Source organism: Cetorhinus maximus, chromosome 15 (assembly GCF_964194155.1).
Source record: "Cetorhinus maximus chromosome 15, sCetMax3.hap1.1, whole genome shotgun sequence".
NCBI classification, from domain to species: domain Eukaryota; kingdom Metazoa; phylum Chordata; class Chondrichthyes; order Lamniformes; family Cetorhinidae; genus Cetorhinus; species Cetorhinus maximus.
The window spans coordinates 85,922,796-86,211,153 of record NC_135893.1 but is presented as its reverse complement, the minus strand read 5'-3'; the positions used below and the strand labels follow the sequence as shown (position 1 = coordinate 86,211,153).

Below are 288,358 nucleotides of genomic sequence, written 5' to 3'. Positions count from 1 at the left end.
ACCTGGTGTCTGTGCCCAAGTCCTGGAATTGGACTGGAAACTACAACCTCCTGCCTTGGAAAAATGTGCTCCCCAAATGAGCCAGGCAAATGCCCACAAGATTAAACATTGCACGCAGCCAGACCTGCATTGCTCTGTTTGCAATTTATGCTCATACCTGATGAGTTCAAAGATTTTGTATTTAGTTTTTCAGATCAAGGTGTTGGCTGTTTATAAAGGTTCTGTTTGCTACGTTGCTTCTAGACAGCAAGAAAACAGGAAATATGTTGTGTACTTACAGTAAAGCATCTACCCACTTGCTTTTGAAATTTAAGAGCAATTTTTTTTTTTTTTGAGTAAAGCAGTTTTAAAACTGATTCCCTTCCTTCTCCAACCCTCATGTTACAATGAAAGGAGGAAGACGATAGGGCTCAGCGATTACCTCAGCAGCTCCGTGTGATGTACCCAAGGTTCCAACATATTGGCCTGGCTTCTGCAGTTAGTAATGACTGCAAAACAGCAAGTGTTTGCCCTCATTACAACTGGGAAAATTGGGAGTAACTTCTGGAGTCCACATATGTGAAGTTAAATGAGGAAATGCTGAAAGTTGCTGTCAGTGATTTTCTGCTCTTCCACACTGTTGAAATCCATGCAGACAACAGTCTTGAACAGATGTTAACTTCCCCTTTTATAGTAAAAAAATCCAAAAAAAGTTGCACCCTTGTTGAATGAGGCATAAGTGGGTTTTAACTACTGCTGAACCATCTCTCCAGCCTTAAAACACCAATTTTATTTTTGTGGAATGTCAAATTTCCAGATGATAAAAATTAAAAACAAATCAGATTTTAAGTTTGATATTTCAACTATTACCTTCTTCCCATGTGTTATATCCCAATCTAAAATTAGATACATTTTCCTTCCTGGTTTGCTGCCTGTGAAAATTCTTCAATGCGATTGGCTGTTGAGCCTGCTAGATGACATCACTGCTGCTGGCCTGAAGATTCCCTAGACTTGTACCAGACTGAATATTGGGAAAGGGGAGATCCAGTATACTGTGATCGCTAGATCTGTGCAATCAGCACTTGTCACTTCACAGCAGACCACAAAGTTCAAGCCAATGTACAACATAAAACAGAACCACACAAACAGACAATGCATTCATGCAAATAACACAGAAACGAGCTTTATTAGGATGCTCAGCTGCAACACAGCACCATTTGCAGAGGGAATTTAAACTACAGCTTTCTCCCAAAGTTAACAAAACAAAAAAAAAAAGAAAATGGAATCAGAAAATGATTGTGAAATTTACCTACAGCGAAGGGGTGAATACTTGACCATAAGAATTGAACACTAGAAAATCTAAGCAGTGTGCTATCCTGGGATTTTGGGGGTTGAGGAAAGGCAGGGGGGGGGTAAAGAGGATGAGAAATTAACCCCTTACCCATCCAACAATGTTCAAGACAAAGCTAGACCATTCCTGTGGGAATACTGAGGTAGGCAAGACAGGGGAAAAAGAGTGGGGGGGCAAAGAGAGAGAGAGAGGCAGACAGAGGGCAAGAAACAGCTGAGTTTTGGAAAACATTTACACAAAAAACTGAAATGTTATTCAGAATTATTACCAAACAACTTCCCATTTTCTCCTGGTCAAGAAGCTCAAAATAAAAAAATTGATGCAGCTATCAGAACTCTATAAAACAGTTATGTGCTGATTAAATTTAATTACATTGATTTTTAAGTCGTCCAGTAAAAGTAGCACTCAAACACCGTTCACAGCCAGAGGGTGAACTGCACAGGAGAATACCAAAGCCAGTAAATTCAATAATGCTCTGCCCATGTGACTTTAGGTTTCAATTTTAAACAGTAATTTCCAAGAAGTCAGATGATCAACAAGGAAGTTTTTTCTGGCACGACTATTGAGACTGAGAGATCAAAAGTCACAGAGCATGAGAGAGAGAGAAAATCGGGCAGGGGCGTGAGGACGAGGGGGCTGGGTGGAGAGAGAAGGGGAGCAACGCCAATTTGGGGGGCGGGGGGGGAGAGAAGGAGGGAGAGAGAGTGAGGGGAAGACGAGAGGAAGAGACGGACGAGGGAATGGGAAAGGGGGATAAAGGGGCCAGAGGTATGAGAGGGAGAGTATGCAAAAGGGAAGGGGGTATGAAGAATAGGAGGGATGACAGAATGGAACAAAAGAGTATGAGACATGGAGAGAAAAAGAGCACAGGAGAGGAGGAGAGGCAAGGGCACGAGAGCAAAACAAACAGAGTGGGGGGGGTCAAGTGAGAAAGCAGAAAGGGCGAGGCAGGGAAGGGAGAGAGATTAGGGAACAAGAAAGGAGAGAGTTGCAGGGGAAGGGGGCTGGGAGGGTGAGGAAAGAGAGAAGGGGGGACAGGAGAGGGGGAGAGAGGGGAAAGGGTAGGAAGGGACAGAAGAGGAAGAGAGAGAAGGGGAGCAAGGAGAGAGAAAAGCAAATGAATGAAGGAAGGAATAAAGGGAAGGCAGCAAGGGAAAGGATGTTTTTTTCAAAACCTCACCATAGGCTCTGGGGAAAAGCAGTCTCTAAAATGGCATCTAGAACACATGACAGTGAGTCAGTATGTGGAAGTCGAAAATAGCTCTGAATCCAACTTGTGAGAACAATCAATGATTACGGGAGGCCAGAGGTCAATGCAGGAAAGATAAAAATTAAACAGGATGTCTGAAGCAGACAAAGCTGGAAAACAACTCTCTAGATACTGCTAGAGTTCAGGAATAGACCCCTAGATTCTGAAGGGTGCACAGTTGAAACTTGAACCTGTCTACTCACTTTACATTTGTGAACTTCAACATGTTCAAATATTACAGTTTACATATACAATCTATATGGAAATCAGCCATTTGGGAAAAATAGAATTCCTTAAAAGTCCAGCTCTATTTCAATGTCCCACATGCCAAGTTTCACTAGATTTGATCCCAACAGTAAAAAAAATGCAACTGCCAAAATTTATTTTCTTTCTCTTATAGCACAGTTGCACCAGCCATGGCTCAGTGGATAACATGCACCTACAAATCAAAGTTGTGGGTTCAAGACCCACCCCATAAGACTTGGGTGCAAGGTCCAGGTTGCCACTTTTTATTGCAGTACTGAGGAATGCTACACAGAGCTGCAGTCTGCAGGCAAAATGTTAAATCGAGGTGCGGTCTTCCCTTTCAGCTGGACGTAAAAATCTCATGGCAATATCTTGTGGAAGAGCAGGGAGTTATCCCCAGTTTCCTGACCAATATTTAACCCTCAATCAATACCACAAAAAACAGATTACTTGGTCATTGTCTCACTGCTGTTTGTGGGAGCTTGCTGTGCACAGATTGTTGTTGTAATGTAGGAAAAATGGCAGCCAAGTACTGTACTTCAAAAGTACTTCATAGGCTGTAAAGTGCTTTGGGATGGTGAAAGATGCTATAAATGCAAATCTCTCTTTCACATGCATAGCACTCTGCTGTACTCCAAGTGGACATTCTTGAAGGGTGAACATTACTAGACTTTGTTAATTTAGGATATTTAATAAACTGGAATTATTTTCTCTGAAAAAGAGGTAGATTTCATTCAGCTGTGTAAAATTTGACAGGCCTGAATAAATTAGATAGGAGGGACCCATTTCCCTCAGAGGTATATAACTAGGGGGGCAGTTTTAAAGTTAATTGGTAGGAGGATTAGAGGGGAGTGGAGAAGAATTTTCTTTCACCTACAGGGTGGTAGGGGTCTGGAACAGACTGCCTAAGAGGGTGGTGGAGGCAGAAACCCTCATCACTAAAAATATACTTGGATATGTACCTGAGGTGACATAACATACAGGGCACGGGGCCAAGAATTGGTAAAATGGGGTTAGATTGGATGATTTTTTTTGGTCAGCGTAACAATAGACCAAATGGCCTCCTTCTGTGCTGATGCTTTATGATATCACAGCCAAGTTCAATCCTAATCATCCTGCACCCATATATCAGGAGTTACTGATCACGAACAGAAAATTTGATTAGCAGCCGAGACCAGGAATCAACCCTGGGGCCTTCTGGCATATACTACTTGGCTTCACACTGGGCAAGTATTATCAAGTCCAAAGAATTTCATTTACTACTTTCACTAAGATTCTGTAAGGCTCTCACATTGGTAGCACTCTCACCTTTTGAGTCCTGAGGTTCGAGTCTCACTTTGGGCTCAAGCAGAAAAGTCCACACTCAGTGCAGTGTACTCTCAGTACTGCATTGGTCAGAGGTGCTGTCTTTCAGATGAAAGATTAAATCCATGCCCTATCTGCCTGCTTGGATGTATGTAAAAGAAACCTTGGCATATTTTTGAAGAACTGAGGAGTTCTCCTGTGTCTTGGAGAATATTTATGCCTCAAATCAACATCACAAAAATTCTGGTCATTTTCACATTGCTGTTTTTGGGATCTTGCTCTATGAATTGGCTGTCATGTTCCCTACATTATAAAAGTGACCACACTTCAAAAAAAGTTCACTGGCTGCAAAGCACATTTAGACATCCAGTGGTCTTTCAAAGCACAATATAAATGCAAGTTTTATTTTCCTAGTTAAAGAAAATTCATAAAACATGCAACTGCAAAAAAAAGGTAATAACAATACTGAGCAAAGTCCTCAATTAGAAAGGGACAAGGTTGGGGCAAGAGACTGACAACTACATCTAGGCAAATCTTTTAATACTTGGCACATTCTTAATTTGACTGATCAAGTGTTTTTCTTAAGTTTAGTTTAAAAAAAAAATGCTTTCACTAATCGGATTTCAAACACAGATGGATATAAGCATTAAAAGACTCACTGTCCAAGACATCTCAATGATAAGCCAGATGCAGAGAAACTATTTCACATTATCCCCAAACTGATCACAGCCTGAGGCCCTGATCTGGGGCCTTTCCCATCTGTACAGCTCACTGGATAAACTTGCCAAGCTACCAGGGGAATCTGGCCTGTAATAGTTTTAAAACATAGCAAGAGACTCAAAACTGGGGCATCCAAATATTAGCAGTTGGAGGATTGCACCCAACTGCATCATGAGCACTCAGGTAAAAGTTCAATGTCACTAAATCAACATGTCTTGACAAGGCTGTGGATTAACGCGTGGGCACAGCTTTTACATATCTGAACATTGAGTGGGCTATGCAAAAACAGATTAACACTAAGGAATCAAATTAGTCCACAATAGTTGGAATCTTGACATGTTTGTCCCAAGATTTCTTGGGGATTAACTTGTGATGCCAGTTTAGTGGTACATGCACTATACTTTGTTTCTGTTGTAGAAAGAATGTGACATATTGCTCTAGCCAATGTAAATGATACTTGTAAATCCAAATCAACATGATTCGACATTGAGGTTCTCTTTTGACAATGAAGCTATGGCCAGTGACCTCAAAAGTGTACTTAAAATTAATAATCCCATAGGTTGCATACGATTAAAACAAATCTTCCAATTCCTGCAGGAAAGGTTTAATCAAACCCTGCTCTGCTGCAGAGGGGCTTTGCATTTCTGTATCTGCTTAATCTGGCTCAGCAGGGCCCCTTATTTGTTATACTGTGGAGAAAGATTTCATTTAAGATTTCCCAGTGTCTAGCCAACCCAGTTTAAAAAAACAATGCTGCTACACCAGGCTGTGGTGGGCTAAGCTAGATTGAAGGGTCACTGTTTATACAGTGAGCAGCAGAGCCACACAGCACAGTAAGATTCCAGAATAGTCTGTCGTTGAACATAAATCTCAAACTAGAATGGAAAGAGGGTGCACTCCGGTTCCTCAGCCTAAAGGAGTGGAAAACAAAAAAGCCCTGATTCCTACACCGTCTGGAAAACAACGACCCAGCAGAACCACTTTGCTTATTCAGTTCTGCGCTATGCAAGTAGAAACTTCAATTCCAATTCAAGATTTATTTTAAAGGTTAGGCAACTGGGAACATTCCATTGGGAGTTTCTCTTGCCACACTGGAGATTTCAGACACCAATCTCCAGGAAATAAAACCACCTCAAAATCTACATTTACCAAAGTGCTGGTAATGGATTATACTATAGTCTGTACATTTGTACATCCACTGTATCAGAAGAATGTACCCCCAGAAAGAAACCTTTCAAAACAGGGCCTGAAGTAATACTGTAGGCATGGAACTTTAGTTCAGATACTCTTCAGTAAATTATGGATACAATATTTACTGTATCACCAGAATAGCAAATTGACCGCTGGGTTTCCCACTTTGCAACAGCTGCACTTAAAGTATTACACTGGCTGTAAAGCACTTTAGGCAGTTGTGTGGTTAAGTGTGCTTTGATAACATCCATGTCATAGAACACTTCTAACTTTTTAAACATCATGACACCACAAAATTGACAGCTTCCTACAGGACACACATTTTCCTTAAGTTGAACTCTTACAATGTCTTTTGTTCACACATATAGCTTTGACTTTAAATTTGTACAACATTGTTACCTGCAAGCTGGACAGCCACCCACCACTACAACTGAAGCTGCAGCTGGCTGCTGGATAATAGTGTAAGTGTTTGAGTAGTTAGGCCCTGGGCAGACAGGGGGCTGGATACCTGCAGGGGCCGGTGGTACATATCCTACAAAACAAAAGGAGCATTAGTTGGAAGCATCTTGCCTCAAAACCTGAAAATGCCACACACACACCCCCCCACCCCCAAATACACCAAAAACCTTGTGCTTCAAAACAAACATCTTCATCTTTAAAATAATTAAATTAGGATTAAGGTAACAATTCAGTGATAATAGCAGTTACCATTAGTATACTTAAATTACAGAATCCAGCCAAAAGCAGTAATCTGCATAGTAAGATTAAAGTTAATCCAGTTTTATCATTAACTACCAGACTAGTGAACCCTCCTGGTTTCCTTAAATGCGGGAGCCAACATTGCTTTAAAGATCAAATTTTCTTCCAGTTTATTCACCATTTTCCTGAATTCAGTGACCACAACATAACAGCCTTTCCTGCCCTTTTCTAAATATAATTACCAAGCTAAACTCCCAGCGTTGATGCTAACAGAAGAATATTTCTGTCGGGCGAACTGGAAGTTTCAATGCAGTTACATCCACCCTGCAGTTCACCCACTACTTTGCTGCCGCTCCTGCCGCAGATTAGGCTGGATTTTGCCTGTGCACACAATATGAGAGAAGAGAGGCCACACCTGAGGCCGGGTAAGAGTATGGCGGAGGCTGGTATCCAGGCGGTGGGATACTCCCGTAGGTCTGGCCGTGGCCGTGGCCGTAGTCGTAGCCCCCTTCTGACACTGCAGCGTACGCAGGCGGCCTCTCCTGCAAGAGGGGCTTATTATCCATGGGTGGAGAGGGGAAGTAAGAGCCAGGAGGAAGCAACAGCGGAGCCTCCTCCCCCTCCTCCAACGGCGGCACGCGCTGCCCTTAGTCCTAGAGCGAGGGTGTGGGGGCAAGGATTGGGACCTTCTCTGTGGGGAGAGGTCCCCAACAGCAGGTAGAGGACACGGTGCGTCTCAGCAGCCGTCCAGCACTCTCAGGAGGCACCGAGCAAATCGCCGCCCTGTCTCCCGAGGTTAATTACACTGGGCTCGGCGCGCGCGCACTCCGGGGAAACCCCCCCCACACCACCAACTCGCTACAAAGTCACAAGACGCGTATCACATGACAACAGGCAGCGTGACTTCCGCAACAATCCTTAAAGGGACCTCCTCTCTGTCTCTTTTTAGATAAACATCTCCGCTAGCTCCACCTCACATCTTATCTTAAAGGGAACCTGCCCCCCCCCCTCCCCCGCCCGCTCTTCCAACATTCATGCCAGGCAATCACCATCAACAAGAAAAGAGAATTTAATCATCTCCCCTTACGTTTAACTGCATTACCATCACTGAATCCCCCCGCCCCCCAGGGGGATCACCATTGACCTGTAACTTTGCTGGACCAGCACATAAATTCTGTGGCTACAAGTGCAGGTCAGAGATTGGGAATTCTGTGGCAAGTAACTCACCTCCTGATTCCCCAAAGCCTGTTCACTATCTACAAAACACAAGTCAGGACTATGATGGAATATTTTGCATTTGCCTGGATGAGTGCAGCTCCCAAAACACTCAAGCTGACGTCATGCAGGACAAACCAGTCTGCTTGATCAGCATCCCATCCACCATCTTAAAAATTCACTCCCTCAACAGCAGCATACAATGGCACCTGTGTGTACAATCTACAAAATGCATTGCAGCAACTACCCAAAGCTCCCTTGACAGCACTTTCCAAACCCGTGACCCCTACCACTTAGAAGGACAAGGGCAGCAGACGCATGGGAACACCACCCCCTGCAAGTTCCCCTCAGGTCACAAACTATCCTGAGTTGGAACTATATGGCTGTTCCTTCACTGGCGCTCAGTCAAAATCCTAGAACTCGCTCCCTAACAGCACTGTAGGTGTACCTACACCAGATGGACTGCAGCGGTTCAAGACCAACTTGAGTACTATGTGCAGTTCTGGTCATCTCATTATAGAAAGGATATGATTGCACCAGAGAGGGTACAGAGGATGTTTCCAAGGATGTTGCCAGGACTGGAAAAATGCAGCTATGAAGGAAAATTGGATAGGCTGGGGTTGTTCTCCTTGGAACAGAGTAGGCTGAAAGGAGATTTAATTGAGCTATACAAAATTGTAGAGTAGAGTGGATGGGAAGGGTCTATACCTTAGCAGGGAGGTCAGTGACTAGGGGGCATAGATTTAAATTGATTGGTAGAAAGATTAGAGGGGAGATGAGGAAAACCTTTTTCACCCACAGGGTAGTAGAAGTTGGGAACTCACTGCCTGAAAGGGTAGTAGATGCAGAAACCCTCAACTCATTTAAAAGGTGTCTGGATATAAAGTGCCGTTACCTGCAGGGCTATGAACCAAATGTTGGAAAGTGGGATTAGGCTGGGTGGCTCGTTTTTCAGCTAGCATAGACACGATGGGCCAAGTGGCCTCTTTCTGTGCCATAACCATTCTTTGATTCTATACTACCACCTTCTCAAAGGCAATTAGGGTTGGGTAATAAATGCTAGCCTTACAGTGATGCCCACATCTCATGAAAGAATAAAAAAAGCCCTGCAAAGCACAGCCCAATAAGGGCCCCTCTCTGCAACTTAAAACCTGCCTTCAAGGGACCTGATCTTCCAACAACAAACATCCTATTTTACCAGGAGTCAGTCTGCAAAATTCCCTCTTAAAAGGAGCATTCACCCCATCTTAAAGAGGTCTGCCCTGCAGCATTCATTCCATCTTACAGAGGCACTAATACAAAAGCAAAATATTGCAGATGCTGGAAATCTGAAATAAATACAGAAAACACTGGAAATATTCAACAGTTCTGGCAACCTCTGTGGAGAGACAAGCAGAGTTAACGTTTCAGGTCATTTTGATGAAAGGGCATTAATCTGAAATATAAACTCTTTCTTTCTCCACAGATACTGCCTGCTCAGCTAAGTAGTTCAAGCATTTTTGATTTTTATTCCATCTTAAAGGGGCCTGCCCTGCAACATCCACCTCAACTTAGAGGAGTCTGGCCTCTACAATTACAATTTAAGGTTACCCAACCTATCTTAAAGGGATCCAACCTGTCTTAAATAAACCAAATGTGCACTGCCCTTTCAAAGGTATCCAGCCTCCAACGCTCGATTTTAAAGGGGCATATTTTAACAAGGTTCATTCTAAACAGCTCTGTAATGCAGGACTCTGTGCTCTATGGGATCTTCCCAGAGACGCACACTAAGACAACTACTGCTGGAGGACCATCAGCTCAAGAGAGACACTATTGGCCTGCCTGAAATGTGTTGGTCTTCCATTGTAAAGAGCAGTCCACAACTGAGTGTTGAAGCCTAGAATACTCCAAGGTACAAGATTACGTGCTGAGGGATGCACAAAAGCTGGGGGCAGCTGCTGCTCGAAAGGCTCAATGGGGAAAGGCAACTACCTAAGGCTCCCCCTGCCATAGTACAATGAGGAACTGGAATCCATGTAAAACCCCTCAGACTTTATGCAACAGAGAATGCTTTGACATGAAATGTAAATGTATATTATAAATATAACCAGTAATTGTAAGTGTAATGAGGCACCTTAGGGTGCCACATGCTGTAATAAAATAAACTAAACTCTATTGCACTTAATGTAATGTCAAATTTGAATTGTTAAATAATGTACCTTTACAACTGTTATGAATAAAGTAGATTTTTGGAAAAAAAAATTCAGCCTCCAACATACTATAAAGGGACATTACCTACAACAAATATCTCATCTTTAAAAGGTCCAAAAACATATTTTTAAGATTTAGATTTTAATGTCTGAGACAAAAGCTCCATGTGTTTGGAAACTGTTCAACTTTATCCTGATGTCAAGAACAGATCTGTTTTCTTTGCTTTGTTTGTTTCTTAGAATATTATTGAACAACAAACATAACAAACAAATTCAGAGAAAACAACACAGACAATTCACCTGAAAACTAGTTGCTTTTCCGTTAAAATAATAAGCTATTTTTTATCACCCTACATAAGTAAGGATTAATTACAGGTCTAATGCATCATGTGTTCACAAAGCAGGATAGCAGCTTAACTCAGCTTCTTAGTTACTGAGAATAACAGAGAAGTTAGGAGACTCAGAGACCCATTGATTGCAATTCCACATTTACATTGTGGTTAATGATGTGTGCTAACATAGTAAAAAAAAAAGAAGATAAACTCACAAAAATGACATGATTGTCAAAAGTAAACCAAGGCTTTTTGGTCAACAAATATTACTAACTTAAATATTTTAATATATCTGTTTTATTTCTAGACCTGGGAATCAGGGCGGCGGGGAGGTGGATGGGAATCTCCACTGGCTGCAGTCATACCTAGCACAAAGGAAGATAGCAGTGGTTGTTTGAGGCCAATCATCTCAGCCCCAGGACATCGCTGCAAGAGTTCCTCAGGGAAGTGTCCTAGGCCCATCATCTTCAGCTGCTTCAACAATGACCTTCCCTCCAACTTGAGGTTAGAAATGGGGATGTTTGCTAAGAATTGTATAGTGTTCAATACCCATTCAAAAGTTCTCAGATAATGAAGCAGTCCATGCCCACATGCAGCAAGATCTGGACAACATTCAGGCTTGGATTGATGAGTGGCAAGTAACAATCATGCCAAATAAGTGCCACTTTTATAGTATCACCAAAAAAAAGAGTATCTAACCATCAACCCTCGATGGCGGTTATCTATGACCAGGAACTTAACTGGACCAGTCACATAAATACTGTGGCTACAAAAGCAGGTCAAAGGCTAGTTATCCTACGGGCGGAATCATCCCAGAATTGCACTAAGTGTGATAGCAGACATGAAAAATGACGTTTTACCCATTGGCCATAATGGCAGGTTTTTGTACCATATCGTCCCCTTCCCGCCTCATTAATTATGCAGCCACAGGAACCATGCCGTCTCGCTGGTGGGCGGCCTCTGAACCACCTGCCAGGCCGTTACCTCACCGTTTCCTCACTCCGGGTGCCATATCTAAACTGCAGCTGTGCACACAGTTCTCAATGCTTGCAGCCCAGGACTGCTCCAGTGAAGACATGGCCCTGAAAGCCAAGAAGAGTTCAGTGACCCATCACTGGAATGCCTTTTGGAGGCCTGCCGTGATGTCCTCTGCTCTGGCTGGAGGTCCAGCAATCTCACCACTCCAGCTTGGTAGGCAGTGGCAGTGATGGTCAGGGTCAACGCTGCACAGAAGGGGTTGGCCATCCAGTTCAGAAAGAGGATGAATGATCTCATCCATGCCACCAGGGTAAGGCAACCATCTCATCACTCTAAACCCACATACTCACAAGGCCATCGCACATTCACTGGCATCTCACTCACTGCCAGCTCAAGGGACATCACCACTCAATCTCTCACACACACCCTCACATCTCCATCTGGCCTCATCTCCTCTGGAGGCTGCCTCTTCAGCCTTCATCATCTTGCACAGATCAACCTGCCCCCCCACACACACCCTGGGATATCTCCCTTCCCCAGTACAGCTCTCGCTCTGCAGCCTCTTCCCTTGCCTGAGGCCACTTCTCCCCCTTCCCCAAGCAAGCCCTAGCCCTACAGCCATTGAAAATCCAGCTCCACCTTATGGCTAGCCTGGTAGGTAGAGACCTGCCTGTGAGCCCTCCTAAAAGTGATGTGGTGCTGCCTGCGAAGCAAGGTAGACAAACTAGCTCAAAGCCCTGAGCAAAGTGCAGCTCGACAGGTGCACGTCGCTCATGTGCAATTGTGCCATTGTGCTCGGATGATCTGCGTGGGGGGATGATTCTGGCGAGCAGGGCCTTATAATGAGATGCTAAAGTATTGAAATTAAGTTCCTGACGTGCGGCTGCGGGAAATGTGGCCTGGCCTTGACGGGTAGAGCGGACAAATCACTAAGCTGGCTTCACAACAGCGTAAAACTGATTTTTGACCTTCTTGCCATATTGTCTATTCATGCTGCCAGTGAGCTTGGCATGTCTCTAACTGCTTATGTTTCTTTTTAAGGTTTTCGGTCTCTTTTCACTTTGAAAACATTTAATTTTCTTTGACCAAGATTCTGTCATTCCCCCTTTCACTGCTTTAATGCCTTAGGCTTCATGTTAAAAATGACCCCGTCTGCACCAGCTGTTGGGGGCGGGAACTTTACACGCACGCACGATTTGCATCTAACATCAGCGCGTAGCGTTCACGTCTGACGGACAGTTGACCAGCCAATCAGGGGTTTCAATGGCGCGGCGATGGCCAATGGCGCCCTGGAGGGCGGGGCCTCCATGGCCCTTCGGCTGTTGTCAAGAGAGAAGGTTCCGGAAGCCGCCTCCGGTTTGAATGGTGAGAATTTACCTCAGCGTGTTTGTTACGGTGCAGTTCAGAACCAGCGGCAAGAGGTTGCTGTCTAGGTGGAGGAGTCATGTACAGAGAGTGGGTCCGATTTAGAGATGGTCGCTCCCCCCCCCGCCCCCCCAACCCCAAGATTGGGCTGTGATCCATTTAGAGACGGTCCCTCCCCATCAGTAGGTTGTGATCCATTTAGAGACGGTCCCTTGCCAAGGCTGAGCTGTGATCTATTTAGAGACGGTCTCTTCCCAACTCTGGGCTCTGACCCATTTAGACACTGTCCCTTCCCGAGACTGGGTTTTGATTAATTTAGAGGTGGCCCTTCCTTGAAGAACAGACCTTGACTCATTTAGTCCCCTCAAGAGCGGGCTCTGACCCATTTACAGACGGTCTGCTCAAGAATGGGCTTTGACCCAATTAGGGATTGTCCCCTCAAAAATTTGCACTGACCAGCTTAGAGTTTCCCAAGAGTGGGCTCTTTCTGATTTAGAGACGGTGCATACTCGATGGGCCGAAGGGCCTCATCTGCACTGTGATTACCCCATGAAGAATGGGCTATGACCGATTTAGAGGTGGCCCCTCAGTTTACTGTGACCTATTTAGAGACGAAGACGTGAGAATATCATATGCCGTGATTCCTTCGACTTCAGAGACCAGCCTTGAATTACCAAGGGCCTAAGCTCTGGAATTCTCTCCCTAAACCTCTCACCTCTAGATGTTCCTTAAAATCTACCTCTTGATCCAGCTTTTGGTAACTGTCCTAATGTCTACTCATTTGGTATTAAATTTTCTTCTATAGTACACCTGTGAAGCGTCTTGGGATGTTTTACTACATTAAATGTACTATATGAATATAAATTGTTGTTTACAATAGCCACCAGCTGAATCTCCTGAGAAGTTCTTTATGATTTCCTGTACTGAATGGTTCACGTCCTGTTTGAAAGACAATAAATGCAGATAAGTATAGATAGAATTGGACTGAGGGCTGGCAGGTGGTACCTGCTCCTCAGTCTTGAGAAGATCACCAGGAACCGTTGAGAAAGATTGACCTCCAATCCACATTTACCCTGTAAAAGCGCAAACTTGTGTTCACTTACGAAAAGTTGAGGTCTTTGGCTTGATAGTAACTGCTGAACTGTTCTGAGGTACAACGGCAGTTTTAAAAAATGCTCGAGAAACCTATCATTGTCAGAAAAGTCAGTATTTTGACAAAGATAAAGTAGTTCTAGGGATTGGTTAGCTCAGTTGGCTAGATGGCTAGTGTGTTTTTCAGAATAACACCACCAGCATGAGGTCTATTCCTGTTCCAGCTGAGGTAGACTTGGAACCTGCCTCTGAGAGCGGGAAGGCAATTGCAAACCACCACTCACAAAAACTGCCAAGAGAATCAGCTCAGGATGAGGCATCAGCAGACAATGAGCCACAGATCTGCCTTCAGACAGAGCACACATAGAATAGAATGAAAGTAGCTCTATTTGACAGTTAATGACAGTGATTTGAACTTTTATTATGATTTATTTTGGAATGAGCAGGAAGAGTTAGAAGATAGCTACAAAACAGGATGATGAGGCCAGCTTTGAGATGGCTTTTGAAGGTAGGAGAGAGATGTAGCAAGGTTAGACGGACCATACTTTATGGATTATTAGGATGCAGTATGTCAGTAAGCAGCATCTGAACCCTCAAATACAATCACTTGGGTAAAACAAGATCTGCACCAGTAAAAATGGCTGGAAATACTGTACTTTTGTGAATGCCTTTCAGTAACCAAGAAATATGCCCTTAGTTGCAGTAAGTAGCTGAGGTTTGGAAACTGAGCTGGGGTTTAGTGTTGTGAAGCTATTAATGTGTATAATATCATGGAAAACATTTTTCTTTTAAAATAGAGGTTTAGTCTGTGGATGTGTCTCAATTGGATTAAAGCCAGCTAGTCTGGGTGCTTTGATGTGTACTAGTTTTGATATATGAGAGGTAGCATGCATTTGCATTTGCATTTTTTGAATAGAGCATTCAAGAAGTGGGGTGAAAACTTGGTGCCTATCTAGCTGCTACCAAGCAATATGTTATATTACTAGTAAAATTGGTACTATGAAAGGGGTTTCATTATTAAAAGGTGGAGTTCAAAGAGGCTGGTGAGACAATGAGAATTTGCATTCAATCAGTGGTGGTACGTATAACAAGACAACCGTTTTGGGTGTGCAGGGCAGAGGCAATGTAAGATCAAAGCCTGTAAGCCTACCACTGTGTCTGCAAGGAACCAAAGTGAAAATAACCTCATTTTGAATTCGTATGGTGAAAATGCTTTGTCTGGTGTTTGGTTAAGGCTATGGGTTGCTGTTGCCTTAATGGAAATTAGTTTGGGAATTTGTTAAAAGTTATGATAGTAGTAATTTGTAGCCGTATATATATATTAACCTGTGTAAATTAATAAAATGTTTCATTTAGTTTAATGTAAAACCTCGAGAACTGGTGGTCTGATTCCTGAATTTAGAGTTGCATCTCAAACATAACACTTAAAATTATAGATTATGACAGTTGTTTAAAGTTTCCCTCTGGGATTTTTAAATAACTCAGCTTGAGGATGTAACTAGTAGAGTTGATGAGGGGGAGCCAGTGGATGTGATTCATTTGGACTTTCAGAAGGCTTTCGACAAAGTCCCACATAGGAGATTAGCGTGTAAAATTAAAGCGCATGCGATTGGGGGTAGTGTATTGAGATGGATAGAAAACTAGCTGGCAGACAGGAAACAAAGAGTAGGAATAAATGGGTCTTTTTCCGACTGACAGGCAGTGACTAGTGGGGTGCCGCAGGGATCAGTGCTGGGACCCCAGCTATTCACAATATATAATAATGATTTAGATGAGGGAACTAAATGTAATATCTCCAAATTTGCAGACTACACAAAGCTGGGTGGGAGGGTGAGCTGTGAGGAGGATGCAGAGATGCTTCAGTGTGATTTGGACAAGCTGAGTGAGTGGGCAAATGCATGGCAGATGCAGTATAATGTGGATTTATGTGAGGTTATCCACTTTGGTAGCAAAAACAGGAAAGCAGATTATTATCTGAATGGCTATAAATTGAGAGAGGGGAATGTGCAACGAGACCTGGGAATTCTCATACACCAGTCGCTGAAGGTAAGCATGCAGGTGCAGCAGGCGGTAAAGAAGGCAAATGGTATGTTGGCCTTCATAGCGAGAGGATTCAAGTATAGGAGCAGGGACGTCCTGCTGCAATTATACAGGGCCTTGGTGAGACCACACCTGGAATATTGTGTGCAGTTTTGGTCTCCTTATCTGAGGAAGGATATTCTTGCTATAGAGGCAGTGCAGCGAAGGTTTACCAGACTGATTCCTGGGATGGCAGGACTGACATATGAGGAGAGACTGAGTTGGTTAGGATTATATTCGCTGGAGTTCAGAAGAATGAAGGGGAATCTCATAGTAACCTATAAAATTCTAACAGGACTAGACAGGGTAGATGCAGGAAGGATGTTCCCAATGGTGGGGGAGTCCAGAACCAGGGGTCATAGTCTGAGGATACGGGGTGGACCATTTAGGACTGAGATGAGGAGAAATTTCTTCACCCAGAGAGTGGTGAGTCTGTGGAATTCACTACCACAGAAAGTAGTTGAGGCCAAAACATTGTATGTTTTCAAAAAGCAGTTAGATATAGCTCTTGGGGCGAAAGGGATCAAAGGGTATGGGGAGAAAGCGGGAGCAGGCTATTGAGTTGGATGATCAGCCATGATCGTAATGAATGGCAGAGCAGGCTCGAAGGGCTGAATGGCCTACTCCTGCTCCTATTTTCTATGTTTACCAACCGCATCAGTCAGAACAATTGGGGGTTGTGATGAATTATATTTTTCGCTCCTTGATTGGATAGGAATTGGTGAATCTTAAAGCTTATGAGCACGAGAGGCACTTTGAATTCAGGAGTTGGTGGGGTATTTTAGAAGTGGTGAGACTGCAAGATGGCTTTGGCAATAGCTAAGACTTGTCTGGGAGTAGAAGAGATAATTTACTTTTGGTTATTTTCTCCAACCCAATCAGAGTTGGCAGATAAGGTAAAATTGGGACTATCTGCGGGGGCTAGGAAATCAGACATAGTAAAAGTATAGCGCAGCATCTACAGTTGGAAGTGAAACCTGACACCAGTGAGTCACAGCTGGAGGTAGTGAGACTTCAGTTACAAATGAAAAAGCTAATATTAGAAGCAAAGGACAGAAAAGTGGCTTTTAAAAGGGAATTAGAAATTGCCAAGATGGAGAAGGAGGAAAGAGAGAGAGAGAGAAAGAGAATTCCAACTGAAAATGGCAGTTAGAAAAGAGACTTCAGTAGGTTAGGAAGGATTTATCTCTAGAGTAAAACCCAGTGGGGATGTGTTTAAATTTGTACAAGCTCTTCTAAAGTTTGAGGAAAAAGATATCGAAGCATTCTTTATTTCATTTGAGGAGCTAGCTAAACAGATGAAATGGCCACAGGAAAACTAGACATTATTATTACAGTCTAAGTTGTTAGGTAGGGCACATGAGGTATATCCTTCGTTTTCAGAAGAAATGTCGGTGAATTATGATGTGGTGAAAAAAGCTATTTTGAGTGCATATGAGTTGGTTCCTGAAGCATACAGGCAGAAATTTAGGAATATGAGAAAACAGCGTGGGCAAACTTATATTGAGTTTGAAAGAGTAAGATAAAGTAATTTTGACCGGTGGATACGGGCGTTAAAAATAGAGACAACCTATGCAGCCCTTAGGAAAGCCATTCTTTGGGAAGAATTCAAAGATTCAGCCCCTTCGGTAGTAAGAACTCATGTGGAGGAACAGAGGGTTGATTCTGTAAGACAAGCAGCAGAGATAGCTGATGATCATGAGTTAGTTCATGGAGCTAAACCCTTTTACTGTCACGCTTTCAAATTGGAAAAGGATAATAAGTGGGATGGTGAAAGGAAGGTAGGTAGTCAGGGAAAAGAAGGAGTAGCTGGAGGTTCCCAGGAAGTTTTATCTCAGATTAAAAAGGAAGGTGCTGAAAGTAGAAGTAACATTTGAAAATTGAGGTGTTTTCATTGTAATAAAGTGAGGCACACAAAGTCAGTGTGTTGGAGATTGCAAGAAATATCTGTAGGAATTGTTGGGGTACAGAAAAGCTCTGGAAGTAAAAGTACTGTGGGTTCTGAAGTTCAGGCACAGGAGAAACCAGTGGTTTGTGTACCGGTGAGACAGGGAGAATTAGTGAAAGGTAAAGTAGTGGGAATGTGTTCACAGTTTACTCAAGAGAAATGTTTAAAGATTTTTTATGTGAAGGGAAAGTCTTTCCATATGTACAGGGTGGAGTAGGTAAAGATGTTAAAATTTTAAGAGACACGGGGCTAGTCAATCCTTAATGTTGTGGGATAGTGATATTTGTTGTGCAAAGGGAGTGTTGCAGGAGAAGGTAATAATAAATGGGGTTCATGGAGATACTAAATCTATTCCGTTGTGGAAGGTAAATTTAAAGAGCAGATGGAAGATGGATGGAGTTATAGTTGGAGTGGTGGGAAAATTGCCCATTGCAGGGGTTCAGTTTATTCTGGGTAATGATATAGCTGGATCGCAAATGTGGGTGATGCCTATGGAAGTTGAGCAGCCTGTATAAGTGTTTTCAACAGAGCTGTTACAGAAGGAACATCCTGGATTGTTTCCTGATTGTGTTATACTGTTCTGTTATTCTGTGCTATTCTGTTCTGTTGAAGGGTCATGTGGACTCGAAACGTCAACTCTTTTCTTCTCCACCGATGCTGCCAGACCTGCTGAGTTTTTCCAGGTAATTCTGTTTTTGTTTTGGATTTCCAGCATCCGCAGTAGCTTTTTGTTTTTATCTCTGTGTTATAACGAGATCAAAGGCCCATAGGGAAGAAAAAGATAAACAAGATAAGTAGGCAGTTCAAAGGCAAGAAGAAGGTGTTGAAATCCAATTAGCTGGCACTGTATTTGATAACATTGTTCAGGAGGAAGGAATGCAGGATGGTTCAGCTGAAGTGTTTAACTCAAAGAGGTTAGTGGAGTTAGAGAAAAATGATTTGCAATTAAAACATTTATATCAGAAAGCTTATTCAGAAACCGAAGCAAAATCTATTCCAGTATGTTATTATCTTCGAGGGAATATATTAATGAGAAAGTGGATCACATCTCAGCAAATGAAAGCTGGAGGGAGGTGCATCAGATTGTTATCCCATAATGATATAGAAATGAGATTCTGAGGATTGTTCATGAAATTCCAAAGGGGGCACATTTAGACATTAGGAAAACACAGGAAAAGATAGAGTTTTTTTTTGGCCAGGATTGCATAGGGATGTAGTCAAATTCTGTAGAACCTGTTATATATGTCAAGTAACAGGAAAACCACAAGCAGTGATTAATTGAAGAACCTTTTACCAGGGTCATGATTGATTGTGTAGGACCCCTCCCTAAGACAAAAAGGGGTGATCAGTATTTATTGACAATAATGGATGTGTCTATCAGTTTTCCTGAAGCAATACCTTTAAGAAATATTGCAACTAAGAAAATTTTGGAGGAGTTAATTAAATTTTTTTTCAATATATGGTTTACCTAAAGAAATACAATCAGATCAGGGGCCAAATTTCATGTCACAGCTGTTTAAGGAAATAATGAACAGTTTGGGGATAAAACAGTTTAAGTCAACAGCTTATCATCTGGAGTCACAAGGAGCTTTGGAAAGAGAGCATCAAACTTTAAAAACTATGATCAGAGCATACTGTCAGAATTATGCACAGGATTGGGATACAGGAATTCCAATTGCTATTAGAGACGCTCCTAATGCATCGATTGGTTTTAGCCCTTTTGAACTAGTTTATGGTCATGAGGTAAAGGGACTACTGAAATTGATTCATGAGAAATTGGTGGGTCAAAATTCAGAAACTACCCTCCTGGATTACGTATCAAATTTCAAGGAAAGATTGAACAGAGCATGTGAGCTGGCTAGGAAACATTTAAAGATATCATAGCAAGGGTGATGAAAGTGAAAGCAGATAAGAAGACTAAAATTTGCAGTTTTGTTTTAACCAGTTCTAGGTAATTCATTAAATGCAAGATTTAGTGGACCTTACAGGATTGAAAAGAAATTGAGCGAAGTAAATTATTTAATAAATACTCCAGATAGAAGAAAGAAGCAGAGGGTGTGTCATGTAAATATGCTTAAAAAGTATTTTGACAGGGAAGAGGAACAAAAAGAGGTGTTAGTGATGGTGGATGATAAGAAAGAGGTAGAAGTGCAGGACTCTGAAATTCATTTTCGTCTAATCAAATTGGATAACGAGAGGGTGCTTGAAAATTTAAATGTAATATTGAGTTACCTTCCAAGCAAGTGTCACAGTGATTTGTAAAAGCTATTGCAGTCACACAAACCTATTTGTGGAAATGTGGGAAAGACACATTTAGCTTTACACGGTGTATGTATAGAAATATCATCTTCAGTGAGGCAACAACTGTATAGATTAAATCTGGCAAAGTTCTCACAAGTACAAAAAGAAACTGATTTCATGCTCCAAAATGATATAATTGACTCTAGTTACAGTAACTGGAGTTTGCCTATAGTACTGGTACCAAAACCAGATGGAACACACAGACTGTGTGACTATCGAAAGGTGAATGCGATGACAAAAGCGGATTTGTATCTCATACAATGTTTGGAATTTTGCATTGAGAAAGTGGGACAATCGAAAGATTGACTTGCTAAAAGGACATTGGCAGATACCGTTGTCGAAGAGAGCAAAGGAGATATCAGCTTTTGTAATGCCAAGTGGACTGTATCAGTTTAAAGTCATGCCATTTGGTATGAAGAATTCACCTGCGACATTTCAATGACTGACGTGCGGTTTATATTGATGATCTAATTGTTTTCAGTCAGACATGGGAGAAGCATTTACAGCACCTGGAAGAATTATTTACTCGACTTCAACAAGCTAATTTGGTGATGAACTTGGCTAAAAGTTAATTTGCAAAGGCGCAAGTTACATATCTAGACCATACCATTGGAATGGTAAGGTGGCTCCGAGAGATGCGAAAGTCAAGGCCATCGTGGATTTCCCAGTGCCTACAACAAAATGAGAAGTTTTAAGATTTCTGGGCATGAGTGGGTTTTACCGGAAATTTGTACCAAATTTTAGCCATGTGGCTGCTCCACTGACTGAACTATTAAAAAGAACAAAAAGTTTCAATGGACACGAGTGTCAGAAGTAATTTGATAAGTTGAAATCTGTATTAACTACGACACCAGGGTACCCAATTATGCCAGGCAATTCAAGTTGGCCGTTGACGCAAGCAATATAGGCATTAAGGCTGTACTGTTACAAGAAGATGACGCTGGAATTGAAAAACCGATAGGGTATTTTTCACAGAAGCTGAATGTACACCAGAGAAGATATTCAACGATCGAAAAAGAGACTTTGAGTTTGGTGTTAGCATTGCAGCATTTTGAAATTTATGCTGCAAACAATTCATCCGAATCAATCGTTTATAAAGACCATAATCCTTTGAAGTTTTTGGACAAATTTCATGACAAAAGTGCAAGGCTTTTCAGATGGAATCTATTATTACAACCATTTAATCTGCGTATTATACATATTGCTGGAAGAGAAAATCTGTTTGCAGATGCGTTATCAAGAGTTTGAAGCTTAAAGGAAAATGGGACATTTTTAAAGAAACCTGGACGCTGAACTGGAGTGATTTCTGTTGATACCAAGGACTTGTGTGTGTATATATATATATATATATATAGTTATGTTAATACATGCATCTGGTAATGTAATAGTGTGAGATGGGTTATTAAAATGAAGCCGTCTTTTAGAATTATGATGGTTCATTTTCTGATAAGGAGGGGTTATCATGAAGCTATTAATGTATATAATATTATTGGAAAACATTTTTCTTTTAAAATAGAGGTTCAGTCTGTGGGTGTGTCTTAATTGGATTAAAGCCAGCTAGTCTGGATGCTTTGATGTGTACTAGTTTTGGTGTATAAGAGAGATGGCGTGCATTTGCATTTTTTGGATAGAGCATTCAAGAAGTGGGGTGAAAACTTGATGCCTATCTAGCAGCTACCAAACAATATGATTATATTACTAATAAAATTGGTACTATGAAAGGGGTTTCATTGTTAAAAGGTAGAGTTCATAGAGGCTGGTGAGACAATGAGAATTTGCATTCAATCAGGGTGGTATGTATAACAAGACAACCATTTTGGGTGTGCAGGGCAGAGGCAATGTAAGATCAAAGCCTGTGAGCCTGCCACTGTGTCTGCAAGGAACCAAAGTGAAAATAACCTAATTTTGAATTCGTAAGATGAAAATGCTTTGCCTGGTGTTTGTTTAAGTTTATGGGTTGCTGTTGCCTTAATGGAGATTAGTTTAGGAATTTGTTAAAAGTTATGATAGTAGTAATCTGTAGGTGTGTGTATATATTTTAACCTGTGTAAATTAATAAAATGTTTAATTTAGTTTAATGTAAAACCTCGAGTCTGATTCCTGAATTTAGAGTTGCATCTCAAACAAAGCACTTAAAATTATAGGTTATGACAGTTGTTTAAAGTTTCCCTCTGGGATTTTTAAAGAACTCCAGCTTTACCAACTGCATTGGTCATAACATTAGTCAAAGTAAATTTTGAAAAGGAGGTTATTTTAGGGCCTCATTTTGGAGCCTTCATTTGAAGACTGCTGTTGTTCTAGCAGCTGTTCAGGCTTGGAGCTTTTCAAGGGTCCATTAACTGACTTCAGGGAGAAACCACAGATCACACTGAGCAACAATGGTTCAAGTTAGAAGATAGGATTTACGGAAAGAAAAATGCTGTGCTAGGCTGGTTATTTACCAGGTCCGACTGCAATATCAGTGTGATGTTTAATAGGATTGCAGCTGTTGAATGATTGTGACAGTTACTTGGTGGTTATCACCTGCCTAAAATGATCTGTGTTATGGCACAGTGGATGGTAAATGCTGAGCTGCTCAAATCCCAGAGGGAAACTTGAAACAGCTTCCACAGCTGTTTTTGAAATTTGTATTTTTTATTTTGAGATGTGTGCCTTCAATTTAGTAATAAGCCCACTGAGTCTTAGAGGTTTATTTTACAAAACTAAATTAAACAATTATTAATAAAAGAAATGATTTTAAGCACATGCATAGGTCTATAAACTACTACTGTGATAACTTCTAAATCCCCTAATTAATGTAGCTCCCAGTTACACTCTGTTAAGGCAACAGTAAAGCAACATAGATTTCAACATACCCAGGCAAAGCACACAATACCCTGGACGGTGATATTTAAAATGAATTCTCTTAGCTTTGGTTCCTGGAGACAGCAGCTTGGTACATAGAGGCTGGAGGCTTTTCACACCTGTTGGATCCTAGAATGCCGTTTTCTTACACATAACCACATCTCCTTTGTACATGTTTCTCACTTTTTAATGTAAATCCCATTGTTCCAATATGTCTTTGCAACTTTACTTTTTCCATAATATAAATCTTTCATAGCACTCATACTATCAGTAATCTTTGGGAAAAATAAGCTCAATGTTTGGCTTATCCTCTGTTGACTAGGTGTAACACCTTAACATCTCTTTGAAATTCATGACTCTGGTTTATCTAAAAATGCAAATGTTCTTCGCGCCTCACATTCTAAAACTTCAGCCATGTTTACGTATTTAGCATTTCAAACCTAGTTTCCATTCTGATACATCAAAGCACCCAGATCAGCTGTCTGTAATTCAATTAAAACCCCCCACGCACACCCCTACACACAGAGAAACCAATCCAAACCCCACTATTAATGTACCTTTACAATAATTACAATGATATTATGAAAATTATTATATATTCATGACATATGTGCACTTTATATTTAAGATTTGGAGTTTTACCTTGTCATATAATTGGTTCATTTATATCACGTGAATTATCATATTTAAATTTTACTTCATAGAAGCTTACAGCACAGAAGTCAGGCATTCAGCCCATCGCGCCCATGCCAGTTCTTTGAAGAGCTTTTCAATTAGACACACTCTGGAAAAGAGTCATATGGACTCAAAATGTTAACACTGTTTCTTTCTCCGCAGATGTTGCTGGACCTGCTGAGTTTTTCCAGCATTTTCTGTTTTTAATTAGACCCACTCCCCTACTGTTTTCCCATAATCCTGCAAATAATTGATTTTCAAGTCTATATCCAATTCACTTTTGAAGTTACCATGGAATCTGCTTCCACTGCCCTTACAGGCAGTGCATTCCAGATCATGACAACTCGTTGCATAAAAGCTTTCTCATCTCACCCCTGGTTCTTTTGCCAAACATCTTAAATCTGTGCATCTTGTGGTTCACAACCCTCCAGCCAATGGCAATAGTTTATCAGTGTTTTTTTCATGCCACTTTCCATTGTAATTAAGTTGGAATGCATGTTCCCTGATTAATTTAAATGATAAGATTTGTACTACAGTAGAGAATAGTTACAAAATTAACTGCGGTAGTTGTGTCTCAGGTTGAAAGTAGGGGAAATTACCTAATATGCGTTATTGTTTAAAAGTAGTTCCCAGATGAGAGCTACCAAATAGAGCATAGTTGCATGATTTCCTGTGGAAAAAAACTTGTGCACCATGGACTTCCATTAATCCTTTGATATCCATGTTTGGAGGGTTTTTTATTTCTCCACATGGATCAGAAGATTATTCAGTGGTGGACTCTCAAATTCAAAACTGCATTGACAACCACAGAAATCTCAGAATGGTTTTCAGTGCCATTTTAATTGAAGGCTGTTGCCAGCTTGTTCCTATTTAGTATAGATTCGACAGACGTCTGGAATATCAATTCTGGCAGATGACAAAAGATTGCTCAGGGTAACTCGGTGAATCTTGTCCCTGGTTGTATGCTTTCAGAAATTGATGCTTAGTAAAGGGCTGGGGAGAAACACTGGAATACACTGACGGTAGGTGTTCAGTGCTGGACAGTTGAACTTACTAATGGAATTCACTCCTCCTTGCTAGAAGTGGCCATGCCTAGCTCCCTTCTGTGGGCTGTGGATGTACATGGGAGAGTTTATAGTCTCTCTACGGCCGGACAATACTGGGAATTGTGCAAAGATGGAAGATTACAGTTTAAGAGACTGGCAGCTGTCAAGCAGTGCTGTTGGGGAATTGCATGCGACCATCAGATCTACGTTTTTGTCCATTCAAACGATGTCCCAATCCGTTACCAGGAAGGGACCTACGAAAATCAGGTATAGAGACTTAAAGTTGGATAATTTTTGTCTTTGTGCCTATAATTTACTATTCTCATTTATTTTCCCCGTTTATGATTGGACGTATGACCTGCCTTCCTGGTTGCTATCAGTTCTACTTGTTGACTGAGATAGGGCATAGTGCCCAATATAGCACTGAAAAAAGACACATGTTTATATATATTTCTGAAATATCACAAAACACTTAACATGTAATAAATTGCTTTGAAGTACAGTGACTCTTGTTATAGATGTAAATGAGCCAGCCGTTTTCTTCACACAGCAAGATCCCACAGAAATGAGGTGAGGCAGAAGAAAAATTGGCTAGGACTCTTTTTGAGTTCATTTATCTTGCCCCTGCCCTCTTAGAATCCAAATCTGTTGTGGTGATATTTGGCAGCGCTGTTAACTGCATTAGTTCCGAGCATTCGGGGTTGACTGCTCTGTAACAGCATAAAAGTGTCTTCACATTTAAATACCAATTGAATCTGAATTCAATATTATGGCCTCTGAACAGAGTACTTTTCTTATTCAGTTACTTATTTGGCTACCAATAGCCATGGAGATAGATATGATCATATGAGAAGGTCAGTATTTATATCTATGGCTGCTAATAGTAGTTTTTTAGTACAGAACTTGAGTATTGCTAACAAAAGAGACATGTCAAACATGTTCATCTTGCACTCATCAGGACACTTCGCAAGAATACCAGTGTAAGGGGAAAACAACAATTTATGCTGTATGTACATACATTATAAATTGTTGTTTTCCCCTTATATTGGTATTCTTCTGAAGTGTGCTGATGAGTGCAAGACGAAAAGCTTCAAGATGGTCTCTTTTTTTCAGCAATAATCTATGGTTGTGCTAAGTTACAATTAAGGTAAACTCCCGTAACCATGCCTTCCAAAAGTACGTAGCATCTTTGTGTTGTGCCTCAGAAATTTGTTTGGTTTATCTTATGTAGCGCTGGAATCCTGTGGATGGTTTTAGTAACCGCCTTCTACCCAGTGACCGCTGGCAATGGAGCAATGTTACAGGGTTGATCCACCAACCACTGGATGAATTTAAACTTGTGTCACAACACTGGGAGTGGGAATCTGACTGGCATGTGGATGAAAACATTGGAGGAGAGCCAACAGAAAAAGGGGTAAGAGCATACAATATGTGTCTCTTTATGATGAACATACTTGTAGTAACATTGTTCAGGCAGGCAAAGATAATTAGGGTATCTACTCTGCCAAACTGATAACCCCTTTTTTTCTTGGTATCTAACCAAAGCCATGGGTCACTTCCTAGCTCTTTGTGAACCAGACTGTGCCTTCATTTGCCTGATGTCTAGGCTATTGTAGTGTTCAGGGATTGACCAGCAAACCTTGGGTTCCCTCACGTGACTTCAGAAAGTGGTGGAATAAACACACATTACAGAGCATAGTTTCAACTGGAATCTAACAGATTTCTTAACAGTAAATTGTTAATCAAATAGTGAAGTATTAAATATTGGTCCTCAGAAAATATATTTTAAAAAAAACTCAATTGTAAAAAAGGACCTGCAGTAAGGTTCCTGACCATAACCCTTTATAGAATTTCGCCGTTAATCTTCCAAGGATATTCCCTTGCCTCTGTGTACTCTCTCAGATGGACGAACAAAATCTATTTCAAATGCCACAAGATAAACTTTCAGAACCTGACAAGTAAAAGAATCATGAGTTGGGCTTCCCTGGAGAAATTAGATCAAAAATTGGGTTTTGAAATGAGGCAAACGTATTTTTCATTCATTGTTAGGATGTGGGTACCACTGGCAAGGCCCACAATTATGACCCATAGAACCATAGAACACTACAGCACAGAAAACAGGCCATTCGGCCCTTCTAGTCTGTGCCGAAATATTATTCCGCTAGTCCCATTGACCTGCACCTAGTCCATAACCCTCCAGACCTCTCCCATCCATGTATCTATCCAATTTATTCTTAAAACTGAAGAGTGAGCCCGCATTTACCACGTCAGATGGTAGCTCGTTTCACACACTCACCACTCTCTGAGTGAAGAAGTTCCCCCTAATGTTCCCCCTAAACCTTTCCCCTTTCACCCTAAAGCCATGTCCTCTCGTGTTTATTTCTCCTAATCTAAGTGGAAAGAGCCTACTCACATTTACTCTGTCTATACCCCTCACAATTTTGTAAACTTCTATCAAATCTCCCCTCATTCTTCTACGCTCCAAGGAATAAAGTCCTAACCAGTTTAATCTTTCCCTGTAACTCAACTCCTTAAGACCTGGCAACATCCTAGTAAATCTGCTCTGCACTCTCTCACTCTCTTACTGATATCCTTCCTGTAGTTAGGCAACCAGAACTGCACACAATACTCCAAAGTTGGCCTCACCAATGTCTTATACAACCTCACCATAACATCCCAACTCCTATACTCAACACTTTGATTTATGAAGGCCAGTATGCCAAAAGCTTTCTTTACAACCTTGTCTATCTGTGACACCACTTTCAGGGAATTATGTATCTGAACTCCCAGATCCCTTTGTTCCTCCGCACTCCTCAGTGCCCTACCATTTACTGTGTATGTCCTACCTTGGTTTGACCTTCCAAAATGTAACACCTCACACTTTTCCGCATTAAATTCCATCTGCCATTTTCTGGCCCATTTTTCCAGTTGGTCCAGATCTCTCTGCAAGCTTTGAAAGCCTTCCTCGCTGTCCACAACACCTCCAATCTTAGTGTCATCAGCAAACTTGCTGATCCAATTCACCACATTATCATCCAAATCATTGATATAGACAACAAACAACAATGGTCCCAGTACAGATCCCTGAGGCACACCACTAGTCACAGACCTCCAGTCTGAGAAGCAATCATCCACTACCACTCTCTGTCTTCTCCCACACCGCCAATTTCGAATCCAGTTTACCTCTCCATGGATACCAAGTGTCTGAACCTTCTAAACTAACGTCCCATGTGGGACCTTGTCAAAGGCTTTACTAAGGTCCATGTAGACAACATCCACAGCCTTTCCTTCATCTACTTTCTTGGTAACCTCCTCGAAAAACTCTACAAGGTTCGTTAAACACGACCTACCACGCACAAAACCATGCTGACTATCCTTAATCAGCCCTTGGCTGTCCAAATAATTATATATCCGTTCTCTCAGAACACCTTCCAATAATTTACCTACTACTGACGTCAGGCTCACTGGCCTGTAATTACCTGGTTTACTTTTGGAGCCTTTTTTAAACAATGGAACAACATGAGCTACCCTCCAATCCTCCAGCACCTCACCCGTGGCTAAGGACCCATCCTGAATGGACCTGGAGACGATGGTGGTGAGTTACCCTGAACAGCTGCAGACTATGTGGTGTAGGTACACCCACAGTGCTGTTGGGAAGGGAGTTCCAGCTACCCACCTCACTCCCTAACAGTGCTGTGGGTGTACCTACACCACATGGACTGCAGTGGTTCAAGAAGGCAGCTTACCACCACCTTCTCAAGGGTAATCAGGGATGGACAATAAATGCTGGCCTAGCCAGCGGCACCCACATCCCATGAATGAATTTAAATAGTCCTCCATCGTCACTGGGCTAAAGTCCTTGAAATCCACCCCTAACAGCACTGTGGGTGTACCTACACCACATGGTCTGCAGCTGTTCAAGGCGGCTCACCACCACCTTCTCCAGGCCAATTCAGGATGAGCCATAATTGCGGGCCTTGCCAGTGGGTACCCACATCCTAACAATGAATGAAAAATACCTTTGCCTCATTTCAAAAGCCCAATTTTTGATCTAATTTCTCCAGGGAAGCCTGACTCATGAATGGCGATGTAGCTCCAAGTTGGTTTAGTGTGTGACTTGGAGGGTAACTTGTAGGCGGTGGTGTTCCCATGCATCTGCTGTCATTGCCCTTCTGGGTGCCGGGGATTAAGAATTTGGGATACTGTTGGAAAAAGTCTTGAGGTGAGTTGCTGCATTGCACTTTGTTGACGGTACACGCTGCAACGCCGGTGATGGAGGGAGTGAATGTTTAGGTTAGTGAATAAAATCCCGATCAAGCGGACTGCTTTGTCATGCATGGTATTGAGGTTGCCTCCATCCTCTTTTGATTCTCCATCTTCTCCAATCAATGAAACTCGCATAACAAGGTGATGTAGGTTCAGGATCTGTGTTAGAAAGACAAATGGTAAATTAGAAGCTTCTTTCAGAGGATTATTAGAACGTGGATTGCTTTGCCAGAAGTGGCTATTGAGACAGATATTACAGCTATTTACACATGAATTGGATAAATATTTAACAAAGAAAAATGTAGGGGTTGGGCAGGGAAATGCGATTAATGTAGATAGTTCCAGTTAAGGATTTGTACCAAAGCAGGTCTGATAAGCCCAATGGCTTCCTTCTGTGCTGTAATTCTCTGTGATTCTATGTTCCCACACCCAGTCCAGCTTTAAAATCAGGTTGCTTGATTTATATGTTATAGATTTTCTCTTGAAATGCAACATTTTATTTCTTTTCTTTATTACTGGGATCACTGGGTTGGTGACATCTCGCCAATACTTAAGGATGTCTCTGCGCTCATACGGCCAAGCTATCCCCACTACATACATGTTCCACTTGTCAAATAAAAATTTTGTTTTTATAAAACGTTACACATGTCAAAGCATAAATTGTATTCAAGATATATCAAAGAGCTCTTTTTAATTTTATTATTTTGTTTCCTTGTTTCTACAGAGTCATGTGTGTTGGTAACTGGATTCAAATTGGTTTTAAGAAAGAAAGACTTGCATTTATAAAGTATATTTCCTGATGTCCCAAAAGCGCCCTACAGCCAAAAAGTACTTTTTGGGGTGTAGTCACTGTTGTAATGAAGTAAACAGCCATTTGCACATAACAAGCTCCTACAAACAGGAATGTTATAATGCATTTTTTATGATGTTGATTGAGGGATAAATATTGGCCTGGAACTGAGGATAATTAATCTACTCTACATTGAAATGGTGGCAGTGAGACCTTTTACATCCACCTGAGAGGACCGACAGTGTCTCAGTTTAACATCTTATTTGAAAGACGGCACCTTCAAAAGCGCAGCGCTCCTTCAGTACTGTGCTGGAGTGTCAGCGTAGATTTTTATACTTAACTCCCTGGAGTTGAACTTGAATCCATAGCCTTGTGATTCAGGTTACATTTCCTTCAGGAATGACCTGAGAGGGCAGAGACCTATTTACATTGTGCATTGCATCTCCAGAGGTGAAGGAAGGGATTTAAAACAAACATAGGGCTTAAATTTTAATTTAATCTTTAGTGAAGGACTACTTCTAATTAGTTGCAAATTATAAAACTGCATATTTGTCATTTTTATTTCTCTTGAGAACTCACAACCTAATTGAACCAGTCAACATTAAGAGCTCCTAAGTGTATGTGTGATTGTTTTAAATAAACCTAGTGGATAAATAGTTGTTATTTGTCACCTGGTGAATTATAATATCCCACTTATTGCCAGATCTGCCCTTTATACAAAGAAAGGGTTGATTCTAATTAAGCATTAAGTAAAATATATTGTTTTGATTCAATGATCTGAGCACCTTAACACAAGGTCCATTAATAATGAAAGTTTCTTTAAATTCAGAATCATAGATCTTTTTAAAAGCTCAATTGTACCTTGTATTACAGATTTGTGTTCCTTGTGGTAAATGCTGTATACCCATCACTGAATAAGATTTAAGATTTCTAGATAAAATATCTTTGTTTAATAACACTTGTGGAGATTAATATAACCCCTTACATTACACAATGAAATATCTCTATTAACTTGCATGCAGCAAAACTACTTCACACACTAAACTGCAGAAAATGTTGCTATATTGTCCTGCAGTCTGACAAATTTCTACAAATGCATTTGAGCTCCTTCTCATACAGCCATTGTTGCTTATTCTGGCAAATCATTGGTTTACTACAACAGCACACACGTATATAGTGCCTTTAATGTAGTAAAATGGCCAACGGTGCCTGTTACCTGTGGATCCCCACCTGGCTTTTAGGAGAAAAGGGATTCTCTCGAGAGACCATTGGCATATCTGTATGTAGCAGTTCTATTGATTTCATTTTTATTTTAAGGATTCCATAGACGTTACACAGAAAGAGGCCATCCAACCCAACTGGCCAATGCCAGTGATTTTATGGTACTAATTTTTAAACCTGTAACAGATTAGCTATTTGTGTTTGCCATTTCAGGGTTGGACATATGCCATTGATTTTCCTGCCACTTACACAAAAGACAAGCGGTGGAATTCTTGCGTACGTCGGCGGCGATGGATCCGATACAGAAGATACAAGTCGTGCGACATATGGGCGAAGGTTCGTACACTAGTCTATCCTCCAGGTAGTATTATGATTCAAATAATAATTCAGAATGGGACCTTTGTGTGAATTTGGAGAGTGAGATTTTTAAATGGAAGGCACATGACAGGAATACATGTTTGTTCAGTAGGTGAATTGGACTGACTTGTGAATGAGTGACTTCGTTGTAAGTTGAATGAATTTGCCCATTTTCTGCATTCAGTATCCAGCAAGTGCCCATTCTTGCTTCTTTTTATATGATTATAAACCTACAACATAGTTTTCAATTTTTAGAACATACCACACAGATGGTATTGCAAGTGTTACCCTAGGTGTGTCTAGTAGGTAATGAATGCTGAGTCTTTTTTTGTCAATTTAGGCAATAATAACATATATGCAGAAGATTAAATCATTACCAGCTTCTCTTCAAATAGGTTAAAGTGCATACACATCCTCGGCCAACATGGCAAAGAATGAATCCCATTCTGTGTCAACTATCTTCTGCTGGGGGACATAGTTTTAAACTTTGTGCATATTATCTGCTTGCTTCAGAGATGCCTCATGCACTAAGTTGTAAATAACCAGCACAGGCATGATGGGCCAAATGGCCCCCTTCTGTGCTGTATCATTCCATAGCAAAAAGAATGTAACAAATTTCTTTTCTTTTTTGCAAAAATATACTTTATTCATAAAACATCTTCAGCAACATTCCAAACCATTTCAAAATCACCATTACAAAAGTACAATCAGGTTCAACTTTTACAACATGTATCACAAGGTGCATCAGTACAAACAATGAATATTACAATCATTTTCAGACATTCATTTTGAGCTGTACATCCCGAGGGGCTCTACACAGTTCCCAGTCCCTCGGTGCACTGTGGCTAAGGTCTTAGGCGTGCTGGGGATATGGTTCGGAGGGACCAGGGCATGCGTTAGAAACTGGAAGGAGCGAGTGTCTATGGTGAAAAGGAAACTGGGCATGTGGGAGCGACTCTCCCTCTCCATTGCGGGTAAGAACCTGGTCATCAGGTGTGAGGCACTCTCACTGTTGCTGTACGTGGCGCAGGTCTGGCCCATTCCACACTCCTGCGTGGTGGCGATCACCCGAGCCATCTTCCCCTTTATCTGGAGGTCGAAAATGGATCATGTCCGCAGAGACACGATGTACAAGCCTCTAGATAAATGGGGAAGAAACGTGCCCAACATTGCCCTCATACTGATGGCCACCTTTGTGGTGGCTGCATCAAGCGGTGCGTAGACCCTCAGTATGCAAACACCAAGTGTCACTACGTGCTGAGGTGCTACCTGTCCCCGGTGTTGCGAAGGATGGGTCTGGCCATGCTGCCGCTTAACGCTCCAAGTATTGGACCGTGCCGTACCACCTGTCCCTCGTGGGAAAATATATGCAGAGAAACACCTTTGACTACAAGTCCATCAGGCAGTGGTCGGCACGTAACGTCTTAGAGGCCCTGAGGGAAAAGGAGAGGGTGGATCTGGTGGGATGGTTCCCTGAGCAGACTGTCAAAGTCATTTGGTAGAGTGCCTCATCGCCAGAACTTTCCAACAAGCACCAAGATGTGGCTTGGCTGGTGGTGAGAAAGGCCCTCCCCGTCAGATCCTTCCTACACGCCAGGAGTCTCACCCCCTCGGCACGTTGCCCTCGAGGTGGCTGTGGTGGGGAAGAGACTTGTTCACCTCCTTGTAGATTGTGCCTTTGCAAAGAAGGTCTTGAGAGAGATGCAGTGGTTTCTGTCAAGGTTCATCCCGAGCAGTTCTGTGACACAGGACTCTGTGCTCTATGGGCTGTTCCCAGGGACACACACCGAGACAAACAGCAACTGCAGCTGGAGGATCATCAACTCGGTGAAAGACGCTCTTTGGTTTGCCCGAAACTTGTTGGTCTTCCAGCGCAAAGAGTTGTCCCCGACCGAGTGTTGCAGACTGGCACATTCCAAAGTCCAGGACTACGTGCTGAGGGACGCACTAAAGCTTGGGGCAGCTGCCGCAAAGGCACAATGGGGAAGGGTCGCTGCCTAAGAATGTTACAAATTTCAGGTACTTTCACAGGATCTAAGTTGTGTACAAGCAAAAACCACTTCTATCAGTCTAGAGTATTTCTTCATCCCTCTCACATTAGGGTGCAGAATTGCACTACGACACAATTGTCTTTTTGAGTAGGACAACTTGAAAGGCGGTGCACTGATGTTTCATGGTTTGAGGACAGAGAAAAGCAACTTAAAACCAAATGACACTAGTGGTTTGCTATGAAAGGCCAATCTGAACAACTCATTTGGTTATCCACAGTCAGCTTCTTGTCCAATAGTTATGCAGGAAGTTGCTCTTCTCTGCCTCAAAATATGAAACATCAGTGCACTGCCTTTCAAATTGTCTTACTCAAAAAGACAATTGTTCCATAGTGCAATGTGTAGGTGATCTTTTAGACAATGTTGGGTACAGTAGCATAGTGGTTATGATGCTGGACTAGTAATCCAGAGTTATGAGTTCAAACCTCATCACGGCAGCTGGGGGATAAAAATTCAATTAATTAAATAAATCTGGAGTTAAAAAGCTAGTACCAGTAATGGTGATCTTGAAACTACCATACTTAAAATATCCTTTTAAGGAACAAAATCTGCTAGCCTTACCCAGTCTGGCCTATATCTGACACTGGACCCAGTGCCAACTGCTCTCTGCAATGGTCTGGCAAGCCACACAGTTCCTGCCACCACCTTTTCAAGGAAATTTAGGGATGGGCAATAAATGCTGACCTTGCCCTGAATGGATAAATTAAAAAAAGTTGACATCTGTGGGTTTTTTTTTAATGTCGCGCCTCAGTTTGGTGGAGAATGTTTGGTATCCATTTAGCTAACACTAGCTCTTGCTCTTCACATGACTATGGCAATACAATTTGACTCAGAGCCTGAGAGTTAAATAACATTAAACCAATAGGACCCAAGTTGTTATTGATGTAAAATGCCATAAGGCTCTGATCCCAGAGATATGCTTTTACAGTATTGTCAATGCCAATCCAGATTTGTAACTAATGTAGCGAATGCAAAGTGTTTCTACAATTTATGTACTTTTAAACTAATTGACTTGGAATAGAACAGCTAATTGGAAGCTTGTTACGTGCAGTCTTTTAAATCAGGCCTTTTTTTTTCAGGTTCCCTCACAAGAGACTGGGCAACTGCCAGACCCCTTTAATGATATTGCAGTAGGAGGATGGGAAATCACCGATGAGCCTTTAGGGCATCTTTCAGTCTGGGCAGTTACAGTACAAGGAAAGGTACAATAAATTCAGAAATGTAAAGAGGCACTGTCATGGAAATCCTTTTGGCAAAATTCTCAGTGTATAAGCATAGCCTGGAGTTGCCGTGTATTTTCCATGCATACATCAGCACAACCTGGGTGGAACCAACTGAAATAGTGCAAAAGATTCCGGAGTTTAAAACACAAGTGAGCTACACTCATAACCAATGTTCCCTTTTAAATTCAATAGTTGTGCATGGCTGGTTTTTTCAGCACAGTACCTTTAAATTTTTTTGCACAGCTGTACACATGTTATTTATCACCAAAGAAGGCCTGCGATGTACCTTCTAGACTGTTATTCAACCATGCACCCACACAGCTTTAGGAGAACATTGCCCATAGCCACCAACACTTGAGTTTCTGCCACCATTTAGGCTGGTTCAAAAGTAAATTTGCCCATGCCCATAAAACTGGCCATGCCCCAGGTTTTTAGCTGGAAAATATCTGTGGAAGCAACATAACCAAACTGGATCTTACCTATGCATGTTCATTTCCATCAGGAGTGACTGGCTAGTAATCAAGAGTGTGAATCTCTTCCCCAGCCCTCTGCAATACATCCCTCCACAGGCTTTGTGACATTGAAGGCAGTGTTCCTATCCCGATGTTAAGACTAACTCCACATAAGCCATGGACCAAACTTCTGGCCTTTTCCTATCACGATCTTTTTTTAGAAAGACCTGTATGTTTTTCTTCACAAAGTTGGTGTTAAGTGCTGCAATTAAACATTGCAGCCAGAAAATTCTTAAGACATTTTTATGGCACATAGGTCCTTTAAAGGACACATTTTGTGCCAGAAAATATAAGTAGCTCTTACGTTTAATTGGTGCATAATTTAGCATTTGGTTTCTTTCAGGTGTTTTATAGAGAAAATATAAATGATCAGAATCCTGAGGGTTCATCGTGGACTGAAATACAGACTCCTGGGGAAGTAGTTCAGATCACCTGTGGACCAAATGACCTTTTGTGTGCTGTGTTATGGGAAGGTCAGCTAATTGTGAGGGAAGGAGTAAACAGAGAGAACCCGAAAGGTACAGAGTTTCAATTGTGATTCCGCATGAATGACCTCCCATGATTAATGTTAATATATTGAAGTAGGACATCAAAATTAACATCTTCACTGAATTGATAGACCATGAAATCTCTATACATAGAATTGCATAGAGTGTACAGTGCAGAAACAGGTCATTCGGCCCAATGGTCATTTGTGTGTTCATGTTTAAATTCCTTGTACTCTGTGCCTTGTGAATCAGGAACAATAAGTTGCCTATTGTATTTAAAAATAACTCAATTGACATTGTTGTTATCTGTGCTCGCGTTTATACTGTACGAGCCTCCCCTCACCCTGCTTCAGCTCATCCTATCAACATAACCTTCATTCCTTTCTCAGTCATGTACTTATCTAGCTTCCCCTCAAATGTATCTATGCTATTCACCTCATGTATTCCATGTGGTGGAGAGTTCCACATTCTAACTACTCACTAGGTAAAGAAGTTAACAACACTGCTAACAAATTTATTTCTTATCAAGTATAATGATGTTTGAAGCTGTAAAGGCCCCTGAAGACTATGTCCATGTAATTCCGGAAGTGCCAACATTCTTGTCATCATGGGCCATTTAGTTCCACACCATGGAACATCACACGACACATATGAACTTTGTATCTATGCTTCCATCCACATACATAATGCAGCAGTTAATACTAATGCATCTTCACATGATTTAGGATTTATCAACAAATGAAGTAACAATTCTAAGAGCAGCTCTTTGCAAACTCCAGGCCCACAAAAGTTCAAAAAGGACAAAAAACGCAAGTCCTGATTTTAACTGCCCCCCCATTAATCAGAAACTGAGGGTGGGAGTGGGGGTAGTTGGTTCTAGGGTGTGAGTTAATACCCTCACTGATCCTACAAGATCCTGTCCCCACAGCACCATCTCTCAGCCTTCCTCCCCCACCCCCACCAATTGTAGACTCAAACTTTTAAATGCCACTCTTACTTGCCAGACATCATCCCGAGGGTCCCCATTGCAGCCTCCTGCTGCTCAATTGCACTCTGACACATCAGCCAGACTGTCAATCTGGTCAGTTGTCAGACTGGAAACTGCAGTATATTATTTAACCAAGGGCCTTGCATTAAGATTGGCAGAGCCTCCATAACCCTAGCCTTGCCAGGTTTTTTGTTCCATTACATCCTCCCTCACCCTCCTGTTGCTATTGGAGCCATGGTCTCAGTTTTTTGACTTTGGAAGAAATGGGATTGTACCCATGGCCCGAGCCTTAAACTGTGCTAAATTTTGAGATAAAGGGTCCACCCCCTCATTTGATTGTGTTACAGAGAAAAGAATGACTTACCCAAAGAAGTTGGCTAGAGATGGTAAAATCTGATGAAGCAGCAGCTCTTAAAAGGCTGCAGCTTGACTACAAAGGGAAACTATGTGGTAACTGAAATGTTGCCTGTTTATTCATAATAGCATCGAGGATACACTATAATGACATTCCCTTTGACTCAGGAGATATTGGAGAGACCCTATAAGTGTGGCTGAAGGTGACACACTGGTATAAGGTGGTGAGGAATGGTCACCAATTGAGCCAGTACATGCAATCAGTCACCTCTCTCATACCTGTTAGCAAGTCAGGAAGTCAGGTTTTGGCTGTCATAGTGAATGAACATTGCAGAGGTTCCACAGGAGGATGGGTCTACAGCTCAGGACTGCAGTTCAACTGTTGGTCTTGTTGATGATAGCCAGATCAAATCAGTGAAATCATGAGAAAATCTGGACAACTGGAGTTAACTGAAGAGGCCAGAGCGCCTCTGTTCAATGTGGCATGTTAAGGCATCTCTGTTTATATTTTTTCAAACTTAACTTTCCCAAAACCTTTCTGCATGGGCACAGTCCTGCCTTCTAGTATGTTTATTCATAAATTGAAATGCTGCATGTTAATCAAATAACAGCCCCACAACACCGTGCAGTTCTGTTCTGAAAGCCATGCCATGAATGCTATAAGTATGTTTTCTGTTACTTGGTCCATAGGGAATTCTTGGAAGATTGTTGAACCACCAAGCTCTGAAAATGGTCTTGTTCAGGCCTCAGTAGGCGTTAATGTGCTATGGGCTATCACACGGGACAGAAGAGTAAGTACACACTGTAGACGTGTTAAACCAAATATAGTAAATAACATATGCATTAGATTGGAGTTCCTCAGCTGAGATCGGGGAACAAAGCACACCAGAGACTTGAATTCGGGACCTTTGTGACCTGCATGGTCAGTGCTGTAACTACATGTTGCATTTATACAGTGAGCTATCAATGAGGTTGGGGGGATGGGGTTGGTAGGTGGCAGCGGGGATTAGCTGTAGACTTCCAGGGACAATCCCAAAGTATATCTGCTTTCTAAAAGCAATCAATATTCTTAAATAATGCAGAAACCTGTCCCACCATTTGCATACATGCATCTCTTACCATCTTGACATGGAATGGCTAAGGAGACAAATAGAAAAAGACTTGCACTTATATTTTTTTCTTAGGCTGACTTTCGGGACCAAGGCTGACTTACTTACACTCTTGGGTTATGGGTCCTGAGGTGACAATAAAGTCCAATGCTGGATCCGCACACTCTGCCACAGATGGGGCAGGTAGTGTTTGATGAGGCAAGTAGATGAGTTGCTCGGATTTTGGCACACTCCTCCTGCTGATTGCACTTGGCCCGCACCTGGCCCTGTCGGAGACGTTTGAAATGGCTGGCACTTTTGCAGATGCTTCTTCTCCACTTTGGGCAGTCTCAAGCAAGAGATTCCCACAAATTGGTGGGGATGTTGCATTTTTTCAGAGAGTCTTTGAGGACATCCCTGAAATGTTTCCTCTGCCCTCCTGGTAACCACTTGCTGTGACAAAGCTTGGAGTAGAGAGCTTGTTTTGGGAGTCTTGTGTCAGGCATGCGGGTAATGTGGCCCGCCCAATGAGCTGATTAACCATAACCGGTGCCTCGATACTAGGGATGTTGGTCTGAGAGAGGTCACTGATATTGGAGTGCCTATCCTGCCATTGAATTTGCAGGATTTTGTGGAGGCATTGCTGGTGATATTTTCTGGGGATTTAAGATGCCTGCTGTATATTGTCCATGTCTCTGACACATACAGGAGGGCAGGTAGCACTGCAGCCCTGTAGACCATGAGCTTGGTGCTGGGTTTATAGTACCTTTCATGACATTCACAGCTGATGATGTAGTCACTGTTGTTATGTAGGAACTGCAGCAGCTAATTTGTGCATAGCAAGCTCCAAGAAACAGCATTGAGTTAATGATCAGATCATCTGTTTTAGTGATTTTGGTGGAGGGGTAACTGTTAACCACGACGCAGGGCAGAACTCCGCTGCTTTTCTTTGAAATAGTGCAGTGGAATCTTCTACATCCACCTGAGGGAGTAGATGGAGCCTCAGTTTAACATCTCATCAGAAAGACGGCATCTCTGACAGTGCAACATTCCACAGTATTGCGCTGGGAGTGTCAGCCTTGATTTTGTGCCCAGAGGTGACTCAGGAGTGAGTGTGCTGCCACTGAGCTATGGCTGACACTTTAGGAAAAGTAGTAAAAGCATTTGTTATACATATTTGCCTCAAAAAATTGGGTTTGCGTTTGTTCTCTCCATGTTGCTTTTCTGCTATGGAGACTGGTGACCAGTGCACTCCATACTTTCTGGACTATGCAAGAATGGATTGTATGAGCCCCAGATATTGCACCTGCTGATTCCATCACGTCATTTAACCATGTCCTTCAATGCCTTCTGGAGATAATAGTTGTCATAATCGGGGTGCGGTGAAAATAGTGCTTCTGTTACTGGACTAATAATCCAGAAGCTTGGACTAATGATGCAAAGACATGAGTTCAAATCCTACCAAGGCAGCTGAAGGAATGGCCACCAATTAATTAAATAAAATCTGGAGGTAAAGGCTAGTATCATTAATAGTTACCAGATTGCTGAACAAAACCATCAGCTTCATACAAACATATGAACAAACAAAATAGGAGCAGAAGTAGGCCACTCAGCCCATCAAGCCTCCTCTGCCATTCAATAAGATCATGGCTGATCTGCTTGTGTTTCGAGTTCTACATTCCCATCTAGCCCTGATAACCTTTGATTCCTTTGCCCAACAAATCTGTCTACCTCTGCCTTAAAAATATTCAGTGACCCCGTTTCCACTGTCTTTTAAGGCAGAAAGTTCCAAAGTCTCTCAACCTTCTGAGAGGAAAAAAATTCTCTTCATCTCTGTCCTATAAGGGTGACCCCTAATTTTAAAACATTGCCCCCTAGTTCTGGACTCACCCACAAGAGGAAACATTCTTTCCACATCCACCTTGTCAAGACCATTCAGAATTTTATATACTTCAATCAAGTCAACCCCCACTCTTCTAAACTCCAGTGGAAATAAGCCCAGCCTGTCCAACCTATCCTAATAGGACAACCCGCTCATTCCAGATATCGATCTAGTAAACTTCGTCTAAACTGCCTCCAACACATTTACATCCTTCCTTAAATAAGGAGACCAAAACTGCACACAGTATTCAAGATGCGGTGTCACCAATGCCCTGTATAACTGAAGCATAACATCCTTACTTTTATAGAAAATGCTGGAAAAACTCAGCAGGCCTAACAGCATCTGTGGAGAGAAAAAAAAAACACAGTTAACGTTTCAAGTCCGTATGACTCTTCTTCAGAGTTGAAGAGAAGTAAAAATGTGATGAAATTTATACTGTTTAAGTGGGGTGGAGCAGGGGAAGCTGGATAGAAGACCAGTAATAGGTGGAGGGAAAGGGGAGATTGCCAGAGATGTCATGGACAAAAGGACAAAGCGGTGTTAATGATAGTGGTACTGGCTAACGGAGGTGCTGATGGTGGCATTAAGGTCAGAAAGCAGAATGTGATAATAGCAGGACAAGGGTACTCTGGAAAGCACTCTGGAAAGAACAACATGAACAAGTGACGGATGGCCCTTGTGAGGTGGAGTGGGGGGAGGGGACAGTGGTGGGGAAAAAAAATTGAAAATAGGATAAAAGATGGGGATAAAACATGAATAAAAATGAAAATAAATAAAAATTAAAATAAGTGGTTAAAAAATAAGAATGAAAAAAAAATGAAAATGACTATTGAGAAAAGTGGATAAAAAAGGTGGGGGGAGGATGGAGGAGAGAGTTCATGGTCTGAAGTTGTTGAACTCAATGTTAAGTCCGGAAGGTTGTAAAGTGCCTAATCAGAAGATGAGGTGCTGTCCCTCCAGTTTGTGCTGGTCTTCACTAGAACATTGCAGAAGGCCAAGGATGGACATGTGGGCATGCTTATTTTTATTTTTATTTATTTTCATTTTTATTCATTATTTTATCCCCACCTTTTATCCTACTTTCAATCTTTTTTCCACCACTGTCCCCTCCCCCCACCCCACCCCACCCCAACAAGGGCCATCTGTCACTTGTTCATGTTGTTCTTTTCAGAGTGCTTACCCTTGATCTGCTATTATCACATTCTGCTTTCTGACCTTAATGCCACCATCAGCACCTCCTTTAGCCAGTACCACTATCATTAACACCCCTTTGTCCTTTTGTCCATGACATCTCTGGCAATCCCTCCTTTCCCTCCACCTATCACTGGCCTTCAATCCAGCTTCACCTGCTCCACCCGCCTTAAACAGTATAAATTTCATCATATCTTTACTTCTCTTTAGCTCTGAAGAAGAGTCATACGGACTTGAAACGTTAACTCTTTTTTTTCTCTCCACAGATGCTGTTAGACCAGCTGAGTTTCTCCAGCATTTTCTGTTTTTGTTTCAGATTTCCAGCATCCACAGTATTTTGCTTTTATCCTTACTTTTATATTCAATCCTCTTGTAATAAAGGATAGCATTCCATTAGTCTTCTTGATTACATGCTGGACCTGCATGCTAACTTTTTGTGACTCATGCATGAGAACATCTGTACCTCAGAATTCTATAGTCGTTCTCTGTTTAAGTAATACTCTGCTTTTTTTATTCTTTCTGCCAAAGTGAACAACTTCACGTTTTCCCACACTATACGCCATCTGCCAGATTTTGCCCACTCACTCAACGTATCTATATGCTTCTACAAATTCCATATGTCTTCTTCACAACAAACTTTCCTACCTATTCTTGTGTCATCTGCAATTTTAGCTACCATGCCTTCGCTCCCCTCATCTAAGCCATTGATGTAAATTGTAAAAAGTTGAGGCCCAGCACAGACCCCTGCGGAACTCCACTAGTCACATCGTGCCAACAGACAAAGACACATTTATGCATATTCTCGGGCTTCCTGCCAGCCAGCTAATCTTCTATCCACGCAAATATGTTACCCTCTACATCATGAGCATTTATTTTCCACAGTGACCTTTGATGTGGCACCTTATCAAATGCCTCCTGGAAATCCAAATACAGTACGTCTACAAGCTCCCCTTCATCCTCAGCACATGTTACTCCTTCAAGAACTCTAATAAATTGGTTAAACATGATTTTCCTTTCACAAAACCATGCTGACTCTTCCCAATTACTTTGTGTTTTGTAAGTGCCCAGTTATAATCTCTTTAATGATCAACTAAAAGCTTCCCCACGACAGATGTCAAGCTAATTGGCCTATAGCTTCCTGTTCTGCCTGCTTCCCTTCTTGAACAGAGGTGTTATATTTGCTGCTTTCCTGTCTGATGGAACCTTTCCAGAATCTAGGGAATTTTAGAAAATTAACACCAACGCACCTACTACCTCATCAGCCACCTCGGATCCCCAGGATGAAGCCCATCTGGACCCAGAGATTTGTCAACCGCAGGTCCATCAGTTTGATTAGTTCCTCTTCCCTAGTGATTGTAATTTTACCAAGTTCCTCTCCCCCTCCACCTCCAGTTTTTTGTATTCTCTATAGTGAAGACAGAAGCAAAATATTTGTTTATTTCATCTGCCATTTCCTTATTATCTCCTATTAACTCCCCATTCTCACTCTCCAGAGGACCAAAACTCACTTTACCTACTCTTTTCCTATTTAACTACTTGTAGAAACTCTTGCTATCCACGTCTACATTTCTAGCTAGCTTTCTCTCATATTCTACATACAAATATATGAACAAGAAGCAGGAGTAGGCCATTGAGCCCCTTGAGCACACTCCGCCATTTAATAAGATCCAGGCTGATCTGATAGTTAGCTGAAATCTGCATCCCACCTACCCCTGATAACCTATCACCCCCTTGCTTACCAAGAATCTATCCACCTCTGCCTCAAAAATATTCAAAGACTCTGCTTCCATCACCTTTTCAGGAAGTAAGTTCCAAAGACTGATGACCCTCTGAGAGAAAAAATTTCGCCTCATCTCTGTTTTAAATGGGCGACCCCATATTTTTAAACAGTGACATCTAGTTCTAAATTTTTCCAAAGAGGAAACATCCTCTCCACATCAACCTGCCAAGTTCCCTCAGGATCTTACATGTTTCAATCAAGCCATCTCTTACTCTTCTAACCTCCAGCAAGCCTAGTCTGTTCAACTTTTCCTCGTAAGACAACCCGCCCATTCCAGGCATTAGTCTGGTAAACCTTCTCAGAACTGCTTCCAATGCATTTGTATCCTTCCTTAAATAAGGTGACCAAAACTGTACACAGTACTCCAAATGTGATCTCATTAATGTCCTGTACAACTGAAGCATAACCTCCCTACTTTTATATTAAATTCTCCTCGCAATAAATGATAATTCTATTAGCTTTCCTAATTACTTGCTGTACTTGTATACTACTCTTTTATGATTCATGCACTAGGACACCCAGATCTCCATGCACCTCAGAGCCCTGCAGTCTCTCACCATTTAGATAATATGTTTCTCTTTTATTTTTCCTGCCAAAATGGACAATTTCACATTTTCCCACATTATACTCCATTTGCCAGATCTTTGCCCACTCACTTAACCTATCTATCTTTTTGTAGCCTCCTTATGTCCCCTTCACAACTTACTTTCCTAGCTATCTTTGTGTCATCAGCAAATTTGGAAACCATCCTTTCATCCAAGTCATTTATATAAATTGTAAACAGTTGAGGTCCCACACTGGTCCCTGCGCACACCACTCAATACATCTTGCCATTCTGAAAAGGACCCATTGATGCCTACTCTCTGCTCCCTCCTTGTCTTTCTCCTGATTAACCTTTTAGTTATTCTCTGCCATTCTTTATATTCTGACCAATTATCTAATCTTTGCACAGTTATATGCCTTTTCCTTAAGTTTGATGCTTTTCCTAACTTCTTTAGTTAACCACGGATGGCCGGTTCTCCCTTTAGAATTTTTCTAAATTAGTAGGAATATGTTTATTCTGAGTATTCTGAAATATCCCCTTAAATGACTGCCACTGCTTCTCTATTGATCTATCTCATAACCTAGTATCCCAGTTAGGTTCAGCTAGCTCAGTTTTTATGCCCACATAGTTTCCCTTATTTAAGTTTAAAATACTAGGCTTAGACCCGCTCTTCTCCCTTTCAAACTGGATGTAAAATTCAATGATATTGCGGTCGCTGCTACCTAGGGGTTTCTTTACTATGAGGTCATAAATTAATCCTATCACATTACACAATATCAAGTCTAATATACCCTGCTCTCTGGTTGGTTCCAGAACGTGCTGTTCTAAGAAATTATCTTGAAAGCATTCTATGAATTCATCATCCAGGCTACTACTGCCATTCTGATTTTTCCAGTTTATATGTAGATTAAAGTCACCCATGATTTTGCTGTCCCTTTATCACAAGTACAAATATTTCTTGTTGTATACTTTGTCCTACATTGTGGTTACTGTTAGTTACTGTAGACCACTCCCACTAGTGATTTCTTTCCCCTACTATTCCTCATCTCCACTCAAACCAATTCTACATCCTGATCTTCTAAACCAAGGTCATCTCTAACTATTGTACAAATGCCATCCTTGATTAACAGTGCTACCTTTACCTAGTTTCCTATTCTTCTTGAATGTTATATACCCCTCACTATTCGGGACCCAATCCTTGTCATCCTGCAGCCAAGTCTCCATTGTGGCTATCAGATCATATTTATTTACTTCAATATGCATTATCAACTCATTTACTTTGTTATGAATGCTCTGCGCATTCAGATACGGAGTCTTTAGCTTTGTCTTTTTGTTACCTTTGTAACATCTATTCTTGATTCTTGGTGCATTCTTAGGTTTTTACTCTCTGTCCTTTCCCGCCATTCTCTGACCCTCATTTCCCATATTACTATTTTCCTCTCTTACCTTGTCTCTACACTTTGATATACCACATATTTCTATATTTGATCCATTGACCCCTCAGTATTTAGTTTAGAGCCCTCTCTACTTCCCTAGTTATGTGGTTCGCAAGAACATCGATCCCAGCATGGTTCAGGTGTAGACTGTCCCAACGGTATAGCTCCCACTTTCCCCAGTACCGGTGCCAGTATCTCACAAACTGGAATACACTTCTCCCACACCAGTCTTTGAGCCACGATTTCATCTCTCTAGTTTTATGTATCCTATGCCAATTTGCGGATGACTCAGGTAATAATCTAGAAATTATAACCTTTGAGGTTCTGCATTTGAATTTAGTACCTAGCTCCTCATATTCCCTATGCAGAACCTCTTTTCTAGTTCTACCTCTGTCGTTGGTACCCACATGGACCATGACAACTGGATCCTCCCCCCTCCCACAGCAAGTTCCTCTCCAACCCTGAGCAGATGTCCCGAACTCTGGCACCGGGCAGGCAACACAGCCATCTGGACTCTCACTCTTTGCTGCAGAGAACAGTGTAAATCCCCCTCACTATACTGTCCCTTACTACCACTACCTTCCTTTTTGCTTCCTTCACTCGAATGGCTTCCTGGTGCCATGGTCAATTTGCTCATCCACCCTGCAGCCCCCGCTCTCATGCAAACAAGCTGAGAGAAGCTCAAGCCTATTGGACAATTGCAGAAGCTCAGACTCCTACACTCCTGCCCTCTGGGTCCTCTTATCTGCCTCACTCGCAGTCACACCTTCCTGTCCCTGACCACTGACCAAATCAAAAGACCCTATCCTAAGTGGTGTGACTGCCTCCTGTTACAAAGCATCCAGGTAACTTTCCCCCTCCCTGATGTGTCATAGACTCTGCAGCATAGTCTCCAGCTCCATGACTCTGAGCCAAAGTTCCTCGAGCCGCAAACACTTACTGCATATGTGTTTGCCCTGGATCACAGTGTTATCTAGTAGCTCCCACATGCTCTAGCCTTGACCTATCACCTGCTCTGCCATCCTTAATGTGTTTTAAACAATTACTTAATTATATTATTCACTTATTTATGTTGCTTTTTATATATTGTATGAACTTTACCACCAATTTTTGTACTAATTTAAACCTTAGGGATAGAATAGAACTTAACCATCTACCACTTACTCACCAAACAGCTAGCTTCTTTCCCTATAGTAGAGTAAGAACCAATTCCTACAGGGTGAGAAATATAGAAAAATGAAATGAACACCATCCTTCCCTCCCTTCACTGAACTCCCCCACTCACCAAACTCCAACTCTGTTTCCTCAACTGCACTCCATTTTCTTCACTTCTCCTTTAGGGAAGGAAATCTACCTATATGTAACTCCAGACCTGCAGCAATGTGGTTGACTCTTAACTACCCTGTGAAATGCCCTAGCAAGCCTGTATTCAAGAAGGGAGTTTACCACCACCTTGTCAAGGGTAATTAAGGATGGGCAATAAATGTGGGCTTTACCAGTGACGTTCACATCTCATTAATTAATTAAAACAAAAAACTTTACCAGAAAGTAACAATGCTAAATAATCTCCTTCTGCTTCTGGAATAATACAACTGGTGTGTTCTCATTTTATTTAATCTGTTCTCTGACAATTTATGGGCCCTCTTGTGAGTCAGGCTTCATGACCCGTTTTCAAAATGTATTGGTAACATCATAATTTATGTACTCCCCCAATATGTCATCCATCCTCAGCATTCACTTCCATATAAAGTTGTTCATTGTACCTGATATTTAAACACTCTGCTTCTTAAAATCTGCTTGATTTTGTGGATGTATGGAGACTCATAAATATTGGGAAGACCAACTTCTTTGTCTCAGATCCCTGCCACAAACTCTCTTCCCTTGCCGCCAACTCCATCCCACTCCCTGGTTAAGAAATGCCTTGCTTTTAACATTTTCATCTTTGTCTTCCAATCCCTCCATGGCTATGCCTTATCCATCTCTATAAGATCTAGGCATACAATGCTCCGATATATCTGCATCCAATTCTGGCCTCTTGTGCATCCCCCATTTTAATCTCACCACTGTCGGTGGCCATACTTCCAGTTGCCTAGCCCCAAGCTCTAGAATTCCTTCTTATTCCTCTCGACCTCTGTACCTCCCTCTCCTCCTTTAAGATGCTAGTTAAAACCTACTTCTTTGACCAAGCTTTCTGTCATGTACCCTAACATCTCTTTAGGTGGCTTGGTGTCAAATTTTGTTTCATAGCACTCATAGAAACACAGAAAATAGGAGTAGGTCATTCGGCCCTTCGAGCCTGCTCCACCATTCAATATAATCATGGCTGATCCTCTGTCTCAACGCTGTACTCCCGCGCTCTCCCCATACACCTTGATGCCTTTAGAGTCCAGAAATCTGACCTTCCTTCTTAACTATATTCAGTGATTTGACCTCCGCAGCTTTCTGTGGTAGAGAATTCCATAGGATCACCACCCTCTGAGTGAAGGGGTTTCTCCGCATCTCAGTCTTAAATGGTCTACCCCATATCCTGAGACTGTAACCCCTTGTTCTAGACCCCCCTGCCAGAGGAAATATTGTCCCTGCATCCAGTCTGTCCAGCCCTGCCAGAATTTTATATGTTTCAATGAGATTTCCCCTCATTCTTCCAAACTCCAGTGAATACAAGCCTAGTCAGCCCAATCTTTCCTCATATGACAATCCTGCCATCCCAGGAATCAGCCTGGTGAACCTTTGTTGCTCTCCCTTTATGGCAAGAATATCCTTTCTAGGGTAAGGAGACCAAAACTGCACACAATACTCCAGGTATGGTCTCACTAAGGCCCTGTACAGCTGCAGTAAGACATCCTTGCTCCTGTACTCAAGTCCTCTCATAATGAAGGCCAACATACCATTTGCCTTCTTAACTGCTTGCTGCACCTGCATGCTTGCTTTCAGTGATTGGTGTACAAGGACACCCACGTCCCTTTGTACATCAACATTTCCTAATCTATCACCATTTAAGTAATAATCTGCCGTTCTGTTTTTCCCACCAAACTTATCCACATTATACTGCATCTGCCATGTGTTTGCCCACTCACTCAACCTGTCTAAATTGTCTTGAAGCCTCTAAACATCCTCCTCATCGCTCATATTTCCACCAAGTTTTGTGTCATCAGCAAACTTGGAAATATTACCTTTGGTTCATTGATATATATTGTGAATAGCTGGGGCCCAAGCACTGATCCCTGCGGTACCCCACTAGTCACCACCTGCCACTCCGAAAAAGACCCATTTATTCCTACTCTGTTTCCTGTCTGCTAATCAATTCTCAATCAGTGCCAATATATTACCCCCAATCCCATTTACTTTAATTTTACACACTGACCTCTTATGCGGGACTTTATCAAAAGCTTTCTGGAAATCCAAATACACCACATCCACTGGCTCTCCCTTATCTATTCTGTTAGTTACATCCTCAAAAAGCTCCAGTAGGTTTGTCAAACATGTTTTCCCTTTCATAAATCCATGTTGACTTTGTTTAATCCTGTTTATATTTTCTACGTGTTCTGTTATCACATCCTTTACAATAGACTCTAGCATTTTCCCTACTGCTGATGTTAGGCTAACTGGTCTGTAATTCGCTGCCTCCTTTTTTAAATAGTGGGGTTACATTTGTCACCTTCCAATCTGCTGGGACTGTTCCAGAATCTACAGAATTTTGGAAGATGACAACCAATGCACCCACTATTTCTATGGCCACCTCCTTTAGTACCCTGGGATGTAGATTATCGGGCCCTGGGGATTTATCAGCTTTCAGTCCCATTAATTTATCCAACACTATTGTTTTAGTAATACTAATTTCCATCAATTCCTCCTTCTCACTGGACCCTTGGTTCCTTGTGACTGTATTAAAGGCACCATGTGAATATGTGTCGTTGTCAAATACCTCTTTTGAAATTGCCAGCCTTTGTGTAACTTATTTTTGCTTTGATCATCAGATGTAATGCAAATAAATAATTTTATATGCTTGCTTTATTTCCATGTTGCCCACTCCTCTAAAATCATTTTTTGGGATGCCCTCTTTCTCATTCCCATTGACTCTGGTTTTCAATCCATGTTCAAAACTTGTTTGATCATTTCTGAAGTACCTCTTGGAATTTCTTTTCTCTGTTGCAGTCTTGGGTGCTTTATCAGTTTCCCATGTTCTAGAACCAAACTTACTTGTCATAATAAATTAATATTGAAAAAATATGTTTTTAATAAATGATTGAGACTAATTAAAGGGAATAAATTACAAAGTTGAACTATATCATGTAGTGCAGTCTTTTATATATCAAAGACCATAGGAGCCCATGAATACTTTTGATCTAACCTGACTTTGATGTATCTAGTTTTCTGCTCCTAATTTGGGCCTATTATCTTGCGATTTCAGCCATGTTCTGAGGCAGTACACATGTTTTTATTTTGTCCCCAAGTGTCGTCCATTTCACTCTCAATGATTGTTGTAGCCTGTTTTCTAACTCGCACCAAGTCTTGCTCACCCATCATCCTTGCGCTCGCTGATCCATTTTGACGCTTCATCCGGTGACATCTTGATTTTAAAATTTTCATCCTTGTTTTCAAATCCTTCCATGGCCTTGTCCGCTCCTTATGTCTGTAGCCTCCTCCAGCCCTTCAACTCTCTAAGATACTCCTCCAGTTCTAGCCTGTTGAGAAGCCTCGATTTTCATTGCCTCAATGTTGGCCGTCATGCCTTAAGCGACTTAGATCTTGAGGTCTGGAATTCCCTCCCTAAGGTTCTCTACCTCTCGCTCCTCCTTTAAGACACTTATTAAAACTTACCTCTTTGGCCAAGCAACTGTCCAAATATCTCCTTACGTGGCTCAGTGCCAATTTTTGTTTGATAATGCTCCTGACTTGGCACTCTACAGCCTTGGACTTAACATTTGAGTTCAACAATTTTAGGTCATAACCCGCCTCTATTTTGTTTCATGTTTTTTTTGTTGCAGGTTCAATTTTTTCTTGTTTCTTTCTTTATTCCTTCACTTTGCATTCAGACAGTTATCCTACCATTCACAGCTCATCTGGACATTTTTTGTTTCTTTTCCTGTCCCATTACCACTTCCTTTGGCTTTTGTACCATGAAACCATTTGTCATTTAATCTGTCCTGTCCTCCACCTTATCACAGACCTTCCCTTTTGTTTTTCCTGCCCCTTCCCCCTTCCACTTGCTCAAAACCTGTTACGTTACTATCTTTCTATCTTTCCTCAGTTCTGATGAAGGATCATTGACCTGAACTGTTAACTCTGTTTCTCTCCATAGATGCTGCCTGACCTGCTGAGTATTTTCAGCATTTTCTGCTTTTATTCCATGCAACCCACCATATCTGTGCTGGCTCTTTTGAAAGAGCTATCCAATTAATTCCACTCCCCTGACCTTTCCTCTGCAAATTTCTACTTTTCATCTATATATCCAATTCCCTTTTGAAAGTTACTGTTGAATCTGCTTTCCACCACCCCTACAGATATTGAATTCCAAATCACAAAATAAGAAAATTCTCCCCATCCCTCCTCTGGTTATTTTGCCTTTTATCCTAAATTTGGTTATTGTTCCTCCTGCCAGAGGAAACAGTTTCTCTCTGTCTACTCTATCAAAACTCCTCATAAATTTGAGCACTTTGTCAATATATACGTAACTTTGCAAGCTGTGTTTATCTGTCACTAGGTTTGGTTTCGAAGAGGTGTCTGTTCCGAAAACCCTGTGGGAACAGGATGGATTTGTATGAATATAGAAATGGTGATGGTGAATGTGGGATTAAATGATCAGGTATGAATAATGCTGCACATCCTTTATGACAGAGCTCTTGTTTTTTAAGACCAGTTGAATGTTGGACTTAAAGCGCTAAAACGACACAAAGCTATATTCCGCTACTTCAGAAGCAAATACATTTTAACAATGCAATTTGTTTTCACGTTTTAAACATCCCCAATTTCATTTACAGCATCATTTACTTACTTTACTTTATTCCTAAATTCTTTTAAAATTATTTTCAAATTATTTTTGATCAATTCTTTTCGGTAGGAGGATTGTTCTGAGTGTTGCATAATTATATTAACTAAATTCAGCTTTGAATATGTCAATATAATATAACATATTGTCAATATGTTACTGTACCCAAACACTTTGAGTTGCTGATTGGGTCAAAATCAAATTGGACAACAAGCTGTACTACGCGTTGCTTACACCCAATTTCTTTCCCATTCTAATCCAAGGTATGGGGAATTAGGTATGAAGATCGTAATATCTACTTTCGTCACGGAGTGACACCTACTGAATATAGTGGAAAGGCTTGGAAAGTAATCGTAGTGAACAGAGAGTATGACCGAGCTTCTCATACTGGCAGTGTTACCAGTCTTGCAAGGTACAGTAACCCATCAAAAAAAAGGATTTACAGCATGTGCTGACTTTGTGTTTTATAATTGCCATTTAAAAGTTGCAAAGTAAACAATAATCACTTGTAGGAAGGAACATAGGAACAGAAGGAGGCCAGTCAGACCCTCAAATATATATTCAGTTAAATAAGGGCTGATCTGTGACATAACTCTATAAACCCGCCTTGGTTCAATAACCTTATTACTGATACCCACAAAAATCTATTCACCTCGGTTTTTGAAATTTTTAATTGACCCCCAATCTCAACATCATTTTGGGGAGAGAATTGCATCTTGCCAGTACCTTTTGTGTGAAGAACTGCTTCTTGACATCACCACTGAATGGTGTGACTCTAATTTTATGGTTAAGCCACCTTGTTTTGGATTCTTTCACACCAGAGGAAATATTTTCTCTCTATATCTACCTTATCAAATCCTTTAATTGCATTAAACACCCAGCTCACAATTCTGAGAAACCATCTCAAGTGAGCAATTGTAACACCACATCAGCCTGGCATGTTACCCATTGACACATGAAATATTTGTTACTAATCCCATGGTCTACTATTGTCTTCATGCACGGTTTTACTACTGATAGACACAGGCCACTATGTTTATCTCTACCCTTGTGAAGGGTCGGTTAGTAATCGACACAAAAAGGAACTGTGCTTTTGATATTTCTGGTCATCAATGACGATGGATTACACATCTTCCACCACTGGTCAAATATTCCATAATATTTAACTGTTCCCGTGAAGAAAACAGAAAAATCCTTTCCACGTTCATTGAGTATTCTTTGATTGTAGATAATATGTCATAGAACTTTATAGCACAGGAGGTCATTTGACCCATTGTGCCTGTGCTGGCTCTTTTGAAAGAGCTATCCAATTCGTCTCCCACTCCCCTGTTCTTTCCCCAGAGCCCTGCAACTTTTTCCTCCTTCAAGTATTTATCCAATTTCCTTTTGAAATGTACTATTGAATCTACTTCCACCACCCTATCAGGCAGTGTATTCCAGATCATATCAACTCGCTGTATAAATTAGTTTCTCCTTATCTCGCTTCTGGCTCTTTTGCCAATTACCCATAAATGCTTTTACTTTGTTTCTCCTTTCATTTTAGCGCTGGCTGTTTTTTTGGTGATGAAGTTAGATTACCTTCCCAAGCTTCCACGAGCAGCGAAGTCGATTTCCCCTCAGAAATGGACAAACTGGCAAAGAAAACTGAAAGCATTCTTGAAACAATTGGTGAGAGTGCAATTTGTCCTCATGCCAGTGGAGACGGAGACATTGCTTCCGGTCCTGCCATCGAGAAAAAATGTGCTGATGTTGAGAGTGTATTTGAGACCATCCCTTTAATGGAAGCATCTTCAGAAAAATGGACACAGTCTGTTGCTCAACCTTGTGTTGCCCGATCTCAATATTTGACAGACCATGGGGGTGCTCTGCGGGATGGTGCTGAATTGGTCATCGCACGCTCAGACTCAAACACAATGACCTCTGATCTGGCTGAAACATCCAGTGTTTCTTCCGTAGGCACCTATCCTTTTGGAATTGAAGAGCATTACGTGTCTGATGAGCACCCACTCTGGGCCTGGCTCAGTGGAGGAGGTTGTGATGTCGGAGTTCACACCCAGCTGAACTGGTTCACCACCCAGTCAGGTAGTGAGTCACTTTTATGTTGTTCTTGTTGTCAGTACTGCTCCTGAGCACATGCAGCCAGTAATAGTGATCATGCACTTATAGATATAATGCACCAATGGTAATTGCATCTCTCCTCAGTGACACAGTATATCCTTAACATATTTTATTCATTGAATGACGCATATGACAGTTCTCCGTCCCTCCTTCAGTTTATCATCTGCTGAAACCCTAACCCGTGCTTTTGTTGCCTCCAGGCTCAAATATTCCAGTGCTCTAGTGGCCAGCCTCCCACCTTGCACCCTCTGTAAACCTGAAGTCATCTAAAATTCTGCTATCCCACATCCTAACCCACAGCAGGCGCTGTTTACCCATCACCCACTATGTTGACTGTCCTACATTGACGCCCGGCCCAGCAACATTCTAAAAAATGGCTTCAAACTAAGCTGAGAATACGACAAAGGAGATACTGATTGAAACTAGTGGAAGGCAAATTCATATAATGTAATGGAGGCAAAATCTCTGGAATCATTTAAGAACCAATTAGACACCATATTGGACTAGGGAACATAGCCTAAAAATTAGAGCCAGGTGTTTAGGGAATGAAGTTAAGGAACAATCTCAAAGAGTGATAGAAGTTTGGAACTCTCTTCTGCAAATGGCAGTTGATGCTGGGACAACTGTGATTTTAAATCTGAGAATGATGGATTTTTGTTAACTGAAGGTATTAAGAGATAAAGGGCAAAAGCAAAAATGTCAAGTTAGGTCGCAGATCAGTCATGGTCTCTTTATTAAACAGTGGAACAAACTCGAGGGGCTAAATGGCCAACGACTATCATTGTGTTCCTATGATGGCGATTGTAGTCTTTTTGAATGGATGAGTTAAAATGGACTAAAGATTGTTTTTATACTGATCTTCTAACCACTCTTCTAATCACTGCTGCCACTTTAATCCTAAATGTCTGGCAAAATAATGTATCCCACAAAATGAAATCTTGAAGTTCAGAAGCACAACTTTGATTATGCTCCTGGGGCAGGATTTTCCCCTTGTCGGGTGGGCGTGGCAGGCAGGCCTGGGAGTGGCCGCGATCAGACCCCGATCACGATTTCACACTGGCGGGCCAGTTAAGGCCTGCCCAGTGTGCAATGCAGCTCCGCACTGACCGGGAAGGGCCGAATGGAGGCCTGTCGGCCGCAGGGTCCATTGGCGACCTGGCGACCAGTTTAAAAATGGCCCAGGCAGCCTCAGAAAGGCTGCTAGGGAAGGACGCCTGTCTGTCATTGTAACAATGGAATAGAGTGAGGCTGCAAATGCCAGGCGGGAGGGCAGGTCAGGTGGGCACTCAGCCTCTGCTTTTCTGATGAGTGCCTCGTAGTCCTCCTGGAGGAGGTGGCTGCCAGGAGGGACTCCCTTTTCCCCAGAGATGGGAGGACGAGGCCACCGCACCTCACCAAGAGGGCATGGGAGGAGGTGGCAGCACTGGTGAGCAGCCATGATGTGGTGCAGCACACATGGGTGCTGGGCCGGAAGTGCTTCCATGAACTGCTGCGCTCAGGAAGAGTGAGTACCATGTTGGCATGGATCAGTACGCAGAAGTGTTAAGGTGTGGCTGTCCGTCCGTGGGCCTCAGGGGGGCTAGTGCCTGTGTGCCAAATGTCAATGACGCCAGAGCTGGCCAAGGGGGTGAGCCATGGCTGCTTGGACTGAGTGCCTTGCAGCTCGAGGGCCATGACTCTCATGTGCCCTGTGAGGTGTTCCTCAGCTGGAGGTGGCCAGGCTGCAATGGCACTGCAGGTAGATAGTAGACTAAACAATGCTCCTCTGCCCTTTCAGGAGAAGACAAGCCATAACCAAGCCAAGAGGGCACATATAGATGGAGGCCCGCCCAGCCTGCTGCTGCTCTCCCGGTTCGAGCATAATGCCCTGGAGCTGGAGAGCCAGCATGCTCCCCGTGCAACCGGGCATGGAGAGGCGGGGTGCTAGTGCGCAGTACATAGAGGTGAGACTTCAGATTGTGCAACCATTCTAGTGTAGTCTCTTCATTGATGGGAGCCTTGAACCTGGAGCCCCCATTGATCATTGAAAAACGATGGCACCGTGATGCAGATCTCATTGTCTCACCAGGGTGCCTGGCATGCACAGTGACAGTGTGATGATTTTAACTAATGACATGTCCTCCTTCTCCCTTTTAGGTTCGCCAGCAGGTGTCCAATCTGCAGACCCCAAAGGGGTCACCCCTGACACTGGAGGACCACCGGGCGTCATTTTCACCTGCGTCACACCCACTCTCTGAACCAGGCACGAGTGCAGATACCAGCACCTTGGTTGGCATTAGTTCGGCAACTAGTATTTCGGTGCACATTGGTGAGAGCACTTCACAGTCGCTTGAGGCACAGGCGGAGGCAGAGAGTGCCCAGGGCGCCCGCAGTCAGAGGACTGCAGGGGACCAGGACGATGCTCAGTCGAAGGCTGATGATAAGCCTCTGGAGTTGTCCATTAGGTGGCAAATGCTGGATGTCGAGATGTGCGGGAGGATCTGGCGGAGATCCATGAGGGTCTGCTCAGGTATCCTAGCTAGGTGCCCGTCCATCAATGGTGTGCAGGGAGGGCCACAGCAAGCTCACATTGGCAAATGAGCAGCCTGTTGTCCCTGCAGGCTCCTCTCAAGGTGCTCTGGATGATGGCAGCAGTTCCTCCACCCCTCTACCAGTGACCGTGGCACCTGATGAGGCTGCGGCTACTGGGGAGATGCCAAGCGTGGCACTGGCCCTTCCCTCCCAGGTGGGCCCAGCACAGGCTCCACTGGCCAGAGAACGACCGCCAAGGTCATCAAGGCCAATAAGACTGTAGGGTCAGCAGGCCGTCTCCATTGCCGGTGCCAGCGAGAGGGGAACACGTAGACTAGCACTCGCAAGCGCAAGTTAAAGGTACCATGCGCACCAGAGGGACAGATTACAGTTGATTTTATGTTCATTTATGTTTAATTTATGTATACTGGTCTGGGAATGAAGACCAGAGAAGTTTATGTAAATAGATTGTAATTGTCAAAATGAGATAAATTTTGTTTCTGTCGTCATGACCTGAATATGCTTCACCTTTTTATTTTATTGGTGCAGGGTATGCCAGTATGTAATGCTGGACGTATGTGGCTCTGAACTTTATTGTACAGGTAGTGAGTGTTCTTTGTGTTCAAATGACAGGGCCTTTCAAACAGCTGGGTTGGAGGAGGCAGCCCTGGCGTGCATTTGGAGCTGATCTTTGGTAGCCTAGTTGAAGGAGTGTTGGATCAAGGTGTCCCTGCCTCCCTGGAGGTTACCAAAGTCTGTCTCCATGCCCTCAGCTTTCTTCTCACTGTACTCATCTTCGGACTCACTACTGGAGTCATCATCTGTGACCTGTGCAGCTGCGTCAAGATTCCCTTCCTCTAGTGGGTCTCCCATTGCCAGTGCCAGATTGTGGAGAGGGCAGCATGCAACCAAGATCAGTGACACTCACTCTGAGGGGTATTGTAGTGCTCCGCCTGAACGGTCCAGGCATCAGAAGCACACATTGAGAAGACCTATGGTCCTCTCTGCCATCGCCCTTATGGAGGCATGACTCGTATTGTAATGCCTCTGTTCTTGGGTGGCGGAGAGCCGTCATGAGGAGGTGGTGACATAGTGGTATTGTCACTGGACTAGTAATCCAGAGATCCAGGGGAATGTTCTGGGGACTTGGGTTCAAATCCCACCAAGGCAGACGGCGGAATTTGAATTCAATAAAAATCTGGAATTAAAAGTCTAATGATGACCAATGAACAAGGGCAATTGGGTAATAAATGCTGGCCTAGCCAGAGATGCCCACATCCTATGAACAAATATATTAAAAAATGAGCCACCTCTTCAACAGATAGCCCTTGTCACCCAGCAGCCATCCACCCAGCCAGGCTGGAGCACTGAAGAGCCTCTGCACCTGGGAGTGTCTCAGGATGTACGCGTCATGGGAGCTGCCAGGGTACCTTACACACACTTGCAGAATCTGCATCCTGTGGTCACAAACTACCTGCATGTTCATGGAGTGGAATGCCTTCCTGTTGACGAAGGCACCTAGCTGGCGCATTGATAACCACGTGTGCATTCGATGGCACCCTGGATATGGGAGAACCCAGCAATCACTGCAAAGCCTCTGGTTCGCTCAGCCTGGCTGGCCTTGTCCTTAGGGTGAAGAATTAAGGTCAGGACCTGCCTGAACAGAGCTTCTGTCACCAGCTTGACGCAACTGCGGACAGCTGATTGGGAGATTCCACACAGATCCCCCACTGAGCCCTGGAAAGAGCCAGAGGCATAAAAGTTGAAGGCCACTGTAACCTTCAGAGCTACTAGCATGGGGTATCCACCCACAGAGTCGGAGCTGACCTCAGGCCCAATCATCTGGCAAAAGGAGGCGACGGAGTCCTTTGAGAAGCGGAGCATCCTTTGACTTTGTACCTCAGACATATTGAGGTAGCTGCATCGCTACCTGTAAACCGTGGCAACAGGATAGTGGCGTCTTCTGCGGCCCCTCCGCCTTGGACTACCTGCTGGCCCTGCATCCGTTGTGGCTGCGTCTCTCCTCCCACCGGTCCCTCCCCTGGAAGCTGCGTGGCCTCCTCTCTCTTCTGCCCCTCTCTTCCCCCTCAGAGGAGGTGGCACCAGCAGAGACCACAATCCCTATTACCAGGGTAAAAGAAGGCTGTCTGATACCTGGAAGGGTCCACACTGTCTGAATCCTCCGGGGACCTGGCAGACAGCAATGAGTCCTGAAATGAGGCCTGGAAATGCTAACAATGAAGCCCCAAACAGAGATGAAGCTGCCAAAAACCAATAAGCAACCAGCTGCAAACTATCTCCAAAACTGCTCACTACTCACACTGGCAATGCTGCTGACCCTTTTTATCCCACCCTTGGGTGAGGTTTGTGAAAATATCAGCTGTCCGTTTTGTCCGTGCGGCAAGCAGAAAATTGCACAGGTGAGGTAAAATCACAGATAATTGGACTGTTAAGTGCCTTAAGTGGCCTGTTAATTATTGGTGGGCGCCGCTCTGGCAACCGCGTGCGTCCATCGAGCAAAACATCGTGCAAGTGTGCAATGATGTCAGGACACTCACCCAATGTCATCGCACACTATTTTTACTCCCGTTTGGGTCGGGCGCACACCCGTATGTGGAACGAAAGGTTCTGCCCCTGTTGTTTTAAGGAGAAAAACATTCAGTTTTACCTTACCACTGACCATAAGATGTAGGAGCAGAAGTAGGCCATTCAGCCCATCGAGTCTGCTCCGCCATTCAATGAGATCATGGCTGATCTAATAATCCTCAACTTCATTTTCCTACCTTTTCCCCATAACCCTTGATTCCCTTACTGATTTAAAATCTGTCTATCTCAGCCTTGAATATTCTTAACAACCCAGTCTCTACACCCACCTGGCGGTAAAGAATTCCACAGATCGACTACCCTCTGAGAGAAGAAACTCCTCCTCATCTCTGTCTTAAGTGGGCATCCACTTACTCTGTGATTACTCCCTCTGGTCCTAGACTCTCCACAAGGGGAAACAACCTCTCAGCATCTACCCTGTCAAGCTCCCTAAGAATCTTATGTTTCAATAAGGTCGCCTCTCATTCTTCTAAACTCCAATGAGTACAGGCTCAACTGACTCAACCTCTTCTCATAAGAAAATCCTCCATCCTGGGATTAACCTAGTGAACCTTCCCCGTCGGGCAGGCGAAGAGCCCGAGCGGCCTTCCACGGGCGGGATGAGGTTTTCTGAAGCTTTTATAAAATAAATAAACAAATTTTCCAAACTTCACAAACATGTCCCAGCTTATGTGACACTGTCACAGGAGGGGACATGTTGAAATAAATTTTTACTTCATTTATTTAAATGTTTTAAAATCTAATCAATCTCCCTGAGGCTGTACTGTGCCTTAGGGAGATTGCTGCAATCTTTCGCGTGCATGCGCGAGAAAGTGCAGGCCCCGACTCTCCCTCCTCCCCCCACCCACACAGGTAGTACTGACCGCTACCGGCCACGTGTTACACTGGGCGGGCCTTAATTGGCCCGCCCACATAAAATGGCAGCACGCAGTCAATCGCAGGTGGCGATCGGCTCCACGCCCACTCCCACCCAGCCCGCCATAGGAAAAACTCTCCCCATATTCTATCTGCCACGTTTTTGCCCACTCACTTAACCTGTCTATATCTCCCTGTAGACTCTGTGTCATCCTCACTACTTGCCTTCCCACCTATTTTTGTGTCATCCGCAAACTTAGCGATAGTACATTCATTTCCATAATCCAAATCATTAATATATATTGTAAATAATTGTGGCTCCAGCACTGATCCGTGTGGCACTCCACTAGTTACAGGTTGCCATCCTGAAAATAACACCCCCCCACCCCCCATATCCCAACTCTCTGTCTTCTATTAGTTAGCCAATCCTTTATCCATGCTAATATACTACCTCCAACATCATGGGCTCTTATCTTATTAAGTAGCCTTATGTGTGGTACCTTATCAAATACCTTTTGGAAATCCAAATATATTACATCTGCTGGTTCCCCTTTATCTATCCTGCTTGTTACCTCCTGAAAGAATTCTAATAAATTTGTCAGGCCTGATTTCCCCTTCATAAAGCCATGCTGACTCTGCTTGATTAGATTATGCTTTTCTAAATACTCTGCTCTTACATCCTTTATAACAAACTCCAACATTTTCCCAATGACAGATGTTAAGCTAACTGGCCTATAGTTACCTGTTTTTGTCTCCCTCCCTTTTTGAATAAGGGTGTTACATTGGCAGTTTTCCAATCCTCTGGGACTTTTCCAGAATCTAAGGACCCTTGGAAGATTACTACCAGGGCATCCACTATCTCTGCAGCCATTTCCTTTAATATCCTAGGATGCAACCCAACTGGTCCAGGTGACTTATTGGCCTTTAGACCCATTAGTTTCCCTAGTACTTTTTCTCTAGTTATAGTTATTGTATTTACTTCTTTTGCCCCATGATTATTTGGTATTTTTGGTATGCTATTAGTATCTTCTACTGTGAAGACTGATGCACAGTATTCATTCAACTCCTCTGCCATTTCCTGGTTCCCCATTATTATTTCCCCAGCCTTATTCTCTAAGAGGCCTATATTGACTTTGGCCTCTCTCTTCCTTTTTATATATTTAAAGAAGCTCTTACTATCTGTTTTTAAACTACTTGCTAGTTCACCCTCAAAGTTTATTTTCTCCCTCTTGATTATTTTTTTTGGTCATCTTCTGTTGGTTTTTAAAACTTTTCCAATCCTCTGGCTTACCACTAATCTTTGCCACATTGTATGTTTGCCCTTTCACTTTGATACTATCCTTAACCTCCTTGGTTAACCATGGTTGTTTTATCCCCTTCCTACAATCCTTCTTCCTCACTGGGATATATCTTTGTTGTGAGTCATGAACTATTTTCTTAAATGTCTGCCATTGTTCATCAACCGTCTTTTCTGCTAAACTCCTTTCCCAGTCCACTCCAGCCAACCCTGCCCTCATTCCTTTGTAATTATCCTTATTTAAGTTAAGCACAGATGTTTCCAAACTAAGTTTCTCACTCTCAAACTGAATGCTAAATTCCACCATGTTATGGTCAGTTTCCTAGGGGATCTTTTGCCAGATCCAAAATAGCCTGATCCCTGGTTGGATCCACAACATATTGTTCTAGGAAACTGTCCCGAATACACTCTATGAATTCTTGCTCGTGGCTACCTCTGCCAGTTTGACTTTCCCAATCTACATGGAGATTAAAGTCAGCTAAGATTGATACACTGCCTCTTTTACATGCCCTCATTATTTCCTGATTTATCCTCTGTCCAACAGCATAGCTATTGTTAAGGGGCCTATAGACTACTCCCACCAGTGTCTTCTTCCCCTTGTTATTTTTTACCTCCATCCATATGGATTCTACATCTTCCGATCCAAGATAATTTCTTGCTATCGTACTTATTCAATCTTGTACTAACAAACAGTATTACATTTCACAGCCCCACCCTCTTGAAACAGATTTCTTTTATCATCTCCAATCAGGTTCAGATAGTAATGGCAGAATGTTTTGACCGTTTTTTCCACTATTTAATATTGAAAACAATTGCAAAAAATAGAGAGACTTGGTCCGCCATATTTTGTTTCCATGATTTTGCAGGACAGCTATTCTCTCTGCAGTCATTCTCGACGCCCATGAGCTGTGCCCAGCAGACAGTTTGGCGAAAGCAGATAGTTCATCAATTAACTGAACGGTCCAAACGGGAGCTGGAGGATTTTAAGCATTATGAGGAGGCAGTGGAGCAGGTAAGGTACTTCTAACATCGTAAAGAAAGACTTGCATTTATATAGCACCTTTCATGACGTCTTGGCACACCAAGCACTTTAGAGTCAATGAGGTACTTGTTGAAGTGCAGGCACTTTTGTAATGTAGGAAATATTGCAACCAAGCTGCACACTATAAGCTTCCACAAACAGCAATGTAATACTGACCACACAATCTGTTCTAATCATATTGGTTGAGATGTGAATATTGACCAGGACACTGTGAGAATGTCCCTTCTCTTCTTTAGAATAGTGCCATAGGATCTCCACTTGAGAGGGTAGACAGGGCTCAGTTCAATGTCTCACTCAAAAGCAGGCTCCTCTGATCATGTCGCATTCCTTAAGTACTTCCAGCCTGGATTGTCTGCTTGAGTGTCTGGAGTGGGACTTGAACCCACATCCTTCTGACTCGGAGGTGAGAGTGCTACCCACAGGACCCCAGCTGACACAAGAACAAATTGAACATTTTAATTATTGCATCATAATATCTCTCCCAGCTTTGTACTTTTATTCCTTGATTAATTTATAAAAGATGTTTCATCCGAGAATGGAACCTTAAGGTTACTCTTATAGATCAGAAGAGATTCTTGATACGGTGTATTAATTGCACTGTAATTATTGTTGCATTAAACATCATCTAAGGAGCTGAATATTTCAATGATTCACAGGTGACTTTCCAGCCTTGTGAGGTGGGTTTCTTAATTTTAACAATGGTGGCAATGTTGCCTATTATTTATACATGGAAAAACATGCTCCCAATGATTTGTAACTGTTCTCTTCTCCATTTCACTCTGTTATACCTAGTCCGTATGGATAAAGAAGGGAGCAATGCAGTGGTGGAGAGATGGAAAGCCCCAGAAATGGATAGACGTCAGGGTAGCACTGGAACAGTTTACAGGGAATGACGGGAAAAGGGATGGGATCTTTTTCATTTACTACACATTCAATGATGAGAAGAAGGTGAGTTCCGTCTGTTTCTTCTGCTGTCCTGTAATATTCAGGCTGGATACTACAGGCGATGTGATCTAGGTCTTTGTTCACTAAATGTATCTGGCTGCTTCAGGACAATTCAAGTATTCCATTAATAGTTCAATGTTGTGGAATGGAGCTAGGGATATTTGGACAGCGGTTTTGACTGTATTTAAATAAGCTAAACTGCCTCAAAATATTGAGGTAAATAATAATTGGTTATTTGAATTATTTGTGTTGTGGATGGATTCTACCTTTTATAACAATTTAAGCATTGTGTAAGTCAAATACTGTAGTGCTTCTGAGTAATTATTCTTAGTTGTAAATAAATTTGATTATTAGTATTAGCCTGATCACCACAATTTGAGTTTGCTTTACGTAGTGATTATTGAGGTGCATAGGGCAACGTACATAGTTTTCTTGTATGTCTCAGTAAAAAGATAAATGGTTATTCCTGTGACACTGACATGAAGCTATTAATGCATATAATATTATTGGAAAATATTTTTCTTTTAAAATAGAGGTTTAGTCTGTGGGTGTGTCTTAATTTGATTAAAGCCAGCTAGTCTGGGTGCTTTGATGTGTACTAATTTTGATATGTGGGAGAGATAAGAGTGCATTTGTATTTTTTGAATAGAGCATTCAAGAAGTGGGGTGAAAACTAGCACCTATCTAGCAGATACCAAGCAATATGTTTATATTACTAATAAAATTGGTACTATGAAAGGGGTTTTATTGTTAGAAGAGGCTGGTGATACAATGAGAATTTACATTCAATGGGCGGTGGTAGGTATAACTTCAGTGTTTGGGTGTGCAGGGCAGAGGCAATGTGAGATCAAAAGGCAGCTGTAAGCCTCCAACTGTCTCCACAGGAACCAAAGTGGAAAGAGCCTCGTTTTGAATTCATAAGGTGAAAATGCTTTGCCTGGTGTTTGGTTAAGTCTATGGGTTGCTGTTGCCTTAATGGAGATTAGTTTGGGAATTTGTTAAAACTATGATGGTAGTAATTTGAAGCCATGTGTGTATATATATATATATATATATAATTTTTAACCTGTGTAAATTAATAAAAGGTTTCATTTAGTTTAATGTAAAACCTCAAGAACCGGTGGTCTGATTCCTGAACTTGGAGTCACAGCTCAAATGTAACACTTAAAATTATAGGTATGACAGTTGTTTAAAGTTTCCCTCTAGGAATTTTAAATAACTCCGCTTTATCAAATGCATCGGTCATAACAGACACCGTCCTATTCACTTCACCTACAACAAAGAGCAGTTTGGTTCAAAGGAGTTGCACAACTACTTATACAAATTGTGTCTGTGCTATGTAAACTAGATGTTGGGATAGTGCCTGAGTTGGAATTGCCTATATTTGTCCTCTTATTCACACTTTTTTTCAGCATTTTCCTTCTTAACAATGCTTTGTTGCTTTCCATTCTTTGACGAAGAATGACATAACTAACTTGGAGCAACTCAGAAAGAGTTAGCAAAAAGGCAGAGAAAGACGGGCGATATAGGGAAAGATGGGCAAAAACACTGGCAGAGGAAATAAGCAGTGACAAAAAATAAAAAGAGAAAATGTTGGAAATACTCAGCAGGTCAGGCACCATTTGTGGTGAGAGAAACGGTGTTAAGGTGTCAGGTCAATTAGCTTTCAAGTAGAAGAGGATAGCTGCTGTTTTCCAGTGAAGAGATAGGAAAATCCCTCTATCACACACCTGAGATTATTCATACCCTTCCCAGTATTCTGATAAAAATAATTTAGGCTGCAGCTTTCTTACTTAACGCTTCTGATCGGAGAGTGACTGTGCAGAGCATTGCTGAGGTTAGGAACAAGAAATTTTTTTAAAAGTGGGTGGTAGGTGTGGGGGACATTTTTGAAGCAGAATCCAGTATTGGAATCTTTTTTTAATTCTTTCACAGGAGGTGGGTGTCACTGGCTAGGCCAACATTTTGTTGCCCATCCCTAATCGCCCTTGAGAAAGTGGTGCAGTTCGATGTGGCATAGGTGCACCCAGTGCTGTTAGGCAGAGAGATTCAGGTTTTTGATGCAGTGACAGTGAAGGATTGACGATATAGTTCCAAGTCAGGACGGTGTGTGACTTGAAGGGGGACTTGCAGGTGGTGGCGTTCCCATGCACCTGCTGCCCTTGTCCTTCTAGATTGTAGTAAGCTTCCAGGATGCAGTTTTTATAATGATTCTTTGTTGTCAGTAATATAGTGAGAGCAGCCTAGGATCCGAGTTACTAGCTCCTCTAACTCATGGCCATCAGCAAATAATCTGTTAGAAAAATCACTTCCACCTTGACTCTAGTTTCTCCTAGTTACTGATGTGTGCACAAGGCAGCCCAGAAAGAGCAAAATCCATCTTGGATTTGAGCTGTAAATAACATTTTCAAAGATCCGTTTTGGTGGGGATGTTTGTATATTATTTTGTTTTATAAGGTGCTTCTACCTTGAAAGACTCGCATGTTTTTGAAAATCTGACTCTATCATCAAAAGAGGTGAAAAACCTGAAGCTGAGCCATTTAGGGGTAATGTCAGGATGCACACAAAGGGTAGTGGAAATCTGGAACTCTCTCACCCTCAAAAAGCTGTTGAGGTTGGAGTCAAGTAAAAAGTAACTGAAATTCATAGCTTCTTGTTGGGTGCAAATTATTAAGGGTTCCAGAACCAAGGATGCTAGATGGAGTTAAGATAAAGATCAGTCCTGATCTAATTGAATGGCAGAATGGATTTGAGAGGTTGAATTGCCTCCTCCAGTGCCTATGTTCAAGAAAATGGCAAATAAAAGGACATAATGGAAGGCTAATTTGGAGTGCAGATGTGCTTGCCACCCCTTATCCCTTTAAAAAAAGACAGTTGTCAGTCTCAGCCATCCCACTGTTAGAAATGGATACCTGTTGCCTGGTAAAATCACGCCTTCATATCTTGCATCACCTGGCTTAGCACAGGCTGGATGGGAGAGCTTGTCCTCAGGTGACCTGGGAGACTTGAGATTAACCCTGAAGAGAAGTTACAAAATCAATTTAAAAAGACCCTCTCACCATCCCATGAGTGGTCAGTTGCAGTTGTGTGTTCTCCCTGCAGTAATGCACAGTGATGATGACCCAAATAACTGGCTCATTATTTATTGCACCAGCCTAACCCGAGATATTAGACTCTGAATTATTTAACAAACACATGTTCACAGCCATTGAGAGTACATTAAATTTAAATATAAATATCAAAGATGCATCTCTTTTTATGAGCACCACTGCTTTTTTTGTAATAATCACTCTGAGTCCTCAATGTAGATATATTTTCTAACATTTTAATATCCTTTAAGTTGTCCGACTTATTTTTTTCTTTAAAATGTTACAGTACCTTCACGTGTTTTCAAATGAAGTTACAATTTTGGTTACGATTGCTAATGAAACAAAACACTTGTTTGCTATTTATACTCCTGAGAGGACGAAACAGAGATGGCCAATCAGGCTGGCAACAGCTACAGAGCAAGAAATGTATGATTGGGTAAGTGATTAAATGAGGGATGATTCAGTCTGCTAACCATTTCCTTCAGCTCAGTGGGTTTTACCCCATGGAATGACTGCCTGTATAAACATTCTTCATTACAGTAGAATCATGCCTTCAAAGATCCCTGCTGCCTGAGTCCAGCAGCTGAAGAATAAATTGTTCTTGAAATGTGGAATGATAAAGACACTTGGGCCGAATGCCCTGTGTCTTTGATGTAAATATTTTATAATGCCTTGTAATAACTGGGATCAAAGTTATCTGTCACTGCCAGTGTGGCTGGGATCAGCCAGCTCTGTACCTTATGATGTTTTGACAGCAAGGATAATGGAGCCCAACAAGTCCTCAAAGCTAACTTGCATGACTGGAAATGTTAACAGTTTCTAAATTCTAATTCTGGTAGTTTACATACTAATCTTTATCTTTTTAAATGGATGGGAGCAATGCAAGATAAAAAGAAGAATTTATAGATTCTGTGTTAGTTCTAAAGAAAGAAAGAAGCTATTTATATAGTGTCTTTCACAACCCCAGGATGCCCAAAACTCTTCACAGCCAATGAAATAATTTTGAAGTGCAGTCACTGTTATAATGAAGGCACAGCAAACATTTTGGACACAGCAAGTTCCCACAAACAACAATGGGATAAGTGACCAGTTAATGTGTTATGATCTGATGTTACTTGCAGTATAAATGTTGGACAAGTCACCTGGGAGAACTCCCCAGCTCTTCATTGAATAGTGCCATGGAATTCATTACATCCACCTGAACGGGCAGACGTGGTTTTGGTTTAACATCTCATCCAGAAGATGGCACCTCCAACATTGCAGCATTCCCTCAGTTCTGACACCAGGAGTGTCAGCCTATATTTTGTGCAACTCAGTTCTGGCTGATACTGCCCACATCTGTGCACGTCCCAACACAGTTCACAGGATAGTGATCAGGAACAAAACCCTAGTTGATTTTTTTTCTCTTTGGCCAACGGATGTTGAATTGTAGGAACATATTGCCCTATGAAGGAGAAGTGCAGCCAACTCAACTTGAGTCAGAGATTGAAGCTGGGAAATTCCTGTTCATCATCACCAACATATTTCCTGAGCCACTGCGGTGTCTATGATGTGATTTTTAGATGTGAACCAAGGGACTTGTCTTTGGTACGATTCTTATTTGCTTTTATTTTTGAAATTTCTCTGCAGAGCAAAACCATATGGTATAAATAAGAAGCAAGTCTTTGTGCAATGGTCATGTTCAATAAAACTAGCAAACAAAGGCAGCTTTGAAACTCAGCATGTAACTTGCTTTGGCGCAGACTTGCAGGGCATGATCTTGTATCACTCTTCTCAACTGAGCTGGGGAAAGTCTAGGAGCAGATGCTTCCCTTTAGAGTGGGGCAAGTCAACCTCAGAATGAGTCTTTGCAAAGGAAAGTCTATATCTGGAAGAAATAATTTGATTTGATTCACCCCTTTCCCCAATTAATTTTTTGCTCATCCTTTCCTGAGGACACTGACTGATCTTTGACCCAAAGTGCCATGAGGTTGACAGAAAGTGTTGTTATCCTATTCAGCTATGGAAAGGCTTGGGCCAGAATCACAGGCAACCCCTGATATCCATATATGCACTGTCCCTTTCCCATGGTTCTCTAGATTGAATTGTTATTTGTTCCTTCTCTCCCCCAACACATTTTGGTGGATTGTAATGTCTGTTGCTGTCCTCTTGATATCAGCCAACCCATTGCAAATTAGGGTCCAATCTTATGATCCTCCTGCACCAACCTACATGGCACAAATGCCAGGCAAATCATTGAGAGATTGGAAAACAATTGGAATTCCACATTTTATTGTTCAATTCAGCCCAAAAATGTTTTGGGGATCCAAAGTGAACTCGCACTATTCAAACACTTCTAACCATCCTTTTCAAATTGGTAACCACTGATAAAATTATATCAGCATCTCATACAAAAAATAGTGTCTCTCCTTGTTGCATTACCTTATTCACAAAACAATGAGGTACGAAAGCAGATCTTGTTCTTGTAATTTTAAATTGTTTGAAACTTTAAAAAAGGACTATCCTGTAGTGATATAGTAACCGAACAAAGATTTTTACTTGCCTGGCGCACTAGATTAACTAGTTGTGCCTTGATTGGTATTGTCAGCCCAAACCTCTCCAAAATCTCTGCATATCATCAATTCTGGGCTCTTGCAAATCCTTGATCTTAACCGCTCCACTATTGGCAGCCATGGGCTGGCTGGGCCCTAAGCGCTGAAATTCCCTCCATGAACTCTCCACATCTCTCTCCTCCTTTAAGGTGCTCCTTAAAACCTACCTTTTTGGCACTTTTGGTCACCTGTCCTAATATTTCCTTATGTGGCTCAGGGTCAAATTTGTTTGATAACACTCCTGTGAAGTGCAGTTAAAAGCACAATGTATAGATGCATGTTGTTGTTGATGATGGTTAAGTAGAAAATGGAATGTTTTAGTCAACATCTGCAGCAGGTAAAGTTTCATCCAAACTAAATAAAATGGCTATCATTCTTGTCTTATATTTATGAGTTATAGTTTTTAATGCAGTATAATGTGTTGTGCTACAGCTTGCTGTCCTGAGTTTAGCATGCTGTGACAGCAGGGGACTCCAAGGACCCCCATCTAACCAGGCCCTTTGGTCCATCACGTGTAAAGGAGACATCTTCGTCAGTGAGCCAACCCCAAATCTGGAAGCAGCACAACATCCTACGCCAAGTGACCAATTGTAAGTCCTTTCTTTTTCAGGTTGCCCAGATCTAAACTGCAGTGCATGATCTGCATACTTCAATAATGCATTCAGCATAGCTTGTACTGAAATTCATGTGGAAAAAGGGTGCCACAAAGCTGTTGGATTGTGGGGTGGGATTTTCCAGTCCCGCCCACCATGGGATTTGTCACAGGCGGGAGGGAAAATTTGACGGAGCAGCAAAGGTCTGTTTTCTTTGGCAGGAATTTCCGGTCCCACCAAAAATTCTGCCTGTTATTAAAAAGAAACTGGTTCACCAATGTCCTTCAGAGAAGAAAACCTGTTGTCCTTACCTGGCCTTGCCTACATGTGATCCCAATCCCACACCAAAATGGATTACTTTTCATTGCCCTCTGAATTGGCCCAGCGAGACACTCAGTTGTACAAAACCACAACCAGCAGTTCAAGAAGGCAGCCCACCGTCACCACATTCTCAGGGCAGCTAGGGAAATGCAGTAAATAACTGCCTCACCAGCAATGCCCACATCTCAAGAATGAAATTTTTAAAAATTAACATTTGGTGAGGGCAGGGGTGGAGCACAAAGTGGGCGGTAATGGTCAGACATTCGTTAGGCATCCATTTGATTTCCTTTCCATATGGATAGGCTTCTATGCGCAGTGCAGATACCTGTATATAGTTTTTAATTTCAAAACTGCAGATTGGAATGTGAGAAACCATGTCATGAAATATTTGCAATTCACTATCTAAAAACTTTTCAAAACAGCTACAGTGGTTTACAAACCAGCATATGTTACATTCACATAAAAGCCATTCTCCTGTATATAAAGAGAACAACTTTAGATTCTGGTAAAATAGTTCAAGTGCATTTGTGTGTAGCTTTGTATTAAAGCAAAGCCTGGAAGGATGTGGCAGCAGATTCTCTAGTAATTTTCAACAGAAAATTGAATAAATACTTAAAAAGTAAAAATTTGCAGGGCTAGAGGGAAGGAGTGCGGGGTGGGGAGGTGGGATTAACCAGGTAGTTTCTTTTAGACAGCTGACACAGGAACGATGGGCCGAATGGCCCCCTTATGTACTGCAAGATTAAATGATTCTAAAATTGTCTTCTGTAGGTATTGGCGTCAGATTGGAGGACATCTCCGTTTGGTTGAATGCAACAGCCAAGGAATTGTATGGGGCATTGGATATGATCACACAGCCTGGGTTTACACAGGTGGATATGGAGGTGGCTTCTTTCAAGGTGATTCATTTTAATTACTTTCCTTTTATGTCATTAACTTATTTAACTTATTGTCCCCACAACTTATGGTCCACCTAGACTCCGCACCTCTATGTTGAGGTGGCCTGTCAATATGCTTCCAGGCTGCCTGCCCAAGTGTCTCCGGGGTTGTCTGCCAGGAGGTGTTAGGAACCAGAGTACACGTCTCCTCTCTCCTGTAGGCACCCTCTGCTTCGCACCTCCCCATTTAATGCTGCTCACATCAGGAAATGAGCAATGCAGAAATTCAACTTTTATTCTGGAGCTAAGGCTCATTGCATTCGTACTGTGAGCTCTTTGTTCTGCATCAGTGGGTCACTTGTGCCTTATCACGTAATCTCAAAATTTGTAATAATTGAAAGAGCTTAGGGCCTAGCCGGGTGAAGGCAGTCACGTAGCGAAGGAAATGGTGGATGCACAAAAGACCACAGTTGGAGAAAGGCAAAGTTCTCAGAGAATTGTAGGGCTGGAGGATGTTATCCCTAAACCTCTCCATCTGTCCATCTCTCTATCCTCCTTTAAGACACTCCTTAAAACCTATCTCTAATCAACTTTCAATCATCTGACCTAATGTTTCCTCCTTCCACTCAGTATCAAAATTTGTTTAACAATTGCTCCTGTGAGACACCTTGGGATATCTTACTGTGTTAAAGGTGCTCTATGAACATGTTATTGTTGTTGAATTAAGATTGACCCACTGATAGAAATTATCAGTTTATCAGTTGTGGAAATTTTACACCTTACACATGTACTGCTCTGGCTGTTACACCTTGCTATTTTGTTTCTCCAAAGTTCATTTATCCCTAGTATCTGCAAATATATAAATTATGCTTAACTAAAACGATGCTTCTTATTAATTTGTCATGTATTTTTTTCAGGACTGGCTAGCAGTACAGATAATATTTATACGCAGTCAGATGTAATGTGTGTTTACATCTATGAAAACCAACGTTGGAATCCTGTTACCGGATACAGTAGTCGGTATGAAACAAACCTAAAATGTATCAGTAGAAAACTTTGGTTCTGAATTCCTGTTAGAATGTTTACTTATTACAAGGATTTATTTAGAAACTTATCTTTATTGCCCATACTTCGAAGGTGATTTTTTGAATGAAAAAGAAAAGAAAAATCTGCTTTCATATAAGGTCTTCCCAACGTGCATTATTGTGATGTAGGAAAAGTGGCAGCCAATTTGTGCACAGCAGGTCCCACAAACAGCATTGTGATAATGACCAGTTAACTTATTTTAGTGATGATTTAGTATCAGTACTGGTCGGGACACCGGAAAGAACTTTCCTGCTCTAATCAAAATAGTGGCTGTGGCATAATATGTAGAAATGGCTAGGATTATGTTACAATGTGTGTTTTTGAACAGTAAATTACTTGGACATCACAAAATGATCAGGAAAGATTGAACAAGGTGGACTCTTTTCTCTAGTGAAAAGTAGACTACGGGCTGACTTGATAGAGGACTTCAGTATTATGAAGGAGTTTGATGGGGATTTACATAGAGAAGATGTTTCCACGTATAGGGGGAAACCTGAACTAAAAGCCATGAATATAAGATAGACAATAATAAATCCATTAAAGAATTCAGGTGAAACTTCTTTACCTAGAGTGCGGTGAGAATGTGGAACTCACTACCACAGGGAGGATTTAAGGTGAATAGCATAGACACATTTAAGAGGAAGCTACATAAACACATGAGGGAGAAAGGAATGGAAGGATATGCTGATAGGGTGAGAGGAGGCTCATGTGGACCATAAACACCTGTAACGTAATAGTCTGTTACTGTGCTGTAGATTACGGACAGAGTCTTCCCTCTTGTGGTGGAACACAAAAGTCAGGACTGTTTCCGGGTGCCAAACTCGGGCCCCGTGGGGAAACAGTCACTCATTGTAACTTTCATGGGAGCACCCTCTTGATTAGCATGGAGACAAGCTTGCATCCAATTAAGGATGACAGGGCAGGCTCTCGAAGCTGGATAACCAACCAGAGGCCTTCCAGCTTGCAAGGAACAGAAGGCTTCAAGATGGAGGTGCCTTCTATCCAACTCTTTAAATTTAAATTTAAAAATTGCTTTTGCAACCAGGCCACCACTGTTGAGAGTTGGGGGTGGGGGTGGTGCAGGGAAATGGGGATGGGGGGAACATGTGTACAAGCCTGGATGTGGCAGTAGCCAGGAAGGCCTCTAGGCTTGGCTGGAGCGCTGGCACAATCCTCCCCCAGTCTGCCACCAGGAGCCCGCCACCAGGCACCTGAAGTGGCCCTGCTGCCTGCTGGAACCTGGAGACTGACTATAAAATTCCAGTCAGCCTCCTTTAATTGGCCTTAAGTGGCTTTTAATGAGCTGAATTGGCTACCCGCCTAGCCGTTCCCTGATCCCCCTCTGCAAAAAGGGCCCTGAGGCAGGATGGAGCCAAGGAACCGGCATGCCAACCAGTGGGACAATTCTTAGCTCCCACCTGTCTCAGATCCTAGAACTGGCAAGGTCCAAAAATCCAGCTCTATGGCCAGGATTTTCCAGCCCCTCCCAGTGGCAAGATCTTCTGGTCTTGCCAATGTGAAAAGAGATTTCAATGGCTCGCCTGCACCGCCACAGGGGAACCCGCCGTAGTGTGGAGGGGGTGGTGGTGGTGGTGGTGGTGGTGGTGGTGGTGGTGGCGGCGGCGGTGGCGGCGGCGGCGGCGGCGGTGGCGGTGTGCTGGAACGTTCCGGCCTACATATCATCCAGGTGATGGATAACAAAACAGCTGTGAGATGTTGCTGTGAATAAGGTGCTATGACAGAAGGGCGTGCTGTACTAACAGCTATGCTAAAGTTTCTCTTTTACAGGGGACTGCCAACTGACAGATACATGTGGAGCGATGCATCAGGTCTGCAAGAATGTACCAAGGCGCACACCAAACCTCCTTCACAATGCACTTGGGTATGCACAACCATCCTAATACCTTAATACCCATTAAAAGCTGTTGTTGTTACTTTAAATCTTCTTTAGAGGGAGAAAAATATAAATACTAGCATTTATGTAGCTTCTTTCATGAGCTTAGGACATCCCAAGGCACTTTACAGCCAATGAAGAACTTGTAGTCACTGCTGTAATGTAGGAAACATGGTTGAGTGATGAATACTGGTCAGGCCACTGGGGATAACTCCCCTGCTCTTCTTTGAAGGAGTGGCTATGGGATCTTTACGTCTAGCTGAGAGGGTCAATTCTTCTATACTTCTCTCTCATTCTTTCCACACGTTCAATCCATGTTTGTCAGACGCATATTTTTGCGATCTAAATGAAGGGCTGTTAACACTTTCATTTACAATAACTATATTTATTTTTGTTTATTTCCAGGATTGCAGGGTTAACACTGATGTCTTTTCCCCTGCTGGCAAGCTTTAAATCATTGTGTGTTTTTAAACAATGGGTAAAAGCCACAGTGCTAACACTATTGTCTTTTGCACCAGTTTCCTTGCAAGCTCTCGCTCTCCTTTGGACACACAGGGATTTGCTCCTCTAGATGGACACAGGGACTTTGATACCTTGTCTAACTAGATAGCCTTCATGTGTCAACCTGGAACTCTTTCCAAACCTCTCAACTTTTCTACCTTGCTGCCCATTTTTATTGATGTAGGATCCTTTGATACCAAGCTGAGAGTTTACCTTAACTGTAGGAAGGTCACAGCCAAGTCCAAAAGAGAAAATTCATGTTTTTTGGGCACATAACTGATCATCAGAACTGAAGACTGGAAGATAAACAAATATTTTAATAAAACAGAGAGAAAAGGGCTGGAGGCAGAGTGGTGGTGAAGGGAAAGAGAATTAAATGCCACTCATGGAGTGAGGGTAAATGGGTGGACTGACCTGCAGATTCACAGATTCTCAACCGAGTTTGCCAAGGAGCAAATCAGAATCCCTGACTTTGTATTTTTCTTCCTTCACTTCCACAACCCTTTCCCGAGCTGAGAGAAGTTGGAAATCTTGACTGCTGATCCTCACTCACATCCACTGAGCCAGCTGTCTCAGTCACATCAACCAGTGGTACAGGTCCTCTTGTCCTGTCAAGAGGGCAGCAGTCAGTAGCCCTGTTCCCTCTTGCATCAATTTGCATAAAATCTTTTATATGATATGTAAATAAAGCACAGGTTTTAAATCTTGCTAATGATGTATGATTAAAATAATTTATCCTATTCAATATAAAGCCAAGTAGTGTGAAACATTGGCTTTGCAAAAAAGGCACATTCTGTGCAGACTAATGAGACAGAGCTTCAACTTGTGCCTTGGCCATGATACAAGTAAAGGTAAAAGCAAAATACTGTGGATGTTGGAAATCTGAAACAAAAACAAAAATTGCTGGAAAGACTCAGCAGGTCTGACAACATCTGTGGAGAGAAAGACAGAGTTAACGTTTCGAGTTCGTATGACTCTTCTTCAGAACTAATGAGAAGTAGAAATGTGGTGAAATATATACTGTTTAAGGGGGGTGGGACAGGTGAAGCTGGATGGAAGGCCAGTGATAGGTGGAGGCAAAGGAGAGATTGCAAAAGATGCCATAAACAGAAGGCCGAAGGAGTGTTGATGGTGGTGATACTGGCTTAAGGAGGTGCTAAGGGTGACATTAAGAGTAGAAAGCAGGATGAGCAAGTGACAGATGGCCCTAGTTGGGCAGGGGGAGGGGATGGTGTGGGAAAAAAAGATCAAAATAGGTTAAAAGGTGGGGATAAAACAATGAATGGAAATAAATTTTTAAAATAATAATAGAAATAGGTGGGGAAAAAATATATATATAAATATTTAAAAATACATATTGGTAAAGGGGATCAAAAAGGGGTGAGGCTGGAGGAGAGGGTTCATGATCTGAAGTTGTTGAACTCAATGTTAAATCCAGAAGGATGTAAAGTGCCTAACCGGAAGCTGAGGTGCTGTTCCTCCAGTTTGCGTTGAGCTTCACTGGAACATTGCAGCAGGCCAAAGACGGACATGTGGGCATGAGAGCAGAAGGCGCAACACCTGCCCCTTTACTTCCCCCCTCCTCACCGTCCAAGGGCCAAAACAATCCTTTCAAGTGAAGCAGCATTTCACTTGCACTTCCCTCAATTTGGTCTACTGCATTCGCTGCTCCCAACGCGGTTTCCTCTACATTGGAGAGACCAAACACAGACTGGGTGACCACTTTGCGGAAAACTTTCGGTCTGTCTGCAAGCATTACCCAGACCTCCCTGTCGATTGCCATTTCAACACACCACCCTGCTCTCATGCCCACATGTCTGTCCTTGGCCTGCTACAATGTTCCAGTGAAGCTCAACGCAAACTGGAGGAACAGCACCTCAGCTTCTGATTAGGCACTTTACATCCTTCCGGACTTAACATTGAGTTCAACAACTTCAGATCATGAACTCTCTCCTCCATCCTCACCCCTTTTTGATCCCCTTTTTCAATATTTAGTTTTTAATTTTTATATATATTTTTTCCCACCTATTTCTATTATTTTTAAAATGTATTTCCATTCATTGTTTTATCCCCACCTTTTAGCCTATTTCAATCTTTTTTCCCACACTGTCCCCTCCCCCCACCCCAACTCCACTAGGGTCATCTGTCACTTGCTCATCCTGCTTTCTACTCTTAATTTCATCATTAGCACCTCCTTTAGCCAGAATCACCACCACCAACACTCCTTCGACCTTTTGTCTATGACGTATTTTGCAATCTCTCCTTTGCCTCCACCTATCACTGGCCTCCTATCCAGCTTCACCTGTCTCACCCCTCTTAAACAGTATATATTTCACCACATTTCCACTTCTCTTTAGTTCTGAAGAAGTCATATGGACTTGAAACATTAACTCTGTCATTCTCCCCACAGATGCTGTCAGACCTGCTGAGTTTTTCCGGCAATTTTTGTTATTGATACAAGTAAAGATGCTCTGTAAAGATTTTGCCTGCAATCATCTCCCTAACTCTGTAACCTTTTGCACATCTCCAATTTCCTTCGCTCCACCACTGGCACTCGTGTCTTCAGCTGTCTGGGCTCTAAGCTCTGGAATTCCCTCCATTAAGCTCTCTCTACCTCACTTGCCTTTTTTAAAATGCTCCTTCAAGCATACCTCTTTGACCAAGCATTTGGTCACCTGTCGTAAAATCTCTTTACATGGCTCAGTGTCAAATTTTGTTCAATAAAGCTCCTGTGCTCCTTACTACCTTAGAGTCTCTACATAAGTGCAAGTTATTGATGGTAATACAGTGGAAGTTGATAATTAATTCTGTAATTCCTGGCAGATGACCGATGGTGGCAGCAGAGAGCAGCACAGTGAAAGGTTAATATGGTGAAACTTCCCATGCTGTAAGATTCAAAGTTTGAACCAATCATCTTCATATCTATGCTGAAAGATTAAATCTCATCCATCAAGAGTAGCCCCAAACACACAGGCACTGTCTAGCTAACCTATTTCTTTCTTTGAAGCCATGTTTCTTCACTGGCAGGTTTCTGATTGGTATATTGATTTCAGTGCCCCAGGAGGGACTGATCGGGAAGGATGGCAATATGCAGCTGACTTCCCTGCGTAAGTACTCAAATGTACCAATGATTAGAATTAAACTTTATATGTGGTGTTGGTGATTTTTTAGCTTGCACAGTGCTAACTGTTGTAGTACAGTGAGGAGAGACACCTGTCTGAATTTAACTCTTTATTGCTTATACTTGGTAGATTTATAGCCCCAAATAAATATATTCAAATTTAGACTGAGCTACCATGCCATCTATCACAGAAATGATTCACATAAGAGAACCACTCTACCCCACTTTAAACCTCCAAGCAGTGACCTAACATCAGGTACACTGTGTACAGTTCTGAACATCAGATGTACATAGTGACCTTGTGAATCTGCGTTGCACTCCTTCCCAGAAAGTTACCAGGACTTCAAGGTTTAAATTGTGAAAAGAGATTGAATAAATTATGTTTATATTCCCTGGACTATAAAAGATTAAGGTGTGATTTGATTGAAGTTTATAGGATTGAGAAAGTAATTGCTAAAGTAGATAGAGAGAAATTTTTCCCACTTGTGAGAGAATGTAGGATAAGTGGACATAACCTTAGAGTCAGAGCCAGTCCAATTAGGAGAGCTAAAAGCATTAGATACCAGCTCAATTAATCATTTTAAATCTGAGATCAATAGATTTTTTGCTAGCCAAGGGTGTTAAGGGATATGAAACCAGGGCGGATGGATAAAGTTGGCATTCAGATCAGCCATGATCTCATTGAATGGCAGAAGAGGCTCAAGATTCATAACATTCCAGTCTTGTGCATGAGTAGGTGCATTAACAGAACTCAGTCATCAGATCATCATGCATTGTCAAAGGAAATTTACACTGTATCTCGGCTGCGCTTTGCATTACCTCACATTGCTTGATGCTGAGTCATAGAGGCCTACAGCACAGAAAAAGGCCCTTCGGCCCATCAAGCCTGCACCAATCAAACAAGTACCTAACTATTCTAATCCCATTTTCCAGCACTAGGCCCATAGCCTTGTATGCCATGGCATCACAAGTGCACATCCAAATACTTCTTAAATGTTATGAGGTTTCTGCCTGTACCACCCTTTCAGGTAGTGAGTTCCAGATTCCCACCACCCTCTGGGTGAAAAAATTCTTCCTCATATCCCCTCTAAACCTCCTGCCCCTTACCTTAAATCTATGCCCCCTGGTTATTGATACCTCCACCAACGGGCAAAGTTCCTTCCTGTCTACCCTACCTATGCCCCTCATAATCTTATACACCTCAATCATGTCCCCCCTCAATTTCCTCTGCTCCAGGGAAAATAACCCCAGTCTATCTAATCTCTCCTGAACTAAAACTCTTCAGCCCAGGCAACATCCTGGTAAATCTCCTCTGCACACTCTCTAGTGCAATCACATCTTTCCTATAATGTGGATTCCAGAACTGCATGCAGTACTCTAGCTGTGGCCTAACCAGTGTTTTATACAGTTCCAGTATAAACTCCCTGCTCTTATATTCTATGCCTTGGCTAATAAAGGCAAGTATCCCATATGCCTTCTTAACCACCTTATCTACCTGTCCCACTACCTTAAGGGACCGGTGGACATGTATACCAAGGTCCCTCTGATCCTCGGTACTTCCAAGGGTCCTACCATTCATCGTGTATTCCCATGCCTTGTTTGTCCTGCCCCAGTGCATCACCTCACACTTATCCGGATTAAATTCTATTTGCCACTGATCAGCCCATCTGACCAGCCAGTCTATATCCTCCTGTAATCTAAGGCTATCCTCCTCACTATTTACCACCCCACCAATTTACGTGTCATCCGCGAACTTACTGATCAACCCTCCTACATTCAAGTCTAAATCGTTTATATATACCACAAGCAGCAAGGGACCCAACACCGCACCCTGTGGAACCCCACTGGACACAGGCATCCGATCACAAAAACACCCCTCGACCATCACCCTCTGCTTCCTGCCACTCAGCCAATTCTGGATCCAATTTGCCAAATTGCCTTGGTTCCCATGGGCTCTTACCTTTGTTATCAATCTTCCATGCGGGACCTTATCAAAAGCCTTGCTGAAGTCCAAGGAGACTATGTCAAATGCATTGCCCTCATCTACACACCTGGTCAGCTCTTCGAAAAATTCAATTAAATTGGTCGGACATGACCTCCCTTTAACAAAATCATGCTGACTGTCCTTGATTAATCCCTGCCTCTCCAAGTGTAGATTAATTCTGTCCCTCAGAATTGCTTCCAATAGTTTCCCCACCATTGAGGTTAGACTGACTGGCCTGTAGTTCCCTGGTTTATCCCTTCCTCCCTTCTTGAATAACAGTACCACATTTTCTGTTATCCAGTCCCCTGGCACCTCTCCTGTGGCCAGAGAGGTATTGAAAATTGTTGCCAGCGCCCCTGCTATCTCCTCCCTTGCCTCACAACAGCCTGGGATAAATTTCATCTGGGCCTGGAGATTTATCTACTTTTAAGCTTGCCAGACCACTTAGAACCTCCTCCCTTTCTACGCTAATTTCTTTAATTATATCACAGTCCTTCTGTCTGATTTCCATACCCACGTCATCCCTCTCACTTGTGAACACTGACACAAAGTATTTATTTAGAACCCTACCTACGTCTTCCGGCTCCACACACACATTACCACTATGGTCCTTAATGGGCCCCACTCTTTCCCTAGTTATCCTCTCACTCTTAATGTACTTGTAAAATAACTTTGGATTTTCCTTTATTTTACCTGCCAGTGTTTTCTCATGCCCCCTTTTGCTCTCCTAATTTCCTTTTTAAGTTCCCCCCCTACACATTCTATACTCCTCCAGGGCCTCTGCTGTTTTGAGCCCTTGGTATCTGCCATAAGCCTCCCCTTTTCTCTTTATCCAATCCTGTATATCCCTCAACATTCAGGGTTCCCTGGATTTGTTGGTCCCACCCTTTGTCTTTACTGGAATATGTTGGCTCTGTGCTCTCCCTATTTCCTTCTTGAATGAGTCCCACTGTTCTGATGTAGATTTACCTAAAAGTAGCTACTCGCAGTCCACTCTGGTCAAATTATATCTGATCTTATTAAAATCGACCTTCCCCCAATTTAGAACCCTGATTTCTGGCCCATCTTTGTCCTTTTCTATAACAGTCTTGAACCTAACGGAGTTATGATCACTATCTGCAAAATGCTCCCCCACTGATACCTCTACCACTTGCCCGGCTTCATTCCCTAAAGTTAAGTCCAGGACTGCCCCCTCTCTTGTAGGAACTTCTACATACTGGCTTGAAAAGCTCTCCTGGATGCATTTTAAGAATTCTGCTCCTTCTAAACCTATCACACTACGACTAACCCAGTTAATGTTGGGGAAGTTGAAATCCCCCACTATTACTACCCTATTATTTTTACACTTCTCTGAAATTTGCCTACATATTTGCTCTTCTATTTCTCTCTGACTGTTTGAGGGCCTATTGTACACTCCCAGCAATGCGATTACTCACATGAGAAGAAGGGGAGATATGTTATTCGTCGGCAATGACGTGCCTCACTTGATGGAGCTTGCACGATGCAGTAAGGAGTGCACTTTCAAATAGTCTTTTGTGCTGATATTCTCATTTAAAGCTAAAGTAGCATTTTTAAGTTTTTTATGTTTGAAAATTACTGCTGTGTATAGTTTTTTATTCTTTCGCGGGATATGGGTATGACTGGCTAGGCCAGCATTTATTGCCCATCCCTAATTGCCCTTGAGAAGGTGCTGGTGAGTCACCTTTTTGAACCGCTGCAGTCCATGTGGGACCGAGACCGGATGAGATGCATCCAAGAATATTGAAAGGAAGTGAGAGTGGAAATTGCAGAGGCACTGGCAATAATCCTTCAATGTTCCCTGGATTCGGGGGATGTGCTGGAGGACCTGAGAATTGCAAACATTATGCCCCTTGTTCAAGAAAGGTTATAAAGATCTGCCCTGCAATTGCAGACCAGTCAGTTTAACTTCGGTGGTGGAGAAACTTCTAGAAACAATTATTCAGGATAGAATTAATAGTCACATGGAAAAATGTGGATTGATTTGGAAGAGTCATAATGGATTTGTTAAAGGAAGATCATGTCTAACTAACTTGCTGGAGTCTTTTGAAAAGGTAACAGACGGCTGATGAAGACAAGGCCGTTGATGTGGTGTATATGGACTTCCAAAAGGTGTTCGATACAGTGCCACACAACAGACTTGTGTGGAAAGTTATAGGTCATGGAATAAAAGGGACAGTAGCAACATGGATACAAAATTGGCTGAGGGATAGGAAACAGAGAGAATTGGTTAATGGATATTTTTTGGGCTTTAAGAAGGTTTGTAGTGGAGTTCCCCAGGGGTCAGTATTGGGACCCTTGCTTTTCCTGATATATATAAATGAACTAGATCTTGGTGTGCAGGGGACAATTTCAAAGTTTGTGGACGAATTGTAAACTGTGAGAAGGACAGTGTAGAACTTCAAAAGGACATTGGCACATTGGTGGAGTGGGCGGATAGGTGGCAGATGAAGTTCAATGCAGAGAGGTTTGAGGTGATACACTTTGGTACAAAGAACACGGAGAGACAGTTTAAAATAAAGGATACTATTCTAAAGGGTGTGCAGGAGCAGAGAGACCTGGGTTTATATGTACATAAGTCATTAAAGATGGCAGGACAAGTAGAGAGCTGTCTCTAAAGCATACAGTATTCTAGGCGTCATTAATAAGGGCATAGAGTACAAGAGCAGGGAGGTTATGATGAACTTATATAAGGCACTGGTTAGACCTCAGCTGGAGTATTGTGTACAGTTCTGGGTGCCACACTATAGGAAGGATGTGAACGCATTGGAGAGAGTGCAGAAGAGGCTTATGAGAATGGTTCCAGGGATGAGACACATTAGTTATGAGGAAAGATTGGAGAAATTGGGATTGCTTTCCTTGGAGAGGAGAAGGCTAAGAGGAGACTTGATAGAAGTTTTCAAAATCATGAGGGATCTGGTCAAAGTAGATAGGGGGAAACTGTTCCCGCTCGTAAATGGATCAAGAACCAGACGGCACAGTTTTAAAGTGTTTTGCAAAAGAGGAAACTGCGAGTTGAGAACAAACTTTTTCACAAAGTGAGTAGTTAGGGTTTGGAATGCACTGTCTGGAAGTCTGGAGGCAGGTTCAATTGAGGCAATCAAGAGGGCACTGTTTCTATTTAAATAATCATCCAATGTGCAGGGTTACTGGGAAAAGGCAGGAGGTTGGCACTAAGTTAAAATGCTCAGAGAGCCGGTGCAGACATGATGGACTGAATGGCCTCCTTCTACACTGTAACAATTCCATGATGTAGTGTAGGTACATACAGAGCACTGGTAGGAAGGGAGTTCCAGGATTTTGACCCAGTATAGAGCATGACTACAGGGGATTGTGAGATGCAGTTTAATCAAATGTTCTCCATTTGTAAACTTTATGGACCTTGTTCAAAATGCATGAATGTAGCTGTGCCCATTAACATAAGGGATGATTGCCAGTGCAAGTTATGTGATTTTTATTCACCAACATGTTAAAAAATCTTTTCAATTATTTTAGGTGGTGCTTTTGAACATTTGTTTCTTAATTTCTTTTTTACAATATGCATTTCAGTTTTGTCGTGCGATTTTTAAAGAGATCAAATGTGAAATGAGCTTGTAATCATATTAATATGTGAGGCGTGATATTAATAAATATTGCCCATTTCAGCTCTTACCATGGAAAGAAGACAATAAAAGATTTTGTTCGACGCAAACGATGGGCAAGGTAAAGATTGAAATTGAAAGGGTTGTTTACATTAATGTAATTTGAAAAAATAATTTCTCTCTGCTGACTAGATTTCAGTTTTCTATTGCAAAGGATTAATTGCACTTTTGTTTTTAATTCCGTAGAAAATGCAAAATAGTTACAACGGGTCCCTGGTTTGAGGTTGCACCCATCGCTCTCCGGGACATTTCGCTGATCCCATGTGTGTCACAGAAGGCAGACGATGCATCAGCATTGTGGGCCATTAGCAATAAAGGAGACGTCTTGTGTAGGCTGGGAGTAACAAAGCAAAATGCTTTAGTAAGAAAATGCATTTTAGCCTGTAGCAGATTTCAAACAAATCTCTTGTTTACGATAGTGCTGTTTCTTTAAAATTAGACTTCAATGGAAAAGTTGAAGTACCTTTCAGAAAATCTCAAATGACTTATTTTGAGCCTACTTAAAAGAAGAAATGAGCATAGAGGTGTGAAGGCCATTGTGCCATTTCACTGACTATGTCCAATCCACTCTACCGTGGATCCTGCCAAATGGCCTTTCACCTCTAGGGGTAAGAGTTTGGAAAACTTCTCCCTGTTCCCCATCCCCCCACAAAAAGCAACTATAGCTGAACTCTAGAGTACCTAACCATGCACCTTACATTACTCATGCCAACCAGTTACCTTCCTTAGCACAACTCTCCCAAGCAAAAGAACCCACACATTAGCAACAACACCTTTGATTATCATTATAGTACAGTGCTTTAATCCCATTGCTGACCGGCTATGCAACGAGCTGTTTGATTTTTTTTTTAAAGGTGCCAATTGAAGCATCATTTGTTAATTTAACTGGGGTTATTCCATATACCCACTGCTCTGTGAGAGAAAAAACAATCCTTGGATTTATAAAACATTGGATCGTATGTTTCAGCACATCCCAAAGGGTTTCATGTACTGTTACACAGTCAAATGCAACAGCTGTTTTTGCAGACACTGAGGTCTCACAACAGCAATGAGCTCAACTGTTTTTGATCATGTTGGTTAAAGAAAGAATGACAGACTTGCATTTATATAACACCTTTCATGACCTCAGTATGTCCCAAAGTGCTTTAGAGCCAATGATGCACTTTTGAAGCCTCAACACTATTGTAGTGTAGGAAGCACGACAGCCAATTTGCATACAGCAAGCTCCCACAAACAGCAATGTGACAATGACCAAAAAAACTGTTTTAATTATGTTGGTTAAGGAATAACTATTGGCCAGAACATAGGAGATAACTCCCCTGCACTTCTTCACATAGTGCCATGGGATCTTTTACGACTTCATGAGAACAGGTTTAAAAGTGTCTTCCAAAAGATAGCACCTCCAATAATGCAACAATCTCTCAGTACTGTACTATAGTGTCAGGCTAGATTCTGTGCTCAGGTCTTTTGCACTGAGTGGCTCAGTTGGCAGCAAGTCTTATCTCTGAGTCAGGAAGTTACCGGTTCAAGTCCTGTCCCAGCGAAGTGAGCATAAAAATCTGAGCTAATGCTCCAGTGCAGTGCTGCACTATTGTAAACGCCTCAGGTCTTTTGATTAAGGTTGAATCAATGACTTCATGACTCAGAGGTGCAAGTGCTACACTATTATTTTTTCAGCTATGAATGAATTAGTACCATCTGTCTGTAAATGGCTTTGTATGAAACACTTGACGGAATATCATAGTAAACTAACTTTTCTTTCAGGGTGTTTCATGGCTGCACATCGGTACAGATCAACCGTTTGTATCAATCTCTATTGGGGGCTATTACCAGGTTTGGGCCATTGCTAGGGATGGAGCAGCTTTCTACCGTGGTTCTGTCTCCCTACAAAACTCCACAGGTAAACACATATTTCAGGAGCTAAAATCTTGCCAAAGCAGTTTTTTTTTTAAGAAACTGAACTTTATTGTTGTATGGGCCCCTACAGTGAGGTTTTCGTAAATGCTTAATGTCCTGATTTTTTTTTAAACTTGCACAAAACCAAGTTTGCATTTAAGGTGACAATGCAATGTAAATCTTCTGCAGTCCTCTAAGAATCTTTTGGAATTCTGCTGACAAATGGTGTATGTTACTCTTTTTTTGGTTTTCAGCTATGGCTCAGTGAGTAGCACTTTTGCCTTTGAGTCAGAAGGTTCAGGGTTCAAGCCCCACTCCAGCGACTTGAACACACAATCCAGGCTGACACTCCCGGTGCAATACTGAGGGAGTGCTGTTCTGGCGGAGGTGCCGTCTTTCGGATGAGATGTTAAACTGTGGCCCCATCTGCCCTCTCAAGTGAATGTAAAAGATCCCACGCCCGCTCTTTCGAAGAAGAATAGGGGAGTTGTCCCCGGTGTCCAGGGACCAATATTTATCTCTCAACTACCCTCACCAAAAACAGATTATCTGGTCATTATCAAATTGTGGGAGCTTGCTGTGCGCAAATTGGCTGCCATGTTTTCTACATTACAACAGTGGCTAGAAGTTGAAATGCTTCATTGACTGTAAAGCATTTTGGGATGCCCTAAGGCTGTGAAAGGCACTATATAAATGCAAATCATTCTTTTCTTTACAGGTGACTGTTGGTACCACATTCCTCCCCCTCCCAAACAGAAGCTGACACAAGTGTCTGTGGGCCAGACATCTGTGTATACAGTGGATGAAAATGGTAAACTGACACACTTGTGTGAACATTTACTCTGTATTGATAGACCAACAGCATTAAAGCTACTACATACTGTCTATCATTTCAAAATATAATTAGCATGTAGATATTTGAAATGTGACTATACTTTGGGTACAGTAGCCTGCTGGTCCTAGACTAGCAAGCCAGATGTCAAAAGTTCAAATCCCACCATGTAAAATTGCATTTTTTAAAAACAGCCTGATATGGTAATGTCAAAACAGAAAATTCTAGAAATACTCAGCAGGGCTGGCAGTGTCTGTGGAAAGAGAAACAGAGTTAATGTTTCAGGTCAATGAACTTTCATCAGAATTGGGAATAGTTAGAGATTCAGCAGTATAAAAACAAGGGGAAGAACAAAGGGAAAGGTCTATGATAGGATGGAGGGCAGGAGTGATTAAATGACAAAAGGAATGGCGATAATGTTAAACAAAAGGGGGTGATAATGGAACAAGTAAAGAAACAAAAGATGGGTGCAGAGGAGGCATATAGGCCAACACATCAGAACCATTACCACACCTGCTGTCTGAAAAAATGGGAGCAGTGGTTATGACCTGCAATTGTTGAATTCAATGACAAAGTTGTAAAGTACCTGATCAAAAGATGAAGTGTTATCCCTCAATCTTACGTTGCGCAGATTCATTAATAAACTGGTATCAGAAAATGACCTTGGAAACTGCCGAATTAATGTAAAAATCCAACCAGCCCTTAGTTCAAACCTGGACCAAAGAGCTAAACACCAGAAGTGAGGTCAGAGTGATTGCCCTTGACATCAAAGCAGCATTTGTCTGAGTGTGGCATCAAGGAGCCTGAGCGAATCGGGGGAAAACACTACACTGGCTGGAGCCATACTTAGCACAAAGGAAGATGGTTGTGGTGTTGGAGGTCAATCATCTCAGTTCAAAGACATCACTGCAGGAATTCCTCAGGGTAGTGTCCTTGGCCCAACCATCTTCAGCTGCTTCATCAATAACCTTCCTTCCATCATAAGGTCAGAATTGGGGATGTTTGCTGATGATTGCACAATGTTCAGCACTGTTTGCAACTCCTCAGATACTGAAACATTCCATGTCCAAATGCACCAAGAGCTGACAATATCCAAGCTTGACAAGTGGCAAGTAACATTTGTGCCACATCAGTGTCAGGCAATGACCATCACCAGCAAGAGAGAATCTAATCATTGCCCCTTGACATGCAATGACATTACCATCGCTGAATCCCTCCACTATAAACATCCTGGGGGGTTACCACTGACCAGAAACTGAACTGGACTAGCCATATAAATACTGTGGTTACAAGAGCAGGTCAGAGGCTAGGAATCCTGAAGCGAGTAACTCATTTCCTGACTCCCCAAAGCCTGTCCACTATCTACAAGGCACAAGTCAAGAGTGTGATGGAATATTCTCCACTTGCCTGGATGAGTGCATCTCTAGCAACACTCAAGAAGCTTGACACCTTCCAGGACAAAGCAACCCATTTGATTGGCACCACATCCACAAACATTCACTCCCTCCACCACTGATGCACAGTGCCAGCAGTGTGTACCATCTACAAAATGCACTGCAGGAACTCACCAAGTTTCCTTAGACAGCACCTTCCAAACCCACGACCACTACCATCTAGAAGGACAGGGGCAGCAGGTGCATGGGAACACCACTACATGGAATTTCTCCTCCAAGTCACTCACCATCCTGACTTGAAAATATATTGCCATTCTTTCACTGTCGCTGGGTCAAAATCCTGGAACTCCCTAACAGCACTGTGGGTGTACCTACACCACATGGACTGCAGCGGTTCAAGAAGGCAGCTCACCATCACCTATTCAAGGTCAATTAGGGATGGGCAATAAATGCTGGCCTAGCCAGCAACACCCACATCCCTTAAATGAATTTTAAAAAAGGAAATGGAGCCTGATATCCTTTACCAGGTCTGACCCACACATAATTCCAGTCCAGTCCATTAGGAGATGAATTTTCATTCAACAACAACTTGCATTTATGTAGCATCTTTAACACAGTAAAATGTCCCAAGGTGCTTCTAAGGAGTGTTATCGGAAAAGATCTGACACCGAGCCAAAGAAGGAAATATTAGAATAGGTGACCGAACGTTTGGTAAGAGAGAGATTTTAAACAGTGTCTTAGTAGAAGAGGGAGAGGTGGGGAGGCAGAGAGATTTGGGGATAGTATATCCAGCTCTACGACCAATAAGAACTCTGCATTCTTCCAACTGTGGTCTTTTGTGCATTTCCCAACTTCCTTCTCCCTAATTCTTCCTTCACCTGGCTAGGCCCTAAGGTCTTACAGTTGTTAAATTTTGAGATTTTGTGATGGGGCACATGTGAGCCATTGATACAGAATGGAGAGTTCACAGTAAAAATGCTATGAGCCTTGGCCCAGAGTAAAAAGTAATACAATTCCAGTCCCACACTATAAGAATTACTCTTAATGTCCTTTGGGTAACTAGTGATCGGTTCTGTATGCTGCCTTACCAGTGTCACCCACACCCCCTAGAACAAAGAAAAACTATTTCCATTGGCAGGAGGGTCATTAACCAGAGGACATAGACTTGGTGTTTGGCAAAGAACCAGAGGCACCATAAGAATCATGGAATTGTTACAGCGCAGAAGGAGGCCATTTGACTGATCATGTCTGCACCGGCTTTCGAATGAGCAACTCACCTAGCACCATTTTCCGCCTTCTTCCCGTAACCCTGCACATTCTTCCTGTTCAGATAATAGTCTAACTCTCTTTTGAATGCTTCAACTGAACCTGCCTCCATCACACTCTCAGGCAGAACATTCCAGACGCTGCATGAAATAGTTTCTTCTCCTATCACTTCTTTGCTTCATTTACTAATTACTTTAAATCTGTGCTCTCTCGTTCTCAATCCTTTCACAAGTGGGAACAGTTTCTCCCTATCTACTCTGCCCAGACAGCTCATGATTTTGAATAATCTATCAAATCTCCTCCCAACCTTCTTTTCTCTAAGGAAAACAGTCCGAACTTCTCCAATTTATCTTCATAATTGAAGTTCCTCACCCCTGGAACTGTTCTCGTGAATCTTTTCTGCACCCTCTTTAATGCCTTCACATCCTTCCTAAAGCGTGGCGTAGAACTGGTCGCAATACTCTAGTTGAAGAAGGAAACATTATTTTATATAGTGAGTTGTTGTGATCTAGAATGCACTGCCTGAAAGGGTAGCAGAAGCAGATTCAACAGTTATGTTCAAAAGGGACCTGGATAAATATTCGAAGGGAAAAATAATTACAGGACCATGGGAAAAGAGTATGTTGATTGGATAGCTCTACCAAAGAGCCAGCAGAATGTGCTGATTGACCTCCTTCTGTGTTATAGCATTCTATGATTCTATGTTTTTAAGATACATATTAAAGATAAGAATCTGAGTCACACAATGTAACAGGGTAGAACTAAGCTGAAGCTTATATTGGTTTCAGATAGCATTGCAACTCCTGCCAATGCAAAATGGCCAAATCTGGTCTGTACGTGCGCACTGTCCCACGCATGTACGGATAGTGAATGACATCATTCCGCTGCGCCCAGCTGCCAGTACACCTCTGCACATGCATGAATGACGTCAGCACGCAAAATGAAGTAATTTTACATTACGGTTTGACAAATATGTATCTGGTTATTATATTCTTATATGTAAATTTGAGAGCCTTGCTTTGGCAATCAGTTGATGTTACAACCCATTGACAGTTCGTGCAATGTGACCCTGGCTAAATTTCAAACTACGTAAAATATTCCACTCATAAATTCATCTCGTGAAATACTTACTGAGAATAAACAGAGTTTATGATACATCAGTGCCTTCAGGAACATGCACTGTTTACAAGTTTTTGGGTAAAGATCAAACAGGGCAGTAGCAAGTATTGTCCATTTTAAATTATTAAACTAGGCATAGATTTAAGTAAAAGTAACATATATTTCCAAATGTTTCTATCTATTAATTTGACGTTTATTGTTTAACATCAATTAAGCTTCATGTTAATTTAAGTAAACCCCAATTATTTCACAAAGCATCAGGCAGAAATAAATTTGAATGATCAAAAACCATTTTTAACTTTATAAGGGGATCAAGGGGAGAAAATGCAGCTGTGATTACTTGAGCAGTGCCATTTTTGGCCCTGGTTGCTGCCGACTGTGTCGCTTGCTATGATGTAAGGGAGCAAGAAAATCGACTGCGCATGCCCAGCGTTGGCTGCGGCATTGGTAGAAAACACAGCCTTCAGACAGCTACATAAGGGACTTCCCACAGTATTCACCATTGTCACAAGTCATGCTATGGAAGAAGGGGTGGAATTTCCTTTGTTTGCAATGCATGGGGCTATTGCATGACTTACATGTCACCCCCCTAGTCTATTTCTTTGTGATGCGTTGGTGGTTAGTGGTAATTTGTGTAACTACTCCACTATTTCAGATGTCAGTCACTTACCTATTCCCAAATGTAGCCCCAAACTCTACAGCTCTCCCCTAAATGGAAACTGAAACTGGATAGAAACACCCTTTTGAAAAATCATAGCATGATAGAATGATCATGTACACAACTGTACAGAAGGAGGCCATTCTATCCATCATGTCTGTGCTGGCTCTTTGGAAGATCTATCTGATTAGTCCCACTCCCCTGTTCTTCCCCATTGCCTTGCAAGTTCTTCCCTTCAAATTTTTATCCAATTCTTTTTTGAAAGCTATTGAATCTGTTTCCACTGTCATTTCAGGCAGTAATATAAATCATTTTCTTTAAATGAAAGATAATTAGAAAAGGATCAGTGTAAGTATTTTTAATTAATCTATAAACAAGACAAAGATTTTACTGAACACGACTATTCTGCACGATGAAAAGTTTTCCTAAATTATTGATGCTTTTGTTCTAGGTAATTTATGGTTTCGCCAAGGTATTGCACCAAGTTATCCTCAAGGATCGTGCTGGCAGCATGTTTCTACCAATGTTCGCAAAGTGTCCGTAGGTCCTCTTGATCAGGTTAGTCCTCTCTGATGTGTAAACCTCAGTTTAGGTTGTTCCTTCACATTACATTCCATACCAGTAATGGGAATTCATATAACCTCAGAATATGCTGGAAAACATTCAGCAGGTCAGGCAGGAAAGAAAAACAGAGTTAATGTTTCAGGTTGATGACCTTTCATTAGAACGAGGTAAAAGATTCTTGGACTTGAACTGTTTAGGAGGTTGAATGGTTGCCTCCTGCACCGTAACAATTCTGTGATTCCGATTACATAGAATGACATTGAATCTACAGCATGGAAATAGGCCTATCATTCCAATTGGTTTGTGCCTGTGTTTATGCTTCACACAAGCCTCTTCCCACTCTTCTTCATCTAATCTCATCAGCATATCCATCTATTCCTTTCTCCCTAATATGTTTATTTAGCTTCCCTTTAAATGCAACTATGCTATTCACCTCACCCGCTCCATTTTGTAGAGAGTTCTACATTCTCACCACTCTCTGGGTAAAAGGTTTCTCCTCAATTCCCTCTTGGATTTATTGGTGACTGTCTTCTATTTATAGCCTTAAGTTTTGATCTCCCCCATAAGTGAAAATATTTTCTCTACATCTCTCCGATCAAAAATTGTAAAGGCTTCAATTAGATCGCCCCTCAGCAATCTCTTTTCTGGTGATAAGAGCTCTGGTTGTTCAGTCTTTCCTGATAGTTGTATGCTCCCAGTTCTGGTATCATCCTTGTACATCTTTTTTTTGTACATTCTCCAGTGCCTCTTTATTTTTTTGTAATATGGAGACCAGAACTCCTAACAGCTCTCAAAGTTAACTCTGTTTCTCGCTCCACAGTTGCTGCTAACCCATTGAGTTTTTCTAGCGTTTTCTGTTTTAATTTCAGATTTTCAGCATCCAGAGTATTTTGCTTTTGCAGTGATACAACCTCACTTACCTTGCCCTATAACAGCGTTGCCCTCTGCTGGCTATCTGCAGTTCCTTCACTTTTCTCTTACACACTGCTTTATGAGCTGTTCCTGTCAGCAAGCATTTTGACTGCAAGAAGGTCAATTTCACTCACTTTTTTAACTATGTTAAAAAAGTTCCTGACACCCTTTTCATTGCTTCAGCCACTGCTCAGCTTTAAACTCTGCATCAGCCTTAAAATAAACGATTCGCATTTATAGTGGCACAATGCTGAGGTGTGTTTCATTGGCTTGCACCCTTTGTCCTGTTTTCAGGGGACAATGAGGAAGATCTCGTTGCAGGCTTCTCTGAATCTCTGCACACCAGTGAACATAAATAGAAATGGGAAGAAGGTGGAAATCTATGAATCTGGTCCTGTGTTATAACCTTCTGCTTTCTATGGACACAGCTTAGCCCAGATGCTGAAGATGGATTGGGCATTTTATTTGATTTCTATACCTTGCTAAGGCCCACTTTCTCAGCATGACAGAATTGTTGGCAGGGCAGCTCCTAATGAATAAACAACCTACTAAATCAATTCTTTCTGCCCTATCTCTGTAACTCCTTCCAGCTCTGCATCCCTCCAAGATCTCTGCTATCCCCCAATTCTAGCCTCTTGCACATACCCGATATCAATCACTGCACCAGTGGCAGCCGTGACTTCAGCTGCTTAGACCCAAAGCTCTGGAATCTCCCTTTCCCCTTTCTCCCAAAGAAAAACCTCTCCATCCCTCCCTCCTCCTTTAAGATGCTCCTTTAAAACCTATCCTTTTGACCAAGCTTTTGGCAACCTGTCCTAATATCTCCTTATGTGACTGTGTGTCAAACTTTGTTTGACAATCACTCCTGTGAAGCTCCTTGGGATATTTTACTACATTAAAGGCGCTATATAAATAAAAGTAGTTGTTGCCTGGATTTTTTGGCACATAGATATTTTAACATGGACCCCAGAATGGTTAGACCTGACTCACCTTTTGATGTAATTCCAGTGCCATGTTTTCCAGGCCCCATTATATCCTCCCTCCAGCATCACTCTGCTAAAATGTTGAATGGTTAATTTGTTGAATATTTTAAATTTGTATTTTGGAGCATCTCTCCAGATGCTCAGGATACTGTATGTGCTGCAAGTTATGAAGAAAGAAACAAATCCTATTTCTCCACAAAATTGGGATTCCTCAAGCAACAACTTTTTAAAATTCATTCTTGGCAACGTGGACCTTGCTGGCAGGGTTGACATTTATTGCCCATTCCTAGTTACTTGCAAGAAGGTGAACTGATATAACTTAGTGGCATGCAAGGCCAATTCAGATGGCAGATGCAGGTCAAGCACACTGGTGTGGACTGAAGTCACATAGAGACCCAGGCAGGAGGTTTCCTTCCCTAAAGGACTTAACAAATTATTCTAATTTGCAGTGGTCTATGTTTATAATTGAGCTGATTTTCAATTCATGAACTTTCGGGAATGTACTGCTGGGTCATTGGGATCAGTGGTCTAGAGTGTTCCTCATATGACGATGCATTTCATCATGGGTTGCTAAGCAATGGGTTCTCATAGTGAAACATATTAGCGTCAAGACCATTGGGTCATTTACTCAACCCTTTCGAACCTTCCATCCTTGCATTGGTTCAAGAGCCAATCACTCTGTATCACCTTTTCTAATAGGAAATTTTCCGGTTCTTTTTTCAAAACCTGTCAAGGTTTTCTGGTAATCTGTTTCACAAATCTATCACTGTCTTACTGAAACCAAATTGCCTACATTATAATTTTTGCCATCTACAATTTTAAACTACATCCTGGAAGCCTACACCCAACAGAAGAATATTCCCAGGCACAAACTGTTTACATCAGTGAAAATCTTAAAGGACCTCTATCAGGCCCCCTCCACCCACCCCATCTTCTTATCCTCCTCTTCCTCTCCCCCAGAGAATAAAGTCCCAGAATAAATAACTCTTCCTCTGCGAATCTCATCTGGACTATTAGGGAGCCGGTGAATGGAAGGGACATACTATCAGAGGTCATGTTGACCTGCACCAAGAACATTCTTGTAATTCTAAAGCAGTGAAAAGTATCCCCTTTTCTGGCCCCATGCCCTCTCAGTCAGGGTATTATGTGATGCGACCTAAAAATAACAGGGAAGAAATTTAAAGAGGTACAAGGATCAGGCAATAAAAAACACAGTAACTTCACAAATACCATTCTCAGAAAGAAATGGAAAAGGGGTTTTTAATTGCCAGATTAAAGATTATATAGGGCCCAATTTTAACTCATTCAAAACCCCCTATTCACTCAGAGTTGAAATTGGGCCCTATGTTTATGAAGAGAATAATGTTTCAATTCTCAGGTGTATAGATTGATATTACTGATGTTGAAAAATGAGAACTGTGGTGTAACTGTGTGGTTTTGTTCTATTATTCTTTCAGTCAGGTCTTTCTAAATCTGCTAGTGATGTTGTATAAAATTAATATCCAATGTTAACGAATATTCATATTCCACATTTGGGGCATCAAAGAATGGAACCTTATTTGACATTTATCTACAACCCTCTAACAGAAAAATATGGAAATAAGGATATAGAATTGCACTGAACTTTTCAGTTAACACAATATACATTGGTTCCCAGTCCAGCATCACCTCAATTTTAGAATTCTCATCCTTGTTTTTCTCAAGTCCCTCAATGGCCTCGATCCACCCTCTTCTCCTCCCCCATCATTCTGTAACCATCTCCAGCCCTACAACCCTCCAATATCTCTGCACTCCTCCAATTCTGGCCTCTTGAGCATCCCCGATTTTAATCGCCCCACCATTGGTGGCCATGGATTCAGCTACCTAGGTCCCAAACTCTGGAATTTAGGGGGAGACGGTAGTGCAACGATAATGTCACTGAGTTAGTAATACAAAGGCCCAGGCTAATGCTCTGGGGACATGGGTTCAAATCCCACCACAGCAGCTGCTGAAATTTAAATTCAATTATAAAATCTGGAATTGAAAGCTAGTCTCACTAATGTTGACCATGAAACTACCATCAATTGTCATAGAAACCCTTCTGGTTCACTAATGTCCTTTAGAAAGGAAATCTGCCGTCCTTACCTGGTCTGGCTCCAGCAAGCCACTCAGTTCAAGGGCAATTAAGGATGGGCAACAAATGCTGGCCTTGCCAGTGATGCCCATATCCCATGAAAGAATAAATTTTAAAAAACCTTCTCTAAACCTCTCCCTCCTCGTTAAAGACACTTCTTCCTTTTTGGCCAAGCATTTGGTCACCTAGCCTAACATCTCCTTCTAAAGCTTGATGTCAAATTTGTTACTCACGCCTGTGAAATCTTGGGACATTTTACTATAAAGTTGCTATATAAATGCGAATTGTTATACTACTGAAGAGATAGCACTACTAACTGAGTTGATTCAGGCCAGGTCGACCAACAATTAACATACTATTGTCCCTGACACAGGTTTGGATAGTTGCCGATAAAGTTCAGGGGAGTCACAGCTTGAGCTGTGGTACAGTGTGCCATCGAATGGGTGTCCAGCCACGAGAGCCTATTGGTAGCAGTTGGGACTATGGCATCGGAGTAAGTTAACAAGTTATAATTGTTGTGGATGTAATAATGCTTATATATAATCATCATAAATAATGCATTTCACTTGGGCATTTCCTTTTAATGTGGTGTTTAATTAAATGCGCAAGTTTCTGTTATCCAGCCCAGAAAGATACTAGAAGCCTCAAGAGCTTCAGGGCATTAATTTTAATTTGTTTTATTTTTTTCAATATTTTAGGAAGCTGAGATCTATTGAAGAAGTCACTCCTGTAAACCAAGTATGAGGATCATTAAATAATTTCTTTACCCATTTTTCGCCCTAAATTCCTGATATCTTTTTAAATTTTAGATTAGTTTAAAAAAACAATCTCCTCCCGAATTTGCCTATCTACCACCAACCCCCGAAATTTCCAATCGATTTCCCAACTAAACTCGGGGCCAGTGACTCACGTATATCACAGCCGTAAGGCTATTGCATATTATATATAACATGTGGATGTAATGTGCAATGCGTGCACATCTCTCTCCCCAAATATCAGGACAGAACAGCTTTTATAATTAAATTCAACATACAGAGCATAAGTTACAGGTGCAACTGACAGAAATGAATCGAGCCAATTTACGATGTCAGATGTACCATAGTCTGGTGTAAGATGACCACATTTTATGATGCGTGGATTCATTTCCCGTTACCATAAAACATGCACCTTCATGTTGACTTTACCCCTTGCTGTTGTTTGTGCTGCAAAAATGTGCTTGACAGAACTTTCAGAACCTCAATTGAGCCTCATAGACATGCTGCCGTTCCTTACTCTATTCTTTGATTTGTTCATTTTGAGTATTGTTCCCAATCGATATTTTTTTTAAATTGGTTTACCAGACTTATCTGACTTTTATTTGGGAAGGGCTAGGCCCTTCCTGATTTTTCCCACTCAGTTTTTGACACCAAAACTTTCAAAACAAAAAATTTATGAAAAAATAGAATCAAATGTAACTTTCAAAAGGGAATTGGATAAAGGGCGGAATTGTCCGTGCCCGCTGGCATCGGTCGTGCTCAGAGGCGTGACCAGACAATATGACAAGAAGGCTAAAAAATCGTCGTGAAACCAGTTTTCGATCATCCACGTCGATGGTGGACCGCGTTCCCCACCAGCGGACGTCGGGAATCTCATTGTAATCCATCTGCATTTCATTATAAGGCCAGCCCACCAGGCACATTCCATCTCCCGCTAGATCATTCGTCCACATCGGCGTGATTGCGCACCAGTGCAGAACACATCTTGACAAGGGTGACGTGCAGAAGTCGGGATTTACTGCCAGGGCCTTGCCCATATCATGGACATCCGAGGAGCAGAAGATGCTGGAGCCCGACACCAATGGCACACTGGAGGAATGTCCATGGCATGCTGGGTGGATTCTCATGGACATGGCTCTGCTGTGAAGCAGCACACGGAAGTTGGAAAGTCACGGATGATGTACCGGGGGCTGGGAGAGGAAGGTCTAGGATCGACTGGGAGAGGGACAGGTGTCAGGATGGGTTGAGGTTGGGAGGGGGGAATGAAGGGTGTTAGGATGAGGTGAGGTTGGGAGTGCGGAATGAAGGTGTTGGGGGGGAGGTTGGGAGTGGGAAGGGAGTACAGGGGGAGGAGGGGGTAACAGGGGAGAAGACAGCAACTGGGGAGGTAGGTGTAAGAGAGGGGTGGAAGGTGTAATGGAAGGAGTTCAGAGGGGGAAGGAGGGCGGTGTGGGGAGGGAGTCCATGGGGAGGAAGGAGTCTGGAAGGCGAAAGGACTAAGGCTGGAGGAAGGAGTAAGGGTGTCTGAATGAGTCAGGAAGGGGGAAGGACTAAAAGCAGCAGTGGAGTCTGGGAGTGGGGGGGATGCGGTGGGGGAGGACTGGGGTGAGGGAGGGAAACCTGGGGGGACGGGGGAAGGAGGGGTTCCAAGGGGAGAAGTGGTTCCAAGTGGGGGAAGAGGTCAAGGTCAACAGCCAAGGGAGGGCCCTGATGAGTCCATGACTGCCTCCTGGCGAGCGAACTGAGAGTGGGTGTGAAACGAGGAAATGGCAAGAATGACCAAGGGCAGAGTGAGGCAGTAGGGTGGGAGGGTGAGGGTTCTACGGTAGCGATAGAAGGGACGGCGAGGGTGGTTGGTGGGGACTCGGAGGCCGACATGGACCCTAGGAGTGGGAAGGAGGTGGTCAGGGAGGTGAATGTGGATTTTCGGAAAGGAAAGGAATGTACACATTCACCTGGATATCCCCGAAGGAAAAGGGTTGTGCCTGGTAGGTCATGGAGGGGAGGAGGAAGGTGATGCCAGGGCATCAACAGTGATGGGGGAAAGGAAATGGGTGACTGGGGAAGGGGAAAAGACAGGGAAGGTGACGATGCTGTCTGAATCGAAAGTGAAATGGCAGTCGTGGTGGGCAAGATTAGATGCTGCATGGGAGTGAGATCGTTGGGTGGGCGGAGATGCAGGTCAGCTCAGATGGGCAATTGAAAGCAAACCCCAGCAGGCAGCATTCAAAACTCAGGTGTGTATGGTACGTGAAGGATCCACATGCATGGGAGAGTGCTTGCATGAGGCTCCGAAAGGCCCTGGCACACACACTCCAGAATCACTCCAGAATCTCCCTCCAGAATCACTTGTTGGCCAGCTGCTCCCTTTGTGGTGACAGAGGACAAGGTTGAGGGGCTCACAGGCAATGGAGACTCAGAGGGAGAGGAAAGCCTCTGAGATTCCTGAGTGGATGACCCAGGGGTGACCAACTGCCGCTCCTCCTCCCTTTGGGTGCCCGGCAGCTCCGACCTTACTCCTTGAGGGGAAGGAGCACCCAGAGGGCCGTAAAGGTGACCTGTTTCCATCTCAAGTTACCACTGCATGAACTCGCCCATGGTTACTGGATCAGAGTGCAGCTTTACGCACATCTGTGTTCTGCTGGACCAGAGTCTCCATGGTCCAGCAGAACACAGATGTGCGTAAAGCTGCACATGTGGGCACTACTTCATCAGAGAGCAGGCACTCCTCCAACTCACGTACCACTCTGTTGAGGGCTTCCAACAGCTCTGCATGATGTTCCCATGCCGCCTTCTGACTCTCCCAGATGAGTTGGAAGGCCAAATCCAGAGGTCTGTCTCAGACCTTACAAATGCCTAACCCCCAGCAGTCCTCCAAGTGTCGAGGAGCTTGCACGAACCTGCCTCCTGCTGCTGGGGAGTGTCCGTGCAGCGACCACCAGATTGTGAACTGGAGCATGTTCTAGATCTAGGTCCCACCGAGGTGTGTGTCTCTGCATTGGTGCAGGGTGTGGGTAAGCGTTGTGACAGGTCTTCCAGGATGCTTATTTCCAGCTCTCCAATGGAGAAAGTGACCTCTTAGCTGGAGGTGAGGACCTGGGTGGAGCTGAAGGACTGGCTGACTGAGGGTGTTGGTTGCTTGGCAGAACTCCCTGTGAACCAAAGTAGTGCATGGCAGCAGAGTCAATAGCAGGAGAGAGAGCACTCACATTTGCGTTGAGAGAGGGATGATGTGGTGCAGGATCCCCACGAGGGTGTTCACCATGACCTCACCATCAGCGCAGGCACAGTCCATGTCCTCACCAATCAACGCGATGGCACACTCCTCAAAGTGTGTGAGGGGCCTAATGTGGGCCACTCCACCCCAGTCTGGGACCTCTTCCTGCTGATGTGAGCAGGTTTCTCCTGTATGAAAACAGATGGAGAGTGTGTGAGCAGGACACATGGCACTGCATGGAATGTTTGTGTGGTGAGCGGAGCCATGGACAGGATGAGGACGCAAGCTCGAGAGGGTATGAGCCTGATGGAGGTGTGAGGGGGTGTGTGAGAGTTAATGGTGTTGTCCCTTGAGGTGTGAGATTCCTGTGGATGTGTGATGGATTTGTGAATGTGTGAGTTGAGTGTAATAAGAAGAATGAGTTATCCTGTTGGAACAGATGAGACCATTCATCCTGTAGTGGTACTGGGTGGCTGTCCTCTTTTGCAGGGCATTGGCACTGACCATCAATGCCTCCCATGCTGGATTGGTGATGCAGCTGCCCCTCTTGCAGCTAGAACAGGGGTAGAAGACATCAGGGCGGGCCTCCACATCGTTCAAGAGGCACTCAAGTCACTAAACCTGGGAGCTGCAGTCTTTTTGCTTTTCAGGGCCAGGGTGTCTTCTGTGCAGCAGTCCTAGGCTGGAAGCACTGAGAGGTGTGTGTGCGGCTGCACTTTAAATGTGGCGCCCGGCGTGATCCAGCAGCGATGTAATGGCATGGTAGACGCATGAAAGCCCACCCGCCATGGAAATAGCGTGTTTCCTGGGAATGCATAATAAATGCAGCGGGTTTGGGATGATACGGCGTGAAAAGCCACCATTGGGGCTAGCGGGTAAAACAGTGTTTACCTGCCCGCTTCTGCACTTAGTGCAAATCTGGGACGAGTCCACCCAAATTCTTGAAAATGAGAAATATGGGAAAAAGGTGGGGGTTGGAGTGCAGGAGTATTTTGATAACCCTTTCAAAGAGCCAGCACAGACACAAAGAGCTGAATGGCCTCCTCCTTTGCTGTACAGTTCTGCGCAAAATACTTGTAAACCCCAGGGTTTTAAATCACTAACAAAAAAACTTTAATGATCCTTAGCTACCTGTAATTTAAGTTTGATTTGCACACTGTGAGGTCTTTTCCATTAAGATAACTTGTGAAATTCTTCTATTTTTAAAGGGTGGTTGGGACCACATTACAATCAGAGCAAACTCTGTGGAATCTTCTCATAATCCTGTTCCTAAGGCACCTGATAACACACCAGTGAAATTGCCTAATCAGGATGGAACTGTCAGTGATAATTCCAGAAGCAGTTTAATGGTCAACGAACAACAGAAATTTAATGGAAGTGCTGTTAACTACTGACAGTTTATACCAGAAGTGTTGTATTTTCTGTTTGGTGTTGTTATCAGTTTGGATAACTACTAATCTTCTTTCCCAGATCAATCTCAGACTCGTCCCTTTCTTAAGTAAGTAGAATGCTCTTGTAAAGTTTCTCTATTAACAGTGTTTAACTGTTACCCTAGTTGTACTGCACTTTTGGCAAAAAAAGGCTCTCACTTTGTTTGAAATCCAATACCAAAAAACATAGTGCAGTTACCTCAAGTGTATGACATTGAAATATCCAAAACCAGTACAATATGTTGGATTCCACTCCATTGCCATGTTGATCAGACTGCGGTCCATCTGTAACCCAGTCTCTGCGGGATCAAAAGGCCAATAAAACATCAATCCAGTTTGTTTTCAGTATAGGGTGCCCCATAATGGATCTTGCAGTGGTACTGTTAACATCATCACACTGACACATTCGCACACGTGCCCTGAATCTTTAGAATCTATTAAAGAGCCAAGCATAACTTGACCTGAACTTCATAAATCCACCAATGTGGATTGAGAGACAGGAAAGGGTCCTCCTATAAAAAGGTGTGTACAACCAGGGTCTGTGCTGAAAAAGTGACCGGGTATGGCCATTGGCAGCTCTTTAAAACAGATTGAATATATGGCTAGTTGCCATGTATTGTTCGCTTTAGATCAAGGCAGCATTCTAAATGGACGTGTAGTGTATTCAATCTAGGTGAGTGTCAATAATATTGATTGCAGTATTATGCTGGATGGTCCATTCGTCATGGTGCTTCTCATGCTGCAATGGCACATCAGCTTTGAATGTTGCTACTTGTTCGACCTGGCAGTGTTTTAGCTAAAGTCACCGAATTACCTTTACAATTGATTGGTTCAGGTAAGGAGGGATATGAGAGATGCATGGACCAGTTGAGCTGAATGACCTATTTCTCTGCTGTTTGTTCTGAGTTATCCCATGTGACATTAATCATCCATCAACACTGAAAATCCTGATGTTTATTATCAAATTTTTTAGATCAATTTGGCTAATGTTACCAAGGATGGGCCAAATGCAAACTAAATCAGGTTTGGACTACTGAATCTAGACACGTTCAACTGTCAGAAGTAATATCAAATACACCTCCATACACCTAGTGCCATTTGCAATGGGAATCCAATACAGTTTATTTTGCAAATAATGGCAGTCTAATAGCTGGTGATTGGTTGGCTAAAGTTGTATTGTATGTCCTCAACTTGCCCATTGTTTTATACCACTAATTTGAAAAAATGCATCTTGCAATGAAGCAGTTTGTACTGCCTCAACTATTCACTGCCATTTTGTGTTGTCTTGATTCCTGTTTTGGCAAAGTAAATGTTTGGTTCCAAGGATTTTTAGACTGTATCTGAACATAACTGAGATTCAGCCTCATCTTTAAATATTTGATTGAACCCGAACATGATTGGTGATAAAAATGAGGCGCCATGGCACCAGCTGTTGGTGTGATGATGGATTGTTGATTAGGATATGATGGGAGGTTCCCACGGAAAATGAACTTTTGTTACAGTGAGAGATAGGATAAATATATACCCAAATGTTATCTTAATGTTTATATAACAGAATAGAAATAGGCCATTCACCTAACTGGTCTATAATCAGTGATTACACTCCACAAGAACCCCCTTCCTCCCACGCCACTTCATCTCACCCTATCAACATATTCTTCTATTCCTTTCTCACACGTGTTTATCTAGCTTCCCATTAAATGGTCTGCTATTTATCTCCATTGGTGGCGAGCTCCACATTCTCACCACTCTTTAGGTAAAGAAATTTCTCCAGAATTCCCTATTGAATTTGTTGGCGATTGCCTTACATTTATGACCCTCAGTTTTGGTTTCAGCTGCTGTATTGGCAATTGGCTATTGTAGGGAAACTGAATTAACAGTGGTGAGGCTATTTTTCTATTTTCTCTGCCAATTACTGTCCTCTCTTGGGTTACAGTTTCAGTTTCACAGGCCCAATGTCTTATTTTTAACAACTCACCCCAGTTACACCCTGGCCCGAATTACAGTCCATCCAATTTTGCACCCTGCCCCAGTTACAAGACCCACCAATTTTTGCCTTGCCCCACCCCACCCCCCATTTAAAACACTCCTCATTTACAGCCAGAACAATTAACACCTCTACATCAATTTACACCCCATCCATTTACTTATTTAATTCAAAAACAAAAATAGCTAGAAAAACTCAGCAGGTCTGACAGCATCTGCGGAAAGGAAGACAGTTAACGTTTCGAGTCCGTATGACTCTTCATCTGACTCGTCTGTCATACGGACTCGAAACGTTAACTGTCTTCCTCTCCGCAGATGCTGTCAGACCTGCTGAGTTTTTCTAGCTATTTTTGTTTCAGGTTTCCAGCATCCGCAGTATTTTGCTTTTACTTATTTAATTCCCCTGATTTACACCCTCCATCAATTTATAGGCCTATTTACCTCCTGTTTAAATCTTCACATTTACAACTCCCATTTACACCCTCCATCATCCATTTACACCCTGTCCCTTTTTACAGTCAGTCCGATTTTGCTTTCCAGTGACTTCAGTCCAACCCAACCAGCTGCCACCTGTTAAAATCATCCCCTCACACTTCAGGCTTGCCCATAACTCCCTTCCAGAGTGAGGGATTGAAGACTTGCTGGGGAAGATGGAGATTCCAGCACAGCCAGGTGAAGGCAGCAAAGTAATAGGAGCTGGGAATGTTAGATGTGATATTGCTGCTAAATCACAAGTTGGTTCACATAGGGTGTTTTATTAATTATTGGAGGATGTTTTAAAATAATTCATCTGGTGGCATTGAGGTCCCTTAGTACAGCAAGTTAAAGAGGATGAAAGCAGTATGGTAGGAACAGCCTGTCCTCTTGAACTACTGATCCATAAACTCTGTATTACAGCAGTCAAACCCTGTTTGGAGAATAACATGCAATGCAAAGCATTTTGGAAGCCTTGAATATTTTCTTTTGAGCTTTTTTGCACACAAAGAAATGAAATCTCGTTAAAAAGTATTGAAAACAGGACAGGTAAAGGGAATAGTTGTTCAATTACTGGGAGCCTCTGCTGTGATGCCTACTAATAGTGTTTGAGAATGTACCAGCAGAAAAGCTACATTCCATTCAACAATGTACTGCATATACTGTGTGTCTCTATTTGAATCTTTAGTTAATCTATGTTATCCTTGCCACACTGAATGTCTTCAAGTTGACTCTGGAGCTATGCACTGGATTGGTAACATGCATCAATTTAGATCAGATGTTATTTTTAATCTAATCGCTGAAAAACATTTCATATATACCTTAATCTCATTTTTGACAAGGAACCTCTTTATTGTTATGTGGATTTTCACATTTGAAGCCAAAAACTAAGTTGTTATTGCAGCTTCATTATCTGACTGTTCACCATGTTTTTATCAGCTGGCCAAAGCCCTAATGCCTTTCTTTAAGGTCCTGATTCACTAAAGCAAATTGTATTGCTGACACCCTTCACCCTCCGGTGACACTTTGAAATGTGAATAGAGTACGAACCTTAATCTTCATCCTCTGCATGTCACTAAGGTAATTTCAGAATACCAATAAGGAGATGCATGAGTGCTTCAGACAAGTGATCAAATCGAGGCCTTGTCTGCCATCTCAGGAGGATGTAAAAGGCTCCAATGCCACTAGTCCAAAAAAGAGCAGGGAATTTCTCTGTGCTATCCTGACAAATATTTATGCCTCGAACAACATCAGTAAAACATAATCTGGTCATTATCACATTGCTGTTGTGGGATCTAGCTGTGCACAAATTGACTACCACATTTTCTACAACACAACAGGGACAACTTTTCAAAAATATTTTTACATTGTTTATAAAGCACTTTGGGATGTCCTGAGGTCATAAAAGATGCTATATAAATGTAAGACTTACTTCTTTCTTTCAATCTGTTTGGACTTTTTTGAATTCTGGAATATTCAACGCAAGAGATAGAAGCAGGAATAGACTATATGGTCCGTCAAGCATGCTCCGCCATTCAATACGATCATGACTGATCTTGGGCTTCAACTCAACTTTCCTGCCCACTCCCCATATCCCTTGATTCTCTGAGAGAGTAAAAGTTTGTCGGTCCCAGCCTTAAATGTAGCCAACGATGGAGTATTCACAACTCTCTGGGACAGAGAATTCCAAAGATTTACAACCCTTTGAGTAAAGCTAATATTTTATCAGGTAAACCAAAATCAATCAAGGCTGAAGGCATTCCAGACAAAGTAATAACCGGCGGGAAGCCTGAAGCCCAGCTATCAGCTGACAAGCTGTCTTCCACTCCTTCACCCGAGCATTGAAATCATTGCAATCCTGCTCTAACTGGTTCAGGGTCAGCTAGGGAGCTGCCTACAGTTATCCAGAGACTCGTGCAATGTGATTATATCAGGCATTTATGTTTTCGGGTCGGTGCTACTAGATAGCCAGTGCACTCCATCAAGTCACAGAACAATGAGCAAAAGTTTCAACCAAGCTTCTCCCATTGGTGCTTACAAAAACGGTAAGAAGACAACTGCTTCTCCATTATTATGCTCAAGAAAATAAATCTTACTATATTAAACACTTCTGTTTGAGTTCCAGTTGCTCCAGAATTTTTGCCAAGTACCTTTCTCACAGTATCCTTAGTAGCCTTGAGGCCTTGTCACCTTTACACCTATTCATACCCAAGTAATTGATAGACCTCCCACAGAACTTAGCTTCAGTGATTTCCAAAAGCCTAGCCATTTTTTCAGGAACTGGGCTTATTAGTACAACGCAGTGTGATGTTTATAGATCCTTGGTGATGGTCTTGCCATTTACTTCACCCTCAATCTGAAACCTCCATTTGGAGATTACTGGTGCCCTGTTCTAACATTTTGGCATCCAGAGTAAGATGCTTTTGTGATGAGGCTTCCTTTTGGAGACAACTATTGTTATTTTTCATTCATTAGAACCTATAGTTGATAGGGCAGTATTCTTTGTCTTTATTTAGCTGAGAAAGAACCATCTGTCAGAGATACTGAACTCCTTTCTACTAGTGAGATCACCCTTTATCACTGGAGAGATCTACTATTCCAATGAGGCAGACATGGTATCCAGCACCTGATAGTTTATTCTGCTAACCTGTTTGTTGAGTGAACTTGAGCTAACAAATGGACCTTATTCCCTGCTGTTGTGTTATATTGTATTTGACAGTTGTGGGGTTCATGGAGGATGGGGACTCAAATAGCTAAGAGTTGTTTCTATCTGTTTTCTATGGTGTAAGATGACTACATGGAGCTAACATTGAGAATGTCATTGCACACTTGTTAGATGAACCTCTCTTCCCTGACAGGATGCTATTTAATTGATTTCAGTGATATATGGAACATGTTCATGAAAAAAGTAGTTATTACCTGCACAAGTAAAGTCATATTCGTGATTACTCAAACTAGGGTTGATTTCCCTGGAATTTAGAAGCTTGAGGGATGACGCTTTCAAGATATTAATGGGAACTGATAGTTTTTCCCTCTACATCCTATTTCCATTGGTTGGGGAAATCGCAAACTAGGTCTAAAAATTAGCCAGATCCTTCAGGAGTGAAGCTAGAAAACATTTCTTCACACAAAGAGTGGGATAGAAGTTTGGAACTCTTCTTCACAAATGGTAGTTCATGTTGGGGCATGTGTAAATTTTAAACCTGAGATTGATGGGTTTTTGATAAGTAATATGGGCAAAGGTGAATTTATGGCATCAGTTTAGTCATTATCTCATTGTATGGCGGAAAAGCCTTGAGGGGTTAAATGGCCTCTTCCTGTTCCTGTGTTCATTTCAAAGAGCAAGTGTCCTCCACAGACCATATGTATATCTTTGCTTTGGTTTGAAAGTTGTATACAGTTATGTTCTGATTATTGCTCAGAAGATATATCTCACCATGCTTTGGATTGAAAGTTGTATACAGTTATGTTCTGATTATTGCTCAGAAGGTATATCTCACCATGCTTTGGATTGAAAGTTGTATACAGTTATGTTCTGATTATTGCTCAGAAGATATAACTATCCACGCTGATTGTTGTTCTTCTCCACGTGTCCATGATTAAAAGAATATGATGTCCAGGTGGAAGGTACACCAGAAGAGGAAAGATCACAGAACCCAGCCTTTAAAGTAAATGGCACTACCAACGTTACAAGTCGCTTTCAGGGGCTGTTGCCCTTGGGATTCTTCTTGTTGACATCTCTGGCTCATCCAAGTAATATTATGCAGGGCATATCTTATTTGATGGATGAAGGCATAAGTGTATTTAAGGGAAAGCTAGTTAAGAACATGGGGTAGAATGTAATAAAAGGATAGGATGAGATGAAGTAAGTTTGGAGGTGGTACGTTAACCTGAATAGACTGTTGGGTCAAATGGCCTGCTTCTGTGCTGCAAATTCTATGTAAGGCAAACCTTTGGGAAGTTACAGCGATCTGTAAGAGTACTAGATGAATAAAACAATGTTAGGATCTATTACCATTCCATACAAGATATTTGAGAATCATGTTCAGGGATATTTTTGATAACTGTGTTGTTTGATTGAAGCCTTTTACCAATAGGCTTTTCTACGTGCATTATCTGAACTTCACTGAAAGTACAGCCTCTTTTAGATTAGATTATATTTTATTTTATTTATGTTGTACAGCTGTATTATCTTTACCACATTTTGAAAAAGATGAGTAGTCTTAAGAATAATGTGAAAAGAAGGACCAGTTCACTTTCTCTGCTATGTCTGCTCTGCATGTATTCCCTCTAAGGAGCATCTTAATTATTCAATATTGTATCTCCATGGATTTTTGGTGATTAACTATTATTATACAGAAATATATATGAAAGCAATGATTAGTTTATGTGATTGAAAGCATTGGTGAGCCAGTCAGTTTGTGAGGAATTAAATGCATTCAGAACCCAAAAGCAGAATGGTAGACTGGTTTGTTGAACTTTTCTGTCGGTGGGACATATTTCAATAGAAATAAATCAGCCATAACACAAATGCAATTTAATTTTGGTTTTCAGTCTTGGGAATACCATTTTACTGGAAGATTCATTCTTTTTTCTGAGCCACTTAAAAAGGGAAATGCTAGAGAAAGTTTGCATAAATCAATGGTTCTATAGAGGTTACACGGGTCTTGATGGTGTTAACAAAGCACTTGTATTAAATTATGTGCGTGTAGCAAATTTAAATCTCAGTTTTTATGTGTTATCTATATTTGTTACCTTTCAAAGTGATTTAAGTTCTTTGTGATGTAAGTAGATATTCTTGCTGTAGAAAAGATTGTGTAAATGTTTCACTCACCAAACTGGGTGTAATACAGTGTTACAGAGATTTACCAAAACATGATATCATGTACTTATTTCCTGCTGTGTGCATTAAAACCGTGTCCTTTTTTTTAACCTTTGCTCACAGCAAAAACTAACTTGTCACATCCATTCACAGAATGTGCTCATGCAAACCAATTCCATTTGTAAATGTTTTATGGATCTCCATGAGTTCAGCAACATACCCATGACAGTGCTCGTTAACCACTCAATGTAGCCCTAAGTCTGAATACAGGCAAAGAACAATAATCCAGGGCCTTATTACTGAAAATCCGATACATCTAATGGAAATGGGTTTCTTGCTGAAGGAGCTATCTTGAAGGGCTATTGTGCCAGGGTATTTGGAAGTCTCAATTATCCGCTCAGGTAATTGTATAGCGACTGTAAAATGGGACGTCAGAATAGGAAAAATATTGCCTATTTAGCACTTTTAAAAAAAAATTCATTCATCTGAGTGTCACTGGCAAGGTCAGCATTTATTGCCCATCCCTAATTTCCCTTGAGAAGGCGTTGGCTAACTGACTTGAATTGCTGTAATCCGTGTGGCGTAGGTACATCCACGGTGCTTTTTTTCTGTATGGTTTGGTACAACTGAGTGGCTTGCAAGGCCATTTCAGAGGGCAGTTAAGAGTCAACCATATTGCTGTTTGTATGGAGTTACATGTAGGCTAGATTTCCTTTCCTGAAGGACATTAGTGAACCAGATGGGCTTTTATGATAATCGGGTAGCCAGTAATATAAAAGAAGATTGCAAGAGTTTTTTTAGATATATAAAGGGTAAGAGAGAGGCAAAAGTGGACATTGGGCCGCTGGAAAATGACGCTGGAGAAGTAGTAGTGGGGAACAAAGAAATGGCGGAGGAACTGAATAGGTACTTTGCGTCAGTCTTCACGGTGGAAGACACGAGTAACATCCCCAAAGTTCAAGAGAGTCAGGGGGCAGAGGTGAGTATGGTGGCCATTACCAAGGAGAAGGTGCTGGGAAAACTGAAAGGTCTGAAGGTGGATAAATCACCTGGGCCAGATGGATTACACCCCAGAGTTCTGAAGGAGATAGCTGAAGAGATAGTGGAGGCGTTAGTGGTGATCTTTCAGGAATCACTGGAGTCAGGGAGGGTCCCAGAGTACTGGAAAATCGCTAATGTAACCCCCCTGTTTAAGAAGGGAGTGAGGCAAAAGACGGGAAATTACAGGCCGATTAGCCTGACCTCGGTTGTTGGTAAGATTTTAGAGTCCATTATTAAGGATGAGATTTCAGAATACTTGGAAGTGCCTGATAAAATAGGGCAAAGTCAGCATGGTTTCATCAAGGGGAGGTCATGCCTGACAAATCTGTTTCTTCTTTGAGGAGGTAACGAGTAGATTAGACAAAGGAGAGCCAATGGATGTTATCTACTTGGACTTCCAGAAGGCCTTTGACATGGTGCCGCACAGGAGGCTGCTCAGTAAGATAAGAGCCCATGGTGTTGGAGGCAAGGTTCTAGCATGGATAGAAGATTGGCTGTCTGGCAGGAGGCAGAGAGTGGGGATAAGGGGGTCCTTCTCAGGATGGAAGCTGGTGACTAGTGGAGTTCCGCAGGGGTCAGTGTTGGGACCACAACTTTTCACTTTATACATTAATGATCTAGATGAAGGAACTGAGGGTATCCTGGCTAAGTTTGCAGATGATACAAAGATAGGTGGAGGACAGGTAGTATTGGGGAGGCTGCAGAAGGATTTGGACAGGTTAGGAGAATGGGCAAAGAAGTGGCAGATGGAATACAACGTGGGGAAGTGGGAGGTCATGCACTTTGGTAGGAAGAATAGAGACATAGACTATTTTCTGAATGGGGAGAGAATTCAGAAATCTGGAGTGCAAAGGGACTTGGGAGTCCTAGTCCAGGATTCTCTTAAGGTTAACTTGCAGGTTGAGTCGGTAGTTAGGAAGGCAAATGCAATGTTGGCATTTATTTCGAGAGGACTAGAGTATAAAAGCAGGGATGTGCTGCTGAGGCTTTATAAGGCTCTGGTCAGACCACATTTAGAATATTGTGAGCAATTTTGGGCCCCGTATCTCAGGAAGGGTGTGCTGGCCCTGGAGAGGGCCCAGAGGAGGTTCACGAGAACGATTCCAGGAATGAAAGGTTTAACATATGAGGAACGTTGGAGGACTCTGGGTTTATACTCGGAGTTTAGAAGGATGAAGGGGGATCTGATTGAAACTTACAGAATACTGAAAGGCCTGGATAGAGTGGACGTGGGGAAGATGTTTCCATTAGTAGGAGAGACTAGGACCCGAGGGCACAGCCTCAAAGTAAAGGGAAGATCTTTCAGAACAGAGATGAGGAGAAACTTCTTTAGCCAGAGAGTGGTGAATCTATGGAATTCATTGCCACAGAAGGCTGTGGAGGTCAGGTCATTGAGTGTATTTAAGACGGAGATAGATAGGTTCTTGATTGGTAAGGGGATCAAAGGTTACGGGGAGAAGGCGGGAGAATGGGGTTGAGAAACTTATCAGCCATGATTGAATGGCAGAGCAGACTCGATGGGCCGAATGGCCTAATTTCTGCTCCTATGCCTTATGGTCTTATGGGTAATTTAATGATCATTATTAACAAGACTAGCATTTTATTCCAGGTTTATTAATCAATTGAAATGAAATTCCCCCAGTTGTTGTGGTGGGATTTGAATTCATTTCTTGGATCACTAGTCCAGGCCTCTAGATTATTACTACAGTACCATTACCACTATGTTACCAGAACCCCAATAATATTAGAATGATATCAGACTTATTGGTAATTTCATTCTTGTAATGGCAAAGTGTTTGCAAGGGCTTCTTGTACACAATCTCACCAGCAAATAGTTTAATTCAAGATTTAAAGAAGGATGAACAGCTGCTGCCCAAAAGATGAGGAAAGACGAAAGATTATGTAGGCACTTTACAGCCTTCCAGACTCGACATTGAGTTCAACAATTTCAGACTGTAACCCTCTGCCTCCACTGTGTTTCCTTTTTCTTTGTGGTGGCATTTGCTGCCAACGCCGCACATGTGCAGTTCTATTGTTTCCAGCACTCCATTTACAGCCATCACTCTCTAACAGCCGAGGAAGAATATTTATGATTTATCATGATAGTGGCCTCCAACAAAATGAATTTTTAAAAATTCATCCATGGGTTGTGGGCATCATTGGCCAATCCAGCATTCATTGCCCATCCCTAATTGCCCTTGAGAGGGTGGTGGTGAGCTGCCTTCTTGAACCGCTGCAATCCATGTGCTGTAGGTACACACACAGTGCTGATAGGGAGTAAGTTCCAGGATTTTGACCCAGCGACAGTGAAGAAATAGTGATATATTTCCAAGTCAAGATGATGAGTGGCTTGGAGGGGAACTTCCAGGTGGTGGTGTTCCCATGTGTCTGCTGCCCTTGTCCTTCTAAATGGGTTTGGCAGGTGCTGTCTAAGGGGCCTTGGGGAGTTGCTGCAGTGCTTCTTGTAGATGCTACATACTGCTGCCACTGTGCATCGGTGGTGGAGGCAATGCATGTTTGTGGATGGGGTGCCAGTCAAGCAGGCTGCTTTGTCCTGGATGGTGTCAAGCTTCTTGAGTGTTGTTGCAGCTGACAACTGGAGAATATTCCATCACACTCCTGACTTGTGCCTTGTTGATGGTGGATAGGCTTTGGGGAGTCAGGAGGAGAGTTACTCGTCGCATGATTCCTAGCCTCTGACCTGTTCCTGAAGTCACAGTATTTAAATGGCTAGTCCAGCTCAGTTTCTGGTCAATGGTAACCCCCAGGATGTTGATAGTGGGGGATTCAGTGATGGTAATGCCATCAAACATCAAGGGGTGATGGTTGGATTCTCTCTTGTTGGAGATGGTCATTGGCTAGCACTTATGTGGCACAAATTTTACTTGCCACTTGTCGGCCCAAGCCTGGGTATTGTCCAGGCCTTACTGCATTTGGACATGGACTGTTTCAGTATCTGAGGAGTCGCAAATGGTGCTGAACATTGTGGAATCATCAACAAACCTCCTCACCTCTGACCTTATGATGAAAGGAAGGTCATTGATGAAGCAGCTGAAGGCCTAGGACATTACCCTGAGGAACTCCTGCAGTGATCTCCTGGAACTGAGATGATTGACCTACAACAACCACAACCATCTTCCTTAGTGCTAGGTATGACTTCAACCAGCAGAGAGTTTTCCTCCTGATTCCCATTGACTCCAATTTTGCTAGGGCTCCTTGATGCAATACTCGGTCAATGCTGCCTTGATGCTAAGAGCAGTCACTCTCAGCTCACATCTGCAGCTCTTTTGTCTATGTTTGAACCAAGGCTATAATGAGGTCAGGAGCTGAGTGATCCTGGCAGGAATGCAAACTGAGAATCAGTGAGCAGGTTATTGCTAAACAAATGTCGTTTGATAGCACTGTTGATGACCCCTTCCACTACTTCACTGATGATCGCGAGTAGACTGATGGACCAGTAATTGGTCAGGTTAGATTTGTCCTGCTTTTTGTGTATAGGACATACTAGGGCAACTTTCTACATTGCCTCGTAGATGCCAGTATTGTAGCTGTACTGGAACATCTTACATACAAACAAGGAGCAAAATAGGCCATTCGGCCCCTCGAGCCTGCTCCGCCATTTGATAAGATCATGGCTGATCTGATAGTAACCTCAAACCTGCATCCTGCCTATCCCCGATAACCTATCACCCCGTTGCTTAGCAAGAATCTATCCACCTCTGCCTTCAAAATATTCAAAGACTCTGCTTCTACCACCTTTTCAGGAAGAGAGTTGCAAAGACCCACAACTCTCCAAGAGAAAAAAATTTCACCTCATCTCCATTTTAAATGGGCGACCCCTTATTTTTAAAGAATGACCCTTAGTTCTAGATACTCCCACAATAGGAAACATCCTCTCCACATCCACCCTGTCAAGTCCCCTCAGGATCTTGTATGTTTCAATCAAGTTGCCTCTTATCCTTCTAAACTCTAGCGGATACAAGCCTATCGTGTCCAACCTTTCCTCATAAGACAACCTGCCCATTCCAGGTATTAGCCTGGTAAACCTTCTCGGAACTGCTTCCAATGCATTAACGTCCTTCCTTAAATAAGGTGACCAATACTGTACACAGTACTCCAGATGTGGTCTCACTAGTACTCTGTATAACTGAAGCATAACCTCCCTACTTTTGTATTCAATTACAATAAATGATAACATTCTATTAGCTTTCCTAATTACTTGCTGTACCTGCATACTAGCCTTTTGCGATTCATACACTAAGACACCTGATCCTTCTGCATCCCAGAGCTCTGCAATCTCTCACCATTTAGATAATATGCCTCTCTTTTATTCTTCCTGCCAAAATGGACAATTTCACATTTTCCCACATTATACTCCATTTGCCAGTTCTTTGTCCACTCACTTACCCTATCTATATCTTTTTGTAGCCTCCTTATGTCCTCTTCACAGCTTACTTTCCTACCTATCTTTGTGTCATCAGCAAATTTGGCAACCACCCCATCCATCCCTTCATCCAAGTCATATATATAAATTGTAAACAGTTGAGGTGCCAGCACTGATCCCTGTAGCACACCACTCGTTACATTTTGCCAACCTAAAAAAGACCCATTTATGCCTAGTCTCTGCTTCCTGTTAGCCAGTTAAGTTTCTAACCATGCCAATATGTTACCCCCTACACCATGAGCTTTTATTTTCCGCAATAACCTTTGATGTGGCACTTTATCAAATGCCTTCTGGAAAGCTTGACTAGGGGCGCGGCAACCTCTGGAGCACAAGTCTTCAGTATTATTGCCTGAATATTGTCCGGGCCCATAGCCCTTGCAGTATCTAGTGCCTTCAGCCATTTCTTGATATCACATGGAGTGAATCAACTTGGGCTGAAGACTGACATCTGTGATGCTGGGGTCCTCCAGAGGAGGCCGAGATAGATCATTCACTTAGCACTGCTGGCGGAAGATTGATGCAAATGCTTCCACTGATGTTCTAGGCTCCCCCATCTTGAGGATGGGGATATTTGTGGAGCCCCCTCCTCCAGTGAGTTGTTTAATTGTCCACCACCATTGATGACTGGATGTGGCAGGACTGCAGAGCTTAGATCTGATCTGCTGGTTGTGGGATCAGTTAGCTCTGCCTATTGCATGCTGTCTACAATGTTTGGCACACAAGTAGTCATGTGTTGTAGCTTCACGAGGTTGACACCTCATTTTTGGGTACGCCTGGTACTGCTCCATGCATGCCCTCCTGCACTCTTCATTGAGCCAGGGTTGATCCCCTGGCTTGGTGGTAATGGTAGAGGTGGGGGATATGCCGGGCCATGAGATTACAGATTGTGGTTGAGTACAATTCTGCTGCTGCTGATGGCCCACAGAACCTCATGGATGCCCAGTTTTTAATTGCTAGATCTGTTTGAAATCTATCCCATTTGGCATGGTGCTAATGCCACACAACATGGATAGTATCCTCAATGTGAAGACGGGACTTGGTCTCCACAAGGAATGTGCGGTGATCAGTCCTGCCGATACTGTCATGGACAGACGCATCTGCGGCAGGCAGATTGGTGAGGATGAGGTCAAGTGTGTTTTTCCCCCTTGTTGGTTCCCTCACAACCTGCCCAGCCCAGCAGCTATGTCCTTTAGGACTCGGCCAGCTCAGTCTGTACTGGCGCTACCGAGCCACTCTTGGTGATGGACATTGAAGTCCCCCATCCAAAGTACATTCTGCGCCCTTGCCACTGTCGGTGCTTCCTCCAAGTGGGTTTCCTACTTCTGTTATCAATTCAAATCATGGTCTAACACACATCCAGTCTGTATGCTATATGGTTTGAGTGAGGAAACCAAGCAGTATCTCTTAATCATGAACCTCAAATATATTCTACCTGAAATCTGCTCCCAATGCCAGGACAGGGATCAGGTCTTTCCTAAGAGATGTGGGTGGCTCTGAGAAGTGCCTTTGGGTTCAGTTGTTTGCAATTTGCTCGTGCTGTTTCACTTCTTTACTTAGGCTGCTTTCTTAGTCTTTTCTGCTTTCACTTTGGGTTTGGCCTTCGATTTTTAAAAAAAAGCTCTCTGCAGGCTGGCCGCAGCAGAGTGACATCTACACGAACAAGTGCACATGCACAGATGGCCATTTTGTGTTGGCAGGAGACTGTGTGTCTTGTTTTTTTTCTCTCTTTCTTTGCTTTTGGGCAGTAGCTGTTCACTCTTCCGCCATTCATACCTCCTGCAAACACATCTTTTGTTTTTTGTCCCATTATCCCTTTCTTTAGCGCTACAAAACCAACTCTTCTGTCATTTAATCTCTCCTGTCTTCCACTCTATCACGAACTTTCCCTTTTGTTCTTTCCATCTTCCTGCAACACCCTGCCCCCCCCACCCACTTCACTTGCTTAAACCCTATTACATTTCTGATTTTCCTAGTTATGATGAACGGTCACAGACCTAAAACGTTAACTCTGTTCCTCTCTCCATAGATGCTGCCTGACCTGCTGAGTATTTCCAGAATTTTCTGTTATTGTGTACTAGTTAGGTCCTATTTCCCAAGATCTTGTAAACCCTGACCATATCACTTGCTTAAAACGCAAATCCATGCAGGAGTAAGTGCTTTCTAAGGCAGTTTCCTGGGAGGCTTTTTTCAGCCTGGCAGCTACAGAGATGTCAGTGTACTTAACACTGGGTTTATCCCATGAAATTTTAAGAATGCTGCCTAGCCAGTGACACCTACATCCCATAAAATATTTTTTTTAAATTAAAAATTGAAAACCATTATCTGGGTGTGGCAATTATGCAATAAATTTCATTTTAGATATATTTTGTTCACAGAACCCCAATGTGTTATGACCTGGTTAGGAACCAGTAATTTTTTGTTTAAAGTAGACAGCATTTGAAATCCCAGTTACCCACTAGGAAAATAGAGCCACAAGACATCATGGTTTTAAACAAACAAAATAAACTTTACTATATAAAGTCATATAAGTAAAACAATCCACAATATCTATCTTATACTCTAACATTCAGAATTAACATGATGTAAATATGAATTAACAAGAGAACTATGGTCGACATACTACACTGCACATTAAATGATAGATGCCACCAAGACAGATCCCATGGATTTCCTCATCACCCCACCCAGACGTCAATGACCACTGTGAGTCACAGGATCTTGTTAAAACTCTGTTTCCTTCACAAGGGATTTTAACTCATCACTTTTGAAGATCTAGCCTCTGAATTTCCTCAAAGCCGCAACGACTTGGATTGCCTCAACAACTGCTTACCTCCTGATGGTTCAATCTCTCCTCCTGAGACTGTGTCCCATGGGATTCACAAAGCTGAACTCCCACCTATATTTACTGGCACACTTTCAACTCTTTTTCAGACCACTAGCTTCAATAAGCTAGCACTGGCTGCACCAAGCTATAAATGGCTCTCAGGGATCCCTAACTGCACCAAACAGCTCCTAGGGCTTATCTGTAGACTGCAAACCACATGAGGTACAAACTACAACCAACCCCTCTCCCAGCAAGCACACAAATAAATTGAAATCAGGGAACCTGCTTAAACTCCACCCATCTCCATGACAACATAGCCTGGTCTGGTCTATCCTCAAACTGACCTCCAAGCCAATTATCCCTCTTTTACAATTTTTCTAGCTAAGTAAGCCCACCTGCTGTTTCTATTCTGACTCTGTTAAACAAACATGGGTAACCTTCTGAACTTCCATTTTATTTTGAGTGTTCTGGCAATCCCTAAAGCCCAGCATTTTAGTTACTTTCACAACAATAATCTTCCAAGAACTAAACATTACTACTACATATTAACATGAACTATGAATTAAATATTTGCAACAAATGTAACTTTTTGTTATAAATTTTATTCAAAGGTTCTTGTCAGAGGTTATAACATTCAGCATGCATCAATTGTGAAAATGGTGTGGGCTTAAAAGCACATTTTGTTACACAATAACCTGACTTTGCCAATATACCTCAAATTCAATCGGAAGCAGGTAAGTTGCCTGCTGAAGGCACATATTGTATTAGGTGATTATTACAGTGAACTGACACCTTTTGCAAGCGCTTAGAAATGATGGGCAGTCTGCGAGTGCCAAGGGTGACATTGCGATGGAATTTGCCAAGTGAGGGTGGAGAATCAACTACTGCAAATTTACAAGAATGTTGCCAGGGCTTGAAAATTGCAACTATGAGGAAAGATTGGATAGGCTAGGGTTGTTTTCCTTGGAACAGAGGAGGCTGAGGACTTAATAGAGATGTACAAAGTTATGAGGGGCCTTGATAGGGTAGACAGGAAGAGGTCAGTTACTAGGGGGGCATAGATTTAAGGTGATTGGTAGATGGATTAGAGGGGACATGAGGAAAAACCTCTTCACCCAGAGGGTAGTGGGTGTCTGGAATTCGCTGCCTGGTTTGGTGGTGGAGGCAGAAAACCTCAACTCATTTAAAAGGTACCTGAATCTGCACCTGAAGTGCTGTAACCAGCAAAGCTAAGGACCAAGTGCTGGAAGGTGGGATTAGAATGGGCAACTAGTTTTTATTTTTTATTTTTCAGCCAATGCAGACACGATGGGCTGAATGGTCTCTTCCTGTGCCGTAACTTTTCTGTGGTTCTTTGGCATGAGCTGAAAGAAAGGCCTCTTCACACACGCATTGCTTCCTCTAGTTATCCCAGAGTCTTGTGTCACAGCAGTACTGTGATTTACACTTTCAGCATAATGTCCCAGTGAGGCTAAGTAGAGCAGTTTTGGGAGCATGTTTAGTGAGTGAAGTAAGTAGTCAGTGATGACTGCAGTAGCTGCTGTCAGTACTGAGTAGCAGAAGGGCAAAGAACTACACATAATTAGTAAAATACATGCATGGATCTCAAACTCATTTGTTTTTGTCTATAGGTGATAGCACAGTGTCAGTCCTACTACAGTGAGTTGGAAACAAAATCTAGGCTGACAGCCTGGTTCAGTACTGAGGGAATACTGCACTGTCAGAGGGTTGGTACTGAGGGAATGCTGCACTGTCGAAGGACAGTTGCAGGAAGCATTGAATTGCCAGAGGGGCACTGGTGAGGGAGCACTGAACTGTCAGAGGGTCAGTACTGAGGGAGTGCTGCACTGTCAAAGGGACAGTAGTGAAGGAGTGCTGCATTGCCAGAGGTGCTAGCTTTCAGATAAGAAGTTAAGCCAAGTTTTGCAAGCCTTCTTAGACAGCACCTTCCAAATCCACAACCACTACCATCTAGAAGGACAAGGGCAGCAGACATATGTGAACACCACCACCTGGAAGTTCCCCTCCAAGCCACTCACCATCCTGACTTGAAACTATATCGCCATTCACTGTCACTGGGTCAAAATCCTGGAATTCCCTCCCTAACAGCATTGTGGGTGTACCTACACCACATGGACTGCAGTGGTTCAAGAAGGCAGCCCACCATCACCTTCTCAAGGGTAACTAGGGATGGTCAATAAATGCTGGCCTAGCCAGCAACGCCCACTCCCATGAATGAATAAAAAATAAATTTGTAATTATTGTCACGACCAACAACACATACTAGCCCTATTATAATAATCTGTTTTTATGAATTAAGATGTACATGCTGCTAGATTATTTTATGGTTACATTAAGGCAAATTATACCTGCCTTCTCAGGTGGGCCTAAAAATCCCATGATACTATTGAAGAATAGCAGGGTAATTCTCCCCTGTATCCTGACCAGTTTTTACCCCTCAACCAACATCACTAAAAACAAATTATCTGGTCATTATCACACTGACACTTTCCCTACAACAGTGACTACTCTTCTAAAGTGTACTTCATTGACTGTGAAGCACTTTGAGATATCCTGAGGTTGTGAAAGGCGCTAAATAAATTCAATTTTTTCTCTAATAACCTCTTTCTTTCTAGGATGGTTATTTAGGTCTTTAGAATGAAGGAGTCCAGTAATGGGTCACCTGAGGGCTTTTAAAATCAGCAAGTAAAGTGTAAAAGTTTATCCCACCACCCCACTGGGTATAATTATACAATATACCACTAACATATGCATTGGGGTGAGATAGCAGATTGGGAGGGAGGTGGGGAGGGGGTTGGAAATTTGGGAGAGGTTGTACATCAAGATGCTTCAGCCAATTTGGTGGGAGACAAGTTTGAGAGACCAGCTCATCTGTTCCTGTCTCTTAATTTCATATGTTTGTATATAGACAGAGAGGCTGAATTAGATAAGATTAAATTATAAGGCCATGTGCATATTATAAACCAGTATATTTTAATCATTTGCCATGACATGGTATAAAACCCTCTAGCCCATTACTGAATGAATTTTCATATTTTTAAAAATGAGTTCTAATCTTTCAGTTCTGCTGCCTTAATAATAACGCTCCCCAGCTGCTAGATCAACCAAAGTTGCAAGCACCTATAATCTTTCATCTGATAATAATAAAAACATTTAACATGTCAAGGGGTGTAATTGTTAAACATCCAAATCTATTTTAGAGCCTTTTTATTCCTTACAAATTTCCCCCCCTCCCTCACACTCCTCTCCAAAACTGTGCTGCCTGGAACCTAATCAAATCGCCCATCGCCCTTGTGCTCTCTGACTTACATTGACTCCCAGTCCAGCAACACCTGAAATTTTAAATTCTTATCCTTGCTTCAAGCCCACACATGGCCTCACCCCTCCCAATCTCTCTAACATCCCTCCAATCCTCTGAGATCTCTCAGCTCATCTAATTCTGACCTCTTGTGCAGCCACAATTTTCATCACTCCACTATTGATGGCTATGCTTTCAGCTGCTTGCACCCTAAACACTGAAATTTCTGCCCTAAGCCTCTCTGCCTCTCTACCTCTTTCAAGACGCTCCTTGAAATCCCTTTGATCTGTCTTAATATCTGCTATATGGCTCGGTGTAAAATTTTGTCCGATTAAGCTCCTATGACGTGCTTTGGGACATAGTACTATTTTAAAGGAGCTATATGATACACCAACAAGTTGTTGTATTGGCTCCTTGCTCAGGTGCAAGTACACCAGTATCACATGACCTACATTACCCTGCCCAAATTACCATACATGTGAGCCATGAGAGTAAATAGGGGTAGGCTTTAACCTATTTTAAGTAAGAGCATTGTTATTTGGACCTTACGTCTATCTTAAAAGAATGTTACAAAATCACCAGAGACCCTGAGGGACAAAGTGAAACATAAAAACTTTTCATTATCCCTAGAAAGGGTTAAATAGGATCTTTACACAATGACAGCTGTAATCTCATCTACTGTTCCTAAATATTTGCAAGACTTTTTGTTCTCCTGTAGTCTTGGCTTACTTTAACATTGATAATAATTAACTTTAACATAATAGCTCAGTTAACCAAACTCCAGTGCTGTATCCTCAGTGTCCGCCAGTGTTTCTATTACTGAGTAAGTTTCTTGCTCTGATTATATCATACTGCCAATAGTCTAAAAAATCTACAGCATAATTGTGATTTAAATTCTGATTAATTATTTTAAGTATAACTGAGATTTTGACTCTCAAAGAATTAGAACCACGGGTTGAAATAATTTCAGTTTCATCTCAAAAGGCATCAACTTTAACTAAATACTATCCTGCTGACATCTCTGTAGACTGTTTGATCACTGTTTAACATTGTAACCTTTGTATAATTAACTGAAGCTGTTTTATAGCAGTGCAGAAATTTAGAATAGTGTGTGCCAAACCAACACTTGTGGAAAGAATGGATATGAAACTTGAGATTACAATTTTTTCAACCTGCCCTGAAGCTCATTCAGGGATAAGTGAGCTGCTTTGGGTCTGAAAAAATCTTCCTCCATGATTTTTCCTTGAGGTGCTGCCCCCCTGTGTAAATGAATCAGTAACCCTCAATTGATGTGGGTAATAGTTGTCTTAATTCACCAATTACAATATTAAATAGAAAGCCTATTAACTCCTAGCAGAGCTGCAATTCTGCCAGCCTGTTTAGGGTTCTGTTTTGAATCTCTCTGAAATTACCAAACCATAACTGCTGGTCCTTCTGCATCCTAATCCCATTTCACATGGGAGAATGATTAGAGGTAACAGGTGCAATTGTTACTTCAGTTTATCTGCAAACATGTCGGACCGGATAGCTTAATGACGTTGTTCTAGGTTAATCATTTTCCCCTCCTCTCCATGTGAGAATGATTTTTCTCCTCTTGAGATTACCCCAACCTCCGCCCCCACCCCACCGCCCCCCCCTCCCCCCACCCAATTCCATTCTCTGACTTTGTGCAGTAGACAATCTGCTTCTTGTGTGACTGACCTTGGCTTTGGGTATCTTTGCACCCCTACCCCACGCCTCTCCTTGCATCTTCCACTAATGCGGAGGCCAAGCCTTGGACTTTGCCATGTAGGTAATTGTGTGACAAACCTGCTTCATACTGCTCCATGATGCATTGCTTGGGCATGAACCTGACACTACATCACTTTCCTTATTTTTCAGTTAAATTGAGTGATTTGCTTTTCACTCTTGCACGTTAGTCACTGAGTCATTGCACTGCACACCGGCAGAATGGGACTAAGTTCCATTTTCAGCGAGGTGCGAGACTAATCACAAACTATGGCTCAGTAGGTAGCACGTGTGACTCTTGAGTGAGAAGGCTCTGGGTTCAAGTTTTGTTCAAGCAACTCAAGAATAAAAATCCAGTGTAGTGCTGTCTCTCAGCTAAGATGTTAAGCCAGGTGGGCATAAAATTTCTCATGGCATTTGTTTTAAAGAAGACCAGCCTGGTGTGCTGGCCAATATTTATCCCTCAACAAACATCACAAACAGATTATTTGGTCACTGTCACATTGCTCTTTGTGGGTGAATTCTGCGCTCACATTGGCTGCCACATTTCCTACATTACAACAGTGACTACACTTCAAAAAGTAGTTCATGGGCTGTAAAGTGCTTTGGGATGACCTGAAGTCATGTGAAGGCACAAAATAAATCTTTCTTTTTCTTTCAGTTCCTAATGTTAGAGGTCGAAAATCAGTGGGCATTGTGAAGATGAATTTCAATTTCATAGAAACAAAGAAGGTTAAAGGGGGGAATTCAATTGCAAAGATAATGAGAAATAGTTTCCACTGGTGGGAAGATGGGTAAGCCTGAGGCACAAATTTAAGGCAAAAGCAAAATACCTAGAATGCTCTGCCTGAAAGGGTGGTGGAGCAGATTTAATAGTAACTTTCTAAAGGAATTTGGATAAATACTTCCAAAAGGGGGAAAAAATTGCAGGGCCATGAAGGAAAAGCAAGGGAGTGAGACTAATTGAACAGCTCTATCAAAGAGCTGGCAGACATGATGGGTCAAATGGCCTTCTTCTGCACTGTAAAATTCTCTGTCTAAATGCAAATGATTGTAGCCATTTTCAGCATACTTAAGTAGCAATCTTTGAAAAAAAATTGCTTTTCAGTAATTATTGACGATGACACACAAAAATACTTTAATTTCTTTAATCTTAAAATCATGTGTGGAAACCAGTTTATAAATGACAGAACAAAAAATCATTATCTAACAGTTCTTGTTTTAAATCACAATTGTTTTATGAAAATGCAGAGAGAAATGCTTTTAAAACTCATCTTTGGTTTTAAAACTGCACATAGTGTAAAAGGAAACTATTGTACCAGGTTTCTACAGAAACTACAAAAATTACATCTGAAAAACACATTTGGACCTATTGCATTTTAAAACTTAAACGACTTCTCTAAATATAGAGGAAAGAACTACAATGTGTAATGAATTCACAAGATCAACTGCACAAAATGTGTTCACAATTTGCTGTTCCCCTCTTGCACCTTCTCTCCCTGAAACAATAATCAGGACAAAAACTTCCAGCATTTTACAAATGAATAATGTGCAAAATGTAGTATCTTTGGAGGGAGAGAGAGAGAGAACAATTCTGATAAAAGGTCATTGATATGAAATGTTAACTCTGTTCCTCTCTCTCTCTCTCCCTCACCACAGATACTTCCTGACTTGTTTTTATTTCAGATTTCCAGGATCCACTGTATTTTGCTTTTCAACAAAATGTAGAACAGCTGCAGCAAGTGGAATTAAATTGCAAATAAACTGCAGCTGTAAAGGGAAAACTAGGATTCCTTCACAAGTTAACTTTCAGCAACGTGTACAAAAAGTGTGCAACAGTATCACTGGTCTCAGGCTTGTCTGGACCAGTGTTATATTGCCTCTCAGTTCTGTTAAAATTTTAACATTTTATGTTTTCAAATTCCTCCATGGCCTCGCATCCCCCCACCCGCCCCTCTATCTCTGTAAACTCCTCCAGTCCTACAACCCTCAGATATCTGCAATCTCTCCAATCATGGACACTTGCATATCCCTGAGTTTAATCGCTCTGCTACTGTTGGCCATACCTTCAGCTGTGGCCAGTGTCAAATTTTGACTGATGGTGCATCTGTCAAGCACCTTGGGATGTCTTACATTCATGCAGCAGCTTTAATAAAGTAAGTTGTTGCTGCATTTTCTTTTTCACAGCAATAAGCAAGCTGGTTCTGGGGCCTAGGGATAGGCACATGCTGCAGAAACTGGAATGATGATGCACAGCATGATTGATGGATCATATCATCGCATGTCATGAAAGGCTGGGTGCAAATCTGTTTGAGAAGAACGCAATGGCTGCCACTTCTTTAGCAAAAGAACTGAATGCAGTGATGAGTTGCGGGGGCGGAGGGTGAGGGAAACAAATCTAATATTGCTGTGAATGCACCTGAACTTCAGTAAGCTGGAGTTAGACTTCCATGTATTCCCTGGTACGTGAGTCTGACAGGAAGAGGCTTCATTCCTCCTACTGTAGTGTACCATAGGGTCAGAGTGTGATCTGGTTGGAGAACTGCACTTTTGTGTCTGTGAAGTCAACACAACTTTGCAGCCATAGAAACATAGAAAATAGGAGCAGGAGTAGGTCATTCAGCCCTTCAAGCCTGCTTCACCATTCAATATGATCGTGGCTGATCCTCTATCTCAACACCATATTCCTACATTCTCCCCATTCCCCTTGACACCTTTAGAGCCCAGAAATCTATCTATCTATTTCCTTTTTAAATATATTCAGTGACTTGGCCTCAATGCATAAGTGTAGTCACATCTTAATATAGCTGCTGTACCTCAGTCTTAGAAAAGACTAAAGGGTTTAGAAATCAAAAATATATCTCTTCCACCCGCCCATCCCCCACTTCCCTTTTCATAGCTGTCTAATTTTTTTCAAGTAACTACTAAATGCGAGTACTTTCAAAAATCTTCCTGTACATTTAAATGTGTACTTTGGTTTTTATGGTTTTAGTTAAATGGTATTATCATTTATGCAAAAATATAAGATGTGTACACCAGGGAATTTGAATATACTATAGACAGTTCGAAATTGTTGGAAATCTATTTGTTGCTAGTCAGAAAGTTTAAAATTAATAAACTACAGGAGTGTTTGAAGCAGTGAAATGCCACATTCTAATGTAGGTATGGGGTACATGGGGTATTGTTAAATGCTGTCACCAGCATCATGTATCAAAGTTAGGGCCAATCTTTTTTCTGCAGTGCTGCATCTGTCTCAAACTTACATTCCTTTTCTGTGTTAAAAGTGGAATCGCTCAGCATTTAGGCCAATTGAAACGCTCTCCGTTTTAAACTACACCAAGCACTCGTGGGTTAAAACAGAACAAATCGCCCAAACCACTTTCAACAATGGGCCTGAACCCTAACTTCAGAAGAGCATACCAGCATTAACAACTCTATTCCCACATCAAGTATATTCACGCGTGTCTGACAAACACTCACCCCTCGGATTTTCAATCCCTCCTGCTGGAAGATGCAAGGTCTCAGTTTTGCCTCAGTGGCTAGTTAAAAATTCTGGGTCCAAGATCCACTCCAGACACTTCAGTACAAAATCCAGGCTGATACTCCCAACACAGCACTAAGGAAGCGCCATGCTGCTGGAGGTACTGTCTTTCAGTTAAACTGAGGGCGTGTTTTCCCCCTCAGGTGCTTGGCATTATTTCAGAAAAGTGCAGGAAATTTCCCTGGTGTCCTGGACAATACTTATATCTCAACCAACAACTAAAAAAATCTGATGATCTGTGTACAAATGGTTGTTACTTTTCGTACAACACTTGGAAAAGTAACTCATTGGTTTTAAAGTATTTTGGGATATCCTGAGGTAACGAAAGGCGCTATATAAATACAGATTATTTCTTTTCTGCTGTCCTATGAATATGGTCAGACTGGGACTGGGACAGAAATTTGCAGCCACCCTTTAGTATCTTGTGTGCTGCACTAATCCTCAGCACTACCACAATAAAGCCAGCCTGCTGCATTTAATTTTTAAAAACACTGATTAAATGCATATTCTCAAACACTTGGCAATCAGAATTCTTTATCAGCTTTGCGTTAAGTAAGGAAAATATTGTCCTTGGCTTTATTTTTAACCCAAGGGCACACTGTCCAGCCCTATTATTAGAGAAACTGCAAAGTGATTTTCTTTAATGACTTTCATAAACAAAACCTGTTCCATCACTACCTCTAAGGTCAGTGTTGTTTTAACACTTTTGAATCACTGACAGCAGTGACACTCACCAGTTTGGGTTTCTGTACCCATGAGGTAGAAAGTTGTAGCTGGTGTCACTTGCGTTTTGTGAATGGGTGTGTTCAGTCCCGCACCCGCCCCTCCCACCCCCCCGTCCCTCTCCACTCCCCCAACCCCAGCTGCTATTCCTGGGTATTTCAGGTGGCGCGGGAACACCCAGCTCCCAAGTTCAACAAGAGTGGTACAGGAGGCACTTCTTGAACCCGTCAACTCCTTGAGGGCATCATCATGATAGTTAGCATTCACAAGATGGAATCATCTGCCAGTTTTAACTCCATGCCCTAAGCACTTTTAAATGATGCTAATAATCTTGCTGACCTACTTTGCATACTTTTGGAATGCACTGCCTGGAAGTGTGTTGGAGGCAGGTTCAACTGAGGCATTCAAGGGGGTATTGGATGATTATTTAAATAGAAACAATGCGCAGGGTTACGGGGGAAAGGCAGGAAATTGGCACTAAGTTAAAATGCTCAGAGAGCCAGTGCAGACGCGATGGGCCAAATGGCCTCCTTCTACACTGTTACAATTCTGTGATTCTGTGACATTGGCTCCTGGTGTGGCAGTTTACAACAGTACTTCAAAAGTGCTTCGGGGTGTCCCAAGGTCGTGAACTGCAAATTGTTACTTTCTTTCAACTCTTTTACCCCCTACCCCTGCCAAAAAAATCACGGGTGTAATTGTGTTCAAGTTCTCCACTGGGGCCTCTATGGGAAGATTCCTAAGTGACCTATCCATATCTGCTATCAAGCAATGCTAGTTTCAGTGTTTGTTCAACTGTAGTAAAGGTAATAACTCGCATTATTTACACTGCACCTTTAAATGTAGAAAATGCCATAAGTTAAGAGTATAGGAACAAGAAATCATTCAGTCCCTTCAGCCTATTCTATCTTTCAATTATATCATGGCTGATCTGTATCTCAACTTAACTCCATTTATCCACCTTTTCTCCATATCCCTTGATAACCTACCTAACAATCATCTATTAATGAGAGCTTCAAATGATCCACATTCTTTTGGGGCGAGAGAGTTCCAAATTTCTACCGCTCCTTATATGAAAAAAAGCTTCCCGATATCACTCCTAAATGGCCTAGCGCTAATTTTAAGATTATTCTGGTTCTAGATTCCCTACTAGAGAAAACAGTTTCTCTGTCTCTACCCTAATCAAATTTATTATTTTAAATACCTTAATTAGATTACCCTCCAATTTTCTAAACTCAAGGGAGTACAAGCTAAGTTTTTGCAACTGTCTTCATAATTTAACCCTTTAAGCCTAGGTATTATTCTGGTGAATCTGAGGGAAAGGTCGCTGAGGGATTTGAAAGTAAGGATGAAGGTTTTTAAATTCAGTGTGTTAGAAGACAGAGCACATGGTGGGTTAGCAAAGACTGGGTCCAGGACAGCAAATGGCAGTTGAGATTTGGATAAGTTGGAGTTCACTCAGGTCAGAAAATCAGAGACCAGCAACCGGGAACATTAGAGAAATTGAGTTTAGCTACAAGAAAAGCCTCAAAAAGGGAACAGGGGCCCAAAAGTTTCAGGCTGGTTCAGCCTTACTAGGAGGATGGAAAGGGATGGAGTCAATAAGTCTATGTCAGGAAGGGAAGGAACACTTCTCCTAATTTTGTGTTACTAATTATTTCATGAGAGCCACAATCCCAACTAATATCTTACTCAGATACCACTTACAGAGAGATTGTAAAGTGGAGCATCAGGGAGTGATGGGTGAGCTCCTGATTTCAACAATAAGCGGAGGTGGTGTCTCCCCTACTGGAAGTAGGGTGGGAAAACTATAGCACTATAGTTTCATCTTAACTGGGTTCTTTTACCTTCAGTATGGAAGCTGGGATAACCCTGCACCTCAGTAATATTCCCTTGCATTTCTTTCATTGGAAAGTGGAGAGTGAGCTTTCGATTTCAGCTCGGTCCACATGCCAGGTCAAATAATTTATAGGTGGATATGCAAAAACCTGTGGAGTGATGAGTCTTGACAGCCATATGTGAACGAGAGGTGGATAGCTACAAGCTTCTCAAACCATGTAACAGGTACCACTAACTTAGACTCTTTAAAATCCATCCAGTTTTTTGGCACAAAAATTGTATTGCACACCCAATAAGAAAGTCACATTGACCATACAACCAAACATGCACACTAAAAAAACAAAATCTGTTAAATTCCATTTTTTTTTTTCAAAAATGATTAGTTTCTCCTCCACCACCACCCCCTCCCTGCCCAAAGTGTTCAAGTAAAAAATATTAAATATCAGCATCTTAAAAGGTCTTTTTACTTTACCCATTGCACACGTGTAACAGATCCTGCTGATGACAAGCACCTCACTAGTTCAAGTAAATGCTGCTGCGTTTTGTGGGAATGCATAGCACACATTTATTTCCTGCACAATCTTTGGGGTATCACTGGCTGGAAGAAAGAAAATGGCGGCTGTTTTGACTGTGGGGGGCATCAGTGATGCTGAGAGCGAAATAGCCATTTTTTGAGGGTGCACAAAACAATATGGAAATCTTGCTTTTTGAAAAAAATGTAGCACCGGTTTAAAAAAAAAGTAGCACGGGTAAATTCCAAATTGCCCTGCTCACTAATTTTTTGAAGTATAATTATGGAATGACTCTACTCCAGACCAGAGTACAGTACCTGGCAACTGGAATCAACCCATTGTACAGGTTGTCTTGGGACAGTTTGGCTAGTCATGCACCATTCTGCTCGCAATTTCCGACTGGTTAAAGGAAATTACAAGTGCAACTGCAGGTGACAATTACTGGCCACTCAGGAGGATGGAGGGTTCCTAATGAAACCCTTAAACTGCAACACTTGAAATGGTGTTCTAAACGCGAGATGACATAAGCTGTCAGTTTCATTCCTGACACCATAATGCCCAGACTATCCGACACAGTTAACAGATTATCAATTGTCACTTATGCTGAGTGATAATCTGTTGCTGATTACCAGAAAATAACCCAGGCACGGGGAGCCTCTGTATAATTTGGCAAAGGTCAAAATATTTCAGAACTGTCAGTAAACCCTATCTGAAGGTTTGATTAGGCATGTCGCTCAGTACAGATGGAGTGCCTGGACTATTTTGAGATAGAACAAAAGAATACTACTGGACTCTGCCGTCTAAACAAAAGTCCCCACTGTAGATAGTTGTTCTATAAGAGGAGGCCACCACTAATCCACATACGGTCTACTTCAATGTATATATTTACTAAAATAAAGTGAAACTAAATTTTGGTCTTTTTTTGCCTGATCAATAATACACTTGACCAAGTTGCGGTGCCCACCGATGGTGAATGACCTCACCAGGGCCACCCGGTTACGTGCAATACTGCAGAAGAAAAGCAGGCACAGCAACCCCGTGGATCCCACGCATCCTGCACCTGTGGTTAGCTGGTTTTGGTCAAGCTCAGGAGCAGATCAGTGAGAAGGACCTCCTACTAGCCCACTCTACCTCTGGATCATGTACCGAGGTGAGAAAGATCAAAGCTTAGGGCCGAAGTGAAGCCAGATATCCAAGAGCAGTCCCTTTAAATGACAACCTCTCAGACAAATGATAAAGGGTGTGCTTCAGGCTGCTGTGCACTTCAAACAGATACAACAATTTTTATGTAATCATCTAAAAATGCCCTGGTTTAGTTCTCTGTTCTCGGCTGACAGTTTTAGGACCTCACCTGTAATTCTACCTTTTCTCCTTAGACATTAAGCAGCCCAGGAGGAAGACTCTCCGCTCTATCAAGATGCTACAGCATTTCTAGTGACATTTTTTCAAGAATGATTTCACTAGAAACAGTAACTTCTCATGTTTACTGTGTTGTAGGCTTAGCAAACAGAAGGAGGAGGCTCGCAAGCTCAGTTTATATCAAGCTTGATTCGGAACAGCCCAAGGATATGAGATACAGCACAAGGTGTAGTGTGCAAGGGCTGGATCTTGTAGGGATTAGAGGTTTGAGCTCCTTAACTACCTGTACCGAAAGTTATTTATCCTTATCCCTTATAAGTTAGAAAACTCAATTAAATATTCAAATAAAACAACAAATAAAAATACATATGGAAAGAAAACACCTCATTCATTTAAAAAAACAGATTTGTTGCCCGATCTTCCTAGTGAGCTGGCACAAGCATTGGTCCATGGCGCTCTCCTTTCTACAAACTCTTCTGGTTCTGGATAAAACCTTTCATATCATTGTCCACTTTGGCCAATATTAGGTCCACAATTACAATTGTTTGCCTCTGTGGTGTCCATTAGCATCACAAGCCATAGACCATCTGCCATACAATTTCCTTTCCAACTGAAAACTCTGTTCTTTGTAAAAGCAAAGACTCTAGTGTCATCAGAACATTTGCTGAAAGTCCAGGAAGGCACTGTACGGGTTCCTTTTCAGTAATTGGCACAGGTTGAGAGCTTTGTAGAAGGTCCAGGTCACCTCTTTTGGAGTAGACGCCCTCCTATTGGTCAACTAGTGGATTGACACTGCCAGCACGGAGAAACTTGGTAAAACAAAAAGTAACCCTACTTTGAGAAGATTCAATGGACTGAAGTCCAACACTAGGATGGCTCCCGATGGTCTCTTTGGAAGGTGTGGAGTTGATGGGTGGAGAGGATGTGGTGTCCCTGATTTGGCCTCTTCTAGCTTCATGCTCGGATGGAGTCTTCCTTGGGGGGGATACGATGGTGGCGGTGGCGGAGTGGGCGCAAGGATGGGCTGGAGCCATTGCCATCGCCCTGGTTGTCAGGAGGCGGGGACAGGCTGGGCACCGATGGGTGTTCCTTGGTCATGCACAGGATGGTGGAGGTGAGGGACTTGATGTAGTTCTTAGCCAGGGTGAGGGTCTCAATCTTGGAGAGTTTCCTGTCTGCCTCCACATGGGGAATGACCTCCCTCAGCGCCTGGAAGGCATTGTTGAGGTTGTGCATGCGCTGGCGCTCGCGCTCGTTGCTCTCGATCCGGCGCAGGTTGCGCTCGCGCGCGCTGGGCGCGCCCCCCCGGCGCCGGCTGCCCGCACCCCCGCTGCTGTCACCGGCCCCACTCACCGGGCAGCCGCTGTGCCCGCGCGCCCCACGCAGCCGCGGGCGCCTGTTCCGCACCTGGCAGCAGGTGTCGCGCTTGCTGCAGGTGGCCTCGGCCCCCAGGTGCAGCTCCATCTCCGGGCAGCCTCCTCCTCCACCGCCACTGAACCTGCCTTTCATGCCGGAGGAAGATGAAGACGAGGGGAAAGGCAGCTTGGATTTCATCCTCTCAATCCCTGCTCCTTTACGCCACTTCTCCGTCGAAGATGCATCGTCCGTGCGGCTGGCGGAAACTGCCCAAAACGCAGAACCTGCCACAAAAATAATACAGAATGAATGCAAATCGGTGCCTATTGCAAAGCAAAACCTTAGAAACAGAAAAGTCAACCATTTCAAGTTTCAAATCACTATTAACCTGTCTTTCTCCAGACAACATAAGAACATTTAGCAAATCCAGATTATTTGCAGGATCAACAACTCCAATATAATGAGGACTGCATTTTAAAATGATTAAAATATTATTTCTTAGCTCTAAAATTCTGCATTACGCCCCACTGCTAAGACATTATTCTCTAACTTCAAATTATATTTTGATGATTACTTAGAATGCAAAACCTAAAATGCACCTTATATTTCCATTTAAATCTAATTTAAACGTATTTTAAATATAATTCTATACTTGTTCCCGTAACGATTCAACAGCAACAGTTAAAAAGCAGAGTTTTTTTTTATTGTAAAAATATACTTTATTCATAAAAATCTTCAATCACATTCAAAACCATTACCAAAAACAACATTACAAGGGTACAATCCAGGCCAAACCCCCACAAAATGCATCACCAGGTGCATCAGTACAAACAATATTACAGTCATTTACAGCCTTTCATTTTGATCTGTACAGCCCAGAGTTTAAAAGGTTCAAAGCAATTAAAGGACAGGTGCAGAAACAAGAAAAGCCGCAATTATAATCAATAATATCTGGCTCTAAATACATCTTTAACACACTGTAGATGGCTGGAAAAAAACGTTTTTACACACCTGCGATAAAGATGGGTGCTATACGGATGAAAGATACCAAGAAATAATAAAACAAAATGTGAATGGACTGGGATCGGTTAACAAGATTGTCTGCTCCGCAGGCTCGGTTTTGTACACGTACGCGTTTAACTCTCTTCCAATGAGAGAGCTGAGGGGTGGATTCCCACTACACAAACAGGATCTGAGTTCCTCCTGAGTGACTCCAGTCCAGATCAGCCACCCTGCAACTGTGCTGTCAGCTTTCGGCTCAGTAAGGGCTCCAAGCTCCTGTATGTTCCAAGTTTTCGACATAACTCACCTGCCACTTCAGGGTTGGTTTAATTCAAGAGTTAAACCCAGCTCTGCCTTCTCAGGTGAACATGACAGATCACACAATCCCACCTGAAACTTGGGGGTTTTACAGCAACTGTCTTTGCACCAGATCTATTTCATCTCACCCTCTCGATATAAAACCTTCTATTCCTTTCTTCCTCAGATGTTTATCTATGGGGGAACCATAAATGCCTCCATGTCATTCACCTCAACTATATATGGTAGCAAGTTCCACTTTCTCACCACATTATACAAATACATTTCTCCTGAATTCCCTATTGGATTTATTAGTGACTATCTTATTTATAGTCCTAGTTTGATTTTCCCACAAATGGAAACCCCTTAAAAATTTTGAAATTCAACATCGGGCCACTGCTATAATAAAAGCAAAATACTGCAGATGCTGGAAATCTGAAACAAAAACAGAAAATGCTGGAAAAACTCAGCAGGTCTAAAAGCATCTGTGGAGAGAAAAAAAAAGTTAACTTTTCGAGTCCGTATGACTTCTTTACTCTGAAGAAGAGTCAAACGGACTCACAATGTTAACTGTGTTTTTTCCCTTCACAGATGCTGTTAGACCTGCTGAGTTTTTCCAGCATTTTCTATTTTTGTTTCAGGTCACTGCTAATCCTGTCCAGCCTTTCCTGATGTAGCAATCCTTCTAAAACATTTTATTTTTGCAATTTCTGTTAGTGCCATGTCTGAAGATCTAGGCAAGATACTCATGGTGGCATTTAGCACAGCTTGGCAAGGAGGTCAGCTGGATCTGGTCGACAGGACTTCAGCACTGCAACCTAGATGTTGTCAGAGCACACAACCTTTTGTGTTCACTGTGCTCAGCCATTTCTTCAGTGAAGCCCCAAAACATTAAGCTGAGAGCCCAATCCTGGTTCAATGGGGAACACAAAAAGACTTGCCAAGAGGCAGCAGGCACACCCTAGTGTATGAGGCACCAACATCATTAAGGTGGCTCAGTGAGAAGACCATGGCTTCATGTCCCACTTCAGGGACTCGAGCACAAAATCTAGGCTGATGCTCCAGTGCAGTACCGAGGGAGTGGTGCACAGTCATAGGTGTCATCTTTTGGATGAGATGTTAAACAGAGGCCCCAATTACAATCTCAGGTGAATACAATAGATCCAAAGGCATTATTCGAAGAAGAGCAGGGGAGTTCTCCCCAGCATCCTGGGACCACTTTTATCCCTCAACCAACATCATTAAAACAGATTATCTGGTCATTTATCTCATTGTTGTTTAAGACCTTGCTCTGTGCAAATTGGGTGCTGTCCTACAGAACAGTGATTGCACTTCAAAAGGGCTTAATTAACTGTAAAGCACTTTGGGACATCCTGGGGTCATGAAAGGTGCTTTGTATGTGCAAGTCTTTCTTTATAACAGGGGACAATGGTGGTGTAGTGGTAATGTCACTGGGCCAGAAATCCAGAAAACCCAGGCTAATGCTCTGGGGATATGGGTTCTAAATCCCCACTGTGGTAGCTGATTGAATTTGAATTCAATTAATAAACAATGAATTGAAAACTAGTCTCAGTAATAATGACCATGAAACCATTATCATAAAAAAACATCTAGTTCACTAATGTTTTTCCTTTAGGGAAGATTATCTGCCATCCTTTCCTGGTCTGGCCTACAACCCACAGCAATGTAGCTGCCTCTTAACTGCCCCCTGAAATGACCTAGCAAGCTGCTCAGTTCAAGGGCAATTAGGGATGAGCACAAATGTTGGCCTTGCCTGCAGCACCCACATCTCATGAAAAATAAATAAAAACAACACATGACTATGTACAAGCCGCTGAAGTAAATGGAAAAGAGCTATAGCAGGAATGTTAATTGTAAATATTTATTTGGTAGATAGCACAGGACACGGACAATTGAGGCTTTCAACTCTATCTTTCAATAGAAGAGCCCCTGAATATTTCCAGTGAAAAGGGCCAGTGCCAAATCCTGCAATACATTTGGAGAGGGGAGGGGACAGATGGCAGGAAAGGGAAGCGGCAGGGGCGAGTGTTTGAATTCCATTAGTATATGGCTTCTCCTGGCCAAAGCTGCATATTAGCAAATCCAAACAAGATCCGATCCCAGGAGCAGACTAGAAAATCTTGCTGGGTCACAATGTTGGACACATTTCACTAGTGGTACAAATACTTCCAATAGCTATTATCACTTGCCCTGCCATTGCTGCTTTTCTTTTCTCTCCCCTCCCATCCCCCAACCCAACATTTGGAGTCTGTATTCTAATGAAATAACACAGTCATTATCACATTTAATCTGTACGGGGCACTCACTTATTTGTATATCATCGGCAAATTTTGTCACTATGCCTCCTGTATATTGCTCCTTCCTCACCACAGGTGCACACCATTGAATTTCAGAGAATATCACAGTATTTTAGCATGGAAATAGGCCATTCAACCTACATGGCCTATGCCAGTGTTTATATTCTAGTCTCCTCCCAGCCCTCTTCAATTAACCCTATCAGCATATCCTTCTATTCCTTTCTTCTTCATGGACTTATCCACTGTCCCTTAAATGCAGCTTTGCTATTCACCTCCCTGTGCTAGCAAGTTTCACATTCCAACTATACTCAAAGCGAAGGAGCTTCTCCTGATTTCCTGCTTGGATTTATTAGTGATCACTTTGCGTTTATGGCTCCTAATTTTGTTCTCCCCAACTGGAAATGTCTCTGTGCCTACCCAATCAAATCCTTTCATAATTTTAAAGACTTGTCCTCAGCTCACCCTTCTCTTTTGAAGAGAAAAGAGCCCCAACAGACCATTTGCTGAAGCCTGTTTTCTTGGCTGGATTTTGACTTCTGCACAGTAGCCCCCCCATTTGGGAAGCACCTAGAACCACTGTAAATGTGTTTAAAATACATATCTAAAGCAAAGAACTGCACCAAGGAATTTCCAAAACCTGTGAAAAACAACAAATTCTATGGACTTTCTTTTCACTAGCAATGGTGGCATATCACCACTACTGCTAAATTTTGGATATGGGTGGTGTAAGAAATGGTTTTTAAAAAGTATCACTGAGGACACCTGAGGTATGGAATTATGTTATGGTGCAATTATATGTCAATCTAAGTTATTTTCCCAATCCACAGCGAAGGAAGAAATCTATCATTGCAACCATTTCTTCCACGCAAGATTATTTAAACTTCAGAGGGATACTTGTACTTATTTATCATCCAACATCCCCACATTCGCCCACTTAGCTATAAATAGTCCTTGGGTCACAAAGGAGAGGGAGGTAGAGAATGGTAGTTAATGTGGTGGGAGAGATGGATCTCTTTACCCATATTTTTTTTCCTTGTTCATTATTATTTATTTTGCCTAATATTTGCATATCTATGAATCATCATCATCCAAATCGAGGATATCTGCCCCCTAAGCCCTAGAAGTCTCAGGCAAGGATGTGGCATTCTCACAATCTACATATGAGCAGATTTAGGAGGAGGTGATGGTGCAGTGGTATTGTTGCTGGGTTAGTGATCCAGAGGCCCAGGGTAATGCTCTGGGGACCAGTGTTCAAATCCCGCCACAGCAAATGGGGTGGAATTTGAATCCAGCAAAAATCTAGCCATCCATGCTGATGTAATGCCCTTCAGAAATCTACTTGCCTGGTCTACATGTAAATGGCCTAGCAAGCCACTTAGTTGTAATAAACCGCTACAAAGTCACAAAAAAGGAATGAAACCAGATGGACCACCCGGCATCAACCTAGGCACTAGAAACGACAATGGCAATCTCAGCCCTGTCGACCTTGCTAAGTCCTCCTTACTAACATCTGGGGGCTGGTACCAAAATTGGGAGAGCTGTATCACAGACTAGTCAAGCAACAGCCTGACATAGTTATCCTCATGGAATCATACCTGACAGATAATGTCCTAGACATCATCATCTCTGGGTATGTCCTGTCTCACCACTCACATACTGCCCTCCCTCAGCTGATGAATCAGTGCTCCTCCATGTTGAACACCCTTGGAGGGTGCAGAATGTACTCTGGGTGTGAACTTCAATGTCCACCACCAAGTGTGGCTCAGTAGCACCACTACTGGCTGAGTCCTAAAGGACAGAGCTGCTAGACTGGGTCTGTGGCAGATGGTGAGGGAAAAACATACTTGACCTCATCCTCACCAACCTGCCTGTCACAGATGCATCTGTCCATGACAGTATCAGTAGGGGTAACCACCGCACAGTCGGTGTGGAGACAAAGTTCTGACTTCACATTGAGGATACCCTCCATCGTGTTGTGTGGCACTACCACTGTGCTAAATGGAATAGATTTCAAACAGATTTAGCAGCTCAAGACTAGGCATCCATGAGGTGCTGTGGGTCATCAGCAGCAGCAGAATTGTACTTGAATACAATCTGTAACCTCATGGACTGGCATATCCCCCACTCTACTATTACCACCAAGCCAGGGGATCAACCCTGGTTCAATCAGAAGGGCATGCCAGGAGCAGCACCAGGCATACCTAAAAATGAGGTGTCAACCTGGTGAAGCTATAACACAGGACTACTTACATGCCAAACCACATAAGCAGCAAGTGATAGAGCTAAGTGATCCCACAACCAACGGAATCAGATCTAAGCTCTGCAGTCCTGTCATATCCAATTATGAAAGATGATGGACAATTAAACAACTCACTAGAGGAGGAGGCTCCACAAATACCCTCATCCTCAATGATGGAGAAGCCCAGCACATCAGTGCAAAAGTTAAGGCTGAAGCATTTGCTACAATCTTCAGCTAGAAGTGCTGAGTGGATGATCTATCTCGGCCTCCTCTGGAGGTCTCCAGCATCATAGATGCCAGTCTCCAGCCAATTCGATTCACTCCATGTGATATCAAGAAATGGCTGAAGGCATTGGATACTGCAAAGGCTATAGGCTCTGACAATATCCCGACAATAGTACTGAAGACTTGTGCTCCAGAACTTGCTGCACCCCTAGCCAAGCTGTTCCAGGACAGCTACAACACTGGCATCTACCCAGCTATGTGGAAAATTGCCCAGGTATATTGTGTACACAAAGAGCAACCTATCCAATTACCGCCTCATCAATCTACTCTCCATCATCAGTAATGGAAGGGGTCATCGACAATGCTATCAAGCAGCACTTGCATACCAATAGCCTGCTCACTGACGCCCAGTTTGGCTTCCGTCAGGGCCACTCAGCTCCTGACCTCATTACAGCCTTGGTTCAAACATGGACAAAAGAGCTGAACTCCCGAGGTGAGGTGAGAGTGACTACCCTTGACATCAAGGCAGCATTTGACCGAGTGTGGCATCAAGGAGCCCCAGCAAAACTAGATTCAATGGGAATCGGGGGAAAACTCTCCGCTGGTTGGAGTCATACCTAGCACAAAGGAAGATGGTTGTGGTTGTTCGAAGTCAGTCATCTCAGTTCCAGGACATCACTGCAGGAGTTCCTCGAGGTAGTGACCTCGGCCCAACCATCTTTAGCTACTTCATCAATGACCTTCCTTCCATCATAAGGTCAGAAGTGGGGATGTTCGCTGATGATTGCACAATGTTCAGCACCATTCGTAACTCCTCAGATACTGAAGCAGTCTACCTCCAAATGCAGCAAGACCTGGACAATATGCAGGATTGGGCTGACAAATGGCAAGTAACATTTGCGCCACACAAGCATCAGGCAATGACCATCTCCAACAAGACAGAATCCAACCATCGCCCCTTGACGTTCAATGGCATTACCATCACTGAAGCCCCCACTATCAACATCCTGGGGGTTACCATTGACCAGAAACTGAACTGGACTAGCCATATAAATACTATGGCTACAAGAGCAGGTTAGAGGCTAGAAATAGTGCAATAAGTAACCCACCTCCTGACTCCCCAAAGCCTGTCCACCATCTACAAGGCGCATGTCAGGAGTGTGATGGAATACTCTCCACTTGCCTGGATGAGTGCAGCTCCTGCAACACCCAAGAAGCTTGACACCATCCAGGACAAAGCAGCCCACTTGATTTGCACCACATCCACAAACATTCACTCCCTCCACCAGTAGCGTACAGTAGCAGCAGTGTGTACCATCTACAAGATGCACATCAAGGCTCCTGAGACAGCACCTTCCAAACCCACGACCACTACCATCTAGAAGGACAAGGGCAGCAGGTAGATGGGAACACCACCACCTGGAAGTTCCCCTCCAAGGCACTCACCATCTTGACTTGGAAATATATCGCCGTTCCTTCACTGTCGCTGGGTGAAAATCCTGGAATTCCCTTCCCAAGAGCACTGTGGGTGTATCTACACCACATGGACTGCAGCAGTTCAAGAAGGCAGCTCACCACCACCTTCTCAAGGGCAACTAGGGATGGGCAATAAATGCTGGCCTAGCCAGCGAAGCCCACATTCCATAAATGAATGAAAAAAAGATCTCGGTGTATGGTAGTTTGCTGAGAAGACAACGGCATTGTCCTTGTGCACGGTATTACCTTTTTGCATGAACAATGTACAAGCTCCATTATACTTCCTGGTGCCGGAGGAAGTGTCATCCAGTCTATGACAAGTGCATCATTTTCTAGTTGCCACCCATGGTCCTTAAGAAATGGGATTTCTGGAATGTTCTGAAGACATTGTATTGCAGGCTAATAATTGGCACGCTGTATATGCTTGTGCAATGATTTTTTGCTGGTGGCAAGCACCTCTCTGCATTACTTCCTGTCCTGAACATTTGACATTTGGCCTATTTCACATCTCTACATCCAATCTGCCCATAGAGTTCACAAGCATATGTCTCTAGCTCTTCACATAGAGACTGCAAAGTATCAAATAATGTCCCTAACTTCTCAAATGTTGCACAGAACTCTTTGTTGGTGATCAGGACTTTCGCTGACTTCACCTTTCCCATTCCATACAGAGCCACTCACTGAATCACATCCTGAAAAAGAGTGAATCGCAATGAGAGCAGCACACACATCTCTACAAAGTGATCAAACAGCAATGATCAATTGCACGTGTTTTTTCCTCTTCCTATGCAAAAGTAGATCTTAGCATTAATGCCCTTGCGCAATGTCAAGCACAGTACAAAAGCAGTTTTTATGACAACATGCTCACTGGAACTGGCTGTAAATCACTGTGAAGCAGTAGTCGTTTGTCAGCCTGCTCTTGGTTGGAGAACAGCACTGGGATTGGTACCAACTCCAGATCTGTTTTGCTGTCATTCTGATGAAAAGCCGACACTTCTATGCTCAACAAAGAATGCTCTGTCATCTATGATCTCTCTTGTAGACATGCACCATCTTTCACAGAGGAGCTGGAGCAGATTTTCCTTGTCATTGCAAGACAAAATGTTGTCTGCTGTTTTGGGATTTTCTGACCAGGAGATAAAACTTTGATGATTTGTGTTCCTCCAACTGATCTCCATTTCCTTTGACCACTCTTGATGCTGTTGGCTTGTATGTGTCCGGAACAAAGTAACCACTCTTGATATACCCACCTTCGCTTGTCTCACGAGAATTTTCAGTGCTTGGTCAGCAAACTGTCCGAATGTTGATTGTGGTTTCATGACTTGAATTGATGCCTTAGCATCCCACACCCATGTTGTACCACTTGGAATTATATCAATGGAAGGGGGTGGGTTGACTGGCCCCTCAAGAAAGTGCAAGAGCTTTACTTTCTTTGCCTTGATGAGGATTGTTTCATCATGATTAGCTACAGGCAAAGGTAACATTCCCACCATATAAATCAGCATCTCATTGGTGTCCACTTTTCTCACTATTCCAACAACTAATAGTCTGGCAAGTAAATTTCAATCTGCTTTCAGAGCAATCTCCCCGCCTCCTATGTTGGTTATCGTACATTGTTCTGTGTCCTTGAAAGTCTTCAGTTTCATCTTCTTGACAGGGTCATGAAAGCTGACATTTGGTGTTGTAGTTGCTTCTAACTAAAAGTTATGACTGCTTCCTTTCCTTTGGCCTCTGTAAGGGCACTGACTACAGGTGCTGGTGCAACTTGGCCTGAGCTAATGTGATACAATTGAACAATCTCCAAGGAAGGATCAAAAGGATTAACTATATCTTGAATAGTGTCCATGACAATCCTCACATCCGTTTCATTATGCTCCTTTCTTGTCTTGTCCAAGTTAATGTGAGATCTTGTTGACATTCTGTGACCAGCTATGCCTTCACAGTCTCTGCTTATAGGAGCCCTCATGCTGTGACCAGGTCCATCTTTGTATGGTTTCCTTATTGAGAGTAAATCCTGTCAAACCTCCCTTTGTCTTGGAGTCATGACTGGCTGTCAGTTCAATAACACCTGAGCAAACTGATGGAGCCGTGGGCTGACAAGTCTCTGGGTCCGACTTCATCCTAGGGTCTTAAAAGAGGTGGTTATGAGGCAGTGTTGGTGTTAAATTTCCAAAATTCCCAAGATTTGGGAAAGGTTCAATCAGACTGCAATGTAGCAAATATAATTCCTCTATTCAAGAAGGGAGGCAGAAAACAGGAAACTATAGGCCAGTTAGCTTGACTTCTGTCAAGGGGAAGGTGTTCAAGTCAATCATTAAGGAAGTTATAGCTGGGCAGAAAAACCTCAAGGTAATTGGGAAAAGTCAACATGGTTTTGTGAAAGGGAAATCATGCTTAACTAATTTATTGGAGTTCTTTGAAGCAACATGCTCTGTGGATAAAGGGGAACCTGTAGATATGCTGTACTTGGATTTTCAGAAGGCATTTGATAAGGTGCCACATCAAAGGTTGTTGCAGAAAATAAAAGCGCATGGTGCAGTGGGTAACATATTAGCCTGGATAGAAGATTGGCTGGCTGGCAGAAAACAGAGAGCATGCATAAATGGGTCTTTTTCCAATTGGCAGGATGTGACAAGTAGAATCCAGCAGGGGTCTGTGCTGGGTCTCAACTTTTTATAATTTATATAATAACTTAGATTAAGGGAGCGAAGGCATGGTAGCTAAATTTGCAGATGACACAAAGATAGTTAGGAAAGTATGTTGCGAAGAGGACATAAGGAGTTTGAAGACAGATAGATAGGTTGAGTGAGTGGGCAAAAAATCTGGCGATGGAGTATAATGTGGGAAAATGTGAAGTTATTCACTTTGGCAGGAAGAATAAAAAAGCAGAGTATTACTTAAATGAAAAATGACCGCAGAATCCTGAGCTGCGGAGGTATCTAGGTATTCTAGTGCATGGGTCACAAAAAGTTAGAATGCAGGTATAGCAAGTAATTAAGGTTGTTAATGGAATGCTATCCTTTATTACAAGAGGAATTGAACATAAAAGTAAGAGTTGTAGAGGTCTACAGCACAGAAAAAGGCCCTTTGGCCCATCGAGTCTGCGCCGGTCAAACAAGTACCTAACTATTCTAATCCCATTTTCCAGCACTAGGCCCATAGCCTTGTATGCCATGGCATCGCAAGTGCACATCCAAATACTTCTTAAATGTTATGAGGTTTTCTGCCTCTACCACCCTTTCAGGTAGTGAGTTCCAGATTCCCACCACCCTCTGGGTGAAAATTTTCTTCCTTACATCCCCTCTAAACCTCCTGCCTCTTACCTTAAATCTATGCCCCCTGGTTATTGATTCCTCCACCAAGGGGAAAAGTTCCTTCCTGTCTACCCTATCTATGCCCTCATAATTTTATACACCTCAATCATGTCCCCCCTCAATCTCCTCTGCTCCAGGGAAAATAACCCCAGTCTATCCAATCTCTCCTCATAACTAAAACTCTACAGCCCAGGCAACATCCTGGTAAATCTCCTCTGCACTCTCTCTAGTGCAATCACATCCTTCCTATAATGCGGATTCCAGAACTGCACTCAATACTCTAGCTGTGGCCCGACCAGCGTTTTAAACAGTTCCAGCATAACCTCCCTGCTTTTATATTCTATGCCTCGGCTAATAAAGGCAAGTATCCCATATGCCTTCTTATCCACCTTATCTACCTGTCCAGCTACCTTAAGGGACCAGTGGACATGCACACCAAGGTCCCTCTGATCCTCGGTACTTCCCAGGGTCCTACCATTCATCGTGCCTTGTTTGTCCTGCCCAAGTGCATCACCTCACACTTTACTGTGCTGTAACACTTGTTATGCTTCAGTTATACAGGGCATTGCTGAGACCACATCTTGAATACTGCGTGCAGTTTTGGCCTCCTTATTTAAGGAAGGATATAAATGCATCAGAGACGGTTCAGACGAGGTTTACTAGACTAATACCTGGAATGAGCAGGTTGTCTTACGAGGAAAGGTTGGGCAGGCTGGACTCGTTTCCACTGGAGTTTAGAAGAGTGAGAGTGACTTTATTGAAGTATTTAAGGTTCTGAACGTCTTGACAAGGTGGATGTGGAAAAGATGTTTCCTCTTGTGGGCAAGTCCAGAACTAGGAGACACTGTTTTAAAATTAAGGGTCACCCCTTTAAGACAGAGATGAAGAGAATTTTTTTCTCTCAAAGGGTCATGCAACTTTGGAACACTATGCCTCAGAAGGCAGTGGAGGCAGGGTCGTTGTATGTTTTTAAGTTGGAGATAGATTCTTGTTTGGCAAGGGAATCTAAGGTTGTCAGGGGAACATGGGAATGTGGAATTCAAAACACAAGCAGATTAGCCATGATCTTATTGGATGGTGGAGCAGGTTCTGGGGCCGAATGGTCTATTTCTGCTTCTATTTCGTATGTTCGTAACATGTGGTCTGAGAGAAGCCATACTCTTATTGTATCTGGGCAACAAACTGACTTGATTGCAACTCCATATTGATATAGGATGACTTTACTTCAAGCTGCATGTAAAGTCAAAGTGCTGAAAGATGCCTGGCATTGTTGACTCAATCATTAGCGAAGTGCCATGGCAGCATGGAGCGAAGACGAAGATCCCAGCTGGCTATCCTGGTTGCTCAGATAAGTATCAGCAATTCTTCTGCCATATTGATGCATCTGCTCAAGAACTGAAAAGTCATGTTATTTTTGCTATAAACAAAGTCGTGGTAGCAACTAATGAGTGTCTGGAACCTCTAAGTTGAGGATGTCACCGAAATCATCTTTGGGGATGGCAGTCTGAAGTTCAACTGCTTGATTGTAAATTAGGTCTTGCTCATCATCTGGTAGAGTGTTGACGTAAGCCTGCCATCTCGATCTCTGTTGTGCTTCTTATACAATCTTGAGAGTACTAACACTACTGTTGTAATGATGGCCACTTATAACATTATTGACAGAACCTGCCACAACCAGTTCAGACTCACTGACAATGTCCTGAAGGTTGGGAAATGCAAATCATTTCCCGATGCAAGATATAAATGCCATTGCAGCATGAAATCCACCCCCTCCACCCCTAACCGCGAAGAATAAGTCTCTGCATGAAGAGGGTATGCCTCCAATGAATCCTCTGGGCCTTCACATAAATTTTCTGGTCCATTACTACAATAATCTTATCCAGTCTGAGTCTGAGCAATATTGATACTCTGTGTTCACTGTACTGAGCTCAATAGGGCTGGCAATGACTTGGAGGTAGCCAATTTTGCTGGGTTTTTATGCAGAAATTTCATGATTTATAACAATATTTTCTACAAAATGCTCACGTTCTGAAGATGGAACATTGATTTTTGTGAAAAGTGGTCTCTAAACTAATAATGGTGCGAATTTGAAGCATTTCCAAGAAGGAGACTACGAAGAAACAGTGAGTTTCGGCCCATGGTCGACAGCCTGTTCAGCTTATCCTGACTGGGTTGTAGTACCATCCTGCCAAATGTTTTTGCACCTTGTCCTGCGCCTCGTTGTACCTTTCTTTAAGATTTGGGGATTGGAAACATGCACAGTATTTCAAGTGTGGTCCAACCAAAGTTTGATGCAGCTTACAAAATGTGTACTTTCAACAGGTAACATTTGGCTAAGTGCTGCTAGTTGGTTCTTGAGTTACAGTAGATGGTCCACTTTAACTATGGAATAAAAACATGACAGAATACTTCAACATGTAACAACCTCTCTTACATATAATGGTTCAAGTTGAACTACCTTAAGCTTCTGCTGTAGGTGTAGGAAGATGTACTTCAACAGTGCACTGTTAGAATATAATTTGGTAACTCATATTACAAATTCATGAATAACCAGTGTTTGTTATATTCAAGATCTTTCCACTATTATTCTAAGGATTTGCTTCCGAGTTTCAAGAGTGTCCCGGTCACCAAGAAATTATATCTGGTAAATTGGGAGTTCCATATTATTTCCTACAGATACTGGGATTTCATTAATGTGGATCAAAATGGTCTCATACACAAAAAGATTTTACAAGTTAACAATGTTTATTTACTTACCTGACATCTTATCACAACAATGGCCCATGTAATTCTAGGTCAAAGCACGTCTGCAATGCAAATATTCCTTATGTCCTATAATTGACAATTTATGAACTGTTGCTTTAAGAATAATTTTGGCAGAATACCTGCACTTTTACGATCATTCTTACCCAAAATGAACCCTCAGAAGGTTAACATAACAGAATTTTGATGCTACATCCTCTAAAAAGAATGCTTCAACAGTAAGTGCATAAAACAGAAAGTGCGTTGTAACCACCCACTCCCCAAACCAAATTTTGGCTCATCTATTTGCCAGGAAAATGACAGGCAAGGCTACTTTGCATGTCAATTTATACAACAGCAGCATTTAAAGCTGCTTTATTACCAAAGCAAGTTTTGAACTCTCAAAACCTGTTTTGGCAACACCGAGCACATCCTGAATGATATCAGGCAGATAGCTTGTGTATTGATCAAATTTACCTCACTGACTGAAATGCAGCTACAGTAGTCTAAGCATTACAAATGAAGCTGTCATCTCATGTTGTTAGCCTGTCTGACTAGTTTATGGATATGCCATGAAGACAGTAACAATGATCTAATCATTAAATTGGAAGGCAAAATTTAAAACATCTGGAACAAGATGAAAAAAGACAAGCTGAACAAAGTTAAGTATGTAAATTAATTCATTTGACTTTATTTTGAATATTAAATATCCATAGTGCATTTAAATTACAAACAATTTATCGAATTACACTATGCATGGAAATCAAAATAAAAATATTACATATCAAAATGTACATATTTCATGGACAGTGACCTGATTTCTTTTTTCATTAACTGATATGTAATCAATAATTTCATAATATATTTTTATTAAATTACAAAAGGAAACCTTGTACCTATGACTTTGTTACATCATCTCCCATTTACAGACAGAATTAAACACTTATATACATCCAGTACCATCAAACATTAAGTTACACTTCTCAAATGTGCAAGGTAAAGCAATACATTGAACAAAATAATCTGGTATTTTCATCAATGATTTAAGTAGATCCAAAATAATGTAGAACAGGCTATTGCTGACAAAAAATATACACAACTTTAGATTTTAAGTGAGATGGGATGGGGTGGGGGATAGTGTTTCACTATGTACAAATAATTTTCAAGCATGAACCCCTGCAGGAAAGTATTTTTAAAGGAACATGCAGTTTTTGATCATTTAGGCACATTCCAATGGCTCATGTTTACAGAATTAGTCAGACCACATAAAGGACCATACTGCATTGTTCAATCGAAAATATCTTAGACGTGTGCAGTACTACGGCAAAACCTTCTGCATGCTGGAACCTATATTTGCACTTAATTTTAATATGTTAGCAACAATTTATCCTGGTCATCTTCAGCACTGTATTCTGAAAACTTTCAGTACTGTTGGAGGTGGGAACCAAGTGAACATTTATTTAAAAAAAAAACTGCCCAAAAGCTGTACTGTTCTGAACAACTCAAAGTAACTGGAACCTGGAAGTGAGGTTAAAATTCATGGTGCTTGGCACCAAATAAAGCTACTGCACACACAGCAAGAAAAATCATTGCACTAGTGCTTATTTGTCAGCTCTTCTGCCTGCCAAAGGAGCTTGGTGTGGTGGTTTGTTTGATAACCATATCACCACTGGATGGAGGGCAATATTAAAAAGATCACATCATCCCTACTTGCACGATGCTTTTTTGCTACTTCCTTAAGCATCTCACCAAAAAAAGCAACTAACCGTCTGACTGACTAGCAATGGAAAAAGCATGGAACGGGTACTGACTGCCACCATGAGGGAACAAAGAAAAATATAATTTTACTTAGCATAAAGAATGGAGTTAAGCGTGTTCCTCACCTTAACTGTGCCTTTATAAGGCAATGCGCTCTAGATTTCCATGAAATTGTGGGGACCCCCTGGGGCTAATAACATTTTTATACAAAACAGGTGAGTTTGCATTACCTGCCCAAGGTCCAAATGTTTTTTCCCCCTAAATTATTTCTACATTTGGTTGCGAAGAACTTGGGTTTATAAACAGACACATTTTTGAGTCACTGGAAAATATATATCGTGTACTTTTCACGAGAAACATGAAAATACTTTTTACTTTGTACATTTTTCTCCAGTAATAGTTTGCAGCTGTCATGAGCTGTTAGATAACAAGAATTGTGTTCAAGGTTATGATATTGCACAGCTATTTGAAATTGGTGAAGTTACCAGTTTCAAAGTTAGAATTTGGCTAGTACCTCAGCAATGTAATGGGGTATTCCATCACAATATATATGCATGTACAAATGAGGTATAGTAGTATAATCCAAATTCGACAAGTGTTCCTCTCACTTCAAATATATAGTCCATATGCTGTTTTCAAACTAATGAACTAACAAAGTATTCCTGACCGACACATGCCACGATGCACCCAATCTCAATACAAAGCTGTTATGCTTATCCCATCACCTGATGAACAAACTTTCCTAATTTTTACAAGGTCATCCTAGGGGGCAGTGCCCACGGTACTGGAAACACATGCAAGTACAAAATCAACATGCTATATTTTGTGTTTAAATTTAAAATATGTAAACAGTAACTTTTGAAGTGTTACAAGTTGTAACACAATTGAGGGATTGCAGTAATCATTTCTAGATAGTAAATATGACTTCCTTGGTAAATACATGGGACAGGGAGATGATGTGCACTGGGGTCTGTTCTTAGGAGTACATGCTGCAATTTTTAGTACCCTCACAACATGGCTTCTGCTTTGCAGAGGCACTAACTTGCAGTATAACTAGTCACAGTCAGCCAGTACTTGGCCCCTAGACACTTTTTAAACTTACCATTTTAAAATATTTCAACTGTGTGGGACAGTCCCATGAGGAACGGTGCACTGCAAATGAGTGAAAGTTAGAGATTTCTACTGGGTGAGAGAACTGCTTACTCCCACTCCCCCAAGCTGTATAAACAGGATACTGTTTGACTGGAATTCATAACTCCAGCAACTGTTCCCTGACAGGTAGCTGAAGAAAAGGAGCAGCAATACTGAAAAGGTGGAACAATTTCACAATTCATAGACTTCTTTTAAATATTACTTTAAAATTTAATGAACATGGGGACATTCCACATGTAAAATGCTAACTTCTTCAAATCTTTTGCTGCTCCATTGTCCATGACACCTATGTACCATCAGTCACTGAACTGGACTGCTCAGGGCTTAACGGTACTGAAGCTGAATTATATATCTCTTTAAAGCTGACATTTTAAGGGGTCATCCACTCTCCTTATCCTCTGACCTGGTCAAATCAGGGAGGAAAATCCTATAGATTTCATAATTGAAAATTCAGCATTGGGATCTGGAGAATTTGCAATAACTTTACCAATAATTAAAAGACTAAATTCAAATTTCAGTTTCCCTTGATGTAATGCCTCCAATTTCTTTTATTTACTAATTCTGTCTGACAGTGTTCACTACCCGTTAGTGGAGTTAGTGAATACACTAAATCAATAAATTCTCGTAAGCTTGGGTGAGAAGTTGCAGCATTTGCAATGATTTTCATTTCAGAGAGTCAGGGCCTGGTGAATCATCCCATCAGATAAAATGATGCCATGGCCATTTCCATATTGTTCAATTTAGATAGAAGCAGCTGTCCAGTCAAATAACTGTAACAGTTCAGGCAAAACGCATGCACTTGCTCTTTATTATCACCCACATATACTATGGGCGAACTAGTCAATCCAAATAGATATCACAGGGAAGTCTGCACATTTGATGAAGTTTCTGGGCCAAATATAATTTGTCTAACCTGCTTTCTAGAAAACCACTTCTACAGGGCAATTTTCAGTCCTGCATCTGTCACCGATGCTTTTGCAAACAAACAGCAGCCTTCTTTACGTGATTTTATATGACTTTTTTATGGATTCTACAAAATGTCTTGATGGTGTTTGAAGCCTTTGGCTTGTTTCAGTTGTGGGGAGCCCTGTGCAAAAACTGTTTCACTGTGTCTTTCACTGGATTAATTTCTTGTTTTACAGATCCTACCAGTATTGCCCAGAAAGGCCTCAGAAATTGAATTTTGGGGACCAAAGGCCTTCTCAGATTATTAGAATTTCCACCGCAAATGCTGTCATTTTCCAATTCCAAGGCAAAAATTGGGCCATAAAAAGTACTGACAGAACAGGATTGCAACTCACTGCAGTTCAAGTCCACTTTGATACTGAAAAAGATTTGTAATCACCTTCTCTGATTCAAGTCTTCCAAGCAAGGTACTTAACTTCCCATTTGTACTAAATTGCAAATTCAACAATTGAGTTTGTTGTTAGATGAAATAGCTCCTTGGCTCCAAAGCAGTGCAAATCTATGAATAATCTGATGCGCCAGTGGACAGTCCATCCATCAGGTGATCCTACGTGGATCCTGTCACAGGAAATCTGAACAGGTACCCTCTTTGTACTATGAGGGATTAAAGCGGAGACACTGGGGCACACTTCCGAGAGACATTTCCTTATCACCATGAACTCCACAGCTATCAATTCCCAAATAAGGATGTTAAAAGTGAAATAGCAACCTTGATAACTTCATAATTCGTGGTCTTGAAGATGCTCATGGTCCCTGGCTCAACTATCTTCACTCATTATTTTCCCTGCTAGCATGCCTTCGCTTGCTACTGTTCCACTGACATTCAGAAACATACACAGCTTTCAGTGGTAAATCACTCAGATGAGGAAATATTTGCTAAAAAATCAATGATAGCCATAAGACCAGGCAGAAGGAGATTTCAGCATCAATACCTCAGGCTGATTTCTCATGACAGTGAGGCTTACTTGAGGTCAAAACCTACATGCAGCTCAATGCCCTGAAAATTCTAACCTCCCTGCTCTAAAATCATTCAATAGAAGGTGCAATTGGATTCCTCATTCTTCTTACACCCCACACTCTCTGACAGCAGGCTCTTGTTCCATTTTTACAAGACACTAGACTTCCAGAAGGTGGGAGTGTTCCAGTTAAAAAAAAAAGTGCTTTCTTCTCTGTGGTGGTATCCCGCAAGGCTAGGTAGATTTGTTACATTCCCAGGGAGCAGGGATGGAGAATTAGAGAAGGAAAAACACTGAATGGATCTGTACTGCTATAAAAATACATGATTGCTGTGTTGAAACTGACAAGGATGCAGATTTGACCTGTAGCATATCCCCTGGGTTTGCTGACTGCAGCAGCAGTTGGCACACAGCTACCAACAGCAGAATTGGACTGCAGTAAAGACTGCAACAAAAGGATTTCTAATCATTAGCCAGTAACCCCCAGCTGGAAGTGCGTGTGTGCATGCCTGAATACTGAGGAAAGGGCAGGGTCGACTGTGGTGGATCCCTCAGTGAACGACTTCCAATGCTTACCATTCACACGGCCAACCTGGGAGAGGTAATAATGGCAGGACACTACTAGCACAGCTTTACACCTTCACAATAGGAAAAGGAAGGAAATAAAATTGGAGGAGAAATAGAATAATAAATATTTTACCCATTCACAGTTCCAATACAGCTTTTCATTCTGGACACAGACTATTCCTTGTGACCATCAAAACTGTTTCTCATCAGTCAACAGGAAACACATTTCAACAATTAACAGGAAACTTAGCTGATTTTTCCTGTTGTAATCTCTAAATCTATCTGGTCAAAAATTAATCTATAGTAGTTCTGTCTGATTTTGTTTACAGAGGGGGCAAATTTAATCAATTTCTGTTTGAGTTAAAGCTGGGACTCCACCCACTGAATGGGCATTCATCGCTCAATTTGGGCAGTCAGACCTTTTCCACTCTTTTCGAATGTTCACTCTTCGAAAGTCAACACTGTACCTGAAGCACTATTGATTTACCCAACCCAGTTTGTTACCTTGTGCCATACTTGTGTAACTATTTTGCTATCTGTACGCCACGCTTAGCACAACATTTAGTCACTAATGGTTACACTACTTACGACACCATTACTCAGTCTCAATAGCTTTTTTAATATACAAACACCAACATCATAGAATTGGTGGAATGTGGATAAGGGTGCAGACACACGGAACATTACCATCTGCTGAGAGCCACCGGCAAGGGAAGATGGGCCATAGCTGGCCTTCTTGCCTGCAATATGGATACCAGTGACTTACAAAAAAATAAACTCGCAAAAACACCACTCACATGAGCCTCAGGGCAAATAAGAGCACTCAGAATTTTAAAACAATTTTTGAATTTTAGAAGGGCATAACTTATACTTACTGTTTATTCATTCAATTGCTACAATGTAAAGATACATCCCTAAAAATATTTGAGTTTCTTCAATTTCTGAAGGCTTGCCTATAGAAATGGCTACTACACACAGCTGTGGGGTGTTTGTTTCAAAACCAATTGTGTCATTTGTAGTGTTCAAAATGTAAGAAGAATTCAGCAGTGACATTGATTTCAGACAGTTGTTGGCTGGCTGACCGCAACCCGTTGCAAACTTCATTATTGCTGTATATATATATATTGTGGTCAGTCTTAAGAGAATAGGTACGGTTATCAAAAAGCATATGAAATATTCATGATGCTAAAAGTATGCATCTGAAAATGACAATCATAAAGCAATTTTTTAGGCATCCCATCCATATTCTTACTGGAATCTAAGACTGCCACACTAGACAGCAATATCTGAAATGGAGGTGATAGAGAGCTCAACAACAAAACCAGAGTACTATAAAATCACTGGATGCATTTTACATGAATAGCATAATGCAGATTCTGGAACAAAACCTCCTTTTAAACTCCAATACACCTTTTAGGAGGTAAAGAATGACATCTAGTTTATCATTTACTCTCTCTCTTACCTCTGAAAAAAGCAAGCATTTACTGGTTATAACACTTTTTACAGAAAATTGCAGATTTTTTTAAACTCTTCATTACAGTATTTTAAAGGGAACATAAATCTTATCGAACAATTAACAATCCTATGTTCTGCCAAACTGAAATCATATATAAAGCTGTAAGGAATTCAACAGCAGACTGACAAGTGTTGTGTCCATGACAGCCTCAAGGTTTTTTTCCCAGACTTCTCTTAACCCGCCTTGATGTGACACTGACTACTGTCTTACAAGGATGCAATATCTTTAATATACCTTACAGAATTATTGAAACATTTTATACCTTTTTGTGAACTGACTCATTTTATTTTCTTAGAAGAGGATTTGGTGATTCATCCATCTTATTTTAAATCTGAAATGGCTTGATCTGTCAAATTGTCTGACCATTAAAAAAATTGAAAATCAATGCACTCTTCTTTCCATGTTGTGTTTCAATCCTTTTCACCATCTTCACTGCTTCCTATCAGCAAAAGGATAAAAACAAATATTAGAGACTCAGCAGTATTAAGCTTCACTGGGGCAGTGAAGTGTTACTTATTACCTATTACATGCAGGGTTGGGGGGGTGCAGGAAGGAGGAAGTAAATTCATTACTTGCTTTTTTTTAAAAAAAAAAGTTGTCAATTTTCATTAACCTTCATCCAGGGGAATACATTGTGCCACACAGTTATTTAAATCATTGCTTTATTGCACAAAACTATGGCTTCATATTATTTTGTCTTGATCATCATCCATCTCCACACATCATGCATTATGGATCTAGACCCTCCACCAAGGCTCCTCAATGAAAAATCCCTAATAGCATGTTTCACCAGTCATGGGTGCTACCCACATACATCTGTGAAAATATGCACCGGTGGCTGGGTGGAGGGAAGGGAAAGAGAGGAGCTTACAGAGAATCTTTAATAGAACTTAAATGTGTTTTGGGTGCAAGTAGGCAATGATGCAGGGTGGGTGAGTGGGTCTTGCTGACACACTTAATGTGGGCAAGGGGACCAAATCCCAAGATGATGAAATTCTCTGTGCTAATGGGACTCAATAGTTTGTACATCGCATGTTTCAGCCTGAGTGGCAGCTGGGAGGATTGACAAGAATTAGATTCAAAGTAAGTGGCTGCCAGAGACAAAAAAAATTATGGCTTTGACCTTGTTGACATCTGGCTGAAGAAATTTTGACTCATCAAGAATTTGATATCAGATGAACTTGATGTAACTGGTAGCAATACAAGTCAGAGTAGATGTGGAAAATGACCCTTTCTGCTTTTAAAAAAAATGGGTAGATAACTCTGGCTTATTTTTAATTTAAAAAAAGTCAAGAAGGAGACAGAGAGGAAATGCAGAGCTCCTAGGTCATTTTTTTTCGCTGGCTGTTTTCCTACTGCAGATACTACACAGCTGGTACACTCACATCCATGCAAGTGTTCTATTCACACTGTTGTGCCAATGTCACATAGCCTTGATATGCAAAAAGGATTTGGTATAAGCTGTACAGCTAAAAATTTGGCCAATGACTGTCCAATGTACAGACTCTCATGTAAGCCCTAATAAATGAGCACCTGCTCCGAAAGGCCCTGATGTAATGAAAAGCAGAGCATAGGAAGAGGCTATTCACCCCACTCTGCCTATGCTGGCTCTTTTGAAAGAGCTATCCAGTTAGTCCCACTCCCTGGCTCTTTCTACACAGCCCTGCAAATGTTTTCTTATCAAGCATTTATTCAATTCCCTTTCAAAAGTTACTACTGAATCTGCTTCCATCACCCTTTCGAGTGGTGCATTCCAAATCATAACACACTTGGGGAAAGAAAAAACTTATTTCATACCTGGTTCTTTTGACAAATTCCTTAAACTTATGCCCTCTGGTTACCAACTCTGCTGCAAGAAACAGTTTCCCCCCCCCATTAGCTCTATAAAAACACCTCAAAATTTTGGTCACTTCCATTAAATCTCCCCTTAGCCTTAGGTAAAAGCAAAATACTGCGGATGCTGGAAATCTGAAACAAAAACAGAAAATGCTGGAAAAACTCAGCAGATCTACCAGCATCTGTGGAGAGAAAAACAGAGTTAATGTTTCGAGTCCGTATAACTCTTCTTCAGAGTCTTGCTTGCGCATGAACAAAGGAGAGACCTCATCCTGAGTGAGACACAGCCAGAGTATGGGTATTGGCAATTTGGTGCACAGTGGGAATTAGGGGAAGAGGTGCTCTTTGCAATTTTTTCTTAGCTATCCAACTTCTTAAATCTTCAGAGAGTGGTCTTGCTCTGCTGCAGCAGTAGAGGCTACAAGGGAAAGGAATGACTGGTAAGTAGTGGGTAAGGTCGGTTAAGTATTTACTACTTTTATCACTTATAGTTTAAGCTCTTTTTGTGGTTTATGATTTGTATGTTCTGTAGTAACAAGGATCAGGAAAGAAGGGCCCTAGAGTAATTGATTTAAAAGGTTTAATTTAAAGGGATAAGTCATGGCAGGAGGGCTCAAAGCCGTGGTGTGCCCCTCGTGCTCCATGTGGGAAGCCGGGAGCATTTCCAGTGCCCGGGGCCAGCACGTGTGCAGGAAGTGTGTCCAACTGCAGCTCCTGGAAGCTCGGGTTTCAGAGCTGGAACGGCGGCTAGGGACACTGTGGAGCATCCACGAGTCTGAGAGCGTTGTGGATAGTGCGTTTAGAGAGGTGGTCACACTGCAGCTGAAGGGACTTGAGGAAGGAAGGGAATGGGTGACCACCAGGCAGTCCAAGAGAAACAGGCAGGTAGTTCAGGAGTCCCCTGGGGTCCTGCTTGCAAAACGGTATTCCTTTTTGGAATTCCTCCAGGGAGTGCAGACAGAGCCAAGCTTCTGGCACCACAAGCAGCCTGTCTGTACAGGAGGGGAGGAAGAGCAATAGCAATAGGGGATTCTATAGTCAGGGGAACAGATAGGTGCTACTGTGGCCGTCAATGTGTCTCCAGGATGGTGTGTTGTCTCCCTGGTGCCAGGGTCCGGGATGTCACCGAACGGCTGCAGGGCATCCTGAAAGGGGGAGGGTGATAAGGCAGAGGTCATGGTACATGTTGGTACCAATGACATAGGTAGAAAGAGGGATGAGGTCTTGAATCAAGAATTCAGGGAGTTAGGCAGTAGACTAAAAAGCAATACCTCTCAGGTTGTAATCTCTGGATTACTCCCATTGCCACATGCTAGCGAGCTCAGAAATAGGAGAATAGCGCAGATGAATACGTGGTTTAAGAGTTGGTGCAGGAGGGAGGGTTTTAGATTCCTGGATCACTGGGACCGTTTCTGGGGAAGGTGGGACCTGTACAAGTGGGATGGTCTACATCTGAACCAGAGCGGGACTAACATCCTTGTGGGCGAGTTTGCTAGTGCTGTTGGGAGGAGTTTAAACTAATTCAGCAGGGGGAGGGGACACAGAATGTGAGCAGAATAGGGACACATCGTAATACAGTAAAACAATCAAGTCAGAGGGAGCACAGCTGCATTAAATTTCAAGGGAGTAAGGCAAGGTTGGATGGCCTCTACTCTAATGCCAGGAGTATTACAGGTAAAACGGATGAGTTAAGGGTGAGAATTGGCACGTGGAATTGTGATATAGTAGCCAACAGTGAGATGTGGTTGAAGGAGGGGCAGGATTGGCAGCTCAACATTCCGGGATATAGAATCTTCAGGCAAGACAGGGGAGGGGGTAAAAGAGGAGGCGGCATTGCATTATCAGTTAAGGGTTCAGTTACTGCAGTAAGGAGAGATGATATCTTGGAGGGGGCATCAAATGAAGCTTTGTGGGTAGAGCTTAGGAATAAAAAAGGGGCAGCCACATTGTTAGGTGTTTATTATAGACCCTCAGATAGTCAGTGGGAAATTGAGGAGCAAATATATGCACAATTTGCGGAGGTGTGTAAATACAATAATAGGGTAATTATATTAGGTGATTTCAACTTTCCCAACATTAATTAGGATAGACATAGTGTTAAGGGCTTGGGAGTAGATTTCATGAAATGTGTACAGGAGAACTTTTTAGGTCAATATGTAGAGGGTCCAACAAGGGACGGCGCAGTGCTGGACCTAATTCTGGGGAATGAAACCGGACAGGTGGCTGAGGTGGTGGTGGGGGAGCATTTTAGTGATAGCGACCACAACATGGTACAATTTAAGCTTGTTATGGACAAAGAAATAGACAAGTTGCAAAAAAATGTTTCGGATTGGGGGAGAGTGGATTAGTAAAATAAGGCAGGATCTGGCCAAGGTAGACTGGAAACAGCTACTTGTGGGGAAATCTACAGAGGAGCAGTGGGGGGCGTTCAAAAAGGAAACGGGGAGGGTACAGGCTCAACATGTTCCCTCTAGGGTGATAGGAAGGAGTAACAAGCCCAGAGAACCATGGATGACCAGAGATATTCAGGGTACGATGAGAAGGAAAACAGAGGCTTTTAGCAGGTACTAGGGAAGCAAATCAACGGAGACATTAGTGGAGTACAGAAAGTGCAGGGTGGTAATTAGGAGAGCAAAAAGGGGATATGAGGAAGCTCCGGCTGGTAAAAGTAGGGAAAGTCCCAAGATAATCTATAAGTATATCAATGGGAAGAGAATAACCAGGGAAAGAGTAGGGCCCATTAGGGACCAAGGGGACAATCCATGGGTGGAGCCAGAGGACATCAGTAGAGTGTTAAACGAATGCTTCAGATCCGTCTTCACCCAAGAGAATGAAGATGAAGGTATCGAACTCGGGGAGAGAGACTGCGAGGTTCTTGAGTAAATTGATATAGGGAGTGACAAGGTATTGGAGGTGTTGGCAGGCTTAAAAGTGGACAAATCTCAAAGTCCGGATGATTTGTGTCCCAGACTGCTGAGGGAGGAGATCGCAGGGGCTCTGACCCAAATTTCTAATTCCTTTCTGGCCATGGGGGTGGTGCCAGAGGACTGGAGGACAGCTAATGTGGTTCTGCTATTTAAGAAGGGTTGTAGAGGTAAGCCAGGGAACTGTAGGCCAGTGAGTCTCACATCAGTGGTAGGGAAACTATTGCAGAAAATTCTGAAGGAGAGAATCTATCTCCACTTGGGGAGGCAAGGTTTGATCAGGGATAGTCAACATGGCTTTGTCAGAGGGAGGTCATGCCTAACAAATTTGATTGACTTTTTTGAGGTGACCAGGTGTGCAGATGAGGCTAGTGCAGTTAATGTATTTTATATGGATTTCAGCAAAGCCTTTGACAAGGTCCCACATGGGAGACTTATAAAGAAGGCAAATGCACATGGGATACAGGGTAATTTGATAAGGTGGATTCAAAATTGGCTTAGTTATAGGAGACAGAGGATGATGACAGAAGGATGCTTTAGTGACTGGAAGCCAGTGTCCAGTGGTGTACCACAAGGATCTGTGCTGGGTCCCCTATTATTTGTCATTTATATAAACGACATAGATGACTATGTGGGGGGTAGGATTACTAAGTTTGCGGATGACACAAAGATTGGCCTGGTGGTTAACAGAGAGGTTGAGTGTCTTGGGCTACAGGAAGACATAGATGAGATGGTCAAATGGGCAGATAAGTGGCAGATGGAATTTAACCCTGAAAAGTGAGAGGTGATACACTTTGGAAGGAGTAATTTGACAAGGAAGTATTCAATGAACAGCATGACACTAGGAAGTTCTGAGGAACGAAGGGACCTTGGCATGTGTGTCCATAGATCTCTGAAGGCGGAGGGGCATGTTAGTGGGGTGGTGAAAAAGGCATATGGGACACTTGCCTTTATCAATCGAGGTATAGATTACAAAAGTAGGGAAGTCATGTTGAAGTTGTATAGAACCTTGGTGAGGCCACAGCTGGAGTACTGTGTGCAGTTCTGGTTGCCACATTATAGGAAGGATGTGATTGCACTGGAGGGGGTGCAGAGGAGATTCACCAGGATGTTGCCTGGGATGAAACATTTAAGTTATGAAGAGAGGTTGGATAGACTTGGGTTGTTTTCGATGGAGCAGGGAAGACTGAGGGGCGACCTGATCGAGGTGTACAAGATTATGAGGGGCATGGACAGGGGGAATAGGAAGCAGCTGTTCCCCTTAGTTGAAGGGTCAGTCACGAGGTGACATAAGTTCAAGGTGGGGAGCAGGAGGTTTAGGGGGGATGTGAGGAAAAACTTTTTTACCGTCTGGAATGCACTGCCTTGGAGGGTGGTGGAGGCAGGTTGCCTCACGTCCTTTAAAAAATACCTGGATGAGCACTTGGCACATCACAATATTCAAGGCTATGGGCCAAGTGCTGGTAAATGGGATTAGGTAGGTAGGTCAGGTGTTTCTCGTGTGTCGGTGCAGACTCAACGAGCCGAAGGGCTTCTTCTGCACGGTGTGATTCTGTGAAGAGGCATACGGACTTGAAATGTTAACTGTGCTTTTCTCTCCACAGATGCTGTTGGACCTGCTGAATTTTTCCAGCATTTTCTGTTTTTGCTCCCCTTAATCCTCTCGGTTCTAAAGAGAGCAATCCCAGATTCTCTAATCTCTCCAATATACTGAAGATGTGCTGTGATAGATCGTCACTGCGAATTTCTGAAGTACATAATATGTCACTACACAAAAGGAGTTTGACAAGCAAACCAAAATGTTCAGTTTTAAGACCTTTGAAGTAAATAAGAAGGCAAAACTTATCAAATTAATTTTAAACAGGGCTACAACTTAACTAAATGTAAAAATAAATGATCACGAGAAACAGCATGTTTGCTCTGGGACCAAGATTTAAATCCATTCCATACTGATGGATAAAATCTTCCCCACCTCCACATTTGCAAAAGCAGTGCTGGGAAATTCGCTTGGGCAGGCTCCATTTGAGTGTTTGTGGGTCCATGCACGAACCACTCACCATCAGTACAAACTGGCGATGTCAGGGGCACAAGTTTGTGTAAGGATTGAACAAATTCAGGGTTGGCGCAGTCATGAGCCTTTGTGACTGGGGGCGACAACTGGCAGAAAGCATGGAGTTAGTGAACTGAGTGCGTCTGGTGCCAACACCTAGATGCCATAAAAATGGAGGTTTCCATTCTCAAAGAGCAAAACCACTTCAAAATTAAAATATCCTTTTAAACTTGCAAAAGTGATCAACCACACTAAACAATGCAGTTCTAGAAAATATCAGTGGGATGTGTGGAATGCTACAGTTACAAGGAGCCTTTCTGAAGAGCCCCTGGTCTCAGATAGTAGGGCACTGTCTAGAAAAGTACATCATGATCCTGGAAACAGCCAATGTGTAATTTATTAGACTATTCTGCAAGGAGACACATTTAAAAAAGCATAAACTTGCGTCTCAATAAAGCTCCAGAATAAATGTAACAACTCTCACTAAGTGCCACAGTGGCTGCAGCCAGAACACTTAACCTGTTTATATAGGCACATCTGCCATTTAAAACAGCATAGCTGACTAGGAATCAAGGCCAGGAGAATGCATTTATCTTAGGTTCTGCATCTGCTTCACTTCCTACAGGTGACTCTAACTATCCACAATTCTCCGGAATTAAAGCCTCAGACTTCAGAATGATGGATGTAGGATTTAACTTTGTAAATTAACAGAACACAAAACTTCCTGAGAAAGCCAATCCTTCACCAGCAGAAATCAAGCATCCGCTACAGCAGCTTCCATTAACCCTGCTTCGACATTCGGTGTCATCAACACCACAAACTGAGCAGCAATTTTAATTCACGTCAGTCAAGATTAACTTCTGAATTATGAAATTTATAAAACACTAGCTGATCTCCTGTAGCATTGTTTATAAACAGCCTGTGGTCTGGAGCACAGGTGCGTTGTTTCACTGCTGAACCGGAGCAATTTTTTTTTACCTAGCCTGTCTCTTTAAAACCACCATTTAGCTGCTCCCTTTGGGGAAGGAGGCTAAATAGCACACCCAGGGGTGAACTGTTGAGGGAGGTGTCTGTTGATTGTTTTGTAATTCTGCTTTGCAAGTGACACCGGGTCACCTAGGCAATTATAATGCACGCAAAAGTAAATGCTATATAAAAAAACTCTTTACATTGTAAAAAAAAATGTCAAATCCAGATCATGTAAATCAGAGTTTGGCATTCCCTGGAATTCAGTTTTAATGATGTGTTCCCAATCCTAATGTTTCCCCAAGGAAATGTAGCATCCTTTGTATTTTTATATTCCAGATTCTCGCAACTAGCCGCTTTATTGTAAAATATTATCTTGTGGATTTTTCCTTTGTTTTCATTTTGTATTTCTGATAACTTAATTGTATTAACACATAGGGTTGAATTTAGTGGTCCCCTGCCAGCAGCTTAGCAGGCCAGGCCTGTAAAATTCCCTGAGTGGTCTTCCTGCCACCTACCAACCTCCAATTTTCCGGGGGTCAGATGAGGCCTAGAGCGGCCCATGTGAACTCGCCCACATTGAAGCCGTAAGTGGACAATTATTGGTCACTCAAGGGCTACTTCGTGCCTGGTCTAAATTTTGAGGCTGGTGGGAGGAGTTCAGGGGTAGGGAGGATGACCTGCAGATCACCCCCCTCGGAACTCGGGTCTGATTTCCACATCGGGGCCCCCCAACCCAAGGTCTGCCCCCTGCCTGTGCTCCCTCCCTAACACCCTCTCCCCGCACCCCTCCCTTTCCCAGCCTCTCCATCAAGACCCCCACTACCTCAAGCCCACCACAGAACCACCCCCACACCCCCACATTTACCTGGTCTTGTACTCCAGGATTTAGAATCTGGGGACTGCTTGTGTCCCAGTGCTGGCTACTGCTGCCCACGGTGCTGCTGAGACTATAGGGCTGCCAGTCAATCAGATTGGCCAGCAGCTCCCTAATGAGGGACTTCTGCCAGAGCGAGGAGTAAGTCCCGTCTCCAGCCATTAACACTCCACGGAGCGTTACATGGCTGTGGCAGCTGCCATGATTGGCGGGGATGCATTCCCCGCCGACTCTTCAAGTGGCTGGGCAGGAAATCTCACCATCTGAGAAATCCTGTTCGTGAAAGGCAAATTAGAATCACTATCATCTCTCGCAACGTGTTCTACACAATTAATGTCAACTCAGTACAATGCATATGGAATCTACTCCTGAATGGGCCAAAGATTAAGATGGTAATAAAGGGGGAAGCTGACTGCCACTTTCTTTTATGTTACTGAAGGCAAATACAGGTGCAGTTCATGGACTGCACTATCAAGCACCTGCTGTTTCAACATCAATTCAACATCTTTTAACTGAAAGTTCACAATGATGTATTAACCTGAGGAGCTGAAACCTGCTGTTATGCTCAGTCCAGCAACAGATGTGCTTCCTGTGTGCCCCCTGATCCATAATAACTGTTTGCTAATGCCATTTAAAACTGACTCATATAGTATTTCTGGAAGTGAAACAGATCAGACGTTTTAATGCATTAGCTATTGTGCTTTTACACTCAAGAAAACATAAGGTCATGCACAAGCAAAAGACTCACGAGACAGAGAGAGAAAAGTATAGAAAAATTAAACTGACAACTAATTTTTGATGTGCCTACATTAGTATGACTGCTTAATAATAGTGAAAATGAACAAAGGCCTTCGACAGGAAAGGCACAAAGGTAATTGGAATAAAATGGGATTAATTTAACAGGCTCATCTATTCTGCAAATACGTACGCCAGACAAACCAGCTTCAGGGTTGCATCATCTCTGACAGAATTGTACCAGAGTTCACTTAGCACCAGGATTGCTGGGGTGCAGATTGTTGCAATTAAATCAGATTTCTTTCTTCCATTCTCCTAGGTCAGCATGGTGAGCACAGGCTGAGTTTCCATGATTCTGTTAATAATGTCCCTGGTTAGCCTACCTAAATGATGCAGGAGGAAAACACTGGCCGATGCTCCTTACAGAAGCCTTAGAGTTGGCAAAAAAGACTTTTAGGAGGGGAAGGAGGTGGGGGCTGGGGGTGCAGTGGGGAGTGCAAGAATTCGATACCACGAATATTTACATCTCATTATTCAGGTCTCTGTCGATTTTCACAATGCTAGCAGCATAGAAATCATGATGTTCCACTCAGATCCTTTCCAATTATACCTACCCACATGGCCACTCCAAAATACATATCCATTTGTTCAATTCTTTTCTGAAGGGGTGGAATCTACAATAGGACAGATCATACACAAGGTGGAAAGACCAGACTCAAGGACCCAGATAACCTTTTCTTGTCCCTATGATACTAATTCAACTGGAAGCTTAGTTACACTTGAGCTCTGATTTCCAAAAAAACACATAGCAATAGCCAATACCACAATAGCTGAAAATAAGGCTTACCTCCTTGTTCGATATCTGAATCAGTGAGATGAGTAAGAGAGAAACTGGCAATGCTGGACGGAGAGATAGAAAAACGAGAATATGACGATGATGTATCTGTCCACTTTTGCCCCAAGGCCCTGGAGGATGGTGGAGGGGAAAAGTACCTCGAGGAGGGAGGAGACTGTTTTAAGGAAGCAAGGCGATTTGACGTTTGAGTGTTAAATGATGGCTCGGAAGAGGACACGGAGAAATCATCTTCCCATTCAAAACCACCGCCTGAAAGAGGAAAGCAGTGTGCTGCATTTATATTACACCAAGTATATTTTCAAAATGAAACCATGGCTAAGATTAGGTCAATATTTTCTTCAGTAGATTTTTTTCAAAAATCAAGGAGAAAATGAAATTGGAATATCCTTCCCTGTAAGTGAAATTCTATAGGAGTTGTTTTATTCCAGAATGCCAGTAGGCAAAGGGTAGAACTGGAGCCAATCTTTACACATATCTATATTTATCTACAGTGTCACGCATTACAAGTTTACACCTTCTAATCCCAACAACCAGTTTTCATCTGCCCACCTGCATACAGTTAAACACAATTAACATAAAATTAACATGAGTGGGTGGTACAATGGATCAGCACGCTATCCCATAACCTCTGGGCTTGAATTTTTACCTAATCTAAATGATGTTAAAGTCTCCTGTTTGCAGAAACTTGTCTGAGCAAATTGGCTACCGTGTTTCCTACTTAATAGTGACTGCACTTCCAATTAAAGTATTTAATTGGCTGTAAAGCGCTTTGGGATTTCCTAAGCTTGTGAAAGGTGCAGTATAAATGCAAGTCATTCTTTTCTATCAGTTGTAGAACTGAGTTTTGGTTGTCCCAATTGCTACTGGATACAGCCTCATGCCTCTCAAGTGTCCTTCATCGAGCAGGACGTTACACATTCAAAATGGTGAAAAAAAATCACTATCTGGCCAAAGTTCAATAATTCAGAAGAAATGTAATTGGGAGAAATTCTACAAAGGATGGGTGGCAAACTCCAGCTGCTAAAAACCAGTGCATCATGGGAGACTAATGTTGGTGGAAGAATGACCACAGTTCTGCGCCCACCCCGCTCTGATTTTAGGCCTACAGGTCCGTGTTACCATCAATCCATTTCAGGCCACTTCTGATGTTCTGGAACTGAAAGAAGAACTGTGGAGAACAAGTAGAACCTCAGGTCAAGGAGAGTGGATGCCAACAGAGCAGCGAAAGTGGAAGGACAAGTCAGAACTAGCATAAACTGCACTCTTTCATATTTTAATCGTAAGATACACATTCGCCAGTTTACCTGTGAGCCAGCAAGGTTCAACCATTAAAAATGCAGCTTCGTGTCAAAAATCAGCCAATCTACAGGTCAATCCAATTACAAAGATCTCAATGTTTGTTCTGGCTGTAATTTTTCAAAGTTGCGGTGAATTTTTAGCGTTGAAAGGGATACTGTAATTCCAGTATAATCCAAGAGATAAAAAATTATAGATTCATGAAATAAATAATTTAAGCACTAGGTTTATGATGCACTAATTATATGATGCATTCCCTAAGAAAACAATGGCCCAAGGCTTCTGTTCCGGGGGAGGGGGGGAGTCGTGCCCCAGAAGATGTGCATCATCAGAACAGATGCGACGGAGGCGAAGGAACTGAGAGAATGGGATGGAGTCCTTACAGGAAGTGGGGTGTGAGGAGTTGTAGTCGAGGTAGCTATGGGAGTCGGTAGGCTTGTAATGAATATTGGTGGACAGTCTATCACCAGAAATTGAGACAGAGAGGTCAAGGAAGGGAAGGGAAGTGCCAAAGATGGACCATGTGAAAATGATGGAGAGGTGGAAATTAGAAGCAAAATTAATAAATTTTTCCAGGTCCAGACGAAGCAGCACCGAAGCAATCATCGATGTACCGGAGAAAGAGTTGTGGGAGGGGGCCGGAGTAGGACCGGAACAAGGAATGTTCCACATACCCCATAAAGAGACAGGCATAACTGGGGCCCATGCGGGTACCCATAGCCACACCTTTTATTTGGAGGAAGTGAGAGGAGTTTAAGGAGAAATTGTTCAGTGTGAGAACAAGTTCAGCCAGACGGAGGAGAGTAGTGGTGGATGAGGATGTTCGGGCCTATGTTCGAGGAAGAAGCGGAGAGCCATCAGACCATCCCAGTGGGGGATGTAGGTGTAGAGGGACTGGACGTCCATGGTGAAGAGGAGGCGGTTGGGGCCAGGGAACTGGAAATTGTTGATATGATGTAGGGTGTCAGAGGAATCATGGATGTAGGTGGGAAGGGACTGGACAAGGGGAGAGAGAATGGAGTCAAGATAGCAAGAAATGAGTTCCGTGGGGCAGGAACAGGCTGACACAATCGGTCTGCTGGGACTCTAATCTTTCATCCACTTACCTTCTCCTTGGCTTCTCAAAGTAGCTGAGACCTTTAAGCTTACCAGTTTATGGCTCACTAATATCCTTTAGGGAAGGAAATCTGTCATCCTAGCAAAACTGAAGTCAATGGGAATCAGGGGGACACTCTCCACTGGTTGGAGTCATACCTAGCACAAAGGAAGATGGTTGTGGTTGTTGGAGGTCAGTCATCTCTAGGACATCACTGCAGAGTCCCTCAGGCTAGTGTCCTCAGCCCAACCATCTTTAGCTGCTTCATCAATGACCTCCCTTCCATCATAAGGTCAGAAATGGGGATGTTCGCTGATGGTTGCATGATGTTCAGCACCGTTCACAACTCCTCAGGTACTGAAGCAGTCCATGTCCAAATGCAGCAAGACTTGGACAATATCCAGGCATATGCTGACAAGTGGCAAGTAACATTGGCGCCACACAAATGTCAGGCAATGACCATCTCCAACAGAGGAGAATCCAAGCATCATCCCTTGATGTTTAATGGCAGTACCATCATTGAATCCACCGCTATCAACCTCCTGGGGGTTGCCATTGACCAGAAATTGAACTGGACCAGCCATATAAATACTGTGGCCACAAGAACAGGTCAGAGGCTAGGAATCCTGTTACTCGTAACCCACCTCCTGACTCCCCAAAGCCTGTCCACCATCTACAAGGCACAAGTCAGGAGTGTGATGGAATACTCCCCACTTGCCTGGATGAGTGCAGCTCCCACAACACTCAAGAAGCTTGACACCATCCAGGACAAAGCAGCATGCTTGACTGGCACCATGTCCACAAACATTCACTCCCTCCACCACCGATGCACAGTAGCAGCAGTGTGTACCATCTACAAGATGCACTGCAGGAATTCACCAAGGCTTCTCAACAGCATCTTCCAAACACATGACCACTACCATCTAGAAGGACAAGGGCAGCAGACAGATGGGAACACCATCACCTGGAAGTTCCCCTCCAAGTCACTCGCCATCCTGACTTGGAAATATATCACCGTCCCTTCACTGTCGCTGGTTCAAAGTCCTGGAATTCCCTTCCTAAAAGCACTGTGGATGTACCTACACCACATGGGTTGCAGCGGTTCAAGGCAGCAGCTCACCACCACCTTCTTAATGGCAACTAGGGATGGGCAATGAATGCTGGCCCAGCCAGCGAAGTTCACATCTCATGAATGAATTTTAAAAAAAATTTCCCCTGACTATGCAGCCCTGCACTAGAAGGTCTCCTGAACCAGGTACACTGCACTTTTCCTACCAGGCCCGGGTCAGAAGTCTGGGTGAGGAATGCTCAGCTCCCAACCTACCCAAGTAAAAAGGAGCGAAGTGGCAATCCAACGGTGATTGCTACCCCATGGAAGTTCTGGGCCAATATCTTAATCCAAGACATTTTATCAGTATTGTACACTGGAATAAAGCTTGTTTATGTCTATTCGATTTCAGTGTCTCCAAGGGATAACAAAGGGAGAGGGCTGATGGTGGAAGAGCAAAGGTAAGAGAAAGGGAAGCCAATTGGAAAAGAAAAATAAGCCATACAAGGTCCAGGGAGGATGATGGAGAGGACAAGGAAGTTGTGATTTTTAAATCAGCTACTTCTGAGTGGAAAAATGACTTTCAGTAAATGGTAGTATAACTTGCAAGAATATCTCATACAAAATCCTGGGTCTTCTGCCTAAGTAGCCTTAATATGCTGTGTTTACACACACCTCAATATGGAGTTGAGCAGACAGATTGATATTGGCCTATTTATATCTCACAAGTTTTGTGTGTACACATCTAATCAGAGTATTATATAGTGGGCAAGGCAAAATAGATTAAAGATGGGTACAGAGAGAAATATTACATTGTCACATCAGACATTGCTCAGTTGAATAGATGTTAGCAAAAATACTGTTTAAAGGTTGAAAATCATTACCCATCTTTTGAACAAAGTACTAAACCAAGGCCCTGGCCTGCCCACGCTGATGAACACTAAACGCTTCTTGACACTTTTCCAAAAGGAGCAGAGAGTTCTCTCAGTGTCCTGGCCAAGTTCCTCTCTCAACCTACACCACCTAGTCCAGACAACTGGTTAGGCATCACATTTGCATTTTTGGCAGCTTACGGATTGCAAATTGGCAGCCATTTTGCCTACACAGCATGCTTAGTCATAAAGAAAAACAATATGAAGCACTTTAGCATATCTTCAGGAGATGCTATGGTGCTGTGTAAATGCAAGACTTTTCTTTTATTACAAAGAGGTATAAATGGTTCAGATGGTTAAATTGAACAATCTAAAGTTCAGCTTGCTGCATGAAATGAACAGATAAATAGTTGACTGCTGATGAGTTAAATACAAGTAAAATAAGACTGGCTTGGAAGGTGTGTGCTAGCAGCACTGGTAACTTTATTATAGAAGAGTGAAGGCTAAGCAGTGCAAACCAGCCTAAAAGCAAGATAGAAGATTTAAAAACAAAAAGTGCATTTAAAAACTTGCATCAAAATTTACGCAGGGCCACAAAAATCTGAAGACTAATATACACCATCTACAATTTAAATAATGATTTTGTTTAGAAAATGTAATGATCACAGAAACAAGATATGCACAGTTAAATCATTTTGGAATGCCAATCTGCATGTTCTGTGTAGACATTGTAGTGTGGTTGCATCTCGTCAGTGCATTGTAAGAATTCAACTACACCAAAATCGAGGTATTCTTACCTTCTTCATCAGTGGAGCTCTCAGAGTTTGAGAACCTGTTTGAAAAATGGGAGCCAGTTGGTGCAATGGGGCTGCCACCGTCAGAAACTTGACTGTTTTCCGCTGCTGAATGTTCTCCCAGTTCTTTGGTAGGGGTCTCCTAAAAAGTCAAGAGCTAAGCCATCAATGCAAACATGGTAAACAGATAGCTCCATAAAGCTATCTTGACACTACCCAGAAACATCAGCCTGGCTTATTGCAATGGCAAATTACAGTGGCCCATTGTAAAACATTGTTTTCACAACAGTTGCAATTCATTACCAATACAATTTAACCTTTCTTTGATAATCATCTAGGGTCTTCCATATTATAATCTTCATCACTTTAGTCAGTTAATTATCTAAATTATGGTAAGTATGTCACATACAGCACATCATGGCTCATAGTTATCACAATGTAACAACCAAAATTGTCTTTTGCAAGAGCAGAAAGTATTATTTTGCCTTGCATTTTCCTTAGAACATTGTAAAAATTCTATATGCAGATTCTTGAAAAAAAATTTTTGTTCCATTATAAAAGTCTAACCAATTTATTTTTCAGCAAGCAGCACCTGGAAGATATTCTTTACATTCTCACTGCCAACACTGGATGGCACTAACTAAATTGTTCACAAAACGACAGCATATATTATAACTAATTCTACTGTTTTGTCAAAGACAGAGTTTGTGTGTTTTATTGTTGTCCATGATCAAAGTGCTTTTGTGTGTGTGAGGCTAGTGTGTGTGTTCTTACCCTCAGATTGATTTGCCCCAATTTAAGTAATTTCCAGCAGCAAGCTTTTGTGAATTTGAAAATAAAGGTGATTATTTATTATCACACTCTAGTCAATGAGTCTCACTTCATATTCATCCAACACAGATGGAGTTTCGACGTCTCTATTCTCCATAGTAAGGCAGGAAGGTGAATTGGCTGGTGTTACAGTCCTGGCTGTTTACAGTTCATCCTTAACAAAAGGACTTTGAATTTCACAAGTGAATGGGATTGTTCATATTTAATAAGGTATTTGATTGAGTTTCAGGTCGTTTGGAGCTGATATTGCTGAAGTCACATAATTTGTTGTCAGCTATCTTGAATACTGCTGTGTCCATTTTAAAAAGTACAGCTTTAAAATTTGTAATGTACTGGGCATAACAGTTTGCATGATAGGCTTGTGTGACACAGTTTCTTATATACACCAGAATGTGGGTATTTAACCAAGAAGAAGTGGTAGTCACCTGTGCAACTAGCATTTATATAGCACCTTTAATGTAGTAAAATGTCTGAAAGGTGCTGCATAGAAGCATTATCAAACAAAATCTAACTTCAAGCCACCTAAAGTGGTATTAGGACAGGTAACCAAAAGTTTGGTCAGAGAGGTAGGTTTTAAGGAGTATCTTAAAAGGAGAGAGGGGAAGGGAGTTGGAGAGGTTTAGGGAGGGACTTCCAGAACTCAGGGCCTATATATCTGAAGGCACAGCTATCAATAGTGGAGCGATTAAAATCAGGATGCACAAATTACCAGGATTGGAGAATTACAGAGATCTCAAAGGGTTGTCAAACTGAGATTACAGGGATTGAGGCTGTGCTGCATTAATCTAAAGAATTTTCATTTGTTGATTCTCTGGAGGATGGAAGGGAGAGTTGGAATACATTTACCTAAATTATGAACAATATCTATCTCGATTTTGTATGTAATCAATGAAAGGGAACCGAGACTGTGATTAATTGGCCAATAACTTTTTGAAAGTATGTTATTTGGGAGGCATAGGAACCATGCACCATCTCAACATCAAGTACACAAGATATAATGATCATCTTGACTACATTTCATTCAGCAAAGCAGTCCCTTAGTTACAAAATAATCTTTTTTTTCCCAAGTATAAGGCAGAGTAGCTCAGTTCCAATTGTGATATGCATATAAATTCTGCAGCTTCAGTTATATAGTATATGAACATACAAATTAGGAGCAGAAGTGGGCCTTTTAGACCCTCGAGCCTGCTCCACCATTCAATAAGATCATGGCTGATCTGATTGGGGCCTCAACTCCATTGTCCTTCCTAGCCCCATAACTTTGACCCACTTGTCAATCAAGAATCTAACTCACTCAGCCTTAAAATTATTCAATGACCCTGCCTCCACTGCTCTTTGGGGAAGAAAGTTCCACAGACTCAAGCCTCAGAGAAAAAATTTCTCCTCATCCCAGTCTTCAATAGGAGACCCCTTATTTTTAAACTGTGTCCCCTAGTTCTAGTCTCTTCCAGAAGGGGAAACATCCTTTCAGCATCCACCCTGTCAAGTCCCCTCAGGATCTTATATGTTTCAATAAGGTTGCCTCTCATCCTTCTAAACTGCAATGAATACAGGCCCCACCTGTCCAACCTTTCCTCATAGGATAGCCCTCTCATCCCAGGAATCAGTCAAGTGAACCTTCTCTGAACTGCTTCTAATGCAATTATGTCCTTTCTTAAATAAGGACAAAACTGTACACAGTACTCTAGATGTGGTCTCACAAATACCCTACACAATTGCATCAAAACATCCACGCTTTTATATTCCACCCCCCCTTGCAATGAATGACAACATTCAATTTTCCTTCCTAATCACTTGCTGTACCTGCATACTAGTTTTTCCTGATTCATGTAGTAGCACACCCAGATCCCTCTGTACGGCAGAGTTCTGCAATCTCTCTCCATTTAAATAATATGCTGTTTTTCTATTCTTCCTGCCAAAGTGGACAAGTTCACACTTTCCCACATTGTACTCCATCTGCCAAATTGTTCCCACTCACTTAACCTATCTATATCGCATTTCAGGCTCCACATGTCCTCTTCATAACTTACTTTCCACCTACCTTTGTGTCATTAGCAAATTTAACAGCCATACATTTGGTCTCGTCATCCAAGTCATTAATATAGATTGTAAATAGTTGAAGCCCCAGCTATGTGGTACTCCATGCATTAAATCTTGCCAACCCGAAAATGACCCATTTATGCCTACCCTCTGTTTTCTGTTAGCTAACCAATCCTCTATCCATACTAATGTGTTACCCCTTACACTACAAGCTTTTATTTTGTATAGTACTCTTTGATGTGACACCTTGTCAAATGCCTTCTGGAAATCTAAGTACACCACATCCACAAGTTCCCCTTTATCCATATTGCTAATTACTTCCTCAAATAACGCTAATAAATTAGTCAAACACGATTTCTCTTTCATAAAACCATGCTGATTCTGCCCGATTGCATTGAGATTTTGTGTGTTCCACTATAACCACGTGAATTATAAATTCCAGCATTTCCCCTATGACAGATGTTAAGCTAACTAGCCTGTAGTTTCCTACTTTTTGTCTCCCTCCTGTCTTGAATAGAGGAGCTACATTTGCTATTTTCCAATCTGATGGGACCTTTCCAAGTCAGAAATCTCTTCCAAGCAGTCAATCAATCGTAAAAATAATTTATATTTTCCTTTTTTTTAAAAAATTGTCTTAAGTGCAGTGCACTTGTATTTTTTTTAAAAAAGGATGACACTAGCTATCATTAATGGGAATTATCATTTACAGCAAAGTTCAAGAATTATCATACATCATTGGTCAGGGAAAAAAAAAGAGGTAAAGGCTCATTTAATAATTGTTTACCTGGTCAAACAGAAAAACTGTGACATCATCAAAAAATGACACCATCTTCACTCGTCTCTTTCTCAGGTCTGCTTTTAAAGGATCAGTGGCTCTGGGTCCTGAGTCTTTCAACAAACTTTTGAGAGCTTTTCCATCATCATTCTCAGTCACAACTATTGGCACTGGATGTGCTGCGTCATCTTCACTCTCTGAACTGGGGCTATTAATAGAATAACCTCTGTAGTCATCCTCTGAATCATCACTGTTTTCATCCTCTTCATCAGCCTCCATGCCATCTTGTTCCTCAGATAGGTCAAAGAATTCAGATGTATCTAGCCTGCCAAGGTAGCGTCCTTCAACATCGGGTTCCTTTAGTCTAGTTCCTTCATTACCCTTTGACAATGGCTTCTTTATATCCTTCTCAACAATTATTCCAAAGTCATCCTTCATATTTTCGGAAAACTGAGTGCTCAAGTCTGTGGGGTTAAACAAAACCTCTGGCATGGATATTGACCCATCAGCGGCAATTGCACCCAAGTCATCCAAACACTGGTCAGAACTTATATCATTGGTTACTCTATTAATTCTATCATAACTTCTGGTTTTAAAGTTATTTGAAAATTCTCCTTCATGGTCTGAGCAAAAAAGTAACGATTCCTTATTCTTGATATTCAAGCTTTTCTCTGATGCAGTACTTAACAATGCATCATGGATATCAAATGGTGTTGCAACTTTGTCACCATGGTCAGCAACAACCTGATTAATTTCACAACCAGTAGCATTTTTAAGATCACTTTCTTCATTACTCCTCCCAGCATTCTCACAGTCAGCTTTTTTATCTGGTTCAGAATCATTATCTGAGAAATAAGCAGAGTCTCTATGGGAATTCTGGTGACCATTAGTTAATGTGTTTGAGGTCTCTTTGGGAGTGTCCCCATCAATGATATCCAAAGCTGGAATAGCATCCTCCTTGGATACGACAATGAGTGGATTTGAGGGGCAAGCCTTAGGAAACTCATCACTGGGAACATCCAGGGCAGCCGAGGTGGGAGACGTGCTTGCATTGTAGCACTGCGATGTCCATTCTGGTGATTCCAGATTTTCAGTTTCATAGCCACTGTCAGGTTGTTTCTGAGGTGGCTTTAACTTCTGAGAAACTGTACTTTGTGTTTCTAAAGCCCCCAACACCCCATGCATCTCTAGTGAGTCCAAAGAATCTGGTGTTTCTGAAGACTGTTCCGAATTAAGGTGCAAGAAAGATGCACTATCTTCTTCCACAGGGCTAATGTGATTTGATAAATCTGAGGAAGGCACGGAAACCATAGATTCAGTATTTGCAAAACCATTGATTGAGGGTTCAGGTACGTCAGGTACACTAGTCTCCAGTGTTTTCAAAGCCCCTACTGATGTGTGTCCTGAAGGAATGGAGGCTAACAGTTCAATATTTTTGGATCCACTGGAGACTTCAGATAGATGAACAGTGTCTAGTGTTTTTCGAATCTCTGTTGGAGAGCGAACACAATGAACTGAAGTTAATAATTCTACGCTTTCATAAAGACTCAGAGCTTCAGAATGGGGGCCAGCTTCTAATGTTTTCAACGTGGGCTCAGGCAGCGAATGCACAGCTGGCATTTTGTTGACGTCTTGCACAAGCTGTTTTAAGTTGTCTTCATTCAGAGTGAGGGCACAAAGACTATGAGTCAGAGCAACAGGGTCATCTGATGCTTCCGAGTGCTTTGTCGACTCTGGTATGGTGACATCAGCTGAATTTTCTTCCGCCATTCTAGGGGTTACGTCTCCTGTAACTAGGTGCTTTTTGGCATTATTGCACGTGCTAGCAGCAGCACTTTCACTGCACTGAGCAGTCTTTTGGCAGTGTTCTTGAGGCAAAGTGATATCGCATTTGGAAATGCAGCCATCAGTAGTGTCACACCCTAACCCTGAGCTATCATATATTATACATCCTTCATCCAACTCCTGGTTAACTTGCTGTTCTTCACAAGTGGCTTTACCCTCTTCTAAGAAAATGCCGAGCGCCCGTTTATTTTCTATCAGAGGCTGCAAAGGTCCACTCTGTGAACTAACTTCTTTAGTAAGACTGCCTGCGGTTCCATGCTGTTGAGAACCGTATAATTGCTTAATTTGATTGGTTATCCCCATGTCCATTGCACTGTCAGCAGTGATGTGCGATGCAGAGGCAACACTAACATCCGATAAAGTGGCCAAATTATTCATAGCGTGTTCAACTTTCACCTCATTTCTGACATCACCTTTGGGTGAGGAGTCATGTAGAAGTTTATTTTCTTTAAGAAAAAGATAATTAGAAGCTAATTGCTCAGATTGGAGTAATCCCAAACTGTCATGATTATTGATGCTTTCTGCGTAAACTGTATCTGTTCTGTCTCTCAAAAAGGGGCTAGAAGTGCTTACATCAAGTGGTGAAGGTTGATGAATTAAGGACTCCATGGGAGTTTCTTTACTTGAAACTAGACCAGATGCACTTTTCCTTTTAGTCTCACTAAGTTCAGGGAGGTCAAGCATTATGATCGCATCTGTGTTTAAAAATCCTTTGTTAAAAGGCACCTCGCCTAACCGATGGTCATAAAAGATATTGTTGTGGCGAGGACTTTCAGTAGAGCTAGAGGCATAGGAACCAAGCATCACTTCAGTTACTTCAGACTTTTGCAAGTTTTGATTGTAGCATGGGAAGAAATCTACATCTGTACTCAACTCGTCCCCTGAGTCTCTGAGGATAAGAAAGGACTCAGGGTCCTTGGCCTGAGGGACTCCTTCGTTGGGATAATCTGAATTTTCATCAGCATCCAAGTTAGTTTCATCTTGTTCCTCCAGCTGTATATAATATTCACTTCCAACTGAAGGATAATGGGCATTGAATACAGGAACAATCCCCGATACAGCAAGTGGACTTCCATCAGCCTCCTTTCTAGCGAGTTTATTGTCTGAATGAGTGTGAACTACTGAGAAACTGCTTTTCTCAAAAGCACCTGTGGGGTAGAAGATGCTCTGATAGTTTACCTTTGCCCCATCAGTTCCCTGCACATGGTCTTCAAAATGGTCAAGCTTAGCAGTTTCCCATACATACTCAAAATTTAGTCCTTTACTTGTTTCAGTAACTGTGAGGATATCATCCATTTCCTGGTTCAGCTGCTCAGCAACAAAATGTTCCAGGATTGGAAAAGATGAATTATTTGCCATTGCTTGCCGATTGCTATTGCTGGACTTCAGTGCATTCCATCTTATTTCAAAGTCATCTTCACATTCCTTTTGACTTTGCATGCGGAGGTAAGTTAGCAGCCTGTGGATCTCTTCAGCAGTTGGTCTCTTTTCTGGGGCTAGCCAACAGAACTGCAGGACTTCATACCTGTAAGATAGGTCTTAGTTATTAGAGAAGCGATCATTGCATTATATTCATGCTGCAAGCCTTTATATTAAGCTTCAGTTAGGACGTTAGTCTATGGTTGGATTAATCTAGCAGGGTTATCGGGACAACAATTTTTCTAATAATTTCTTGGACGAAATAGTGGTTTGTATGCTGCAGAAATATAAGGGGAATACCTAAGGAAATATTCCTGTTAGTATTTCTCCTGTTTTGCTTCCTTATCTCCTGCTTCAAAAGATGCTATTAGCTTCTCCATGGCTCACCCATACAGTTATATCTTTGTTTGTGAACTTAGACAGTGAGGTGTGATGGGAGGGAAAGGAGATGAGCAAAGGATAAATATATTATATGCAGACACTCCAGTAGGGATCACTGGAAAATGGCCTTAAGTGAAAAGTCTGGTTAGTTTTCCCTCCCTGGATGCCCTGAACAGTGAAGTTGAATATAGCATCTCCAATGCCACTGTGGCTGAAAGCAGCCAACTCATTGCTGCCAGCACCTCATGTGGTGGGTGAAATAGAGGCCCAGGAGGACTACTAGATTAATAACTAGTTTAAAGGCTGTTCATTACTGAGTTAGGCTGAGGGAGCTGGGGCTTTTTACTCTAGAAATGCAAAGACTTCAAGGAGAATGAGGTCTTGAAAACAATGTAAAATTAGATTCAGTTCATGTGGCTGTTATTTGATCTAGACAAGTTGGAAGGACGAAGGGGCATAAGCAATAGAACAAATCTAAATTCAAGAGATACTTATTTTTCCAGAAAGACATTGACTTACGAAACAAGCTGCCAGTTCACATAATGTGTGCAGAATGGCTGCAAACATTCACAAGGGAACGAGATGAGCTCCTGAGTGAGGCTGACATTACTATGTACATAAGGTAGGTGACCATGGTGGGAATGTGACTCCCAGTCACTATGGTCTCCTGGATTGTTTGATTGCTTTTGGAAGTCAGAGATAAACTTTCCTCTTTTTTTCTCTCTAGATGATTTGTCCAATGTGATAGCACAGGTGAGTGGATGGAGTACACATAGTGCACAAGATGACAGTACGGGTACAGTTTGACCACAAGTTGGTTTCTCAGGTTGGCAACAACCCACAGCGCTCTGACCCAATGGATACTAACATGCAAGAATTTCATTGCAAGCCCTTGACCATTTACACTTTTATGAATCAACGCAGTTATATTATACTGCTGTGTCACTCGACAAATGTGCTATATGTTTCCCATTTGAAAAGGTTTACTGTGCATGAACAGTATTATCTCCACAAATTGAAGCAATATTTTCTGTGTAGATTCACACTGAAACCACATTCTCTTAATTCTTTTAACCCAAGTATAAAATTTATAAGTGTCACTTTAGCTCCAAACAGAAGATCATCTTAGATTTAGAACCATTTTTGTATAACAGGCTTTCAATCTAAACATGTAATTGCCAGAAACCAAGTTCCAAGCACCAGCTTGAATAATATATTGTACCTTTCACTGCCTGTTACATTTTAAACAGAGACTTTTTCCACCAAATATTTTACCACAGGCACAATTGCGTAACAGTAGTTTCAATCTTATTACATTGACGCAGATTTACTCTGAAGCATAGATCTGCTGAATATATTTATAAATTTGCAGAGTTAAAAATATGTACGCAGGCATTTTACGTCAAGATAAAGTATCATGCATCTCCGTCGCCTAGCAACAATGCCTTGTCCACATAAGCCCTGTGACTAACACAGGTAAAACAGTGGGAATTATTTTTCAACAAAATACATAAAGCTATAAAACCAAGCAATTACCATCTGTCAGAGTGAGTCAACTCCAGCCGTGGCTTGGGGAGCTTAATTTGCTGTTCCTTTATAACGAAGATTAGCACCTCTTTGTCGGAAAGGTGCGTGTAGGGCTGGTTGGCACTCTCAAATAACTCCCACAACACAACACCCAGCGACCTGTAAAAAGGAAGATAAAGAGAGAGCTCACTTTTTCATCACTCAATAAATAACGCACAAGATACAAACCAGTGGCAACCTGGCATAACAATTCTGCCAGATTCAGGTTGCACCACTTGCTTTTTCATATAAATCAATAATGTTTTATTCAAAACATTTTATGAGAGAACAAATGAAAGGTTCCAACATATATAATGGTGGAAATACTCAGCAGCTCAGGCACCATCAGTGCAGACAGAAACAGAGTTAAAGTTTCAGGTCAATTCAGGTCAGAATAGAAACAATAACTCTTTCTCCCTACAAGGATGCTGTCTTACTTGCCGACTGTTTTCAACAATTTTGTTTTATTTTTCGGATTCCTTGCATCCAGACTGTTTTGTTTTTGTTCAAATGAAATTTTGTGCTGTGACCGTAAGAATGATTAAAATGCAAAAGAGCTGCTCAGCATGTTGTGTCCTTCTATATGCAGTCAATAGTGATCTTCTGCTTGGGTGGTACTAAATAACCCTTGTATGCAGAGGACAGGGAACAATTAAAAATTGCCATATTTACTTCAAAATCAGATGTAATCCATGTAGGCTTACCAAATATTGCTGTGTCTCGTCTGTTCAGCTACTACCATGCTCCCATAGACGTCACCCACAAGCTCAGGTGAAATCCAACGCAGAGGAATATATTGACCATCATTACTCACAATATAATCCTCCTAGTTTTAGATAAAAAAGTAAGAGAAGGTCAAGTGGAGACTTAAAAGAGTTGCTCAAAATCATGAAGGGTTTTGACAGAGTAAATGCGGAGAAACCGGTTTCCAGTGGCAGAGTGATCAGTGACCAGAGGGCACAGGTTTAAGATAATTGATAAAAGAACCAGAGGCAACATGAGTAAAAAATAATTATGCAAGGAGTCATGGTGATCTGGAGTGTACTGCCTGAAAAGTTGGTGGAAGTATATTCAATAGTAATTTTTAAACGGGAATTGAAATGTACTTAAAGGGAGAACAATTTTCAGGACTATGGGGAAGGAGCAGGGAAATGAGACTAATTGGAAAGCCCTTTCAAATAGCTGGCACCATAACAATGGCCTTCTTCTGGGCTGCAACATTTTATGGTTCCACAACTCGAATTTAAGAGATACTCTCAGTTGCATGCTGCATATATCTTAACTGACATTCCCATAACTTGCAAGACACTTGCAAAAAAGCAAAAGTTTAATATACATTAGGGTCCACTGAAAAAGAAAATATTGGACCCACCACAATTAACATGAAAAGGTTTATAACCTCATTTTTACTGTGGAACCATTTCCAATATTTAAATTCCATTGAAATACAAGCCAGCTGCTGTAGAATATGAAAGACAGCTACAAGGTTGTATTTAAGTCCAGCCTGTAGTTACCTTAAGAATGTAGTGGTGGGGTGATACAGTGACATCCACAGTCTGGGACTGGAGTCCCATGTGAGCCATACCAGGTAGGGAGTGGCAGGTTAGTGAACTAGTCAGCAATCTCCATGGTCGTTATTTTTTTAAACCGAAAGCCACAAATTACCAATTTACTCAAATTTAAAGTTATGATTTGTTACATTAGGGTTGCTATTCTAGCACCATAACCATAGAACTATATTCTGGATAGGGAGTTACTTTCCACAATACTAGAATTTGGAGGCAGGGCTGCAATAGAAATCAGGTATTAAAATGAAGCTAAAACTGCAGGTGGAGGGAATTCTACTGCATTTGTATTGCAGCAAAATAATTTGTATCACATTTCGTACTGTAGGTAATCTTGCCTTGGGTAAGAACTCCTGTTTTGTCAAAAACAAAGAGAATTGTTTCTAACAGAAAATTTAACCCAACAGCCAACTGCACAGATATCATACATAACTAAAACCAGTTTTTGTGAACAGATGCACTTTTTGTACACTGGAAAATGGGCCAGAAATGCACAAATACCTTGTGGTTTTTAAAAATATAAAACAGAGAAGGTTTTTTTTAAAAAGTATACTTTTAGTCACTACACACCCTGCTCCACTTGGCAGAATGAGACAGTAGGGGCCACAGAACATGCTTGGTCAGATGTTATTTTTTTTTTACCTACAACCTATAAATCATTTTATACAGATGAGGCAGCTATTAATGGACCACACTTAAGATCTGAAGATGTAACTGCATGCTGCAATAACTTTTGCACTAAAAAACTCGAGATGTAAAAAAAAAATGCACTTCTTGTCTCTTGTAATGTTTTTAGTACCATTAGGCGAGATGCTAGTTAAGATTCCAAGAACACCATCTCCACAATACGCAGTTTGCTCATCATGAGACCTTTTAGTCACCTGATACATGATTTTTATCTACCCTTGCCTGGAAATTAAGCTCCAGTTCCCTAGAGGCATCTCCGACCACACCATTAATCTAACACCAACTGTATCTCGTCAATTATAGTAACAGCATTGAGTCCAGGAGAAGTTCAATACCAATAATAATTTTGAGAGCCAAACACAGATATTTTAATTGAGTGGAAAATGGTTGTACTTAGAAATGCAGACCAAAAAAGGAGCAGCATTGTCTCTATCTCTAAAGTAGAAATTTTCTGTGACATTCTCCAAATTCATACTTACCAAATCACTGCAATGAAGTCAACATTTTGTAGCGTAACTTAACACCACTTGCTGATACAATTTTTACACATTTACCCAGACTCAATTTGATTTGCTGCATCAGCTGTACATAAATAAAATGAGTGACTCATGATATAAACAATGCAGGACTTAGCCTGAAATCACAGTAAGCCTAGTCACTACCAAGAGATACTCATCAAGAGGAGCACTAAAATAACTAGCATATGATCAAAAAATTCTTAAGTAGTAAACTGCTTACCCTGTACCGGCTGAATCCTATCCCATAATCACCGATTTTTACCGTCAAGTCTGTCGTGAGAAAACAGTTCCGTAGTGCTAGGTCACTGACGAGGTGGAGAAGGTATCAAAGCAGGAGCAATACACAAATGAGGAAAAGGAAGGAGGTAGAAGAGAAATAAATGTCAGTAAGAAGTATTGAGCTTATTCAATCGATAACTTGACAGTGTAATAATTATCCTCATAATAGAAATGAACACAGCCTGGCTCAAGTATCCCAATACTAGCTTTGCTCAACATTAATCTGGCTTCATTAGAAAGCGCAAAATACAGATATTTAAGATTCTCAAGAGGGTAGTGGTTAATAGGAAACGTTATTGCTGCGCATAGGGCATAAGATAAAACTGCAGTACCTTTTTTTGGTCTGGCCAGATCATTAGTTCTCTTCCTTTTCTCCACCCCCAATAGATCATATCTCTTCACAAGAGTTTGAAAACAGCTATTCAAAGAAATAAATCACCAAATCCCCAAGGATACTGACTTCAGCAGACAGGGTCCACAGCGGACAACATCAATTTTCAGGTGTTTTAAGTATCAATGTAATAATCTGGCTGGGTAGTTTTCAAAGAATTAGTGAACAACTTAAAATAGCCATTATGCAGGACAAGTCTGTCAGTTCTTTATTTAGTAATATCCATGCAAAGAACACAAAGCATAAAAATAACTACCTTGGCATGAACACCACCGATTAAGGATGGCAGTGATTTTTTTTGGAAAGACCATTTGAAAGAATGATACCTCTCCAATACTTGTACAGAGAATCAAATTATTACTGCAGTGGGTGAACGCTGTGGGCTAGCAGTGAAATAAAAATGTTTCGTGTAGATCCAGCGAATGACTGCATACTGACACACTAATTTTGAATTGCACACAGTTCTTGATGATTAATACTTTCTTGAGACATGGCAAACGAGCCACTTAGAAGCGCAGTACATCACAAAAAATCTTCTCAAGGTTATACACAAAATGACAATGTTGCGCCAATAAATGCTACTGCCAGAATGCCTCCAAACTGACCAGAAGTTGTTATTTTAACATTTTTATTTCAATTGGAATGGCACAATAAACAAAGTGTTTGGAAAGCAAGAGAGAAGGAACTTGAATTTCTATAGTGCCTTTCATGTCTTCGGAATGTCCCTAAACTCACCCAGTGCAGTCAAAAGGCAGGAGTTTTGACACCTGTCCTAGTACCTTTACATGTTGCTCAGTTTTGTTTGATGACACTCCTTGGGATGTTTTACTAAATTAAAGAGGCTATATAAATGCAAGTTGTTTAATTCAATCTTTAAAAGGTACAAGAGGGCACCAGAGCAGATCTGCCTCCTAATTTACCCCTTATCTTGAGGAGATATGCTCAGCTTCTACTTGTTCCTTGCGTGAGCAGCCATGATTGGGAGCTCTCTAGGAACTCGAACACACAAGCCTTTGTTAATTAGTTAATGTGAGAAATGAGCAAGAGAGGGCAATACAATTCAAAGTTTCTGCAATTTTCAAATAAGAACACTTTTTGTTTTAAAAAGAGTAAGCTTGTTTATTTTCAATTCTATATTTCAGCCATGATAATATCTTGTGGTTAAGATAAAATAATGTTTTCTGTAACATACAAGCCAGAAAACACAACACCGTATTGTCACATTTTTAAAGCTTTTTGGCCCATTTCATTCCCTTGAAATAGACCCACAAACTTATTCAGCAAAAATAATCTCCATTGCTTTGATAGAAGAAACTTGTATTGATATAGCAGCTTTCATGCCCTTAGCACATCCCAAAGCAATTCAGAGGCAGCAAGTTCTTCTGAAGTTATTGCTTTGCAGGTAAACATGGCAATAAATTTGCACAGTGAGATCCCACAAACTGCAAGAGGATGGATGAACATCGGTTTAGGTGGTGTTGGAATATATCTATTCAAATATTCAAAGCTTTGAGACTTTGTGCCACGTTTACTTATGTTATGTCTGTCACCCGAATATTATTTTTACGCTGTACTGTATCTACATTTATCATTCAATCTTTCAAAGGCTAGGTGACACTGTGGTCCCCAGCACCACACACTTTACCTTCTCTCTAGATCTATTGCAAGTTTACCCAACTGTTCCCTTTTCTGCCCACTTTCCTATCCCAACTAGCAGCATCTTCAGACCCCACCTGGTACACCACCGGATCTCTCTTCCTGCTGTTTGCTCGCAGTTTGCCTTCTCACTATTATGGGACTTGGGCCCACACCTGCTACAAGGGAGAACTTCATTCACACGTGGATACATAACTAAGTTGCATACACACTGCCTGCACCGTCCTGGCCCTTTCAGAGGAATCATGCACACCGTCCTGGTTCCAACGTCAGTCATTTTCACAGTTCTCTACCAAACAGTAGGATCTACCACTTGCTTTCTTTGGGTATTACATTAATAGCCTAACCTGGAGTGAGTTGGATGGAGTGATGTGGATTGGTAAGAGGGAAGTACAGACAAGGGAAGAGTAGGGGGCAAGGAAAAGGAAACAAGTAGGGAAGAGGGAACAAGGCAAGTAGGACTAAAGTTGACAGGAGGGTGAGTATAGGATCAATTATTGGACAACAGGCTGAGGAAAGGGTAGAACAAAAGTGGTGAAGAGGTAGGGAAGACATTGGAAGTGTAGAAGGCAAAAGTAATGGGGGATCATGGAAGCCAACAGGGTAAAATTGAGAGAAAGAACATGCTATAGGCAAAAGAAACATCCTCCAGCTCACGGAGAATAAAATATAAAATCAACTGGAGTGACAACTTTGATAAATGTTTGATTTAAGTGCAGATCAGTTCATGCTGCCATCTTGTGGCAAAAGTGAGAATTGTATATTGAGGGAAAACTTCACACTTTAATTATATACACATTCCAACATAATAGCAGGCAGAATTGGAATTTGGTCAGCTTTTGCTTAAAATATCTTGTTTTTCAAGAAAACTACAATTATCTTGTAAACAGAATATTGATCTAAGAGTTCCTTTGTACAGCCAAGTGGAAAGTTCCCTGACTTGGTGGCAGTTAAGAAGCTTTTGCATTAATACCCTAAATTATTACTATAATGGAAGTGACAGAGTTGACTAGTTTGCAATTTAGTCTAAATAGCCTTACTAAGGATTGGACCCAAGGTAGTCAAAACAACAACATGTATTTATAATAGTGCCTTGAATGCAGTAAATTGACCCAAGATGCTTCACAGAAGATGCTTCACAAATAGGACACCAAGCCACATAAGGATATTAGGTCAGATGACCAAAAGCTTGATCAAAGCTGTAGGCTTGAAGTAGCATCTTAAAGATTGTACTGTCTAAGCAGTAATTCTTTTATGATGATTCCATTAATATTGTCAAAGAAATATTCAATAGTTAAAATTGAACATGGCAGTGTTTACTGTAATAGTGTAAAATGGGTAGCTTGAATTCCAGTTTTCAGCTGTTTTAGTGTATTTATTTGAAAGAGAAATCAGCCCTTTTCAATGAACCATACAAATATTTGGTCTCTTCTAGATTCCTTACACACATTCATTTCGAAGTGCCCTCAATTTGTTGTATTTCTCCTCAGCCAAATGTCAATTAAAGCTGCTCTATTATAATTGTGATTAAATTGAGTTCATTACAATGTTGGTGACATTTTTGAAGTTTCAACATGTCTATTTTTAAAAGACTAAATTATGACAACCAATTAAAATCCTTCTATGCAAATCATGCAGCGAAATTTCAAATTTTGCATTTCAAAACACTATTTGGCATTACATCTACCACCAGCTTTGATGTCCCAAGTGAAATAGGCAGGAGCTTATCTATAACAAAAACAGAATTACCTGGAAAAACTCAGCAGGTCTGGCAGCATCGGCGGAGAAGAATAAAGTTGACGTTTTGAGTCCTCACGACCCTTCAACATATTCGTTGAAGTGCGAGAGATCAATGTTTGGGGGATGGTACATTTAATGACCAGTGTTTAACATCCAGCTCTTAGGTCTTGTAAAGGATAGGCTATAGGCAGAGGAAAATCCTTTCACTCTTGCCCAATGTACATCATAATCCATCACCAAGAGTAGCTCGGTAGCACCACTATTGACTGAGCTGGCTGAGTCCTAAAGCTCATAGCTGCCAGACTGGGTCTGCAGCAGGTCGTGAGGGAACCAAGAGGGAAAAACATACTTGCCCTCATCCTCACCAACCTCCCTGCCGCAGATGCATCTGTACATGACAGTATCGTCTTTGCATTGAGAATACCCTCTATCATGTTGTGTGGTACCACCACTGAATTATGCAACTCAAGACTGGGCAACCATGAGGCGCTGTGGGCCATCTGCAGCAGCAGGGTCATACTCAGCCACAATCTGTAACCTCATGGCCCAGCATATCCCCACTCTACCATTACCAAGCCAGGGGATCAACCCTGGTTCAATGAAGAGTGCAGGAAGGCATGCCTGGAGCAGCACTAGGCATATCTAAAAATGGGACGTCAACCTGGTGAAGCTACAAGGACTACTTCCGTGCCAAAAAGCAAGATCTAAGCTCTGCAGTCCTGCCACATCCAGTTGTGAATGGTGGACAATTTATCAACTCCCTGGAGGAGGCTGCTCCACAAATATCCCCATCCTCAATGATGGGAGAGGCTAGCACACCATGGCAAAGGATAAGGCTGAAGCATTTGGAACAATCTTCAGCCAGAAGTGCCAAGTGGATGATCCATCTCAGCCTCCTCAGTGGGTCCCCAGCATCACAGAAACCAGTCTTCAGCCAATTCGATTTACTCCACATATCAAGAAATGGCAGAAGGCACTGGATGCTGCAAAGGCTATGGGCCCTGACAACTGTGCTGAAGACTTGTGCTCCAGAACTTGCCACGCCCCTAGCCAAGTTGTTCCAGTACAGCTACAACACTGGAATCCACCCAGCAATGTGGAAAATTGCCCAGGTATATCCTGTACACAAAAAGGACAAATACAACACAACAATTACTGCCCCATCAGTATACTCTCCATCATTAGTAAAGTGATGGAAAGGGTCATCAACAGTGCCATCAAGCAGCACTTGCTTCACAATAACCTGCTCACTGACGCTCAGTTTGGATTCCACCAGGGTAATTCAGCTCCTGACATCAATACAACCTTGGTTCAAACATGGACAAAACAGTTGAACTCTAGAGGTGAGGTGAGAGAGACTGCCCTTGACATCAAGGCAGCATTTGACCAAGTATAGCATCAAGGAGCCCAAGCAAAACTGGAGTCAATGGGATTCAGGGGAAAAACATTCCACTGGTTGGAGTCATACTTAGCACAAAGGAGGATGGTTGTGACTGAAGGAGGTCAATCTCAGCTCCAGGACATCACTGCAGGAGATCCTCAGGATAGTGCCCCACACCCAACCATCTTCAACTGCTTCATCAATAACCTTCCTTACATCATATGGCCAGAAGTGGGGATGTTCGCTGATGATTGCACAATGTTCAGCACCATTCTCAACGACTCAGATACTGAAGCAGTCCATGTCCAAATGCAGCAAGAACTGGACAATATCCAGGCTTGGGCTGAAAAATGGCAAGTAACATTCGCACCACACAAATGCCAGGCAATGATTACCTTCAACAAGAGAGAATCTAATCATCACCCCATGACATTTAATGACGTTATCATCGCTGAATCCCCACTATCAACATGCTGGGGGGTTACCAATGAAACTGAAACTGGACTAGCCAAATAAATACTGTGGCTACAACAGCAAGTCAGAGGCTAAGAATCCTGTAACGAGTAACTCACCATCTGACTCCCCAAAACATGTCCACCATCTACAAGACACAGGTCAGGAGCGTGATGAAATATTCTCCACCTGCCTGGATGAATGCAGCTCCAGGAACACTCAAGAAGCTTGACACCATTCATGACAAAGTAGCCCACTTGATTGGCACCCCATCCACAAATATTCACCCCCTCCATCACCAACACACAGTGGCTGCAGTGTGTATAACATCTTGAGATGCACTGAAGGAACTCACCAAGGCTCCTTAAGCAGCACCTTCCAAACCCACAACCGCTACCATCTAGAAGGTCAAGGCCAGAAGACACATGGGCACACCACCACCTGGAAGTACCCCTCTAAGCCATTCATCATCCTGACTTGGAACTATATCACCGTTTCTTCACTGTTGCTGTGTCAAAATCCTGGAACTCTTTCCCTAGCAGCACTGTGGGTGTACCACATGGGCTGCAGCGGTTCAAGAAGGCAGCTCAACACCAACTTCTCAAAGGCAATTAGGGATAGGCAATAAATGTTGGCCTAGCCAGCAACACCCACATCCCATGAATGAATAAAAAAAGCTAAAAGAAAAGAAATTGTAGGGCAATGAGGATAGGGTGGGGGAATGGAATTAGCTGATATACTGTTGCAGAGAACAGGCACAGGCTCAACAGACTGAATGGACTCCTCCTGTGCTATGACCATTCTATGATTCAATGCCAATCTGTAGCCAACCAAATGAGCCATGGTGTGCTGGAGACTGGTAACCATTAGGAATAGAATTCAGATCCATACTCATTTCTTGCAATGTTACAGACAGCAGAGAAAGGACTTCAATCCTAGCAGCTTGGGCTGGGAACTCATCCCACAAATAGGGGGGAGTGGGTTTTTATATTCACCAGCGTCCATCCATCAAGCTGCCATTGCTTGCTCGAGAGGTTGTATTTAAATAAAGATACAGCCTTTAAATAGATTATGCAAATCATCTTATAAACAAACCTTGTTGTGAACTGGATGCCTTGTGTACATAGTTCCATAAATATGCTAAACAGATGCTTACATAATACAGAATTCTATGTATTTGTAAATGTAATACTTAGTAATCTACACATAAATAGTAAATACACATTTAGGTCTCAAATTATAGTGAAACTACTTAACCGTCTGTACCGTGAGGTTAAGAAACGGATGTTATTTTAATCAAGGAGAATAACCCTTTTCTGCATTTCCTATATCATTTGGAATAAATTTGCGTAATCTCTAGAACAGTCGGTCAATGTATAAGGGGCCAGAGCAAAAACCTTTAGCTGCTTTGATTCACCACCAGCAACAAAATCACTGATGCTGGAGCTTTTCCACATACTCAGACAGCAGCAGGATATTGTTGCCAGAAATGAACACTTGTTATGGCAACCCAGTAGGACCAACATCCAGGAGAAGAGTGGCTTTCCACTGCAGGTTTCAGGAGCAGATGGCAAAGTAATCAATGCTGTGACAAGTGGATGGATGTGGGGGGTGGGGACAGAAACTGTGCATTCAGGGAAAGGGTTGAATAGTTACAGCATGATATATTAGAACCTGCCAGACATGCTGAATTTGTTCAGTTTACAAAAACAAAAATCCCAACGCATCTGTAAGACCAGGCAACTTTTACTTGCTAAAATAAACGAACACATTATTCACAAGGGCTAATTCACACAAACTTTCAGCTCCAGTAACAATGGTTAACCAAATGCCTTCAAAAATGTAAAAACAATCTTTGGAAAAAAAAGCTGCAACAGACTGGAGAAAGTTGCAAGAGAGCCATCAACGACTGTACAAATACATAAAACTCAATCAACAGGTAGTAACAATGCCGTTAAGCTTTGGAGAGATCTATGTAAATCTGAAAATTCTGTTTTCATTCACCCTAATAAATCATATGTAAACTGACCCGTTGCATTAAACTGTGTGCTCATCATATTTTGGCGGTAGTGGCCAGGGAGGCAGAACATTTATGCGAGTTGTGTAATTTAATCGGCTGTGTCTTATTCCAATTATGTTGAATACACGAGGTTAGCTGAAGAGCAAATTCTTTATGTCCAGGCTATAATATTTGTTGATGTAAGTTTTGCCAGACAAAAACTTACTACCGTTTTGGAAAAAAAAATCTGTGGTTCACACCTCTTGTCCTTGTTTAGTACCAATGACACAGATCAACACCTAGGTTGACAACATAATTATCCATAGAAAGTACAGTATTAAACCATCACTATTAAATACACAGACATTTTTAATGCACCATTTAAGTGGCTAGTTATCCATGCAGTAGGAAAAAAAAGACTCAAAATTAGGGAACATTTTTCAGTATACAGTTTTCTTGGGTAGAAGATTTATCTTAGCTGTCAAATCAAACCACAGTCTACACTAAAGAACATTGCAACCTTTTGTTTGCACGCGTGATTACCTATTCATCATGTACTATGAACAAGGACTTTAAACGAAACACCACCATTTCCAATTTGTCTTCACAAATTTTGTTCCTCATCTTCCCATTGCACCCCCATCGCAATAAAGAAATTACAAGAACCTTTAGCCTAGGTAAGATCGGTCAAGTTGGCCACATCTAAAAGCTTCTTAATTCATTCTTATTTTAATTTCATTCTTAAACTGAGATCCCTCTTTGTGAGTTATCTACAAGCCCAGCCTGACATCAATTAACAGACTTAAAGTAAATCAACTTGTCTTTTACTTAAAAAAAAGCCTTGATGCCAAGGTAGGAGAAATATTCCACAGTTGCTGTACATGGATTTGTAGATGAACCTAGGAAGCACAACATATTGGGCTGAGTGGCATCTTGCTTTTCTACCATGCTTTCTGATAAATTTCAAGCGAGACCCCCCATTTCTGCAGATGTTTTTTTGATAATTCGTAAATTGTCTGCTACCCAATTGTTTAAGATTATCTCAAACTGTCCTTTTGTAAACAAGGGAAACAAAGAGGAGGTCATTATTTTGTGGTATCATCTCAAAAGAATACTGTGATGTGCAGTTGAATAAAAAAAAACACACCTGTGTACAAAACTGTGCTTGTGCAGGTGAGCGAGTCCAGCAGTAATCTCACAGGCCATCCTCTGTAGCAGCTCTGAACCATGGGGGCTTTGCTCCTGCTGTTGGCTATGCAGGTAGCCTTTTATGTCACCCTGTGAATGCAAGGAACAACATAGCATTAATTGTCTATATTACTTGAACTACCTGCTCTTAACAGCATCTCCAAAGCTCTTTGACTCCTTCCCAATCTGCAAACCAATGTGCCTCTCAATAGTAGGCAAACCAATGTGCCTCTCAATAGTAGGCAATGTAAATTGGCATATCTTGTATTTACTGAAATTGTATGTGAATTAAAAAGCATACATTCATATTTTAAAATAATCACTAAGCTTAATAAATAGACCCAAAATGCTGGTACTACATGCCAGATAATATAGCAAGATAGGAGAAATATGCGCACCAGGGTGTCAGATAGCTATGGAAAAAGTGTGATCAGGGAATGGAGTGACCAGTCTGTCAATTGGAATGTTCCCATTTTGAACATCATGTGATTAAGAGAAACATTTCAAATCTAAGTAATGCTCCAGAAATGGAAGATTATCTGAATACCCACCACTGGAGGTAACTGCTCCAACAGGAAGACACTACACCCAATGCAAAGTAAATACCTCTCTTATTCTGCATCTAGCACACACTGCCCCTTTTGTCAGTTACTTCTTGTGTTACAATATCATGCCTGGGTATTGCTTTTAACTAAGGTTTGCATACTTATCTTCCAACACCAGGTGACACTACAGATCCAAGATCTGTTTTCCAGGTGGTTCTACAGATCTACCTTTTGTGTTTAAACATACTGTTTCCACCTGCACGGGCTTTGGGCCGCTTTCCCCCATAGTTTCTTCCGCTCCCTTGGGCTTCTTGCCTTTCTGCCCTCCCTGTGGCAATACTTGCTTGCCCTGTCACCATCCATCCTCATCCCCTTGTCCACCTTTCCTCTCCCTCTCTCCCCTGCCTGGATTGGCAGTTTTCCAACTGAGTCCTGAGTCCTGAAAATTTAGCAATTTTATTTTTAAAGCATTTATTAATTATAGCAGGAAGGTGGTTAGAAGGAAACAGCTGCCAAGATAAGGGCCAATTGGAGTCACCCTATTCCCAAGGTTCCACCCATGATACCCTGAATTTTTAAAAATTCATTCATGGGATGTGGGTGTCACTGGCTAGGCCAGCATTTATTGCCCATCCCTAATTGCCCTCGAGAAGGCGGTGATGAACTGCCTTCTTGAACCACTGCAGTCCACGTGCTGTTAGGGAGCAAGTTCCAGGATCTTGACTCAGCGACAGTGAAGGAGCGCCGATATATTTCCAAGTCAGGATGATGAGTGGTTTGGAGAGGAAATTGCAGGTGGCAGTGTTCCCATATGTCCGCTGCTCGTCCTTCTAGATGGTAGTGGCCGTGGATTTGGAAGGTGCTGTCGAAGAAGGTTTGGTGTGTTCCTTCAGTGCATCTTGTAGATGGTACACACTGCTGCCACTGTGCATCAGTGGTGGAGTGAGTGAGTGAATGTTTGTGGATAGGGTGTCAATCAAGTAGGCTGCTTTGTCCTGGATTTTTTTTTATATTTGTTCATGAGATCTGGGCATTGCTGGCTAGGCCAGCATTTATTGCCCATCACTAACTGCCCTTATTCAGAGGGCACTTAAGGGAGTTAACCACATTGCTGTGGGTCTGGAGTCACGTGTAGGCCAGGCCAGGCAAGGATAGCAGATGTCCTTCCCTAGAAGACATCAGTGAATCAAATGGGTTTTTAACCGACACACAACAATGGGTTTCATAGTCATCATTAGATTCTTAATTCCAGATTTTTACTGAATTCAAATTTCACCATCTAGCATGGTGGGATTTGAGCCCAGGGCCCCATAGCATTATCCTGGGTCTCTGGATTACTAGTCTAGTGACAATGCAATTCAATATGGTACAATCAGCTTTAAAGAGGCGCTTTAGAGAGCAGCTCTCCAAATTTGCCTGACTTAGGCGAGGGAGATGATGATTGGAGAAAAGTCTAGTGCCCGATTGGAGACAGTTCACATGGCGAGCTGAAATTGGTTGAGGTGTGTGAAATATCCTACAACTTTCCCCAACTCAGAGAGCATTCTACTGAAACCATAGAGCAATACAACTGTGCCACACTGCAATAATACAAGTAGTTAAAAAAAAGGAAAGAAAGTAAAATATTTAGATATGTATTTAGATTGTGCCTTTCATTTTAACTTGTATATTAATTGTATTCAGCGGGTGAACATTAATTAGACATTCACTTGTGCTCCTACAAAAAGGAACAGACCAAAAACGTAGTTGTGTGTTTGTAATCCGTATCTTTGTAAATAAATATATACGCTTTTATCAAGATTATACTCCAGTTCTATCCTTCACTGGTAGGTTATCAAGAGTAGAACAATGGCCTCAGAAATCAAATCACTGTCAGAAATGTAAAAGAAAACAGAATACCAGATTAGTGAGTATACCTGTTACTCTGGTGAGGTTTACTATAATAGAATGGGTTTTGAATCCATTTCATTCATAGCTTGTACGGATTGTAAAGTTAGTGGATATATATTCTGTTAAGCAGATATATATGACAAGAGTTCAATCAGAGTCTTTATAAGGTCTAAAGCATTGCTAAATACAGATCAAAAGAAATTCAAAAAAGCTGAGGATCACCAGTCATCAAATTTTAGTCTCTAATTACGGTATCTTTGTTTTCAAAACACTCCATTGTCTCCTTGCCCCATCTTTGTAATATCCTCCAGCCTTACAAACCCTTCAAGATGTGCACTTCTCCAATTCTGGCCTCTTGCACATTCCCAGTTTTCATCACCACCATTGGCAGCTATGCCTTCAGATGGAGCTTAACCTAACTAAGCTCTTTGTGGATGAGCAAACTGATAAAATCACATGTGGCCAATAGGTGGCAGCATCCGATTACTGGTTTATCCATTTTATTCCTTCATGGGATGTGAGCACTGCTATCACAGTCAGCATTTGTTGTCAATTGCTAGCCGTCCTCGAGAAGGTGGTGGTGAACTGCCTTCTTGAACCTCTGCAGTCCATTGGTGTCGTACACTCAATGTTGTTAGGAAGTGTGCTAAAAGGTTTTTGATCCAGCGACAGTGAAGGAATGACAATATAATTCCAAGCCAGGAATGCAAGCTTTTATTTTGTTTACGTAAGTACATGCAATGTTCCCTCCTCTAAGCTGCACAGGTGCACAGCCATGCAGCAATCTGGAACAAATCGTACAGTCAACAAACAAACCACACACAATCAACACTATCTTTAAGATGCACACATACACAGCCACACAGTAATCTTAAAGACATCAGGCAGTGTAATGAACAGGCTGCAAACAACAAAGAAAAATTAGGGGAAATATCACAGACATGCATAAATAAACTTTTACTAGTACGCTGGATGTTCAATACCCTACTGCCATATCAAAAATCAAAAACACAGTCAAGCCATTTTTAAAAAAGAATGGAAAGAGGTTAACAATTCTGAACTTGGAGAGTAATCTTTTCACTTTTCACATATGCAGTTCATATCAGAAGATCTCTATTCAACAGCTGAGTTAGTTTGATGATTCCATTAGATGGGACTGTGCTCAACCTGTGCTGACAAATGGTAATTAAATCACATTAGCACAGTGATTGATATGTTTTTTTTAAGACTTTCATTCCTTGATTCCAATTTCCTGTAGCCAGCTGTAGGTAAGAGGCAATATCTAATGCATTTATATAGAAGCCTACATTTAACAAATAAAGTATCCTGATAGGCATTTGCTTTCACACCTCTAATGCTTAATGTAGTATACTTCTGAAGTATTTCATTGGCTGTAAATCATGAGACTTCCTGAGGCTGTGAAAGACACTACAGAAATGCAAACTTATTCTACATTTCCTTCTATACTTGCACATTACAAAAACAAAATAAATGTGCAAGCTGTTTCCAATTCTTAGCTGAATAAGAGACTTTCCAAAGCCTACTAAATGTATATCGTTTTCATCTGATAATACTTTACAAGAATTTAAAATCATTTAACACCATCACTGCCATTACGTGATGGCAATTTGAATGGAAAAACCAAGAGCACCGAGAAACAACAAGGACCTATTGCAATGCCAGTTTTAGCATCAGGTTATACATTTAAAAGATGCTGAGTTTTTCCAGGTAATTCTGTTTTTGTTTTGGATTTCCAGCATCCGCAGTAGTTTTTTGTTTTTATTTAAAAGATGCTGTCTGTTGCAATTAAGACTGTACATTAAGATGTTCAAAACTTTGTTAATCAATGAATGTTTCAGCACTGTAGCTCTCAGAATACTTATCCGGCGCTCATTATATGGTAAGTAGGCAACCTAAAGGCTGGCTCCGTACCCGGCCCATCCCAATGTGTCCCTGACTCAAAATCCATCATCCTGGCAAAAGTGCCACGATTAAATACTGTTATAAAAACAAAATACTGCAGATGCTAGAAATCTGAAATAGAAACAGAAAATGCCGGAAAAGCTCAGCAGGTCTGACAACATCTGTGGAGAGAGAAACAGAATTAACTTAGAGTCCCTATGACTCTTTATAGACTCAAAACGTTACCTCTGTTTTTCTCTCTCCACAGATGCTGTAAGACTTGCTGAGCTTTTCCCAGCATTTTCTGATTAAATACTGTTGTTTGTTCCATGCTCCCAGCACCATTCTGAGACTTGCTCAAGAGTATTAAAATGGTCAACGGCAACAACACATTTATAAAGCACCTTTAATGTAATGAAACATCCTAAGGTGCTTCACAGGAGAATTCTAAAACAAAGTATGACACCAAGCCACATTAGAAGTTGTCAGGTCAGATAACCAAAAGCTTGACCAGGTATATTTTAAGACATGTCTTAAAGGAGGAAAGCAGAGGGGTGTAGGGAGGGAATTCCAGAGCTTGTGGCCTAAACAACTGAAGGCATGGCCACCAATGATGGAGCCATTATAATTTGGAATGCACAAAAGGCCAGAATTAGAGTGCAGAGATCTCAAGAGGGTTGTGGGGTTGGAGGAGATTACTCAGATAGGGAGGGGCAAAGCTACATTGGTGGATTTGAAAACAAGGATGAAAATTTTAAAACCAGGAAGTTGCTTGATCAGACAAGTCAATGAGAAAAGGGGTGATGGGGAACAGGACTTGCTACGAGTTAAAACACAGACAGCAGAGTTTTGAATGACCTCTTTACAATAGGTAAAGCATGGGAGAACATCAGGGCATTGGAATAGTTGAGTCTAGAGGAAACAAAAGCATGGACAAGGGTTTCAAGCAGATGAGCGGAGACAGGTATGAAGCTAAGCAATATTACGGAGGTGGAAATAGGCACTCTTGGTGATGATGCAAATATGATGTTGGAAGCTTATCTCTGGATCAAATGTGACACCAAGCTTGCGAACAGACTGGCTTAATCACAGACTGTTACCAGGAAGGGAGATGGAGTCAGTAGCTAGGGAGCAGAGTTTGGAACAGGGACAGAAAATATTGCTTTCAGTTTTCCGTGTGTTTAATTGGAGGAAATTTCTGCTCATCTAGGTGTCAGATAAACAGACTGATAATTTAGACGTGGAGGTAGTAGTAAAGTAGAGCTGGATGTCGTCAACATACATGTGAAAACTAACAATGTGCTTTCGGATGATGTCGTCAAGGGGCAGCATGTAGATGAGAAATTGAAGGGGGCCACCAGAGGTAATGGTGCAGCAGGTTGAAGTGAAGCTATTGCAAATGATTCTCTGGCTGCGGTTAGATAAGACTGGAACCATGTGAGAGTAGTCCCACCCAGCTGATCAACAGTGAAGAGGCTTTGAAGAAGGATGGTGTGGGCAACTTTGTCAAAGGCAGCAGATGGTCATGAAGAATGAGCAGGGAAAGTTTACCTTTGTTACAGTCACATGGGAACCCATTTGTGACGCCGATAAGAGCAGTTTCAGTACTGTGGCAGGGTGGAAACCTGATTGGAGAGATTTAAACATGGAGTTCCGGGAAAGATGTGAAAGGATTTGGGAGGCGACATTACATTCAAGGACAAAAGCAAAATACTGCAAATGGTGGAAATCTGAAACAAAAATAGAAAATGCTGGAAAAACTCAGCAGGTCTAACAGCATCTGTGGAGAGAAAAAAATCAAGAGTTCTGAAGAAGAGTCTTACAGACTCAAAAAGTTAACTTTTTTTTCTCTCCACAGATGCTGTTAGGCCTGTTGAGTTTTTCCAGCATTTTCTGTTTTTATTACATTCAAGGACTTTGGAGAGGAAAGAGAGGTTGCAGATGGGACAGTAATTTGCAAGGATAGAGGAGTCAAGCGTTATTTCTTTGAGGCGAAGGGTAATGATGGCAGATATAAAGGAGAGGGGGACAACACCTGAAGAGAGAGAACCATTTACAATATCGGCTAACATGGGGGCCAGGAGGGGAGGTTGGGTATCAAGTTTCTGCTCATCCAGTACCAGATTAGGGAATAGGATCAAGGGAACAGGGGTGGGTCTCATGGACAAAGAGAGCTCGGAGGAGGCTTATGGGGAGATAGGAGAGAAACTAGAGAAAGTTGCAAATTCAGGGCTAGAAGCTTTAAAGGAAGTGTGGCTAAGTGGACTAGTGAAATGAAGAGATGTGGCAGAGGCATCTGATTGGGTTGTCTCAATCTTAGTGACAAAGAAATCCATGACGTCTTTGTACTTCTTGTTGGAGGTGAGGGTGGAGGGGACTGGGATAGGGTTTAAGATAACTGTCTGCAGTAGAAAAAAGCTGGGGGTTATCCTTGAATTCCAGGATAATCTTGGCATAGTGAGCAGTTTTAGCAGACAAGAGAAGGACCCGGTAGTGTTTTAAGTGGTGCAACCAGGTCTGGAGGTGGATGACTAAACCAGTTATCTGCCCCATTCCTTAAGTCTGCATCCCTTGGACTTAAGGGAGTGGAGATGAAGGCTATACAGCGAACAGAGTGAAAGAGTAATGATTTTATTAGGGACTAGGACATCAAAGGTGGAGGTGAAGTAGTCTCATTAAAAACACCATAAATCTGGTTGCATATGTAAAGGTTAACTGGAGAGCTTACAAACAAAACAATGGGGCCTAGAAATCACTGATAGGCTAGACTTTTTTGGTGCTTATCAAAGCGATGACTGGGAGTTAGTGATGTACAGAAAATTATAGCCCCAAGTTCATACATACCGCCCAGTAAAAATTACATCTTCATTTCTGTTTTGAAATCACTGTTATAAATTATGAACCATTGTAACCAAAGTCTTTCCTATTTTTGGACAGTAGAGCAGCCTGTGCTGACATTAATCCTTTCACAAAAAATAGCTCGAAACTACTTTAAGCGGAATGCAAAATGTTATAATATTATTAATTTCATTTTTGCAAGAATATGTGCAAAATCAAAATGGATCAGGAAAGCAACAGGATCTCAAATACTGGAATTATATTGAAAAGTTCTGGATAATAATTGGGCGGAGAGAGCAAGAAAGACAGACAAACAGGAGCTGTCTTTTGTATCCATGACCAAGGAAACTAATCCCAAAGCCTAAAGTGACACAGGCAGTGTGTTGGACTTCTGGTGGGGTGGGGGGAAAGGTTTTGGTTAACAACTCAAGTGATCTTACTAGAGCTAGAGAGGAGGAGTACAACGGAGGCCAGGTGGATCCCAGGAAAGTGGACAAGAAAGGGTACAGATTCATCACAGGCAGTCAATGGTGGCACTAGCTTCAAGACAGTGCTTTCTGTCACCACCTTGGATGAGGAGGAATTGTGGCCCAGAGAGGAAAGAGAGAAAGAACCGTAGAAGGCTGAAGCAACTGAGTTGTGCTAGCAAGAAAGTCATTGGAAAAGAGTGTAGCATTCCTCAATAAGCCCACCCACAACATAATTATTTTTCATATATGCTTTTCAGCGCCTAAGGCCAATTTTATGATTCACATTGTTTTGGAGAAGATTACAGGTGAAACGACTGACTTATAAGCTGAACAAACATAAAAAAATAAACTGTCACTGCTATATATGAGGCCTAAAATATGAAATGAAAAATCAGGTGATGCAAGTAAAAGCCTGAAATTAAAAACTTCAAACTGACATTGCAATATTTTATATATATCTCCATGTTGCAAATTAAGGTTGGAGTATTAGCAAGTGTCATACAAAACTGATGAAAGATCCAAGTGTCTGTAAAATACATGGTTCAACATTCCAAAAGATTATTAGCTGATATGTAATACACTTGCTGAAATACAGAGTAATCAAATTGCTTGCTACTATAGGTCAGCATCAGATGAAGGTTAGCAGATGTAAATGGAATTCATAGAGCAAGAGGTTTCTTTTTTGAAAGATCGCTGGTCCAGTGTATAATAATGCCAGGGAAGACAGCTGTAATGGTACACATTTCATTTCTACAATGGAACCTCCATATTCCACATATCCTGTGATATGCTAGCATATGTAAAGTTATTAATGAAAGAGGAGACTATTATTACTAGTGCTGAATGATCAAAAATAAGCTCTACCTTTCAAAAGCTAGCTCGGTGCACTGTATGTCAGCATCCCTTGATTAAAACAGACACAGGTGTTTCCTGCCAAACATATGCAAGGCACCTCCTGCCATTGGTATCTTTGTTCCAAGTCTTGATAGACAGTCTTGTTGCCAAAAACTGTCTAGGTCTAGTGAAGTTTTCCACAAATTCTTTAGTTCAATTGTAACGATAAAAACAGGACTTTTGTTATTTTGGGTCCGAATAGAAGAGTTTTAAACGCTGGGAAGATTTTAAATCTAATTTCTATATTTCTTTAGTTCTGATGAAGAGTCATTCGGACTCGAAACAGTAACTGTGTTCCTCTCCGCAGATGCTGTCAGACCTGCTGAGTTTTTCCAGCTATTTTTGTTTTTGTTTCAGACTTCTAGCATCCGCAGTATTTTGCTTTTATCTAATTTATTCTTGTCTGTTATAGTTTTACTTCCCAATAGGTCTGATCCATTGTTTTTAGCCTGAGCTACACAATGATACTTCCACAGTCTAAGAGATCAGGAAGACCTTAAACCTGTCTCACTTCCTCCAAATAAAAGATGTGGCTATGGGTACCCGCATGGGCCCCAATTATGCCTGCCTCTTTAAGGGGTATGTGGAACATTCCTTATTCCTGTCCTACTTGGGTCCCCTCCCACAACTCTCTTTTTTGGTACATTGGTGACTGTATTAGTGTCGCTTCATGCTCTCCTCTGGACCTGGAAAAATTTATCAATTTTGCTTCCAATTTCCACCCCTCTATCACCTTCACATGGTCCATCTCAGACACTTCCCTTCCCTAACCTGTGTCTCCATTTCTGGTGATAGACTGTCCACCAAAAATCATTACAAGCCCACAGCTACCTTGACTACAGATCCTCACATCCTGCCTCCTGTAAGAGCTCCATCCCATTCCCTCAGTTCCTTCGCCTCCGTTGCATCTGTTCCAATGATGCCACCTTCCATAACGGCTTTTCTGACATGTCTTCCTTCTTCCTTAACTGAGGTTTCCCGCCCACTGTGGTTAACAGGGCCCTCAACCATGTCCGACCCATCTCCTGCGCCTCCGCCCTCACCTTCTCCTCCCTCCCAGGACCATGATAGGGTCCCCCTTGTCCTCACTTTTCACCCCACCAGCCTCTGCATTCAAGGGACCATCCTCTGCCATATCTGCCAACTCCAGCATAATGCCACCACTAAACACATCTTCCCCTCATGCCCCCATCAACATTCCGTAGGGACTGGGACACCCTGGTCCACTCCTCCATCAGCCCAACACCTCATCCCCTTCCCATGCACTTAGAAAGTGCACCACTCGACTCTTTATCTCCTCCCTCCTCACCGTCCAAGGACCCAAATGCTCCTTTCAGGTGAAGCAGCACTTCACTTGCACCTCCTTCAATTTGGTCTACTGTATTCGCTGCTCCCAATGCTGTCTCCTCTACATTAGGGGCACCAAACGCAGACTGGGTGACCACTTTGTGGAACACCTTCGGTCTGTCCGCAAGCATGACCCAGGCCTTCCTGTTGCTTGCCATTTCAACACATCATTCTGCTCTCATGCCCATATGTCCATCCTTGGCCTGCTGCAATGTTCCAGTGAAGCCCAACACAAACTGGTGGAACAGCACCTCATCTTCTGATTAGGCAGTTTACAGCCTTCCGGACTTAACATCAAGTTCAACAACTTCAGACCATGAAATCTCTCCTCTATCGCCGCCCCTTTTTAAATTTCTTTTTTTTAAATTTATTTTTATTTACTTACCTTTATTTGCATTTATTTATTCATTGTTTTATCCCAATTTTTAATCCCCTTTTCTATCCTTCCCCCCCGAAGCACTGTCCCCTCTCCCCACCCCAACCCCAAAAGGGCCATCGGTTACTTGTTCCACGTTGTTCTTTTAGAGTGCTTACCCTTGTTCTGCTATTAACACATTCTTTCTTACCTTTATGCCACTATCAGCACCTTCTTTAGCCCTTACTGCTACCATTAACACTCCCTTTGTCTTGTGTTCATGGCATCTTTGTCAATCTCTCCTTAGCCCCCACCTATCGCTGACCTTCTATCCAGCTTCACCTGCCCACTCCACTTAAACAGTAAAAATTTCATCGTATTTCTACTTCTCTTTAGCTCTGAAGAAGTCATACGGACTCAAAATGTTGACTCTGTTTCTCTCTCCACAGATGCTGTCAGACCTGCTGAGTTTTTCCAGCATTTTCTGTTTTTATATCAAGACGGCATGGTTGGGTAGGCTCTCCTATTTCAGATACAGGCTCTAGTGGCAGAAGACATCATTGTTCAGCCGTGACTGTCTTTAGAGGAGCTGACTTTTATGCTTTAGCACAGAAGTTTAAAAAGTATTGGCAGGAAGCTGGAATTGCAAATGTAAAGACAGATGATTAATTTGGATAACAGGTAGAAGCAACTCCACTGCAAATAGTGCCATTCCCCCACCCAAGGGAATTGCTCATTTGGAGAGCCAGCGCACGGGCTGAATGGCCTCTTCCTGCACTGTAACAATTCTATGATTGTGAATAGCAAAAGTTTAGATAGCACAGCATATTAGGTAAGCAGAGAAACTCTGATCAATCACTAAACAGACTTTGTTGCCTATAATTATCTGGCAAATTGCAATGAAATTTTTCTCTATCCAATATTACATACAAAAGTTATTCAAACACACCGCATTTTGGCCATCTACAGTTAGTTGCGCCTGAACTTAATTCTATAAGGGAATTGGGGTGGGGGAGGGAAAGGAAGAGCAACAGACCAAAATAAAATGCGAAATAGCACTGGAACCCTTCATCCTGATAAGTCCAAATTCTGCAAAGTAATGTGAACCAACTCACTAAACTCCCAGCCACCATCTCTTTTTGATAATCCAATGATGAGGACTATACAAGTAACATCATTACTCCAAACAGTATTGGTAGTTCCATATTGTAGTTCAAAAGGCCAACAGCACCAGCCCGAAATTCCTCTCATGTTCCCTTTCAACTATCAATATTCCAAGAAATATTGCATGCGAGACTGCTTAATAGTTATTCCACTTAAGAGGAGAGCTGTACAATTCATTTGTGACCTTGACAATCAAACTACAGTCTCCTTCACTTGTGGAATAAATATGTTCCTCAACAGTATTCTTACAGAATGTTCTTTATGCACATTCTTTTCTGCTATTCATGGAATATAATTGTGGTCAGACACAGCTCTAGTCCTGAAGCATGCTGTTCCTCAAGCATAATTAGGGACCTGATACACAGATTCAAGCAGACACATACATAGACTGAGTTTTCTTTGATAGCACTGAGGATTTAGATAACAATTGGAAAAAGATTGTAGCACTTCAGGGAACGATCAAGTGCCAAAAGGAGGCATATTGCAAAATACACTTGTGAAATACAGATAAGGAGGATAGTGTCTGAACTTCTGATTACAGATGGTGAGTTTTTGATGCAGGAAAATAAATGAATTCAAAATGCAATGCATTCTCTACCTGGACCAGTCAATATGGGTAATTTCAGTAAGGTTAAAAAGGAAATATAACCACGTTGCGTGGCACTCCAGAATCCAATCCTAAAGGACTTCCTAGATATTACATATATAATGTGTTGCTGAAAAGGGACATGTTGCCAAGGATTTTCATCTTGCACTTATTAAGGCAAATACAAGAATGCCAAATTTCAAACGATCAGAAGTTATACTACAGGGGGAAAGGATGCTTATTGGCTGAGGTGTTGCCAAGGTGAAAGCTCCTAAGCCCCCAGGTAATTCAGAAACAGAAGGCTTGAATATATTCCCTTTGTTTGCAGAGAATGGATCCCTGCGTGTGAATATATGACCCATGTAGAAAGCATAAATGAACCACATTATGAGTTTGACTGATTACTGGTTAATAGTGTATCTATCGGCGCCCTCAGGGTTGTTCAGCAAGTGCTGCCCAATCACAGAATCACACCCAAAAGCAGACGTTTTGTTTCAGGTTTTGCAAGCGTAGGCTGGTTGACTATGGTCTGTGCTCTACCTACTACTAACAACTGAAGGAATATGCTGTTTGGTGCGATGAGCCAATTGTCGGGATGTTGGCATACGTGCCTGGCTTCAGACCGGCACTGAAATCCATACACGACACTGCTCAATTGTGGTAGGGAGAACATCTTTTTGGAATGACAGCATCCCGTTAGTGGAAAATACCACTCATGTAGACACTGCATAGTAGCAGCGTGAAACAGCTTGCTTAAACTGGAAAGGCAAAGTATCTCAAAAATTTGAATAATAGATTAAGCAAACCGTTTCATGCTGTTACTATGCAGTGGCGACACAAGAGGTATTTTTCACTAATAGGATGTTGCCATCAGGCCAAAAAGACGTTCTGCCTACCACGCAATTGAACGATGTCATGAATGAATTTCAGTGCAGGTGCGATGCCAAGTACATAGGCCATACATCCCAACAACTGGCTGACTAAAGCAAGTAGCATGTTCCCTCGGTTGTTCATAATATGCAGAGTAAAGACCATGCTCTACCAGCCTGCACTTGCAAAACCCAAAACAAAATGTCTACTGTTAGACGTGATTCTGCAATTAGACAGCACTTGCTGAACAATCCTGAGTCTGCCAAGAGTTACACTAATAACCAATTTAAGATAACCAATCAAGCTCATAATGTGCCTCATTTATGCTTGTTAGAAGTGACATGCATTCATACGCACAGACCTGTTCTCTGCAAACAAAAAGAATATGTTTAAGTCTTGCACATTTATTGAATTACCTGGGAGCTTGGGAAGCCTCTAGTCCCCTATTGCATTCTCTGTGGCAATGCCTGGCCAATCAGAGTTGACTTGCCAACCAATCAGCATCCTTGGCTACTGTAGTATAAATTGGTGTGATCATTTGAAATTTGGCATTCTTGCATTTGTTTTAATGAGTGCAAAACGAAAAGCTTCAGCAACATGTCTCTCTTTTCAGCAATATTCAAGTTCTGTACTACGCAGTGATTATCTATAATGTAGTTCTATCCCAGCGGATGCAATAGCCATGACAGTACTTCATACACCTCAAACGTGATCTCTGATGCAACCTGATGATTGCATTTATGACAACTGAATTATTTTTGCAATGAATGCAGCAGCCTATTACACTCTGCAAGGTCCCACAAACAGCAAGAAATAGGTGACCAGTCTTTTTCGGTGGTGTTAGCTAAAGAATAAATGTTCACCAGGATACCAGGGTAGCTTCCTTATTCATCTTCAAATAGTACCAATGAGTTTTGACACTCACCTGGGCCAACAGATGGGCATCAGTTTAACAGTGCATCTGACAACATAGGTTTTTTCCCTTCTTTACTTGTGTCACTGTATTCCAAAGTTATGGTACTTCAATATTAAGAACATAAGAAAACATGGACATAAACAGGAGCAGGAGTAGCCCATTCAGCTTGTTGAGCCTGCTCTGCCATTAAAAAGCATCATGGCTGATCTTAGGCTTCAACTCTAATTTCCCGCATGTTCCACATATCCCTCAGTTCCCTGAGACACCAAAAAATCTGTCCATCTTAGCCTTAACGACAAGGCTCTCTGGGGTAGAGTTCAATAAGTTCAGCTAAATTTTCTTTTGAGATGTGGGCGTTGAGATGTGGACGTTGCTGGCTAGGCCAGCATTTATTGCCCATCCCTAATTGCCCTGTTCAGTCAACCACTGGAGTCACAGACCAGGTCAGGACAGCAGACTTCCTTCCCTAAAGGACATTAGTGAACCAGATGAGCTTTTACAACAATCGGCAAGGGTTTCATGGTCATCAGACTTTTAATTCCAGATTTTTTTTATTGAATTCAAATTCCACCATTTGTCATGTTGGGATTCAAACCCCGGTCTCTGGATTACCAGTCCAGTGACAATACCACTATGCCACCACCAAAATTTGGTTTTCAAACCAAATTTTTAAGATGTCAACTCCAACTATCCAAAATCATATAGAATTTTTGCCTTTTTATGTCAGTTTTAATGAATGCAAGACAATGTTTTGATAAGGAAAGGACAGAAGTAACAGATTTCAGTGCAGTTTGCCCTAGATGGCAGCAAACATCTGCTTATTTTTCCAACTAAAATAAGAGAGCCTGTCACTCAGCAGCAAAACAGCAACTGGTGCACTGCAGTACACACCAAATGGGAAGGCTTACATGTTTGAACAAAATGTACCGAGTCAGGAGGTTCCTCTTACAGAAGCGTCGTTTACAGCTCAGAGTCGATCATTTATCCATCTTCTGCCAAAAATATCATGCATGCCAGAAAGTCTGCTGTGATCTATGCTCATAATATGCCATTTCTCAATTATATTTCATGCTGTTCTTTCTTCCAAACTTACTCAGAGTTTTATTTTAAATGGTTATATCTTTTTACTTGCTTTGCACTGAAGAACTGTTGTTTCTATTTTCTCAAAAACTAGATAAGAGTGAAAAGCAAACTGCCAGCCATAAATCTTGTCAACACACCAAAGCCATTATATACGCTCTTTTGATTCTGAAAACAAGAGCAATTCAACATCACTAAAGTAGTATTCGTGCAGTGCTCTGTCCTCCCATAAGTTATGCTAAAATACATATATATAGTTTAAATAATTATAATGAATGATAACTCATATGTGAAAAACAATTAATAAGTGTTAATCACAGAATAATACCATGCCTGCGCCAGCTCTTTGAAAGAGTTCTCCAATTTTTCCCATTCCCCTGTTCTTTCCCCACAGTCCTGCATTTTATTTTAAACTTAAGTATATAACCAATTCTCTATTGAAGAATCTGCTTCTGCCACCCGTTCCGGATGCTAACTCACTGCACAAACTTAACCTCTCCTTGGCTTATGAAATAACATTTTGTGCTAACCAAGATAGGATAAACTAAGTCTAGATGATAAACAAAATCAACATTTTGATTTTAGGTGAACTCTAATTAATCCAACAGTATATTAGTCACAAAATTCTTTAAGTACTTAAAGTACACTAAAACACAATTGTGAAAGTTTTAATTCATGGTACATTCAAATATTCTCAAAGTACGTTTATATCGATGGACTTTCAAAATTATTGTTTTCCAATATTTTATGAAAGATGATAAATAGCTGTTTAGTAGTAGAGAACTTTTTAGCGTTGCTAAAAAAGAGACATGTTGAAGCTTTTCGTTTTGCACACATCAGGACACTTCGCAAGAATACCAATTTATACTGTATTGTTGTTTTCTCCTTATATTGGTATTCTTGTGGTGTCCTGATGAGTGCAAGGCAAAAAGCTTCGACAGGTCTCTTTTTTCAGCAATATGATGAATGCAGGAAGCAATCCTTTAACTTAGAAAGCTTTACACTTTTGTGCTTTAAAGGCTAACATTTTACACTCCATACAGACTTGAAAAGTTCGCACAAGTTTTTTCACTGCTCCATTGTTGTGCAAATTAATTTTAATTGGATTTAATTAATTGGGCTTCAGTCTTTTTACACATAAAAGAGCAATTACATGGTACAGAAAGCTTTTTGATCCATCAGTAATTTATCATTTGGCAATGTCACATTTCAGGATTCCTGATCATGGAGGCTTTGCTGTAACATGTTAACAATGCTGTGATTGAGTTAAACTGAGCTCATAAGGCTCAAATTCAAAATACACCAGGACTTGGAGATGTAGAATAGGCTTCAGATGGGGACCTGAACAAGCATGTTTCAGCCAATTAATGTTAACTTGGACATTTCAGAGGTCATTTTATTTTGGTATGGATGACCAGTTTAGTTTAAACTCAATACCTTGATACATTGCCTCCCGAAGTCAGAACTAACAAAAAGCAGAGAAAAGTTAAATGATCTGGATCAATCGGGCCTAAAATGACAATGTGAAGACATGCATTGACGTGAACTGGGAATTAAGGTACAGATTTTCCCAGTTGGAAGCACACATAAGATAGAAATATTAACAGAAATGGCTGATGGGTTAATAAGCAAAGGTCACAGATGTAAGGTGGTTGACAAAAGAACCGCTGGGAAGAACGTTGAGGATCCCAGAATTGTTCAGTCATGTGTATTCTGCAAAATAAACCAGTTTCTACAATTGGCATTCACCTCATCTTACCACAGATTTCATCATTTCCACCTAAGGACGAATCTCACCTGGGGCACAAACATGTTCACATTATCCTGTTTGTACATCAAGGGGGACACAATGTTTAGATTTTATGAGTTATGTAACATTAAGCAGATCCTGAGCAGTAGCTGGTCAATTCTGGAAGGCAAGGGGCATTCGATGCACTTACACTACTGAACCAGAGAAAGTATCTATGGTAGACCTGAATTTGGGGCACTTAAAAGTGGTACAATGCATATTCAAGGGAATCAGCTTATAATCACTCATATTGGATTATAAGGATGGATTTTAATATCCATAAGCCTTTTACCCTTTGTACCAGGAAAATCTAAATTTACAATGTTGCCAAAATTAGACAGCATTAATTTGTGCAACTGAAAATTTCCGGCAAGTACAACTGGCAAAATATCAAGGTTCTAGTATGAGGCACAAAACTATTTTTGGCTTAGCTTAATGCAGTCGGTCAGTCATAGTAAATTTCAGGGCTAGCTAGGCAAGGTAAATACAGATCATGTGAGGAGGCTCAAAGAAAGAAAAATGGAATGAATGTCAAAATCAATGTATATGGCACAAAAAAGCACTTCTTACTCAAGAATAATTCATATGCCTCCAAAAACTTTAAAACACCTTAATCTCGTGGCCTACAAAACTAAAACACCTTTTCATTTCAGCAAGGTAAAAATGTTAGTACTCAGCTTCAACAGAATTTTAAAAATTAGAACAAGCTTATCACCATGTAACTGATATTTAAGAATTGACGCCAACTACATTTTCTTTTATGTCAAACTTTTCAACTTCATACAGCTTGCTCAATTTAATTATTAATTTATTTAAATGATAGGTTACATTAATACAAAGAGGATAAATAGACCTGATTGAGAGCTTCACTGCAATGTTGTCACACCCATTCCTACCCTATTAAAAATGAAGGAATTCTTAAAAATGCAGACCCTTTACTTAAAAAAATACTGACACGAGAGAATATTTTAAGAATTTTCAATCCTATTTGTCACAATCAGCAATATCAGTATTTCACAAGGTCCATGTCAATTAGTGATTAACACGGTCTGAAAATCTACTTGGCAACCTTACAAAAAAACAACCTCCTACAAAGTTATGAAAAGCAACTTGAGAAACTGGGAATATTTCCACTCGAACAGGGAAGGTTAACAGAAGATATAATAGAGATTTTTAACGTTAATGAAGGTTTTAATTGGCTGAGCAAGGAAAGACTATTTCCTTTGGCTGGAGGCACTGATGTGGAGTCGTCATGAAATTTATAATTATCAGACAAATATTACGAGATTAAGAGATCAAGCATAATGTTGGAACATTAAATATTTTCCCACTGGTAGTGGTTGAGACAGATTCTATCATATATTTTGAGAATTGGATAAATATTTGAAACAGGAACAGGGGCCATGGTACTAGTTCTGGATTGTTCTAGAAACAGCCAGCTAAAAAGGAGTGGCCTCCTTCAGCGTAGTCTTCTTCACCTCTGTAGCTCAATAATGGTACCAAACCATTAACTGGATTAGGCTAATCTGGCTGAATCCATGCTAAGATTCATCTTCTAGAAAGATCATAAGGTGTGCTTAAATGAAGACCCTTTAACCCAATTGATCGATCTTTTCAGAAGTTGGACCCAATCAATTCCAAATACAGCTTCTAGCAGTTTCTTAAATTAGTTCAATGCCAGTCTTCCTGGCAACATGTACCAGCCGTTGATCACCTGCTGTTTAATTCAGTGTTCTCAACATCTGTGCTATATTTGCACTTTGCAGCCCTGAACCTCTATCCTTTTTTCCCTGCTGCTCTGGAGTGCCTGAAGATGCTATTTAATGTTTATATAACACCTGTCCCTCCAGAGAAGGCTTTCTTAGGTTGAAGAGCCCCCAGAATTCTAGCTTTGAGCCATTCGCTAGCTTTTGCCCCCAACTTTAAGATCAGTCTTATTGCTGTCCCCTTTCTTGCATGGATTCCCCAATGTACAGGTAACACTCACTTCCACATTGTGTTGTGTATCTTTAGCTGTACACTGACTGCCGACAATTTTACACAATGCCTAAGTAGGAAGAGTTATTTTTCCTTCAGCACACAGATGGTATATGAACATTATTAAAGTAAAGCGTCCATTGTTGCACATTTCCCAAGGGGTAAGTATGATGTTTTCACTGAGGCAATTAAAGGTGGGTCAGTGAATCATTTTCCTGTATCATCTTGTATCCCACCTCCGATATATGCTGGAGACTTTTCACTGCAATACAGAGAACATAGGAATAGAATCATAGAATATTTTTTATTTTGCCCCCAACTGACACATCTACAAATGACAAGCAATTTGGGGAGGCAGTGACACAGCGGGAATTTCACCCGCTGGTGGGATTTAAATTCAATTAATAAATCTGGAATTAAAAGCTAGTCTAATGGTGGCTATGAAACCATTGTTGTGCGTCATAAAAACCCATCTGGTTCACTAATGTCCTTTAGGGAAGGAAATCTGTTGTCCTTACCTGGTCTGGCCTACATGTGACTCCAGACTCACAGCAATGTGGTTGACTCTTAACTGCCCCCTTAAACGGCCTAGCAAGCAATTCAGTTGCATCAAATCACTGGAAAGTCAATAAGAAACAAAACCAGATGGACCACCCAGCATCGACCTAGGCACCAGAAATGACAACCGCACACCCAGCCCTGTCAATCCTCCAAAGTCTTCCTTACTAATAATTGGGAGCTTTTACCAAAATTGGGAGAGTTGTCCCATAGAATAGTCAAGGAACAGCCCGACATAGTCATACTCACTGAATCATACCTTACAGACAATGTCCCAGACGCCACCATCATCATCCCTGGGTATTTCCTGCCCCACCAACATGGTAGACCCACCAGAGATGGCAGCAGAGTGGTATACAGTTGTGAGGGAGTTGCCCCGGAAGTCCTCAACATTGACTGTGGACCCCCTGAAGTCTCATGGCATCAGTTCAAACATGGGCAAGGAAACCTCCTGCCGTTATCACCTACCTTCCCTCCTCAGTTGATGAAGCAGTGTTCCTCCATTTTGTGCACCATTTAGAGGAGGCATTGAGAGTGGCAAAGGCATTGAAGGCCCCACCCAGAGTATATTCTATGCCCATCACAATGGGTAGCTCAGTAGCACCACTGACCAAACTGGCTGAGTCCTAAAGGACATAGTTGTGAGACTGGGTCTGTGACACATGCTGAGGTAACCAGCGAGAGGGAAAAACCTGCTTGCCCTTGTCCTCACTAATCTACCTGTCGCAGATACATCTATCCATAACAGTACTGGCAGGAGCGACCACGGCACAATCCTTGTGGAGGCAAAGTTCCGTCTTCACATTGAGGATACCCTCCATCGTGTTGTGTGGGACTACCACTGTGCTAAATGGGATATATTTTGAACAGATCTAGCAACTCAAGACTGGGCAACCATGAGATGCTGTGGGCCATCAGCAGCAGCAGAATTTTACATGACCACAACCTGTAACCTCATGGCCCGGGATATCCCCACTCTACCATTACAATCAAACCAGGGGATCAGTATTGGTTCAATGAAGAAAGCAGGAGAGCATGCCAGGAGCACCACCAGACATATCTAAAAATGAGGTGTCAACCTGGTGAAGCTACAACTACTCACATGCCAAACAGCAGAAGCAGCATGCAACAGACAAAGCTAAGCAATCCCACAACCAACAGGTCTGATCAGAAAGGTTTATTTTTAAAAATAGATTCTGGAATGCAGTTGTTTGTCTGACCCCTCATTAGGATTCAGGATCCTTAACTATATTTTTGAAGTAACTCAAATAACAGAGTGCATTTTTTTTTTGTTCACGTGATGTGGGTGTCATTGGTTAGGCCAGCATTTATTGCCCATCCCTAGTTGCCCTTGAAAAGGGCACTGTTTTATCCCCACCTTTTAGCCTATTTTGACCTTTTTTCCCCACACTGTCCCCTCCCCCCACCCCATCCCACCCCCACTAGGGCCGTCTGTTACTTGCTCATTCTACTTTCTACTCTTAATGTCACCATTAGCACCTCCTTTAACCAGTATCACCACCATCAACACCCCTTCAACCTTTTCTTTATGACATCTTTTGCAATCTCTCCTTTGCCTCCACCAATCAATGGCCCCCTATCCAGCTTCACCTGTCCCACCCCCTTAAACAGTATATATTGCATCACATTTTTACTTCTCTTTAGTTCTGAAGAAGAGTCATATGGACTCGAAACGTTAACTCTGTCTTTCTCTCCACAGATGCTGTCAGACCTACTGAGTTTTTCCGGCAATTTTTGTTTTTATTTGAGATCAGATCTAAGCTCTGCAGTCCTGCCACAACCAGTCGTGAACGATGGTGAACAATTAAACAACTAACTGGAGGAGGCAGCTCCACAAATATCGCCATCCTCCATGTTGGGGGAGCCCAGCACATCAGTTCAAAAGACAAGGTTGAAGCATTTGCAGCCATCGTTACCCAGAAGTGCTGAGTGGATGAACCATTTCAGCCTCGTCATGAGGTCCTCAGCATCACAGATGCCAATCTTCAGCCAATTTGATTTACTCCATGTGTTATCAAGAAACAGCTGAAGGCACTGGATACAGAAAAGGCTATGGGCCCTGACAACATTTTGGCAATAGTACTGAAGACATGTGCTCCAGAACTAGCCGTGCCCCTAGCCAAGCTGTTCCAGTACAGCTACAACACTGGCACCTACCTAACACTGTGGAAGATTGCCCAGTCCACAAAAAGCAGGACAAATCCAACCCGGCCATTACCATCCCATCAGTCTATTCTTAAGCATCAACAAAGTGATGGAAAAAGTCTTCGACAATTCTATCAAACTGCACTTACTCAGCAATAACCTGTTCACTGATCCGCAGTTTGGGTTCCGGCAGGGCCACTCAGCTCCTGACCTCATTACAGCCTTGTGGACAAAAGAGTTGAACTCCCGAGGTGAGGTGAGAGTGACTGCCCTTGACAGCAAGGCCACATTGACCAATTGTGGCATTGAGGAGCCCTACCATAACTGAAGTCAATGGGAATCAGGGGGGAAACTCTCCACTGGCTGGAGTCAAACCTAGCACAAATGAAGATGGTTGTGGTTTTTGGAAGTCAATCATCTCAGATTCTGTCATCGCTGCAGCAGTTCCTCAGTGTACTGTCCTAAGCCCAACCATCTTCACCTGTTTCATCAATGACCTTCCTTCCATCATAAGGAATGCTCGCAGATGATTGCATAACGTTCAGCAAAATTTGCAACTCCTCAGATACTGAAGCAGTCGTTGTCCATATGCAGCAAGACCTGGACAACATTCAGGCTTGGGCTGATAAGTGGCAAGTAACATTCGCACCAGACAAGTGCCAGGCAATGACCACTCCTAACAAGAGAGAATCTAACCATCTACCCTTGACATTCAATGGCATTACCATCGCTGAATCCCCCACTATCAACATCCTGCTGGGTTACCATTGACCCGAAACTGAACTGGGCCAGCCATATAAATACTGTTGCTACAAAAGTAGGTCAGAGGCGGGGAATTCTGTGGTGAGTAAATCACCTCCTGACTCCCCAAAGCCTGTCCACCATCTACAAGGCACAAGTCAGGAGTGTGATGGAATACTTTCCACTTGCCTGGATGAGTGCAGCTCAAACAACACAAGCAGCTCAACACCGTCCAGGACAAAGCAGCCCGCCTGATTGGCACCCCATCCACCACCTTAAACATTCACTTCCTTCACCAACACACAGTGGCAGCAGTGTGTACCATCTACAAGATGCATTGCAGCAACTCACCACGACTCCTTCAACAGCACCTTCCAAACTCGTGACCTCCACCAACTAGAAGGACAAGGCCAGCAGATGTACGGGAACATTACTGCCTGCAAGTTCCCTTTCAAATCACACACCATCCTGACGTGGAAATATATCACTGTTCCTTCACTGTCGCTGGGTGAAAATCCTGGAACTCATTCCCTAACAGCACTTTGGGTGTTCCTACAACACACAGACCGCAGCAGTTCAAGAAGGCAGCACACCACCAACTTCTCAAGGGCAACTAAGGATGGGCAATAAATGCTGGCCTAGCCAATGACTCCCACATCACATGAACAAAAAAAAATGCATTCTGTTATTTGAGTTACTTCAGTAATGTAGTTAAGGATCCAGAATCCGAATGAGAGGTCAGACAAACAACTGCATTCCAGAAACTATTTTTTAAAAATAAACCTCACATGCACAGCTAGATATTGAATGCCAGGACAACCAACAATCCCAGTATTCTGATGGCACCATATAAATGTGTTAAGAGTTCCCACACATTCAACTGTTACTCTATATGACTGATATTATTAATTGTCACCAAATCTAGCCAGCAGATGGCATTACAGTTTAACAGGAGATAGATCAGCTTCAGTTCAAGTTGAATTACCGTTAACTGCATTCACCTTTTTAAGAAGTTCACACTGGTTACAAATTTTACTGGTATATTAAACGTTGCAGCTGATCAGTTAACATAGCAAAACATTAAAGAATGCTGTGGAACAATTGCACAAATTAACCACTTCTGAGTAATAATGACTTGGAGGGTAATCCTTTTCAAATTCACACCACAGTTCCATGGTCCTGCTATTAAGGCAGGAATATATTGTTTCCTCCATCACCTCAGTCAGTCAGGCATTTGATATGCACAGAAAACGAATTCATTAAGTGTCACAAATACAAGAAATCTTCATGTAGAATTTCTTATTGCCCATATAGTGTACATTCTCCTTCCTCCTCTCCCTGTACGAACGTCCCAGTTATCCTTGCTTAAGCAGAGTTTGGCAAGAACCTTCCATCCCCACTGCAGGTTTGGAGTTTAATTAGTTAAACCATTCACCTTACTAGTACAAAATACCAGTTACTTTAATGCATTGGCATAGTTAATTAAAGTTAGACTTCTGTGATAGGTTAATTTTCTTTCCTTTTATTGTTACTCATTTATATGTAATTTTTGAATGAACGAGCAACGTACCGGAAATGAATTTCCGTATGGACAATAAAGTGAAATTGAATTGAAGCTTGCTACCATTCATTCAATTAAGCCAAATTAGGATGTTGAATCACTAGACTATCTGGAGCAAAGGGGCAAGAATCCCAGTGCTCCTACAGGTTCCACTAATGAGCCAGAGTGACAGATGAAGGACCACCAATGACGTGGAAAACTGCGGATATGCTTGGTTTGTTACCAAATTAACCCACAGACCTGGTGACCACCTTCCATCACCAGGTGCATAATCTTGGACCCATTCAACCCCAAAAAAATCCTGCTTGCTCACCATCATCCACCACCACCTCCCTGCAAATCACTGGCTGATTACTAAGGAGCAGTAAAAAAAAGACAGCATACTTGTGCAAGGCTTATTACACTAAACTTGTACAACAAAAAAATCCTGTATGCAAAATCCATGTTTTTGTTGCACACAGATTTGAGCATATTGTTGCTAACTTGGTAGGTACATATAACTTAGTGTAAAAAAAATTTTTAAATGAATATCTCAATCACTTTTGTGCTTAAAAAATTGCCGACTATATAACTTAACATCAACAAAAGTGCATCAGGCTCAGTAATATGCTTTAGGAAAGGTAAATAAAAGTTGCTAAAGGAAGAGGTGGAAGAAATGAAAAGAAGAGGATAGTTATCAACGATGCCTTTGAGCCAGATGTTTGTGACTGGTAATGTTCAAGAGCCTCAAGCACTTGATGTCTAATACTCAGATGACATATCAACTGGTTAGAATGGACTCTTTCATGCTAGCTATCATCACCACCTGCTGCAATACTCTAATAAGCTAAAAGAGTAACTGGTCATTTTTGGCTGTTTTCTTCCCCTTCTTTCTTTTGGTTTGCTAACTCTCCAAAATGACATTTTTGAATTAAATTATGTAGACTCTGCATCTACAGCTTGCGATTCTTTCACAACCAAACCATGTACATTTTATTTTCTAATGCATTCAACAGACTTTAGAAATAGAATAAGCATGGGCTTAATAAGCAATCCAAACAAAAGCAATAGCAACATGAGCAAAAACTTTTTCATGCAGCAAGTGGTTACGGTCTAGAATGCACTGCCTGAGTGCGTGACGGAGGCAGGTTCAATCAAGGCATTCAAAAGGGAATTAGACTGTTATCAGAAAAGGAAGAATGTACAGGGTTAAAGGGGAGATATCAGGGAAATGGCACTAGGTTAACTGCTCATTTGGAGAGCTGGTGCAGACACAATGGGCTAAGTGGCCTCCTATTACGCTGTAACAATTCTGTGTAAACAGGGTATGCACTCAACACCTTTATGTGCGATTTGCTTTGTGTACCTGATACAGATATCATTCAAGATCTCCTTCAATACGGGGGGGGGGGGGGGGGGGGGGGGGGGGGTGAAGTGCACTAAGAAGCTGAATTCTTCACATCCAAGTAAGCAAGTTCCAATCCTAAAGAAACCAGCAGGGGAAACTATGGTCTTCTACCAAAAACATTATATCCCTTGAAACGAGGTCAGTATTTTGCTTTCTAATTCATATATTGAAGACTTCACAAATGCAGTGAAATCTTCACCATAGAGGAAGGAATTCAAAGACTGATTAAATTGTTTGGCTAAGCTCACAACAAAAGCTTTAATTAAGCTCGTGAGGGAAATATACAAACATACAAAATAGGAGCAGAAGTAGGCCATTTGGCCCCTCAAGCCTGCTCTGCCATTCAATAAGATCGTGGCTGATCTGTTTGGGTTTTGAATTCCACATTCCCATCTACCCCCGATAACCTTTGATTTAATTATGCTTCAAAGACTGAAATAAGCACTGATTTATTGAAGGTCACATATTTTGACCTAGAGCTGGCGCTTGGCTGTTACGTTTGTATATTAACCTATGAAATAGGAGCAGAAGTAGGTCATTCAGCCCCTCGCGTCTGCTCCACCATTCAATAAGATCATGGCTGATCTGTTTGTGTTTCAAATTCTACATTCCCATCTACCCCCAATAACCTTTGATTCCCTTGCTTAACAAGAATCTATCTACCTCCGCCTTTAAAATATTCTCAGACGCCGCTTGCACTGCCTTCTGAGGCAGAAAGAAGTCGCACAACCCTCAGAGAAAAAATTTCTCCTCATCTCAGTCCTAAAAGGGCAGACCCTAATTTTAAAACAGTGCCCCTTAGTTCTGGGCTCACCCACAAGAGGAAACATCCTTTCCATGTCCCCCTTGTCAATACCATTCAGGACCTTATATACTTCTATCAAGTCATCCCTCACTCTTCTAAACTCCAATGGAAACAAGCCCAGTCTGTCTAACCTTTCCTCATAAAACAACCCACTCGTTCCAGGTATCCATCTAATAAACCTCCTCTGAACCACCTCCAATGCATTTATATCCTTCCATAAATAAGGAAATCAAAACTGCACACAGTGTGGTCTCACCAATGCTCTGTATAACTGAAGCATACATCCTTACTTTTATGCATACAGTTTTTACTTTTGCCCACTAACTTGTACACATTTGCAAATCAATCATGATGTATGTTCATCTTCAAAACCGAAGAGGAAAATAGAATGACAGTAGTAGAGTTAACTTACAGTACAATGTTGCATATAAGTTGATGTATTGTAGTGTACCCAGCCCACTGCTCCCTTAACCTGGCGCAATGCTAATTGCACCATTTGACGTGACCCTAACACCCACGATAATATTCGGAGAGGATGCCAAGTTGCAGCAGTGTCCTGTACTGGTCACTGAGATGCAAGTAAAAGAACGTAACAAAAATGATTGAAATAGACAAAATTCCACCTGTGTGTAAATAACTCCTTCGAAAAAAAATGTCAACTGGAAAATAAAATTCATTTTTTCAAAATCATGTATTACTTGACATGACAAATTCTTACATATATATGTGAAAAATGTCAAGTGATGCCCAAGTTCCACTTAACTGAAAGTAAAATCACTCTATAGAACTGGTATGGTAATTCAAAAATAAAGTTCACACACATCAGGTAGCTGATGGCAAATTTTAAAAATGCACAATGGTTAATCAGCATGTATTTTCTGCATCTGAACCTCACTTGACATTTAGCTTTAGAATTGTTAAATGTTCACTGAATCATCCTGTGAATCACACAAACACCCACAATTGCCTTCACATTACAATACTGACTCATTCTTCACAGTTCTGGCATAATTTGTAACTCAACATAGTTTTAACTTATTGGTGGAAGAATATTAAATTGGCAGAATGGATAAGGCCATAATTTCATATTAAGATTAACAGTACATTCAAAAACTGCTCAAATGCTTTCTTCTAAGTTACGATCTCAACTGATCCTTCGACAAAATTATAACTTTCTTGCATATATTACATTCTCAACTTTCTATACTGTGAATATGCAAAAGCAACAATTGCAAAAAATTGTTAATTATTAAGAATGCTAAATGTGTGTTGCTTAACAGCTTTAAAGCGTTCAATAAATGCAAGTTAATTGGGGAAATCTAAAGCACCAAAAGGCAAATCACTCTGGGATGACAGTGCCATCAATGCAAAGTATTTCCCATAAGGTTGGTTAGGAAAATACTTAATACATCTCTTCCCTATGGGAATATTTACATTGTTTAAGGTCAGAAAACATCTGGTTGTGACTTGACATGTCAGGTCTCATAACTGGAAGATATCCAGCAGGCCCCTCCTCTGACCAGCTGCTTTAAGGACAAATTGAATCAACACTCAAGAATGGGAAGTATGTAGATGCAGCCCTAAAACATGCATGAGAGATTCAAAACCATGTTGGAGCCTGTTTTGACTGGTACTGTGTTTTTTGCTGCATGTAGCCTACTTCTGCTACTACCTAATACAGATTTGAAGAAAAATAACATCTCCCTCCATTAGAAGGGATGGAAAGCGCTAGAAACATTGTTGCGGACAATATCGGAAAGTTAAATGCACCAACAACTGGTTGTTTACTTACCAGCTGACAAAATTCAAACACCAACAGATAAGGAACAGCATCCACACATTGTCCCAAGCAGTGAAGGACATTTGGGTGCTGCAAAACCCTATAATTAGAAATAATGATTAAGACTCGCATGCAAAAGTGGTTTCACGCAAAACAATTCTTGCACCTTACTCTCCATCTAACTTTATAAACTATTTTGATTGTTTATTATACCAATCTTGTTGATATATCATTCCAGCTACCAGCATCACTTTTGCAGAACAACCATATCACAAAACCTCAAGACATTGTGCTTACAGAGCAGGTTTTATGTGAACAGAGTCCTGCAGAGGTCTCTAGTGATAAAAAGATCCAAATGTAAGGGTATATTTCAACCACTTTCACTGTAATTTTGATGACAAAAATTATCATGCATTTGCTCCCTTCTGTAATTAAGTTCAATAAAGGATAATGCAAGAAAAGGTTCCATACTCTGAACATGTGTGATGCACAATTCTGTTTATCACCTCTTGACAACATCTGTTCAGTCTTTGCAATACCCCACTTTATCTAATAAGAAACCCCATTGCGCATTACAGAAACAAAGCATTTAATATAGCCTGTTTTAGTGCATTTTATTACAGTAAACATGTGTGTTAATCATTTGACAATAAGTTTGATGAGAACAGTGTAGGAACAATGGGTCATTGCAAAACTGGTCTATCACTTTGCTCTTGGGTACGAAAGCAATTTCATGAGGGGGGATATGACTTCTACATGTACAATGAAAGTTCCAAACAAAAGTCTGACAAATATCTTACATCTGCTAAAGCAGTTTCAATTCATTAGACAAGTACACAGCAGTGTATCATTCTTAATATAGGCACCAATGAAAGAAGCCAAAAGTCTGGTTTAAATCACCTTAATTTTCACATTTACCCAACGAAAGAAGTTTTACTATAGGATGAATTTAATATCAAAAAGCCTAACTGCACAAAGATCATTCCCAAATTATTCACTCTGAAAAGAATTAATTTATAAAAACAAACTTTAATTCTAGTGAATCATTTTAATTTCAATAATGTCTATAGTCTGATAGAATCACAACATGAAGTGCCTTCATTCCCCGCACTTCCATTTTTAATTATGCCTGTGTAGGCAAGTCAAAAGTCTTTGACTTCAAGTTGTGCAGAAAACTACAGAGCCTTAATTTTAGCGAAACAGGAGGAGTAGGCATATCACACCACAGTCTACTGGCATTCAATAACTTCATGGCTAATTTTCCAACTTAACTACACCTTCCTACCCTATTCCCCTAGATTCCTCCCCACCTTCACACCCACCTGAAGTACAGAAATGTAAAATACAACGAACCTGTAAGCTTCTCCATTTTTAAGGAATCGACGGTGCTCTGCTGAGCTTGCATTCGCTTTCAGTTCTTTAATAATCACTCTGGCTAAACTGGCATCCTCGTAGATTTCTCCAAGAAGAACCTTTCAAAAGTATGTAGAAAAGTACTTTTATACACTTCAATTCTCTGAAACGGGAAGTTCCCAATTTCCCATGTACAGTCTTGATTACATAGAATGTGGAAAAGGACAAGGTCGTTGTAGCAAGTGACAAAGGATGTTTGTACATTTCTCTGCCAAGTCCACATCACACAGCTTGGGTGACTAAGCCTTCATCCTCAGTGAAGGACAACAACAGGAAATAGGCATAAATCAGGAATGCTGTGACCCATCCTTGCCTGACTGGGACAAGTTCCTAAGTAAAAATACTAATGCTGATCTTATTTGAAAATCACAACAAAACAAACTCTCAAAATCTACCTAATGACAATCCACAGCATTTAAAACAAAAGCAAAATACTGCAGGTGCTGCAATTTTGAAATAAAAATGGAAAATGTTCAGCAGGTCTGGCAGCAGCTGTGGAGAGAGAAAAAGGGTAAATGTTTTGTCTGCAACCTTTCATCAGAACAAGTTAGAGGAGTAACAGGTTTTAAGTAAGTATAGAGGGCGGAAAGGTTGGGGGTGGTGCAGGGAGAGTCAGCAGGGGGTAGGGTGGTGGTGGGGAGCGCAAACAGGAAGGTCTAAAATGGGGTGGGAGATGGGAGAGATTAAATAGCAAAAGGGATGATGGTGCCAGGCAAAAGGAAATGGTAATAGGACAAGTATCCAAAATTTGGCTCTAGAAGGGAAAACCAGAATCATCTACTATCCAAAAACAATAAGGAAAGGGAGACAGAGATTATGACTTGAAGTTGTTAAACTCAATATTGTGTCCCAAAGGCTGTAAAGTGCCTCATCAAAAAAAGTATTTTAAAAAAAACATCAATTTTAAGAGCTTGAACCTTCCGCATTTAATTTAAAACACAGTTTGATTGAGCTACATTTATGTCACGCCAGTAAACATATATTATCAAAATCGTACAGAACAATCAAAATGCTACAAAGCCAACAAATTGTTGTGGGCTTGTTCAAAAAAGATTAAATGGTTTACACTGCACATGACAAGTACAAACCTATATTTTAATTTAATTTATATATCCACCAAATTATAGAACACAAAATGCCCATCGTGCTCATGCCAGCTCTTTGAAAGAACTCTCCAATTAGTCCCACTGCTCCTGTTCTTTCCCCATAGTCCTGCAAACTTTTTACTTATAACGCTTGCACTGGCAAATTTATAGATTTGTATTTGTACTGCAACCTTATTTTAGAACCAAAATAATGGATTTAAGGTATTTCACTAAGCACTGCAACACAATGTCAACCAATGTATTCAGAACTGGTCTGTAAGGCTTGAAGGCTAAATTATGTTCAATCACATAAGAATCAACAGTGTTCCACTGAGTTTGCATTCACTTTCATTCTTTGGCTAATGATCCAGAGACACGAGCTTGTCACAAAGAGATATTAATGTGTATAATGTTATTGGAAATTATTTATTAAAATAGAATTTTAGTGGGGGTCTGTGTCTGGGTGCTTTGATGTATAGTAGTTTTGAGATGTTAATTGGGTGAACAGTAAGGAGAACAGTAAGGTAAAGTGTTAATTTGCATTTGTTGAATAAACCATTTAAGACTGCAGGTAAAATCTTGAACCTAGCTAGAAGCCAAACAATGTGCTTATTTTTTCAGTTTACTAATAAAATTGGTGATATGAAAGGGGTTTTATTGTTAGAACAGCTGAAGTTCAAAAGACCTAGTGATACAATGGAAAATTTACATTCAAAAGGGAAAGCTAGGTGTATAAAGAAATGAGTTTCTGTGTGTAAGGTAGAGGCATTTAAGACCTAATCAGCCTGTATGCCTCCAACCAACTAGACTCATTTGGAATTCATAAGGTCAAATGTGCTTTGCCTGGTGTCTATTTAAAGTTTATGGGTTACTGTTGCCTTAGTGGAGATTTACCTGGGGGTGATTAATTTGGGGATTTGTTAAAAAGTTATTATAGCAGTAATTTGTAGATATGTGTATGTGTTTAGTTTGTTGTTATGTGTTTAGTTTGTTGTTAAATTAATAAATGTTTTAGTTTTATATAAAAACCACAAGACTATTCCTACTGAATTCAAAGTCCGCATCTCAAAATTACAAATTGCAAAAATGGATTATGACAGTTGTTTCAAGTTTCCCTCTGGGATTTGAACAACTCAGCCTTTACCATCGGATGTGTCATAGCTTCAAATCCTGGCACGGTAGCTGGGGAATTTAAATTCAGTTAAGTAAATAAACCTGAAATTTTTTTTAAAAACTAGTTATCCACAATAGAAGGTAACCATGAACCTACCAGATTGTCATAAAAACTCATCTGGTTCATTGAAGTCCTTTAGAGAAGGAAATCTGCAGTCCCATACCCAATCTAGCCTATGACACAACTCCAGGCCCATAGGAATGTGGTTGATCCTTAACTTCCCTCTGAAATGGCCTACAAAACTGCTCAGTTAGAATTTAAGGCAGCTTTTCAAACACAATCAAGGTTGAACAATAAATGCTGACCTTCCACAGAGCACCCTCTTCTACAGCAATGACAATTTTTCTCTGACCTTGTCTAACGAACCTTGAATGATACTGCCTGTTCCTGCCATATTAATTCAAGGGGTATAAGCCCACTAAGAAACTATTAACTGGATTAAGTATGTCTCCATTAATGCCACACAGGACCCTGGTACTCGGAGACTTTAAAAAAAAATTTTCATGCGACGTGGGCATCACTGGCAAGGCCAGCATTAATTGCCAATCTCAAATTGCCCTTGAGATGGTGGTGGCGAGGTGTAACTGAGGGGACATTTTATAACCCACTGCAGCACCCTGTCCCATTGAAAGTTACTGTATTCAGACATAATTAGAAGAATATCCTGCCCCTATCAGAAGTTGGGACACCTGCAATTAATTTCAATGGCTTAATCATGCTTGGCAATATAAATGGAAATCAGGTATGAGACCTAGTTTCAATGGTTACACATCTCGGATTGATTCCAACAATTTAAAAATCCTATAACTTGACTTAATATGCAGTTTTATTTACATGAACAATCAACACCTATGGTGCAAATTTTGCCTTTTCTAGCAGATGTTTGAATCACAGTTAACGACCCAGATCCAGGGTATTATTATGTAGAGCACGTTCCGATTAAAACCACTTTGGGGTTGTCATCTTTAGCTTGTAAAAGCTGTGCTTACCTTACCAAACCAGCCATTTCCAATTTCTTGGATGTAGCTAAGACGATGACGTGCAAGAGATGCTTTGGATACTCCTGTAAAATGCAAAAAAAAATGACCAACTATATTTATAAAAATGCACTAACAGGAAGATGTTCAACTTTAATTTTCAACAATTTTCCAAACCCCAAGTTTCACATTTTGAATTTGCACCTCTAGTTTTAGATGAATTGTACAGAGCAGCAGGATATCAGAAAAGTTCTGAACAATTTCTAAAGGTGTAGGGAGGGTAGGAGAAGGGGCGAGGGGAGGAAGAGAAAAGACGACTTCCACGTCCATGATGAATAGATCAAGACAAAGGAAATGTGCAGACAGCGGTTACAAATGTGTCCAGTACTTTGCCACTGCAACATTCTGTAAAAATAGCCTAAGCAAAAATTTGGATTGCATGAAACATTACGCAGGTCCATGTTATTTATAAATTTTGGATTCTAATAGAACAAATCATTACTGATTTGAACATATCTATAAACAATTCCAAAAAAAAAACATTTTTTGAAAAAATATTTTGAATGAGGAGCTTGATTAAAGGATAAATATAAGAGGGAAAAAATATTTCAGTCACTAGAATGGTCCATCTTTCCAATTAAGTACATACGTCCTATGTACTCAAAAGGAAGCTGCAAAGTGACAATAGCATACAGTGGGATGTTTACGGTGAAACTGTGCCAAAAGTCAAGATGTCATGCCTTTCCACTGCAAAGGCTTTTAGGGACCAGAAAGGAAATCCACAATAAGCAACATGGATCTTAAAAAAAAAAGGAAAAACAGTACTTCCATCGGATTCAAATATAACCTATGTCTACTGGTTTGCAATAACAACTTGCATTTATATAGTGCCTTTGACGTAGTAAAATATTCCAAGGTGCTTCACAGGGGCAAACAAAATTTGAAACAAATCACACAAGGATATTCGGACAGGTGACTAAATGCTTGGTCAAGAAGGTTAGCTTTAAAGACTGTAGTAAACAAAGGGAGAGGGGTAAGAGGGGCAATTCCAGAGTTTAGGGACCTGGCATCTGAAGGCACAGCTGCCAATGAAGCAAAGATGCACAAAAGGCCAGAATGGGAGGAGCACAGGTATCGTAGGGGATTATAGGGCTGGGGGAAACTAGAGAGATAAGTGGGGGCCAAGGCCATGGAGTGATTTGAAAACAAAGAGAATTTTAATATAGGAGGTGTTGTAGACTTGGTGCTACTGTAGATCTGCATGCACAGTGGGGTGATGGATGAATAGGATTGTGTTAATTAGAATACAGGCACAATTTTTGAATGAGCTCCAAGTTTACAGAGGGTTCAAGGCAACAGCCTTGTTCAACCAGCCCAACCTGCACCTTAGCATACATTTAACTGGTGACACCACTGCTATTTTCTATAGTTCAAAGCCGGGCTGTTTTCTCGTACCACCTAATTACACAATGAAAGTAATGCTTTTATCAGCATAACTGCTTCCAGGAAAGTGTGGGTTTGTATTTCTGTTCATGCTGCAAATTTTGTGAAGATTCAGCGCTTTCACCTGAATAAAATTCTGTAGAAAAGATACAAACAAAAAAAGTCAACTTCCAATATATTGTAAGATCACAACTTGGTACAGAATAGTTTAATGGCCATAGTGGGCTAGAAGAGTGAGGCAACTGCTGGAATCTTCGCCAAAAACTAATTCACGTTGCAAAGGAATTTTTTTTCCAAAAACGAATGCTCAAACCTTTAAAATCAATGCAATATACTTTCCGTATTTATAGGACGAGAAAGATTATGCAGCTGGTAGATAACCTCTCTTAAATCACCAGCCTTCCACTTATATTTGAATTAGGCCACGATCTGAAATATCTGAAAGCTGCATAACTGCAGAACTGTGAAGCCCTTTTACAAAAGCAGTCAACTTCACTTAGTTCAGAAAATATTGTAACATTCTCATTCGCTTCAAATTCATCTGATATAATTATCTCCTGTAGATAAATCTTTAATTTTAATAAAAATGTGTTTCCTTTTCACGTAACTAGATGTTTCTGACAACCCTGCTTTTAATATATTTAGTGGCATAGTGAAAAATTGCCCTGGATCAATGAAATTTAAGTTCACAGACTTCAGAGTAGTATGCTTTTCAAGTATTTATTTTATATATTCACATTGTTTCTTTATACACTAATGTTACTTAGTGTACTGCTATTGTTCTGAAGTATAATTTGCCAAGCTACACACAATTCAAAGGCAACTGAGTTTAAAGGAGTTTTGATTATCAAAAGTTAAAATTTTCAGGCATGTTGATAGCAATTACTCAAGCAACGAATGCCAGTTCATTGGCTTTGCTGTCCTGAATAAAACAAAAGATTTGGTAAAAATAAGACCCCCTCCACCCCAATGTGACTTCTATTTCCTCACTCTCCCTTTCAGAGGCTGACTCCTTGTTGGGATAAAGCCACACGCATGACAATTCTACGGCCACTTTCACTCAAAAGTTTTCTTTTATTACATGATATTCTGAAATTACCAACAATTTGGGATTATCCAGAGATTTTTCCAGGATTCTTAACTTGTGTTCCAGGGACTTCAGTCAGCAACTTCATCCAAATATTCGCATAGAAAGAGCAAACTGGTGGCCTTGGTGATTGCTAGCAGTATCTGCTCCAGTGACCATTTTGGCAGATTAGACAGCTGCTGGGAGCATCACAGACAATTTGATTCTGCCAACAGCTGACATCCCCACACGAACAGCATGGATTTATTTTTTATTCATTCATGGGATGTGGGCTTTGCTGGCTAGGCCAGCATTTATTGCCCATCCTTATTTGCCCTTTCTTAATGGAAATCAGGAATGGGAACCCTGAAAAATGTGGCTCTCCCTAAAACAGGTTGGGCGAGTTCACTGGAACACCAATATCACCACCCTAGCTGAAATCAGCTATTTCAGTACAACCCAAGGAGTGAACCTGGGATCTTCCTGGTCTGCATGACTCAGCTATCCACCGAGATAACCTTGCTGACTCACTGCTGAACGCACAAAAATATTACTGCAGTAAATTTCAACTTATTTCAAATCAATGTATGCAATTAAAAACAAGAACTGAACTCCAACGCGTCAAGCAATGCTTAGTGCCATTTAACCAATCTTGTTACAAAAGTGAAAGATTGTCTGAAATGCAGGCCAGCTCATACCTTGTGTCTTAGATGATTGAAGCTGTGTTGGAGTAGAAAGTACAATATTTGGAACTCTAAGTGTGTAAACTTCAGTGGGTGCTGGAGGTGAAGGAGTGTCTTCTGCTGGTGGTATGAAATCATTTTCTTCATCAAGATTATCATCTTCAAATTCCTGAAATTCAAATAAGTGAGGTTTGCTATCATTTAAAAGGTCATTATTTCCATTAGAATACACTTTCTTGCACTATTTTCAGTAAAACTGCAATGTTGTAAATCACATTGTAATGCACCACATCTTTTGTGCCATACATCACGGCAAAAATTCTTCAGTGCAATTGATTTGTGAACTTCTTAAAGTGAAATTTTTGACTTTATTTGACCTTCTGATTGTTTTTCATCAGTTCTGTCTCTGCTCTGGCTTTTTAATAAACTGGAATCAGACAGTGTATAGACAGCGTATATTTCTACAACTGAGACATCCTGCCTGTTTGAAGAGGTTTCACCCTATGTAACCTGAATCCAAGTTTCTGACACAAGTAATATTCCTGCATAAGGTGAAATATAAATCAATAATTACAGATCCCCACCCCCCAAAAAAAAATCAAACAAATTAGTAGACTGGAATGAGTAACAGATGATCTCAGACTTGCCCCCATGGCTGGCAATCACAGATGACAGAAAAATAATCTGAATCAAACGGAGTTGAAAATCTAAGTTGTGAAGTGACACTCCTGAAACAGCCTGCTGTAATCAGTGTGAGGCTATGCAACTCAAATTCCATTTATGTAATATACTGCCAACACACTGCGTAAGCAGCTTCACTGTCACAATCAATAAATAACTTGGTAGCTGATTAGAAATAAATCAGAGCAACTAAGGTGCATCCTATGTGCTCACCTTGAAATTTATTTCTGCCTGTTTACAGCAGGATGCACAGTTCACGAGCAGGATGATGAGGAAAACTAAGCTGCACCCAGACAGTATGAGCAGTGACGAGGAGACTTCAACAGCTGCTTCCCCTGGAAAAAAGGACTGCAATCATTTTCCAACATCCGTTTTTAAGCATATTCCAAGAAAAAACACACTTTGGTATATAAAAATTCAACTAGATAAAACTGTATTGCCAAATCTAGAATAGCACAGTTAATTCCAATAGTTAAATAAATTATTTGTTTAAAGAAGTTTTATAGATTATCCACCAGAATGTAAAATTATATACAACAGATCTGAAATTAAACAATACATTTATCACACCTAACAGTCTCTATAATAGTTGGCCCCAAGCAGATCTTCTAGTTCTGAGGTTAAAAACAGATGATGATACTGCACAGTAACCAAAATAAGCAGACAAGATGTACAGTCTAGGTGGAGTGAAGAATGAATTTGCACAACACTATCATATCCTCAGGTCACCCAAATGCATTTTACAATCAATAGCTGCTTTGAGGCTGGGTCGGCAAATATGGCACCAAATGTGGACACAGCAAGATCCCACAAACAATAAATGAATGACCAATCATTCTGTTGGCTTAAGGAGAAATTTTGGTCAGGGTATCAAGAGAATGCCTTCCTCTTCTTTGAATAGTACCATGGGATAACTTACATTTTCTTGGAGCAGGTCATGTTTTATCCAAGACAGGTCTCTGACAACACTTATGTGGCCAAGTCAAGGCTTGAACTCAAGAGGCAAGGGTACTACTGGCTGAGCCAAGCTGACACTTATGATTAATATAACCAGAATGGATGCATCTGACCATGTTTATCATGAGTATCTTTAGCTTTCCAGCATTTTAAGCCTTTTAGCAAAACAGAATCCACATAAACCATTGCACACAACAGGTGGCACAACAATTTTTGAGAAAATATTGTGCACATAAATTCACTTGTGTGGACCACTGGAAAAGTCTGGTGATGAGAATTAACTAAATCCTAAACCCAGAGCTCAGTCTTAGCATGGACTTTCTGTCTTAACCTGTAAGGAACCTGTTGGTACTTGTGCTCAATAAACACTATAGGAAAGATGTGAACGCACTGGAGAGAGTGCAGAAGAGGTTTATGAGAATGGTTCCAGGGATGAGACACTTCAGTTACGAGGAAAGATCAGAGAAGTTGGGACTGGTTTCCTCAGAGAGGAGAAGGCCAAGAGGAGACTTGATAGAAGTTTTCAAAATCAGGAGGGATCTGGACAGAGTAGATAGGGAGAAACTGTTCTCGCTTGTAAATGGATCGAGAACCAGAGGGCACAGTTTTAATGCTTTGCAAAAGAAGCAAATGGGAGGTGAGAAAAAAACTTATTCACACAGCATGTAGTTAGGGTTAGGAATGCCTTGCCTGGAAGTGTGGTGGAGGCAGGTTTGATTGAGGCATTCAAGAGGGCATTGTTTCTATTTAAATAATCATCCAATGTGCAGGGTTATTGGGAAAAGGCAGGAGATTGGCACTGAGTTAAAATGCTCAGAGAGCCGGTGTAGACACGATGGGCCGAATGGCCTCCTTCTGCACCATAACAATTCTGTGATTCTGTTAATATTCTGGCAGAAACATTGGTACTGGGAGATCTGGCAATTTGTCAACACAATTGATTGTCCTGGGAATTCCAGTGGGAATTTCCCTATAGACAGTGGGAAGGAAAAAAAATCCATTGAGTGAAAACAGCTGTTTCACATGAAACAGCTAAGCTATCACCAAACAGTTGTTAAATAAGGGCAGGTCTTAACCTTCTGTAAATCCAAGTCAGTAGCTTTTGTTAAAATTCTTCTGATCATGCAACAGTGCTTATGAGGATAGATTTCTTGTTGCTTTGTGATGGTGACATAAAACATATTTGATTTTATGCTTTTCAGGAGTTTCCAGAGCTTGAACATTGGCCTGAATCCATCATTTTGGAGACAGATTAAAAAAAACAGCATTGAAGTCAGCTCTTGACATGGACTGCATACTGCTATCCTGGTTTGGGAGTATGATATCCTTTGCATATTATTGCAGGCAATTCTAGTGTGTCTAATAACACCCTGAATCTTGGCAATTTACGTGGAACTAAAATCTTGGCAATTTACGTGGAACTGACTCATAAGGTTTACTAAGTAAATGTGGCAATTCATCCAGTAAAGTTAAGTTTAATAAAACTCGAATTTAGATGTTTTAGCTTTACTAGGTTCAAAAGGCACGCACCATGTTCATGGACAGATATCTCAAACATTACTAAAGGAAGGGATAATTTCAATACAAAAATATTCCCATTCCCCAAAAGTATCCACATCATGTTACAATTTCTCATGGTGCAGAGAGTATAAAACCTGGATTTAAAAAAAAATCTTCAAATTCTCACAAAACCTAATATTTGTCCTGTGCAAAAAATATCAACTTGCTCAATCTGCAAGGAACATTATTTAGTTAAAAACTAGCGCCATGCCATTAAAAACTACAATGGACAAACAAATGTAACCGGACACTACAGCTGATGTCCAAACTTGTCAGGCAGCAAAGAAATGCCATCCAGCTCCCAATTTTGAAAGAGCAGTTCACAGCTAATAATTAAATAGGGTACTTTAAGTTTAAGCAAGTAAATTTAAACATGTAATGAAGAACAAGGGTACAAGTTAATGCTTGTAGACAGAGTAGTCAACAAATCTCTCCCCACTTCTGTGAGCATGGAAGGAAAATTTACTATATAATTTTCTGAACCAAACATTACTAAAGGAAGGGGTAATTTCAATACAAAAATATTCCCATTCCCCAAAAGTACCCACATCATGTTACAATTTCTCACATCTTGCAGAAGATTGTAAAACAACATTATTGGCTACAAACCTCCCCCACACCTGATATTGTCTCAGCTCACACATGAAGAATGGCACTGGACTAGAAAATGGCCAGTACCTTTAAACCTACAGCAGCTTCAGTCAGGAAAGGAAAGTTGAGGAAAGGTAAAACTTGCACCTCAACAGAGATCCATCATTTCAGATTAGCAAAAATCCAAACAGCATTCAACTGACATCAGTCTTAATAACCAAATGGTTCTTTTGAAGTTACATTCTTTAGAAATGGTCTTCTAACTTCTCCAGTAAATAATAATGTATATTATTAATTCCTGATTGCAATCCAGATGGTAATTATATGGTTCCACATCTGACTGCACTGGAATGTACACCTGGGATGTTCCAGGTTCTTGCTCTGCTCTTGTGTTAACTGATGTTCCATAACTCAACTGGGGCAGTGGTAAAGACATTACACAAACTTCTCTTAGAACATCTGAGTTAGGAAAGGCATTAAAAAAAAACTTTCCATTCATAAACCGTCAAGGTGACTCGTTTGCAAATTACTCGAGTTACGGCAATTAAAACTTACCCACATTACCAGCTGCTGAGTCCACATAAAATGTTTAAATGTGGTGCAAAGACACAACTAATTTTGAACTACACATATTTATTATCTAACTGCACAACACTGATCCAAATAGAAACAGCTTTTCATTCATTTTGATTGCACAGCACACTACAATACATATATTGATATATTAAATACATCAAGCAGAAACACCCATGATACATGCTGAAAACAGCTGTATATTAGAATAACATTCCTAATTTTTAAAACTGACAAAACAAAAGCCCAATTCTGTGTGCTTGAGAACGTGTGAATGCGAGTAAGAAAGCACACATGTAAAGGAGGGAGCATGCGTGCCAAGGGGAGAGAGAAAGAGACACACATACGTACAGCAACAGAGGCTAAAAGCAAAACCTTCTCACCAGAGATATTTAGGGGAGGGTAAAGAATGGGGCATGTTGTTGGGCTCAGCATTTCCTTCACATGAAAAGTGATCAAGTATATATTACAAATGCCAAGAGTTAAGAGCAGTTGCTTGTGATAATTCTGCAATCCAATGTTGTGAATTGACTATTCTGACCCATCCCTTGGCTGCAGAGAAATCTTGCAGCGTATTGCAGTGGAGCTGGAACTGAAGCCAGCACCTGCTTAGTGTTCCCTGCAAGTCAATAGCATTGGGTACCCAAGTTACTACAAACTACTCAATGTTACTGAGGATAGGTACATTTTGTATATTGTGTACACTCAGAATATAATATCGCTGCTGACCTTTTCCCATTGGAACAGTATGGTCTGGTGCAAATGGCATGGGCCAAGGCAGTCTAAAAAGACCAGGGAGTTGAGCATGATCTTTAAGTATGATTCTGCCCAACTCAAAAGAAACATAATATCACACTGCTCACAGATACGAGTTTAAAATGTTGCATAGTGGGGTCAATGCAGGGGACTCTGTATTAAGTACTACTGGCAAAGAAGGGAATGGTTAAACTCAATCTTGTGGAAATTTCTTTAGGGGCAAAGAGTAAACATTAAAATGTATCAAAAGTCCATAATTTCTTAAAAATATTAAAACTACTTAAATATATATCTACAGTAAAACAACAGAGTCTCCCCATTAAAACAGCATATGAAGATCATGGTACCAGAACCTTCATCAGTAACATGCTTCCAGTCACCAAATTTACATCCCAATGGCAAAGAAACATCATTAATCTCTCTATTGTCAACACCCATCAAGAAATTAATCTATGCTTTTAGGAATATACATGACAACAGGATGAATAACCAGTCCCTTGACCTAGTGGCCAGTTTGAAAATGTACCACGGATGAAATTGGAGCAAAAGTGTGTCTCGTGTTTACTGGTGCCAAAGGTAAAACCAAAGAAAATCTGAACCCACAGTGATCAAAAGGGTTCTAACATTTCCCTCCTCCCCCTAAAATATTGAGTGCATAACTTTGCTGTCATAATTTACCTGTGAACACAGGCTGAAAATCTGGCACTCCCAAAAGCAACTTGTTTACATTGGCCTCCCGCATAATAGTTACTCGTTGTAGCACATGCCTTAGTCTTCATAGTATTTGTTAAATAGGAAACAAAGTGCTATTTTCAGAAGCTGCTTATCGTTGAGGTTCATTATCAGGATGGGTAATCAAGCACCAATTTTATTCTTGGACATGCTTTTTAAACCAAAAGGAGAAAGGCACATTAAAGGCTTTTCAAGTGTGGTTTTGTAACACAATTAACAACCATGATGATCTCTCTACCTCCAAAATATTTACTGTGCCATGGACTCAAATGGATTGAAATGATGTTGATCAATCAATTTAAACATCAATGGCTCTTCAACAAGTGTTTACGGTGCCTAATGATCTATGCTGAAGACCTGAATGAATAGTAAAGTTATCTTCTTAACCAGCAGTTTATTTAGAGAAGGTTGAGAGGAGATCTGATAGAGATGTTCAGAATCATAGGGTAGATGGGGGGAAACTGTTCCCATAGACGGAAGGGTCGAGAACCAGGGGACATAATTTAAGGTGACTGGTAAAAGAACCAACGGCAACTTGAGGAAAAACTTTTTTTTTACAAAGCAAGTGGTTAAGATCTGGAATACACTGCCCGAGTATGTGGTCGAGGCAGATTCAACTGTGGCTTTCAAAAAGTGAATAGATAAACACCTGAAGCGAAAAGATTTGCAGGGCTTTGGGGAAAAGGGCAGGGCAGGAGAGTAGGACTAGCTGAGTTGCTCTTGCAGAGAGCTGGCCTAGACATGATGGACCAAATTAGTTCCTTCTATGCTGTAATCATTCTATGATTCTATAATGCATTTTACACTTTTTTAACATTACAAACATATTGTAAATAAAGCAGGATAATCTGCTGAAAAAGTAATGCTGGGAAACCTGCTATTATTTAGAAATAGATCCGCATGAAGAGGCAGAAGCATCCACTGTACAACGGAAAGGTTGACTTGTTAAGTCATTAACTTTCTTCATTCCACTCTGCTCTAAAGCTGAACTCCCACTTCAGCCCAAGGCAAGCCAATAACCAAAATGAGTAGTCATCACACATTACCACAGATTAAATTTAATCAAAACTGAACACGAGGCCAAGTCAGATTTGAGCTTTCCTGCTGTATTTGTTAGCAAGTACAGCACCATTCCCATCAAGACTCCCCAGGTCTTCTGAGGTGGTTTTAACATGAGCGTTTAGAAGATAGGAAGCTACAACTATTTTTTAAAAATCAATAAAGCTAGGGCCCACTTAAGATTCAAATTAAATTCAAATACTAAGCTTTTCTGTGGTGGTTCCATTCACGGCTTGATGGCAGATTAATAGTCCTCCAAAGACTGAGGCAAACGACAAATGTAAACAAAGTAGGAGGCCAGTTACCAAAATCACATACACTCCCAACAAATATAGATGATTTCAACCCGCTGCACCAAATGCACCAAACGCAAAATGGATTGTTTGGGGATAATTAAAAAACATCATCAGCTCTTGCAGCCCCTGTGCAGGCCAGCATCACTATCGTTAACTCTGTCTTTCTCTCCACAGATGCTGTTGGACCTGCTGAGTTTTTCCAGCTTTTTCTGCTTTTGTTTCAGATTTCCAGCATCCACAGAATTTTGCTTTTATCACTATCACTGATTTCTTTTTCTAAGCACAGTAAATGTAACGATACTGGCGAAAGTTAGCATCCGTGCATGGGCATATTCAGATGAGAGGCTAAGCCAAGGACTTGTCTGCCGGCTCAGAACAATATAAAAGAGGTCCCAGGGCAAATTTCAAGACCAGAGAAGTTTGTCCCCTAGTCGTGGCCAATATTCATCTCTCAACTACCACCAAAAAACAGATCAATGGATCATTCATCTCAGGTGCTATTTGTAGAAAATCATCGCTTCAGTTGCCCAACAACTTAGTGGGTGGTACTAAAATTCACCACCACTCTGATCTGAGGCAGCTGATCTCAGACAGTTGGGTTTGAGGTGGGGATGGTAAAGGAGGAAAATAAGCTCCAACAGCAGTTAGAACCTGCTGGGATTGGAGTGACATGGAAATAGATTGGGGTAGGGGAGGAAATTATAGGGTTTGCACTCCAAATGGCTACCCAGCAACTTCCGTTCCAAAACACACGTGTAGATAGTGGAATCTGAACAGAATCAGGCCCTGCCAAGTTGACCCTCTGAAGAAACAGTCCATCAATATTCACTGTCTAGGCTTGCATGGAGCAATGGCCACTTGGGTGAGCTACTAGAAGACTGCCGAAAACTATGGAATTTTAGTCTTCTAGACTGGAAGCAAGAAAGAGGAAAAGCTATACTTTGTTTTTAAATTTGGGGGATTAATTAATAATGAGCACACAAGGGCATAATGGAATGCATTGGAATATTTATTCCATTGAAAGTATTATATTTTACTATATGCTTCTGAAAATATTTAAATCGTCACAACAATGATAACTGATGTTAATTTACTGTGTTTGGAAAAAAATGGGAAGCTTCAGCAGACACTCCTGGGCTAGAAAGCCATTCATTGTGAAGTGATATATCTAGGGGAAATGGTCTGTTGACATATGCAAAATTTGGAAGATCAGAAGAGTATCAGGGAATGTTAAGAAGATGCCTTTCCAGAATCACAGAATTGTTATAGGACTTAGGGCAAGAAAAGCAGCCAAATTACCAAGAAGATTCTTTAGGGATAGAGCGATTACTACAATTGTAATGCAGATATTATGAACAAAGACCTGAAAAAAGGCAAAGACTCTGAATTACCGCATGCTTCTGCACATACAATCAACTATCACGAGTCACAGGTAGGGTTGACAACTGTGATTAAATGTATTCCTGGGGGCTTCATCACATGACTTGCCCCGTGCGCCAGCCATTAATCGATCAACATATCCATACTTGTGACATACTGCCTTCCTGTGTCAATTGCAAAGCAAAAAGGCTCATTACCCAATTGGATGCTGCTTGACTGTCAGCCAAACAGCCTTTTTGCCCCCATTTTCAATAATTCTATATCTGGTAAAAAGAAATGTTCAAAGAAAATTTTAAGAAACTCTATCTTTTAATTTCTCAATGATTTTTCTCCAGGATTGCACACAGCAGTGATCTGGAGTTGATCTTCAACTCCTGGAGACTCCAGGCCATTCCTGGAGACTCCAGGCCAATCCTGGAGGGTTGGCAACCCTAGTCATGGGTCAGTTCAAAGCAACTTTGTGTTCCTAGTCAGAACAACAAGCAACTTCAATTTTTAAAAAAATCAGTGGCACAGCTCAGCATGGTACTGAACCATACATACAGTGCAGGCAGGTCCCAGGTTTGTCCCTCGTCTGGGCTAAGTTAGCCAGCTTCAGCTGGTGTTGTGGTAGCACCATTACAATTAATCACAATGAAGTAGGGTGTATGGGGTGTTGGCAGCAATCATCACGATTTCCTACTGACCTAATGATGCCCCAATCTTAAGATAGAGGGTGGACCAAGGACAGAGTAGACTCAGCTGTTACACTGCTCCCCATGGCTGAAGAGCCTAGCAGCACCGTCCATCAAAATTCATACACGAAGAATGGCCAATAAAGCCAGTAGTCGGAGATGTTGGATCCCATGGAACTCCATGAATTCAGGAAGCTCAGTGCCCGACCTAAATGGCCATGTGGCATTATGGTCAGCAGCACGTCCAAGTGTGGAGGGTATCACAGTCAAACTAGATTCTTCCCTCACTGCACATCCAAACTCAATAGCTGTTACTAGATATTAACAAGGAGCAGGAACCATGGATTCTCTTTCCCTTCACTAGCTCAAAGTGTTTATTGCCACTCTGGCTGAGGCCTTTCTTTTTGAAACACAATGCATTTAAAATCAGTTATTACATTTCAAGAATATGATTTTTGAATATTTTCAGAAAACAGAAATTGGGGTAATCTCCAACTGGATTTATAATATTCAAAGAATTTAACTTAATTCGTTTATGATTTACAATCCTCCTGGAACCAAGTTCTGTTTCATTTAGAGCCAATTAGTCCATAGTGGCCAGCATTGAAGTAGCCATTTAATAAGTTTAATGCAGATCTTGGCTCCCTGCACCCAGACTAAATCTGTCATCAGCATATAAATCCTCAATCAAACGTATCAAATTTATCCCTTCTGTTGAGGGATTCCTTTTTTCAAATTTAACAGCTCCAAAGGATATGAGTTAAAAGTATTGAATAGAAATATCAAGAATGTTCTTGATCTAAATACTGCCTCCCTACAAAGAATTACTGTGCGTGTGCACATACAACACAGATGTGCATTTGGATCAAATCTCTACTGTTTTGTTTTAAAATGCCTTTCATAGAACATCAACATTAAGTACCTGCTGCACTATGGAAAGCCTTGTGAACTAAGTGCTCTGTTCCATCCTTTTTTTGTAGTGGCTCTCAAATTTTTTTGGTTGTATACCCCTATTCAGCTTTATCAACTTTTTGCTTACCCCCATGGGCAGTTTCTTTTTTAACCAATCCTTCTAACTACCACACATTTTGTAAATCGTTATAATTACACTTGTAGGTAATCATACATCTATAATAACAAATTTTTACTTAAAGTCATTTGGTAGTACCAAATTTGAGAACTGCTGAAAAAAGAGAGGCATTTTTTGTCAAAGCTTTTTGCCTTGCACGCACCAGGACAATTCGCAAGAAAATACCAATGTCAGGGGAAATAACATATTTATACTATATGAAAGAGGGTGCTGATTGGTTGGCATGTGGACTCTGATTAGTTGAGGCATTACCGTGGAGAATGCATCAGTGGATGGTGACTGACAGTTAACTTCACCATTACATAGACCAATTGAAATCTTCCTGCACCGTCAAACATTTTCCATCTTTAATATCTTCTAGGATGCCCGTAGGCTTGCCGATTCTTAATTCTCAAGAGTCTTTGTTATCATGAGTCTTGTTCTACTGCAAAAATCTCAGTTTTTGGCCTCACTCATTTCTTTTTCCAAGATCATATGGTGCTGCTTTTTTGTCATCTCTTCCTTCTCCAACAATTCTATTCCAAAATTCCAAAACAATCACATAACCCTTTCCACTCTCTTGTTCAATTAGTTTTTCAATTCTATCATACATTTCATCAACTTCCTTATCTGGATGTTCGCTTGTGGGCATATATAACTGAATGTCCACTGCTTGTCCCCTTAGCCTGATGCCAGTGAAACTATTTGGCTCATATTTCACTCATTCATTTGGCAGCTTCCTTTTCTAGCATTACTGCTACTTCCATTCCTTTTCATTTCCTCCCAAGTATATCATTCTCACTTCATCATTCATGAAGTCATCTTCACTTGTTCACCATACTTCACATAACCCTAGGATGTTTAATTTCTCCTTTGCCATTTCTTGCTTTAGGTTCTCTAGTTTTCCATTCCTGTTGATTGTTTGTTAATTCCATGTTCCTATTCTTTTGATACTACCAAGCTTGTATATATGAAGATTTCACTGGATGACAACCTAGGAGGCCTCACTCCATCCCTTGTCGAGCGCAACATCACTTATCCTTTGACAGGGGCTCCCATCTACGCTGTTGGTGTTTGTTTGTGCTGATGCTATCCTGAGTTGTAGCTATTTTCAGTGGTGATTCACCATTGCCTTCCACTGTCGGTTTCGGTTTAGTCACTGATATCTCAACCATTGTGACAGGTAGCACTGGGCTACAATGATACCAGTAGCAGACCTCGCATGTCTGACCTGGCTTTATTCTGTACATGGGACAAACAGCAAAAGTGAGAGTAGCCAATAAGGGAGTCAGAAACTTGTGCAATTGTAAGGGGAGTTCAGCAAAGGTGTTTATCACCAGTCCTCTTTAATGTCCATGCAGAAGCAGTGACCAAAGAATTGTTTGAAGGCACAGAAACGGGTGTTAAGATTGGAGTGTGAATGATATCAGTTGGACTTGCAGGTGCCAAAGCACTTGTAATCCTTATTCTGGGCACCTTTCAAGAACTTGTAGACAGGCTAGTAACAGCAGGCATGAACTTTGGCAAAAACCAAAGTGACACATATCTTAAAATCACCAAGAAATATTCATATATTCATAGAAGGAAGAGAACTGGAACAGATGAAGAATTCATGTATTTAGGAAGCATAAAAAGATGGAAGGTACAATAAAGAAATAAGAACAAGGATAACATTGGGAAAGACCATATTTGGTAGAGATGGTTGCTAGAAAACTAACCAGAAAGCCAAACAAGAAACTCAAACAGTGACTTGTAAAGAGCTTGATTTAGAGTGCTGTTTTGTATGGGTGAGAGACTTGGACCTTATGGAAAGAGGGGGCCAACTTGCTAAATAGCTTTGAAGCATGGGTCTGGAGGAGAACGGAAAGGATCTGTTGGACAGAAAAAGTAACAAATGTTGAAGTGCTGTGGAGAGTGAACGAGAGTCCGGATAGGGCACATTTTAAGAGGAAACAGCCTTGTAAGAGAAGTTACAGAGAGAGGATTTCAAGGAAAGAGAGGAAGAGGAAGGAACAGAATATTAATGCTGGATGGCTTGAAAATTGAAGGAAGCTATTGGCAAATGAAAAGACTGGCACAGAATAGAGACATGGAAGACCAATATGAGCCGAGGCCTTGCCTTCAGGCTGAGCACACTTGATGATGAAACATGGGATGTTAGTGCACAGATGTTGCTGACTTGATGACCTGCTGTATACAAACAGCAGAGATAAAATTATGCTGACTGTCTGGCAACAGAACTTTGAGCAGCTCAGTATTATGTAGGCTTCAAAGGGAGCATTATACCTCGCTTCTTAAGGGTTAAATTATGAGGAGAAATTAAACAAACTAGGGTTGTAATGCCTCGAATAAGGTTAAGGTGTGATTTGACCAAAGTTTTCAGATATTATGGGGAACAGACAGAGTGGATACAGAACTATTGCCATTGGTTCAGAAGTCTAAAATTTGGAAGTATAATCTAAAAATTGGAGCCAGATCTTCCAGGATTAAAATTAAGAAACACTTCTACACACATAGGGTTGTTGCCTTTGGAACTCTTTTCCACAAATGGCAATTGATGCTAGATCAATTGTTAGATTTAGATTTTTTTTAAACCACTGGTATTAAGGGATATGGGGCAAAGGCAGGGATATGGAGTTATATAACAGATCAGCCACAATCTACCTGAATAGCAGAACAGGCACACCAAGCTAACTGGCCTACTCTTGCTCCTCTGTTCTCTCTTGTCTGGGGACACAAGATGTCACCAAAGATTGGCTCATTTGCTACAGAGCAGGATCAAGTCTTACTGATCTGTGTGGCTCAGTACCACAATGAGCATTTACTCTGAGCCATAAAGCTCAGATAAAGCTTTCATTAATGCATAATAATTCCAGCTTAATTTATCAACCACACAAACAAACCTCAAGACTTTTACTTTAAGCACAGTACATTGTGCACTATATGTTGCATAAGGTCAACTACAAAGGGTCAGTCTAAAATGGCATGAGGCATTTTAACAGTACTATTAAAATCTAGAATTACATTTAAAACATTAAAAGTTAATCACTAAAACAACGGAGGAATACAAGAACTCAATTCAAAGGAGAATAAGCCCTTGTAACAAAGTGTTTGACTGCATTACTTTGTCATCCCTTTCCTATTTTGTTCAACTGAATATCAAGAATGGTACCAAAGAGTATGGGACTTTATAAAAGATGCTGTTGCAGGACACAGGCATGTGTGGTGCAAATATGAAATTGAAATCACGTGCCCAACAACTGTATTTGTGGAAGCTTTTGTGCGAAAACAAATACTGCGAATGCTGTAATACTGAAATAAAAACAAAGTGCTCGAAATACTCAACAATCCAAGGGCACCATCTGTGGAGAGAGAAGCAGAATTAACATTTCAAGTCTGTGGCCTTTCATCAGAACTGGGAAAAATTAGACACATAATAGGTTTTAAGCAACTGAAAAGGGGGAAGGTGGAGAACTAAAGATGATAAGTGACCGATCCACAAGTCCATGGTGACCCACATTTCACAGCAGGCTAGAGGGTGCTTGACAACAAAGCTGGCAGAAACAAACTCAGTTATCTGATTACATGAAAAAGAAAGGATCATAGTAATTAGCGGAGAGATGACAAAAGTATGTAATTACACTAATGATTTAACCACAGGGATTTAGTCTCTAGCTCTATAGTTGGTGTTCTGAAAGCAATCTCCACAAAATTCCAGTTAACATAATGGGTGTTTCAGCAACTTGGAGGCATATTTCAAGAACATTTCAGTAATCAATATTGAAGGCAGCAATTTTTATAAACTTCTAACCCAGCTCCAGTGGTCAAACCTTTCCCTACTAAGTCATAAGCCCTTCACACAAGGACAATTTTGTTGCTGCCATGCCGCTGTCATTCATTGCATATATAAATTAAGCTAAGTATTTGCAATATAAATATTGATACTTATTTCAGAGACGAGCTAAAACTATCTGAATCAAGTCACTCTTTCGTTAACCAGTTGTCTCCTCCCAAGTTACCTCTACTCCAAACAAGGATAGAAATCCTTTAATAAATAAAAACAAAATGCTGGAAATACTCAGCAGGTCAGGCAGATCCATGGAGAGAGAAACAGAGTTTCAGGTCAATGACCTTTCAACAAAACTGGGAAAAGTTAGAAACATAATATAGATTTTAAGCAAGCAAAAGGGAGGAGGGTGAAATGTAACAAAAGGGAAGGCCTGTGATAGTGTGGAAGACAGGACAGGTTAAATGACAAAAGGGTTGGTGGTGCAGGGTCATAGGAAGTGGCGCTGGAACAAGAAATAAATGACGTGTCTCGGTGGGGTGGGGGGGGGGGGGTTACAGGTGCCGTCTGAAGGCAAAAGTCAAGAGGAAAGGAAGACTAAAACAAGCAAATAGAAATCAACAGAGTGTGGGCAGAGATTATGGCCTGAAATTGTTGAACTCTGTGTCAAGTGTCGAACTCTGCAAGTGGCTTCATTGCAACACAGCAGGTGGCCAAGAACAGAGAGATCAGCATGAGAGCAAATTGGAAAAGTGTGTGTACTTCTTTCAATTTGGTTTACTGTATTCGCTACTCACAATGGAAAACAAAGACAGAATTACCTGGAAAAACTCAGCAGGTCTGGCAGCATCGGCGGAGAAGAAAAGAGTTGACATTTCGAGTCCACATGACCCTTCAGCAGAACTGAGTAAAGTTCGGAGAGGGGTGAAATATAAGCTGGTTTAAGGTGGGGGGGGGGGGGAGGGGGAGAAGTTGGGCGGGGTGGTGGTTGTAGAGACAAGCAAGCAGTGATAGGAGCAGATAATCAAAAGATGTCACAGACAAAGGAACAAAGAAGTCTGCTCTACATTACAGGGACTAAACGCAGACCTCCATTCATTCCACAAGCAGGATCTCGAGCTTCTGGTCACTTATTTTACTTAATTCTCTACCTTCTCCCTTTTCACTTGCTTAAAACCTATTACATGTCTAATTTTTCCCAGTTCTGATGAAAGGTCACAGACCAGAAATGTTAATTCTGCTTCTCTCTCCACAAATGGTGCCCTTGGATTGTTGAGTGTTTCCAGCACTTTCTGTTTTTATTTCAGTATTACAGCATTCACAGTATTTGTTTTCGCACAAAAGCTTTAATCTATTTTCTCACTGAGAAACTGAGATCAGGAACCAAGAAAGCAATCTTCAATTTTAAATAAATAATTGTAAAACAATCTCCATATATTTTTTAATCTATCTGCTAAGATTGTAGTTTAATCATAGGCCAGTGTTATCCAATACATTAGCAAGTAGTCACTTACGGCTAACTGGGAGTCCAGAGATGGCCAATTGCTTTTCCAATTAGTAAATTAAACAAATACAGTTGTTGAGCACGTGATTTGAGTTTCATATTTGCACCACAAATGCATGTGTTCTTCAACCTTGTGTATTTGTCGGTAAAATGCTAAGACGAAAAGCAGAGGGTGGAAGTATTTTTTGACCATTGAGAGTGCTTTACTTCCTTGGTTACTGAATGGTAGCAGATGTTTGTTAAATAAATATACACATCAAGTACATTTATTTCTCTTGCATCAATCTATTAAAGGGTTTTCTATTAATATTAGTGCCTGTGGCTAATTAAATATATTCAGGGCTGTGTTAGACAGAATTTCGATCTACAAGGATGTCAAGGGTTATAGGGGATGGCAGGAAAGTAGAGTTAAGACCACCATCAGAACAGGCATGATCACACTGAATGGCGGAGCAGGTTTGAAGGTCGGATTAGCCTACTCCTGCTCATTACCTTATTTAGGAGTATCGCAGGTGAAATATCCATCAGCAATTTCAATTAGACAACACTGCCTTAGTCTTGAGAGGTTCACACTCATGTTTCTTGGCTGCTAAGCAGTGTGAAGGGCCTAGAGCTCTGCCATGCCTTAAACAGGAACATTTCTATGGCAGATCATTCTGATCTGATTTCAGGCAGACAGCATGATGAGAATTTAAAACTGGCTTTAGAGTTTGCAGAGAAAATGTGATCTGTAATTACTGTTATCATCTCTTGGAATTAAAAGTAAATTGTGTAGTAAAAATATAAAAAATGTTCTTATCTAGTTAAACTATTCTGAAACAAAAATCATCACAGCAAGACATCTATCCTATCTATTTTTTGTAGATACATAAAGGAGCAAATCAGAAAAAGTGCAAAAATCAATGGTCAGATTGCTGGCAAGATACTGCAAAGCACAGGACAACAGAACTGCATTAATTCCATCATGATTTTTGAAAATCATTTACTGCTAAGAAACCAGTATTTTGATGCCTCCAGGACTTCAGATTATTCAAGTAACAAACTGCATTACATATAACAACTCTAAATAGTGAGATCAAACACTGAATTGATTGCCCTAATCAACCATGTGCATTATAAAACATACCAGTTATTCGGCTCAGTTCAGGGGTTCAAAAAGTGCTCCATTCTTATTAGTTTTGGGTTCTTACTGAATATCTGTAGGACCTTAACCTTCTCAAATGAAGTCTGTTTAAAAATTATGTTCTCTCTCGAATATCCACACATCTACCCACCCATTCCCACATCCACATGTATCCATCTACAAAGATCCCATTTAAGTAATCCAATGTTGCAGGCAAATTCCACAAGTACAAATCCTTGCAATGCCATGATACTACACATCTTGCTGCCTTCATGCAGTCTGCAATGCTCCATCTATAGCAAGTATAATTTAGTGCCAATATGAATAAATCTCAACAAAAACTTTTTAAAAACTTCTAATATTAGTTTATATGTTGTTTTGAAATTGAGATCAATCTTGATTAAGTCACCTGGCATTCTGAAAAAAACTGAAAGTAGGTTAAATTTCAACACTACATAATAAAACAAATGTTCAAGAAACTAAGATCATATTCCCTAATTTTATGCTGAGAATGTTAAAATTGTGGCTACACCTACCAAACTTTAAAAAAAATCAAGTCCTTTATTCTTTGCTGTGAAGGCTACACTTAGAATGTCAGAATGCAAATGATCCTCTAATCAAAATATGTACTTTTAGCTACTTAAAGACACTGACCTAACCAAAGATTCAGTTTTGAATCAGAATTTTACCCACATTCTTAAAAAATTGTCAAATCAAATATGTATTACTGCACCAGGCACCGATACATAAATAACAGAAAATGCTGGAAGTACCCAACATGTCTGGCAGCATCTGTGTTAAATTAAAAACTGCTCAAGTCAGGTCACTTTCAGACTAATTAGTGGCCTTTGTCAAACGATACCTCTTTTCCAAACAAGAAGCCAAAATCTTGCAACACTTTTTGTACCGAGTGGTCAAGTTAAAGGATCATAAATAGAATCCCTGCAAAAGCCAAAAAGATCACCAGATTTTGTCAGAGGAACACTCTGGAATAAGATTTTTCTTTGAAAAATCTAAAATTCAATTAAAAGCAAAACACAGGCTGCTGTGAAGATGGCACCAAGCCATTAGCAGTAGCACCCACAGTTGAAAGGATCAAACCACAGATGTTACATCAGTCATCTAATCCATGGTTATATACCTGCTACAAGACAACCTAATAGCTTCACGCAAATTATCCTGATGTATAATGCTGGCTCACATTAACACAACTGCTTTAATTGTCCCAGCAAGTGTTTAAATTGTCCTCTTAAGTGTAACTGACCTCAAAATAAACCACTGTTTTTCCTCCTTTTAAACAGGCTTTGATATTCTGTATTAATATTTCAACATTGAGCAGAATGGTTCTGATCCATTTCCTGCTGTCCTTCCTATATACTACATATTTCAGCAAGGATGTTTTTGAAGCTGGTTGGATTTAACATTGAATATTCAGGTCAGAGATTTGGTATTTACAGATAAACAAATACTTCTTTTTACATAAAAAAAAACGTTCCTTCAATTTTCTCCCTTTTCTGAAAACAGCAGCTCTTTGTTGGGATTCAGTTCCGTGTCTTTCAATGTCTTACTCAAGTGTCCCAATATTTTGAGTGGCTTAGTGTCAAATTTTCTTTGATAACATTTCTGTGTAGCGCTATGGGAAGTTTTACTATGTTAAAGGCATTACATAAACCTATGTTCTTGTTACCATTGAAGTGACCACTGGTGCATGAATCTTGACAATGAGCATCAGTAGGCTACTCCACCACAGGGATGATATAGCCAAGTTCACTCCTGCTTTGTAGCCCACACTGTGCACAAGTACTTCCAGCTGAGGTCACTGGAGTAGATTGGGAGTGATAAACTGTAAAATCTGAGTAAACTAAAAGCAAAATACTGTGTATGTTGGAGATCTGAAATAAAAACAAAAAGTTCTGGAAAAGGTCAGCAAGTCCAGCAGCATCTGTGGAGAGAGAAATAGTTAATGTTGCTGAGTAGAACATGAGTATTTTCTGCCCCAAGTTAATTAACTCAGCTCCAACCAGGGGTAGTTCTGGCTTATATGATTCAATCGTTAATTAGAAAATTTCAGCTATCAGGAAAGTTTGCAAATAAGTTTAAAATATGTTTTTAACCAGAAAATACAATTTGCTATTTAATTTTTACAAACACGAAGGCTAACGACTGGGAATCTTATTAGTGGTAGTGGTGGACAATTACACAAATAACTATCAGCTTATTATCTGTAACAATTGGAATATTGCTTCAAACAGCAAGTTTTGACAGTAAGTGCTCATCGAGATTCAGCAATAATATACATACACACATTTTATTCAAGACCATCAGCGCAGGACTTTTAGGGTCTTATAAAACACCAACCCATACACTACATTTATAATAAACTATTACATAAATTTGAAGAAGATGGACTTGCATTTATTCAGCACCTTTCACAACCTCAGGACATCCCAAAGCACTTTACAGCGGACAAAGTACTGTGCTTTTGAAAACTGTCATCACTGTTGTAACATAGAAATGTGGCTGCCAATATGCACACAGCAAGCTTTCACGAACATCAATGTAATAATGACCACATAACCTGTTTCTGTGATATTGGTTGAGGGATAAATATTGGCCAGGGCACCGGGGAAAACGCCCCTGCTCTTCAAAATAATGCCGTGGGAACTTTTACTTCCGCTTAAGGGGAGCCTCAGTTTAATGTTTAATCCAAAAGGCGGCAACTCTCAGAACTGTACTGAAGTGTTAGCTTTGACTTTTGTGGTGTGGGACTTGAACCCACAGCCTTCTAAGAGGCATGGATCTCATGGCTGATAGCCAAATTAAAAGGATGTTTCTCAACCTCAGATGCTCTGTTGAAATTTGTAGATATAATCTTGAGTTAAGACATCAGAACCACCCATTTAATTAAAAAGTACTTCCTCTTTAAAAAATTGTTCAAGTTCACTATAAAAATCTTATCTCCTTCCCTATCCTTCTTTAATCTGCAGCTTAAAGTAACGTTCCAAGCTTCCTCCTCAAAAAGGCTGAGCATAAGAGCAATGCCTAGCGGGATGTCAAATCATCAGAGTCAGGAAGTTCGTTGGTCTTATCCCTGGTTTCCGTTCAATTAGTTCATTAAATAGTGTTTCTACTTTTCTGCAAAGTTTCTAGATTTACATGGCAGATACCTCAAGCTTTTTTAAATTAAAAATAGTATGCTCGCACTAGTTAAGTGTGACTGCTTTAATAAAAATTCTAAATGTCAACGAACACAAGAATCAGGAGCAGGAGTAGGCCACTTGGCACCTCGAGTCTGCTCTGCCATTCGATAAGATCATGGCTGACCTGATTGTGGCCTCAACTATACTTTCCTGTCTGATCCCCGTAACCCAGTCGAGGGAGTCGACCCTCGTCTATCGAAAATCTATCTAACTCAGGCTTGAATATATTCAATGACGCCGCCTCCTCTGGGAAAGAGAATTCCACGGACTAATGGACCTCAAAAAAAATTTCTCATCTCAATCTTAAATAGGAGACCCCTAATTTTAAACTGTGCCTCCCAAGATCTAGACTCTCCAACTAGGGGGGACATCCATTCGGCATCCACCCTGTCAAGTCCCCTCAGGATTGTGTGTTTCAATAAGATTACCCCACATTCTCTGAAACCTGAATGGGTAAAGGCCTAACCATTCCTCATAAGATAACCCCTTCATCCCAGGAATCAATCGAGTGAACCTTCTCTAAACTCTAATGCAATTATATCCTTTCTTAATTAAGGAAACAAAACTGTATACAATACTCCAGATACGGTCTAACTAAGGCCTAACACTTCCCTACTTTTATACTCCATTCCCCTTGCAAGCAACACCAACATTCCATTTGCCTTCCAACTCACTTGCTGCACCTGCATACCAATCTTTTGTGATTCATGCACCAGAATGCCCAGATCCCACTGTACCATACAGCTCTGCAGCCTCTCTCCATTCAAATATACTGTTTTTCTATTCTTCCTGCCAAAGACCATTTCCTCTCAGTTTCCCACATTATACTCCATCTGCTAAATTTTTGCCCAATCACTTAACCTACCTAAATCCTTTTGCAGTCTCATGTCCTCTTGACAACTTATTTTCCTACTTATTTTTGTCTCATCAGCAAATTTAGCTACCACACATTCATCCCTTCATCCAAGTCATTAATATATATTGTAAATAGTTGGGCGCCAACTATCCCTGTGGCACCCCACTAGTAACAGCTTGCCGACCCAAAAATGACCCATTTATCTCTACTCTCTACTTCCTATTAGTCAACCAATCCTCTATGCATGCTACACCATGAGTTCTTATTTTTGTATAGTAACCTTCATTGGCACCTTATTGAATGCCCTTTGGGAATTCAAGTACACCACATCTAGGTTCTCCTAATTTTCTAAATGTCTTGCTATCAACTTCTTAATAATGGATCCTAGCATTTTTCCTATGACAGATACTAGGCTAACTGGCCTATGGTTTCCCCATGTTGCCTCCCTCCTTTCTTGAATAGAGGTGTTATATTAGCGATTTTGCAATCCACTGGGATCTTTCCAGAATCTAAGGAATTTTGGAAGATCACAACCAATGCCTCTACTATCGCTGTAGCCACATCTTTTAAGATCCTAGGATGCAAACCATCAGGTCCAGGGGATTTGTCAACCTTTAGTTCTAATAGTTTTTCTAGTAACTTTCTCTTAGTCATTGTTTTAAGTTCCTCCCTCACTTTCACCTCATGATTTTCACATATTCTTGGGATGTTTTTTATGTCTTCTACAATGAAGACAGACATAAAACACCAGTTCAACGCTTCTGCCATTTTCTTGTTTCCCATTATTAATTACCCAGTCTCACCCGCTATGGGGTAAATGTTCACTTTAGTTACTCTTTTCCTTTTTAAATACTTGTAGAATCTCTGGCTATCTGTTTTTATATTTCTTGCTAGCTTTCTCTCATACTCTAATTTCTCCCTCTTTTTTTTAAGTCATTCTTTGCTGGTTTCTAAAATCTGTCCATTTTTCTGACCTACCACTAATCTTCACAATTTTCTTTTTCTTTCAATTTGGCGCTATCCCTAGCTTCCTTAGGTAACCATGGATGGTGTGTCCTTCTAATGGAATCTTTCTTTCTCAATGGAATTTATCTTTGCGGAGAGTTATGAAATATTTCCTTAAACGTCTGCCACGGTTTCTCCATTATCCTACCTTTTAACTTATTTTCCCGGTTCACATTAGCCAATTCTTCCCTCATACCCTTGTAATTGTCTTTAAGTTCAAGCCATCAGTCTTAGACACACACTTCTCAGCCTCAAACTGAATGTGAAATTCTATCATGGTATGATCACTGTTGCCTAGCAGCGACTTTACTACAAAATTATTAATCTTGTGTCATTGCACATTACCAGGTGTAGAATAGCCGGCTCCCTGGTTCACACTAGAATGTACTGCTCTAAAAAGATTGTTCCAAATACACTATGAACTCATCTTCGGGGCTACCTTTGCAAATCTGATTTGCCCAGTCTATATGAAGATTTACTTCGCCCATGATTATTACAGTACCTTTCTTACAAGCCTCCATTATTTATTCCTGTATACTCTGTCCTACAGTACATCTACTGTTAGGGGGCCTATAAACTACACCCACAAGTGAATTCTGAATGATGGAAACAGTAGAATCCTGGTACACACAACAAGTAACGATACATTTTTAAATCTATACACTTTATAAAATCAGACAGAACACAAATGGATCAGATTGGAACTTGGAAACATCTGCATACTCATCACTTTTTCTGATGTTGATTTTAATAACTTGATTAATTATACATTACTTCAAACATATTTATACAAATCAGTTAAAAACAGCTGGACTTATGCAACAATAATCCACTCTATAGGAAGGAAAGACACAAATTATTTTTGGGTAGAAAAAAATCCACCTCAATTGGACATGTGACTGAACAGGTTAGGTTGGGAGTCTAGCTATTTGAACTACTATATCTTTTTGTGAAAGGACTTGAAATCCACACATAAAATAGCTTCTAAAACAGTCTCACTAATACAACAATTTTCACCCTGTGGATTTGATTCATACCATGCACGACATTAGAAAATCTCAAGAGCAACATTAACTAACTCCCACTTATCTTCCTGTGCTTCAAGTTTATTGTTGGTTAAATATTTTCGCAGAGCAGTATACAATCTGTACTTGGGAAAAACACTGCCTTGGTTAGATGAACAAAAATAAGCAGATTTAAGCTCCAGAAAATGCAATTTTCTAATAGACTTAATTTTACTATTTCACACCAATAGATTCTTCAATTTAGTTTCCGATATTGGCTTAATGTGTCTTGTGATTGAGGCATCCGTTAAGGAACGGGCAGCAATGGAAACGAAGGCACAACTGGTGAGGACGACATGCCTAGTAAACCATTACATTTATTCCACAAGTTTTTGAAGGTTAAAGTGATCTGCCTAATTTCAAACATTGCAGAATCAGTGAACAATATTAAAGTTGGTATCATACAGAATAAAAACTCCCATTTTTTCCTAATGATGCGCCTTAACCTTACTACCTCTGTGGGAATTTGCCCATTTTGTCTAACCATCCATTTAACTCAGCATTTTGTCTTGTGAGATGTTACAGGTATAAGCTTTTCTCAGCTATCATTAATCAACAATAATTTATGGAGAAATCAAAGTGATACAACTATTGCTTAATCAAACAAATTAATTGAAGTTGGAGCAGCACTCATGTATTTCAATCTTGCCCATCTTTAGGGATATTATACATCAGCTCAAACCATAGTATCGCAGAAAGCGATAAAATGCTTGAAAAATTATACTGCAAAAAGTTAACAAATTTGAATTTATAAAGCTGGCCTTGGACTGTGCATATTTTTCATGAGAAGTGTACAGGTTAGCAATCCTGAAATGAAGGAATAACTTTAAAACAAAAAAAAATCAATTCATAGAGCATAATTATCATTCTAGTCTTCACTGCTGTGTAGAAATTATTCCAAAAAAGTCTCTTTCGCTGTCTGGAGACTGCCTCAATTTCTGACTGTCTATGAAAACACCTGGTCCAGATCCCCACCCAGAAAGAGTCACCCTGAAACTAGCATTCCCGAGAAGGGAGGTGCTTGTCACCAAAGCATACTTCAGATATCTTATTCACCCGCATGTGTTACTACTCCTGGATTTGTTCATAAGAGTTTGTTTGTAGAGATTCTTTTGGGATTAATAGCTGTGGTTACCAGTTCAGCACTGGAACAACAGTTGCTTTGTGCACAACCGCTTTGGGTTACATTAGTGGTTGCCACCTGGTTAGTCCTTAATGGGTTCTGGGTACTCCGAATTTGGAGTTGTTGATGTGTGTTTCAGGTACTTACTCTCACTGGTGGGGGATTGGCAGGCATGTGTTCTTTCTTTACTGTATTGATTTCTATCATGGTCTAGTTACTCAGAGGGTCTGTTCTTTTCATTGTTTATCTTATAATTGTCATCATTTCAACTCATGCAATAGAATTTGTTTCATTCTAATAAGTTGATTTTTAGTCAGGTATGTGTGGAATCCATATATTCACCCGCATCTTTTACCCGACGAATGGTTTTACACCACCAGCTGTCTGACCTAATACAGTCAGGGCACTGAATAAAAGCATACCGCAGCTTACTGTAAAAGCAGAAAAAAGGCCTCAAAATTGTATTAAAAAGGCACTCAAGTTACAAAGTTAATGGATACAACAAAGAGTTGGGAATTCATCAAATAATATCATTATGAACCATACTCAGGACCAAAGAAACAATCATCTCCTGTGTAACAATCCTGAAAGGTGCAGCTAGGCTAAGAAAAGGTGGAGTTGTGGCTCCTCCCATCTAGGGGAGAGTGGGTGTACGAAGCAGGGCTGGATTTTGGGTAAGGGAGGCGAATTCCATTATGCGACCGAGCGCAAGGTGGGGGAGGGAATGAGGAAAAAAGCAACCTCCTGCAGTGTTGTGACTTAGAACAGATACTGTTATTGTTTAAACATGCTGTCCCAGAGTCTATTTCTGTCTGAATACAGTTCTGTGAAGCACCCTGGGATGTTGTTCTACATTAAAGGTACTATCTTGCCCAACAAGCAGCGAAGATCTTGGTTAATTTCTGTAGTTTCCGATGTGGAGATAGTGGACAGAAAAACACATTCATTAATGCTGATAGTAACTAGGCAGCAATCAGCAGGAAATTAGTTTTAGTTGTCATCATTCATATAAAAATACATCTCTAACATTTTCCTGACAATCCTGTTCATTAGCTTGACATTGTGTGGAAAATCTGGCGTGTTGTATACTAGCAGGGCATTAATGGCCAAGCAAAGAGCAATTTAACAATCTGAGGGACTGAGCAGTAGGGACTGAAGCTGTAACCCAATCCATCAATAGAGAAATGGGAAGAGAAGCTGAATATGCAAGGCAAAATTTGAACAAAATTCTTAGCAGCATAAGTGACTGAATCACCCCACCTTGATCTCCTTCACAGCTTGGGGCAACAAAAATGTTGTTTCTTTAAATTCTTCAGGGAAACAGCTTGCTCATGTTGCTCAAGTCTAACTGAAAACTACCAGCTCATAGTGTTAATGGCTCCACTCTTAGTCCTGTAATCAACATTCACATCCTTAAACAAAATAGTATGGTAATATAGTAGTTACATTACTGGGCTGAATAAAAAGCTAGTATCACTTATGGTTCCATGAAACTGCAGGATCGTTGTAAAACCCCATCTGGTTCACTAATGTTCTTTAGTAAAGGAAATCTGTCATCTGTACCTGGTCTATATATGACTTCAAATCCATAGCAATGTGGTCGACACTTTAGTACCCTCAAATGACCAAACCACTCAGCTACATTCAAGAACACAATTCACCATCACCTTCTCAGGGGCAATTAGAGTTGGGCAATAAATGCAAGTGATGCCCACATCCAGCGAATGAATAAAAAGTTTCTCCACTGTTAAAGGTGCTGCCAGGAAGCTTATTTTCCTTCCTCATGCCAAAAATTTCTCTCTCAAGCTGCAATCCCATTCTCAGTTCACTATAAAAGATCCAGCTCATCAGCTCCTTCATCTCACAAGAATCTTCTAGAACTTCGCACTGCTCCTAAGTAAATAATAATGACAAACGGCTTGCCTAACCAGCAATTCTTTTCTCAATTTTAACCTCTCTCTGCTTTCATCTTTATTGAACCCTTTCCTATCTTTCTCCATCAGACTAACAGTACTCCCAGCTTTCCTTTCTTGTTTTTTTCCTAAGCTCCAAATATCTTGTTCTGCTTGCTCTTTCTTACATCCCCTATATTTACTCCCTCCACCACTGACACAGAGACAGCAATGTGTACCATACACTGTACAAGATGCACTGCAGCAATTTGCCAAGCCTCCTTTAACAGCACCTTCCAAGCCCGCGACCTCTACCACCTAGGACAAGCAGACGCATGGGAACACAAAGGGAATAACTGTCACTGGGACCAAATCCTGAAGCTCCCTTCCGAACAGCACTGTAGGTATACATACGCCAGATGAACTGTAGCGATTCCTTCTCGAGGGCAATTAAGTTTGGGTAACATATGGTGGTCTTGTCAGCTACATCAACATCCCATTAAAGAATTTTAAAAATTGAAATCAAGACACACTACTTGATTTCCTAATCTTTCCCCAGGAGTTCAAAACTCAAATTCCACTTCTAAAACTGAGGCCTGGCTTCATTTGACCATTATTTTCTAGTATTCTATTCTTTTTAACATTGATGCCACCCTACACTATGTGCCCAAATCCTTCAGTTTAGAATTGAATTTTTTTTCAGAGCTACTAGAGGGGAAAAACGGCTTGAACCTGCTTCAAACTCTTAATAAAATACTGATTAGACTCCAGCTGGAGTACTGTGTTCTGTTCTTGGTGCCACATTTTTCGAAGGGTGTCAAGGCCTAGAGACATTACAGAGGACATTGACTACAATGGTACCAGCGATTTGTTCTTTATACATTGAGCAGTGTGAATTTGTTCGTTGCCTTGATACCGGGCTGATTATTGTCGTGCCAAACAGTGTGTGCTAACACTGACCATGTGCATCATTGAGATGCCAGACATCATGGTTAAGCCATTTCCTGGCATTATTCTCAAACTGACACAAAGGTCTGCCACATTCACCTTGGCTGTCCTCACATTGGAATTTTTATCAAGAAAGATTATTTGGCTGCATTAGCAGTTCTTCTGCGATATAACTAATGACGAGTTGGAGGGTGTAATGTTTCATAATGCAGGTCTGCTAAGCTGCAACAGCTACCACTCCCAGCAGAAACAGACAGGCTTCCCCAAACCACCTCCCGAACATTTATTCTCGTCTACCTCTGCATCCTTCCTCCTGTTTAAGTGTCTCAGTTAGAGGACTGACGCTTGTCTCTCAATCCCGCTGCATGTGTGCTTGACCTTTCCTACCTCACTTATACTTTTCACTTTCCCGTTTTATCCCCTTTTTTTCTATTTTCCTCCTCTTCCTGTTTGTTTTTTTTTGCAAGGTTATTTCCTTCTTTTTTAACATTGCACTGTGGAGTGATTGCTGCAACAGGTCATGGAAATGACACAGAGCAATTTGGAAGTAACAGACTGCACGAAGGGTTTGATACAATAAATAGGGAGGAAATGTTTCTGGAGTCAGGAACCAGAGGGAACAGCTTTAATGTCATTGGCAAAAGAACCAGAGGGCATATGGGGAGAATTTTTTCATGTAAATAGTGAGCTATGATGATCTGGAATGCAACCACCTGAAGGAGCAGCAGAAGAGGAGTCTATAATAACTGTCAAAAAGAACTTGGATAACTACTCGAAGGGGAAAATTCGGAGGGGTATATGTAAAAGGCAGGGTCATGTCATTAATTGGATAGCTCTTTTGAAGAGCTGGCACAGGCACGAAAGGCTGAAGGGTCTTTTTTTAATTCTTTCATGGGATGTGGATGTTGCTGGTAAGGCCAGCATTTGCCAGCATCTAACTGAGCTTGAAAAGGTGGTGGTGAGCCATCTTCTTGAACTACTGCAGTCTATCTGGTGCATCTACATCCTAAGTGCTGTTAGGAAGGGAGTTCCAGGATTTCGATCAGGCAACAGTGAAGGAACAACAACGTAGTTCCAAGTCAAAATAGTGTGTGGCTTGGAGTGGAACTTGCTGGTGGTGGCGTTCCCATGTATCTGCTGCCCTTGTCCTTCTAGGTGATACAGGTCACGGGTTTGGAAGGTGCTGTCGAAAAAACCTTGGAGAGCTGCTGCAGTGCATCTTGTATACAGTACAGACTGCTGCCACTATGCAGTGGTGGAGGAAATGAATATTTAGGTTGGTGGATAGGGTGCCAATCAGGCAGGCTGTTTTATCCTGGATGGTATCAAGCTTCTGGAGTGTTGTTGGAGCTATACTCATCCAGTCAAGTGGAGAACATTCCAACACACTCCTTATTTATGTCTTGTAGGTGGTGGACAGGCTTTGGGGAGTCAGGGGTGAGTTACTCGCCTCAGAATTTCCAGCCTCTGACCTGCTTTTTTTAGCCACAATATTTATGTGGCTGGTCCAGTTCAGTTTCTGGTCAATGGTAACCTCCAGGATGTTGATTGTGGGGGATTCAGCTGTGGTAATGGCACTATGTCAAGAGGAGTTGGTTAGATTCTCCCTTGTTGGAGATTGTCGTTGCCTGGCATTTGCGTGGCACGAATGTTACTTGCCGCTTATCAGGCCAAGTCTGAACATTGTCCAGGTCTTAATGCATATTGGCATGGACTGCTTCAGTATCTGAGGAGTTGCAAACGGTACTGAACATTAACAATCGCACAGCGAACATCCCTACTTGTGTCTTTATGCTGGAAGAAAGGTCATTGCAGAAGCAACTGAAGATGGTTGGGGCTAGGACACTATCCTGAAGAACTCATGCAATGTCCTGGGACTGAGATGATTGGCCTTCAACAACGACAACAACACCTTACCCTGCGCAAGGCATGACTCCAACCAGTGGAAAGCTTTCCCCTGATTCTCACTGACTTCAATTTTGCCAGGCCTCCTTGATGCCACACTCAGTCAAATGCTACCTTGTTGTCGAGGGCAGTCACTCTCACCCCACCTCGAGTTCAGCTCTTTTGTCCATGTTTGGACCAAGGCTGTAATGGTGTCAGGAGCCAAGTGGCCCTTCCTTCTTTGCTCTATCATTCTATGAATTAGGCAAACAGCAGCAAGAAAGATAACAGCTGAAAACAAGCAAATAATAAAAAAAATGTGATTTACTTGACTGGTTCATCTGCTCCAACTACCTCCTACCAGCCATTGACCTACTACTTGCCTACAAAAAGAATTTATGCTACTGCTGTGTCAGCTGAACGATAGTCAACTCTCTCCTCCTTGTTCAAAGTACACAATTCTATTTGCTGACTGAGGAGTTTATACATCTTGCACTGTAATCACAGACAATGGTATGCCTAAAGACACTCAATATAACAAATCAGAACAGCATTTTTCCTTCTGATACCACCTCCGTCGTCTTATTTTGATTCATCACCATCTAGGAGGCACTGCAACGGAATACATGAAGTATAAGAATGGAATTTGTAACAAGGTTAATATTAAGAACAGGATGCAAATTTTGTGTATGCGAAAAAATTTTAAACAGTCAGACTCTTGACGCATCGCCATTTGTTGTTTGCCATTTACCCTTATTCACATTTGGCTATAAATTGCTATATTTTGCCTCCCCTCTCCCCTAAATTTTTTTAACTAATCTACTTCTATTCCAATGTTCATCACAGAATAATAAGCTGATTTTGATGATTTTCTTTCTTTAAAAGTTGCTTTCTCCGCATCGTCATTTGACAGCACATTCCAGTGAACTGGCAGGCAGGTTATTGGCTCTTTTGTCCATGCAGAGCTATCCACATGCATGAAAAGACTGGGTACGGGGGGGCAAGGGTGGGGCTTGTGATATCTCATCTTGCAAACTTTTGAATTTTATGCATTAAAAAAATGGTTCATCTCAAGTCTAAAGACACCTTTTAACAATACTTGCATTATAGTATTGTTGGCACGCAAATACATACGAACTTACGAATTAGGAGTAGGCCACTCAACTCCTCGAGCTGTCTCCACCATTCAATAAGATGGCTGATCTGATTTTAACCTCAACTCTGCATTGCTGCCTACCCCCAATAACCTTTCACCCCCTTGCTTATCAAGGATCTATCTACCTCTGCCTTAAAGATATTCAAAGAAATAGCTTATTATAGAATTTTAACTGTTAAACTTTGATCAAAAGAAAAATCAGTTTTCTCCCTTTATTCCAGTTATGACTATCCAGCACCTATGAAAACAATCAATGTTCATTTTCAACAAATGTACAAAAAGATTTAATTGGACAATATGGAAAAGGATATTGGGTGAGGCTAGAAAAGCTTGCTCTATGTGAAGTTGGAGTATCAGTGTCAGTCAAGATGAAATTCAAACCGGTAGCTTTGAGACCACCATTAAGGCTTTCATGTGGACTCAAGCCAAAAATAACATGGTGAAAGGACAACATTTAAGAATTCAAAACAGTATGAAAACAAAAAATATTCAATTCACTGTCTGGACACAGACATTTACAATAGATGGCCCGCAAGAATACCACTACTAAAGATGAAAACAGGTTCAACTGTAATTTATGGTAAATAGGTATACAGTAATGTCACAAATTAAATGATTAAAAACACCTGCAATCATTTTCTAATAACTAGATGGTTTTCACTGTCTCCTCCCCAACACATCTATCACATGGCACTTTATTAACCAGGTTATATTTGCTGAATCAGTAATGTGCCGCAAACAAACAGGTAGGTTTAGGGTGCCACTCATCATTTGGTCACCTGTTGCTTTACCACAAGGTATTTTAACACCTTCTTGTAACCCGAAATTCAACTGATGGTGGTTTAAAAACATGTTAAGCTAAATGCACATAAATAAACACCAAGATCATTTAGATGGCTGTAACCACATTTTTGGATTAGTCAAGCATTTCTGATATTTATCGGCAAACCTAGAACTTTTGAACTAAAATGTTTTACTGTATTCCAGAAGAGACAAGAGTGTTTTTGTTTATGGGATTTCTGTTCTGCACCCCTGCTACAGTACTGTGATTGTAAATGTTGCACAGAGAATCTAGTACATAGTCCAAACTTCTGCAACTGGATTGCTACACCAACAGCTGTCCACGAAGTTGTGCTGCAATGAAGTAATACTCCAATATCCCATGATTGCCTAAAAATATCTCAAGACTTCAGACCAAACCGATACTTTGTGTATCTGACCTCAGGATTGTGAACTGATTGCAGATGGTAATAGCTAATTAGTTGGTTATAAAAGTGATACAATTTGCTATTTCACAAGTTAGGATAGTCATAAGTTTGAGTTGCAAGAGGACAGAAGGTAGAGGTAATCACCTTTGAGATCCAGTTGGATAGTACTCCAAGTGGAAGTGCCACACAGTTCAGAATAATGCGCAAAGAGCAAAATGGGTGACCTCCAGGGTAACAGAGAGGCAAGGTCAAAAAGGCTCAAGGAATCTTTGGGCTACTATTACTATCCATAGATAGCTGTTAGACAAGTGTGAGGTTGATAGTTAACTCAGTAATATGATCCTAAGCAAAATCATGTCACTGTTGAGCAAACAGTACCCAAGGGGTTGCAAGGCAGGTAGACAAGAATAGTGGTAGCATTCAAATTTTTTTTTTGGTTGGGGTACAGACTGATGGACATCATGGAATGGATGGATAAATGTTTGGAAGTGAGAGGGGGAAAACAAAAGGAGAGCAGTGAAAAGTTGTACTGCAGTCCATGTTTGAACCAATGACACAGAAACAATATCGCCCTTGCAAAGAGATTAAGTAGTGCAACGAGAAGGATTTAAGCTAACGTAGCAGGGGATGTAGGGAAATCAACCTTTGAGAGAGGAACAGCAGCTATAGTGAAAGAAGTGGAAGACTTAGTTACAACGGCGGGGAAATACTTTCAGGTAAAGGGATCAGAAAATGGCTTTTAAGTAATGAGAGATATTGTAGAAGCAAAGGATATCAAATGGCTCTGATGAAAGATCATTGAACTGAAACTTTAAGTCCGTTTCTCTCGCCAAAGATGCTGCCAGATCTGCTGAGTATTTCAAGCATTTTCTGTTTTTATCAAGGAAAGAAGCATTGCTTGATTTAGTTCAAGGAAATGAAGGGTGAGATGTGAGTTAAGAATTGGGACAACATTTAAGAATTGGGAAATGACAACAACATAATCTAACATGCAACAAAGTAAGGACAATGAATATTAATTAAGCCACAGCTTCAGGTACCCTTTTATCAAATGCCATTAAGGTCCTAAAGAACACAATATAGATTCGCTGATGGTGCTAAGGATGGGGAACCATAATTATGAGGAGATACTGGAAGTATTTCCAGTGGAGCAAAAAATAAAAAGGTGAATTGTAAAAGTCTGTTAAAACTATGATGTATTTTAATAATAAATAGGGAAAGACCATTTCCTCTGGTTGCAAAATCAGCAGCAAGGCATTATCAATTTAAAGAAATCGCTAAATGAGGTGAAAAATCCAAAGAAATTTCTTTAGAGGTAGGAACATATAAGTTTTATCAGTGAGTAGTGGGAGTCAAAACCACAGATTTTTAAGCAAATGTTGGATAAATATTTAAATCAGAGGGTACCCACCCACCATCCAAACTGCATTTGCACATTCTCTAAAAGCAACATTACATTTGAAACATATTCCTTGTCCCTCCATTTTTTTTTAAAATTCCAACCTTGTCACAATAATTATAGCTAGATTCAAATCCATATTCTCAGTAACTGAACTGACTGCTATTTCATGAAATCACCCAAACTACACAAGGTACTTTTATCATCAGCTGATGGTGGGAGAGAAGAGAGAACACACTTCATCCGAAAATCTGCCCACTTTTAAATTCCAACTAGTTTTTAAAAAATCAACTATGAAAAATAAAAATGGCCATGACTAGCGAAGGCCTCCTTTGGTTTTATATCCATTGTACAAACTAGTTTAAACAAGGAAGAGTACTGTAAAGGAAGGTGAATAGATGTGCATATGCAACTTATATTACTCTCTCTTTTGTGTAAAACAAATCTATCATCTTTTCCTTACATCCCCAACAGCTCACTGACTAGGGAGCACCATAGGTAGAGGTGGCGGGGGTGGGGGATGAAGTTCTTCACAATGGCATTTGCATATTTTTAGTTGTGGCTGCTTTAAGCTTTCAGCCAATGCTCCTATTCACAAAGGTGAGAAGGCAAAAGCAAGTACTCATTCCATGGTTTGAAGTTAAGCTATTTTATTTTAAATGTAGGATTAGCAATACTTTTTGTTACCTCCTACTGTTCTTTAGATCCTTGGGTCTTCCACCCCAAAACCAAGGTTGCACAAGGAAACCATTGCCTTCAGGTCCGTTGACAGCTGTCCAAAACTGTGACAACCTTTTCTGAAATGTTCATTCTGGAAAGGTGTTTCATGCCTCCCACCCTAACTCAAAACTGGTTAGTCATGTTGTCAATCAAAACCCATTCCCTACACTCCATGGTATAGCAACATGAATTGTCATTCAACAAATTAATACTGCATAATATGCCAAACAAAAATGCAAGAGCCATTTTTTTTTGAAGATCTGGATAATGACTAAAGTAGATCATCGCTGTAATATTTAGTGCTTTGAAATAAAAAGATGCAATGTACCTCCAACCATCTGTTTCACTGCATAAATTAGTCTGATTGCTAAGAGATCAATTCCAGCTCTCACATGAATGAAACACGGGAGCTGCAGTTCTGCTCAATGCCAATATAAGAGAAAACTTAAACACCTATTTAAAGGCAACGGCATACAAGCAGCCAATTCAGCAAAAATTAAAACATGTTCCAGAATTACGAAGTTGGATTTGAATTGAGTTAATGGCTTGATGCGAATCCTGAGATGCAGTTCAGCCACTTCACAGTACTGATCTGGTAACTAGACATTTTGATTTTAAAAAGCAGAGATTTTAACTCCATACAGTTCCAAACTTTGACACAGCAATGGTACATCTGGCTTTATATGGTCCAGTTGTGACCATAGTTCAGTTTAACATTGAATAAATTGTATACAATGCTGAGATGGCACTGCTTCATCCCTGAGGAGATTTTCCAAAATGGCAGGCAGTCACTTTTGAAGGAGGCAGCTTACAGCACTTGATTAGAACAAAGAATCAGTTTGGCAGAGAGAATAAACTGTGAAACTCTATCATCTTCAATCATACAAATACTATACTCCATAGCTACCCATGAAGTAACCTATACCATTTACGGATTTCAGTAAGTGATATAATTGAAAATTAAGGTACGCAGAGGCATCCAGTTACAAGTCCCACTATAACATACACATTTGATTTTTAAAAATGAGCAACTTAAACAAACCGGCCATACACATCACTTTTTGCAGAGTATATTTCCACACAAGCCCAATAGCTTTGCTTGTTTTTGCACGTGTACAATTAATATGCTACAGTTCAAGTTTTATTTTATCAATACAATGTGCACTGACCTGCACCTGTTTGCGGAAGTGGAGCACCCTGGACGCTGCGCAATACCAACAGTGTCAGTAAGAGAATGCCGGCGTGTATCGCCATTCTCGGCCGGGATTGACTGCTCGTCGTCGTCAGGGACCCGGACGATCGTCGATCTGAAGCATTTATACGGACGGACGGATCGATCCCCCGTCAATAAGAGTCGATGTTAACAATAAATCTTCCCACCACCACCCCCCCCCCACCCTCTAAACACCGCCGGCAACTGACCGGCAACAGTGCTCTCCCCTTGCGGCGCTTTTCTTTCGGATTTTTCGGCAACAAACAGTGACTGGAGTTGGGCCACAGAAACTCATCCTTACTCACAGGCCTCGACCGCCGCTCCGCGCCGATATTCCTCTCAGATCCCAGCCCCTAACCATTATTCTACCGGCCGGTGACAATCTGTACATTTTTTTTTTGCAGCGGCGGTGATTTTTTTTTATTTGCGCTTTCGCTAGCGACACGACCGCCCACCTCCCGACGCTTTTCCCACGGCCGCCATGATACGCATCCCGCGTCAGGAGACAACCTGTTCCAGCCCACCGCTGTGATTGACAGTGCTCCCTGACCAATCGCACGCCACCCTGACCAAGGCTTCTCGGCCAATCGGCCGGGGGTGGGACAAATAGGGCGGGGCTTCCGGCCTGGTGACGGGAGTTGGACGAACTCGTTCCTGGGATGTTGAGTCATGAGCTTAGCAACCGAGGGAGGCCGGTAGGGTCAACTTGAGACAGGCTCTGCGAAGAATGTGTTGCTTAAAGGGCCAAGTGCTGGAGCAGTATCCTCGAGTTCAGTATCGTTTTTCATGTTTATTTTGAATGTAACTGTTACCAACTCTTTATATGACTCAATTTTAATTGCGTCAAGGTGCAAAAGTTTTACGACAGACTTTTCGTAGAGAATCTTACAACACAGAAGAAGGCCATTCATGCCTGTATCAACTCTGAATGGGATGAGTCTCATTCCCCCTTCTTCCACTTAGCTCTGCTTTTTTAAAATCCCTTTTGAAAGTCACAATTGAATATGTATCCCACCACCCTTTCAGGCTGTGCATTCCAGATCATAACGACTCGCTGCTTTAAAAAGAAAGTGATCTTTGCATCTAACCATGGATTTCTTGGCAATTATCTTAAATCTGTTTCACCAGGTTGCTAGACCTCCAGCATCATGCCTTCAGCTTCTTAGATACTTAACTTCTCTACCTCACTTTCATCCTTCAAGGCACTCGAAACCTACATCTTTGACTAAGCTTTGGTCATTGCCATAATATCTCCTTCTAGCTTGGTGCCATAATTTGTTTTATAAGGCCCCTGTGAAGTGCCTTGGGGTGTTTTATTACATTAAAGGCACCATATAAATACAAATTGTTGTTATTGTCATTAATCTATCAAAACCCTTCATAATTTTCAGCAGCTCTTTTAAATTTCCCCTTCACCTTCCTTGCTCTAAGGAGAGCAATCATTATAAATATTTCTTAATTAATTTGGAAGAGTATCCAATGAATGTAAGACCATTTTTATGTCCCCAAGAAACTTAAATTCATGTTTCTAAAATTGAAACTTGCTGCAACAGAACTGTATTAAAACTGAATTTCAGGTTAAAAGGAATTAAATTCTAAACCTATTGGCGTCTGGTGTGTCTGCCATCAACAAAATGCTAGGTGTGAGATTTATAATTATGGACTAATGGACCTGTTGATTTCTAACATGCTATGTCAACATACTTTATTTGAAACCAAATTGAGTCGCTGTTACAACTAGTGATCGACCCATGACTGTTCTATTAGAGAGAACTTGATTTGAAGGGCTGGTTCTGAGGAAAAAGGTATCTTTGCTGTCCTCCAAAATTATTTTGATATGTATGAATTAAAATATGTTTACAAACTACCACAAAGGCTCAGTGTAAAATTTCACCACTCAAATTAATTGTTTGCCACTCCACCTTTCCTCCTTTAAGATACGCCTTAAAATTGACCTGTAACCAAGCTTTTGATTGCCAGCCCTAATAGCTCCTCCTTTGGCTCAGTGTCATTTTTTGCCTCTTGAGGCTTCTAGGGTGTTCTATTGTTAAAGGTGCTTACATAAATGCAAGTTGTTATTGTTAGTTGCATCAACCAGAAAAATTCTAAATTTAATCCATCATCTTTGCTGAGTTAGTTGTTTGCACATGGAGCAGCTGCAGAAGCAATTTAATCTTGGCTTTCTACAGGGGAGAATCAATCCATGCTTCCCATCCCTGATTTCTATCTATTGACCTTGCTGGAAATGGCATGTGTGATTATCTGAATGTTAGAATGGGTCTAATAGTTATCACAGTACACCATGGGCATGGGTTTAGAGATGAATAATGAGTACTTGAAGGTGGGGGGAGTACTTGAAGGGTTGTAACTCACCTAAGATTTGAATTCAAGAATGAAAAACTGAACACTTTTCGTCTTAAAGAGACATGCACCTACACTTCGGCAGAGTATATACATTATCCTTTACATTGTATAACATTTCTTGCCTTATCAATAAGTACATCCTTTCCTTATTATGAGTAGCTGCATGGATCCATGAGCTTTTGGTCTTTGATGGTTAAATCATGCATGCTATGGAGCTTTAAGGACAATATCTAAATGTTGAATCCATATTCCTGTTATTTGTGTTAACGGTATGTCAAATTGCTGAAATTAATATCCTGAGCAATGGCTCCGTGCCCTAACCAAAATGGCGCTGGAGCCCTGATACCGAAAGTCCACCCCCAAATCTGACATCCACCATTTTCACTGCAGGGGGTGGGGGAAGGGGACAGGTTATACTTTGTACATCCATATTTTGCATGTAGAAGTGCGTGTAAAAGTGAATTTCCAAATTTCCAAAACACGACTCGTGGGCTTTAGATATTTGAGAAAAAGGTCTAAAGCTGCCGGAGTTATCTGGAGAGGTAAGGTGCTCTTTGGGATTGTTAAGAGTAGACATAAATGTGCATAAAAAGTGGATAAGCTCTGTGGAAGTGTCAAGTCATTTAAATCCCCAGGCCCCTTAAACCTTTAAAATAGAAACATCCAACCTGCAGTTGAGAAACTGGTGCTTGCTATTTCACTTTTTTAACATAAGCCTCAGGGTTGTCATTATAGAATTATAGGATTAGTGCTTGACTGCTTCCACAACCTATCCTTATCACAGTGGGGGGGCCTGTAAATTCACAGATTGATTGACAGCTCAAATGATTATAAAGAGATTTGTTAAGAGTCTTTGATAATCTTTTATCCAGCCTGCCTCGGCACCCCCTTGTGGCTGCCTCTGAACTCTTTCTGAGGTGGGCAGTCTGACTCCTGTTAGCACCCACCCCCATGGAATGAAAATATAACCATTCAGGGCATTTGCTCCCAAGTGGGGTTTGCAGAGTGAAAATTCGTCCCTTGATGTTCTGATTTGGGATTCACCCAGCAAAGGGGCAATAGAAGTAATAGCAGCCCTTTACAAACTGCCAGACTCTCGAAACTCAAAAATAACAAAACAATGATTTCAAACTACTGTATCATCACAAGTAGAATCAGACTCTTAGTGCAGTTTGGATACAATGATAATGATTACAAACTAATCGTACAGAGTTTTTAATGAGAGAGAACAGCGGGATTCTACTTGGATTATTTGTCACCTTGAATGTCAAGATTAATCTTTTCCACCGTAATAATTCCCATCCATCTATTATCTTTATAAAATCAGTGGAGCTGCTCATACTAAGTAAGGGATGTACCATTTGATAAGGTAAGAAATGCTATAGAGTGTAGAGAATAATGTATTATGCTATCAGGTGCATTTCTCTTTAAGACTAAAAGTGCTAATAGCTCTGCTTTCTTGAATTCTACTCTTAGGTGAGTTACAGGTCTGGTTGTAGATCAGAATCCTAGCTTTCTTCCTAGGAAAGTCAGCTAAGGAGTTGCAAGTAGACTTTCTTTTATTCGTTCATGGGATGTGGGCCTCGCTGGCTAGGCCAGCATTTATTCCCCTCCCTAATTGCCCTTGAGAAGGCGGTGGTAAGCTGCCTTCTTGAACCGCTGCAGTCCATGTGGTGCAGGTACACCCACAGTACTGTTTGGGAGGGAGTTCCAGTGACAGTGAAGGAACAGCGATATATTTCCAAGTCAGAATGGTGAGTGGCTTGGAAGGGAACTTCCAGATGGTGGTATTCCCATCTACCTGCTGCCCTTGTCCTTCTAGATGGTAGTGGTCGTGGGTTTGGAAGGTGCTGTCTAAGGAGCCTTTGTGAGTTCCTGCAGTGCAACTTGTAGATGGTACACACTGCTGCAACGGTGCATCGGTGATGGAGGGAGTGAATGTTTGTAGATGGGGTGCCAATCAAGCAGGCTGCATTGTCTTGGACAGTGTCAAGCTTCTTGAGTGTTGTTGGAGCTGCACTCATCGAAACAAGTGGAGAATATTTCACCACACTCCTGACCTGTGCCTTGTAGATGGTGGACAGGCTTTGGGGAGTCAGGAGGTGATTTACTCGCCAAAGGATTCCAAGCCTTTGATCTGCTCTTGTAGCTACAGTATTTATATGGCTGGTCCAGTTCAGTTTCTGGTCAATGGTAACCCCCCCCAAGATGATGATAGTGAGGATTCAGCGATGGTAATGTCATTGAATGTCAAGTGGCAATAGTCAGATTCTCTCTTGTTGGAGATGGTCATTGCCTGACACTTGTGTGGCGCAAATGTCACTTGCCACTTGTCAGCCCAAGCCTGGATATTGTCCAGGCCTTGCTGCATTTGGACGTGGACTGCTTCAGTATCTGAGGAGTCGTGAATGGTGCTGAACATTGTGCAATCATCAGCAAACATCCCCACTTCTGACCTTATGATGGAAGGATGGTCGATAATGAAGCAGCTGAAGGTGGTTGGGCCTAGGACACTGCCTTGAGGAACTCTGCAGTGATGTTCTGGAACTGAGATGATCAACCTCCTACAACCACAACCATCTTTCTTTGTGGTAGATGTGATTCCAAGTAGCTGAGAGTTTTCCATCTGATTCCTGTTGACTCCTGGTTTGCTTGGGCTCCCTGATGCCACACTCGGTCAAATGCTGCCTTGATGTCAAGCACAGTCACTCTCACCTCACCTCTGGAGTTCAGCTCTTTTGTTCTTCTTTGAACCAAGGCTGTAATGAGGTCAGGAGCTGAGTGACCCTGGCAGAACCCAAACTGGACATCGGTGAGCAGGTTATTGCAAAGCAAATACCGCTTGATAGCACTGTTGATGACCCCTTCCATCACTTTGTTGATGCTTGAGAGTAGACTTATGGGGTGCTAATGGCCGTGTTGGATTTGTCCTGCTTTTTGTGTACAGGACATCCCCAGGCAATTTTGCTAGGTAGATGTTGGTATTGTAGCTGTACTGGAACAGCTTGGCTAAGGGCACAGCAAGTTCTGGAACACAAGTCTTCACTACTATTGCCAGAATATTATCAGGGCCCATAGCCTTTCCAGTATACAGTGCCTTCAGCCATTTCTTGGATGTGGAGTGAATTGAATTGAATTGACTAAAGACTGGCATCTGTGATGCTGGGGACCTCTGGAGGATGCCCAGATGGATCATCCATTCAGCACTTCTGGCTGAAGATTGTTGCAAATGCTTCTGCCTTATCTTTTCACTGATGTGCTGGGCTCCCCCATCATTGAGGATGGGGACATTTGTTGAGCCTCCTCCTCCAGTGAGTTGTTTAAGTGTCCATCACCATTCACGACTGGATGTGGCAGGACTGCAGAGCTTCGATCTAATCTGTTGATTGAGGAATCACTTAGCTCTGTCTATCGCTTGCAGCTTATGCTGTTTGGCACACAAGTAGTCCTGTGTTGTAGCTTCATCAGGTTGACACCTCATTTTTATGTATGCCTGGTGCTGCTCCTGGCATGCCCCCCTGCACTCTTCATTGAACCAGGGTTGATCCCCTGGCTTGGTGGTGATGATAGAGTGGGGGATATGCTGGGCCATGAGATTACAGATTGTGGTCGGGTACAGTTCTGCTGCTGCTGATGATCCACAGTGCCTCGTGATTGCCCAGTCTTGAGTGCTAGATTTGTTCGAAATCTATTTCATTTAGCATGGCAGTAGTGCCACACAACACAATGGAAGGTATCCTCAATGTGAAGACAGGACTTCATCACCATAAGGACTGTGCGATGGTCACTTCTACCGAGACTGTCATGGACAGATGTATCTGCAGCAGACAGGTTGTTGAGAATGAGGTTAAGTATGTTTTTCCCTCTTGTTGGTTCCCTCACCACCTGCCGCAGACCCAGTCTAGCACTTATGTCCTTTAGAACTAAGCCAGCTCAGTCTGTAGTGTTGCTACTGAGCCACTTTTGGTGATGGACTTGAAGTCCCCCATCCAGAGTACATTCTGCACCCTTCCCACCCATAGTGCTTCCTCCAAGTGGTGTTCAACATGGAGGAGCACTAATTCATCAGCTGGGGTGGGGGTGGGGGTGCAGTACATGGTAATCAGCGGGAGGTTTCCTTGCCTATGTTTGACCTGATGCCGTGAGACGTCATGGGTCCAGAATTGATGTTTAGGACACCCAGGGCAACTCCCTCTTGACTGTATTACCACTGTGCTCTGCTGGATCTGTTCTGCTGATGGGACAGGGCATACCCAGGGATCATAATGGTGGTGTCTGAGACATTGTCTGTAAGGTATGATTCTGTGAGGATGAGTAGGTCAGGCTATTGCTTGACTTGTCTGTGAGACAGCTCTCCGAATTTTGGCACAAGGACTCCGATGTTAGTAAGGAGCACTTTGCAGGGTTGACATTAAGAATGATACTGAAATTTGCATTATACTTTGTGTGACATCTGGAGTCCTGTTACAATCTTTGTAATATATTGTGCTGGCAGTACTGTGAGGGCTTTTTACCTTTGGTGCATATCTCTAACTGCTCCTTGCTCGGTATATAATGGACATACTATGTAGTTAGCAAGCTTCACCTGAAAGACAGGAGAACTACTATGTATCCGGTGCTTCATTCAACTCTTTATTTGTAAATTAGAATTTGCACTTGGGGGGAAAAGGTGAAATATGAAGAGGTTTCATTCTTGGAGCCAGCAGATGGAACAAGTAAAACCAGGCACCAAAATGTTGGAGGACTGATTTCTTCTCTGCCGATGCTGCCGGACCTGCTGAGTTTTTCCAGGTAATTCTGTTTTTGACCAAAATGTTGTCCTAACTTTTGCTGGAATGGGTTATCTTTCTGTCTTCCAACCGCTGGTTTCAAGTATCACAATTCCCATTGCTGGTTCCCAACTGTTATGTGCATTGATGCAGCTTTTTTGCAATGTACACTTTGACATTTAAATTACTTACGGGGACTATATTTGTTGGGATTTATCTTCCATTATAAATTAGGTAATCATTAAGGAGCCTGCAGGAACTTCTTAATTCTGAGCTCATGCTCAGAATACATGCTGGGAAATCACATAAACTGCAATTGCTCATAATGTACAGCAACAATTTGCATTTATATACGACTTTACGCATTATAAAATTTGCACGGTGCAAACTGAGAAAAATGGTGGCTAAAATTTGAGGAAAGTACAATGCCACCTAGTGCATTGACAGGTAATTGTTACAGGTGAGTGTAACAGGAAAAATGTTAACATTTTAACACTAGCTCCATTTGGAAATATTTATACAGCTGGTTCTGATGGGAAACTGCCATCACGCAAGATTTTTAATAGGATATATAGACTGATATAAAAACAGAATTATTTATAGTAAAATAAATTAAATGTGACCTGTTGTGTTTCCATTCCAGTTCCAAAGAAGAGTTATATTGGATTTGAAGCATTAACTGTTTCTCTCTGTACAGATGCTACCAGACTTGCTGAGTTTTTCCATAATTTTCTGGTTTTATTTCAGATCTCCAACACCTGCAGTATTTTGCTTTTATTATATTGTTGTTTCTACATGTGAAAGCCTACAAGATATTTTGTCATATATAACATGATGTTCTCCTCACCCACTTGTGTGGTCTTCTGTATTCCTATCCTTGGAATATTTCTAGGTGTTTTATCATCACACGATGTGAAGTTCCCCTCACAAATAAAATGCAATGTGCAAAGACATTTTACCCTTTCCAAATTGTGCATTATGACTTTTACTCTTTTCCTCAGTAATTTAATAACAATTAAAACATCATCCAAAGTTTCTGCGAGGTTAGTCATTTATCTGCAGTGGATTACAGGCAAATGGTACGACTGTTTTAAGTCCAACCTAGTATTTCATTGGGATTCATGTAGCATCATAAGCCACAAGATTGAATCTTGAGTTATTTATAGCTGTTGTTTGAATGCTAAAATGAGATTATAGCCTTGAAAGCACTCCAGACTTTTCCTAACGTGGTTTGTGGGGGTGGAAGGGCTAGTTACTCCATGGTCCAGCTTTGTGGGTGTCCTATAAGATGGTCATGCTTGCACTATGTCATTTAGATATTGGTGCAAAAAGATTAATAAGCATAACACAATATTTGAAAAAAAATTACTGTATTAATCCTATTTGTGTTCTTTATTAGTGTGCTGTGATCAATTTACTGGGATGGCAAGACAAGGTTCACCTTGCAGCATATGCATTGTGTCATTGTATCAATGGAATCAGTTGTTTTCCTAGAAGGAGGGAAGGAAGACAATCACAACTAACCCAAGTAAAACCTGTGCAGTATCATCCCCAAATTTCTCCACCTAACATTTGCTTTATGTTTGATGCCTAAATATTTGCTGTTTGGCCATATGAATTGATTTGCCCTGAAGGGAGATTAAATTCAAGCCTTCTAAGTAGGTCTGCTGATTCACATGTTCACCATTCAAATCTTAAACAAGTTATTCTTATAAAGCACAGCCTGAGGCAAATCCATGTGCATAGGCTCCTGAATCCACATTAAAACAACTACCAGACAATATTAATTTGGAATGCTTAGCTATTAAATAGAAGGCAGAAGTTTTTTGTTTATTCATGGGATGTGAACATCACTGACAATGCCAGCATTTGTTGCTCATCCATAATAACCCTTGAGAAAGTAGTGATGAGCTGCATTCTTGAACTGTTGCAGTCCATGACGTGTAGGTACTCAGGGTTGTTAGGATTGGAGTTCCAGTTTTTTGACTCCGTGTCTGTGAAGGAATGGTGATATAAATTTCAAGTCAAGATGGTGTATGGCCTGGAGCAGAACCTGCAGGTGGCAGAGTTTCCATGCATCTGCTGCCCTGCTAGGTGGTAGAGGTTGTGGGTTTGGAAGGTGTTGTTGAAAGAGGTTTGGGAGTTGCCTTGGTGCAACTTGTAAATGATGCACGCTGCTGCACTGTGCACCAGTGGTGGTGGGAATAAATGTTTAAGTGGTGGATGGGGTGTCTATTAAGCGGGTTGCTTTTTTCTGGATGGTGTCGAGCTTCTCGAGTGTTGCGTCTAGGCAAGTGGAGAGTGCCCCATCACATTCCTAGCTCATGTTTTGCGGTTGGCAGAAAAACTTAAGAGGAGTCAGGAGGTGAGTTACTTGTCGCAGAATTTCCAACCTCTGGCCTGCTCTTGTAGCCACAATGGCTGGTCCAGTTATATTTCTTGTCAATGGTAAACCCCAGCATGTTGATGTTGGAAGATTAAGTGATGGTAATGCTGTTGAACTTCAAGGTGAGATGGTTAGATTCTCTCAGTTTGGAGATGGTCGTTGTCTGGCATTTAGGTAGTAAGTAACATTCATGCCGCACATCAGCCCAAGCCTGAATGTTGTCCAGGTCCACATGGGCACTGACTGCTTAAGAATCTGAGGAGTTGTGAATAGTATGGAACACTGTGCAATTATCAGCAAACATCCCCACTTCTGATGTTATGATGAAGGGAAGGTCATTGAAGAAACAGCTGAAGATGGTTGGGCCTAGGACACTCCGAGGACTTCCTGCAGCGATGTCCTAGGACTGAGATGATTGACCCCCAAAGACCCCTTTAATCTTCCTTTGGGCTAAGTATGATTCGAACCAATGAAAGGTTTTCCACCTGATTCCCACCGACTTTTGCTAGGGCTCCTTGATGCCACACTCAGTCGAATGCTGCTTTGATGTCACTCTCACCTCACTCCTGGAGTTCAGCTTTTTTGTCCATGTCTAGACCTAGATTGTAATGAGATCGGGAGCTGAATGCCCCTGGCATAACCTAAACTGAGCATCGACGAGCAGGTAATTTCTGAGTGTACTGTTCAATAGCATTGTCTATGACACCTTTCATTGCTGTGCTGATGATAAGAAAGTAGACTGATGGGCCAGTAATTGGCTAGATTGGATTTGTCCTTTTTTTGTGGACAGGACACACTTGGGTAATTTTCCACATTTTTGGGTAGATGCCAATGTTGTAGCTATACTAGAACTTGGTTAGGGGTGCACCACTTTGATGCAATTTAAGGAGGGCCCGTTAAGATCCCTGGGTCTGGAAAGATATAGCCCTTTATAGGCTCAATTTTCATTAAAAGGAGATAAAAGCCTTATTTTCCATGGGACTGAGAGAAGAGGCTTTCAAAGCAGAGTCAAGCCAAATCTCTTGTGTTTGTTTATTCATCTCTTTATTGGGATTTAATTGTTGCTTTTTCATGTAATGCCTTCCGGAGTTAACAATATAAGCTGAAAGGGATGTTGCCTCCCCACATCCACACCATAGGTGTTGTTTCTGCTGCTGCATATAACATTGACAAAGTGTAAATAAAGAAGACGCTAAAATAAATCTTTCCTAAGTCCACATTTGTTATATGCTGAATTACTAAAGTAGATGATGTTAAAAGCAAACAGGGCTTAGAGCAAGCAACAGATAGGAGAATTGGAAGCCTGCTTCATTTCCCAGGATTTGGTATGCCTAAATCTCCATTCCACTCACTGACCCTATCCATTTGTTACTAAGCCAGGTACAAGCAACACCCATCATGAGTCCTCTGAGGCAAATGGTTTGGAAGTCCAATGGGATTTGAGGTCACCTCCACAGAAGGAGAAGGCCCCACCATATCCAGTATCCAATATATCTGAGGGTTGAATAATACTGAAATATTTCCATCTTTGTTGTCAGTCGAATGCGAAAAATAAAAAGATCTGCAAATCAATTGCAAGAGATTGGTGGTATTTTTGTGTTCTTCCATTTGATTTGAATATTAAGAAATCCCTGACTCCTTCAATCTCCTTCATAAATATGTTTCAAAGGCAGTAGAAGAGTTGCCAGTATACAAGGAGACTGTGTGATGCTGATGCAGAATCTTCCTAATGCTAAAGTGGGGTTTGATGACCATTGACAGTGAGGCCAAATTAACAACAGTGCAAGCATCCAAAAGGTTTCCCACCCAAGAGGAAAATGGGAGAGCAAGGCATTCCCTTGGTACTTTCCATGACAATCTGATTGTAGTTGGATAATAAAGCAGATATCAAACCTCAAAGTATGCAGCTTATTTGTGCATCTTGTCATTGAATTACCTAGTTTTCAGGTCAATGGTCTGAAGGTAACCGACATTGCTGAAACTCTAATGCAGCTCGAGTGTGCCTCACAATAACCTTACATAAACAGTGGCAAAGAAACCTTTTGAACCACATTCCTCACTGCTGCCTTTCAATCTAATCTTAGCACTATCCATATTCCACATGGCCATTACAGTAATATTGCATTGAAACTGGAGTACAATGGAAGTGTTAGAATGTTAATTTGAAACTTTTTATCAGCCACTTTTGATGAATTGGGCCTGTTGTAAGTGGATGGGTTTTGAATGAGTTAAAATCTCACCTGTTGTCTCCATGTGAATTACCAATATTTGTATATCATAAGATGAATTAAGGTTCATAGGCCTGGATTTTCATCACCCAGCGGGTAGCAGCTTCACGCATCTGTCTCCAGAGAAAGCGCCTGCAAAGACAGGATCTTCATTGCCAGGTGCAGGCTGCAGTCGGGCCAGCTGACTTGGGAAAGAGGTCAGAGGCAGCCACAGGGGCTGCTGGGTGCCAAAGCAGGCTGTTTAAAAGGCCCACCTCAGTGTTCTTGGACTTTGTTCCAGTTATAATTAAAAAAGTAAGGCCCTCTAGCATTCACCCCTCATGCCCCCTCACCCCCCACACACTCCCTATGCCCCCCACCCACCCCCATGGTTCCTCATGCTCCGTATACCAAGCTATGGCACTTCCATGTCCATTCACCCACTATACACTGCATAGAACTAATGAACCTATAGTGACAATAGGATGTGTAAAAAAAACTTTTAAAAAGTCATTCATTACTTTCCACTTTTTAAAAAATCCTTTCACTACAGGGCAATAAACACATCAATCACCCAGACTCTTTAAAGTATCAATAGCAGAACTGCAAGCAATTGAAACCTCAAACTTTTATAAATAAACATTGTACAATTGACAGCAGAGATCAGAGCTATCAAACAATGTTTTCCTGGGGCTCAGGTGCTTCAACAGAGTAATGGATTTCTGGGCTCTCAGCCAAGCCTCATTATGCATTCTGGGTTCATTGGTTCTATCAAGTGTATAGTGAGTGAATGAACATGGAAGTGCCATAGCTTGGCATGAGGGGCCATGGAGTTGCGTGGGGGAGCATAGATTGGCATAGGAAGCATGAGGACATTTTGAACTCCCCTTTCAAAAAGTTCTCTCAAGCAGACTATGGTTCATGACACCTCTGAGTTGCTATGAACCACGACTCTTTACAAAGCTGACCCGACTCCATGAAAATTGTGGAGGAGGAGGACATGCCTGTCTCTACAGTGGAGTCAGCCAGTTAGGAATTGTTGGGTGCAGGCTCGTGACACAAACCAGCCTGCACCTTTAAAAGGCACTCCTGAAAATCAGGAAGCCCGGGAATGAGGTTAAGAATCCTGGAATTGGGACCTGCCCGCCATTTTTCAAGGACTCCCGAGTCATCCCAATTTGGTGAAATTCCAGGCTATGGTGTCTGTAAAGTATAGTTGCAGATCTCATTAATTTGAAAATACTGAAAATATTAATATAATTGTGCACTTAAAGTACAGAGGGTGAAGATTTGGGTGTTGCAGTGAGTAAAATCACTGTTCTTTCAATTCTATGACTTTGATTTCAACCCAGCCTGATGGAAAAGAAGTTTTCTCTTTCTTGGAGTTACCAGGGTGCAAAGTAAGATCATTTCAGGCAGCCTCGATCTAGCCAGCAGGGAGCATTGAACTGTCCGTAACAAATTGACTAAAAAAGGAAAAAAATTCATTACCTTTCAAAACTAAGCTTGAAACAGAAAGGTCAAAATAACCTTAGATAAATTTTGAAGTTCATTTCCTACATTTTTAAAATTCATTGGAAGTAAGAGTATTTCCAAGATTATTTCAATTCCAACAAATGTTAAAACATGTTTCTTTGAAAGCATCCTTCATCACAAGAGAATGGTAACTGCCAGATTCCCAATTGCTTTTCACCTACCTCTGAGCAATTGGTCCAAGAGTGGCTTTGCGGAGGTCATGGGGCAAGGCACCTGCCTGGCCATGGAGCCAGGCAGTGACCAAACGAAAGATGAAATAAACAACATGGTCTGCACTGGTAATTTTTTGGGGTCTTGCAGTTTTTTCATGAGGTGGGAAACTGGAGACATGGAGGTAGAAATTTGTCTTGGATAGTACCACAAACAGTTGTTATACATGCCAGCCCATATTCAGAATATCGAGCAGGACATATAACAGACGGCTATTACAAAACCATCTGTTTTGTGCTAACATCCAAGGCAAATTTCTGCCTCTCTTGGTTTCTAGAAAAATTTCTGTCAGCAGAAGTTGAACTGAAATGGATCCATCAGTAAAATATTATCATTTAAGCTAAGGTCTCTCTCTCCATTCATCTTCCTGGAACCTCCCACTTTGCCTGTGAATCAAACAAGCAATATATTCACTGGAAAAACTCAGCAGGTCTGGCAGCATCGGCGGAGAAGAAATCAGTCAACGTTTCGAGCCTTCATGGCCCTTCGGCAGAACTGAAGCATAGTTAGGAGAAGGGAGAAATATAAACTGGTTTAAGTGGGGGGGGGGGGGGGGGGGGGGGTGGAAGAGAGACGTTGAGGGTGTGGTGATTGTGGAGATAAGCAGTGATAGGCACAGACAAAAGGGTCAAAGAGGTGTTGAAGGTGGTGATATTTGTCTAAGAAAAGTGCTAATTAAGAATGGAAGACAGGATATTCAAAGTACAGCTCTAGTGGGGGTGGGGTGGGCTTTTTGTTTTTATCAACATATTCACTGTTTGATCTTATACTGTAAATAATTAATTATCTATACTTTTAGGACTTTGGTTCAACGATGAATGCTGATTCTTAGTTGCGTAAGAAATATGTTGAAGTCATGTGGTAAGTTTTATGAGTTCCAGAATATCAAAGTTAATTGTGGGTCTAAAGCTCATATCTGCTTGTAGGCAAGTACTATTCTGTTTCTCTGCTGCAGACATTCATGTAATCTATCTCCTCTTGCTAAGTTTAACATTTCTGTAGATTCAAATTGATTGGAAGTTACAGAACATGGCCCTGAGATTGGAGGTCAGTTTAATTTGCTAAGATTTCAGTTTGGTAAGTTGCTACAGTTCAGGGACTGGAAAGCCAATGAAGCAATGTTCCAATCAGTGGTGACATGATGATGGATTTAGACAGGGAAGGTTGGCATGTTTTAGATTCATTGGACTCAAAACTGTCAGGACAATAGGATAGGAGGGAAATGAAAATCTGAGATATTACAAACTTAAAATATAGCAGGGAAGCTGAGGAAGATCTGTTTTGTTAATATACTATTGCTGCAAACACAGCAGTATGTTTAAAATCTGTGAGATGCCCACTATAAACAGAAACTTTGGCTCACTTAATTTCCTCAAAATTGATGTGCTCATTTATATGCAAAATGAGGATTTGTTCTCTGAAATTGTAAGTACAGACAGAATCCTAAAATGGCTACATCACACCTTTACTATATCTTCCTGAACATTATTATGCTTCTGGTTGTTTAGAGTTGTACTCATAGGGGGCTCTATTTCAATATGGCCTATTCACAATGGGGATTGTTTTTAACCATTGAATTTTTCTTTTTTCCTGTAAATTCCAATTAAAGTTTTATTACAAAAAGCTGTGAAGCAAGCAATATTCACATTATTAAGCCTTTCATAATTAACACACAAGTCCTTTAAACTAAAATTTGATCTTGATATCAAGAATACTGACGATGTTCAATTAAAATCATGGACATAGTTTTCAAATTTTTGCTACCAAAAGATTGACAAGCTAGAAAACAGGTCAAAATTATTCATGTAATTTTTTTCTCAAAGGTGCTTGCGCTATGACCTATTTCCTTCAGGATTCTGTATGCTTTCAAGCTTCCTTACTGCACTGAGGTAGGAAGTGAGTGAGCCCACAGACTTAATAACAAGGTCATGTGCAATTTTTGATTTATGTCAAATTCTTCTGGTTCATAATAAAAAATGACTGGTAGCTTAATTATAAATATTTAAAAATGGGAAAACTGAAGCCAGTGTTTTCAGTCCCTGCCACAAACTCCATTCCCTAGCTACCGTCTCCATCCTGCTCCCTGGCATCTGTCTGAGGCTGATCCAGACTGTTTGCAACCTTGGTGTCACATTTGACCCAGAGATGTTACTGACCAAGTATCTGTACCATCACTGAGACCAACTATTTTCATCTCTGTAATATCACTTGACTCCACCCCTACCTCAGTTCATCTGCTGCCAAAACTCTCACCCATGCCTTTATTACTTCTAGACTTATTATTCCGATGTACCCCTGACCAGCCTCCTACATTCTACCCTCCTTAAACTTGAGGTCATCCAAAATTCTGCTGTCTGTGTCCTTTCTCACACCAAGTCCCATTGACCCATCACCCCAGTGCCAGCTGACCTACATTGGCTCCCAGTCAAGCAACCTCTCATTTTTAAAACTCTCATCCTGGTTTTCAAATCCCTCCATGGCCTCACCCTCCCTATCTCTGTAACCTCTAGCCCCACAACTCTCCAAGATGTCTGCGTTCATCCAATTCTAACGTCTTGAGTGTCAATTCATTCTGAAGCCAGATGGTGAAGTAGGAAGCCTGATGCTAACCTTTCACTTAATACTAGATTTATTTACAGAATGCAACATTACAAATGTCTACCTTCTGCTTAACCAACACCCAGAGTCCCAGAAGTCTCTCTTTATACTGAGTAAACAAGAAACAAATGAGCAAATTAACTAATTAACCATCCCTTAAAGGGGCACTATTAAAATAACCTTCCCAGGGCTGATACTCTTTTCGAGTTATCAACAGTCACAGATTGCAACTCTTTTGAGCACAATCACAGTTCTTGGTTTCCAGGAGTGGGACATGAACCCACAACCCTCTGATTCAAAGGCGAGGGTGCACTCCAGCCCCTGCAGTGCCCACTAGTCACAGAAGGCCTCAAGTGTAACTCTTTTGAGGAATCAAATAAACAAGTGAACAACAGCTTAAAGGGGTGGGTGTCTTTTTATTTGATTTCACTCAAAAGAGTATAAACAAATTAACTAATGAACCATCCCTTAAAGGGGCACCATGACAAAAAAGTACATTAAATCAGGGCATTCTAAAGGGGAAGGGCAAACCGACAGAGATCATGGTACATATTGGTACCAATGACATAGGTAGAAAGAGGGATGAGGTCCTGCAAGCAGAATTTAGGGAGCTAGGAAACAGATTAAAAAACAGGACCCCAAAGTTAGTAATCTTTGGATTACTTCTGGTGCCACGTGCTAGTGAGTATGGAAATAGGAGGTTAGTCCAGATGAATGCATGGCTGGAGAGATGGTACAGCAGGGAGGCCTTTAGATTTCTGGGACATTGGGACCGTTTCTAGGGCAGTGGGATCTGTACAAGGTGGACAGGTTGCACCTGAACGGGAATGGGACCAACATCCTTGCAGAGAGGTTTGCTTGTGCTTTGGGGAGAGTTTAAACTAACTTGGAAGGGGGATGGGATCCTGAGAGGAGGTTCAGCAGGGGGAGATGCACAGCCAAAATTAGAAGAGAGAGCAAGTGAGTCTGGAAAGCATAGAAATTATAGGCCAGTTAAGGCACTAGGGAGTTTGGCAAGGTTGGATGGTATTTATTTTAATGCAAGGAGTCTGACGAATAGGGCACAAATTAAACACATGGAAGTATGATGTCATTGCTGTCACAGAGACGTGATTCTAGATTCTCCAGCCAGAGGGGGGCAGGATTGGCAGCTCAATATTCCAGGATGTAGAGTCTTCAGGCAAGATAGGGAAAGAGGTAAAAGAGGAGGGGGTATCGCAATATTGATCAAGGAATCAATTACAGCAGAAGGGGGGATGACATCTTAGAAGGTTCCTCAAATGAAGCCATATGGATAGAACTTAAAAACAAAAAAGGAGCAATCACATTGCTGGGAGTGTAATATAGGCACCCAAACAGTCAAGAGAGAAATAAAAAAGCACATATGTAGGCAAATTTCAGAGAAGTATAAAAATAATAGGATAGTAATAGTGGGGGATTTCAACTTCCCCAACATTAACTGGGTTAGTCGTAGTATGATAGGTTTAGAGGGAGCAGAATTCTTAAAATGCCTCCAGGAGAGCTTTTCAAGCCAGTATGTAGAAGGCCCTACAAGAGACGGGGCAGTCCTGGACTTAACTTTAGGGAATGAAGCCGGGCAAGTGGTAGAGGTATCAGTGGGGGAGCATTTTGCAGATAGTGATCAAGGTTGTTATGGAAAAGGACAAGGATGGGCCAGAAATCAGAATTCTAAATTAGGGGAAGGCCAATTTTAATAAGATCAAATATGATTTGGCCAGAGTGGACTGGGAGCAACTACTTTTAGGTAAATCTGCATCAGAGCAGCAGGACTCATTCAAGAAGGAAATAGGGACAGTACAAGGGCACCATATTCCAGTAAAGACAAAAGGGTGGGACCAACTAATCCAGGGAACCCTGGATGTCGAAGGATATACAGGATTGGATAAAGAGAAAAAGGGAGGCTTATGGCAGATACCGAGGGCTCAAAACAGCAGAAGCCCTAGAGGAGTATAGAATGTGTAGGGGGAACTTAAAAAGGAAATTAGGAGAGCAAAAAGGGGGCATGGAAAAACATTGGTAGGTAAAGTAAAGGAAAATCCAAAGTTATTTCACAAGTACATTAAGAGTAAGAGGATAACTAGGGAAAGAGTAGAGCCCATTAAGGACCATAGTGGTAATGTGTGTGTGGAGCCGGAAGACGTAGTAGGGTTCTAAATGAATACTTTGTGTCGGTGTTCACAAGTGAGAGGGACGACGTGTATATGGAAATCAGGCAGAAGGACTGTGATATAATTGAAGAAAGTAGCATAAAAAACGAGGAGGTTCTAAGTGGTTTCGTAGGCTTAAAAGTAGATAAATCTCCAGGCACGGATGAAATTTATCCCAGGCTGTTGAGTGAGGCAAGAAAGGAGATAGGGGCACTGGCAATAATTTTCAATACCTCTCTGGCCACAGGAGATGTGCCAGAGGACTGGAGGACAGCCAATGTTATTCAAGAAGGGAGGAAGGGATAAACCAGGGAACGACAGGCCAGTCAGTCTAACCTCAGCGGTGGGGAAACTATTGGAAGCAATTCTGAGGGACAGATTAATCTACACTTGGAGAGGCAGGGATTAATCAAGGACAGTCAGCATGGTTTTGTTAAGGGGAGGTCATGTCTGACCAATTTGATTGAATTTTTCGAAAAGGTGACCAGGTGTGTAGATGAGGGCAATGCATTTGACGTAGTCTACTTGGACTTCAGTAAGGCTTTTGATAAGGTCCTGCATAGGAGACTGATAACGAAGGTAAGATCCCATGGGATCCAAGGCAATTTAGCAATTGGATCCAGAATTGGCTGAGTGGCAGGAAGCAGAGGATGATGTCGAGGGGTGTTTTTGTGACTGGATGCCTGTGTCCAGTGGGGTTCCACAGGGATCGGTGTTGGGTCCCTTGCTGTTTGTGGATATATAAACAATTTAAACTTGAATGTAGGAGGGTTGATCAGTAAGTTCACAGACGACACGAAAATTGGTGGGGTGGTAAACAGTGAGGAGGATAGCCTTAGTTTACAGGAGGATATAGACGGGCTGGTCAGATGGGCTGATCAGTGGCAAAAGGAATTTAATCTGGATAAGTGTGAGGTGATGCACTTGGGCAGGACAAACAAGGCACGGGATTACACGATGAATGGATCAGAGGGACCTTGGTGTACATGTCCACCGGTCCCTTAAGGTAGCGGGACAGATAGATAAAGTGGTTAAGAAGGCATATGGGATACTTGCCTTTATTAGCCGAGGCATAGAATATAAGAGCAGGGAAGCAGGGAGGTTATGCTGGAACTGTATAAAACACTGGTTAGGCCACAGCTAGAGTATTGTGTGCAATTCTGAAATCCGCATTATAGGAAGGATGTGATTGTACTAGAGAGAGTGCAGAGGAGATTTACCAGGATGTTGCCTGGGCTGGAGAGTTTTAGTTTAGGAGAGATTGGATAGACTGGGGTTATTTTCGCTGGAGTAGAGGAGATTGAGGGGGGGCATGATTGAGGTGTATAAAATTATGAGGGGTATAGATAGGGTAGACAGGAAGGAACTTTTCCCCTTGGTGGAGGGATCAATAACCAGAGGGCATAGATTTAAGGTAAGGGGCAGGAGGTTTAGAGGGGATATGAGGAAGAATTTTTTCACCCAGAGGGTGGTGGGAATCTGGAACTCACTGCCTGAAAGGGTGGTAGAGGCAGAAACCCTCATAACATTTAAGAAGTATTTGGATGTGCACTTGCAAGGCATACAAGGCTATGGGCTTAGTGCTGGAAAATGGCGTTAGAATAGTTAGGTACTTGTTTGACTGGCGCAGACTCGATGGACCAAAGGGCCTTTTTCTGTGCTGTAGACCTCTATGACTCTATGAAACTTATCAAAATTAAATTAAAATAATGTTCACATTATTTTAACCAAATGAACAAATGTAAGCTAATTAATTGAAAGACCCTTCAAGGGATACTGTAATAAAAAAAACTTTCAACGAAAACTTAGCAAATTAAATTAAAAATGGTTTTGGGGGCTAATAATGTACTCCAGCCCCTGTGGCGCCCACCAGTCGTGGAAGGCATCAAGCATACCGGTGGACACCACATGCTGCCTCTCTGGGCTCACCCGGGACACAGATGTAACCATGAAAAGTTTGTCTTTATAATTTTTTTATTGAGTGCATCAAATGAACAAAATAAACTAATTAACTGATGAACTGCCCCTAAAGGGGCACTGTAACAAAAACAAAACTTAAATGGAAACTTAGTAAATTAAATTAAAATGTCACTTTAGATGGAGATAATGCACTGCAACCCCTGTCGCACCCACCAGTTGTGAAAGGCCTCAAGCATACATACGGTGGACACTGCATGCTCCCTCTACAGAGGCACCAGGGTGTGAACGTAACCACAAAAAGTCTCTCTCCATACTCTTGAGTATACCAATAACACAAGTAAACTCATTAACAAATTGACAGCCACCTAAAGGGGCACTGTAACTAAAAGGAAAAACTTCAATTTATCAAAATAATACTTTTGGGGACTGATGATGCACTCCAGCCCCTGTGGCACCCACTGGTCCTGGAAGGTCTCAAGCATACCACCACATGCTCCCACTCCAGTACACCCTAGCACCAAACAGATTGTCTGGTCATTTTTACAATGGAGCTTGCTGTACACAAATTGGCTGCTGCATTTCCTACATTACAACAGTCCTCTTTCAGTTGTTACCATGTTCCATGGGGTCACCACAATGCTGATTAGTTTTACAGCCCTTCCTGCAGCCAACCCTCCCCATCTACCTGAGCTGGCTTACCTGCACCAATGGCTCAGTTCTTCCTGAGCCAACAAGTCCTGGAGTGGAATTACCTGGAAAAACTCAGCAGGTCTGGCAGCATCGGCGGAGAAGAAAAGAGTTGATGTTTCGAGTCCTCATAACCCTTCAGCAGAACTGAGTATAGTTAGGAGAGGGGTGAAATATAAGCTGGTTTAAGGGAGGGGTGGGGGGAGAGAAGTTGGGGGGGGTGGGGTGGGGGGGTGGGTGGGGGGAGAGAAGTTGTGGGGGGGGTGTGGTTGTAGGGACAAGCAAGCAGTGATAGGAGAAGATAATCAAAAGATGTCACAGACAAAAGGAACAAAGGGGTGTTGAAGGTGGTAATATTATCTAAGAAAATGTGCTAATTAAGAATGGATGGCAGGATACTCAAGGTACAGCTCTAGTGGGGGTGGGGTGGAAAGGCTGACAAGGTATTACAGTTGTAGATTGTTAGCCTTTCCACCCCACCCCCACTAGAGCTGTACCTTGAGTATCCTGCCATCCATTCTTAATTAGCACATTTTCTTAGATAATATCACCACCTTCAACACCCCTTTGTTCCTTTTGTCTGTGACATATTTTGATTATCTGCTCCTATCACTGCTTGCTTGTCCCTACAACCACACCCCCCCCCCCCCTTAAACCAGCTTATATTTCACCCCTCTCCTAACTATACTCAGTTCTGCTGAAGGGTCATGAGGACTCAAAACGTCAATTCTTTTCTTCTCCGCCGATGCTGCCAGACCTGCTGAGTTTTTCCAGGTAATTCTGTTTTTGTTTTGGATTTCCAGCATCCACAGTAGTTTTTTGTTTTTAAGTCCTGGAGTGGGACTTGAACCCAGGGCAGAGGCAGCAGAGTTACCCACTGAGCCATTTCAGCTCCTCGGTCTCTCTTTATCATGTTTGCACCTGGTTTTGAATCAGGGGCCTTTCACGTGTGAGAAGAACTTGATAACCACTACCCTGTGGAGACAATGTGCTAAATCTCTCCTTGTACTTTTTTGAATAGAACAATAAAATAAACAAATGAAGTAATTAACAACCCCTTAAATGGGCACTGTATCAAAGCAAAAACAAACTTTAAAGGAAACTTAAAATAATGTTCCAGGGGCTGATGACGCACTCCTGCCTCTGTGCTACCCACCGGCTGCGGAAGGCATCAAACACAAATCCCTCTCGCCGCTCTTCTGTAAAACAAATACAAACTATTTAACATATTGACATTCCCAAAGGGGCACTGTAACTAAAAATAAATTATTCAACAGAAACTTAGCAAATTAAATTGAAATGTCATTTCCAGGGCTGCTGATACACTCCAGAAGCCTCTCTTTATATTCTCTTTAGAATAAAGCAAATTATCAATGAGTCCAACTAACAAAAAGGGGAGGTAAGCAGCCCCTGATGGGGCACTGTAACTAAAACAAAATATCAAAAGGAAACTTAACTAATTAAACCAAAATATTATTCCCAGGGGTGATGATGCACCCCAGTCCCTGTGGCGCCCACCAGTCACAGAAGTCTGTTTTTATAGGCTCTTTTAATAAACTAAAATCGAGAGGGGGTGACAGCCCCTGGTGGGGCACCATAACTAAAACAAAAAATAGTAAAGGAAACTTACAAAATCAAATTAAAGTATAAGTTCCGAGGGTGATGATGCACCCCAGACCCCGCTGTGCCCACCAGTCATGGAAGTCTCTCTTTATAGATTCTTTTGTAAAATAACAAAATCAATAAATTAAACTAAAATCAATAAATGAGAGGAGGTGACAGCCTCTGGTGGGGCACTGTAACTAAAACAAAATGTCAAAGGAAACTTACAAAATCAGATTAAAATATAATTTCCGGAGGTGATGATACACCCCAGTCCCTGCGATGCCCACCAGTCATTGAAGTCTCTTTTTATACTCTTCTTGGGAAACAAAATTCAATAAATTAAACTGAAAACCAATAAATCTGAGGGGTTACAGCCCCTGGTGGGGAACTGTAACTAAAACAAGAATGTGAAAGGAAACTTACAAAATCAAATCAAAATGTCATTTCCAGGGGTGATGATGCACTCCCGCCCCCAAGGTGCCCACCAGTCACTAAAGTCTCTCTTTACATGTGGTCAAGTTACTTAATCAATCAATGCTCTCCATCTGTGTATCCTTAACTTTAATAATGAAATTAACACACCATTAACATTGAGCATCCCTGATTTAATTGCTCCACAATGACTCTTTACATTGAATGTGTGAAAATGTATTCTTTCCTCTCTTGTTTGCAGTAAAACACATTGATGATTACCAAATAATTTCTACCCCAATTTAATTTCTATTTGGAAATTAGAATTACTTATGCATTCTGAACAGTTACTATAAAGCATATTACTTGAATGGACAGTGCTCTGTATAGTTTAAAATCCTGTATAGTGGAGTGTTTGAAGAGAGTAGCATGACTACACTTTAATTGGTGGCTTTGTCGACCCAAAATGGAAAGCTTGAGTGGTGTATGAATCGGATTTGAACTCGGATCAGTTTACATTCTGGCAGTTACTCCTGACCATTCAATAATATCTGTTGTTATCTTGATGAAATGAAAGCAGTACCAAATAAAACATAATGCTAAAATTAATATAATTTTAGACAATGATGTAATCTTTGGATGAAACTGTAATAACATGGTTCACAGGACAATATAATAAGAGAGTGGGGAACAAAATTACAGGGCTATTGCGGCCAAAATGTATATTGCAAGATGACAGTAAGTCCATTTAACTGTTATATTATGATACCAAAATACTGGCGTTGTACACGATGCTTTTTTTTCCTGCACCATTAAGTTCATGTTTCTATCCATGTCTGCACAAGTTTATTGGCCCATTTGTAAAAAAATGTTTCTCTAATGCTGAATTTTGAACACCACTATTATTCTATTTGTGTAGTATGATTCATATCACAGTTATATAATTACCTAGAATTCATTGACTAAAGGCATAAAATATGCCATTTGTTAAACAGTACTTCACTTGTGCAAAAAAATTATTAGCTGGAGTATAAAGACGCCACAAAGTTTGCATCGCTCCAAATATCAGCTTAATGCAAAGTGAAAGTCCAATGCACCTCACCAAAGCAAAATATTGGGCTTAACCTTCAACTCTGGGCATCAAGAGTTGACAGTCCAAGGATATTCAGTTTATTTCAAACAAACTTGTTCAAGAATCATGTTATGATCTCGACCCAATAAGTGATAAGCAATTGGAATAATCTACCAGTTAGGATAATGGGACCAAAGGAGTTCAAAATGCAATTGAATATTCAGCTGGGTGAATAGCCTTTTCTTCTTGCCTTTTCTTAGATAATAGAATTGGAAGATGCTGCGTTGTGTAGAACAGAGCAAGACACATCTGAAGTGCTCAAGATCACCATGGACACATGGTGAGGAAAAATGCCATGCATTGTTCAACAATTATATTATGTGGACAATTTCAAGCATATCACCTAAGGGCCAAAGTTGTGATCCAAATGCCATCTCCAGAGGTGACCGTGCATTAACGGTAGCAAGGAAAAGTTGTGATGAAAATGTGTTGACTGGGTTTGTAGCAGAGAACAGGTGTGGAGTTACAACCAACATGGTGTCCATTGCAGTTATATTTCATTGTCTGACTTAAGGCCTTATTTTACACACTGATATTTTTCACCAGTGTTACTGAAGCATTCAGATCCTGAAGAAAACAATACCATTAATGTAAAGGGTAGGTAGGGATTTGTGAGCCACTGTTTATTCTGAAATCTGCTTTATAAGATTGATGCCACCTGTTAATAGTATGTTAATTATATTGTTAAGAAACACAAGTGAAGGGCATTGTTTAGTTAGGTACTTTGATCACACATAAATAAGGAACAGCTGGGACACTGGGTGTGGGAGGTGAGGTATCAGTCTGAACAATTTTTGGAGCTAGAGGCTGATCAATTGGACACTGAAGGAGGTTTGGATAAGCTCTTAATATTTGTGGACAAAATTAATAAGGAAAATGATCTATTAAATGCTTATGAGGCATATTCAGATTTTAAATTTAGAAGGATGGACAGTTGTTCCATAGAAGAATGTATCATGGAATTTAACAGGTTATATACAAGATTGCAGAAATTCAATTTGGAGATCCCTAATTCAGTGCTTGCTTTCAAATTGTTGGATTGTGCTAAAGTATCAAACATGGATAGGCTTCTGGTCTTGACTGGATTTAGATTCTCAGAAAGAGATACGCTTTTGGAACAGATGTCTGAAGCTATAAAAAAATGTCTGGGGAAACTTTCATTTCTAGCCACTTTCATGGCTGCAATGGGACATTCAGCAGTAACACAAAAGATGGGACATGGCAGAATTTTGAGATTGTTTAGACATGGAGCGCCAGCATCAATACAAAAGAAGAAACACACAAATGAGGATAGAGAACCTTTTGGTAGCTCTAACAAATGACAGGAATTGGGTAACCATGGCAGAAGAATGAATCCCGGGAATAACCGAGGAATGATAAACTGATGTTTCATTGTGATGAATTGTCCGAAATGGAATAACAAGACTTTTGAAATGACACAAGAAAAGGGAAAATTCAGAAGGGGAAGAAAGCAATACTGATCAGTCAGAAGGAATTGTACTGGTCACCAGAAGCTTTAGTCCAGTAATGGGTGTTCTAGTTGCTTGTGCTGTATTAGAAAGTGGATGCGTGTCCACAGTATGTGGAGTGCATTGGTTGAAGTGTTACCTGGATTTTCTAAATAGTAAAGATTGAAGTAAGGCTAGGGAATATGAAAGTTCAGGTTCGGGGATGATAACACATTAAAGTTACTAGAGAGTGATGATTCCATGTAAAATAGTTGGGGTAAACAATTTTATCAACATAGCAGTGAAATACCCTTACTGTTTAGTAAGCCATCTATGAAAAAGGCTGAAATGAAACTAAATATGGAACACACTAACGCAATTGTTTTTGAGAATTCTGTAGATTTATGGTTGACACAATCGGGACATTAGGTCCCCTTAAGACCTATCATTTTTAATCAGCATGTTAAAGGTGTGTTGATGACATCAAGGGTAGGAGTTTTAAGGAAAAAAGGCAAATTGTTTTAAAATGACATCAGCAGTTTGCCCATCCATCTTGTCATAGATTAAAGATTCTAAAGGATGCAGGGGTAATTGATGATGAATATACCAACCTTATAGAAGAGATCTGTGAGAAATGCAGTATACGTTAAAAAAAAATAGGAGGACACCACCACAGCATGTAGTGAGTCTCCCATTAGCAAGAGATTTTAATGTAATTGTAGCAATGGACTTGAAACTATGCGATAAGGACAAAAACATTTTTCTCTTACACTTTTTCTAGACATGGCAACTAGATTCAGTATGTGAACAGTAATATATATTAAAGACAAAAAGGTAATTGTGGATCTGATAATGAAAAAATGGATGGGAGCTGGGAGCACCAGCTAAATTCCTAAATGACAATGGCTGGGGGGGGAGGGGGTGGATTTTGGCAACAAAGAATTTAAAAGTATGTGTGAAAATATGAACATCATAGTAATGAACACAGCAGCAGAAAGTCCCTTTATTAATGGGGTTTGTGAAAGAAATCACATAGTAATTGATGAGATGCTTCACAAAATCTTAGCTGACCAACCAAGCTATAAACTGACATCTACCCTGGTGTGGTCAATCAAAGAATTCGCTTCAAATGGTTGGGGGCTACAGTTCTGATCAATTAGTTTATGGGAGAAATCCAAAAATACCTTTGGTGATGTGGGATCACCTCCAGGCCTTAGAAGGGACTACAATTAGTTAAATTTTTCCTAAGCCCTTGAATGCCTTGCATGGAGAAGGGCATTTATCAAGGCTGAAGCTTTAGAGAAAATTCAGCAAGCCTTACAGCACCACGTAGGACCATCAGAAGTAAATTTTAGGCCAGAGGACATGGTATATTATGAATAGAAGAGCAGAAAGAGTGAAAAGGCTAAGGTAAGGTTATAGGCAATGATGGAAGAACAGTAATTATACAACATGGTAATCAAACCATTAGGGTACTTTCCTCAAGGCCAATTGGCACTGATTATACATTTACAGGATATGGACAGGTAATAAGAAGTGAAGAGGCACCATGCACTTCACATACACATATGTTAGATACGTATGAGGAGCAGATTATGGCAGATAAAGGGCTGATTGGATAGGAACAAAGTGATAGTGAAGCGCAAGATAAGGCTATTTATCCCAAAGGACAACTACCCAAAGTTGGCAGTAGAGTAACATATATGCCAGTAGGGGCCAGTGAATGGAAGGATGCCACCATTATAGGGAGAGCAAGAAAAGCCACTGGCAAATTGGCTGAATGTGCAAGATGAGGGACAGAAGGTAAGACCCATGGATTGGAAAAATGAATTAAAGATGTAGAAGGCCAGAAAACAATGTGAATTCTGAAAGTGGACCAGGAAATGATCGCAGCCCTAGGAAAAGATCACAGACTTTTGAAAGGAACTCTGATCATAGGAGGGAGAGATTGCCTAGGCCTAATCCAGATAGAGAGAGAAGGGGGAGTAGAGGTCATAGTTTGGCAAGAATAAGGATCACGGAACAGGCTAGGAATGCCAGTAGAAGCCCTTATGACGGAGAAGTTTTAGTGGCTACTAACAAATTAGAAGTTAATAAAGGATGCCAAATAAAAAGAGTTGGAAAGAATTTGGTGTTTACACTGATATACCAGACAGGGGATGCCAGCCATATCACACAGGTGGGTATGCACAGAAAAGGTACTTCCTGGCTGAAGTCAGACTAATGGCTTGGGGGAGAGACTTGGTGATCAAGCCATCAGAGTGGATTCCCCCACTGCAGGAAAAGTGAGCTTGAAGATTTTCTTAGCTCTTTTAGCAACATATTCCTGGGAATGTTAATCGATTGATATAAAAGCTACATTTTTGCAGAGTGAGAAATTTCAAAGGGAAGTGTTTTCGAAACCACTTAAAGCAGCCTGCAATATAGAAGGGAAGCTATGAAAATTAAACAAGTGTGTTTATGGGTTGAATGATAATGTCAAGGGTGTGATATTTCTTAGTTAAGTCTGTCCTGTTGAAAACTGGTTGTGTTCAGCTAAAAGCAGACCCAGCAGTGTTCTATTGGTATCACAAGGAGAAACTAGCAGGCATCTTTGTGATGCATGTTGGTGATTTTCTGTGGGGAGGTTCTACAGATTTTGAGCAATGGGTAATAGATAAAATAAAAGGAGGACTTTAAGATTGGAAGTCAGGCTTCAAGGGGCCTTTAAATATATAGGGTTAGATTTTAAGCAGAATAAGTCAAGAATGACCTTGAATCAACAGTCTTATTTAGAAAATGTCAATCGCATCCCAATTAATTGGGTGAGATCCTCACAAAAAGAGGATCCTGCATCCAAGGAAGAAATAGACCAAGTTTGCTTGGACAGTTGAACTGGTTGTGCACTCAGACTATACCTGATCCTAGTTTTGACATATTGGAACTGAGCACTTTGATGAAACATGCTACAGCTGGGGAAGTTCTGAGAGCAAATAAAACATTTTAAAAATTAAATTCAGAGAAATGCACACAAGTTTCCAGCCTTGGGTGATCCAGAAGATATGAAGTTTGTCATTTTTAGCAATGCTTCACATGCCAATCTTCCAGATGGATATTCTAGTATAGCAGGATTTTCTTGGGAACGAATAACAGATGTCCATTGCCTGAGAAATGAAGAAAATAAAAAGGGTAGTTAAAAGCACCTTAGCTGCAGAAACATTGGCTCTAGTAGAAGCGAAAGATATGGGATTTTATTTATCAAACATTTTGTGGGAAATCCTGTACAAGGGGCATTCTGAGAAAAGTTTGCCCATTGAAGGTTATGTGGATAACCATTTTCTATGGGATAATGTATGCTCAACAAAGAGTGTGACTGAGAAAAGGTTAAGGATTGGCCTTGTTAGCATAAAAGAAATGTTAGAAAGAAGAGAGCTCTCTAAGAGATGAGTTGACGCAAATCACCATTTATCGGACTGTTTTACAAAAAGGAATGCTTGCTTGAAGAAATTGTTGGAGGTCTTAGAGGGACATCTAGTATTATGATGGGTTATACGAAATGTGGAAAATCTTTTTTTCCTTTGTTTTGAAATTATTTGAGTGTGTCATAAAGTATGTTTAAAGGAAGAAAGGTGAATCTCTTAATAGAATGGTAATTATATTAAGATACACAGGTTGTGATGAAACAAAAGCAAAGGAAAAAAACTTACCTTCAGTTTAAATCGGAGTCATAGTTCAGGAACTACAGTTCCCATTGGGCCTTGGGACTTCTGCACATGTGTTGGCTGGGAAAGGGCTGCATGTGCGCAGTTGGTGTCTTTCATGTCTTCCAGCCCTGCGCACATGTGTAGTTTGTCTACTTTTACATCTTTAGGCTGGGAACCAGCCCTGTGCACGTGCGCAGAAGAAAAAGAAAAGTGAAACAGCATGAAACTGCAGGTCAGTTGACCATTTCAGAGAAGGTATCCCAAGGAACAGGACAGGGAGCAGTCCCAAACCAAGTAGAAGGTCCCAAACAAGGGAGTGGGACAGAAACAGGTCCTAGGTAAAAGCCAAGGACGGAGATCAGAAATAGATCCAGTTAAACAAAATTGAGACAAGAGGAGAGCAATTGAATCCAAATTAAAGAGAGTGAGCTGCAGGGAGCAGACTTGAAGTAAAATAGGCTCCAGAGAAGCTCAGAAGAATTGAGGAGGCAGCAGACGGTTGGTGACCCCTTACCGTTGGAGCAATGGTGTTCTGTTTGAGATGGCCAGAGATCTGAAAGTGTGCTTGGAAGGTGAAGCTTGAATGTGTGTGGGGATCCAGGATGAAAGAACCTCAGGAGGGAAGATTGAAACCCTGGGGGTGAATCCTGCTTGAAGCTGTCCAAATGAAAGCAACTTGTGGGAGAGAATTCCCAGGCAAGTTTCAAATGTGGAGATTGGAAATCCTTCTCAGAAAGAGAGTTGTAGTGCGATCGGTTGGCTCAATGTAACAAGTGCCTGGGTGGGTTGTTGAACAATCCATAGAATCTGCTTTGGTCACATGTGTCATTTACTTTGGAGTGTGGTCTGTCAGTTCGCAATTGGTTCACATGTACCGCATACTTACCCTGAATATTAGAGTATAAGATAGATGTAGTAAATTGTTTTATCTTTCTGAATTTGTATGTGACTGTAAAGAGATAGCTGGGATGAAGGAATAATGAATATTTGAATAATTTTCTTATGTTTGCACTGAGAGCTTTCCAATTTTTTGTGTAATGTCGTTCATTTTTCTTGTTTAATAAATGTTTCATTTTGTTAAAAGTTCATTAGCAGACTCCTGTGAATTTGTTCCGTGACTTACCTCCTTTTTCTAAAAGGAAATAAAAGTTAGGCTCTATCAAGCCAGGTTTCACTCTGGGATCTGACTTGTCCAGTATTAACACCAGCTGGGAGCATAACAAGGTGAGGGGCATTGTTAATTAAGTACTTTTGATCACATATAAATAGGGGACTCCTTTTAAAGTTTTGTCAAGGGAGGTGTCAGCTGTGGCTCAGTTCATAGCACCCTCACCTTTGAATCAGAGGGTTGTGGGTTCATGTCCCACTCCCGGAAACCAAGAACTGTGATTGTACTCAAAAGAGTTGCAATCTGTGACTGTTGATAACTCGAAAGAGTTTAAAGTTTTGTCCTTTGTTACAGTGCCCCCTTAAGGAACTGTCACTTTGTTAATTAGTTTATTTTATTGGTTTATTGTTTATTTAAAAGAGCATATAAATAGGGGACAGCTGGGACACTAGGTATTAGAGGAGAGGTGTGAGACTGAACAAAGTCAATAAACTCTCTCAGTAAAGAAAAGCTCTGGTTTTGACTTCACCAACCAGCTTGGATTCTGCTAAAACCACCAGACTTAAAGTTACAGCTTCAGACATATAATCCTCTAAATTGGGAGAGAAATCCATTAGTCACAAAGAGAAAGTCAAAATATTTCTTGCACTAACTTGGTGTGCAACATTTTGTGAACATACAGATTAGAAATTAGAGGTTTTGAAGTTCAAGTCCCACTCCAGAGACTTGAGCACATAATCCCAGTTGATATTCCAGTGCAGTACTGAGGGAATGCTGCACTGTCAAAGGTGGCATCTTTTTGATGAGAAGTTAAACCAAGCCTGTCCTCTCAGGTAAATGTAAAATACCCCATAGCGTTTTTCAAGGAAGAGCAAGGGGAGTTCTTTTCAGGGATCAGTATTTATTCCTCAAAAAGAGTGAAAATCTATTGCACTTCACCAGAGTTAAATGTTGGGTTGTACCTTCAATCCTGAGCAGTAAGGGCTGACAGTGAAAGGATATTTAATTTGCTTCAAACAAACTATCTGTTCAAGAATCGTGTTGTAATCTATACCCAATAGACGATAAGAAATTGGAATAATCTACCAGTTAGGATAGTAAAATCAAATACATTGGGAAGGTTCAAAATGCAATTGAATGTTCAGATGAGTAGTTGGAATATGAGTGAAATTTAAAAAAAGGTTATTTGGTCATTATCTTGTTGTTTGAGGATACTTGCTGAATGCATATTGGCTGTCATGTTTCATTACAGCAGTGTTTATACTTTAAAAGTACCTCCATTGACTGTAAAACACTCTTACTTCATTTATTTAACACTGTTCAGGCTGTAAGAGTTTTTTTTTTGGAAAACAGTTTTGTTTTTATAACTACATCAGGTTGTAAGATATCAGGCATCTATGTTGGCTTAAATGTAAAGAGAAATGTGTCCAGACAGTGGCAGCAAACTACAGCAGAGAGGCTGCTGGTGAAAATGTTTGTATGCCCTTACATTCTTTGTGCCTGCAGGCTCTTCATTTTGCAAATCTGACTGGGTCCTGGACAGATGTTGGGAAAAGAATGTGCAGCACTTCTTCAACTTCCAAACTCTCCATTTTTTTCATTTCCATGAATTATTTTTAGATTTATTACATGAACTGGCACTGCTGTGAGTATTTATATATGCTGAAAACAACATAGCAATAAAGATGGGAATAAAGTATGTACATTATTTGCTTAAATTATCACTTTTGACAACGAGATTTGATTAAAGAGATGTCAGCAAATCATGTTTTACTTTATTCAGCATTGGCTGTGGGCATGCTCGGGAGCTGTTTAAAAAGTATTTATGGCTCAAGGTGAACCAAGCAGGTGGTAGAGACAGAGATGCTAAATCTGTCATCCAATGTACTAGGTACTTTAGGTCAAAAATTTGTTGAAGGCTAACAGAAAGCATTTTAAAAACTGAGCACAAAATCACACACTATCAGCAATAAAGACACTTGCATTTATGCAACAATATGATAAGGATCAGTTTTATCACTCATCAGCACCCTTCCATTTACAATAAGATGCAGCAAATCAAATCCATTAAGGATAGGATAGCTTGTAGCTGAAGGACCAACCTGTGAGAGGCAGGTTTTGCTACAAGTGCTGTATATGAAGTGGCTGTCAGGTGTTATTGTGGGCTGTTTTCAGTGTTGGTGCTTGTTGTCAAGCAGCTGGTAGCCACTGATTGTCATGGTGGCATGTGACAGGCAATGTCACCATTTCCCTCTGTCAGTGACTCAATTTTCAAAATATTTGTTCATGAGATGTGTGCATCGCTGACTATATCAGCATTTATTGCCCACCCCTAATTGCTCTCGAAGGTGGTGGTGTGCTGCCTTCTTGAACCGCTGCAGTCCATGTGTTGTAGGAACACCCACAGTGCTGTTAGAAAGGGAGATCCTGGATTTTGACCCAGCAATAGTGAAGGAACATGATATAGCTCTAAGGCAGGACGGTGTGTGACTTGGAGTGGAACTT

At 41.3% G+C, this 288,358-nt stretch overlaps 3 protein-coding genes across 4 annotated transcripts in view; 1 reads left to right on the top strand and 2 right to left on the bottom strand.

Moving 5' to 3' along the window:
• bri3 (brain protein I3) overlaps nucleotides 1-7,701 on the bottom strand; it is a 9,008-nt gene extending 1,307 nt beyond the window's left edge. Inside the window, exons 1-2 of the mRNA XM_078558879.1 lie at nucleotides 7,156-7,701; nucleotides 6,441-6,573 (exon numbers count right to left, since the gene is read on the bottom strand). Coding sequence (XP_078415005.1) covers nucleotides 6,441-6,573; nucleotides 7,156-7,306 — 284 coding nt within the window. The 5' untranslated portion in view covers nucleotides 7,307-7,701. The remainder of the gene's footprint in view (nucleotides 1-6,440; nucleotides 6,574-7,155) is intronic.
• A 5,080-nt stretch (nucleotides 7,702-12,781) lies between these two features.
• tecpr1a (tectonin beta-propeller repeat containing 1a) lies at nucleotides 12,782-99,362 on the top strand. Its single transcript, XM_078558877.1, has 25 exons — nucleotides 12,782-12,819; nucleotides 24,839-25,071; nucleotides 26,036-26,218; nucleotides 31,295-31,417; nucleotides 34,566-34,688; nucleotides 35,565-35,739; nucleotides 37,742-37,842; nucleotides 50,677-50,778; nucleotides 51,225-51,373; nucleotides 52,505-53,043; nucleotides 61,213-61,358; nucleotides 62,181-62,336; nucleotides 65,709-65,858; nucleotides 68,446-68,603; nucleotides 69,699-69,826; nucleotides 70,723-70,825; nucleotides 72,680-72,773; nucleotides 76,314-76,393; nucleotides 82,055-82,111; nucleotides 82,237-82,411; nucleotides 83,815-83,950; nucleotides 84,665-84,757; nucleotides 89,667-89,773; nucleotides 94,161-94,280; nucleotides 98,968-99,362. Exons 2-25 carry the CDS (start codon nucleotides 24,847-24,849, stop codon nucleotides 99,151-99,153), a joined length of 3,609 nt encoding a protein of 1,202 aa, XP_078415003.1. The 5' UTR covers nucleotides 12,782-12,819; nucleotides 24,839-24,846; the 3' UTR covers nucleotides 99,154-99,362.
• A 44,075-nt stretch (nucleotides 99,363-143,437) lies between these two features.
• Nucleotides 143,438-255,780, bottom strand: lmtk2 (lemur tyrosine kinase 2). 2 transcript variants are annotated; one of them, XM_078558866.1, is made up of 14 exons: nucleotides 255,578-255,780; nucleotides 222,106-222,227; nucleotides 221,227-221,380; nucleotides 218,032-218,105; nucleotides 214,724-214,842; nucleotides 213,383-213,470; nucleotides 185,709-185,839; nucleotides 176,883-176,967; nucleotides 174,597-174,718; nucleotides 173,863-174,012; nucleotides 168,691-172,051; nucleotides 165,039-165,177; nucleotides 159,921-160,178; nucleotides 143,438-150,124 (listed from the first exon to the last, which is right to left on the bottom strand). In XM_078558866.1, exons 1-14 carry the CDS (start codon nucleotides 255,660-255,662, stop codon nucleotides 150,096-150,098), a joined length of 4,917 nt encoding a protein of 1,638 aa, XP_078414992.1. In that variant the 5' UTR covers nucleotides 255,663-255,780; the 3' UTR covers nucleotides 143,438-150,095. The 2 variants fall into 2 exon arrangements, with proteins under 2 accessions (XP_078414992.1, XP_078414993.1); XM_078558867.1 differs by having other exon boundaries at nucleotides 255,584-255,780.
• Between the last annotated feature and the right edge of the window lie 32,578 nt (nucleotides 255,781-288,358).

What these genes read in the sequence shown, in the direction of transcription:
- tecpr1a (XM_078558877.1), top strand. Translation starts at nt 24,847, where the DNA reads ATGCCTAGCTCCCTTCTGTGGGCTGTGGATGTACATGGGAGAGTTTAT. An exon ending in GAGAGCCAACAGAAAAAGGG is followed by an intron (nt 26,219 to 31,294) that starts GTAAGAGCATAC and finishes TTGCCATTTCAG; the next exon opens with GGTTGGACATATGCCATTGA. An exon ending in CTCCCTACAAAACTCCACAG is followed by an intron (nt 83,951 to 84,664) that starts GTAAACACATAT and finishes TTTTCTTTACAG; the next exon opens with GTGACTGTTGGTACCACATT.
- lmtk2 (XM_078558866.1), bottom strand. Translation starts at nt 255,662, where the DNA reads ATGGCGATACACGCCGGCATTCTCTTACTGACACTGTTGGTATTGCGC. An exon ending in GAAATGGCTGGTTTGGTAAG is followed by an intron (nt 214,843 to 218,031) that starts GTAAGCACAGCT and finishes TACTTTTGAAAG; the next exon opens with GTTCTTCTTGGAGAAATCTA. An exon ending in CAGTTTTTCTGTTTGACCAG is followed by an intron (nt 165,178 to 168,690) that starts GTAAACAATTAT and finishes TTGACTTTTTAG; the next exon opens with GAGACCCCTACCAAAGAACT.